Source organism: Talaromyces amestolkiae (genome assembly GCF_001896365.1).
Source record: "Talaromyces amestolkiae strain CIB chromosome Unknown scaffold6.1, whole genome shotgun sequence".
Lineage (NCBI taxonomy): Eukaryota > Fungi > Ascomycota > Eurotiomycetes > Eurotiales > Trichocomaceae > Talaromyces > Talaromyces amestolkiae.
Window position 1 is genome coordinate 783435 of NW_024468042.1, and position 273710 is coordinate 1057144.

General features: G+C 47.4%; 83 protein-coding genes across 83 annotated transcripts; 39 read left to right on the plus strand and 44 right to left on the minus strand.

Moving 5' to 3' along the window:
- Positions 1–3324: 3324 nt before the first annotated feature.
- BHQ10_003842 (uncharacterized protein) lies at positions 3325–11716 on the minus strand (the record flags this gene model as incomplete). The annotated part of the gene is made up of 12 exons (XM_040876143.1): positions 3325–4173; positions 4223–4540; positions 4598–6348; positions 6400–6550; positions 6604–8172; positions 8226–9234; positions 9285–9367; positions 10208–10364; positions 10435–10868; positions 10927–11195; positions 11256–11400; positions 11465–11716. The coding sequence occupies 12 exons, from the start codon at positions 11714–11716 to the stop codon at positions 3325–3327; spliced, it is 6987 nt and encodes a 2328-aa protein (XP_040732346.1).
- A 4249-nt stretch (positions 11717–15965) lies between these two features.
- Positions 15966–17229, minus strand: BHQ10_003843 (uncharacterized protein; the record flags this gene model as incomplete). Its single annotated transcript, XM_040876144.1, has 5 exons — positions 15966–16326; positions 16383–16682; positions 16748–16824; positions 16891–16998; positions 17053–17229. The coding sequence occupies 5 exons, from the start codon at positions 17227–17229 to the stop codon at positions 15966–15968; spliced, it is 1023 nt and encodes a 340-aa protein (XP_040732347.1).
- Positions 17230–18967: 1738 nt separating this feature from the next.
- On the plus strand, positions 18968–20173 carry BHQ10_003844 (uncharacterized protein; the record flags this gene model as incomplete). Its single annotated transcript, XM_040876145.1, has 1 exon — positions 18968–20173. The coding sequence occupies one exon, from the start codon at positions 18968–18970 to the stop codon at positions 20171–20173; it is 1206 nt and encodes a 401-aa protein (XP_040732348.1).
- A 1505-nt stretch (positions 20174–21678) lies between these two features.
- On the plus strand, positions 21679–23658 carry BHQ10_003845 (uncharacterized protein; the record flags this gene model as incomplete). The annotated part of the gene is made up of 6 exons (XM_040876146.1): positions 21679–21777; positions 21857–21994; positions 22058–22504; positions 22561–22622; positions 22679–23053; positions 23112–23658. 6 exons carry the CDS (start codon positions 21679–21681, stop codon positions 23656–23658), a joined length of 1668 nt encoding a protein of 555 aa, XP_040732349.1.
- A 258-nt stretch (positions 23659–23916) lies between these two features.
- BHQ10_003846 (uncharacterized protein) lies at positions 23917–24381 on the minus strand (the record flags this gene model as incomplete). The annotated part of the gene is made up of 2 exons (XM_040876147.1): positions 23917–24250; positions 24317–24381. The coding sequence occupies 2 exons, from the start codon at positions 24379–24381 to the stop codon at positions 23917–23919; spliced, it is 399 nt and encodes a 132-aa protein (XP_040732350.1).
- Positions 24382–25227: 846 nt separating this feature from the next.
- Positions 25228–28097, minus strand: BHQ10_003847 (uncharacterized protein; the record flags this gene model as incomplete). Its single annotated transcript, XM_040876148.1, has 4 exons — positions 25228–25603; positions 25657–27735; positions 27812–27999; positions 28080–28097. The coding sequence occupies 4 exons, from the start codon at positions 28095–28097 to the stop codon at positions 25228–25230; spliced, it is 2661 nt and encodes an 886-aa protein (XP_040732351.1).
- Positions 28098–30129: 2032 nt separating this feature from the next.
- BHQ10_003848 (uncharacterized protein) lies at positions 30130–31790 on the plus strand (the record flags this gene model as incomplete). The annotated part of the gene is made up of 2 exons (XM_040876149.1): positions 30130–30497; positions 30560–31790. 2 exons carry the CDS (start codon positions 30130–30132, stop codon positions 31788–31790), a joined length of 1599 nt encoding a protein of 532 aa, XP_040732352.1.
- Positions 31791–32337: 547 nt separating this feature from the next.
- BHQ10_003849 (uncharacterized protein) lies at positions 32338–33174 on the minus strand (the record flags this gene model as incomplete). Its single annotated transcript, XM_040876150.1, has 3 exons — positions 32338–32866; positions 32927–33009; positions 33076–33174. The coding sequence occupies 3 exons, from the start codon at positions 33172–33174 to the stop codon at positions 32338–32340; spliced, it is 711 nt and encodes a 236-aa protein (XP_040732353.1).
- Positions 33175–33789: 615 nt separating this feature from the next.
- BHQ10_003850 (uncharacterized protein) lies at positions 33790–35408 on the plus strand (the record flags this gene model as incomplete). Its single annotated transcript, XM_040876152.1, has 3 exons — positions 33790–33915; positions 33976–35148; positions 35208–35408. The coding sequence occupies 3 exons, from the start codon at positions 33790–33792 to the stop codon at positions 35406–35408; spliced, it is 1500 nt and encodes a 499-aa protein (XP_040732354.1).
- Positions 35409–37997: 2589 nt separating this feature from the next.
- On the plus strand, positions 37998–39263 carry BHQ10_003851 (uncharacterized protein; the record flags this gene model as incomplete). Its single annotated transcript, XM_040876153.1, has 1 exon — positions 37998–39263. The coding sequence occupies one exon, from the start codon at positions 37998–38000 to the stop codon at positions 39261–39263; it is 1266 nt and encodes a 421-aa protein (XP_040732355.1).
- A 1534-nt stretch (positions 39264–40797) lies between these two features.
- BHQ10_003852 (uncharacterized protein) lies at positions 40798–44313 on the plus strand (the record flags this gene model as incomplete). Its single annotated transcript, XM_040876154.1, has 9 exons — positions 40798–40941; positions 41009–41085; positions 41159–41461; positions 41524–41787; positions 41844–41859; positions 41919–42014; positions 42072–42206; positions 42263–42938; positions 42989–44313. 9 exons carry the CDS (start codon positions 40798–40800, stop codon positions 44311–44313), a joined length of 3036 nt encoding a protein of 1011 aa, XP_040732356.1.
- An 861-nt stretch (positions 44314–45174) lies between these two features.
- Positions 45175–45591, plus strand: BHQ10_003853 (uncharacterized protein; the record flags this gene model as incomplete). The annotated part of the gene is made up of 2 exons (XM_040876155.1): positions 45175–45189; positions 45256–45591. 2 exons carry the CDS (start codon positions 45175–45177, stop codon positions 45589–45591), a joined length of 351 nt encoding a protein of 116 aa, XP_040732357.1.
- Positions 45592–46168: 577 nt separating this feature from the next.
- BHQ10_003854 (uncharacterized protein) lies at positions 46169–46879 on the minus strand (the record flags this gene model as incomplete). Its single annotated transcript, XM_040876156.1, has 1 exon — positions 46169–46879. The coding sequence occupies one exon, from the start codon at positions 46877–46879 to the stop codon at positions 46169–46171; it is 711 nt and encodes a 236-aa protein (XP_040732358.1).
- A 371-nt stretch (positions 46880–47250) lies between these two features.
- On the minus strand, positions 47251–48862 carry BHQ10_003855 (uncharacterized protein; the record flags this gene model as incomplete). The annotated part of the gene is made up of 2 exons (XM_040876157.1): positions 47251–48754; positions 48807–48862. 2 exons carry the CDS (start codon positions 48860–48862, stop codon positions 47251–47253), a joined length of 1560 nt encoding a protein of 519 aa, XP_040732359.1.
- An 858-nt stretch (positions 48863–49720) lies between these two features.
- On the minus strand, positions 49721–50714 carry BHQ10_003856 (uncharacterized protein; the record flags this gene model as incomplete). The annotated part of the gene is made up of 2 exons (XM_040876158.1): positions 49721–50555; positions 50614–50714. The coding sequence occupies 2 exons, from the start codon at positions 50712–50714 to the stop codon at positions 49721–49723; spliced, it is 936 nt and encodes a 311-aa protein (XP_040732360.1).
- A 981-nt stretch (positions 50715–51695) lies between these two features.
- On the minus strand, positions 51696–54138 carry BHQ10_003857 (uncharacterized protein; the record flags this gene model as incomplete). The annotated part of the gene is made up of 6 exons (XM_040876159.1): positions 51696–52115; positions 52172–52848; positions 52907–53263; positions 53316–53691; positions 53742–53841; positions 53897–54138. The coding sequence occupies 6 exons, from the start codon at positions 54136–54138 to the stop codon at positions 51696–51698; spliced, it is 2172 nt and encodes a 723-aa protein (XP_040732361.1).
- A 1297-nt stretch (positions 54139–55435) lies between these two features.
- On the plus strand, positions 55436–56425 carry BHQ10_003858 (uncharacterized protein; the record flags this gene model as incomplete). Its single annotated transcript, XM_040876160.1, has 1 exon — positions 55436–56425. The coding sequence occupies one exon, from the start codon at positions 55436–55438 to the stop codon at positions 56423–56425; it is 990 nt and encodes a 329-aa protein (XP_040732362.1).
- A 442-nt stretch (positions 56426–56867) lies between these two features.
- BHQ10_003859 (uncharacterized protein) lies at positions 56868–58928 on the plus strand (the record flags this gene model as incomplete). Its single annotated transcript, XM_040876161.1, has 2 exons — positions 56868–57241; positions 57311–58928. 2 exons carry the CDS (start codon positions 56868–56870, stop codon positions 58926–58928), a joined length of 1992 nt encoding a protein of 663 aa, XP_040732363.1.
- Positions 58929–60306: 1378 nt separating this feature from the next.
- On the minus strand, positions 60307–64333 carry BHQ10_003860 (uncharacterized protein; the record flags this gene model as incomplete). The annotated part of the gene is made up of 2 exons (XM_040876163.1): positions 60307–62421; positions 62498–64333. 2 exons carry the CDS (start codon positions 64331–64333, stop codon positions 60307–60309), a joined length of 3951 nt encoding a protein of 1316 aa, XP_040732364.1.
- A 1374-nt stretch (positions 64334–65707) lies between these two features.
- BHQ10_003861 (uncharacterized protein) lies at positions 65708–67396 on the minus strand (the record flags this gene model as incomplete). The annotated part of the gene is made up of 1 exon (XM_040876164.1): positions 65708–67396. One exon carries the CDS (start codon positions 67394–67396, stop codon positions 65708–65710), a length of 1689 nt encoding a protein of 562 aa, XP_040732365.1.
- Positions 67397–68007: 611 nt separating this feature from the next.
- BHQ10_003862 (uncharacterized protein) lies at positions 68008–68748 on the plus strand (the record flags this gene model as incomplete). Its single annotated transcript, XM_040876165.1, has 1 exon — positions 68008–68748. One exon carries the CDS (start codon positions 68008–68010, stop codon positions 68746–68748), a length of 741 nt encoding a protein of 246 aa, XP_040732366.1.
- Positions 68749–70003: 1255 nt separating this feature from the next.
- Positions 70004–74951, minus strand: BHQ10_003863 (uncharacterized protein; the record flags this gene model as incomplete). Its single annotated transcript, XM_040876166.1, has 6 exons — positions 70004–70711; positions 70768–71219; positions 71283–71351; positions 72134–73371; positions 73427–74792; positions 74855–74951. The coding sequence occupies 6 exons, from the start codon at positions 74949–74951 to the stop codon at positions 70004–70006; spliced, it is 3930 nt and encodes a 1309-aa protein (XP_040732367.1).
- A 1262-nt stretch (positions 74952–76213) lies between these two features.
- Positions 76214–79358, minus strand: BHQ10_003864 (uncharacterized protein; the record flags this gene model as incomplete). The annotated part of the gene is made up of 3 exons (XM_040876167.1): positions 76214–77053; positions 77113–77165; positions 77222–79358. The coding sequence occupies 3 exons, from the start codon at positions 79356–79358 to the stop codon at positions 76214–76216; spliced, it is 3030 nt and encodes a 1009-aa protein (XP_040732368.1).
- A 2868-nt stretch (positions 79359–82226) lies between these two features.
- Positions 82227–84129, minus strand: BHQ10_003865 (uncharacterized protein; the record flags this gene model as incomplete). Its single annotated transcript, XM_040876168.1, has 3 exons — positions 82227–82980; positions 83039–83954; positions 84006–84129. The coding sequence occupies 3 exons, from the start codon at positions 84127–84129 to the stop codon at positions 82227–82229; spliced, it is 1794 nt and encodes a 597-aa protein (XP_040732369.1).
- Positions 84130–91569: 7440 nt separating this feature from the next.
- On the plus strand, positions 91570–93177 carry BHQ10_003866 (uncharacterized protein; the record flags this gene model as incomplete). The annotated part of the gene is made up of 1 exon (XM_040876169.1): positions 91570–93177. One exon carries the CDS (start codon positions 91570–91572, stop codon positions 93175–93177), a length of 1608 nt encoding a protein of 535 aa, XP_040732370.1.
- Positions 93178–95020: 1843 nt separating this feature from the next.
- BHQ10_003867 (uncharacterized protein) lies at positions 95021–95509 on the minus strand (the record flags this gene model as incomplete). The annotated part of the gene is made up of 1 exon (XM_040876170.1): positions 95021–95509. The coding sequence occupies one exon, from the start codon at positions 95507–95509 to the stop codon at positions 95021–95023; it is 489 nt and encodes a 162-aa protein (XP_040732371.1).
- A 716-nt stretch (positions 95510–96225) lies between these two features.
- Positions 96226–97842, plus strand: BHQ10_003868 (uncharacterized protein; the record flags this gene model as incomplete). The annotated part of the gene is made up of 1 exon (XM_040876171.1): positions 96226–97842. The coding sequence occupies one exon, from the start codon at positions 96226–96228 to the stop codon at positions 97840–97842; it is 1617 nt and encodes a 538-aa protein (XP_040732372.1).
- A 263-nt stretch (positions 97843–98105) lies between these two features.
- BHQ10_003869 (uncharacterized protein) lies at positions 98106–99003 on the plus strand (the record flags this gene model as incomplete). Its single annotated transcript, XM_040876172.1, has 3 exons — positions 98106–98159; positions 98314–98417; positions 98484–99003. 3 exons carry the CDS (start codon positions 98106–98108, stop codon positions 99001–99003), a joined length of 678 nt encoding a protein of 225 aa, XP_040732373.1.
- A 224-nt stretch (positions 99004–99227) lies between these two features.
- BHQ10_003870 (uncharacterized protein) lies at positions 99228–100378 on the minus strand (the record flags this gene model as incomplete). The annotated part of the gene is made up of 2 exons (XM_040876174.1): positions 99228–100137; positions 100215–100378. 2 exons carry the CDS (start codon positions 100376–100378, stop codon positions 99228–99230), a joined length of 1074 nt encoding a protein of 357 aa, XP_040732374.1.
- Positions 100379–100724: 346 nt separating this feature from the next.
- On the plus strand, positions 100725–102176 carry BHQ10_003871 (uncharacterized protein; the record flags this gene model as incomplete). The annotated part of the gene is made up of 1 exon (XM_040876175.1): positions 100725–102176. The coding sequence occupies one exon, from the start codon at positions 100725–100727 to the stop codon at positions 102174–102176; it is 1452 nt and encodes a 483-aa protein (XP_040732375.1).
- A 215-nt stretch (positions 102177–102391) lies between these two features.
- On the minus strand, positions 102392–105762 carry BHQ10_003872 (uncharacterized protein; the record flags this gene model as incomplete). Its single annotated transcript, XM_040876176.1, has 5 exons — positions 102392–103220; positions 103281–103756; positions 104710–105494; positions 105549–105646; positions 105701–105762. 5 exons carry the CDS (start codon positions 105760–105762, stop codon positions 102392–102394), a joined length of 2250 nt encoding a protein of 749 aa, XP_040732376.1.
- Positions 105763–106031: 269 nt separating this feature from the next.
- BHQ10_003873 (uncharacterized protein) lies at positions 106032–106972 on the minus strand (the record flags this gene model as incomplete). Its single annotated transcript, XM_040876177.1, has 2 exons — positions 106032–106630; positions 106690–106972. The coding sequence occupies 2 exons, from the start codon at positions 106970–106972 to the stop codon at positions 106032–106034; spliced, it is 882 nt and encodes a 293-aa protein (XP_040732377.1).
- An 894-nt stretch (positions 106973–107866) lies between these two features.
- On the plus strand, positions 107867–109436 carry BHQ10_003874 (uncharacterized protein; the record flags this gene model as incomplete). The annotated part of the gene is made up of 2 exons (XM_040876178.1): positions 107867–107991; positions 108044–109436. The coding sequence occupies 2 exons, from the start codon at positions 107867–107869 to the stop codon at positions 109434–109436; spliced, it is 1518 nt and encodes a 505-aa protein (XP_040732378.1).
- A 581-nt stretch (positions 109437–110017) lies between these two features.
- BHQ10_003875 (uncharacterized protein) lies at positions 110018–112762 on the minus strand (the record flags this gene model as incomplete). The annotated part of the gene is made up of 1 exon (XM_040876179.1): positions 110018–112762. One exon carries the CDS (start codon positions 112760–112762, stop codon positions 110018–110020), a length of 2745 nt encoding a protein of 914 aa, XP_040732379.1.
- A 1324-nt stretch (positions 112763–114086) lies between these two features.
- BHQ10_003876 (uncharacterized protein) lies at positions 114087–116545 on the minus strand (the record flags this gene model as incomplete). The annotated part of the gene is made up of 3 exons (XM_040876180.1): positions 114087–115475; positions 115534–116176; positions 116238–116545. 3 exons carry the CDS (start codon positions 116543–116545, stop codon positions 114087–114089), a joined length of 2340 nt encoding a protein of 779 aa, XP_040732380.1.
- Positions 116546–121323: 4778 nt separating this feature from the next.
- BHQ10_003877 (uncharacterized protein) lies at positions 121324–122544 on the plus strand (the record flags this gene model as incomplete). Its single annotated transcript, XM_040876181.1, has 1 exon — positions 121324–122544. The coding sequence occupies one exon, from the start codon at positions 121324–121326 to the stop codon at positions 122542–122544; it is 1221 nt and encodes a 406-aa protein (XP_040732381.1).
- Positions 122545–123325: 781 nt separating this feature from the next.
- BHQ10_003878 (uncharacterized protein) lies at positions 123326–125952 on the minus strand (the record flags this gene model as incomplete). Its single annotated transcript, XM_040876182.1, has 2 exons — positions 123326–125125; positions 125179–125952. 2 exons carry the CDS (start codon positions 125950–125952, stop codon positions 123326–123328), a joined length of 2574 nt encoding a protein of 857 aa, XP_040732382.1.
- Positions 125953–126465: 513 nt separating this feature from the next.
- BHQ10_003879 (uncharacterized protein) lies at positions 126466–127457 on the minus strand (the record flags this gene model as incomplete). The annotated part of the gene is made up of 3 exons (XM_040876183.1): positions 126466–126537; positions 126590–126820; positions 126915–127457. The coding sequence occupies 3 exons, from the start codon at positions 127455–127457 to the stop codon at positions 126466–126468; spliced, it is 846 nt and encodes a 281-aa protein (XP_040732383.1).
- Positions 127458–127734: 277 nt separating this feature from the next.
- Positions 127735–131001, minus strand: BHQ10_003880 (uncharacterized protein; the record flags this gene model as incomplete). The annotated part of the gene is made up of 4 exons (XM_040876185.1): positions 127735–129264; positions 129315–129415; positions 130050–130686; positions 130747–131001. 4 exons carry the CDS (start codon positions 130999–131001, stop codon positions 127735–127737), a joined length of 2523 nt encoding a protein of 840 aa, XP_040732384.1.
- Positions 131002–131910: 909 nt separating this feature from the next.
- BHQ10_003881 (uncharacterized protein) lies at positions 131911–135749 on the plus strand (the record flags this gene model as incomplete). Its single annotated transcript, XM_040876186.1, has 3 exons — positions 131911–132875; positions 132933–133745; positions 133808–135749. 3 exons carry the CDS (start codon positions 131911–131913, stop codon positions 135747–135749), a joined length of 3720 nt encoding a protein of 1239 aa, XP_040732385.1.
- A 180-nt stretch (positions 135750–135929) lies between these two features.
- On the minus strand, positions 135930–137604 carry BHQ10_003882 (uncharacterized protein; the record flags this gene model as incomplete). Its single annotated transcript, XM_040876187.1, has 4 exons — positions 135930–136018; positions 136073–136247; positions 136296–137346; positions 137405–137604. The coding sequence occupies 4 exons, from the start codon at positions 137602–137604 to the stop codon at positions 135930–135932; spliced, it is 1515 nt and encodes a 504-aa protein (XP_040732386.1).
- Positions 137605–140424: 2820 nt separating this feature from the next.
- BHQ10_003883 (uncharacterized protein) lies at positions 140425–143065 on the plus strand (the record flags this gene model as incomplete). The annotated part of the gene is made up of 2 exons (XM_040876188.1): positions 140425–142810; positions 142872–143065. 2 exons carry the CDS (start codon positions 140425–140427, stop codon positions 143063–143065), a joined length of 2580 nt encoding a protein of 859 aa, XP_040732387.1.
- Positions 143066–143422: 357 nt separating this feature from the next.
- On the minus strand, positions 143423–144346 carry BHQ10_003884 (uncharacterized protein; the record flags this gene model as incomplete). The annotated part of the gene is made up of 2 exons (XM_040876189.1): positions 143423–144187; positions 144251–144346. The coding sequence occupies 2 exons, from the start codon at positions 144344–144346 to the stop codon at positions 143423–143425; spliced, it is 861 nt and encodes a 286-aa protein (XP_040732388.1).
- A 550-nt stretch (positions 144347–144896) lies between these two features.
- Positions 144897–145361, plus strand: BHQ10_003885 (uncharacterized protein; the record flags this gene model as incomplete). Its single annotated transcript, XM_040876190.1, has 2 exons — positions 144897–145044; positions 145114–145361. The coding sequence occupies 2 exons, from the start codon at positions 144897–144899 to the stop codon at positions 145359–145361; spliced, it is 396 nt and encodes a 131-aa protein (XP_040732389.1).
- A 360-nt stretch (positions 145362–145721) lies between these two features.
- BHQ10_003886 (uncharacterized protein) lies at positions 145722–146570 on the minus strand (the record flags this gene model as incomplete). Its single annotated transcript, XM_040876191.1, has 1 exon — positions 145722–146570. One exon carries the CDS (start codon positions 146568–146570, stop codon positions 145722–145724), a length of 849 nt encoding a protein of 282 aa, XP_040732390.1.
- A 738-nt stretch (positions 146571–147308) lies between these two features.
- BHQ10_003887 (uncharacterized protein) lies at positions 147309–149638 on the minus strand (the record flags this gene model as incomplete). Its single annotated transcript, XM_040876192.1, has 3 exons — positions 147309–149065; positions 149115–149468; positions 149530–149638. The coding sequence occupies 3 exons, from the start codon at positions 149636–149638 to the stop codon at positions 147309–147311; spliced, it is 2220 nt and encodes a 739-aa protein (XP_040732391.1).
- An 841-nt stretch (positions 149639–150479) lies between these two features.
- On the minus strand, positions 150480–150910 carry BHQ10_003888 (uncharacterized protein; the record flags this gene model as incomplete). Its single annotated transcript, XM_040876193.1, has 2 exons — positions 150480–150706; positions 150769–150910. The coding sequence occupies 2 exons, from the start codon at positions 150908–150910 to the stop codon at positions 150480–150482; spliced, it is 369 nt and encodes a 122-aa protein (XP_040732392.1).
- Positions 150911–151457: 547 nt separating this feature from the next.
- On the plus strand, positions 151458–154757 carry BHQ10_003889 (uncharacterized protein; the record flags this gene model as incomplete). Its single annotated transcript, XM_040876194.1, has 3 exons — positions 151458–151591; positions 151646–151839; positions 151891–154757. 3 exons carry the CDS (start codon positions 151458–151460, stop codon positions 154755–154757), a joined length of 3195 nt encoding a protein of 1064 aa, XP_040732393.1.
- A 352-nt stretch (positions 154758–155109) lies between these two features.
- On the plus strand, positions 155110–156318 carry BHQ10_003890 (uncharacterized protein; the record flags this gene model as incomplete). The annotated part of the gene is made up of 7 exons (XM_040876196.1): positions 155110–155123; positions 155188–155277; positions 155332–155463; positions 155514–155590; positions 155646–155786; positions 155839–155927; positions 155986–156318. 7 exons carry the CDS (start codon positions 155110–155112, stop codon positions 156316–156318), a joined length of 876 nt encoding a protein of 291 aa, XP_040732394.1.
- A 93-nt stretch (positions 156319–156411) lies between these two features.
- Positions 156412–157341, minus strand: BHQ10_003891 (uncharacterized protein; the record flags this gene model as incomplete). Its single annotated transcript, XM_040876197.1, has 1 exon — positions 156412–157341. One exon carries the CDS (start codon positions 157339–157341, stop codon positions 156412–156414), a length of 930 nt encoding a protein of 309 aa, XP_040732395.1.
- Positions 157342–157740: 399 nt separating this feature from the next.
- Positions 157741–159195, minus strand: BHQ10_003892 (uncharacterized protein; the record flags this gene model as incomplete). The annotated part of the gene is made up of 6 exons (XM_040876198.1): positions 157741–157920; positions 157982–158108; positions 158169–158509; positions 158558–158624; positions 158686–158785; positions 158847–159195. 6 exons carry the CDS (start codon positions 159193–159195, stop codon positions 157741–157743), a joined length of 1164 nt encoding a protein of 387 aa, XP_040732396.1.
- Positions 159196–163460: 4265 nt separating this feature from the next.
- On the plus strand, positions 163461–164634 carry BHQ10_003893 (uncharacterized protein; the record flags this gene model as incomplete). The annotated part of the gene is made up of 2 exons (XM_040876199.1): positions 163461–163675; positions 163734–164634. The coding sequence occupies 2 exons, from the start codon at positions 163461–163463 to the stop codon at positions 164632–164634; spliced, it is 1116 nt and encodes a 371-aa protein (XP_040732397.1).
- An 861-nt stretch (positions 164635–165495) lies between these two features.
- Positions 165496–167161, minus strand: BHQ10_003894 (uncharacterized protein; the record flags this gene model as incomplete). Its single annotated transcript, XM_040876200.1, has 5 exons — positions 165496–166558; positions 166614–166754; positions 166813–166901; positions 166967–167028; positions 167092–167161. The coding sequence occupies 5 exons, from the start codon at positions 167159–167161 to the stop codon at positions 165496–165498; spliced, it is 1425 nt and encodes a 474-aa protein (XP_040732398.1).
- A 733-nt stretch (positions 167162–167894) lies between these two features.
- BHQ10_003895 (uncharacterized protein) lies at positions 167895–173622 on the plus strand (the record flags this gene model as incomplete). The annotated part of the gene is made up of 8 exons (XM_040876201.1): positions 167895–168023; positions 168097–168253; positions 168306–169034; positions 169087–169178; positions 169306–169355; positions 169440–169468; positions 169521–173550; positions 173607–173622. The coding sequence occupies 8 exons, from the start codon at positions 167895–167897 to the stop codon at positions 173620–173622; spliced, it is 5232 nt and encodes a 1743-aa protein (XP_040732399.1).
- Positions 173623–175537: 1915 nt separating this feature from the next.
- Positions 175538–176021, minus strand: BHQ10_003896 (uncharacterized protein; the record flags this gene model as incomplete). The annotated part of the gene is made up of 2 exons (XM_040876202.1): positions 175538–175573; positions 175635–176021. The coding sequence occupies 2 exons, from the start codon at positions 176019–176021 to the stop codon at positions 175538–175540; spliced, it is 423 nt and encodes a 140-aa protein (XP_040732400.1).
- Positions 176022–177447: 1426 nt separating this feature from the next.
- BHQ10_003897 (uncharacterized protein) lies at positions 177448–180203 on the plus strand (the record flags this gene model as incomplete). Its single annotated transcript, XM_040876203.1, has 4 exons — positions 177448–177487; positions 177561–177701; positions 177767–179719; positions 179773–180203. 4 exons carry the CDS (start codon positions 177448–177450, stop codon positions 180201–180203), a joined length of 2565 nt encoding a protein of 854 aa, XP_040732401.1.
- Positions 180204–180458: 255 nt separating this feature from the next.
- Positions 180459–181257, plus strand: BHQ10_003898 (uncharacterized protein; the record flags this gene model as incomplete). The annotated part of the gene is made up of 2 exons (XM_040876204.1): positions 180459–181112; positions 181165–181257. The coding sequence occupies 2 exons, from the start codon at positions 180459–180461 to the stop codon at positions 181255–181257; spliced, it is 747 nt and encodes a 248-aa protein (XP_040732402.1).
- A 192-nt stretch (positions 181258–181449) lies between these two features.
- Positions 181450–183154, minus strand: BHQ10_003899 (uncharacterized protein; the record flags this gene model as incomplete). The annotated part of the gene is made up of 5 exons (XM_040876205.1): positions 181450–181588; positions 181643–182228; positions 182285–182757; positions 182819–183010; positions 183072–183154. The coding sequence occupies 5 exons, from the start codon at positions 183152–183154 to the stop codon at positions 181450–181452; spliced, it is 1473 nt and encodes a 490-aa protein (XP_040732403.1).
- Positions 183155–184075: 921 nt separating this feature from the next.
- On the minus strand, positions 184076–186482 carry BHQ10_003900 (uncharacterized protein; the record flags this gene model as incomplete). Its single annotated transcript, XM_040876208.1, has 3 exons — positions 184076–185892; positions 185952–186038; positions 186131–186482. The coding sequence occupies 3 exons, from the start codon at positions 186480–186482 to the stop codon at positions 184076–184078; spliced, it is 2256 nt and encodes a 751-aa protein (XP_040732404.1).
- A 590-nt stretch (positions 186483–187072) lies between these two features.
- Positions 187073–188941, plus strand: BHQ10_003901 (uncharacterized protein; the record flags this gene model as incomplete). The annotated part of the gene is made up of 1 exon (XM_040876209.1): positions 187073–188941. The coding sequence occupies one exon, from the start codon at positions 187073–187075 to the stop codon at positions 188939–188941; it is 1869 nt and encodes a 622-aa protein (XP_040732405.1).
- A 943-nt stretch (positions 188942–189884) lies between these two features.
- Positions 189885–191439, plus strand: BHQ10_003902 (uncharacterized protein; the record flags this gene model as incomplete). The annotated part of the gene is made up of 4 exons (XM_040876210.1): positions 189885–189911; positions 189959–190060; positions 190410–191350; positions 191400–191439. 4 exons carry the CDS (start codon positions 189885–189887, stop codon positions 191437–191439), a joined length of 1110 nt encoding a protein of 369 aa, XP_040732406.1.
- A 310-nt stretch (positions 191440–191749) lies between these two features.
- On the minus strand, positions 191750–195312 carry BHQ10_003903 (uncharacterized protein; the record flags this gene model as incomplete). The annotated part of the gene is made up of 3 exons (XM_040876211.1): positions 191750–193541; positions 194084–194137; positions 194192–195312. 3 exons carry the CDS (start codon positions 195310–195312, stop codon positions 191750–191752), a joined length of 2967 nt encoding a protein of 988 aa, XP_040732407.1.
- An 859-nt stretch (positions 195313–196171) lies between these two features.
- BHQ10_003904 (uncharacterized protein) lies at positions 196172–203131 on the plus strand (the record flags this gene model as incomplete). Its single annotated transcript, XM_040876212.1, has 8 exons — positions 196172–196230; positions 196302–196412; positions 196464–196480; positions 196542–196687; positions 196764–196844; positions 197727–197913; positions 198165–202809; positions 202888–203131. 8 exons carry the CDS (start codon positions 196172–196174, stop codon positions 203129–203131), a joined length of 5490 nt encoding a protein of 1829 aa, XP_040732408.1.
- Positions 203132–203903: 772 nt separating this feature from the next.
- BHQ10_003905 (uncharacterized protein) lies at positions 203904–204767 on the minus strand (the record flags this gene model as incomplete). Its single annotated transcript, XM_040876213.1, has 1 exon — positions 203904–204767. One exon carries the CDS (start codon positions 204765–204767, stop codon positions 203904–203906), a length of 864 nt encoding a protein of 287 aa, XP_040732409.1.
- Positions 204768–209554: 4787 nt separating this feature from the next.
- On the minus strand, positions 209555–211285 carry BHQ10_003906 (uncharacterized protein; the record flags this gene model as incomplete). Its single annotated transcript, XM_040876214.1, has 1 exon — positions 209555–211285. The coding sequence occupies one exon, from the start codon at positions 211283–211285 to the stop codon at positions 209555–209557; it is 1731 nt and encodes a 576-aa protein (XP_040732410.1).
- A 935-nt stretch (positions 211286–212220) lies between these two features.
- Positions 212221–212553, plus strand: BHQ10_003907 (uncharacterized protein; the record flags this gene model as incomplete). Its single annotated transcript, XM_040876215.1, has 1 exon — positions 212221–212553. One exon carries the CDS (start codon positions 212221–212223, stop codon positions 212551–212553), a length of 333 nt encoding a protein of 110 aa, XP_040732411.1.
- A 333-nt stretch (positions 212554–212886) lies between these two features.
- BHQ10_003908 (uncharacterized protein) lies at positions 212887–215271 on the minus strand (the record flags this gene model as incomplete). The annotated part of the gene is made up of 6 exons (XM_040876216.1): positions 212887–213050; positions 213104–214045; positions 214097–214754; positions 214815–215041; positions 215100–215184; positions 215239–215271. 6 exons carry the CDS (start codon positions 215269–215271, stop codon positions 212887–212889), a joined length of 2109 nt encoding a protein of 702 aa, XP_040732412.1.
- A 2306-nt stretch (positions 215272–217577) lies between these two features.
- BHQ10_003909 (uncharacterized protein) lies at positions 217578–219202 on the minus strand (the record flags this gene model as incomplete). Its single annotated transcript, XM_040876217.1, has 2 exons — positions 217578–218694; positions 218754–219202. 2 exons carry the CDS (start codon positions 219200–219202, stop codon positions 217578–217580), a joined length of 1566 nt encoding a protein of 521 aa, XP_040732413.1.
- An 884-nt stretch (positions 219203–220086) lies between these two features.
- Positions 220087–221424, plus strand: BHQ10_003910 (uncharacterized protein; the record flags this gene model as incomplete). The annotated part of the gene is made up of 3 exons (XM_040876219.1): positions 220087–220870; positions 220922–221072; positions 221136–221424. The coding sequence occupies 3 exons, from the start codon at positions 220087–220089 to the stop codon at positions 221422–221424; spliced, it is 1224 nt and encodes a 407-aa protein (XP_040732414.1).
- An 837-nt stretch (positions 221425–222261) lies between these two features.
- Positions 222262–223448, plus strand: BHQ10_003911 (uncharacterized protein; the record flags this gene model as incomplete). The annotated part of the gene is made up of 3 exons (XM_040876220.1): positions 222262–222689; positions 222740–223136; positions 223191–223448. The coding sequence occupies 3 exons, from the start codon at positions 222262–222264 to the stop codon at positions 223446–223448; spliced, it is 1083 nt and encodes a 360-aa protein (XP_040732415.1).
- A 2222-nt stretch (positions 223449–225670) lies between these two features.
- BHQ10_003912 (uncharacterized protein) lies at positions 225671–226994 on the plus strand (the record flags this gene model as incomplete). The annotated part of the gene is made up of 2 exons (XM_040876221.1): positions 225671–225674; positions 225733–226994. The coding sequence occupies 2 exons, from the start codon at positions 225671–225673 to the stop codon at positions 226992–226994; spliced, it is 1266 nt and encodes a 421-aa protein (XP_040732416.1).
- Positions 226995–227788: 794 nt separating this feature from the next.
- On the plus strand, positions 227789–229302 carry BHQ10_003913 (uncharacterized protein; the record flags this gene model as incomplete). Its single annotated transcript, XM_040876222.1, has 2 exons — positions 227789–228515; positions 228563–229302. The coding sequence occupies 2 exons, from the start codon at positions 227789–227791 to the stop codon at positions 229300–229302; spliced, it is 1467 nt and encodes a 488-aa protein (XP_040732417.1).
- Positions 229303–230816: 1514 nt separating this feature from the next.
- Positions 230817–232594, plus strand: BHQ10_003914 (uncharacterized protein; the record flags this gene model as incomplete). Its single annotated transcript, XM_040876223.1, has 3 exons — positions 230817–230849; positions 230911–231599; positions 231652–232594. 3 exons carry the CDS (start codon positions 230817–230819, stop codon positions 232592–232594), a joined length of 1665 nt encoding a protein of 554 aa, XP_040732418.1.
- A 925-nt stretch (positions 232595–233519) lies between these two features.
- BHQ10_003915 (uncharacterized protein) lies at positions 233520–235459 on the minus strand (the record flags this gene model as incomplete). The annotated part of the gene is made up of 3 exons (XM_040876224.1): positions 233520–234643; positions 234696–235282; positions 235338–235459. 3 exons carry the CDS (start codon positions 235457–235459, stop codon positions 233520–233522), a joined length of 1833 nt encoding a protein of 610 aa, XP_040732419.1.
- A 254-nt stretch (positions 235460–235713) lies between these two features.
- BHQ10_003916 (uncharacterized protein) lies at positions 235714–237302 on the minus strand (the record flags this gene model as incomplete). The annotated part of the gene is made up of 2 exons (XM_040876225.1): positions 235714–237141; positions 237207–237302. The coding sequence occupies 2 exons, from the start codon at positions 237300–237302 to the stop codon at positions 235714–235716; spliced, it is 1524 nt and encodes a 507-aa protein (XP_040732420.1).
- A 2565-nt stretch (positions 237303–239867) lies between these two features.
- On the plus strand, positions 239868–241007 carry BHQ10_003917 (uncharacterized protein; the record flags this gene model as incomplete). Its single annotated transcript, XM_040876226.1, has 1 exon — positions 239868–241007. The coding sequence occupies one exon, from the start codon at positions 239868–239870 to the stop codon at positions 241005–241007; it is 1140 nt and encodes a 379-aa protein (XP_040732421.1).
- A 5478-nt stretch (positions 241008–246485) lies between these two features.
- Positions 246486–247509, plus strand: BHQ10_003918 (uncharacterized protein; the record flags this gene model as incomplete). The annotated part of the gene is made up of 2 exons (XM_040876227.1): positions 246486–246870; positions 246923–247509. The coding sequence occupies 2 exons, from the start codon at positions 246486–246488 to the stop codon at positions 247507–247509; spliced, it is 972 nt and encodes a 323-aa protein (XP_040732422.1).
- Positions 247510–247847: 338 nt separating this feature from the next.
- Positions 247848–249499, minus strand: BHQ10_003919 (uncharacterized protein; the record flags this gene model as incomplete). Its single annotated transcript, XM_040876228.1, has 4 exons — positions 247848–248174; positions 248226–248873; positions 248927–249365; positions 249423–249499. The coding sequence occupies 4 exons, from the start codon at positions 249497–249499 to the stop codon at positions 247848–247850; spliced, it is 1491 nt and encodes a 496-aa protein (XP_040732423.1).
- Positions 249500–251721: 2222 nt separating this feature from the next.
- BHQ10_003920 (uncharacterized protein) lies at positions 251722–253316 on the plus strand (the record flags this gene model as incomplete). The annotated part of the gene is made up of 2 exons (XM_040876230.1): positions 251722–252140; positions 252197–253316. The coding sequence occupies 2 exons, from the start codon at positions 251722–251724 to the stop codon at positions 253314–253316; spliced, it is 1539 nt and encodes a 512-aa protein (XP_040732424.1).
- Positions 253317–253477: 161 nt separating this feature from the next.
- BHQ10_003921 (uncharacterized protein) lies at positions 253478–254901 on the minus strand (the record flags this gene model as incomplete). Its single annotated transcript, XM_040876231.1, has 3 exons — positions 253478–253844; positions 253897–254748; positions 254804–254901. 3 exons carry the CDS (start codon positions 254899–254901, stop codon positions 253478–253480), a joined length of 1317 nt encoding a protein of 438 aa, XP_040732425.1.
- Positions 254902–256072: 1171 nt separating this feature from the next.
- Positions 256073–257706, plus strand: BHQ10_003922 (uncharacterized protein; the record flags this gene model as incomplete). The annotated part of the gene is made up of 2 exons (XM_040876232.1): positions 256073–256700; positions 256754–257706. The coding sequence occupies 2 exons, from the start codon at positions 256073–256075 to the stop codon at positions 257704–257706; spliced, it is 1581 nt and encodes a 526-aa protein (XP_040732426.1).
- A 5404-nt stretch (positions 257707–263110) lies between these two features.
- Positions 263111–266469, plus strand: BHQ10_003923 (uncharacterized protein; the record flags this gene model as incomplete). The annotated part of the gene is made up of 3 exons (XM_040876233.1): positions 263111–264607; positions 264658–264952; positions 265013–266469. 3 exons carry the CDS (start codon positions 263111–263113, stop codon positions 266467–266469), a joined length of 3249 nt encoding a protein of 1082 aa, XP_040732427.1.
- Positions 266470–269225: 2756 nt separating this feature from the next.
- Positions 269226–269429, minus strand: BHQ10_003924 (uncharacterized protein; the record flags this gene model as incomplete). Its single annotated transcript, XM_040876234.1, has 1 exon — positions 269226–269429. The coding sequence occupies one exon, from the start codon at positions 269427–269429 to the stop codon at positions 269226–269228; it is 204 nt and encodes a 67-aa protein (XP_040732428.1).
- Between the last annotated feature and the right edge of the window lie 4281 nt (positions 269430–273710).

Sequence of the window (273710 nt, forward strand, 5' to 3'; positions counted from 1 at the left end):
GTTGCTCTAGCTCATGTGGTTATATGTGTTACCACCCCAGCCCTACCCATGACACGCCCATGACCACCGAGGCACGTTAAGCCTAGAGAAGAGTAGCGTCTCGAGACAATTCCATTTTTGCGCCGAGTGCGCCATGCATGACGGAAAGAAACAGCACGCAATCTCGTACAAAGTCCATAAAAAGAACAAAAGTATAATTTGATTACTTATGTTTCTGCTATATCCTCGGACAATTGGCGATTCTTCAGGGGGGGAGACAAAAGCCCTAATTCCTAATTCGGAAGTTCCTGTCCAATTAGCCTATTAGCCTATCTGAAGCAAAAGCACTGCATGCTATGTATACATGAGAGCGATCTCGGCGAGATTGCCCCGCTATTAATTAAAAGGGGTCCAAGTTCGGCCAAGCATTCAGGTATATACTGCGTACAATAAGGTCAACCTGGCAAGACCAGAAAGTGGCCGTTGTCCGGGATGAGGTTGTCTGCTTCACGCGCTGCACGAGTGGGTAGAGTAACATGCAAGTGGCAACATTTGACGGCGTGGAAAGGGTCAGCAGGTTCATACATGCGACGTCAGTTTGACAGGCGACAGCAATACTGCATCAACTCTAAAGTCCCCTCTTAAAGAAAGAGCTGTGGATATAATTTCCTGCACCAAAGCTAAGCGAAGTGAATAGCTAATTTATCTACCCGTCTTTACGTACATCAACCAACACCGAAAAAGGGAGGTCGATCAATTGTGGATTCTCTTTATTTCTTGCTATGCTAGGTATGATTAGACTTGCGATAGAACAGTCGAGCTAACAAGTCAAGCTTGCACGGAACGAGTAATTCGTACTTACCAGTCAGAATAAGCGGGCACTGAGAGATACTCTCGGCCAGGTGGAACGATGTAGGGCTGAGCATGTGCTGTTTTTCCTTCAGGCTTCTGGCACTCCGCGCTGTGTTGCACGCCAAATAAGCATGTGTCGAAGCACGGACGTCAGGTCTACCGTCGGGTACTACTGTATGTACGTGCTACTAAACGAGAGCTGAACGCTCGGCAGAGACATGGGCGTATCACTAATCAGGGAGCAGATGGTGGCGTGCGTTAGTTTGTTAGTGTTTCTTGCTTAGGAAAGTGTTTGCTCCTGAAATGGTATAGCTTCGACTTGGTATACGATGGTGATCAGCTACGGAGTAGTAGTCAAGCGTGGTGTGATCTTGGTATACCGCAGTACATTATAGGTGTGCAGGTCCGACCAGTTTTGAAAAGCTGCTGCTTATCATACATCCTATTATATCGATGTGTACTCACGTATCATACCTAGAGTAAAGTAAGCGCCGAATAGGCAAGAAATCCAATGCAAACGCCAAATTGCAATCCATATCTCGTACATCGTTAATGCAAGAAAACAAAGAAAGAAAGATCTACGTAAATTGCCCATGCTGTATATGAATTCCCGCGATGACAGGAACATTCTGATCATGTCTCCGTCCATGCGCCTCAACTGGCGATGCTATCGTTGGCGTCGTACTCATCGCCGCTGCTGCTGTGGTCGGAGTCGCGGATGGCTGCGCAAGACATCGCCAATAGTCCAGTTCTCCCTGCGTCTCCATCAACTGCGTATAAAGTGCATTGATTTGATCCGTAGACTGTCGATAAGATGCCTGAAGATCTTTGTGGCTTGCGTCGAGGAGTTTGATGTGCGATTCGAGGTTTTGGATGTATCTGTCTTTTCGTTCGCGAAATGTGCGTTGCGCGATTCGGTTTTGTTCTCTTCTTCTCTGTGGAATGTCAGTCTTTTAGTTGTTTTTTTGGTGGGAAAGTGGGGAGTAGAGACAAACCCTTGATTTATTCTCTGGTGTGTCGTCTTCTGAAGGGGGACTCTTTACGGACCGCGATTTTCGGGGCTTCTCTTTTCTTGATGAATGTGAATTGTTTTGACTGTCTTTTCGAGAAAGCGAAAAATCTGGACTTGTTGTCGATGATGGGGATTCCATATGATCCGCTGGAGGGATGAAGTGCTCAAACGATAGTTCGTCATGTTGCAGCGGAGATGATAGAGGTATGCCCTTGTCTCCGTCAGCATGAACAATGTTTAACTAAGGTGGAATGATGCTCACAGATATAACAGCATGGTGAAAGTCTTTCAAATTCTGATCATTGTAAAACCAAGGTCGATTATCAAACATGTCACTGTTGCCTGGCATCAGGAGGACGTCGGATTTCATAGTGCGGTAGTTCATTGATGAGTAATTTTCTTGGTGATTCTACAAAACCTCTAAGCTCGAGAAACTAAAACAGACCAAGCGACAACTAGAAAGTTTTATCCGATGGTAAAGTAGTAAAGTATACTTGGGTTGTCTCGGGCGACCTCAGCTTAATATAAACGATAATCACAGCTTAGAACGCCGAATATCACGCCAGACAAGCTGATTGGATAATTAGACCGCACCCAAACTTGTGAAGATTATGGTATAAAAATGGGCATTATTGCTTGCGTTCACAATAACTCCATACACCATCCGGCGTACTCTCGGCTAGACGGGGCCTACCGTGGTGACGGTAGTTATGCATTACTTGACCCTTGTACGCCATCCTGCTATTAATCCATGTAGGCCGTTTCTTCATATTCACCAGACTAAAGAATGTATCTGGCCCGACCTGGAGTCTCCCCACTAGAGACATGCATGCCCAGGCGGATTAAGTAACTAACCAACTCCCTCGGATTGACTACACCCGTACCCAGATACGCCATGCTACGTACGTCGTACCGCCATGTCTTACAGGCAACCATCTAATCTGATCCCTGTCGGCCACTATAGCCCGGCCACTAATCGGTCTTGCAGGAACGTTTGAATGTTGGTCACTTTTCTCCAGACCGCTTCGGGACCCTCGCTCGAAGCGTGGGATAAGGCGGATGTCAGCCGCACCCCAGCTGTTTTCATGTAGCACAGATCTTCTCGATACGGTGTGGATTCTGGTGAATGATTTCATTGCTTTTTCGTTTCTAGCTTGTTTGAGATCTGATCAGTTCGGATGAACAACTGGAGGTAAGTGGTTAAATCCTTTGTAAGAAATCGCCAATGCAGCCACGTAGATGTGAATCCGTTAACTCCGCGTATTTCCATACGATATATAGAGTATAGTGTTTTTTTAATTAATATAGGATGAAAACGGTATAATGTAGATTTCATATTGGGGAGATGACCCTTTATTAATGGCTCAAATTGCTTGCAACTGTTGGGACAATCCCGGCTATTTATCTTCAAGCCCTTCTTTCGGCATCTGTGTAACCTAAAAACTTAAGAAACTAAACCAGATGTACCTAGGTATATAGAACTAGTTATCTTGACTTCTCTCCTTGTACTTCCGTGCCACCAGAAGGCCAATGTCCACGAAAGAAATATCTCCCAGAATTTCAAAAACAGCAACGTCAATACCCATGGTACTCGCAAACCAGTTTCGCAGATCGACAGCCGTCAAAGAGTCCACTCCGTATGTATGCATTGGCCGATTGATATCCAACTTCTCTTCTGCGACCGATATCGTCCTTGACAGTCGCTTAACCAAAGCTACAGTGATTACATCGGCCGCTGCTTCTATTGAGGACGCATCATCGAGTTGCATGGAGATATTTTCTCTCCGATCCGTCGTGGCAGGATTGTCAGTCTTCTCAGCCACTTTCACATGGTACATATGACGCCAAAGCGGCTGGCGCATTGCATTCGGTAACTCGAAACCCTTTGCCATAATTTTCCCCGGTGTCTCGATACCACTGATTGGCTGGCTCTCTCTTGTATGGGATAGTTCTGTGGTTGGATCACAGGCATAGTCTAACAGGGCCAAGAATTCATATTCAGGCATCGGGATGTATTTACCCTCCAACATGAATCGATGGAACAGAGCTTGGTCCTCTGCAAGCCTGCCATCATCCTCGGCAACGCCATAATCCAGCGATATAGCTTTCTCGCCCTGCGCAATTCGGTACTGTGCGAGACCGTCTAGGTAGTGGTTTGATGCTCCGTAGGCAACGAGAGTGACAGAGCCGATGACACCACCGATAGAGGCAAACATGACGAAAAAGTCGAGTCCTTTAGGTAAGACTTCGTGAAGATTCCACGCTCCGTCTGCTTTGGCGCCCATGTTCTCTCGCCACATTGAATATGGCATATTCTCGAAAAGGGCATCCTGTGTACTTTGTTAGTACCGTTATGAACCGTGAATGTGGGATTTTTACATTGCCTGATTTGGACAGATGAATGCACCCTTTGATCGGTGGCATGGTCGGTTTATATTCAGCAATTGTCTGTTCCACATCTTCCCGGATGGAGACATCGCAAACAGGGGTCTCAACGGTGACTCCCATTTTACGCAGAAATGAGATGCATTCGATAGCCTCTGCTGTTTTCCCACCGGAACGGGAGAGTAAGAGAAGATGCTTGGCCCCCTTTTCCCCCATCCATCGAGCGACGCTTCTTCCGAGACCTCCTAGACCAGAGATAACATAGGTTGCGTCTGGGGGAAACTGATATGTTTGTTTGCGTGCCTCAAGGCACTAGATACTCAATGATTAGCTTCTGGAATAACGTATATTATCATGTAAGAAACTTACTGTGATTTCATCTTGCTTCTCAACAGTCAATACCACTTTTCCGCCTTCTGTTTGGGCCCCTATCTCCTCGAATGCCTCCTTTACCTTTGACAAGGGATAAATCTTCGCCTCCACGAATGGCTTCAATGCCCCCGCTTCAACCAATGAAATTACCTTCTCCATGGCCGGGCTCAACATCTGTGGCCGCTCTTGAGCTATGAGTGCGCTGTTGATTGTGATAGTCGTGATGTTCGAGTTTGCCCGGTGGCTTGGAAGCTTGATGGCAGAATCTCTGTGGTCAGCAATGTCTACAAGAGTGCCAAAGGTCGAAAGACACTCAAAACATTGACTAATATCTTCAGCAACTGAGTTTAGAACTACATCGACACCTCGTCCTCCTAGAAGTTTATCCAAGGACTCGCTGAAACGCGATCGGCAGATGATGTGGTTTTCAGGCAGATTTGTGCGTATCAAGATCTCTTTCTTTGTTTCGTCGTCAGAAACGATATAGAGATCAACTTCCGCTGCTAGAGCCATCTGTATAGCGGCTTCAAGAAACAACCTGGAGCAGCGGACTAGCACCGTGTCGCCTTTTTGGATGCGTATAGCCTGATGTAAGGCGTATGCAACCGTAAGTGAGCCAGGTGGTAATGAGCATACTTTCTCGAAGGGCATGTCTGCGGGTAACTTTGTAACCAGTGCAGCGGGTGAACGAACGACAGTCTTGCACATCCCACTACCATACATCCAAAGCCTGTCTCCTGCTTGGAACCCTGCCTCGGGAAAATCCTTCAACACGACTCCACAACACCCAGTCCCAATCTTGGTCTCTTTGGAGCGACCGGTCACCACAGAGTAGTCAGCAAATCCTAGCTCAATAGCTTTGACTTCGATTTCAACTTCGTCGGTGTCTGGTAGGAAGATGGCATCCCTGTCCCTTTTGAAGTGGAGAGTGTCAAGCTGTCCTGGAACTTCGATATCTAATAAGACTGGTGTCACTTCCGTGACTGTTTCGACTGTTTTGTGTTGTGCGAGGCGATCCAAGAAATCTGTCTTCAGAGAATTGGCCTCAATGATCCGATTTGTATGAAGCATGCCATTCTTCTCAACAAATTCCCGCTCGTAATCTTCCATTGAACTTTGTATAGTTTTGTCCATGACCTTGAAGATGGTCTCAAACTGAGAAGGACTCAAGTCTCCCTCGTCCTGAAGTGCGAGCGTGATTAATTTGAGGTTATTCACCTCAAGTCGTAAAGACCTTGCGAATCCATCAATTACTATGTAACCAGGATCCTTGAGAGATTCACCTCCCCCTTTGGTCAGCCAAAGGATATGACTTGAGGACAAAAAGAGAGTCTTCAGCGTATCGTAGGTCTTTTCGTCCATGGATGTAAGTAACGGGTGCTCGAGTTCCGGGAGAAAGATGGATGCGTATTCTTTGAGTCCTGGAGCTTCTGCTGCCTCTTCAAGGGTCAAGATTTCGCATTCACAGTTATGTGACTGTCCATATTGTCGAAGCTCTTCTGCTACACGCTGTTGGAGTATAGAGTCCTTCTCCACAATGAGTTTGTATTCCGTTTGCAATGGCGACTCAAGTGAGCCAATCTGCTGCTCCTCGACCGCTTTGGAGATAATGAAACTCATTTCATGACAGAGTTCACTCTCGTAGTCCCGAAGAATCAGCTCAGTACCGGTAAAGCCGGTCTTGAGCATTAGAGAATTCCATGTTACCTCGTCCACCAGCGGTGAAAGTTGACGATTTTCTTCGGTGCCTGAAAGAAGAGTTAGCATGATATGATGGGTAAGAAACTAGTGATACTCACCTAGCCACCATCCTGGGAGGATTCCAAATACGAAACCCGTCGTCGGTTTGGTTGGAGTTGTTGGCTCTTGAAGCAGGAAAACACCGCCAGGTTTCAGTAGTTTTCGCACGTTGATCAAAGATTCCTCGAGAGATCGAGTGGCGTGAATGACCTATGACGATAAGTCAGTCTTATGTTCTAAGCCCAGAATATATGAAAACGTACAGATATCGCAACGATGAGATCGTACGATCCGGCTTCAAATCCTTGCTCCGAAGGATCCTTCTCAATGTTCAGAATACCGTAATTCATCTTATCCGAATACTGCTCAAACTTCTCTCTCGCACGGTCGAGAAACAATGGTCCAATATCCGTAAAGTCGTAGCTACTACACCGAACAACTCCCTCCTCTCCATCTGAATGGCGCTGCAGAGTTTCTAGAATGTGTCCTGTAAAAGTACCCGTTCCGCCACCAACCTCGATGATCTTCATCGATGGGTTCTTGTGTGCCAGAAGATCGATATACTTCAATAGTCTGATTATGTAGATCTCCGTTTGAGCTTTCTCGAGGTAATAATTATCCAAAAGTCCGGTCTCGAATAACAATTGTGTTGGCATAGTCTTTTGACTGAGGACATTGAAGAGCTCTTTGCCAACTTCCTTGTACAAGAGCTCCTCAGCCGGTCGCTCTCCGTAACTGGCTTCCAAATATATGTTGTCGTACTTGGCGCTCTGCTCGAGTTGAAAATCCATCCATGCTATATAAGCTTTTATATGCTGAGGCAGATCCTCAGGGCTGAAGTTTTGCAGCAGTTTCTTGGCTTCGCGGAGATATTGAAAGACATGTGTTTGTAGTTGTGAGTGATGAGCTGCTGGTTCGGGTGGCGCGGGGCATTCTCTCATCAAATATTCTAGTAATTGCTGGCTGCTAGCCATGTCAATATCGATTTTAGTATCGATGTAGGTAATGACTTGCTCCTCGGGGCTTCGAATTGGTCCTGACTCTGTCGCAGTCGCAACTGCAGTCGTTTCCAGACCAGTGACCTTTATAATCTCCCGTTGATTTCCACGATTCCGTCCAATAATCGACACTTTACAGAACCGGTGCGTTTCTGACATCACTTTTGTAAGAATGTTGACAGGGTCTTTTGAAAGATGCCCTAGTCCCTCAGCTGCAACCCACAAGGACTCGATTCTGGTCGGAATAAGTGTTCCTACTCTTTTCTTGCAGCCATTACTGGTAGCAGCAAATTGAAGGTGCATGATAGCGTCCAGTGTTGTTGGATGCACAACATAAGACTGGTCACTATCCTGGTACAAGGATACCTTTGCGAGAACTTCACTACTGTCGGGACTGTATTGAATGTCCTGTATTCTTTGGAAGGATGGCCCATAGCCATAACCACAATGGAGCAGGAAGTCGTAAAATGGCTTTGAGAGAATAGACCTCGCATTTTTCAGCCGCATAACGTCCGTAGATGGGCCACTTCCCGTGAGACTGTGGTTATCTTTAACTTGGACAGTGATCATACCTCTACAGTTCTCAGACCACCGTCCAGCAGAGTAAGACGAAATCACAAACTCAAAGCTGGAATCTTTTGATCCTGAATCTTGCTTTTGCGGATGAAGTGCTATTTGTGTTTCGAGTTCTCCCGCCGAAACGTCCAATGCAGCCGAGAAAGTGATGCTATTGAGTTGATATCCGAGAATCTCTTGAGGAGCATTCATTGTCCGTGCTGCTTCCATGGCCATGGCTAACATTCCAGCACCGGGATAAAGAACAACACCATTGATCTGATGCTCTGTTAACAAGACTCCTCCTATAAATGAAGGTTCACAATACATACCTTGTGGTCTTCTATCCACGGCATATCCTCAGTCCTCAAGAAATGTCGCCAACGAGGCGTGATAGGATTCCAGTCCAATGACTGCCTTCCTAGCAATTCCATATATTTGTGACTTTTGTGTTTTAGGTCACTTGTAATTCGACTTTCGTGCCAGTATCTCTGAGTGTGATTGAATTGATACTCGGGCAGATCAGCCAGGGCCATAAGCCGAGATTTGGAAGTCCCTGAGCTGAGCCCATTTACTGCCGATAGATTGACCATATAACCTGCACAGTGCAATTTACCAATAGTTTGTAATACTGTATCCACAGCGGAAACATTTCGGTTGAGAAGCGAGTCATACGTTATATTGGCGCCGCGACGATGAGATTTCAGTATTTCACGTATGGGACCTTTCAAAGCACCATGAGGTCCTATCTCAAGAAGATAGTCAACAGCTACCGCAGATAGATGGCTTCGGTCTAGCTTTTTTGTCACGGATTTTGGTGACTTTTTGCACATATTGTCAACCGCTTGGGAGAATTGGACGGAAGAAACCATGTTCTCAACCCAGTAGCTTCCATTAGATAAGTCGCTGGCTGTGCATTTTTCTCCAGTTACTGAGGATACCATACCCACGGACCGTGGATGCTCGTCCTCGTCCAAAGATGCCAACCGCTCCGAGTATTCACGAGCAATTTCCGTCATCTGAGGGGAATGATATGCTACATTGACACGAAGCTTTCTGTTAAAGACGTTAGCCTCGGTGAGAAGACATGCTAATTCATCAATCTGGCTTTCGATGCCGGACACAGTGATGCTTTGCGGGCTGTTGTAACAAGCCACAACAGGGCCCCATTGTCCCTCTTTACACACTCTCGCAAAGTAAGGCTCGATTTGTTCAGCAGGAAGAGCCACGGCTAACATTGCGCCTGTGTGCGGACTCCTTTCAGGCAGAGACGTGGCTAATAGTCCACGATAATAAGCGACCTTCAATGCTGATTCTTTGGAGAGAGCGCCAGCGGCATAACTATGTGACAATTAGTGAGAGCCGAGATCTTAGTTCAACAATGTACCCACGCTGCAGCAATTTCACCAGAGGAATGTCCACACACTGCAGATGGTGTGATGCCAAAATATTCCAAGAGATTCACCAGAGCTATCTGAAGTACCGTGCATAGAGTTTGACTCAGAATTGGAGTATCGATGTCAGGATTTGTGGAGGAATTTTGCATAAAGTAATCTAGCCACCATTAATATGAAGGAATCGTGAATAAATTGCAGAGGCTTACCATAGACAGACCATGAACACCCTATGCTTTGAAGATATGTATCTGACTCGTAAATACTCTTTTGGAAAACAGGGTATACCATGAGCTCTTTACCCATTCCGTACCACTGCGCTCCTTGTCCGGTAAATACGAAACCCAGACGTGGTGATGTCTCACTCTTTTGTTTCGGGGCTGATGACTTCTGCTCAATTGCCAGGAGATCTGCACTAGATGACGTGATGAAGAAAGATCGCCATGAAAGATGAGTTCGGCGCGAGCTTAAAGTGTATGCAAGGTCATCTAGGAAAGCTTGAGAGTATGTCTCTTGCACAACACCTTCTTTGAAGTGGTCGACATAGCTAGTGGTCAGTTTTTCTAAGCTATATTCACTAGCTGCCGAAAAAACGAGGAGTTTCGGTGGTTTGTATAAGGTTTCTTTAAGTGATAGTCCTTGACGACCTTGTGAGATTTCTGCTTCCGGGAGGCTGGCTGGGATCAGATCCTCGGGTACTGGTGGTGTTTTCACCGTGCAGTGATTCCCCCTTAGTCGGTAACTTTTCAGGAAGTTGTAAGCATCATCAACTACTATGTGGCTATTTGATCCTCCAAACCCAAATGAATTTATAGAGGCTCTTCGTAGACCATCTGTGGGCCATGGAATGGGACAAGTAGGGAACTAAGGGCGTAAGCAAGTGATATATACGCGAACAACTTAACAGGAATGCGACTTACTGACAAGAAATAATGTTCTGGGTCTATTTTCGGGTTCACATTTCGAAAATCCACATTGGGTGGGATGATGCCTTTCTCAAGGCATAGGACAGCTTTGATAAGCCCTGCAATACCGGCAGCACCCTCAAGGTGGCCGATATTACTCTTCAGAGCACCGCTGTCCTAGGATCAGTATCCACGTTGCTTATTTAAAACATAAGCAGCGATATTGTGGAATCTTCACGTACATGATAAGTGGATCCGATGGTGTACGGAATTCTCTAAAAGCACTTCCAATTGCCGTGGATTCAATCGGATCCCCTACAGCTGTTCCTGTTCCATGGGCCTCGCAAAATCTGGTCAATGCCATGCTCAATCCTGCTTTTCGATATGTTTCACGAATCAGACGTTCTTGAGAGTCACTGCTCGGTTGTGTAATTCCAGGAGTTCGACCATCCTGATTGCTGCCTGTAGAGCGAATAACAGCACGGATGGTGTCTCCATCTTCAATGGCGTCGTCCAATCGTTTTAAGATCACCACGCCGAATCCTTCACCTCGAGCATATCCGTTAGCTCTGGAGTCAAATGAGTAAGAACGACTCGAATGAGATAACATGTTCATGTTTGTGAGTAGCTGAAAATATTCAGGAGCAAACGTCAGATTACACCCTCCGACTACGCTCTGTGATGTGAGGTTAGCATGACTTCTCTGTTCGACAGACATACATGTGGTGACAAACCATGTTACATGATCTGTCACGCAACTGGCAGCAGGCCCAGTCGAGCGCCATGCCACTGCTAGAACATGCTGAATCTAAATTGACACTCGATCCCTTGAGGTCAAAAAACCAACTCAGCCGATTTGCGAGTAAGGATCCTGCTACTCCTGTAGCAGCGTATGTTGGCAAGTATTGGGGATCCCTCATCAGTTGCAACAAATAGTCCGTGGTAAAGCAACCTGAAAATACTGAGGTGTTGCTACCAGTGACCTTTTCAAGAGGAAGTCCAGCTATGAAAGTCTTAGTAAGGTATTTCCCATCTAACTGACCGTTAGAGCTTGGAGGATTACCATTTTCAAAGGCTCTATACGCGGTTTCTAACATCATTCGCTGCATTGGGTCCATTGCAGAAGCCTCTACCGGGCTAATGTTAAAAAATGGTGCGTCAAATAACCCAATATCCTCCTCGATAAAGTGACCGCCTTCTAAAGGTAGCTAATGGTTCAGATTAGTTTTGGACATCATGCTACAGAACTGATATTGACTTGATATCTCATACCTCGTCCCGCCTTTTTGTGCCTCGTACATGGAATGAGTCAACATTGAAACGATTCTCTGGTACCTTTGTCATGGCAGAACGTCCTTCCATGAGCATCTTCCAAAAAGACTCTGGCGATGTTGCATCTTGAGGAAATTTCAGAGAGAATCCAATGACAGCAATTGGTTCTATTAGGTCGTGGTCAACGAACAGGGCATCTAGAGGGCTGAGGTCATCCTGAGCCTGGTCATCTCTGATCGCACTTGGGGCCATGGTAACAGTATTCGTTCTTAATATAGAGACTTCAACATGCCAAATTTCATTAGAAAATCTCGGACTTTGTAACTATATATCCAAGTAACATGTAAGCTTGATAAGTATTCGTCATTCCTGGTAAACTACAAGGTAACACCTAGTCATCTCCGATTCGATCTTTGTCTTCAGACCGGCGACGGACATCAAGCCGAGTCCAACAAGGATGTATACGTTTGCAATTTATCTCGCACCTCAGTACAGAGCAGATACAGAACGAGTGGATAGACAAACCCCGCGCCGAAATGTTTCCACATGACGACGTAATGATCCATGACCTTTTCGCCTCGTCAGCTTCCAGTGTTTCATGATCTGGCGGTGAAAGGATCATCAGCCCCAAAGATATGAAGAAAACCAGTTTACAACAATCTGATGAGCAATAAAATGCACTGAGTGATGCCCCGAAAGGTTCAAGGGAAAGAGGCAATATTTTGCACGGCAAAAAGCTTGTGCCGGGTCGTAGATCTTCACCACTCGAGGCGGAGTGTCTACCCGACAGATGATAGAGGCAATCTTCGAGACTGGTTTGCCGTTAAATTAAATGAGGGTCTTCCTCTGCATAGTTCGGCCTGATCCTGTACGGACTTCTCCGTAAAGGGAACCATAATCTCCCACAGAACCCTTTCCCCCTGTCAGTTATAGCTGTATAGTTGTGTCCCTACCCAAGTTGCTAAAGTCCTTTGTTACCACAAGTGGGGATCACTCCTTATCACCACTACTTTAACTGCAGTTTTTTTTCATTCTAAGATTCGCTTAAAACAGTGGCGAGTGTCAACGGATGACTTAGGGATGAGGAAGGAAAAGACATGAGTTTGGAATCAAGCTGAGAGGCTTAGAGGCTTCTAAATATGATTCCAAATAGACTTCCATACAGAACTTAAAATATATGTTCTTACAATCTTGAAAAATATGGAGCGATGTTTTTAGTGTTTGAGTAGGTGTCCAGTCAGTGTGTCAATGTTGTCTCTGAGACGGACCTCCAAATGCGGTAATCATCTTCACGAAAAACCCTTACGTGGAGTGCGGAATACGCTGTCACAATAATATTAAAAAAGTATACTTACTGATGCATCCTTCTGGTGGAGACTCTCAAACAACTCATCATGATAAACCGACATACGTAGTCATTGATGCAGATCAATGCCCTTGTCTGTAGAGGGAATTTTACTTCTATAATAAAAGTACCCATTTTCATAAGGAGTAGAGTTTGCACTATATAAATAGATTCTCATGTTATAGTACTCAGGCTAACAGGTCATACCGCGGGAATAGAAGTCGAACCAAAATGTCTTTCAGAGGAATAGACATGTGAATATGCTTTTGAAACAAGATTATCACAATGTACTCCTAGTATGTGCAAACCTGCCTGAGTAGGAGTACACGAGCGGTGTGCAAATAGCTAAAAATTTCTTCGGCATTATTACTAGTCAATATAGGATAGCAACAATAGCATAGTTGACACTTGCAAGAAGCAATCTGTACTTCAATCGAATATTCTCCTGATTCTGCTCCATCTAGGCACAGAGTTGAATTTCTGCGAGAACAAACAAGAGGGATAGATACAACCACAACAATGAGATTACTGTGTCTCCATGGAGGCGGTACAAACAACCGGGTAAGTCTTATACGGGTCGCTACTACTTCGCTCTGTAGCCAGTAATCCCAGTATTTTAATTAAAAGGCATATCCAGATCTTCGAGTTGCAGACAGCAGCCTTACGTTACGAACTCGGCTCGAAATACGACTTTGAGTTTGCAGAAGGCTCGATTGTAGCCCCAAGAGCAAAAGGGGTTGATTCATTGGCTGCGGTTGATGATGATTTTTATGCTTATTTCCATCCCCTTCAACCTGAGACACTTGAAGTTGCACTCCAAAACCTTCGTGACTATTTAGCTGAAGAAGGGCCATTCGATGGTGTCGTTGCCTTCTCTCAGGGCTCTGCACTGGTAGCCTCATACATGCTACAAAATCAGACAGACACATCCGTGCCATTATGGAAGTTTGCAGTACTTTTCTCCGGGGAGCCAGGCGAGTTTGTGAATGACAGAAGAAAGGAAGAGTGTACAGATGGAATCATTACCATTCCTACTCTGCACGTATGGGGTGCTGCCGACACAACAAATCCAACTCAAAACGCTCTTTTAGATCAACAGTGTTGCAACACGACGAAGTCGAAATTCGTGCATCAAGGTGCACATGAAATCCCAAGCTCTAGTAATGATGTTGCAGAGATCGCACACCTAATTCGACGTATCTGCTAAAGTCAAATTTTACAATCTGCGAATATACTATCAAATTGCTAGCCTGTCAAGTTCACTATATAAAGTAAATGATTGTATCCCATTATCATTATCATGCTACCTTGGGACTATTCGGGACCGTTACTTCTGGCACTCCCACAGCACCAGCATTTAAAATTAAACAAACATAAGAATATACAGCAACCAATTGTATCAGCACCAAGACCCTATCCCTTCCCATCAATCTGCTTGCCGCCTCATGAACGTCGTCCGGCAGCGGGCCTTTCCCGCTCACCAGTCTATTGGAAAGCTCAAAAACTGCTTTTTCTGTCTCAGTCAATCCTTCTGGAACTTTGCCCTCAGCTGCGGCTTTGACCTGTGTCTCGGATAACCCGATCTTCTGTGCCACAATAGAGTGCGCATACAGCTCGTACACGCTGCCTGTGTGGGCACCCACGGCTAAGATGGCGAGTTCGCGTTCAGAGGCAGTAAGGAGCGGGTGCGAGGTCATTTTCATGATGTAATCGAATATCCCAATGCCATTAAGGGGCTCAGCGGAATGCCTAGTAATCAATATCGACAGATTAGCTTGCTCTAATGACTCATACAAGGAAATTGTGAAGGTGAATGGGAGTGAGCACTGACAAGTTGCATTCACTTACAGCAGTAATGGGAAGGGGCCGACAAGAGATTTATTGCTATCCTTCAAAATGAAAGGCAAAGCTTTGCTATCCCCAAATATTTTGAAACATACTGAGTCTATATGATTGTGTAGTGCTAGTCGATCGCCAGTAAGCGATGCTGGGGGAAGAGGGGGATATCGAGACATGCTAGAAGCTTGGTGGTTGAAAAATGAGAGTTCAAGGATAAATTCAACGGCGGGCCTACAAGAACACGGAGATTTCTGAACTTGACTCAAAAAGAAAATGACAAGAGAAACTAGGGCGCAAGCATCACAACAAGTTTTTCGGCTCAGCGTTCTCCGAGCGTAGGTAAGCTTCTTTGTACACGACTGTTCTTGATACGTTGCGGTGGTAACCTGACAGCTTGATCGACATGATACGACTCCAGGAGTCCACAAGTAGGTAATAAATAAGGCCTTAGTTAAAAGGCTAACGTAGCTAACTGGTTCCAACCAAGTAAAGATAGTCTGCTTGAAACGCTAATAGCTTAGCGAGTCGGCATCAACCCGCACTTTTCTTCAGGAGGATTGATAACCGACATTGAATGTGACGAAATTTGAGAATCACAGAATAGGCTTTCAAGGTAAGCTGATATATCTACGAAAAGGCCCAGGTCTTGAAGTTGAAATTAAGAAGATGTTCACACAAGATCTTACCTTGAATCACTCCGTATACGAAGTTCCCAACATAAAACACCCAGCTACATAACCAAACCTAAACAAGCTTAGTAGTTATATGTAACACATATTATACATAATTTTGAAACGAGTATTTATTCTTCAATTTTCAGTCATCCTAGTGGGCCTTCTTGCAACTTATTTCCAAATATTGAAAGTCCGGGTACCGCTGGAGGGATGCTATCCAAGGGACTATAGCTTGAACGTGGATTATTCTGACATGGAATCAAGTCATCCCGAGCCATTTATTTCCCTTAGAAGAAAATAAAAGTAATGGCGCAACTTCGAACAAACGATCTCTAGCCACTGCCAACAGTGGGCTAACAGCTGATCCAGCTGGTTTAAGTAAAACTGATCATTCGCTCCGATGTTGATGTCAAGCTACCCTGTCATCCGGCTTTTAATTTAGGTTGGTATCAATTTCCTCTCTCTTGTAGACGAGAGGTTGGTTATTAAAAATATGTAATATACAATATTGAATCATCCGTGTAACCAAACCCTAAGGACTGTAATTGATGCATTTATTTACTTGACACAAAGATATGTATACCACACAACTAAAGCATGACAACTCAAGGACTCTTCCATTCCACGGCTTCGCCAGTAGGGCTTAAGAATGCCCCGACTGCGAGTGCACGGAATGCCCTGTTCCATAATCCGGCAACTCCATATACTGAGAGGAAACGGACTTATCCACCAGGGAGAAAGTACCCTCGGTATCATCGCCAATACTTTTATCTGTCTTCCGAGTGTTTGTCCTTCGAGACTGCTGATTTGAAGCCCATTGAGCCGAGAACGCCTTGGGCGTCATGTGTTTGAAAATAGATCGAAGGAAAGGGAGGTTTGCGTTAATCAGTGCAATGGATTCTTCGAGGCATGTCCACTCCAAGCCGCCAGGAAGAGACCATGTGATATCTTCAAAGTCGACAGCTAGCAGCTCCTTGATGCGAATGATGGATATAATTGCAACACTGTAAAGGAGGTTATTAGACATATGTCTTTCGCAATGCTGCGAAGTTTCACTTACAAAATTCCCAAGCTAAAAATGAGCGCGAGACCGATTTTCTGCGCTGTAGGCAATTTCAGCTTCCAGATCGTGGGAAGCGGAAGAACCAAAATTGCAATATCAAGGAGCATGTTTCCAATTCCATTGATGATATACATGTCGTTCCGATTGCCGCACGATCCAGGTTGGCTTGTGTCCCATGAGTAGGAAAAGGGCCGACAGATGAGGAAGATAACGATGATTGACGCGACACCCCAAATGACAGTGGCCCATATAATCACCTTTCCGTATCTCTTGACTATCTCGTCCCTGCCGAAGAGACTATTGATAAGTGCACGTCAGCAAATTTTCTATGCCCTCAATAAGAACAAATGTGACAATCATACCGGAAATAGAAAGCGATGATGCCACACTTCAGGCAGGTCATTGAAAGATTGTATAGAAGCTCGAAGGGCACAAGCAGCTGTTGAATATTTTGGTTAGCTCCTCCTCTCCTTTTCAAATAAGAGTTATGCACGATTCCACGAACCTTGAGCGTCAACAGAATGTCTGGATAGCCAACATCGGCTGCGTGTCGCCCCGTTCCGCCCAGCGTGACACAGCACCAGTAGAGAATCAATTCCGCATAGGAAGAGAGCTATTTTCTTGGTTAGCTTGAATCTTAGTTTTAAGGCGTCGACTTTAGGAATACCAAAGCACCCAACATCAAGAAATCATCCCAGCCGAATGGGGCTTTCTGTACCAGCCGGTTTACGTATCTCAACAAAGTCATCAGAGTAGCAAGAACAGCTAGAACTGTAGATGCTACAACTGGCTGTCGCGCATTCGCAACGGACAGATCATATGGGCGCAGGGATGTCAAGATCATTGTGGAGTTTCGAGTACCGGACTCGGCAAAAGAGTGATGGAATCAAGGTAAAAAGCAAATTTTGATATAGTTGATGACTGCAAGAAAGCTTGAAGCCAATTTATGTTCTGCGCACCTCAGATAGCAGATGTCTGGCAAGGTCATGGGCATATAAGGGTCCTGAAGCTTCTCCTATTCTTTCCAGGGAGCTTGAATCTGGTTTGTCGCCATTGACATCCAGATTACGCTGAAATATACGGCCATGAAAAAGCTGGCACCTGCGATTTGCAGTCGTATTTCCGAATATAGAATGACATGTTGATCGTTCAACCCAAAGACAAGAGCCAGACCCACCGACAACGGTTCAACGGTCTAGCGGTTGGCCCTAAAAATCCACGGCACGGCTCSTCCGGGGGACGGGATGGACACCCCGGCAAAGCCTAAATTTAGTGACCACAGAGGCGCGGCCTACCTAGGCACGAACAGCAGGCTATGACGCCAAGTTATATACTAAACTTCGTTCAGGGGCCATATTACAAAGGCTTCCCAAATGCGCTAAGGTCTATTAGGCAAACTGCTAAGTAGCCGGTGCGACAGTCTAGCTTTAGTTAGGGCTTCATGAGAGACTAAACCTATAACCCGCGGAGACAACCTTGACATCCGACTGAAAATATACTTGACGAGTAATATTCTTTCCTATAATTTAATTTCTATTTGTAAAGGTTTTTGTTTCTGTATGGGCTCCTATCAAGACGATTATTCGTATAGAGGCTACCAAGACCTGTCTTATCCTTATTCTTATTCATTCCTCATGTCTGGTTTTCCAAGTTGCTCGTGGTAAAGTAGGCTAGTATTCGTCAATGACAAGCGTTATAGCCAACGCTAGCTATATCAGGTTATAATACGTACTCGAAAATTCTTTATGAGCTCCCAGCCTAGCATCCAGCCAACTATAAGAGGCACTGTAATATACTAAACTTTCTCTTTGTGCTTAATACTCATCCGCTGAGAATTACTCACAGGACATTATTCTATCATGGTTAGAGTCAATTGCTTCCTTCAGTGTCCACACTGATCCTTAGGCTACGCGAGCTGAAAAGCTAGCACGGGGTTGAAGGTTGAAATTGGGATATGCGTTTGATCTGCCAAATAATCCTTATAATATGTTGACTCAGACTGTTAAACCCTCCGTTATAGTTCGCTTATGTGGTGTTCCAAGTACCTAGGTTCTGGGCATGGTTGGCAATGACAACATACTCACTGACAGACACTGTGAAACTTTTTAAGAGCAGTGGAATTCAAATGAGAAGTGCCAAAACAATAGAGCAGAGAACGTCTTGACCCTCGTAATATTGATACCAAATAATTCCCTATACTGCTTTGCTTTTGAATTTTGAGTAGTATTTGCTTAACTAAGGCTCTGATTCATACAATTGCATGCCGGCAAGCTGCTTGTCAATGGCTCACTCCACTTCTTGCCTAACGGTCGCTCTTCGTATGTCCACGCGTTTCTAAAAGCTATCTCTAGCTGCTATAACAAACTGGCTAGGTAATAACAGGAAGGGGCTAGCTGCTCAAATTTGCTTGTACTTTCCCGCTCTCACCGGTTTAGGGGGCAACATATTGAAACCCTTCACGATGATCTTACTCTATATAAGATGACATTGAGCGCCGTGGAGTACGTCTGGCGTTTCTTCAGCGTTCGGGCCTATTTCACTCTTTAATTTATTGCCACAGACCACTTGTCATTCTTTTAACGATGCCTTCTTTCTCTAAGTCGGCTTTCCTATTGGGAAGCATTGCAACGACACTCGTTAATGCGCATCCAACCGTCAAACGTTTGCAACCAACATGTTCGGAAATTACAATTCCTGTTACTATCTCTGCAGAGAATTATCAGGCACCTGATGCATTGGTATCTGCGCTCACCAATATCGGCACCGGCGTGGTGCTTGAAGAATTACAAAATGTCCTGAACAGTGTTGGCGACCTTGTCCAGGATACCTTGTCCGTTGGCGGCACATACAGCATTTCTGGCCGTTTCTGTGAGCCCGAAGTCCAGGTCGCCGGAAGAGAGGATACAATTCAGCTTTTGGTCCATGGGATCACTGTGGACAAGAACTACTGGTCCGGTGGTGGTTACCCCACGGGATTCGACGGCGATGCCTATTCTTGGATTGCCTATGCCTCGAAATTGGGCTACCCAACACTTTCCATTGATCGTCTAGGTTATGCCAACTCTTCCCACCCCGACCCGATCCTCGAAGTCCAAGTTCCAACTCAAGTTGAGGTGCACCACAACATCATCAGTCAGCTTCGCAACGGTGGCATTGGTGGTCGTAAATTCAGCAAGATCGCCTTTGTCGGCCATTCTTTCGGCTCTGTTCTCGGAAACAGCCACTCAACAACGTATCCCGACGACATTGATGCTTTAATCCTTAGCGGTTACACGAAATTCATCAAGCCTACATTGCCCGGTATTGCTGTTACCCCTCTTGTCCTCCCAGCTTCGTTGGTTTCAGACCGTTTCAGCGATCTCGCACTTGGTTACTTTGCCATGAGCAACGAAGATGGACGTATTTCTTTGTTGTTCACCAATGATCAGAGCGAATGGCCTGAGGAGATGGTTGCTCTCGACAAGGAGACTTACCAGACAGTCACTGTAGGCGAGTTTATCAGTGCCATTTTCTCTACGAATGTTGCCAACGACTACACCGGACCTGTTCAGGTGATTACTGGCCACAAGGATCAGGTCTTCTGCGGAATTTCTCTTCCTGAGATTACCGGAGAGACCAACTGCGGCGAGGGCGACCTGAACATGATTGCCCAAACTGCAACTCTTTACCCGAAGGCCAACTACTCTTTCGTCGAGATCCCAGATACTGGCCACGTCCTCAACCTCCACTACACTGCCAACCAGACTTTCAAAGCCGCGCATGATTGGCTTGCAGAAATTGGCCTTTAAATATGGAGTAGAGGTAATGAGACAGGGTTGGCCGTGCATATGCTTTGCAAGCTGCACTACAAGGGGTGTCGAGAATAGCTTTTTTCCTGCGTTTTACTGTTTTACTCTTTTACTTTTATTTCCATGCCATTTGGGTACCCTCTCTGCCACCATCTTCAAGATTTTGCAGTTCATACTTCAATATCAGTTCAGAGGACCAATTTGGTACAACTTTTCTTAATATTATTAACCATTTCTCATCCTCGATCGTCAAAAAAAAATGATCCTAGCCATCTTTGTATTACTTTCGAGTGATTGCCGTTCTTGAATGACCTCCTTTTTAAGGTCCTACCGATATGTAAAATTACACTCCAGGTCATTCTTAGAAACCTCGTACAACGACTGTACTATAGTAGTAGTAGCTACGGGTATTTGTTTAGGGATACGAATAACAAACCAGTTCTCAACAACTTCAGCATGCCAAATGCTGATCAATCAGATCCCGTGGGACTTCATCTCTCCCACATACCTAAAAAAGACTTTGTTGGGACATTCGCATGCCAACTTTCGTCCCATACTGGCTGGAACGATATCCTGGTTCCGCGGGTCATCATTTTCAAACTTCTTATCATATTAAAAACCCTGTCAATATGAAGATCTTAGATCAAATTCCAAGTCCGGCCGAAATACCCACATCAATAAGATTGAACAGTTGGGATTAGCTGCTGTTGCCGCCATCCCCAGGTGCCTCAGTTGGCCCTAGCTCCGAGACGGCACAGCCCGTCCCCCAGACTAATGTCACATCTAGACTTAAGAACAAGTGGGCTAGCTTCCTCATTAGTGACTGTATAAATGCAAATGCATATATATAGAGATCGCCTCATATATTACTTTATTTAACGTAGCCTACGGACTCCGGAACCCGTGTAGAACTACAATTCTCCGTAATGATGATCGCTGAGCTTGGTGATTGAGGTGGCGGTGAATACAGTAGGGTCTTGAGAGCTGCGTGTTTGATTTCCGCAAATTTTTTCCTAGAAGAGCTTTCAAGGAAGACTTGAACGACTATAGGTCGTGTATATTTGGGGTCTAAGCTGGTGGGTCAATTAATATCTATGCCTTTCAAGTTAATTCGGAAACCGTTATCTGTCAAAGGGGACGAAAATCTTGTCACCCACCAACAGCAGAGCAAACATTTATATGACAGTTGGCTTTGAAACTAATTTACATTTCAATCACAATGCAGATGAAATATTGAACGAAATGTATGCTAAATTTATTCTCAGGTTGGTAAACTATTACGTATGCATATAAATTACGTGAGCTGAATGGGTTCAGAGCTGACTCAGCTGAGTCATGTAACTAGGGCTTAGTTGAATCTCCAGATTTACTTTAAAAAGAGGAGAACCTTGCAACTAGCAGAGTACACCTCTGCTAGTTTACTTTGCTAGATGTTTACAGCTATCGGTGACCAATTCTTCCTTAAGGAAAACCAACGTGTGTAGGTGACACCGAAGTACACAACTATGGAACAAAAGACTTCTACTTCAGAGCTTCCAAGAATACCGACCGAGGACCTTGCGTCGTGGGTGTTCAATGGCCCGCAATATGATCGAGAAAAGCCCGTACGTATCGGTTTCAGATTTCGTAAATGAATTGCCGTCAGGCTTCTGCCAACTCGTCGCTAATGATGACGATGCTCAGATCCTAATAGACCCTGCCAATCCGTCGCGATCAGTCTCATTTAATCAAGCCAGAGAGCTTGTCGGAAAGCTTGCAACGGGGTTTAAAAGAGCCGGGTTGAAAGTCGGCGACTGCGTACTTGTCAACTCAGGGAACGACGTACGAAAACCCTAGATCAACCATGGCTTGACAACACAAAGCTAAATCCATATACTACATCAGATCTACTACCCAGTCCTCTTACTCGGCGTCATTGCAGCAGGAGGTGTATTTGCAGGCACGAATCCCGGCTACAAGCACAGAGAACTCACGCATCACATTAAAATCTCCAAAGCGAGATTTCTCATTTCGGGACCCGAGCCACTGAGCGAATCGCTAGCCGCGGCAGACGCGACGGGCCTTCCCAGGGATAGAACATGGGTATTCGACACATGGGAAGAAGATTTTGTGGCTCCCAAAGATGTGCGGTCGTGGAAGACGCTTTTCGAGGCAGAGGAGTCGAGTGGAGATTGGCATAGGTTCGATGATTTGGAGACGTCCAAGAGAACCCCGGCTGCGATACAGTTTAGTAGTGGGACGACGGGGCTTCCCAAGGGGGCCATATTGAGTCATTACAATCTTGTTGCGCAACATACGCTTGTGTATGATACGAATCCGCGCCCGTATCAGGTAAGATGAACAGTTGTATGATTCGCAGGAAGTGCGTATGGCCTGACGACGAATAGATTTCACGACTTATTCCTCTTCCATTGTTTCATATCGGTTGCGGACCAGTGACGAATACCAGGTATGCAGTTGACACGCCCCTGCAATAGACTGCTTGTGAATTTCACAATTTCAGAGTATTGACTTCAACAGCGCCCTACGAGCAGGCGTTCCCACTTACATCATGCGACGATTCGACGTAACCAAGTACTTTCAATACGTCCAAAAATACCAAATTACAGATTTAATGGTCGTACCCCCAATCGTCGTTGCACTCATCAAGAGTCCCCTCCTTGACGATCCTCAATACATGAAAAGCGTCAAATTTGGGCTTTCAGGTGCCGCGCCGCTTGACGTTATCACACAAAATGAACTTCGCAAGAAGCTGCCGGGCGTAGCTTTTACGCAGATTTTTGGAATGACGGAAACGACTTGTCTTGCTATGATTACACCGTATGGGGAGGACGATGATACTGGGTCGGTGGGGAGACCTATTCCGGGTCTTGAAGTGAAGTATGTTCTCCTATAATCTTTGAAATTTGGCTGCGGTGGATGGCTAATAGTCGTCTAGACTCGTGGATGACGATGGTACCCAAGTAACCAAACCCAATATACGCGGGGAAATATGGCTTCGAGGCCCAACCATTTTCAACGGTTATTTCGAAAACGAACAAGCCAACAAAGAATCCTTTGACGAGGAGGGATGGTTCAAGTCGGGCGACGTAGCATACTTTTCGGAGGAATATAAATTCTACGTCGTTGACAGGAAGAAGGAATTGATTAAAGTACGCGGTTTCCAGGTAGCGCCTCCAGAACTAGAGGCTGTGCTCCTCTCACACCCCCAGGTCGTCGATGCGGCGGTTATTGGAGTACGCTTCCCGGGTATTGTTGATGAGCATCCGATGGCGTATGTCGTTGCTAGAGATAAAGCAAATCTGCCAGATCCAGAGGAGCTCAAGGCATTTTTGGCTGAGAGATTGATCAAGTACAAGTGGCTGACGGGAGGGGTGAGGATTGTGGATGCGATTCCGAAGACTCCGTCGGGGAAGATTTTGAAGAAGGTTTTGAGAGAAGAAGCAGCTGCACTAGTGAGAGCTGCGAATGGTTCCAGGCTTTAGTGTTGTATTGGTAGTCCAGGAGATGTTGCCTCTATTCAGATTGTACGCAGGTATGGATGTTTGTATCAGCCCGAGAATACCAGAATGGAAGAGTTCAAACAGAATTCAATGCAGCAATAATCCATACATAACACAAAACATGACCAATCAAACCCTAATCCCATGCCAAACAAAAATAAATCAACTGGCAGAACGCTATTTCAACCCAACATACACATGCAATTCCATCTTGAACACAGTTATCATAAAAAGAATAACTTATTTCATCCTCTTCTTCTCATCCTGCGCGATATACGCCGGCGGAAAGTCATCGTGTCCATTGCCTGCATATCCATATTGCGACTGCGGAGGATGTTCCCATGCGGGGTGTGGCGATTGTCCTCGGGATTTATTGTAATCCGGCGCGGGATACGAGCCATCGCGAGTTCCGTTATAATTGTATCCTTGACCGGGCCGTTGTTGTTGCTGCTGATACTGTGATTGTGGTTGAGAGTATTGTTGATTCTGACCCAGATGGCCACCGCCGTACATGTACATGTCTTGGTTGTTGTTATTATTATTTTTCTGCATTTCGTGTTTCTTTTCTTGGCTCCTGAAGACAGTCAGTCAGTAGTGCACTTTTTTCATGAGTCGAAACGTAGCAGTTGAGAGAACTTACTTGGTGATTTTCTTTACGGCGTAGATGCCGCCTCCAAGTAGAAGAGCGGATTTGATCAGACCCATGTTGTGCAGAGTATGTTTTTGTGTCTTGAAGATTTATGATGTAGAATTTGTAGATTTGAATTGTAGTCGTTGATTGGCCAACAGTCAACGAGTATAAGCAAGTCGAGAATCAGTAGATTGAAAACTACAAGTCAAAAATGGCTTTGTAGTCAATTTTTTGAATCGAGGATGTTAATGAAAATGATCAAGCATAAGATGGTCAATCTTCTCTTATTTATAACTTTCCGATACGTCTATCCTCACAAAAATAGCATCCATAACCCATCTGCCTACAGAAACCGAATGAACGAAATGAACGAGCTGAGCCATCGACCTCCTCCACCGATCATCGAAAGCTTAAATTTTATCATTCAAATATTCAGGACAGCCTCTTAGACAACACCTTGTGAAGCTCCAATGGAACAGAACCTCGCACACTATACTAATTCCGGAATGGACTTCACAGCCCCATTCTCGAAATCCGCAAGGGTTGAGGGCGCTCAGGCGTATGAGATGACGCTTTTATATTCAAAGTGTATACTTTGTACGGACGACTTATTATTGACTGTCGGCTGGTGGCACATGAGTCTGGATTTGAGCTTTTACGCACGAAAGGGGATGATAGGCAACGAGTCAGGTTTATGATCGCGTCGAGTTCCCGGTTCATAGGATGTGGCTGGACATGATGAGCCACCAGATGAACGAGGCCGTATTTTATTTTTATACCAGGCAGCTTAATTTCATGCATGCTCAATTCTTTTGTAAATCAACCAGTATAAGCGAGTAATAACGCCGACATGTATTCACCTTTTGTTACATATACATCATATAACCCATTCCACTTCTAGACAGGTATCATCAATAACTCTAAACCGTCGTATTAAATCGATCCTCTTCATCGCCATCGAGCTGATACGTCTCCCTTTTCGTGACAAGTTCTTCCTGTTCCTCGCCACGGATGAGGTTTTCGTTTTTGATTATCTCTTCCTCTGTCTTGCCAGCGGAAATGACATCGGACACCATCTCTGGGTCCGTTGTGGCTGTTACAGCATCTCCGGCGATATCACTCATCTCAGTTGTATCGGCTTCACCATCAGCTACAGCTGCATTTTTGGCGGGTAGCATGTGAACGACGGGCTCGGTGTCATTGAAAATTCGGAGAAGCATGGCGCGGCGGTCCTCCTTGGGTAGCATGAGGTTGACGGAGTACAATGATCGCCAGAGAGGGACGACCATTCGCTCACTAGAACGGAGTCAGCAGTTGCCTATAGTGAAACTTTCATAGTCAGATCTTACCGGAATCCATCTTCACCTTCAGTTGGCTCGACTCTCATTATGCAACACCCAAGATCCATGTCTTTGATTCTCTCACCCACTTCTCCCAAACGCAGATAATTATCCTTGTCCAAGCGAGGGAACAACTCCTTCAATAGAATTCGTAGTGTTTCCTTCTTGGTCAATATCACTACACGCTCAGGTCCGACCCAGGTCTCTACTAGTTGCAGACCGTCAGTCTGGATGCGCCATTGGCACTGATTCTGTCGCTGAGCATCCTGCTTCACGAACATCTTTACTCCTGCATGTACAAACTTGATTCCTCGTCCCTGGTTTTCGGTTAGGATGTCTCGCGCCAGTGCGCTGGTGTAGTAAATAGTCTTGCTGAGAGTGCCCGCCGCATTTCGTACCATGAATCGGTCCCGGGGAAACCGATCGGAAATATTGAAGAATTTGAAGATATTTGCAACCTCCTCTTGTTGGCCATCGATAAAGGTGAATGGTTCCTCAAACGGCTGTCCCGGCTTTTTCTTCGACGCCTTAGCGTTGGGATTCGGCTTGGGCTCTTCTGCGCGTGAGAAATCGGTGGTATCTTCCAGGTCTTCGACAGCAGATGGAGGAGGATAGTGGACTGGTCGATCACCCATGAAAACTTCTGTGCCGTCTTCAAGCTTTGTACGTTTGACCGGCATTTGAGTTTCAATTTCAGGAGCCAATCGTTTATTCGAAGCTGGTTCATCCAAGGTTGCTTTGTATGGGGGTTGGTGGGATGATTCAGCTATTGTAGCGTCTTTTAGACTTGTTCCCTCACTATGGGGCACAATATCATCGAGCGCTTCGATCTTGTCCATAAATCCACCATTACCGTTACGGTTCCTTTGGTCCAACTCCTCAAGAACGGCGGCAACAGAGGCTTTGGGAATGACCTTTGTCGAATCCTCTGGCTTGGCTCTGATTTCTGTCTTCTTCTCTAGAACTGTAATAAAGAAGCCACCAGTGTCTTGTAAATGAGGATACACACGCATGCAGCGCTCGAGATGCAAGTTTTCTGTCGGTGGGAACATGCTTGCCGCTAAACGACCGAGTCCAGTAATCCCTTCGCTCTTTCGGTGCTCTTCTACTTCTTCCCAACTGTTCCAGATACGATTATCGCGATCTGGAACTTTCCAGGTATTCAATCCATCGACTCTCTTCAAGTCTGGCAGTTCCTTGCTGCAGTCGATAAGTTCAACATGGTCCGGACCACCACAACGCTCAATAGCTGCAGCAATAACAGCTTCGTTCTCAATTGGATTCATACTGCATGTAGAATAGACAACTCGTCCACCCACTTTGAGCATCTGGAGAGCCCGAACGAGAATGCGCATTTGGGTTGCGTGTAGACCGAGCGCACTGCTGGGGCTCCATTCAGACCAGATGTTGGGGTTCTTTCTCGTTGTTCCATCTCCAGAACAAGGAACGTCCGCCAAAATACGATCAAATTTGAGATAAACGTTTGGCTGTCTGTCCCCAGGGGGTGTGGGAAGTTTGAGCGATGGATAGAAAGTAGCATCATGGTTTGTAACGATCAAGTTCGGGGAGTTGAGTCGCTTCATCTGGTGAATCAACATATGAGCTCGTTTGTAGTCACTATCGTTGGCGATGAGAAGGCCAGTAGTACGGCCGTCATCTCTCAGTCCCTCTGGGTTTTGCGATGGGTCGTAAGTGCCCTGCTCGATTTCCGCAGCGGCTTTGCGCACGCTCTCCTCTTCCCCAGCATGTAGTAATTCCATCAACTGGGTAGATTTGCTCCCAGGCGCGGCGCACATGTCAAGCACCGTCATACCGGGTCTGACGTCGAGGAATAGAGGTGGAATCATGCTCACGACTTCCTGGCGCGTAATGTTGCCGACCTCTGTTTCGGAGACAAGGAACTTTTGAAAGGACGAAAAGGGAGGGAATCGTCGAATGACATTTTTCGGGGTCGTCATAAACCATGCCAATTGATCGGGATACCACGGGACGGGCTTGGGGGGCTCGACAACGTTGCCTTCATACGTGATGGAGGTGATTTGCGGGATGTGATATTCGACGAGTGTTTTCTTGACAGCTATCGCATGTCTATTATCAGAGCGAGCTTTGTCAGCGCTGCTTCATTGTATACAAAATGCGCCAGCGACAATAATGTATGACGTACCCTCGGGAGCCCGTGAAGCGAAAGCTAGCAGGGAGCTCTCTTCTCAAGGCAGCCCAGAAAGCCTCTTGCTCTTCTTGGGGAATGAGCCCGTGATCGTTGTAGTAGCTTTCATACTTTTCATTGCTCTTGACTATCTCAGTCCAATTTGAACGTCCTCGATTGGCTGGGGCGGCGCCTTTCCTTGCGAACTGCGACCGGAGTTAGCGATGCCGGGCACCTTTCATGATATCAAAATTGATATATCTGGCTCTAGGGATTATGCTTTTACCTTCTTGCCCTTACCCATCGCGGATTGGTACGTGGGTTGCACAGACTATATTTTGCTTGTAGCTGTGCCGCTGACTCTGAGATTTTATTTCTCGAAAGCTTTAGCGGCGGAGACATGATGCCCCACATTTTGCTTATGTCATATTTGGTGCCTTGATGCCTTGCTTTCTGAATTAAGCTTAGTGCATTGAGAATATATGTTTGCTCGGATTGCATTCGTCTCTTGACCTCGAGGAATATGCGATTGTACTTACTAGATTCACAATTCCTAGATCTTCTACTTACAAAGGACACGGATCATTGGGGCTATTTGACTCAGGCTCACTCGGATTATAATCATACAAAGCTCATTGATTAACCTCGAATCCCAAGGCTGTATTGACGGAAATGTTCAGAACAACGCGGTAAGAGACGTGGCTACCAACCACTGCCCACCCACGCCATATTCTCATCGAGGCAGCCACAAGTCAGCGTGGTCATCAAACCTCCAGTCAAACAGGAGAATCATCATGAGATATGTCTCAACTAGGACTCTAATCAGTCTTTCTGACTCGGTGTCTAGACTAAATTGCATTCAGCCCCGTTGGCATGCTATGTGTGCTCCCTCTAATAGAGCCAAAGCTTAACCAGACTTAGCATGAAAAAAAAATCGCCAATAAGAATCCACTTCAACGAAGCCAAAAACCAGGCCTAAAACCTAAATCTAGGCAGCTTATTACAGGCGTGCTCTAGAACTCCAATGGGCGGGAATTGAATACGCTCTGGACGATTCTACTGCGCCGCGTCGAACTACCAGATGAATTTATTCAAATACGCTGAAGACAACCTGACTATGAGAGCACTAAGCAATCATGTGATGTCCAACGACTTATTGCCCATTTAGTCAAAGTGCACTAACATCGGAAGAATCCGTGTAACATTACGTGGGTAAGTATGTAACGTAATTACCGACCGGCTCGTACAAGCAATTAGAGTTTCACATCGCATGCAGCGGCTCCCTAATGGCGGGTTCGCACGTGGTTGTTGTAGCTGATTGGCTCCCCCAGCGCTGATACGCTCGTACCCCACGGCCGGTGCGTGGTTTTTTGCCGTAATCAATTCTCCGAGTGATGTTTACAGACATGTTACCGTAATAATGGCCAATAAGCCAATGATCAAGGCCCATACTCTATCTTTCAACTGTCAATACGAGATCTATGTATTATCAACGGCTGTTCGTGTGACGGTACTTATACGAGCCTTAGATTGTTAGTCTTGATATGGTACCTCGTGTGGATCGATCGGATAACGAAGGATATCGTTTACTGTTTTCAGTTCTACTGAGGGGAAAACATGAGAGTCAAAACTTCACCGACCAACATCTCTTTATCTCTCCTAAATTGCTGTCCAATTGATTGGCAAAACAAGCACGCAGCAAGGGACTTGGCCCTCTTAGCTGGCATTCGGTAAATGACTCGTACCCTTCCAACTAAACCGGTTGGTTTTAATTTTGACGCTTCGCCTCAAAGTGCTCATTTCCACTTTTGCTCCATTGGCGATTGCTTAGCGCCAGTCACTTATCTGATAAGTACTTATTGTCTCGTGAGCCCGTTACGCCCGGCCAGCCGCATTTACGAGTAACATGTACGCGAGTCTCTTCGCGTGGCCAGCGAGGTTATCTGCAGAAAGTCTGGAATACTAAAATACTAGTCAGACCCTTGATCTTTTTTCATTTCTGCAATTCGCGTCGTCAATTACACAAAGAACATTGGCCGGGTATCGCTATTTCTCCGGTTTATCCTTGTGTATATGTGGATTTCGAAATACATATATATACTAGACACTACGGAGGCCCTGAAGGAACATAGGGGGTACAGCCACGGTTTGGCAGGTTCAAACCTGGACACTGTCGATATAATTACATCCTTCACCGACCAGAAATTTTCAAAAACACTGATGGATTCCAGCTGTGCTGAGGTTGGAGGCGACCTGCGCAATACTAATACCTAAGGGAGGTACTTACCCACTTCCAAGGTTGGGTTAGTCCCAGCAAGAGGAAAAGGGAGGCGACAATGTCAACGATACTATCGCGGCCTTCGCTCTTCGCCAGAGACATTTATAACCATGTCCCGCCAAGTCCGCGCACTGCGCAACAAAATAATCCTACGTTGCTGGTATGCTGGTGGTGTACTGCCGCATCCTTGGTCATCATTGGCATACGCATGTTCGGCCGCTATCGTCGAACAAATCGATTTTTCACCGAGGACAAGGTCATGATGGTTGCTGTTGTTCCATTAATTGTGAGAATGACGCTGGTCCATCTAGTGCTAATCTGGGGTACAAATAACGCCAAAACGGATGGATTGTCGGAAATGGATATTCGAGATCGGGAAATTGGTAGTCGACTTGTATTGGCGGCTAGAATATTCTACGCAGTCTAGTGAGTTCATCATCTCTGTCAAGAAGCGAATCATAAAATGTCGGGCTAACGTTGATGTACAGCATCTGGATGGCCAAATATACCGTCTGTGAATTTCTGAGACGACTGACCGGCATGGTCTGGACGAGAACCTTCCAAGTGGCACTCCGATCAATCGAGTATTTCCTCGCCAGTACACTCGCAGCTGTCATCATTGCAACCTTGGTCGAATGTCACCCCTTCTCGCACTACTGGCAGGTCACTCCCGATCCCGGTCCGTATTGCAGGCTGGGATATGCCAACTTGCTCACAATGGGCGTGTGTGACATTCTCACCGATGTGTTCCTTGTCGTACTCCCTGTATCCCTATTCCTGGCGTCGGCGATGTCTGTCATGCGCAAGGTTCAGCTCACCATCTTATTCGCTTCCTCCCTCCTCCTAGTCGCTATCACAGGGTATCGAGTACCATCGGTCATTCAAAAGAATGGGATTCAAAATTTCCGTTCTCTAGTCGCCTCTTTAGAAATTCTAGCGGCTACATTCGTATCCAATTTTGTGGTCATTGGCTCATTCCTCCGCGACCGCGGTCTGAAAAAGCCAAAATATAGACGAGCAGAAGGTTCGCTTTCGGTGATTGATAGCGTCGATCATACATCCATCCGACGTTCTACTATCACCAAACATCATTGGGGCAGTGATGCGGATATAGTCAATGGGCTGGGTATCAGACTCGATCCGGAGTTGCATGCCACACAGCAGAATATTATGCGTCCGGCGCCTGTTTTCAAAAGATTCAGTAATCAACAGCATCCGCGCGATGACACACCGCAGAGCGTTTCAGGGAGTATAGAGGATTACACGATGACGGGTAGTTCGACAACAAGCAAGACCCTAACGGCTTTACCGCCGGCTTCATTTGCAGATATCAATGATCCAATGATGAGTCCTAAAGCGCCACGACGAAGTGTCTCGTTTTACGATGTGGGCGGTCTTTTGGACGATTCTCCGTCACCACGGCAGCTTCAGCAGCCTCTGCACTCACAGCCACAGCCACAGTCTCATCCTATCGAGCTCATCCGTCATCAAACGGAGCCTATTGGCTCAGCAGCAGCTCATTCCCATCCTGCCCAGATCCATTTTCGAGTGCCGCAATACGCCGCACCACAGCTCGAATATGATCGCGATCATCATCACCCGGGCGCAGAATTATTCTTACAAGATGTAGGCGGTCTCATTACACGCCCACGAACCGAATCAGACATTACTACTACTACATGCCACTCAAAAGAGAGTGACATACAACACGAACAATAACCTATCTATTTCGTCTATGCACAAATACAGCTACTGCTGCGCATCTCGACGGTCTGTTGTGGTTTGCTTTTGGATGGACTTTTCCGAATTTATTTAGCGTTGGCGTTGGTGGATATACCCATTCTATTCGTTATATTTCTAGCTTCTAATATAATTAAATATACTTATACCCTGATGATTTACCTTGCTGGTGAATTTCACCAATGCGTTCTGAATGTAGTACCGGGGAAAAATAAACTTGAAAAGCTCGATTCTATCGAGAAAACAACCCAACCTATACACTCAACCTAAATTACATGTGTACAATTCAATGGGTAAAATATCAACCAGTCCAGTTCGGGTCCTTCGATTTGGGGGGTTGCAGTGTCTTGCTTTTTGACTTGATGAAAAGCTGCCATGTATGCGCCGATACGCCACGCTGTTGTATGCTTTGTTTTTTTTCTTCGTTTTTGCTATTTGAGTCGTTGTGTGTACTGCTGCTATTGCATAGTCGTACGTGTTCCTCGAATACGGTACGACTATGTGTTCCGTTCCTTCGATACGGAGCTCAAATAACCCAGCGATAACTTGCATATCGACCAGCCGTCTCACTCTTCCGAATAATCTTGACAACCTGGCCCCTCCTCAAGCCCAAATAACGCGCGACAGGGTCCGAAACCTGAATTCTCGGCAGCTGTGATTCCTTAAGACGATACCGTTCCAACAAGCGCGCTTTCTCCTCTGCACTCAAAAGCACATGTTTAGGCACAAGTTCGTGGTGCGTGATATTAACCAGTAGATCGGACTCTTGGAAATGTTCGCAAATATGGCCAATAGCGCTGTTCAGCAGACGAACAGCGGAGGGCGAAATGGCTGTGCGAGTAATGAATATGCCAGAATGGTAGTTTCCTTCGTCAACGAGGTGGTTGAATTGGCGCACTTGTTTGGCGCCGACACCGCTCGAGTCTTCGCAAAATTGGACAAATATTTGGCCGCAGTCGGGGACTGGGTCGGGGTCGCTTGGGCGTTTCTTGAGAGGGGTGTATTTGGCTTTCATGGCTTCGGAGGGGATGGCGGCGATTGTCATTCTGTCGCGACTGAAGAGTTGAAGAGTTCAGATAAGGTGCTATCGAAATTTGAAGTGAAGTTCAGCATACCTAGGAAACCCATTTGGGCCACTGAATTTATTTGCAAAGTCTTGAAGGTCGATTTTTAGCTCCTCTTCAGACATCTCATAGCCCTGTACAGTTAAGCAATCATGTTAGCATGCCACTGAAGACAAAGTGACAGGCTGATATTGGCCTACCCGATCTCGAAGCATCTCATGGACTGTGCGCCATGTACGCCAGAGTCTGGCCATCTCATTTCTTGCTTCCTGGCTGCTTGCTGATGTGTCTTCCTCCATAATGACTGTTGTGAGCACCGGCGAGGCGCAGTTGGGGAATCGAATTCGATGAGGTCAGGATACGAGGACTTTTTCCTTTGTTTACTAAAGCTCGGCGATGTGTTGTTCAACTACACTTTCGCAGCCGGCAGATCGTTTGCTCAAATTCAAGTGGTAGTCGTAAGTTGCAACAACAGAATTATTTTCAGTCTTGTCGCTGGATCGGCGAAAAAGAGAAAGAACTTCCAATCAGCTAAGCGGGCGCTAAAACCAAATAAGCGCAGGCGGTGTCGGAAGAGGCTAGAACCGAAGCGAACGGGAAAAATAATTAAGTCTCGCAGTCGGTCAACTTAGTTAGGCACTTTGTTGTCCTTTGCGAGTCACTCATTGGCAATTGTCGTCTGAGACTTCTCTCTCTCACATCTGGTTGTTTGATCTTTCTTGGACGGTAAGTCTATGCTTTAACTGGTGTAACATCAATGGATGATTTTTTGTGGTTTTTGATTCGTCCAGTGTCCATCATCAAGCACACGACCTCTCATCAGCACCTTACCCTCATGCGACTCGTCACATAGCCCTATTTCAAACATTTACTAATATTCATTCCTTTCTTTGACAGGTCGACGGTACGGTACAATGGCTTCCACTGCCACAGACGCTGCTGTCGGGCAGAAGACTCGGCCCACAAAACCCGATGAGGCTACCTACAAAGCCAATCTGGCTACAGCCGAAAAGGAACATGCTGCTGCTCAGGAGAAATTGGTGCGCTCTCTAATATACTCTGTACTTGATCTAGGCGAGTGCTAATTCTGCAACCAATAGAACCAAATCAAGGCCAAGATCGAGAGCGCAAAGCCCAACAACCAGGACTCGCCTGCTGCCAAGAGACAAAAGGAACTCCGTGCTGAGCTCTCTGCCATCCGTCAAAAGCAACAAGGCTTCAAATCTGCTCGTTCCAGCACTCAGGAAAAGCTTAATGCTCTTGACGCCACCCTCAAGGCACGTGTTGCCGAGCAAAACAACTCTCGCGGCAAGATCGCTTTCAAGAATGTCGAGGAGATCGACAAGGAGATTGCTCGCCTAGAGAAACAGGTCGACTCCGGAAGCATGCGCTTGGTCGATGAGAAGAAGGCTCTTTCGGACATTTCCAGCTTGCGCAAGCAGCGAAAGAACTTTGCCGGTTTGGACGACGGTCAGAAGAACATCGACTCTTTGAAGAAGCAGATCGCCGAATTGAAGAAGACTCTTGACAACCCCGAGGCCCGTGCTCTGAGCGACAAGTACAATGAAATCCAGCAAGAGCTCGACTCTATCAAAGCTGAACAGGACTCCGCTTTCAAGAACCTTAACTCTCTCCGGGACGAACGTACCAAGTTGCAGCAGGACCAGCAAGCCAAGTTTACCGCCATCCGCGAACTTAAGGATACCTACTACAAGGAGCGTAAGGCTTACAAAGAACACGAGGATGAGGTCTGGCGTGCTCGCCGAGAGCGCCAAAAGGCCGAGCGTGAAGCATTCGAACGCGAGAAGAAGAAGAAGATTGCCGACAAGAAGTTGGAGGAGGCTTCTCAGCTCGCTTACACTGATGAGATCTTGACTGCCCAAGGGCTTATCCGCCACTTCAACCCTAACTATGACTTTGCTTCCCTTGGTCTCGACGACAACAAGAGAACCGCAGGCGGTGCTTTCCGTGCTGAGGTTGGACGTACCGTCGACGAGTCGGGCATCAAGGGCTTCAAGGTTGTCAAGAAGGATGAGGAAGACTACTTCGTTGGTACGGGTGGTAAGAAGGGAAAGAAGGGCAAGAAGGGTGGCAGTGCCTCTCCCGCTCCTGCTGCCGAGGGCAAGTTCAACCTCAGCTTTGGCGTCATTGAGGACTTTGCCAAGGTCAAGGTTGATCAGCCCATGAGCCAGGCTGATGTCCCCGCTGTTGTGGAAAAGTTGGCTGCTAAGATTACCGAGTGGAAGAAGAACCAGGCCGCCAAGACTCAGGAGGTACGTTTTACTATAGTCTATTGCCCAAACTTGATTTAGCAATTATTGACATCTAGCAGAACATCAAGAAAGCTAAGGAAGAGATTGAGCGTCTCGAGGAAGAATCCCAGCGTGCTACCGACCACGCTAAGAAGGTGGCCCAGACCAATGCCGGTGTCAATGGTCACGTTTCCGCCGAGGCTGAAGCCAAACAAGAGAAGGATGGTGCTGACGATGCCGCCGAAGAGCTCAAGAAAGCCGCCATCGAGGATGCCGAGTAAGGAACGAACCATCTCGTTTCCGCCGACTTAACCAGTTTGAATAAATCGAAACCACATATATTAACCTCTGGTAAAATTTACTCTTCTACGACGCCGTATCTGCATACTTGTTATCTTCTAAAAGAAAGCGTGTGTTTTTTTGCATATTGCACTTTCAGAAGAGCTACCCCCCATTTCTACCTAAGTACACTGAGCGAACTTTGATCGAGATATATTTGTTGTATCTTCGTCACATTTGTCCCTAACTTCTATTTCTGCTTGCATATTATTCCATCTCAACTCCTCTAACCCGTCTCCTGTCTTACTCTTACTTCTTATTTGTGATCCGACATTTATTTCGTTTTCCTATGATCAATTTGACTTTGATGTCAGAGGGTTTATGATCTCTGCGTCTGAAAAGTATCTCCGACTCTTTTCATGGTTAGGCTTTCCTTTTCTTGTCTATGATTTTTTTTTGTTTCATTTTGATCACTTTGTCCTCGAACTTTTCGGTGCTGATAGCTGGCATGAGAATGGGAAAACAGTGACCTAAGTGATTCTCTAGTTTCTGTATTCTCTTACTTCTATGTAATTTCCTTTTCTTCTGGTCTTCATAAATACATGGCCGGCTGGCCAACGAGCATGCAAATCAAAAAGGCGAATGAATACTCAAATTTGTCTGTCTACATCATACTACAATTTTCAGTATAATGATCTAGTCTACTCTATACAGAAATCAACCTTCTACTTAGGGTTATACAGTCACGAGACCAGGAAAGAAGCAAATACAAAGAATTGATTAAACATACCTACATACATCGACCAATAGCATCATATCGACCATTCAAGTCTTTGATTAGTATCTCTCGATCTAGATGCTCTTATTAACGGAGTGCATATACCTAATTCGTACTCATGTGTAACCTACTCCGAACAAGACTCGCATTTCCGAAAGAGGGGAAAAGGAGACCGCCCTTGAGCAGCTCATACACTCAATGATGAAGGCTGATAATTTGGTCGCGATGCTTAGTATGCTTTATACTACTTCATTTTATCTCGAAAGTATCTCCCGCTGGGTACTAATGACATTGCCGAAGTGATATGCTCAAGCTATGTCAAGGATCAGCCTGGACGCTCTTAGGTGCATGGTGGCTGATCCGGTCCCAGCCTGCTGCATTTCTTCGCTCTGTGATCTTGCTCCCTTCCAAGTTTTACTTACTCGGTGGCTTTTTTTGGTGCAACGGAGGTAACCGAAAGGAAGGTCATGCAGTTTTTCAAGACTCGTCTCTTGTTTTCAAAATTTTTTTCTTTGTATTTTGTCTTGTGATTAAGGCAGGGATCTATGTTGGGTTTTTGTGTTAGCTTTCCGAAAGGTAGGTATAGTTGCTCGTCTTATACCGCACAACCTTGGAAGGAGTGAATACTATGAGTAGAATGGTTCTAATTAATAAGATCCATATGATACTACGGAGTATTAATCCAGAGAGATACATACATACGATCGCGGGCAATCCCGTTGTCAAATCAATCGTGACATCTACGCCGGTCAACCTTTCATTCTAACTCCATTGATCAGCATGAATTAATACTTGATCAGAAATGCCAAGGCAGAAGCTCACGGCAATGTTCTAATGTGACACTCAAATTCCAGTTTTAGCGCCGCTGTTGTCGCCGGGTCGGGGCATCCCCTGAACACCGCATCCACTAATTCTCCCCACCGAACACCCAGATCTTAACTACCCTAGGCTTAGTTGCCCCTCTATATCTCCCGTGCGGATAGTCCAGTTCGTGACTGGGCTTTTCAAGGGCTGGCTGAAATGCTAGGATTGACTTACAGAGATCGTCAGACTCGGTTGCAGTTTGCTGTCGCCAACTCTGTGATCTGCCGTGCTTTCAACTTGAAGAGTGCTCCCCTAATTTCCTTCAAGACTCCTTGGGGAGGAAATACTCCGAGCCTGAAAGGCTAACACATCTGACAGGTTCTGCAGTCTTTAGCATCGGGTTTCCAAGTGGTTCATCACTGATAGACTGCATGACTTTAGTGCTTTACTGCACACTTTGAGACAACCTTGAGAGGCTAGACGGGGCTTTGACCCGTGCATGCCCATGTCGGTGGAGTCTGGTTTAGTGTTTTGTGATCTAGGATGGACTGATCGTCGACAGTCCCGTCAAGGTTCGTTGCTACAATGCTATCCACGGCCTGTTGATTGGTTCAGAGAAGGTGTAGTTGAATGAAATTCTGCAGAGCCGTATGACTAGTTCACGACTAAAATGTCGAGTCAAGCAAAACTTTTCTTAGCTCAGCCCGAGCATCAAGAATCAAGTCAAGCTATCTTGCTGTCCACAGAAAATACTCGAAATCATACACGCTAGCAAGGAGATGGTGTCCACGGTTACATCATGCAGTACGGGAGACGCTGGTTCATTAGCTGGCCTGGATGTTGACAGCTTCCTTTCTTTTTTCTTCTTCTGTTCACTCGCGTGCTCCTTACACGTTCCTTTCTCGCACCTTCTCTTCTTTTCGCAAGTTGCGTGTTCCTCTGCATTTTCTTGTCGTAACCCTGCATCTTTAACTACTCAATCTGTGCACCTGGTGCTTCGGTCGCGTGCATGGAGCCCGACAGACAGCCTTCTTCTCGTGTACCATTTTACAGACGGCTGTCCTCCCTCGCATCCTTTCGCAATATGAGCCGGCTTTTCTCCTTTGACCAAGAAGAAAAGGGCTTCCCTTCAGAGGGGGTACATGGTTCTTTGCACCCTCAACCACCTACACAACCATACCCGAATGCTGGCGCAACACAATTTGAGCCTCCAAATCAACCACCACCCTCACTACCACTAGACGAGCGAGAGCGAGTCAGTCAGATATACAATCTTCATCAAACACATAATTTGATTCCTGCAGACAATAAACTTCTGATATTCAGATCATTGACGGGTATTGACTCAGTGCCTGTGCTTTCGAATCATGGGTTCTTCTCTCCCAGGCATGCACCCAACGTCGGCATATACACGCGAATTGTCACCGCAGAAAAAACTGCTGCATCCCGCTATCGCATTTTCAACATCTTGATCAACACATGTCTGGCGATTCAAATTGTGGTTGCCGCTGCATTGACAGCCATCGGTGCTGCAAGCGGTCCACATGGCGCCGTAACGGCGTTTGGAGCCATCAACACGATCATGGCAGGTATCCTGACCTATCTGCGCGGTTCTGGTCTTCCACACAAAGAGCGGAATATAGAAAAAGCATGGAGTCAGATACGCGAGTACATTGAACAGCGCGAACGAGAATTCTGTCTGGAAGGTTGCCAGTTAAGCGTTGAGGATGAGATACACAACATTGAGCGAATGTATGAAGAAGTTCGTACGCAGATGGAGGCTGGGGCATCAGACAGTGGAGGCAAAAGAGGTGGATTAGAGAATCTGTCGAGTCTGCGACCAAGGGGTAGTTTGCTTGCTGAAGCCAAGAGTGCGGTGCAAGGCGCGATTGCTGGCCATCGCGATCAGACGGAACATCATCTTCGCGATGAATTAAGGAATTTGGGACAGCGGTTTCAGGGCACGCGCGACGAGACGGAGCATCACCTTCGAGATCAGCTTCACAGTGTGGGCCAACGATTTACAGGCGCACGCGACCAGGTTAGAGATGCTAGCCAACATATCAGAGGGACGGCAGATGATATTCGGCATACTGGAGAAGATTTGCGCCATACCGGTGAGGATTTACGGCACACTGGTGAACAGGTTCGACAAGCAGGAGAGAATCTTCGAGATGCGGATGTGCACCTATCTGTTCAGACGCCGTCTTTATCACTGTCGAGGCATGGACAGACCGAAACCCATGAGGGTGTGCGAGAGAAGGACTTTGAATAATTCTCACCTTGACTCTGAATGATACGTTCTTCGTTTTCGCTGAATATCTGAACGATGCTTCTCTCATAGCAGCTTTTTAATGATATCCTGCTTTACCTGGTTACTATCAGGTACCTTGCACGCCGCTCATCCGATATCTCGCACGCTCACATTATCTAATCTCATTCTTAGACATGGTACATATGCTTAGCATTCTCTCATCCAACAGATCTTGCATAATAAGGGGGAACATAATCTTGAATTGCAAGCCACGATTAATAACACTTGATGTCCTTTTTCATAATTAGTATTATCTGGGTGCAGGAAATAGTAGGAGTATACGAATACTACTTCATAATAATATACATAGATTTGCAAGTTATTACGTCTCTACTACTTTCGGGGCTGCGGTGTGGAAGCTTCATCTTATTTTCCTAGGTACGAAATGCCGGTACTGGGTGACCAACTTTTGTTCTCTCTACTTGGTCCTAAAACTTCTGAAGAGAAATATAAAATAGTCTTGATCCCTTGAATTGCATCAAGCAATCATATTAGTACATTTTCAATAATTGCTCGTCAAAAAAATCATAACCTATGTACCCTGCTTGGCAAAATTGCTAATTACCTACTGGAACTGCATAATAATGAAGTGAAATGTCGCCTGCCAGTGTAAATCACGTCATACCTGGTAGAAATCAAGCATTTCGACTTCGTGCAACGGAGACAGGAAGATCCTCGTCAGGACTTTCCGATTAGGAAGGTTACGTGAAATTACCCGATTGGGCCGATGCGGGGAAACGCAGCGCAGCAATTGGAATCATGTTACGCAGAAAATGTTTCTTTGCTTTGATATAAGCAACATAAATTGTTTTTAAGCACGCGGAAAAATTATTGCAGCTCTTTCCGTAACAACAACATGCCTGAGGCCTTCTGTCTATATCTTCCCACTACAATTGACGCGAGCTCCAATTCCACGCCCGAGAGCTACCCCGAATGAGCAATAATACCTTATACCAATCAATACTATAGTAATTGCATCATCAGAAATAACTCTCGGTCTAAAAAACAACCGATGGAACAATTCCCTCGATCAGTAAACTAGATTATCGGCTCCGACATCCCCGGTCTACGCTCAAGGAAAAAGAAGCTTGGATCCAAACCGTGCAATGAGCAGACACGCCTAAATTAAACTACTTCGGACTAATGCACATCTTTTTCCCCCGCACCGGAGGATCGACAGCCACCTGGACATGCTCGAAGCCTCGAAGCCTAAGACAAAACACATGTCGAATCAGCTACGCGTTCAGATTTATCCCTTGATTCGATGGTAATGCTCCGTTTGAGGCAAGATCGGCGATGTGTAATTACTAGGTGACTTTCTTTGCTCGGCTAAATACTTTCTTCATTGTTGTGATTGATGTAACCCGTTGGGGTCAGATTTTATGTGGCGGAGTGCAACGGTGCAGTGAAATAAATAGCGGTGATGTACCCATGTCAGGAGGGGGTTTTCTCACTTTTGAGTCAAGCAATTGGCAACTCGTCAGCAGTGTCGATTATGAAGGTTCTTGAGACTACGGCTGTGGCTTTGGCTTGCCTTTCGGGGCAGGTCTTGGGTAGAGCTGTTTCGCATCGTGGGGGTGCTTTGAATATGTTTGAGTATAGTGGTGGTATTGAGCAGAGGGCTTTGTTGCAGGATATTGTAAGTCTTTTAAGTTTCAGAGCTGGTCGATCTAGGTAGAACGAGTTCGCGATGTTGACTGGGTCAGGTAACATGGGATAATCAATCACTCTACATCCATGGAGAAAGATTGACGATATTCTCTGGCGAAGTGCATCCGTTCCGGTATGTACTCCCTTCTCTAATCCACAAGAAATAACGTCCCCTTCAATATTCTAAACCTGTCATCATAATAAAGTCTCCCGGTATCCTCCCTCTACATCGATATCTTCCAAAAAATCAAAGCCCTGGGCTTCAACACCGTCTCGTTCTACGTCGATTGGGCCCTGTTGGAAGGTAAACCCGGCACTTATCGCGCAGAGGGCATCTTTGACTTGCAGCCTTTCTTTAATGCCGCAAAACAGGCTGGAATTTACCTCCTTGCTCGCCCTGGTCCTTACATCAATGCTGAGGTTTCCGGTGGAGGATTTCCGGGTTGGTTGCAGCGTGTTAATGGGACGTTGCGCACAAGAGATCCGGCGTATTGGAATGCTACTAAAAAGTAAGTAGAATATTAAACCATTGGAAACAAATGTCAAATGAGTTCATAGCTGATGATGTCAGTTATGCGAACCACATCGGCACGACAATCGCCGCAAACCAAATCACCAAAGGTGGCCCCATTATTCTCTATCAACCGGAGAATGAGTACTCCGGCTGGACTACTGGATACTCAGATGACGGGCAGTATATGCAGGATATAATGGATACTGCCAGAAATGATGGAGTCATTATCCCGTTTATCAGCAATGATGCAGGCGCGGAAGGACACAATGCGCCTGGCTCGGGTGTTGGTGCTGTCGATATCTATGGTCACGATTCGTATCCGTAAGTCTACTTACGTATTTGCCGGTTAGGGGAAATTTATGCTAATCCTACTATAGGCTAGGATTTGATTGCGTATGTTTCATGATTCAATTACTGACTACAGTACCTTTTTATTGCTAACACCAGTATAGGCAAATCCCTCGACATGGCCGTCGGGTGACCTACCGACCTATTTCCGCGAGACCCATCTAGAGCAAAGCCCGTCTACTCCGTTTTCACTTGTCGAGGTACGATACCTACATTATTTTTCATTCACTGAGAAGAATAAGTGCTGAAATTAGTAGTTCCAAGGAGGCTCTTTTGACCCATGGCAAGGTAGCGGCTTCGAGAATTGCGCTGCTTTGCTCGGCCCGGAGTTTGAGAGTGTTTTTTACAAGAATAATATTGCTGCCGGAGTTGCGTTCTTGAACTTGTATATGGTGAGACTTTTGAGTAACCTTGTTATCTATGAATTTCTCAGTACTGACTTATTCAGACATTCGGTGGTACCAACTGGGGCAATTTGGGTTACCCAGATGGCTACACGTCCTACGACTATGGCGCCGCAATCTCTGAATCTCGCAGTATCACTCGCGAGAAATACAGTGAACTCAAACTACTTGGAAACTTCCTCAAAGTTTCGCCTTCTTACCTTGATGTTGTTCCTGGCACTACCTCAAATTCTACATACACTAGTACAACAGCACTGACTGTCACACCCTTGATTGGTCGAAGCACCAAGTCATCCTTCTATGTGGTCCGACACTCGGATTATACCAGTCTAGACACGACCAGCTATACTCTCAAGGTGCCGACTAGTGCCGGTACTCTGACATTGCCTCAGCTAGGTGGCTCCTTGACCCTTAATGGCCGTGATTCAAAGATCCATGTCACCGATTATGATGTTGCGGGTACCAATATCCTCTATTCGACTGCTGAAGTATTCACATGGAAGAACTTTTCCGATTACAAGGCGCTTGTCGTGTACGGTGGAGCAGGGGAACACCATGAGCTGGCTATCTCTTCGTCTTCTAGTGCAAAAATCTCCATTGTCGATGGTTCCAAGTCTGGAGTGACGACCAATATTCAGAAGGGCCAAGCGATCATTGCATGGGATGTATCTTCCTCTCGCAGGATTGTGAGGGTGGACGATCTGCTCGTCTTTTTGCTCGGTAAGCTCTCAGTCAGGAACAAACTTTCAAGTAATCGACTAACAGAGTAGATCGCAACTCGGCGTATGACTATTGGGTACCCCAGGTCGGTACTTCGGACAGTACCATTGGATTCACCACCGAGGAGACAGTTGCAAGTTCGATTATTGTAAACGCCGGTTATCTCGTGCGATATGCATGGCTCCAAGGAGGTGAATTGCACCTTTCCGCCGACTTCAATGCTACCACTACCGTAGAAGTGATTGGTGTACCCAAGGCCGCATCTAGCTTGTACGTCAATGGTGTCCTATACAGCCATACCAAGACTTCGAACGGGTTCTGGACCGCGAGCGTGAAATATAGCACTCCCAAAATCAGCCTGCCAGACTTCTCAAAGTTGACGTGGAAATATGTCGACTCACTGCCTGAAATTAAGTCAACATACGATGACAGCGCGTGGGTCAATGCCGATCACGACTGGACCAATAACACCGCAAATCCTATCGTGACGCCTGTATCACTTTATGCCTCAGACTATGGTTTCAACACTGGTCATCTGCTTTATCGTGGCCATTTCGTCGCCAACGGAAATGAAAAAACTTTCTACGTCGAAACCATCGGTGGCAGTGGTTTTGGCAGCAGCGTATGGCTAAATGGGACGCTTTTGGGGTCTTGGACAGGCAGTGCGGCCAATGATTCTGCAGCCTCCACCTACACTCTGCCGACTCTGAAGTCCGGATCAAGCTATACCCTCACGATTCTCACCTCGAATACCGGCCTGGAGGAGGATTGGGTGGTCGGTTCAGAGACAATGAAGACTCCAAGGGGTATTCTTGACTTCGACTTGTCTGGTCACAATCAAAGCGACATTACCTGGAAGATCACCGGTAATCTAGGTGGTGAGGACTATGTTGACCTCACTCGCGGACCTCTGAACGAAGGCGGCCTCTACGCCGAACGTCAGGGCTGGCATCAACCATCTCCTCCAAGCAGCGACTGGCAGACATCGAGTCCCTTGGACGGTATCAGCCAGGCTGGAGTCGGCTTCTACTCAACCTCTTTCACTCTTGACCTCCCGAAAGGGTACGATATTCCGCTATACTTCACCTTTGGCAATAGCAGTGGCAGTTCTTACAGAGTCCAGCTTTATGTCAACGGATATCAATTTGGTACATACGTCCCACAGCTTGGCCCTCAGACGAAGTTCCCAGTTCCACAAGGAATCTTGAATTATCAAGGCGAGAATTGGGTCGCAATCACTCTTTGGGCGCAGGAGAGCAGTGGTGCGAAAGTGGATAGCTTGGAGCTCACCTATACCACGCCGGTATTGACTGCATTGACAGGCATTGAGTCCTCGCCGCAGCCTGCTTATAGTCAAAGAGCTGGGGCATATTAGAGTTGAAGATAATTAGTGTGTAGCTGGCCAATCAAGCGTACGATTGATCTATTTAGACGAAAACTCCGTGCAGTAATAGTAGTAGTGGAAGAGCATCATAGAATAGATGAGAAGAGGAGAAAAGGGCTGGATCTGTGCCATCAGGTCAAAGATGCTCATGTGAACTCATCGATCATAAGAGGAAAGAGAGGAAAGACCAATACCAGGCAGGGTCCTTCCTAAATTGCATTGTCTACCGAATCAAATTCTGCGCTCTGATTGGATGACATGGAGGCCATGTAATCTCTGTGGCGGTGCTGCTAAGGCCGCCGGTATCGCACGCTGATTGGCTGACGAGACCTATCTCCTCTTTAACTTCAGACGAAGTGGCGTCGATGATCGACTTAACTCCGCAAACGCCTTCATCTTCCTCATCTTCCATCCATCAACCTTCTAGTTTTCTCTTCTATATCCGCCACGTCGAGTAGATTGACAGCCTGTCTATTTTCTTAAAATACCTATCTTCCGGAGAGTCCGGTGCTCAATTGTTACGTCTGCACCCTTTGATACAGAGGCGTGGAACTGCTGCATCATATCCACCCCCGAACCTCATATTGCGGTTGCCTGGTGACAGATTGGTAAGTGTGAAACTCTAGCCCTGACATATTTCTTAATCGGCAGTCACGGGCCATGCATTGGCAAGTAATACTGACATTCAATATTAGTGATTGTGCATACAAGGAAGGAGCAATCCCATTGGCTATACCGTACGCGTCATTGCCGTTGACACCCGGAGGCGTAACTACTCAACCTCATATTGAGCGGCTGCGACTCGCTTCTCTCGATAGTGAAAATCTTCACAATCAACAACACAGACTCACCATGTCAAACAAACCTGTATGTTATCTTCAGTTCTGCTCAGAATGAAGTCATGCTGATCGGCTCTTCAGGATCAACCACCAGCCTACCCGGCGCCAATCCATCAAGACGCCGGTCCCTACAATCCCTCCCCAAACCACACTCCCTCTCCAGCGCCCTATTACCAGAGCCCACCACCTCACAACGGCTACTCCACCCCTCCACCGAACGGATACTTTTCACCCGGACAGCCACAATACGGACCTCAGGGAGGCTACTATCAGCCTGGATATCAACAGGGCTATCAGCAGGGCTACCCTCCGCAAGGTTACCAACAAGGTTATCCGCCACAAGGATATCAACAAGGCTACCCTCCGCAGGGCTACTACGCTCAAAACAATAGGGGGTACAGCTCGTCGGATGGAATTTGTGCTGGATTAACAGCTGCATTCGCTTTTTGCTGCTGCGCCGATCTTTGCCTTTTCCTAATCTGAGTATTGGCTTGACGGGAATGACGATAATGATATTGGGATAGTATGATTTTATATGGCCTACACGATGATATGCAACAGTTTGTTTGAAATTTGATATCCTGCTGGGAATGGTTCGGTGATTTGGCGCTTTCATCCTACTTTGTGCTTGGGTCATGGGTCGGATTGACTTTCACGTTCTCTACATTGCTCGTTAGATTATTCTTGAATATTGATTTTACAAAAAATACGATATTTTGACCTTTGGTACCACATCTGTTCAGTAATCTTAGTTGATGTATTATCTATGAACTATATACAATATAAATCAAGTCAAGAAGTTGATAGAAAGCTAGGATATGCACAAGCAGGGATGCAACAAAACAACAGGGATATAAACACGTCAACACATCAGGTTCTTATTGGTCCATAATATCATCTGTCAATAAACCGTTGCTGTCCAAGATCAGTCATAACGTTCAGTTGTCCAATTCTCCCCCTGTCAATTCCGCCAAAGAACGCCAAAAGAGCATCGTAAACGCCGCATATTATCGCCGACTAGGTCGCCTATAAGGCTCATCACCGCCACCATACGCCAACGGATCAACCCGTCTATAACTTCCACCAGCCCTGCTCCGGCGCGGCGGACGCGGACTCGTCGCGACACTACTCTCTTCTTCCTCCACCTCCACAACATCATCCGAATAATGCGTACCCGTAGTCGCCTCTTCTTCAATAACGACAACCTCATCATCTTCATCATCGTCAATAATGTCAGATCTCCGTCTCGAATGCGGCCGTTCCCGCACCTCGACAATCTCTTCTTCCACAATACGACGTCCCGGTGGCCGATTTGATCGCGACCTGGATACGGCGCTGCGCCGTGAGCCTGTACGCACGACGTCGGCTTCGCTGACTTCTTCTTCGACAACGATGCTTTCGCCCGTGTCGCCCCAGCCGAGGGTTTGGTAGAGTACGATGACGAGTATGACTACGCCGCCGACAACGCCGAGGACGGCACCGACGACGGTGCCTGGTGTCGGTGAGGTGTCGAGGAAGGCATATGTAGCGGGTATGGAGAGGATCTGGTCTGCTCGTTTTTGTATCGTGTTTTCAAGAGAGGGTGAGAGAGATGTTGCGGGGTCTGGTATTGGGTCGAGCCGTGTGACGAGTTTCGACGAGGATAGAGAGATGAATGCGGAGGAGAGATCGCGGACGAAGCGGATGAGAGGTTCTGTTAGAGTCGATATAGGCGCCATGGTTGGCGATTGTATTATATTGGAATATGGGGGGTTTGAATGCGACCGAGTCAAACGGACGGGTCGTGACGTGCGCGCGGCTTTCCGTTATCGACAGCGCATGTTGCGAGAGCAATTTAAGTGGTCGTGGATTAGATGAACACAGCAATTAGATATATTTTCATGCGATATTTCTCAAATCAGCCCATTGATCTGACATTTGGTCGTAACGAGATCGTTGTCAGGGTCCGTGTAAACAAACGTCGTCGTGGAGCCGCTAAGCCTGGGTTGATCTAGCGCATTAACCCTAAAGAATCCACCATTTGTGACTTTGAATTTACTTCTCTACGGTCGAATTAAGACTCAACAAGACTAATCTTTGGGCATTATGATCACCACCCTCCCGCTACGATGAGATTGCACCCCACGCCAAACGCTCGACTGGTAGCGCAGTAAACACATTCCCCAGCAACCTGGATATACGTGCCCGTAACATGCGCATGTGCCCAGAATAAAATCATGGGCAAATCTCCAGCCGTCCAGTGAAAGAACGTGTTATCGTACCCTATCAGCATTTTCTCACCTGCTCGGAATTTGTACAAATTGAAAATTGGGAAGCCATTGAACTGGGATCCCGTCATGGCTTTTGTAGGGTCTGCTTGAGTGCAACCACATCTCACACCAAAGACACCCCGACCACTGAACGCAGCTGGTCGCCAGTCGCCAAACTGCGAGATCTTACCGACCAACCTGCCACCCGTTGTCCTCCTAATTCTGACCTCGATCGTTTCCAGCTCTGCGGAGTAATAGAGATTATTCCCGTGTACATCTTGTTTGTAGACATTGCGTCCCAAACCGGTCATCTTCTTCAGCAGTGGTGCAGGCACAAAGCTCTTACCCACATCTTTCGCCAATCCGACTGTGAGATCTCTAGCTGTCGAGCGCATCTGTGGATGATTCTTGGGCCTATGACGAAGGGCCTCAGCCCATCCGGAAACCATATAAATCGCTTCGCCCTCCTTTGCGCGCGCTGCACCCTGAATATTGAACTTGACATTTGGCATATCCTCCGCGCCGGAGATTCGAGGCTTGCTGTTTTCCGCGACGCCAATTTGTACCAAAGAATTAGAGAAGTTTTCTGCTAATTTTGCGAAATTCTTTCCAGGATTCTCCAGGCTTCCCAGCACCTGCCCGTTCAAGCTGTCTACTAACGCAAATCCCGTGAAAACGGTGTAATGCACCCCGATCAAAGCGGCCAGATATCGTCTCGCAGTGCTTTCGTAATGACAAGCGTGTACCATCAGCTCAATCATATCTGCAAGACTGACTTCTCCCAAACCACAGAACTGCGCAAGTCCCAGAGTGCGGGCTAGAAGCAGGTCAACATGTACCGGAGATCGCAGCGCTTTGCGAACCATAGCCCGCGCAAAGCGACCCATATCTTTCTTCGCAATAGTCGGCATAGACTGGAACGGATTGATCTGTTGCAGCATCCGCTGGCGATACTGAGCCGGCCACGTCGCACCTAGCCGCTGACGGATTTGTGTTCCTTTTGACGGTGAATTTAGATTGACGACGACAGGCTCCATTACCCCGAAAGCCTTGAGTCGCTCAGCCGAGAGCTGAGATTGGTAAGGCGCATTTTTGATGTCGGCGTATACATTGAAGAATAACTCATCCACGCCGGCTGGGGTCATGATCCAGCCCATGCGAGCCGTTTTGGCATCTTTTTGTGTGGTAGGTATCAATGGTGTTAGATACCCGAGTTTGGTCAGTCGGACGAAGAGCGTTTGGATTTCTTCGAGGAATTGTTGACAAGCTCGGCGATCGAGGTAGAAGATAGCGATTTTCACACCTCCTTTGACGAGTAGTTTGACTGCAGCGGACAGGGGGTCTCTAAAATTCCATTAACGACCGCATCGTAGGACTCTGGTTTCGAATCACTTACCCTGAAGAGAGGACGTCCCCAACTAATTCAGATACTAAATCACCAACATCCGCCATTTAAATTAAGATTTGACAGACTGCTGGACGAGTGGCAAACAACGTTTACATTTGAGGTAGAACGCCTGGTTCAATAAATACACCAAGAGATGTTATCCTTCATGAATCTCTATACGTACTCCATAACGTTTCTATCCCTTATATTTGAGCCTCGGAGTCAGCCTCATTTGAACACACTTCGACCAAAATAGTATAGCGGAAGACTCAGGCCGCGTGAATACGAGCTTTCCCTCCCTAATAAAAATAAGCTTTATAAGAACTTTGGAGGTCAAAGCACCGATGTGTCACAGTTTCATCGTTGACTGAAGTACGTAGAAAACTGTCAGTCTTGTTGGTTGGCATTGGGTGATGGAAGTATAATTTCCCGCGTTTGAATTAGACGGTTCTTGCAGTTTGACTGTCCAGTTGGCTCATCGAGATCGTCTTCCGAATTGGGTTTCGGCAAGCATAGTCTTTTATGCTTCGGCAATCTTAACGGTATTGGGTCGAGTCGAATATCGCTGAGGTGACATTGTCTAGAAATGCCCAAGTGGCAGCTGTCGGTTTGGTCGTCTGGCTCGAACAGTTCCCAATTCACCTGAAACTATGCTTCCAATTTCAAGGAATCGCCCTCGCCGTTGGCAGAATACTGTATTGAAACGTGGATATTCGTTTTATGTTTTCGCGGTCCGCCATATTCGCTTAAAGTCTGATTCCATGCCTTCGACGCTGCACATCAAGAGATCTCTTGAAGAATGCAGATGGTGCGGGAGAAATCTGCTGCCGCGAATATGCCCTCGACCCTCAACATGGCCAACTCGGTTCCGTAGAGAAACTGGAGGTGTAAAGTATCGAAAATCAAAGTTGACCTTCTGCATCTCAGACAGGCTGTATCTCCATATCCGTTTCCTCATTCCTTCCGCCCGATGACATATCCTTTTTCTTCAAGAGAGAAAACATGGTCAAATCTTTCTCAATCGTTCCCGCGCCCGACTTCGCCTGCGTAACAAGCCGTCTAAATTCATTCAAAATAACAAATTCGAGCTGTAACTTGAACGCATACACAAACGAATGAATAAATGACTTGAGGATATAATATCCCATGAAATCAAGAACGATAAGTAGCGCGCTGCAGCCAATGGCCGCAATCTGAATCGTGATAAGCAACATAATCGTCCCGCGGATGCGACTATTGAACGAGTCCTGAGCCATTTTGAATGTGCCGTAAATGTATAATCCGCTAAGAATCAATTCCTGGACCGAAAACATGACTATCTGGACTCGCTCGAGGATGTTCATAGTAGAGACAAACTTCACGAACGAAGCCGGACTCGAAATACCCAACATGAAAACTACAAATGTCGGAATATGAAATAATACCGCGTCGGTGACGATCATTGCCAACGCAATCCGCGGAATGTGTCGATTGCGCATTATGAAACTCAGCAGATTCAAACGCGAGTAGAGCACAAGCGAGAAACCCGAGACCATTCCGATCCAGCCGATTTCGGTGATGAGAGAGCTTGCGATCCAGCTGCAGGATGGGACGCAGTATGCTAGCAGAAATCCAATTGCGTGCAGGGAAATACACCATGTTGTGATTAGCACGGAACAGAAATAGAGGCCGGACCAGCGTCGGAAGAGGTAGAGGACTTGTACGGTGAGTTCGAGGGTCATCCAGAGGGGGAGTGCGGTGAAGACTGCGATTAGGGACCTGTCATTGTGAGAAAGAGAACATCGGTGACAGTTAAGGAGAGAAGGTAGGGTCATACCAGATTGTTTGATTCCAGGGCAAAGAGCTTGCAGCTGCCAGGTTCAGGCCCCAGTCAAAGTCGCTTACAGAGATATAAGGGACTGTGATATTTGTCGCCATGATCTCGTCGGTCTGATTTCTTGTATCACAAGAGAAACAGTAGAGTGAGGTAGAAAAATAGCGATCTCAAGTGCTGCTACATCTCACGTAAGGCGATACTAGAAACTTGCAATAACCAACTTCGAGTCTCCATCGAAGGTGAATTTCCAAAAAATTATCGAGTTAGCACGTTGCAAAGCTTGTCAAAGTAGACGTCGAATATCGGCATGTGGATGTCCCAGACACACCAGACATTAGCACTAGAGTCAATACCTGCAGACAAGCCTTGGCCTAGGGTCTTAATGCTACATAATATACCCAATCATCGAGTGTCAGGAAGATAGGGATGCAAAGATGGGGCACAATTACCATAGGTTTCCAAAATTCTTGTTGTGCTGATGTCTGTGCTTTAACTCTGCGGGTAACACTAGCAGTTGATTTGCGGGTAAAACTAGCAGTCGAATGCTTCTTGATGATAACTTTTCAGTACTTCGTACAGAGGATTGATTTAAAGGTCTGACTATGGGCGCAAATATGCGAGTAATTTTTCCGAACGGGGTCCAGATGCTATCTATATTCATTTATCAAATATACCAGCCACCATTTCAAAGAAAAAACCCCCTCTGCAAAATCTCATACAGACTCGTATTCCTTTACGTACGAGTCTGAGCTTTTTCTTTTTCCTGATATTTTTTCAGCTTTCTGCAGCCCCCATCCTTACTGAGTACTCTAGTTCAGCCAATTAGAGAATCTTTCCGGCGGTTGAGTTAAGGTTAACGGCTCCACTACGGGACGGCCCCCATTTTCCCAGGGAAGCATCGAGCCAATTATGTGGGCGCTGGGAGTTAGAGTGATGACCATCTACTCTAAGAGATGACTGATATGCTGAGTAGGTGCTGAAGAATAAGACAGAATTGATTCAGAGTGTGGAAGTTCAAAACGTATCTCATAAGGATTTCTAGAAATCTATTTCCCCCCTCAGTGTGATAATACCCTGGAAGCTCATCGAACAGCCTTGATAGTCTGACCACCATCCCACGTAACCCTCTTTCGAATAACCATCTTAAACACCCTATGCTTAACATCCATCACCTCCTGATGACCATCCAGAAGATGTGCCGAGGGCGCAAACACCAGTGCTTCACCGGTACGAAGACTTGAGATCTCATACATTGCATCTATAGTATTTTCGCCATTGTCGTCCTTCTTTTGCTCGATTGGGAGGTGCTTCTTGATTGTTTGGTACCATTCTGGGCTGGAGAAGCGGTGGACAATGGTGATAGAGCACAAATCGATGAGACGAGGGGATATGGTTGGTTCTTGGGTTGAGATGATGACTCGAGTTCCGAGATGGCGTTGTTGGCGGATGATGTTGAGGAATGTCTCTGTTAGAGCGTTTGCGGCTTCGGTGTTGGTCATGTACTGCAAGAAATGTTAGTAGATGATGCTAAATGTTGGTGTGACTGAACAAAACGTACCTTGTGTGCTTCATCAGCCACAATCATCTTTCCACGAGATGGATACGAATGCAGGAATAGATCAATTGCAATTCTGAACAGAATACAGGCTGTGTCCTGGTCCATGAATGGGCATGACAAATCCAAAATCGTGACTCCGCCTTCAACGAAATAGTCTCCGCCAGTCTTATCTACTCCTTTCAAGTCAAGGAAGGAATCCAACAGATCCAAACGCTGCTCCAAAAATGGTGTCTGAGTGCGATCCAAGCGCAGGTCCTTCAACCGCTGCCGAAAGTCAAAGTAGTTAAATCGTCCTTTGTTAGTGAGAGCCATTTCACGCAGGATCCTAGTCAGTTGAGCCATGTACAGGGGCTTGGAGTCCTTCTTGCCCATCGACATGAGCGACAGCATTGTTGCAATGTTCAAATGATGAGGCTGAAGGCGGAATGGATGAACGCTAACGCTGGGAATTTGCGAGTACATCTTTTCGAGGTTGTGGAAGTTGGAAGGCGATGTCAAAACCCGGACTGGAATAGACTTGTGGAATTTTTTGCTGTATTCTGGCATTGTAGAAGCAAGGAACGCTGCCTCGCTGGGTTGATTACTCACATTGGAGCTATACTCGTTATAGTGAAGAACGAGTGTTGAGAGTGGCTTCTTCAGTACTCCAAGAGCGGGAAAGGGCAAGGAACAGTTTTCTGGTGTATATTGTTAGCCAATATCAATCACCACAAATATCAGTATGGCGATGGTTACCTATTATGCAAGAAGTAGTATGTGACTTTCCACTACCCTGTAGACCACAGATGAAAGCAGAAAACGGCGTGTTCGTATTTAGCATTACTCTCGGGTCAACGAGGTCTTCAGACTGCTGTGACGCCAAATGCCCAAGGAGACCAAATTGAGATGGCATTTTGTTTCCCATGTCCTCAAGTGTTGGTGAAACAAGCACTGAATGCTCAATACTACGAGGATTTTCGTCCGAGGAACTGGAGTTTTCATCTGAAATACTCAGAAACTGAAGCTGATGCTCCAAATCCGGTGTCCTTGACGCTCGTGGAATATTGTGCTCCTCAGAAGTCAGGCGCTGAGTAGCTAAATGTTCCTTGAAATCTGCAATTGATGAGACTTAGTTGGAATGATCGTTTCGATGCAGCACACATACCGTTTAGAATTGCATTTGTAGATTGTACAAGGTCGGCGTGTTCGTCAACAACTTCCAGTTTTGATTCCTTTTCCAAAAGTGGTTCTGATACCACATTTTTGTTCTCCTTTGGCTTCTTTGCTTTCTTCGCCTTGGATTGTTTTGTCAGAGTGTCGGACACTAAATGTTCAAATTTTGGCTGCTTTGGCTGTGAAAATTGCTTTGGCTGGCCCTTCTCGCTACCAGAATTATTCGAGCTCTGAATTGGATCCTTGACCTTCTCAACGGGCTTCTTCTCTTTCTTCTTCTCTTTGACGGGCTTTTCTTTTTTCTTTTTATTCTTGTTTTCAAAGACCCGCTGTGAAGCTTCACTTGGAGGAGCACTATCAACAGGCGTCTATATTCATTAATATCTGATGTGTTCAAAATCTATGTAAGGTATCTCACAGATTCTGCCTCTGCCTTTGGTCTTCCTATCTGCCCATTTTCAGGCTTCGATGAGTCGGCCGCCTTTTTGGCTGCTTTGTCTTCGAGGACCAACGCATATCTAAAATCAAGTATCAGCACCACGAAGAGAATTGTCGAAAAAATGTGTAACCTACCCAAGCACAATGTCTCGAATCCAATCGGCTTTTTCAGGATAATCTTCAACATAACTTGATATGATCTCCTCCTTGTCGATACTATCCCTCATCACCATATTCATTCGCACCTTCTTTCGAATGTCATTTTTCAGATTGTCTGTCTGACCTGGCTCTTGTGTTTCGTTTTGTTGCTGGCTTAGCTCAGGCTGGAGTGCATGCTGCTCAGCTGCAGCTGCTCGTTTGGCTTTTGATCTGACCATGATGACGCTTTAGTAGCAAGAGCATGGAAGCATCCAAACTTTGGAATATTGCACAGGTGGATGTCAGCCTCACTAACATCCCCAAATTTTTTGAAGATGAAAAAGAGCTCCACTGTGGGGTGCCCCCTTTCCCCTTGCCAATTGCCGTGCCTGAAAAAGTGGAACAGTCCATTGTGGGCTAACCCTATCAACCCTAACGTCTCCGATAACCCTAGGGCAAACGAATTTCACTGACAATTGTGATCTGTGCTGTGTCTCATAATCATATGGTATTATTTGACTTTAAAACTTTCTGATGTATCTTTTATGTAGTTGTTCAATGCGTCTCAAACCCAATCTTAAACTGGCTGCTGCGCAAATAATCTGCAAATGCTCACACATTCAACCCTTTATCTTCGGATCTGGATCGTATAATTACTAATATACCAAAGCAGATCAAACCTAAGGAAGCTCCAGAGACTATCGGGGATATAATAGTACTTATGATTGGAAAGTCGCCAAGATCAAGATCCAGAGGCCATCCCTAACCCTGCCCATCCAAACTTCTCGAGATTAGGGTTTCGAGGACGACATAGAGGGGCCTATACCGCTGAGAATTTATTCGTATCGTTTCATCAATAATGCTCAGGTGCCATATGAGGAATGAAAACAATACCACCAGTCACTAAGCATATCATTCTAGTATGTGCATAGACGGGATTTCTTCAGGGGGCAATCATATCCAGAGTACGATGATTTGTCGCTCTGTACGGAATCGTCAATCCAATTTCTTGTATATGTATCGATACATGTTCACCCAGGTGAAATCCAAATCTAGACTGACTCCAAGTCCATGTAAAATCGGTCAGGATTAGAATTGTGCACAACCCATGCATATGATTGGTCACTGTATTGCTCTTGTCTAGGCTCAGCCTTGCGCATGCGCAGCCTCACCGCGGCATTCTCTTTTGACAACGTATTCAAGATTTGGCAATCACTTGTCTTCCGCAGACGCCTCTTTATGTATTCTATTCGGAGTTTTGTCAATATCAATTAACGAGGTATGATTAATCGGTCCATTTACATTTTCCAAGCAAGTTCTAAAATCTGCATGGAGACTTGTCACAGCCTTGAAAGCTAAAATTGGTGAGTTCCGACTGGGGATGCATCAAGGCGTCACACGAATAATACCTGGGTAAATCACGCATAGTGACTAATGGCCTTTCTGGACCCCCCTCTCTAGATTAAAACGCTCGACCTTCCTCGAAGCATTGCTCTGGCATATAAATCAAGCTCACAATCGTGTATACTTAGAACGATGACAAACAGCGTCTTCCCTCCTCGGCATGTATACTTTCCGGAGAATGAACACGAAACCACCGTGATATTCCTACACGACAGGAACGGCACTGGTCCCGATCTTGCAGACTATTTTGCAAAATCGACAGGCACATCCGGAACCTTATACGAGCATTTCCCTCGCACTCGCTGGGTCTTTCCATCTGCTCGAGCGAAGAATTTCTATTGGACGGAGGCCGATCGACGACAGCTGATTCAAAACAATAAAGATAATACTACCGAGTGGTTTGAACTGGCTTCTCTGGAAAACGTACAGCTGGAATCGCCGGAGCAGCTTACGACGCTACAGGAGAGCGCAACATACATATTGCGGATCATTGACGATGAGATTGAACGTATCAAACAGGTCGGTGGTAGTTCCCAGAATATCTTTATAGCGGGAATTGGGCAGGGAGCGGCGTTGGGACTTGTTGTTTTGTTATGTGTTCACCATGAGCTTGGTGGTTTTGTGGGAATGGATGGCTGGATGCCTTTTGCGGAGACTTTGTCAGGTTTACTGGATCAGAACCAGGTGGATGAGGCTGGAGGGTTCTTTAAATCAACGTTTATCGCTGCAGCACAGCAAGCATATATCCAGCAGCAGAAACAACAGCAGAAACAACAGCAAGCGTGGACGACCTACAACGCTTCCTCGACTCATCCCTCGGCTCATCCTTCGCCTCCGGGTAAACAGCCCGATGACCAGCGTGCAGAAACAGAAGTCACGGCTTCCAGGGTTGTTGTACCTGAACATGTTAAATACACGGGTATCTGCTTCGGCCGTTCGCAAAGACGCAGCCAGCTGGACAAGCCTGAGCTGCTGGACCAGGCTGTCAGCATCTTGAAGCAGATAGGGTTTTTCCGAATTTCATGGAAGCCAGAGCAAGAGAATCTCGGGAAAGAAGAGGCGGCGCCAGAGCAGGTGGAGGAAATGGCCAATTTCTTCAAGAGTCTGAACCTTGCAGTTTAAATGAGTCAGCCTTCTACCTTTTCTGTACTAAGCAGGCAATATGGATGAGCACAACGATAGTCAATCTGAATACGATTAATTTACAAATGAGATGAAGGGGAGCAAATGCCAAAAATGGGTGGAATCTGGCTGTGGGGCGCAGATAGAGGCTTCCACCAATTAGAACTCTTAGACCCGCTCTTGCCCCGATGTCCTTTTCATATCATACCACTAGTCCATATCAGGCTTAGCTCGTCTTGCAATCAATTGGCCTCCGAATATTTTTTTCTCCTGCTTCGTTCTGCGCTGTCCCTATTCTCCAGTCGTTGCTTGTTTTTCTTCATCCTCCATCCTCCATCCATCACTCCTCCATTCTCCCTTCCTTCATTATTTCAAATATTAGGAGTGAGTTTTTTCGTTCGGTTTCTTCCAGGCTTTTATCAGCCTTCTCCCTTCTCGCAAAATGTACAACGCCGTTCGTCGCGGGCCGGCCCTGGCGAGAGCGCTTCGGACATGCGCTCCCCGGGTCTCGCAGACTGCTCGAGTCAATTCTACTGTCACTGCAAACCCTCAAAAGCCATTCCCATCGACGCTTTCTTCCCTCCGTCAAATCCGATCATTCCAATCCTCGACCCTTTTGAAACAAGCCAATGCTGCTGCCGCCGCTGCTACTCAGGCCCAGGATTCGTTCAGTTCCATCTCCGAATTCTCGGAATTGGGCAATCAAGGCTATGTGCATCCGCGCATCATTCACTCGATCACCCAGAATATGAATATCAATACCATGACCGATGTCCAGAAACAGACCATCTCCCATTCCGTCACAGGCGCTGACATGTAAGTTTTTCATCCTACTAGATCCGATTCAGAAATAGGAAAACGGGCTAACCTATTGTTTTTTTACAGCTTGGCTCAAGCTAAAACCGGTACTGGAAAAACGCTTGCCTTCCTGGTTCCTGTCCTTCAAAGAATTATCACCAACGACCCCAGCCTTCTTCATAAATCACGTGGTTTCAGTCGAGCCGACTCTCACGATATTCGTGCCATCATCATTTCACCCACGCGGGAGCTTGCCGAGCAAATTTCTGTCGAGGCCAGAAAAGTTGCGGCTGGTACCGGCATTGTGGTCCAGACTGCTGTCGGCGGTACGAGGAAACAAGAAGGCTTGAACCGGATCAGGAGAGAGGGGTGCCATATTCTCGTTGCTACCCCAGGACGTTTGAAAGATATTCTGTCAGACTACAGCAGTCGGGTAGCTGCGCCTAATTTGGACATTCTTGTTCTTGACGAGGCCGATCGACTGTTGGATGATGGATTTGGCCCGGAGATTGACAGCATCAAAGATTTACTTCCTGACCCGTCCGTAAGGGATCGCCAGACGCTGATGTTTTCTGCAACTGTGCCCCGTGAAGTCATGGGTATGGTGCGGAAGAGCATGAAACCCGATTTCCAATTCGTCAAAACAGTCAACGAAAATGATGTACCCACACATTTGAGAGTGCCTCAGAAAATGGTTTTCCTTCGAGGCTTTGAGAATGGATATCCCGCAATTGTTGAGATTTTGAAAAAGTACATGGATCAAGCGGCAGCTGACCGGACCATGCGTCCAATGAAGGCCATTATCTATTTCAATACCACGGTTGAAGTTCAGCTGGCCAATGAAGCTTTTAGTGCGCTGCTTATTGATCCCATGCAACGTCGCAGTGGTAACCCTCTGGGTCGCAAGATTTACCACATTCATTCCAAGCTTTCTCAATCTCAGCGCACGAACTACTCTGACGCGTTCCGACGCGCCGAATCTGCTGTTTTTATCTCGTCTGACGTGACTGCACGAGGTCTAGATTTCCCGGACGTCACCCATGTTATCCAAGTAGGTGTTCCTAGGAACCGGGAATCCTACATTCACCGTTTGGGCCGCACAGGTCGTGCCGGAAAAGAAGGTCAAGGCTGGGTTCTCATTCACGACGAAGAAGAGCAATCTTTTGTTGAACAATTGGGCGACCTGCCTATTGAACAAGACAGCTCCATTGAAGCCGCAAATGCCGATATGTCCAAATTAGACTCATTGTCCGGACCAGTTGCTGAAACTATAAATCAAGTTACAGCAGCGTTGAAACTGGTTCCTTACGAAGTCAAGGATGACGCTTACCGAATTCAACTCTCGGCCAATGCCTCTACCTTCCCGCGCAAGAGAGTACTTGTATCCGCACTCAACAACCTGGCCAAGAATGGATGGGGTCTGCCCGAGCCACCGGCAATTAGTCCTATGATGGCCTCGAAGCTTGGTTTTGAAAGAGTTCCTGGTGTGAGGATTGAAGATCGACGACCTTCCCGGGGTGGATTGGATAGACCCGGTATGGCCTCTGCGGGCGCGAGATGGCGCCTTGAACGTCCCCGACGAGATGGCTTTTCTAGCCGTCGAGGAGGAGATTTCGATGAATCCAGTGGTGGTGGTCGTCGGTTTCAACGTCCTCAGCGGGAGGATTGGTTCAGCATGGACCGGGCCAGAGGCCGCCGTGACTGAATAAAACGTGAAGTGCCAGTTCTTTTCATGGACAGCAATGGAGAGAGCTATGAAAAGTACTTTTGAGATACTTGCATACTGGCGTTTTTGATTCCACATACTCAGCATACCACCTTCTTGATCTGTCCAGGTGACCAGAGGAAGCTGCACTCTGCCATAGGCTTGTTTTACTGCATATGTTTGAGATTCTTTTCTTCTACTCTGTCGTTGTTATATGTATCCTTTAAGTTTTGTTTACATCGTTTTAATTCAAACTCGTCTTCCCGACAGTCGAAGATACGAGGTCATATGTGGTCGCCAGGAGCAGAGGGAAACAGGTGGATGAGAAGACGATAATGCCCTTCCTTGTTTTCAATTCTATGTACGGTATATTGTGGGATCTTAACATTTTACTAGGTGATCATCGGGCATGGCGTCTTTTATTTTGAGGACATTGTGTGTTTACGTATTCTTTTTCGTCTGCCTTGTCTCTTCTCTTCTTCTACCCCCTTTTCTACTGTATATCATCTTATCTTCTCTGGGTTTTTGAATCTGTTCTACCTATTATTAGCTGGAGGCTTTACTCTGAGGCCGGGATCGTGTGTATGATTGAGTTCGGTTTTCCTGCTTGCATCGGTTGATGCGTCGGACATGTTTTGATACGAAATCAGTATATAGAATGTTATTAATCTCCTCTTCATACAATCTCTGAAGATAACATCTCAATTCAAGTACAACCCATTCTTAGAATTAAAGTCACAACAACCATCGTTTCTTGATTCAGAACCAATGCCGGAGAAGATTGCTTAGATCAAATAACGTGGATCATGCTTTATTACAGAATTTGTTTGCGTAAGTACGATACAAACACGGTTACATGCGTACGCGCATTGCTAAATCCACCAAAGCCCTAATCCACTCGTATTTTACGTGATCCTTACACATCGACATCATGTTATAGGTTTCGCAGCGCCTCCTACAGGGAATGGAACGAATCTTCCATCCAAATGAAACTTCTGATCTGAATCATTCGCAGTCACAGTTCGCAATACGGATGCCACCTAGTTAGGTATCAGACCGACTCCCGAATTTCAGATGAAACGAGTCAGGTCAGCGGACAGTGCTACTGCGGTATTCTCAACGTAGAAAGGTCGCTTGTTGCTTTGAGAAAATAAGAGTGCCTGACAGCCTAGCCCTAACTCTTTGAGAGGCATGGACAGGAACAAGGAGGCATTGCTTCGTTCAATGAACAGTTTTAGAATGTTCGTACAAGAGATGTTGATTTTTATACGTATAACTAATCTACCGGATAATACAAATTTATAGGTGTCTTACCGAGGAAACACTGTACTATACCTAGGTGTATATGTTGCTGTGCCTTCCTTCATAACAGTTGTCCCTATATATAGCACTTGGTTCCTGACTTGATGGAGTCAATCTTGTCTAGTACAGGCTTAACCTGTTTCCCCAGCTTGCCAACATCGTCGGCAGACATGCCTCTCCTGATCGTAGCTGCCTTAGCCACCTTAGCAACATCCAGCAAAGCCAATGGCTCGAAAATAGCCGACATGATGGCCAGCGGAGCATTATTAGGATCACTGGCAACCGAATAAATGTCAAAGGCGACATTGCCAATCTCCCCAACAGCTGAAACAATAGCTCCAATCTCTGCCAGTTCTGCGATAGACCCGAGGACTTCTCCGGCGATAGGGACCAGGAACAGGATAGCTCCAAAGAAGGCCAAGATGATTTCCATACGTTTCTCTTTTGTGATTTCGTCTGCAACGGATTCGATAGTTGCCATTTCTGAGATCGAAGAGTTGATCATCATTATGGGGATAGAGATAGTATCGACAACGTCCATGAAATCACCGTCGTACAAATCGCTCTGCAACATCAAGAGAACATCCCCAATCTGCCCAAGAAGGTCGGTAGCATTTGCGGTGGCTGCCGTAACCACATCCTTGGGGTTGACAACGTCAGACTCTGTATAGTTGTCGACGTATGGCATCGTATAATCTACACCAAGATTCCAGCAGTCATCACCGTCACCTAGAGATGCTGCCGGCGCACAGTCATTGGTATTGCGAACGTGGGTCTGGATAGACGTCTTGTTCTTTGGTATGGCCGTCTGGGAGTAAAGGTCGGCATAGAACTGAGCGGTGGTATCGTCATCCTGAAAACTCCACCAGATAGAGTTGGAAGGAACGCCATTCAGGTCCGTATCACCATAACCGTGCTTTGAGTAGTCGGGCGGGCACGGCTCGGATTCTTTGGAGTATCCAGGGATGTTTCGCACATCACGGGCAAACAACCCTGCTGGACCAAGATCCTGTAGACGAGTATAGAGATCGCGCTTGTCAAGGGGAGAACAATTGCCGAAGCGCGGGTCGCAGTATTCTGTGCAGCCCGAGGTGTCGTTACGACAATAGTCACAACCGCCATCATCGGAACTGCAGGAAGAACAACAAAAGTTCATCTCAGCCACGATACAATCGAAGTATTTGGTTCCATTCTCGTAGATCATTTGAGTCATAGAGTCTCCGGCATGGTCGACAACCACGCCTGCATAGATTTTGAACTTATCATCGTACCCCTTTGTCATGAGTGTATCATATTGGGTCATGGCATCGTTGTATATTGTTTGCAGAACTTGGACCATGTAGATGGCAGCACACATTGATGGGATATTGTCGATTGCAGCTTCGATATCGTCGAGTGTCGCGTAGCTGTCTGAGCAAGAGAGATCCGGTATGGGATAGCTGCCATCACCGCTGTCGTCTTGGCTGGGATCTATTTCATCTCCATCGTCACCGGTGAATTCGAGCAGATCGACAGCCCAGTCAATGATGCCACCAAAGTTGAGACTTTTGTAAAAGCTAGTTCGAGAGCTACGAGTAGCAATGCTCTGATATGCAACCCAGGTCGTGTTCCAAACAGCCATATCCGAGTTGGAGCCATCATCATACCATCCCTTAGCTTCACCGTTATTAATCAACTCATTGATTTCGGCATTGGAGATATAGCCACGAGTAGCAGTGCAACGTCCGGCATCTGCCGTCGACCCGCCCCCAGTACCATTGATGACTTCACCTTGAAAGGTGCAATCAACACCAGTGCAGCCGGGGTCTGTCATTCCGAAGGAGCGGCCATAGGATGAGATACCGACAACAACCTTGCTGGCGCTCACGCCAGCCTTGGTGATCATGGCGAGGGTATACCCTGTCTCGGTGAGGTTGACGTGACTTCGGAGACAGTTACCAGCGTCACATCCTTCCTGTGCAAACTTATTACCGTAGTCCCACTGTCCGTGAAGATCGTATGTCATATAAACAATATAGTCAACCACTTGGCTCATTTGCTTGATAGGGAACTGCTTCAGGTACCAGTAGGAGGCCGGGGCAGCAATTGAGAGAGACATGGTATCACCGAGAGCAACCTTTAACGATAGCAAGAACTGGAGATAATTTGGTCCGTCCGTTGGTTGACCTGGAGGAATACCTGGAATATCCGGCTGGAATAGAAATAGTGTTAACCCCAACTAAATCCAATCATAGAAAGTGTTTTTTCTCGAAGGGTTCGATGCTTACCTCACCAGGGTATTCCCAATCAATATCAATACCGTCAAGATTATTCTGAACCGCAAAGTCCTTAATATTGTTGACAAACGTAGCTCGATTCGCTTCCGTCATGGCACTACGAAGCGTGTCATAAGTCGACGGATCCGTCGAGTAGCCCCAGCCTCCAAAGGAGACAATGCGTTTGATACCTGTGAGCTGTCGGAAGTGAGCAAATTGGCCATCTCCGTCGTCTGTAATGTTGACAGTAAAGTCAGGATTCACTCCAGCAAAGGCCCAGTGGATGTGAGTGTAAGAACTGTTTTGCAGATCAGCGGACCGCATGTTTAGACATTCACGATCCCAATTAAACTGCTCATAGTAACCGACTGAAATGAATTCGGACGGCGGTGATTTATTGTTGGTGACACCTGTACCGCAGTTTGATATGCAACCGTACTCCTTATCAGGAGCCGTCCCCGGGTTTCCAGTTGGGCCCTTATCATCTTTACAGTAGAGCTCTGTGATGCCACACTGGCCCCAAATATCGCAGCAAGCGTTGAGAGGACATGGGTTTAGATCCGCAATGGCAGTACCATTGTCAGGTTGCGTTGTGCCCGGTACGATTGGACCGCACACGGCGTTACTAACACTCGCAGGTAAAGGGGGAGTCCCTTTGCTAACGCACATCGCGAGCCCTGCAGGAAGTGGATTGCAGCCAGTCCATCCCCAGGTAGTCCCATCGTTGAAATCACTGAGATCGCTGATCTGCCACCCATAGTTGAGTGCAATGGCTTGACAGCCGTCGTCGGCCTGGACATTGTACACCACACATGTCCCATCCGGATTGGCTGAGGGCTGCCAATTGGGCAATCCGCCGGATGAGCAGCATACCTTCTCTCCAACGGCCAGGCTCGAGCAGAGATTGGTGCGCTGCGAATTGTATGTGTCAAAATCTGCGCCAGATATGCCGCACTCTGCAGCCAGACTTCCACAGCCATCGCCACCATTTACACTGATAGTTCGACAAGTCCCGTCTCTGCGAGCCTTGACTGAGGTTGAATTCGTCTTTCCCGGATTTTGATTCACAATTTCAACGTTAAAAGGTTGACTGGTGGTACCAGCAGAGCTCTCTACACATTCGCCATTCCACCAGGAGAGGACATCCTTTTGAACTGCACCAACGTCGCCATTCATGTTAAGAGAAAAGCCATAGACATACTTTGCAGTGCGATTAGCACCACAAAGCTGGGCTACCATTTCGTTTTCCGGTTCCTGGGCAAGCAAGTATTTGAAAACTTGAGGAGTTGCGGCAGGATCCATGCCAGCCCCAACAAACATGCCAACCGTAACGCCATTAGAATAGCCAAAGAGAATAGTTGCAGCGTCGTTTTCTGTGGTTTGATTCTGGAGGCGGCTCTGCAAAGCGGAGAGGATGGTTGTATAGTCGGTGGCTGCTGTGGAAGCTGAAGACCCTCCAGATAGCAATTGGAATGAGACCTCAGCAGCCGACCCCGAGCTGCTAGAGGATGTACTTTTGGTTGCTTCACGAGCCGAAATGGAGCGGGCAGTTATATTAGACTGGCCCTCGTTCACCTGGGCAACAGATGAAGGCATGGCATTTCCAGCATTGCAAGCACGTAACTTGAAAATAGTGTCCGCGTCGACAGGACTGTGAATGTTGAAATCAAAGATGACAGGCTGACTACACTGGCTTAGAGGCGCCAATGACGAGTAGACAGTCCAGTCTTTTGGATCTTTGTCTCCACAATAGTCAGGGCAAGGCTCGATCTGGGACAAGAAGGTACCAGACACGGCATGGAGGAAGAAGAGAAGCCATATGGCTGCTGATACAACAGTGTAGGTCATGTTTTATATCCTAGAGGCCAGAGGCCAAGTAGTCTGTGTAAATTCACAGCTCTGAAATTATGAGACCCGATGATTGAAGAAGGGTTATTGATATCTGAGCGATCCATTGTGGAAAGCGTGCGGAGGTACAAGTTCAAGTAGCCAGAACTATTCTGCTGCGGACGTGAAGAATCTGAAGACATTGAATCAATGTAGTACCCAACGTTCACCATACATGAGCGATTCCTGCCAGGAACAAGTGCTACTACGTTAGGAATCGCCTATAACTCTAGAAACTTTGAAAAGGTAGTAGTTTCATAAAGTTCGGCCAACATCATTAAGACTGAGCGCTAAAGAGTCAGCATTTTCTACATATTGTTTTCTTCGATCTAATAAGGTCTAGTACCAACCAACATCAATTAAGCATACTTGGCTGCGTCAAACTAAGTTAATGCGGCGAAAAAACCAACAATCAACGGGCCACTGATCAATGAGGCTCTATTTAAGGTCCAGAGTGTTGGGACTAGACAGGTATTGGCCGTATTTCAGTATGTACGAGTAACCATAATGTATGTAATGTACTCGAATGACCTAGGCTGGTCTCGGCAACATTCCGCAGACTCAATTCTAGGGGCACAGTAGTCAGGTACTCATCTTAGTCAAGATTGCTATGTAGCATCTAACCAACAACAACCAACGAACTCCAATATGCAGTCAGGTCTCGGCGAATACTTAGCTTCTTGTCTTAGCTTCAAGAAGCATAGGGAGTCTCTAAAAAGTCATCAAATTTCAGATTGCTATGTAACATGTATCCAACATTAACCAACGTGCATCCCATGCCGTGCTATTTCTAGCAACACCCGATATTCCCCATTGCCCTACATGAGGTAATTCTCGGCGATCTTGAGGCTTATCTTTGGAGAGCACAGACTCGCAGTACCTGAATGCTCGTTGAATGCAAGATGACTATGTAACATGTATCTATTATCATCCAACATGGAATCCATGCCGAGCTATGTTTAGCACGTATTCTGTTTCTGGCAACATTCAGCGAGTGCTAAACATGCAATCAGATGTCGAATTGATACTTAAATTGGTTCTAGAGATACTACGTGCCAGTACTACATGTTAGCGACCCAAAAACTCAGCTTTCTTGCTGAAGACAGCGGCTAAACCACACACGGTATTGGGCTCGAAGTGTTGGTATGATATCTTTATGAGAACCGGTTGGCGCATCAATTCTTATCTGGTAGATAGAGCTAATTAGACTTGGAGCCGTAATGTAGGCTTGCCATGCTGCTTCTCTTGACATGGGAMCTCTGCCCGCCGCAGAAGTCACTTAACTTGCAAAGCATCTTGTATTTTCTTCAATTAAGTGATATAAACCTAGTATCTCTAAGCTTCTTCCTGAATACTTCCCCTTTTCGGACACTCCTCGTAGTCTACTTCAACTTTCCACTTGTCCGGGCGCCACGATTCAGGTGCTGATGCAAACAATTCCGCTCCAGAAGCATCTACTATGTACCCATCGTAAATTCCCCAATCTTCCATCGCGCTGTGAATGCTATCTGGCGTCAACTCCTTTGCCAACCAGTTTCCACTCATGGGGGGTTTGGCTGAGTACATTTTCCAGCTGAACGCCTCATGGGCATGAAGATCTATCCCTAATTCTTCACTGCGAGTCTTTAGGCGACTGACGAAGTATGAAGGGTGACCGTCCCCCATTCCCCATGTTTGAGCATGGGCTTCGTGGAAAGCAGGTGGTGTCGGGACTATGCCGAGGTCGTCGAGCAGCCAGTCAAAGAGACTCTTGTTCTTTGTATAGACCGCTGCGTGTAAGATTGCTGGTCTCATGCTAGTTACTGCTTTTGCAAGAGTCTTGTACGTATTATCCTGAGCCGGATTAGGATACCATATCATGTATGGCTTGTCTTTGAAATCCTCCCAAGGTTGCATCGTGTCCAAATTTATGATACGACTTAGATCATTGTTCATAATCATCCGAGCATGTATTGCTCTCGTTATATCCCCGCTGCGATACTGAGTTGGTATAGTCTGAGTTGCACACCATAGAGCAAACATAGTATTGTGATAGATTCCACGTACGAGGCACCCTAACTCCCCGTAAATTACACGAGGGCGACGTAACCTGGAATATCTTTCGATATTGCCATAATAGGCTGCCATTAGAATCAAAACGTCCTTGTTGCCCTGCGGTAAATCAACAGGCAGAGGCTGATAGAGCAGTTCAGGTAAGTAATTTAGCTTTGGCTCTTCTGTAGTCACGTCGTCTCCGAATGGATCAACATCATCCACGTTCATATCCTCTGTAATGTTGAATATATTTTCTTCGAACCCGGGTGCTGGGATAAAGTCGTCAAAATCGTCAAAATCAAGGTTGAGGCCTTTGGCTTCTTCCCATGTCTTAGGTCCTTGAAAGAGAGAATCTTCTTCAGGACCTGAGGGTCTTGTGATGCCTTGCTTGATATTGAGGGTGGACACGAGGGCAGTATCATTGTTCAGATATGCGGGCTGCAAATTCTGTAGTGTGACTTCTCTAGTGTAGTCATTCATGATGCCATATCTCACAGGCTTTCGCATGATAGCTTCAAAGATCTCGATGGATTCACTAGCGCGAGCTTCCTCGGCAATAGAGACATCAGGCAATAGATCCATCTCGAGATATAATTCAACATAATTGGCTACAGCACACGCACGAGCAACTTGATAGGCCATGTCAGGATACTGGTGCCACAGCTTTCTGTACGTATCTTGAGATGCCACCTCAGGGTGCCAGATGCAGTAAGGTCTCTCTTGCGTTTCAGGCATAGAGGGAATCTTGTTGCTCATAATCGCGCGAGCATTTATGGCACGGGAAATTTCTGGCACGTATTGCCTTATCCGTTCTAGATCCGGATGCTTGGCGAATTGCTCGTGGTATCGAATGCCCCGGATCACGCAAAGGCGCGTGACTTTGCGTCCCAGAGACTTAGGGACAGTCTTGCCATGAAGAGCATCCTTGGCCTCACGCATGTCGAAGGCCAGCGACCTCAAGCGGTCTTCCATGTTGTTGCTGTCCGCCATATCAAGATGTAGAGCGGTAAACTGGTTCAGAAAAGCCGCAGGCAAGTTAAGCAAATCGAGGGTGATGCGACTGCTTCGTACCAAAGCTGAAATTAATTGATGTCAAGTAAAATGCTGAATCTTTTCCTGTTTTTCGAGAAAATTAAATACAGCAACGATTGGCCTCGCTGAGGGGTCATGCGGCTAAGCTAGTTCAGAACCAACAAAGACACCCCTGCACCAACAACAGAGCCTCTTCACAGGGGGATGTTGGTTTGGGATAAAGCACGTATTTAGGTCAATACCAAAAGTTTTGTGTTGGTCAGCGTTGCGGATTGATGTGACATCGTTCTTGCAGTTGTTTTCGAGAGCTGTGCCAAGTGAACGATGGCTTTTGGAAAGATACTGGTGTTGGTTTCTGAAGTATGATCAATAATGGGAATACAAGCCATACTAGCATTATATGCCTATTATAATTCTTATGCTATGCTTTTACTACATAGTAGCGAGCAGTCCGTGGGACATTGAGATAGACAGTCGCCGGAGGCAGGATCTATTCACATTGTTCATACAATCATCTTCTTTTTAAGACTGAAAAGGCAGTACAGTCTCTACGTACTGTCTATCTCACAATGCGTCTCTTTGCCCTTCTCATTCTCCTCTTCGGTATCGCGCAGACAAGCGCATTCTCTGTTCCTGGGGGCTACGAACGCGTTCTCCTCTACTACCTGTACTCCATCGATGCCCAGCTCAACGGCGGCAAGCCGCAGAAGATTGCGACTGGTTGCAGCAAGTCTAGCACACCGTGTACTCTAGATCAACTCCTCCGCTATATTGCTAAAAATCCCTCGAATCTTCCTCAAGCCGCCCCGGCGACCAGATACCCGGAATTGCCCCCCATGGACGACACAGCCAGAGCTCTTGCGACGAAAGACGCAAATAATTTTGATTTCGCAGGACAGATCATTACGGGACGCGCGTTGCCTGGCGCCAGCAATGATTACAGCAAGTTCCTAACCCAGCTTGGGGAACTTGCCGCCAGTTTTGCCAGAAGGTCCCCTGAGAACGCCAACCTGCTCAAGATCAACCTTCAAGCTATCCGTAATGCCCGCCGAAATGCCCAATTGACAACATTCGAGGCAGTCAAAGACAATGCCGGCATTACCGTTGCGACAAACGAAATCCCTCTCTACGATGGCGCGGACGAGAATCACAAGGCGCTCATCATTGATGCCCAGAAAACTTTGACGGACAATCCGGGGTTGACTTTGAGGGACTTGAAGACGAGATGGATGGCAAACACGGAGGGTGGCCATGATAATAATGTGGACTCGTTGAAGCTAACGTTGGATGATTGGGACAAAAAGTGTTAGTGGTTCGGTGGTGATGTAGCACTATCACTCTATCGTCTGTGGGACATGAATTTACTTGTCGTATTCTTGGTTCGGATTACAATTCTATCATGTCTGATTTCATTGATTGGTGTAATAATTGAAGGTAGGTGTTCGAAGATAAGATAGAATTGAAGTTGTGTTGATAGTTGGTAGGTAATGCATGTTTATAGTTGTCGTAGTACTCGGAAGACACGGGTTGCCAGCGCCCATTGCAGTGCAAGATTATATGCTCAAAGTGAAAAGGAACCCAAAAAGAATGTGGAAGGGGGGTTAAAAAGTGTATTGAAATAAACGCAAAAACCAAAAAGAAAGGCTTGACTAAACTGGGGGTCGAACCCAGGACCTCATCGGTTCGATCAATCTTTGCGATTGGATGAATTGTTACTCAGTCCAGCAACTATTGTGAACGATGCGTGATACCGCTACACCATTCAGCCGTTGTTGTGGTAGCAGGCTCAATATCGAGATATAGTGTCTTCACTTAATCCTGCGAATATGGAAATCGTCAGTTAGGGCTCGGCTCGCTCGCTGTCATTCATGGACGTTGGGAGGTATTGATCCAGTTGTGACGAATGGCTGGCCTTCCCGCTTATGATAACGGTGTATCGGAAGGGGTTCGAATGTTTCATTTGATCTGTCTTTGATCAATGAGGCGGCAGCTCCTGTTCGGTATATATCAACTGTGATTAATATATATATTTGATTCCGTCTAGGCCAGTGTAAACCACATGTGGACTTTGTCCTGAGAGCCCATTTGGTACTTACTTGCTTCCTGAGACACTCCGAACTAGGTGGACTATATAGATATGTAAGAAAACTAATCGGATAGAAACCCAAGTACATAGAGTGTTGCTTTAACTAGATCTTCACCATACAGCTTGTATTTGTATTATCCACTTTGCATCAATAGCAACACTAAAATAACAGCTCTAAATCTCCATAAGTAACATAAATTCTATTGAGACTGGCATTCATTGTAAGTTTGTTGGTAGTGTATATCACAAGATCACGGAAAGACAGAGTCTGAAAAAAAAAGTAGAGGAAAACTCCATGCAAAAAAGCCAATTGCTACCACCTGGCCAAATCCCAAGATTAAGTGTATCTCTAAAAACAACGAGCAACTGAAGAGGTTAAGGGAACGACGTTCATATATGTCTATTTATCGGAAAAATTTTCGTGCTGATTTTTGCCATCATGAAATAACTCTCGTACTCCTCTAGCAGATTAGGGAGATTTACCGAATGATCAAGTGCTCGCGAGCTGGGCCCGTACCGATCCATTTGATAGGAACGCCATCCAACCCCTTCTCAATGTACTCGACATACTTGCGCGCATTTTCGGGCAAGTCCTCGTATTTCGTAAGACCCATGGTATTACTCTTCCATCCCGGTAAGGTGATGTATTCCACTTCCAACTTCTCAATCACATTAGGGTCGGCGGGGTACGAAGCCTCCAGTCTCATTCCATCAGGCAATTTGTATGCAACAGCGACCTTGATTTCGTCAAAGTCATCCAGAATATCGAGTTTTGTCAGGTTGAGGGCTGTGTAGTGATTCACGGCGAGCGAGTAGCGGCAGAGCACAAGATCAAACCATCCGCAACGACGCTTGCGACCAGTCGTAACGCCGAATTCGCGGCCTGCAACTTGCAGCTTTTCGCCGAATTCGTTCAGTTGTTCTGTCGGGAAGGGACCGGATCCCACGCGGGTTGTGTAGGCTTTGACAACGCCGATGATGCTCTTGATCTTGGTGGGGTTGATGGAGAGGCCTTGGATGGCGCCGCCAAGGCCGGTGGATGATGATGTGACGAATGGGTATGTGCCGTGGTCGAGATCGAGCATGAGGGCATTAGCGCCTTCGACGAGTATGCGGTCGTCGTTTTTGTATTTTTGGAGGAAGGGGAGTTGATCGATGATGTATGGCTTGAGTTTTTGGCGGTATTCCTATCCTTATATCAGATCGGTTCAACCTTCAAAACAAGGTAAGACGAGAAACAAACCTTGAAGCGGTTGATTTCATCCTCAACATCATACGCCAAATCTCCAAATCGGTTCCTGTATCCAGTATCCAAATTGCGCAGCTTCCGCTCAAACACCTCCTCATCCAGAATTTCACCAACACGCACACCGCGTCTCGCAGCCTTGTCGCTGTAACAGGGGCCAATACCTTTACCCGTAGTACCGACTTTCCGGCCGCCGAGCTTGGCTTCTTCCAATCCGTCGACGACGGAGTGCAAATCGAAGCAGACGTGGGCACGGTCAGAGATGAAGACGCGCTTGTTGACGTCGACGAGACCCTTGTCGGCGAGGGCGCCGAGTTCTTTGAAGAAGCTGGGGATGTGGACGACGGTCCCGGCGCCGATGAGGTTGATGCATTTCGGCGAGACGAGGCCGGAGGGGAGGATGTGGAAGTCGTAGGTCACAGAGTCGTGGACGATGGTGTGACCGGCGTCTATGAAAGAATTGGTTAGAGATCGAGTTGTGGAATATTGGTGTACGTTCGAGCGAAACTTACTGTGTCCACCAGCCGAACGGCAGCAGAGTGTCGCATCTTGAGATAGATAGTCGGTAATCTTTCCTTTGCCTGAGACAGAAGACCAATTAGACACGAAAATAAAAAACCAATCGATCAATGGCATCAGCGCATGATCGTAAAGAAGTGATCAGTCATACCCTCATCTCCCCATTGAGAGCCTAGCACGATTGTCACCATTGCCGCGGGGTAAGTTTAAAAGAAAATTTAAGATACAATCCGAACAACCTGAGAACAGGGCAATTGATTAAATGAACACGAATCGAAGTCTCGAAAAAACCGACAGAAGAATTGACGGTTTAATAAATGAAATTGAGACGTTTATTGCGGAACTGGAAGAATGAGTCAATCCAAAAGTCTGATCTTGCTCTGGCGGGCGCTTCCGATTCTGGTAGACGTTGGTTTTTTTTCTTTGATTACGACGTTACCAACTTACCAGGGTAATTTTGGCGGGGGAGATCAGTCCGTAGTGAGAATACGGCGTAATTAGATTTCAATCCAATTACGTTTGTCCAATTAGCAAATACCGTGACTATTACCATGACGTGACCATACAGAAGCACCACGTCAATCACGTGCCGGACATGCCGATTGCGGAGACGTTGCTGCCAGTTTAATAAGGCTGCGCATTTCTAGGGCTCGAACACACACATTAAATACAATATCATAGGAGAACACCTTTGAGAATTAACCAAACCTGAAGCCGTCGGTATATAAAACGCCTAAGTATGCCGCACAAAAGTATCCTAGAAGACATGGTTTTAGAAGAGAAGCCCAACACATCGGACAATGATAACAATCATGCTACTTCCGATGACCCCTAATCCACTGACGAAGTTCACCAAGTTGCGATATGCATTCCCGGTGCCGTTCCAATGCAACCGACCAGTGCTCAACGACGCGCATGTAGTCATCGACAGAGTTGAAATATGCTTTGAACCCACCGTGAGGATTGTGCGGGAGAAGTATATCAGGCTCATTATCAGTATCAGTCTCGTCCGGTTGCACATCGGCGTCATCCTCGTTGGATTTGGTATTCAATTGAAGAGAGTCACCCGTAGCATTAATCCATCTAGGAGCCAGGCCAGTCTCAAATCCCAGCTGTCGCATAGCTAGAAGCTGTAGCATCTGTCGTTGAAATTTGTTCCATTCAATGATGTACGCGCTCATCTGTTTCTCATAATTTTCCCAAGCTTGCTTTGGGAGAACCATATTCCTTGGGTCATTGCCATTTGGTACTACACCTGGTCGTAAAGGACGCCTTGGTGGCTGCGGGAGGCTCGTTTTGGTCCTCTGGGGAGCCATTCGACGGCCCGTATTCGGATCGTTTGCACGAGACTCGAAAGGAAGCGTTGAGTAGATGTCAGTCAAATCGTTTATGCCCCCGGTATTGGCAATAGGAGCTACGTTATTGAGCGTGTTCATGTTGAAAAGGCTACTAATCCATTCTGATGTCTTTCCATCGTCACCACCCTTAACACCTGAATCGGGTTTTGTAGGTCCCAATGGCGACGGTACGTATCCATTTGTCCGTGTTTTGGTCGAGTGAGAAGTAGGCTCATCATCGATCTCCATTGCATCTGGCACTGGAGTCGTTGTACCTTTTGGCGAAGGGATCGAGATTGTGATTTCTTCTTCCTCGGCTTCTGTCGCTACACCTGGTTGTCGGGTCTGCGTCGGGCGTCTTGCCGCTCGAGAAGCACTCCGTCCTGTTGTCGCACCAACCGGAGTTCCTTGTTGTGTCTGATTCGGTTGGAACATCCAATTTTTACTCTGAAGATGTTGAGTCCATGCGTCGGCAGAGAATTGAGATTGAGTCCATGAGTTGGAGCTCTGTTGTTTAGCAGCTTCATCGCTTGAAGACAGGCCATTAGCTGGCGACTTGGAGTCAAACCTTCTCTCTTGTCTACCACGCGTGGGTGAAGTTTTCGATCTGCTTCGACGATGTCCGTTTATCTGATTCGGCGCAAAATGCTCTGGCTTGAAGGCATCGCCCCAATCGCTGGCAGAAAATCGTTTGTTCAAATTGTCATGGCTTCTACTCTTGGCGCCATTCTGAGAGAAATTGAGACTGCGCCGAACATTCATATTAGCCCATATCTTTTTGAGAGTGAAGGAAGACTTACTTGGCAAGCCCTTCAGCGGCTTGATCCGGATTCAATGTGCTTCCTTGTGGCACATAATCCGCTCGAGCAGCCTGTTGAGCTCTCGCTGCAAACGATGGATTATCAGATTCGTTTCCTTGATGGTAATCACTGTCAGTACTCTGATCCTGGAATTCATGGTAACTATGAGGTCGGTTCCCGTCGAAAAGACCACGTCGACGCCGATGACTCCGCAATGAATGGTAGTCCATATGGTGGTGGCTGCTGGAAGTTTCCTCACCTGATCCTGGGCCTTGGTAATGGGACTCCTGAGCTGGTCGCAACCGACTTTTTGGAACGGCCTTCCGTCTGGGAACGAATGTCGGTTGATCAACATCGCTATCCAATTCACCCTCGCTACTGGTACTCGATGATGAAGATGTGTAAGCCTTGTGCGGACGTCTGATTCCTGGACTAGCGCTGCGGTGCCTCTCACGAGCCGGAGAACGAGGACTGGGTGGATTGGTCCGTGATCGTGCCTTGGAGCTGGTTGAGGAGTCTCTCATACTATAAGCTCGGCCCAATCCTGCACTGGAAAAGTAAGTCCTCTCACCACCTGCTGTTGAATACTTATGGCTGGGACGCTCAAACTCTGGTGCAACCTCATCCACGGGCGTCTCAGGACGAGAGGAAGCGGGAGTCCTTCTCGTCTTGGCGGTCGGAGCAGGTGCACTGTCAAAGAAAGCAGATCGATCCTGTCGCGGTGTGTTTTGATAAGAGGAAATATTCCGGGCCATAGGTTCGTCACCACCTGGAGTGCTTGGAGCAAAGCCATGCTTCTTCTTGACAGTTGATGCCCGTCCAAACGCTTCGGGATGCGGCCGAGAATTCAAATGCTCGTATGCTGACTTTCCACGCGATGTGGTTTGCGGACCCGTACCCCCAGTTGTGTTTCGAGTCGGTGGCGGAGCCGGTCTTCCAGACGTGGGATCAAACTTCGACCAACCGTTTGCTTTCATTCCTTGGAAAGCACGAAATGCATCCGCTCGAGTTTCCCGCTCGTACATTTTATCGTACGGCTGCTGGGGAGCAGCCTTGGCGTAGTTTGCATAACGCTGGGCACCGCTGGACGGTGGAGCTTGGTATGAAGCTGGTCGAGTGGGCTGAGGCTTGGAGGGTGGTGGCTTGGCTGTAGAGCTGGCGGGATATGCTGTAGTATTTGTACGGCGTGGAGCGCTCGTGGGCGGAGGTCCATATAGTTTCCCATATCCTGCCCGCAGTCTCTCGGTGTCATACTTCAAACGTTGTTGAGGGTCGCTCAATATCTCGTGCGCCGCTTGAATTGCCTGGAACTTTGTGATGAATTCAGTTTCGCGTCCTGGATTTCGATCGGGATGGTATTTCAAAGCTGCAGTCATAAAGCAGAGTGTCAGTCTGCTGGAATATTGGCAAAAGATGTAGGCAATGTACCTAATTTTCGAAACTGCTTCTTGATTTCATCCGTATCGGCGCCAGGCCCTACACCAAGATCGGCATAATAATCTCTGCGCACATCTGCTTTGACCATTGTCAAGGTGAAGGTGCGCTACTTGTCCAGCGCCCTTCGACAGAGGATGGAAGGGGGTTGTTCAAGAAGCCAAATCCCCCATTCATGACACTCGCGATTTATGGTACGTTCCGTTATGAGGTATTTGCGCAGGTCGCGTTCTGTTGTTTGTCTAGTCGATACACTGCCAGGATGGAGTGAGAATTAGGCCGCTCAAGTAAAATAAACGATACAGGCGGTGATCTGCTCAGTGACCAAAGTTAGTCTATCCCAGCAATGTTAGGCTGCTACTGCATCATCGTAGACTGCAAGTGTCTCAGACAGCGGTGAATGTCACATGGATCGATTGATTAAGCGGGGGGGTATGGTATGCTTTTACCTCGTGGAGCTTTGGACTAGCCCGGAATCACAGCTGAACGACTCAGGGTTCTGTCATGAGAAAGACAATCTCTGAAAATTAGGGGCATGCATGATAAACAAAGTGAGGCGTACAGTGAACTAGTGTGTGGTTGTTCTGGAAGGTTGTGAGGTGATGAAAAAGAAAGCTCACTAAGTCACCAGAAAGGAAGGAGGCCCCACCAGAAGGCTATCGCCGTCAACAAACAAGCCCAATCCCCGAGCAACAGCTAACAGCTTCCTACAAGACTACACTCATTTTTCTAATTCTTTATATTGAATGGATCATTTCTTTTCAAAATATTCTATGATTCAGAAAATTCGACGTTGCTTCCCAACTATAAGCACTATAAGGCAAACAGTTTAAGGCATCTATCTTAGCCTCTGTCTGCCCTTTCAGCCTTAGACCGGGGTAAACAACCATACAGATCGAGGCTCCCTCGGTACATGCATGGTGAGTTGTTCGCAGCACAATGATTTGATCACTACCCATCAAATATGTGGGCATGTTCTGGTTATGGTAAAGGATATGCCCTCTCTCAATATCTCATAGACTGCAAAGTTCTTTCATTCGCTTTTTCGCTGGTTCTGGGCTGGGCTTTTTCGTCTTTTCATGCATGTGCATTTATCTCTCTATGGGGTTTGAGACTTGGAGTACGCAGACAGGCAGAGCCTGACAGTGCCCTATTGGTCGATAATTCTGATTGACAAGGTTCAATAGATCTGCGATTTCAAGACTGCCCAGATACATGTTCAAGTGTGCCTGCTGGAGACCAGGCCCTGTTGGGTGCCTGAATGGGTGCCTGAGTGCCTGGTACAATTCAATCACATCCACGAACTGACGTATAATCAAGGGTATCATATTATATATGCATATACACACATCTCTATATTCCAGAATTCCCACCACCAGACATTCCAAACCAATACCCATCCATCAAGTCATACCCAGAACCGTCAGTGGTCAGATCACGTAGGTAGTCGGCCTCCATTCCAAGACCTCCTAAATTGATGCCCGTGCCTTGAAGGTCATTCACATTGAAAGGACCTGTAAACTGGTTCAACGAAGGTGCATTGCTGCCGTCTGGATTACTCATGTCAGCATCTTGGTTCATGTTGGTAGGATTGGTGGCAAAGTCGAGGAAGTCTAAGCTCATGTCTGTGAGGCTATGTTGTTGCTGCTCCGAATGTGTGGGCGGGGTGAAAGCGAGTGGTGCTGCTGACCCGGCACTTTGAGGTGATTGTGCCATGTAGTATTGTTGCTGCTGTTGAGCAGTCTGGTCATATCCTGCATACGCTTGAGAATATCCAGGGTGCGATTGGTATTGTTCGGGTTGCGTTGTTAACGACTGTGCAGGCTGGTAGGATCGTTGCCTCGGAGGAGGATTGAGCTGGGCCTGTTGGCCGGGAGGACTTTGATACAGATCGCTGAGATCCATATCAAAAGTTGGCCGTCGGGTGGGCCGTTGAGCTCGCTGTACAGGCGCTAATTGCACACTTTGTGGTGCAGCCCGGTTGGTGGTGGTCGAGGCAAGCGATTTTGCAGATGCTGTGAGGGAACCACCACCAACAGCTTGTGACGCAAAGCCCTTTGAACCCATGCGAACCGTAGCTCTGCTCATTCGTTCGAATGCGTCTCGACACGTCTCTGCTGGCGGGCAGACTTCCATCAAATCGCTGAAGATAGATGTTGCAGCAAGAACAGTGAAGTCGACGTCATCCAAAGTCTGGGTTGGTAATTAGCAAGTATGCTCGGGCTCGGTACTTGTTACAAAGAATCTCTTACCAAACGACTGCGCACAACAGGCGAGTGCCAGATTGCGAAGAGGAATGAAATACCTGTATGAAAATTAGAACCGGTCCATAGTCGCTGTATCTGCAGAATATGAACTTACCGGCCATGAAGAGATGATGCGTCGTCATATACGTATAATTCACCAACCTGACCCGATGCAATTGGCGATATATTTTGATAACTTTCTGACCAGCTTCGGCAATTTGAAGATATATATCGTCCTCGTCTTCTCGATCATCCAGATCAAAAGACGGTGGACTAGAAACATCCTCTGTCGGATGGAGATCGCCTGCCAAAGCTGCAGGCACGGTGAGTGTCTGTCTATACAGCATGATCAAAGCTTGGTAGTAATTCAACTCGAAAAGTTCAATGGAAAATTGCACCCCAGTATCTTGTTTCGTGGGTGATGAATCCTTCCAGTCCAACAAGCGGCGATGCACATCCCTTCGCCATGAACGGAATGAGTCAAATCGTTCAAGGAATGGAGACTGGAGTTTGGTATGCATTGAATGGTTTGAGCTATTCTTGCCAGACCGACGCACAAACCGCGCTTGTTGATATTGTAAGACTTGCTGAATTTCTGACTGCAAAAGTCGTAGCCTTAGATAGTGGTAGGAAACTCGTTTGTAGCTCGGTACGTCGCCCTTTGGTGGACGGAAACCGGATTTTGTGATATAGCGGTCATCGAGAAGAGAATGGAACTCGGTGGTTATGACTTGGTCTGTGATTCCAAATGGACGACCGACACAAGTACTGACAAGTCGATCGAAGCTGTAAACACACCACCAAAGTCGTCTGCGATGATCTCGAATGTATTGAAGCCGACCCCGTTCTGGGTGAGCTGGTTGGTTCGCAGGCAAGACATCATCCTCTCCAATCGAGTCTATGCCAGTGCCATCTTCGTGATGGAGGCCAAGATCAATAGCAAGACGAACAGCAACACCCACGATATACCACAGTCCTGGGGCAACTGGCCTCAAAAGCGCAAAGCTGGCCAATAAAAGATATGCTTGCAACTCATCCAGGCCTCCTCCGGAAGAGTCAGACATGGGTGAAGCGCTTAAAAATGCCTCCCAATGTACCACTGCAGCCGCATGGTATTCTTCCGGCTGGAATTGGACTCCTGAAAGTTTCTGTTTCTTAGAGGAGTGCGAAGGGGAGGACTCTTCCTCTTCATCGTCCGATGATTTTCTTCTCCCTTCAAAAATTATGCCAGCACCGATAGCAAAGACAATATTCAACAAGTACATATCGCGTGACAGCCTTGCAGATTCCTCCATTTCGTAGACTCTACTTACGAGCTCTAAAAAGTCGCCGCGATGTAAGATGGGCATCTGTGGGTTCGCATGTTCGAAATACAAGCTTACAAGTCTGTCAGCAAGTTCGCGATCAGGAAATGCTGCTTGTTTCATCAATGGACGTGATTGAAGGCCGAAGAAGGTTTCTCGTATCGTACTGCCGGTGCTGTTTGATGACTTGCGCTCGGTCAGTCGCGCTGAACCAGGCTCAGAACCGCTCGTGTTGACTGAGCTTTTCACAGCCGCAAAGACAAGTCTTGCGAAGGAAATGCCAGATGTAGAGCCGAGATAACGAGAATCAGACATGGCCTGTACGGAGACCATCCCGATATTGGACACTAGCTGATCCAAGTGTTCTTTAGAATCTGGATCATGGTTCCTGTTGGCTGCATCGCGCTGTTTACTATCCTTCTTTTCCTCCAGCGGCTTTTCGTTCTTTTTAGATTCCTTTTTGGCGTCCTTTGTCGCGGTAGTCTCTGTATCTTCGGAAACCTGATTTGTACCGCGCACTTCCATCTCCCCGTCAAACGCAGAAGAGGGCTTGAATTCGATGCCATTCTTGAGCAGCAACCGTTCGAGATATGTCACACGCGCTTCCAGAAAGAAAACATAACTGCGAGGTATTTCACGTTTCGTAATTGGATCAAAGCCAACGCACTTCGCATCCGCCTTTTCACATGTTTGACATCGAGGGAGACGTTGATCGCATCTGTTTTTGCGCAAGCGACAGCGATTACAGGCTGAAACGTTGCGAAAGGACGAGGCCGGCACGCTGGTTGTCGTTTGGCCGCTAGGAGCGGTCATTGCGGTGGCGGGCTTGTTTTCGCGTTGACCGGCAGGGGGGTGTAACGGTATAGTAGAGGATTCATCGGGTGATCGTGATCTTTTGATTCCTGTTGATCCAGGTGATGTGCCGGATCGTGGAGGCGGATTCAGCATACTTAGACATTAGCGAGGGGCGATATCGTTCAAAGCGAGCCCGGCCCCCTGTCCTCCACGTGTTCTGTACAAACAATCACAATTCAATGGTTGTTGGCAACATCCATGACGCTCGAATCCGTGCGAATGAGTTGCGCATAGGTTGATGATTCAGCACGGTCCAAAGACACGGTCACCGAGCCTTGTGTGCGTGGCTTAGGGCTGACTAGAGTCTAGTACAGTGGTTATTCCTGCCTCGCGAGAATGATATTCGCAAGTGACGATTTGTCAACAGGTCGACTTGTATAACTTAGATAAAGCGGCAGAAGAGTGAGCCTATTGCACTGGTAGATTTTACGGTGGGGTTGTGTTGGGCCCGCTGTCCAATACCGGCGCGGAGGATTCGGAAGAGCGATAAGCAGGCTGAACTATAACTTGCACTGACACGAGCGGAATCAACAGAAGTGAATTTTTGATCGGATAATCGTACGTCGGCAAAGGATGAAGAGTTGAGAAAGAAGGGAATGATTGACGGAGAGGCATGAAGCAGGATTGATATCTGAGATCATTCTCAGCCTTGCCGAGGATCTCAGGAAGGAAGGAGCAGATCGAATCTGTAGCCAGCACAAGCCTTGATTGGCTGTAGATAACAGGTGAGCGGACATCTTAGTCCTGAATAGGACTAGCGTGTATAATCTCTCCAGAAAAGCAAAAAAGGCACGGCTTATTTTTTTGCTGAGTTCGTACCACCACCATCTTGAGCGGACTCGAGGTAGGTAGACAATGGGTTTGTGCTGTCTGGGAACACACTGAAATTGAACGGCATGTCTTTGAGATCTCTGACTGGGAGATCTCCTCTCAGCTAAACGAGAAGAAACATACTTCTCTCGACAGCCGCTGTAAGCGCGGTCAATTCTGTATGGATATGGCATTACCATATCTATCATCCTCAATATCTAAATATCGATCAGTGTAGACCCCTTGAAGTGTCATTTTAAAATTCCCATCCAGCGCGATTGCGAGATTGGAGAGAAGCAAGCTTCTAATAGCACCAACATTGACATCATCAATCATCTCACGTGTCATCTGGGTGCCTGATCGCAGCCTGAGCAGTTTGACTAATGGAAATTACTAACAACATGCATGTCTGCCACAGAAATGAGGCTAAGAAAACGCATGACTCGAAAAGAATTACAAACCTCGCAACTATACATTGTGCAAGGAAGATGCACTGGTTTAGACCCGGACACAATACGATTGATTCTCCCGAGATGATATGTGGTCGTGCGGCCTAAGTCAAGTATAATGAGGTGGTATTAGCATCCGTTAATGCATTTGATGCATCCATTAATGTATTTGATGACAGAACATGTGTTTGGCGGCGAAGAAATTACGTATGCAGCAGCACCTTCCCGCTGCAGCCCCAAAAGGAGAGAGAGTTAGGGCTACTGATTAGGGCACCCATATCAATTCTTGGGTAGGACAACAGGTATGATCACCGCAACCGACTCTCACCGCCGACAATATACTTGATGTACGAAATCATCCACATACATTCATGTGCGTAATCATTCATTTCAAGCATAAACTTTTGACAGGAGAGTTCGAGAAGGGTACGTACGTACATACCCGTGCCAACACACGCCGCAGTCAGTCCTGAACAGAATCCTTACGTACACGGTACTTGTCAGCAAAGGAAAAGAGTCTTGTGTCATATGTACCTAGTACTGATGCATGTATGTATGCAGTCTACTTTTTTTCCCTCTTCTTTACTTTCTCATCCTCAAATAGTAATCCATCCCGATCTCTCCGCCTCTTTGTAGAATTGGTTGTGCGCCGGCTATTATAGTTGTCAGATGGATGTTGAGTGCTGTACCCCGGCTATTTTCGGTCGGAGACAAACCCCCTATTTACTGGAGCCAGGTCTAATCCTTCCCCTTTTCTCGACCTGGATAGGTAGGGCTGAAAGCTACTTTCCTAAATTGGCAGGTAATGTGTGCGTATAATCGTACAGTAACGTATGATCATAATGATAAACGATCAACTGTCTCGAAACCTGGCGGTGTAGACAGCCAGGATATCCCCCCTGGTCAAAACAATCAGAACGTTTACGTGGTATCAAACTTTGACTTTTGACTTTGACTTTGACTACCCCTGCCTCTTGGTGTGTATGTGTGTGTGTGTGTCATGGTCGAATTCAGAACTGGCCTGTTACAATCCGACAATATCCCCGACACCTCGAGGTCATTCAACAATGAGTTGTGCAACTCTAAACATCACCTATGTAGCAAAGAATAGGTACTGTCGTACCATAACGTTGTAGTTAAATCTAGCATACGTGGTCTTGAGTAATAAAGAATAAAGGTATCTATTCAGTCCGAATGAAAACTGTTCTATCAAACATGGATATATCAAATGACTCGCTAAACTTTTCTCGAAAATGCCTCCCAGGTATTTTAGTGTAATGCAATAAAAAAAGGACCATCCATTCTTTCATGAGTGCGTATTGTGTTGCCATAATAAAATTCCCATTTTTTTGTTCCTGGGGTTTKTTTTTTTTTTTTTTTTTGTCTGTGTCCGTCCTGTCGCTGAATTGTATGCTATGCCCGTAAAATGTCAAATATCCAACTGCTCAATGTCCAAATCGCCAAAAATATATTAAAATGCTGTAATCCGAAAACGTGTTCTCCGTGGAACAAACCAATCGATACCGTTACCAGAACAGTACTGATGTAAATGATGAAATAAAATCGCAAGTAAAGTTGCCCGAAGAGGAAACCAATGTTCAAAAATAGCCCGACTAGCATGCATGAATGTATATAGCATGCATGAATGTATGATCGAAGCAAGGTAGATGCAAGAAAATGGATCGTTGTCATTTCATTCATTTCAGTGTTTTTCCGGTTTATCGTCAAGGGTTATCTCAACTGGATCTGAGATCTCGGAGCTTGCCAATATGTTTGGAAGGAGACTGGCTTCGTCCGATACCACTAGCGCTTCCGGGCATAGTCTTGTCGTATGTTCGTTCGTGTTTTCTGTTTCGGCGTTATGTTCGGGTTTTTTCTTGTCGGTTTCCTCCATGAAGAGACTTTCGGTAGCGCCAACCACACAGACGATTCCCAGTGCCCACCATGCGATGATTGAATATCCACTGCGCAGTCCCAGCGAATGTAACAGGCCGGTGATTGACGGGCCGAGAGCCCGGCTCAAGCTAGCCACCGATGAAGCTAATCCGTTGATCGATCCCATGACGTTTTTGGAAGGGATTGTATTGGCGAGCAGTAAAGCTACTGCGGGGAAGCAAATAACGTGTAGCGTAATTTTGCTGAGCAGGGCCACGTACGCAACTGGTATCTGTAAGGCCGACGGCAGTAAAATAAGGTAAGGGACGGCGAAGTAAATAGGTGGCCAGATGAACAGAGCCAATCGAAGAGTCCGGAGCGCTCCAAGTCGATTGACCAAGAAAGGGAAAAGGAAGAGTTGTGCGAACAGAGAGTAGAAGCCCTGGACAGCAAGCATATAGCCAATGGTCTTTGTCGAAAGGGCCAGGCCACCAGTGAATTTGAAGGGCAACTCGATTTCCGCTTGAGATGGGGGCGTACTCAAGAAAATAGGCATCAACTGGTCGAAGGATACGCTATGACTGTAATGATCGTTAGTTACACAATATTCGAGAGCCAACCGTGTCACATTGAACTTACTAAGCCAAAATGCCATATCCAGCAATAACACAGACAACGGGCTTTGTCAAAGCGTTCTTGAAACCAACGCGGCGGCTTCTGTTTGGCTCTTCGAGGTCAACATCGATTCCCTGAGGCCGAACGTTGCCGATCGAGGATGAGCGAGGAGATGGTTCCCTGCTTCTGTACTCGGGTGGTTGGTCTTCATACACTTCGTCACTTTCCATTTCGTTGATCAATGCTGTCTTGATTTCCATTGGTTCAGCAAGCTCTTCATGATGGCTTGAAAATCTGCCCAACAGCCAGCGGCCCAATTCAACTCCACGGTCCCTGCGATGTTTCTTATCGGCGTGGGTTTCTTCCAGGAAAAGAGTTCCGATAATGATTCCCACAATGAGAATGCCAATGCAAACTAGGTTGGGAAGCAGAAAGGGGAATCGATCGAATACGGTCCCTGCCTTGAAAATCCCCGGATAGCTGATGACCGGTCTAGCCAGGGCACCGCCTAGGTACGGACCAATGATCGAGCCGAGACACCAAATAAAAGGCATAATCGAGTATGCACGGGGTTGCTGCTCTTTGGACGTTACTAATTCCGCGACTGTTGTCTGTAAGACACCAATGTTCCCATTTAGTAATCCACCCAAGGCTCGAGCCACCATGGCCGTTGGAAAATTAGGCGCAAATCCGAAAACCAACATGCTAATAGCGGTTCCAATCAAACCCATAATGAGAACAGGCTTGCGGCCGATTTTGTCACTTAGACGACCCCAGAAGACTCCGCTGCTGAATTCGGCAAAGGTAAAAGCAGATGTAATCATGCCAACAAAGAGGGCAATTTTCTCCTCACTTTCGGCTACATGGAATGATTCCACCATGTAGTAGGCGTAGGGAAATACCGACATGAATGCAATGGGTTCACATATACGCACAAGTGCTGGGAAAGTCAATTTTTATGCTGGACAGAAATAACATTAAATAAACATACCTAGAACGGTAAATTGCTGCCATGGAAAAGGTACATCGTCGCCGCTGTTCTTAGAGTGGAATAGTTTTTGCCGCCATCGTTTGCCCAGAGCAATGAAGGGGAGCCTGTGCCGTTGAGCCAACATGTTGAGAATGTGTTTGAAGGTCGAGGCAAAGAAAAGTCGATGTAAGGTAACACCGCTAGAACACTAGAAGCAAGTGAAAATCGTTGGCATCAATTCATCGAAGAGTCGCAATTGCGAGCCACCACCGACAGGCTCTATCCTGAGAGTAGTCCTTGTTATTCAGACGTTGATAAGAGTGAAGTCAAGAAGTAATGACTGTCAGGGTTGTAGAGTAAGACAGAGGAAGGTGAGCTCGCAAGAAAGGAAGGAGTGGTGAGACTTGAGTAGCGAAGAAGGAAGGAAGGTAGATAAATAGCTAAATTCAATGTCTCTTACAGCTAACCATGGAGAAGCAGAAATAAGCATCATTCCAGAAAGATCAGGCATTTGGGCGAGGAAGGGGGCCCAAATTTAAACTTTCCACTCCAAGCAGTCATTCTCAGATCCATCTAATAATGCTATATTACGCATCTGGTTTATGACTGGCGCTAGTTAAGGGTGATGGACTGACTGATTTGACTGATGTTATGTATCGGTAAGGTGGTACGGTACGTACAATCGGTGACATGACAGGTAACAAGCTAGCCATGTACTAGGGCACACTAGACTCTCACGGAAGACGGAGTAACAGCTTCGAAAAATAAGAGATCCACATTGGAATGATTGAGTTAGCCAGTTGTGGGGAGAACTAAGAATACAAGGCAAAAAAAAGTGGCTCCGGGCTGTCTCCTTTTGTCTCTATTAGACGATCTTGTTCGTCGGTTGTTGAACAAGGGTGAGGCAAATGACTTGGGTAAGAAAGGGGGGTTAATTTAGCCGCAAACGGATTGCTAACATACTTACTGTTTGAGTATGGACTTATTATTTGCTGTTTAATGTACAGAACTTCCTACAGTTACAATTCGTGTTAGATGTTGTTCCACGACGCGGCAAAGGCGGTGGCACCCATCGGGAAAGGATTTGAAGCTTCAAAAAAAGTCTAACTATTTTGTCCCTGACCAGCCCACCCAATTCCGCCTACATCAAGTGACATCGGCAGGGGAAGTTAGGAAGGTAATCTTGGGCCTCCCGATGTTGAGCGGATTACTTGAGTATATGATGCAAGGCTGGGTGTATGTATGTATTCAAGCAGTGGTCCGAACGCAGTCCGTAAAACATCAATACATATTGGTGTACATAAACAGTGCATACGTCAGTTGTACAGGAACCCTGCATAGAACGGGCAGCAAGATAAAATTTTTTGACCGATCTGGAAAACAAGCACTCAACAGAGTCCACCACAGAAAGCATTCAAAAGGGGGTTCAAACTTCAAAGAGGGGCCAGTTTTGACGGAAAGAAAAGAAAAGACAAAGAAGCAAAACCAAGAGCAAAAAAACAGTCCACGTCCTAGGCCAGCTAACTAACTCAGCCGGGTGATCCATGTACCTGAACCTCGGGCACCGGGGATCACTGCGAATTATGGAAATTTCAAGGCAGGTAAAAAAAAACCCCCCTCCAAATGAAGAAAAAAACACCAAAAGTGGCGCCTCGACGATGTGATTCGCTGTCTGTACTGGTGGATACCCTGAGTGCACTAGGATGTTAACCCAGGACACCGGTTGCGGGCAGAAGCTAAATTAAGTATTTTTGTTTTCTTTTTCCTCTCTTAACTCCTAGGGAGAAGGACTTGAGTTGGCGCTAGATTGGATAAGGAATTGGTGAAAAATCTCCGTGGAGCGGACTCCACTCTGTTGGGATCCTCGACTCGTCGGTATGTTTGTGATCAAACTTCAACTGGGTAGTCTAGTTGTTACAGACAGAGTGTACGATCCAGCGATGATTTAATGAAATATGGAGATCAGTACGTAGTATTCATCAGTTTAGACTTTGCATGTGCGACTACGTAGGCCCTAGGGGCGGCATACAAACAAATGCGAATCATAAGTTGCCCGAACATGGAATGCTATCAAATATAGGTTAATACCCGTGCATGCAACATACATACATACACAACAGAAACCGTTGACAAACAAACAATAATCTTCTTTGATGGAGCAGCAGCAGCAGCGGCGGCGGAGAATATGCGGTGAGGACCAACAAATCGAGATCGACAAGGAGGAGAATTGTCCTGCAATGGGTGCCCTTGTCATGAGATATGTCATAAGCATAATGGACGTGGGCTTCGGTCGATTTGGAAAGCATTTCCTGATCGTTACGGAGTGCGATTACTTTTAGTACGTGCATAGTACGATCAGCATGTCGCTTGGAGGGCTTGCTCGGATAAGCAACTCCGGAGAGTGATGGACGGAATAATTAATGTCAATGAACGGAGATGGCAGGAGACTAACTTACAAAGTAGTATGAGTAAACGAAAGGTCCTTGGCTGCGCGGAATTCCGGTTGGCGGTTCCTGGCGCTGTGACTGGCCGGTCAGGCTTGCCCAGGAACTAGAGGCTCACGTGACCCCGCGCCAATGGGATGGGGATCCGAGCTTCCTGGCCAATTATCTTAGAAGACTAAGATCAGATTCAAGATTCATTCTGGATCGAGAGTAAAGATAAAGATACGAAGCACCATGCCGAGTCATCGAGTCGAGTCGGCCGTGATCTTAGTACAATGCTGAAGTTGCCATATCTCAATGCTCGTGACTACCAGCCAGGAAATCATTCAACAAACTAACACCGTGATTCCTTTTTCTTCCAAGGTGGAAGAAGGCTAAGGAAAAAGTAATCATCTCGCTACCCATCCCGTATTCATCTATGGAGTACTTAGTACCACCGCTATCGCCTCACTAAGACCAGGGTGTACCATATTCCAAAGAAAAAAGCAATTCGGAAAGCACCCGGGTTAGGGCTCACTCGGAAGAACGGCGACATCCATGTTTCTTTCATTGCTTGGCTCACCATTGTTGACATTTCCGTGTTACTCGTGTAAGTCGAGTAACCATTGTTTCAAAGCATACGAATAGAGCCTTAGGGTTACGTGGTCCGACTACGTATGTACGTACTTGGGGGGGTGGGTTAATAACTTGGTGTATCCACTCAGAGATCAGAAAATCCTGTGACATCAGATGATGGGAAATTGTGAAACAGATCGAATATTAGTCTTACCTTATCCACTATCGATTTGAGGAGTCGGCATCTGTTTGACTTTCCTGTTGTTGGTTTTCTGGGTGCAACAGCGGTGTGGACAGACGGCTCCACCATAGACGTACGTATTTCCGGGTTTTTCGTATTTACCTTACCGGATTTCAGTTACAGTACGAAGTACACCATAAAATACGCGTATCGCGCGCGCTGCTAGGGTGACAGTGCAGATAGCCCTGCCTTTATCCTGTTTGGGCTACTTGATGTTCCGACAATCCGGACCAACGCTTTATCATGCATTATGACGACCAATTATAACTATCGAAGCTGACCTCAAGGCTGAGATTATTAGAACCACGTAGCTGCATTTACACCGTACTGCGATATAGATGATCATTCTGATATCTGCATCGAAACGCAAATACTATGGCTCTGTGCAGCCATGTTTGCATTAGTCTTAAGTTTAGTTCTTGATACATGCATAATTCGAATGAAACGACGTATTGGAGATTGCATATATTTTAGAGTTCAATACATCTTATTGGATAGTGACGTTGTTTGCAGGCGGTGATGACTTTGATACCCAATATTTATCATGAGGATTGATGTGTATGTTCTGCAGTCAACATGAAAATTGACTTGCGTAGTCTCGAGGCTGCAAAGTCAATCACATTTTGCGTCGCCCCATCGCGCAACTCTTTTTTTTTCTGGTGATATCGAAACACCGAATATCTGCGCTGGCGGCTCATCTGTCAAAAATGTGACATTTCAAATCGGACCAGTATTTTCCGCGTAAACACGGCGAGCCTTCCCTTTTATCGTCATCCATCGTCATGTGAGCGTGACAACGCATTCCTTCGAGGCTGACAAGGTTGGCATTGGGGAGAACAGTTTCACTCACGACATGATGCATTGTTCTCCGTATAAACCGGGTCATCCTCCGGGACGCCTGAAAAACAGATTACACCGCTTCAAATTTACTACGTATACGTCACCAAACGGAGTACAGAATAAGGCTCAAGGAAAAAGCAAATCAGAAACGAGAAAACTCCCGACTTGTGGCTGTGTTTCTGTACGTTCAACGTGTCGGCAGGAAACACATGGCATGGATCCCTGCTTATTTTTGGATGCAAAAGCCGAATACCGGAAGAATCATGAATGCCCGCAAGGGCCATGATCTCCTTTGCTCCGATTCAGATCACGAGTCATCGTCAGATGACATATCTGGATTGCAGGATTTGCTTCTGTCATTGAATGCTGTGCGACTGTCCCTGTCAATCCAAGTGGGTGGCCTGAGTAGCTTTGATGACTTGTTTAACAAGTTTCTGATGGATAACGAAGATATCTCGTGTTTCTTGAAAGAATCACGATTGCCCATTTTGTAGAAGCAGAAGTACAAACAGAAAGCCAATCAAATGTACTGAATTCTAATAACTACATAGTAGCACAAGTTTCAATTGATATGCGCCAGGTCACAAACCACATGATCCAGCACATTATTTATGCATTACTCGCAGGCTGCAGCATCGAACTGGGCTTAATATACACCATTATATCACCGATTGCCTTTCGTCAGCTCTTACCTGACTGCTATATCCCACTCCAGCTATCTATCTGTCGATCCTTAACTTATCATCAGATATACTCCAGTGGTTGTACACCGACACTTTGGTTACAGGTCAACGGTTTCTTGGCTTTTGATAATGACTGGCTACGTATTGATGATTGGGGATGAAGGAAAACGTGCTTCAAGGAAGGTTTTGAGTGGTGATCCTTCTAAACTTAATGATATCTACGAATAGTAAGTACACCCTTGTCTTGTCTTAGGCTTGTTTTTATGTATTACTGGATCGAGTAATTTATACTTGAAACGCAGCTGATTGTTTGAATAGACAAATATACTCATAGAATACGAAGCTAAGCTAGTCTTAATGAAGAATTTAATGCTGTATCTGGTTAGCGTGTAATATGTTGTAACAAACCCATCTAAAATCGCCCTGCAGGCAGATGCAGATGCCAAAGTAGATCAGATTGGACAATTGTAAATACTATGCATACTCAATATAACCGCTGCTTCACCCATCCATTTCAAAAATTTCCACCATTTATTCAAACAGCTATAGTTGCACTCAACAATAGCAAGAGCCTAATGCCAAGTTGAGGCGATGGGTAACGGCTGCCCGGGTCCTGGGGTCACGATTCCCCGGGCAAATAGGCTTTCAGCCCTGGGTTATCGTACATAGTACGAATCGCTTGTACTACGTATACCGAATACGTACGTACTCCTTTACCTAGTGCGAATGTTGGACGTTGACTTGTATTTATCCGTAACGTACTAACTGGGTACTTAATACTGCAGTGACTAAGATACTTAGTGTCCAGTCCGGCCGAGCCGTAACCCTGGAACACGATACGCCGGTACGGCAGGGCCGGATTGCTTCCGGAAGTGGGACTGTTCCAAGTTTCGAGCTCGACGAGACGGATTCTACTACGTACCTGTTGTCTCTGGGAAGTCAATGACATGGAGCTCGTCTCTACCATTTAGCAAATGTTGTTGTCTTTCTGTCTTTATTGCTGTCATAACCAACAATCCGTCAACAGACATCATTACCACACTAGGAATTCAGTCAAACCGCGTCTGCCATACAGTCAGCACACTAGCGCTGCTTAAACTTCCGGAATTCCAGATTAGAGCGCCTTACTAGGCGACTCCGTACCTGACAGGGGCTGTAATTCAGACGAAGACAAATTCGACAAGTAAAGTCGAACTTTCTTTGATGTGAAGGTTGTACATATCGCCACTCGGCTTGCAAGGATGCTTCGGTAGTTGATCAAACTTTTCTGCTTAGCGCTTATCGTGCTGTCGAGTACTGTACGGATTAGTCAAGTACTTATCTCATTAGTTGTCGATGGAGGTGGTTTCACGCTTTGTTTGACTATGAAACAGATTGTATGATGCATTCAGAATGAGCTGATGATATCGTGTTGGTTCGCGCGAAAACCCTCAATATGCTTCACATCCATGTGACTGAAATTGAATACGAAATTACGAACGTATGTAAACACCTACCTAGGCAAGTACCGGCATCTGCAGCCAAAGCCAAACCGAATTCAAAAGACAAAAGCACCCCAAGAAAAACTGAGCCGCGTCGCGCCCCTGCCGAGCCCAGATCTGATCAATTTATATTAAACTAAAATAATTCACCTTCCCAAAAAATTGGATTTCTGGCGTCCCACTGGAGCCCACTAATACCCACTAAAGCCACTGCTTTAGCCAATTCCATCATTCTGGTTTGGCGTTTTGTTAGTGTCGCTTCCAATTGGCCAATACCCGATAGAAATCTCGCCGATAGCCACATTAGCCAGCGTTCGTTTATGATCCGTCGAATTAATACAATTTTTACGGCGTACTCTTGTCTGTCAAGAGTCATGTGGCCATCCACCTGCCGGTATAGAGCTCGGTATTATGGAATGATGGAACTTCCAGGCTTGGATCTACAGAGTACAGACGGTGACCGAACGTATGGGTTTGCCCCTATCCAGGTCGAGAGTGACACTTTTTGAAGGACTTTCTATCAAGCGGGTCGATGACATCAACGGTACATTCCAGACTTCAGCCGTGAGTTTCGTTATAGGCGGTGAGTCAAGACCGTCAGATTGTTGTCTCGGACTCTCGGGCAGTTTTTCCTGGATGTCTGAAACAAGCAGTTACTTTCGCATCCAGGCACCCAGTGTAGACTATATTTGTAGCATGATTGGTCAGTCCATATATTAAAACAGTCTTGAAAGTTGAAATAATTTGAGAACCCTGCCTAGTAGTGTGATGAGATTGGAATCATCAGCGCAAACTTGGCTAATGCGTGCTCAACACCATTGATCCGAAGTACGCCGGCGCCAAAATGTGTAGTTTAATAAACAGAACCAGAGTCTTTGTTGCGAATATCTTCGACTATTACGTATCGGTCAAAAGTGGTCGTCAAGATCGAGACGAAATTGTGACCTGTATGCAAGGCAGCGAGCGAGTTGGGGGGGGGGGCGCTAATCAGTGCAATAATTTCTCGACTCAATGGAAACTTTTGATTAGTCAAAGTTAAAGCTGCAGTCAACCGCTGACGGCTGACGGTGACATCTTCACGATACACGAATGGACAGTTGAAATTAGGAGGAAGTTCAAGGGCTGCAACCCAATTTGGATGGAGATGGGTCACGTGATCGTAAAGAATAGTCACGTGGAGATAAAGCTGCCAAGAGCAATATTTGCGACGACCTGCAAAGATGTTCAGAGATAACTAGAAACCATCATAAAACATCGCAGCATCAAGTATGCATTCCGATCAGCCCTGCCTAGCTGCGATGATCTAATCGCATGTCTCTCCTTTTTTTCAAAAGCTGCACGATGTCCAAAACTACCACCGTCATGCTGCCCTTCCTCTATCCTTTCCTGAACGCAACCGCCTGCACCAAACGTACAACGATCAAGGCAGCAGAGAGCCTCCTACGAACCAGCCGACGATGGCAATCTGCATCGACACATCGTATACCGATTGAACAGAATCCCGCCGATGATACAGGGTCAGACCTTTCCCACCTCAATCCTCCGCCATCTGACTACTCGCGATTCATCTTCCAGGATAAATGCACTGCGAAAGTGGTTACCGGTTCCGGGGGCAATGGGTGCGTAGCTTTTCTTCGAGAAAAGTACATTGAAGAAGGTCCACCCAACGGCGGTGACGGGGGCAGCGGTGGAAGCATATACATTCAAGCCATCGACGGCTTGACAAGTCTACACAAGCTTGCGCGACAAGGTACCATCCGAGCCGGGAACGGAAAGAATGGTCAGGGAAAGAGTAGGGGTGGAAAACGAGGTCATGATGTGTTGATACAGGTGCCGGTGGGGACTGTCGTTCGCGAAGTGTCCAGATATGATCCCGTTGAAGAGGAAGAACACAAATACAAGACCTTGAAGGGCACTTTACCCAGGGAAGAGCAGGCCATGGGAATGTATGTAGCGAATCGCGACCGTTTCGTGCTCTATCCTGGTTCGCTACCCTCTGACTTCCTGACCACAACCTTTCCGACACTTGGTCCGCCGCGAAGGTCCAATCTTGCTGCGCTGGAGCCCCCGGCCCCCATCCACCTAGACTTGTCACAGCATATGGAGCAGCCGAAGCTTCTGGCTGCAGGCGCGGTTGGCGGATTTGGTAATCCTCACTTTGTGGCGCGCAATATGGGACGACCTAAATTCGCAACGAAAGGCGAAGGAGGCATGACCCTACATCTTGAGTTTGAGCTCAAACTGTTAGCCGATGTTGGTTTAGTGGGGTTTCCCAATGCAGGGAAAAGCACTCTGCTCCGTTCTTTAACGAATAGTCGTACGAGAATCGGAAACTGGGAGTTCACCACTTTATCTCCCAATATCGGTACAGTAGTCTTGGATGACTTCAAAGGAAGACCGAAGGTCGAATCCTCGAATAAGAAGAGTCCTCGCACAAACTTCACGATAGCTGATATCCCCGGTTTGGTTGAGGATGCGCATTTGGATAGAGGCCTTGGACTGGGCTTCCTGCGACACATTGAGCGCGCTGGCATTCTCGGCTTTGTTGTTGATCTCAGTTCTGCAGATCCAGTCAAAACGCTGCAGAAACTTTGGCACGAGCTGGGCGAGTATGATAAAATGCGTAACGCAGAAATAGAGTCAGAGTCCGCCAACAGAAGATGGACACCCACGAATCCTCAAGACCCTCTTCCACAGCTGGTCTTGCCACCTATCTATAGGAAGCCATGGTTCGTCGTCGCAACCAAAGCTGATTTAACAGAAACCAAGGAGAACTATGCTGCTCTTCGAGACTACCTGTCGCAGGTTCAGCAAGGGCTGGTCGAGCATCCTAGCGGGCACAAAGACGCGTTCAAAGAGCGTCTTGCTGTGGTTCCAGTGAGTGCAATCAAGGCAGAGGGAGTCAGTGGGATTCCGAATCTCGTAATGACTTTCCTTGAAGGCCATTGACCGTTTAAGCTCCATGTATATCATTAGCATGTAACAATATTGCATAAATTCAAAAGAAATTCTTTTCGTGTCCTGATATTCGTATTCGTATCCATTGCCTGTTCCCAATTTTTCATTTCGAGAATCGTTGTTACAGAAGTTGAGAGAGTACTACCTCCACTAGATAAGCTTAAAGTTACGAATCCTGGCTCAACTTGTCCACTTTGGATGTTACGGGCCGAAACATCGACGATTAAGTCGGAGCACGCCCATGGCTGAGTGGTGCTGTTTACGATTCCTGGGATTGGGCCTATTGAAGAATAGAGATTGATCTCTTCGACACCCTTGGACTATAGAGCCATGATCATTGGGCGTAACATTCCTACTGGGGCAAGCTTTCAAGGAGATAATCGAGATTTCTGCGTGCTCTCCGAGGTCATTAGAACAATGACAAGTTTGTCACCCTCATGGCTAGTTATATCGGCAAATTTGAGCCCAACTTGAGAGAAAAAGTTGAGTGATCTATTCGCTGTCTCATCAAACTTATCAGTTTACAATGCATCGGTTCACTTTCCGGGATTGCCACGCTGGGAGCTGATATGCTGAAATGCTCAAGCTTGACGCAATCGCGCAGCTCACCTAGACCATTTTCTCGACTTGTCTGCTTCTTGTCATGGACTGATATCGCCAATCCCCTTCCTCACCAGTGGTTTTGCTCTGTGACCTCTCAATCTTGTGTTACTGCACAGCATAGAACCAACGATATACACAATATTAGAGTGAATACGGGTTGTATCCTCGACTTGCAGGTGGAGACACTATGAATGAATCAGTCCATTCAAAAGGCAGGCAAGAGACAATTTTACCACCTGTGCTTCTATTCCATCAACTCTTCAAAATATACTTTTACTAGTAGGCTTATCTAAAATCTTTAATCTAAAACGATCTCAGCGGTAGATCAGAAGAAAACATCACCATACTCGCAAGGACGAATATGGCGCAATTGGGGGCATGGAATGTTATGAGCTGGCGTCATGAGCATGTTCGGGCGAAGCCCTCACGGATGTTGACAATAACGCTCCCCGCAATTACTCGGCGACCCCGAACATGAAGCTATTCCCAGATCACAAGTGGATACCCAATATCCGGCTGGATATTGACAATAGCGCTCTCTGCTGATCCCCGGCAACCCTAAAAATCACAGAACCGAGGACTTGAAGCTATTCAAAGAGAAAAGCCTGTCAGAAAGCTCCCAATTCCCCTTGCCTATGTAAGATTGCGTGCGGGTGAAGAACTTGTTATTTTCTTTCTCTTTTTTTTCCTCATGTTACGTTTTCTATTCGAATAGGTCCTTATAGAGAGAATTAGGCGGGGCTAGCATAGTAGTCCCTAGAAAAAATCTAATAGATTCTTCTCTCATGAATAAAAATATATCGACCACGAACAGGCCCGATTTGATGAATTGATTTAGCTAAAGAGACAAACATGAGGTGCCCATACACGAGAATAATAAGCATAGGAGAGAAAAAGAAAAGAAGAAGCAGAATCCTGTTTTGCTACGAGCTCCTTATATATTCCTCCATGCGTTCTCTTCCCCAATCTGGCACCGCTGAGGTTACACCCAGAGCAGTGCCGTCTAGGGTCCCAGCCCTAGGCTAGTAAGCTTGTCAAGAGCCCTATCCAGTAATATGTCAACTCTTTGCTGTACAGCGAGCTATCACATTATACCTTAAGAAGATCTCTCTATAATAAATGGTCATATGTATTTTCTGACATGATCCGGACGCACAATCTCACAAATTTGATACGTGCGGCGAGAGATGATTCCCCATTGTGTAAATATCTATATGTATATATTGATATATTACTGCAATTGCTTCAACATAACCTGGTCAAAGCTCCCACCGCCTAGTCCCGACTCATCATGTTCACGTTCCACATCAACAAACCCATTACGCACGTAAAGGCTGTGGGCTGGCCTATTTTGTATTGCCACTTCTAGCCTGAGTCGAGCGGCGCCAATACCTCGGGCCCATTCTTCCACAGCAGCTATCAGTATATCTCCGACTCGATGGCCTCGTGCTGCGGGAGCTACCCACAAAGATACGAGTTCCACAAGCTCTGGATCCTCAGTTGGAAGGCCCCCTACCATGCCGACAGCTTTACCGTCGAGAAAAGCAAGGAATTGGCAAGCGTCAGGGATACTGAGCCGGGCACGCCACCGTTCGTCTGGCACATTCTCCCATTCCGCGAGTTTTGAGTGGAACGCATATGGTGCTTCCTTAAGTGCGGCTAGTCTCTGCTCTTTCCAGAGCTCCCAGTCGCTAGGGCTGACCTTCCGAAGCTTGATCATTGTTGCGATTCAGACAAGCAGCTAGCAGTGGATTATACACAAGTCGTGTACTATAGCGACGATAGACGATATAGATGCCAGTCTTAACTATGCGTAAGAGTTGAACGCGAGGGAATCAAGACACAGTAACATATAACAAACGTTGTTGGAGAACCAGAGCTATGGGGATGTAAAATTCAAGGCGAATCCTGTGAATATATGAAACCGAAGATTACAGATAGGGAGAAAAGTGGCCTGGCCTGAACATTCAAGCTAAAGGGGCTGAGTCAAACTACAGCACAATGACTCATGACCTCAAAATCTAATTAATTCGTTTGAAGTCGTAAAAGGCTAGACCGGGTTCGTTGCTGGAGAACCTAATCCAATAAATGGCCCAAGTTTTCATTTAGAAAATCATTGTTTGTGGTGACTTTATTGTCTGCAGACCGCTGACAATGTTGTTCCGTTACATGACGTTAACGCTAGACGGGTAAATCCTTATGTCTGCAGAAGAGGCTCAAATTAATTATCCTTTCTCCCTGCGCAACTTCACACAACGCTCGCCCCTCATGGACCTCATTTGAAGGAATTCATCTCTCTATAATTAAATTAAGAGTTGGGGAAAGGCTGTTGGGCCAGATGCCAACCAGTCTCACTTTTCATTTTCCATCTATTTGACGATCACTTCCGCTACGAAGGGAGTAATCAACTTTCATCAATACCTGAAGGCAACAGCCATGGAAACGCTCATGACTGACATATTGTCAGCTATCGACAACCCCCAGCCTGAAGACCCCATCCTGGAATGTTCTGGGCACGATAGAGCAAAGCTTCAATCTTCCCTTCGAGATGATCCAGAAGGTGCTCTGGCCCAGGCAGACGCGAAATTACGAGTTTTTCCATTCAAGGATGTCAAACTATGCTGGCGTCGCCTCTACACAGATGCAAGTCTTGTGTTGGCCGTACATTTGATCAGAAAAAACATTCAATCTGGGCATGCAAGTGGTCGCCGTGATGATAGCTCATCTTGGCTCGCGTCTGTGGTGCGATACCTGGATATGGCATTAATAATGGCCGGTGCACTTTGGCGAGAAGAGATGATCGAATCTTTGTTTTCCGCCTTGAAGGACTGGCGACACACGAACCAGAAGGCTTCAGAACATTCATCACACCCTGATGAAGAACAAGACGAACGCGCTACAAAACGACGCAAATTGACTGTTCCTTTATTCCCACCGGGATCAGCTCCATTGCCTGAGATAACAAAACCCATTCCTCGCGTTTCAGCGCCTTCTTTCTACGCAATGGAAAACCACATACAGGATGTGCGTACACCACTTGTTATTACTGATGCGGTCGGTCACTGGCCTGCGCTAAGTGAAAGACCCTGGTCATCCAAGGACTACTGGTATGAACAGACGCTGGGAGGGGAACGACTTGTTCCAGTTGAAGTAGGACGCTCCTACACGGATGAAGGGTGGGGACAGCGGATTATTCCTTTCTCTGAATTTGTCGATACTTTTCTCTGGAGACTCAAGGAAGGTACAAAGACATCGACGAACGATGCAGCCCAGAAAGATGAAGATCAGACTGGATATATGGCGCAACATGATCTACTGGCTCAAATCCCGGCTTTACGGAAGGATATTAGTGTGCCTGATTTTTGCTACATTGATCCTCCTAAAGCCGAGCCTGGGACGCCTGTGTACATGAAGAAGATGCGGGAAAGGCAGGCAGAGATGACCAGAAATGAGTCTGACGCTCTAATGGATGTTGGCTTTGGAAGCAATGCCGATACGGTATCAGACGGGAAGGTGTCGCAGGATCTTTCATCGAGACAGAACCATGCAGACAATGCGTCAAATGACGAAGCAGAGATAGGCATAGCCTCTGATCCGATCATAAATACATGGATTGGTCCCTCCTGGACGATCTCGCCACTACACCACGATCCCTACCATAACATTCTCGTGCAAGTTGTTGGTGCGAAATATATTCGACTCTACTCGCCACATACCCCAGCGTCACGAATATATCCACGAGGAATGGAGACTGTCAATTCTAAAGATATTACATCCACCTCACCTGATAACAAAGACGACATCAATGCAAATCCAAATGTAGAAAAGGGCCAGCTCATCGACATGTCGAATACATCCCAGGTCGATCTAGCCGCTATCGAACTGTCGCCTGCCGAATACGAGCTTTGGGAGTCTACATGGCCTGGATTCTTAGAGGCAGATTATGTCGAGACCGTTTTGAAGGAGGGCGAATGTCTGTACATTCCCGTTGGCTGGTGGCATTATGTACGCGGGCTTAAAGCAGGTATCAGTGTCAGTTTTTGGTGGGGTTAGCTTGACAATTTTGGAAGCATTATCGATATGAAATGAAGCCGTACAGATAAACAACATTTGAATGATTGCAGAGTAAAGTCATATACGCATGTGTATGAGTCAATGGATGATCTGATCCGGGTAGAGACCTCAGGCACCCGTAAGTGGCGGAAAGCTTATCGATAAGTTCAAAAATATACGTACTTCCGTATTTCAATCCATAAACATTCTTACAACTGGATACTATCCACTCTTTAACTACAATACCGGTGTATTTATCCAACATGCCGAAGAAAGCAGCTGGCGAAAACTCCAAAAAGGCTGCTGGCAATGCCAGAGTGAGTATTCGAGCCTCTTCCCCTCCCCGCGCACATTTTTGGTTCCCCGCAATCGACCATGGTAGTGCAGTCGAGTTCAGAAGAGGAACAAAGCTATCCATGATGACAGGGTCGATCTATGTGAATAGAATCTAACAAAACTTGTTTTAAATAGAAAGCCGAGGCTGCCGCCCAAAAGCAGGCTGTCGCAGACTCCAAACGCGCTGCTGAAGAGGATACCGAATGGTCAAAAGGAGCCAAGGGTGCCAGTGCTAAGAAGTCAGTCGATCCTTACATGCGATAACATACACAGGACCATGATTTAACGTACTTGTTTTCATACAGAGAATCAGCCGAAGCCAAAAAAGCCGAAGCAGCCCGCAAAAAAGCCGAGCGCGATGCCCTGCTAGCCGAAGAAGAAGCCTCCCAACCTTCCAAAGCTAAAGGCGCAGGCGCCAAAACCGCACAAAAGAAGTCACGAGGTCTCGACCTTTCGCAGCTTGACAGCGATCTCACMCCTGCTAGCCGTAAAGCAGCCACTTTGAATGCGTCTGGTATCGAGAACGCGCTCGATGCGCTCGAACTGACCGAGTCCGGGAACAATACCAAGATTGACCGACACCCGGAGAGGAGATTCAAGGCTGCCTATGCGGCTTTTGAGGCGAGACGACTGCCGGAGATTGAGGCGGAGCATCCGGGATTGAGGAAGAATCAGCGGGTGGAGATTTGCAGGAAGGAGTTTGAGAAGAGTGATGAGAATCCGTTTAATAGGGTCAATGTTGCTCATGATGCTACGAGGGAGGAGGTTGCGGCGATTAGAGACGCGGAGAGAAAGAAGATCGAATCTCGACTGGGTGGGAAGTGATTACTCAGGCCTGGTATCTCTTTATGAGCAGAGGGCCATGCTGATGAGATTCTGACCGCGAGTGTGTTTCTCTTCGTATAGAAGCTTCACTGATAAGACCGATGAAGAAATGATATTTGATGCTGACAATGCAAACACAAAAATGATATACACAAGAATAGAATGACATCCCTATCAACAAATAAGAACCAACGCCTTTTGTATGTTGCAATCAGCAAAACTGTCTATTGCTTCATAAAAGCCCTGACATCCCAGACGTATAGACTTTCGTCCCAACCAACTGTCGCACACCATCCCTCCGCACCAAACAGACACCAGTCAACACCAGTAACAAACTCGGTATGTTGATTCATACAGCCCAACTCCTCGCCCAGAATAGGGCCAGTTGGTCCCATGCGCATGGGGTCTGCATCTGCCTGCGCATCACCGCGATCGTTCCATACCCTGCACGTCATATCGTAGCTAGCTGTGAGAAGAAGACCAGAAAGATGTGGAGACCAAGCCAATTTGCGGACTGCATAGCCATGACCCGGCATAACAGCCATGGGACCGTGTTGCGGTGCTCGAATGTCGAATGTGCGGACTACACGGTCAACACCCGCGGTAGCAAGAACAGAGGAGCGATATTTGTTCCAGTCGTGCGTTAGGCATTCAGAGGGAGGAGTAGCGCCGGGGGCCTGTCCGACTTGGCCAGGTGCGGGTATGGCTGAACCGCCACCACCATGTATCGGAATTTGCATAGTCAAATGATTCGACGCAGAGGCCGGAGTGCGAAGATCGAAAATGCGAATGTGCGAATCCGACGTCACACAGGACAAAATATCCGGGGAATGAGGGGAGAACGCGGCCGAGTACGTGCAGCTATGCGTTGGTAGGGTAAGAAGCGATTGCGGTCGTTGAGGTGACCAGACCTTGACAGTGCCGTCCCAACTGCTCGAGCAGAAATTCTCTTTAGCGACGAGGTTCCAATGGACGGAGAAGACTTCGCGGTTGTGTTCTTTCCATGCTTGCACGGGGAAATCGTTTACAGAGCTGTCGAATAATTTGATGCTTCCGTCTCCGGAGGCGATAAGACATTGGTTCTCGTGAACTTCGGACCAGGCGAGGTCGTATAGAGCGTCTTGTGTGGTGTAACTGGATAGACATGAACATTGACCCAATGCGGAGCCGCGGGGTAGAGACCGCGCGGGGAAAGCTTCAAGATAACTCACACTTTTGCAGGCACAATGCCATTTGGGGTTAATTCGAGGATGTATAGGCGACCATTTCCAACCAAGCCAAAGTTCGCCGATGCGCTGACGGCTAGGCGATTGTCGTAGAAGGGGGAGTATTTGACGGCAGACCCATTGAAGCCCTCGGTGCGGTAATGAAGCATGATGTCGACCGAGCTGAACGTTTAGAGGGTTGTCGGGCTAAGAATTGACATTTGACGACGTCCGTGAGAACTGACAAGCTGAGACTATCACGTCATAATGGTATGAATCTGACTCTCGAGATACAGTAGCACTGGGCTAGAAGACGGCGAGCTCTGTAGCTGTGACAGTGACTAGTAGTTGAATGTGATGCCGMCCCGCCGTTGCTTACACCGAGGTAAGCCGGGCGGTCAGAACGTTACCGTTCTGCCTGAGCTGTAATCACGTAATCATTCTTACTAATCAGACTTTCTAGGCACCAAGAGCATCAAACTGCAATGATTTCAATACACTCAGTCAGCTTTGAAAATGGGTGAAAAGCTACCACGCAAACGTCGGAGACTCTTCTTTGAGACTTACGCTGACTACGATGCTCAAAAGCACAACCTTGAGCGCGAGGTAGTTAGACCTAAACATCAACCAGTACAAGAGCATAAAAAGGATGACAAAGGGCAACATGACGAGGAGCCTACAGAGTTGAAGCTCGCTCGATTAATATCTCTATTCCCAGATATAGATGAAGCCGTATTGCTCGATGTGCTAGTATCCTACGAAGGATGCGTCGAAGCGGCATCTGCATGTCTAGATGCGCGGCAGGACTTAATGCGAGAAAAAACGCCAAACCCTACACCTGGCATACAAACCTCCCTTCTCTCCTCATTCCAACCAACATCACCAAAATCCTCTGCAGCGTCATCAGGCTGGTCCAAACCACTCACAAGACGAGGCAAAACACTCTACCTCTACTCCCCGGATGACATCGCAAAACACACCCCATGCTCTATAATCCACAACTTTCTTCCCACGGAAGATGCAAACGCTCTCTTAGTCGAGTTGCTTGAAGAAGCCAAAACTTTCCAACCAGACACGTTTCAGTTATTTGACAAAACAGTCCAGAGCCCACATACAAGCAAACTATACGTTTCCACAGACTACGAACTGAGCCAGCAAACAGAGCAATACGTCTACAACGGGGTATACCAAAAGGACGTCCGCAAACTCTCGCCTAGGATGAAAGCTGTATCTGGAAAAGTGCAAAGGGCTGTTAACGAGCATGTCCAGCAACGTATCAAAACACATTATCCAGACGGCAAAAAATTGAAATATCAATCACCCAAAGAGTGGGTGCCGAATGCGGCGTTCGTGAATTGTTACGATGGGCCGCAGAAAAGCGTGGGATATCACTCTGATCAGCCGACGTATTTGGGGCCGAGGGCTATTATTGGCAGTTTGAGTCTGGGGGTTGCTAGGGAGTTTCGTGTTCGAAAGGTTGTTGCGCGAGATACTGCTGCTAGCGAAGATAGCCAACAACAACAAGACGAAGAAGCTTCAAAGAAAAGCCGCCTACCAGATCCCATAGCCGACGCCCAAGGCCAAATCTCGATACATCTCCCGCATAACTCCCTCCTCGTAATGCATGCGGAAATGCAAGAAGAATGGAAACACTCCATCCCCTCAGTGTCCACCATCTCCCCTCACCCAATAGCCGGCAACAAACGAATCAACATCACGTATCGATGGTATCGTGAATCCCTCCATCCACGCAATATCCCGCGTTGTCGTTGTAATGTGCCCACGATATTACGGTGTGTGCAACGCAAGCAAGGGTCAAGAGGGCGGTATATGTGGATGTGTTATGCGGGTTATTCGCCGGGAAGTAAAGGGTGTTCGTTTTTCCAGTGGGCGGAGTTTGACGATGATGGAGAGCCGATGTGGGAGAAGATGGGGATTAAGCGACCCCATCAGACGACTACTGATTAGTTGTGAGACAATTATGAGGATGGATTTGGATAAAAGATCTTTGATGCATGCCAATCCTTACATATACACAACTATCACTGGTTGAGCGCGCGGGAACATCTCGACTAGCTAGTCTGAGAACAAACATATGCAAATGTATACTATGTATACTTTCAAAGAATAGACAGTGTCAATATGCAAGCATGCCTCTTTGACAAATTCCTGAACGATCAGTTTCATTCATGCACAATAGAGCAAGACTTGACCATTTTCAATGAGCAGCCCGGTTGCAGCGAATGATTAGACCGTAGTGTTGCCACAAGGATATTTCCCATTCGATCATCATCTGCACCAGAGAAGTCACCGTAATGTAAAATAGACTTGATTTCGCGCTCAAGTCTGTTCGACCCCTGTTCCCCAGCCAATTTGATGCAAACTAAAAGCTTCCATGTCTCTCCAGGACGCAATGAAGCAATGGACGTCCTTCCACAGACCTGGACTTCACATCCAGAAGCAAGCGCAAATCTGACGTTCAGATCTGTGATATTTCCTGAACAAAAGCCGGACCGAATATGAAAGAGAGCTTTCTCAACCTTGTGTTGGAAGTCAAAGGAAGAGCTTTGGTCGAGATTCAGTTCGGGGTAAATATGCCAACCCGGACGTGGAGTAGACCCGATATCGTAATGGTCTTCGAGGCTGACCGTCGTCAATCCCACATCAGCGTTGTATGTAGTGTTCAATGTCGTATCGTGATTGGATGATACCAGAAAAACATGCGGTACTGAAGGATTGTTTTGGCCAAACAGTTGAAATGAGTTGCCGACAGCAACACTCAGAAGCTCATCATCTGGGAAAGCACCGCTGATGAGTTTTTTTCCAGCTGACGTACAGTTGGACAACAGTGTCGCAAGGTCAAAATCACAGTTTCCTCTTGTCGAAAAGAGTACATCGATGCAGTCGTTCCTTTCAAAGTTCACGCATGCTACCACGACTGAGTCGTTTTCTTGCAGTTTGCCCAAAATTGCCTGAGCCATGGCAGTCACTCTGATCATCTCTCTATCGGATCTGAGGTAATATTAGTAGGTGATCATGTTACTGGGACGACAGCTGATAAGTCTAACTTACGTCATGTTCAACAAAATCACAGCAGCGATGGCCAGACTGTATGGAATATATTGTACGCTTTCAAGGCTCACGTCGACTGTTATGGTGATATGGGCATAGATTTCAGCTTTCTTGAAATCGCTCAGAGTATCATCCACATGCATATCCATATTCACCACAGATATTGGAGGAGCAAAGTTATACTTCAATGACGAATAAATGGCATGCTCGATTTGAGGTGACCGATTGTTGCTTGCTAATCGTTTCGAAAATCCACGGGCCGAAGCTTTGATGAGTTTCTTATCTAAGGCGTGAAGGAATTGAGACATCTTGCCTTCCTTCTGTGACTCGGTTTTGATTGCTCTCTTGCTTTGGAGTTGGTCTTCATCTTTGAGAATTGAACCTGTCGAAGGCACTTTTCCGGCGCGCTTCTTGGGGTGGGCTGCATTGGAACCTTCTTTTCTGGTCGGCCTTCCATGAGACTTACTTCGACGGATCTTTGGCACGTCAAGATTCGGCCACTCAGTAATTTGAGGAGGGCTGTTGGATACCAACACAGTTGATTCACTGGACGATGATCGAGTTGATACCCGAGCTGATGTACTTCTTCCGAACATCAGTAGAGGTTTCTGAGGACTATTTCCCAATCTCACGGCGGGCAGACTTTTTCTCTTATTAAGCGATAAAGGCGCCGGGTAAAGATCCATGATCGAGTTAGTATAAAAGTATATTGAATCAAAGAAAGTGATAGTTTGAAGTGTCAATTAAACGTGCTCTCGACCTTGAACTGGGTTCTGATATTCGAGTTCGGACTCAGTGGTATCGGTGGCTTTTGTCGAGACCGATACCCTCGGTGTGTCAGTGTTGTTGGACTTGTTGCTCGAATCAGTCCTGCCACGATTCCAGATCGCACAGCGACGCCAGCGACGGTTGCGATTTCGATTGTTCCCCCTGCGACTCTCCCAGAATAACAAGCAAGCGATGGCAGTTGCGACCACGAATAGGAGGAGGAGAATAGGGACTAGGATTAATGCTAGAGTAAAGAAGGTCTTCTTCACGTTGCCCTTCATGGATATTTCGTTCGAGCGAGCAATCAAGTAGCAGTAGATGAGGCAGAAGACTGTAAGAGATGTCCTGGTATGATACGAGGATGAAGTTGGAAGTTGAGATTTTGATCGGAAGAACATTTGACAATTGCAGATGTGCAGATGAGGAAGGCGCCCTGCTAGGGAAGGAACCGCGTCGCAGACAGAACACGACAAAATGGGGTATAATTTATTCAATGACAACAACAGAAGACACCATCATTTATTCACTACTTTTATCTTTCAATCCCGCAAGCATCTTTTCTTTGACACTACTCAGGACTGAAGAATCAAAATTCACAAATCGTATCTGATACCATCATTAGTTCGAAGTCACATCACTAAAAACTGCTTCAATCACTTACAGAGTCCGTTTCCATTCGAGGAGTACTGGCGAACAACGCAGCATCAGACTGGCTTGCCTGTATACCACTCTGCACCCTCTTTGCCCATACGCCTTCCCAGTTCCACTCGCCGGGTAAGCGGGCTTGAGGCGACCCTCTTTTAATGGGAGTGCCGGGGCCAGAGGTACCATCAGTTCGGCGATGCGCCTTCCAGGCGTGCCATGCACCAGGATTTCCAGCAGCATCAAGTGGGAGACCATCTAACACAGTCTCATCATCGAACGTTGAGCGGATGTAATCCAACAATGACACCACATGTACTGTTTTATTCTCAAAGAGAGTAGATGTAGGAACTTTGGAGATGCGAGGATTAACTTCCTGTTTCGAGGTTTCTTCGGCAGTGGACTGAGTCTCTTCTTCTTTGATCGTGTTATCCGGTGCAGGAGAGCTGCTCCCCGCATCGGGGCCGTTCTGCTCAACTGTTTCCTTATCCGTCACCGCAGTAGGAGCCATACTACCCCCGCTCACATTGCGAGACCCAGCCCGCGAGTTATTGGCAGTTCGCTGAGCTCGTCCAAACCAGTGTGGAAAGCCATGTCGTAAGCTGAACGCTCCGGGAGACAGTCGCTCTTCGTCAGTCGCACTGACTGGTACTTCATTCGACGAGCCCGTAGTGAATGTGTAAGTCGTCAAAGGCACAATCAGCGGATGAAATATGTCGGTTGTGAATGTGATGAGCGGAGGAAGTTCGGGATAGGTGGGAGGGAATTTGATGTTGAAACGGAGGATTGCCGAGGCATAGGGACCTAAAGAATGGCTGTCAGACAATACAAGGTGACAGCGCAGGGAACAAAGCGCACCTTTTCGAATGAATATGACTCCAGACCAGTATGTTGGATCTGTGGGATTGGCGATGTTCACGTATACTCCAGTAGGCGGCGCATGCTTTATACTCCGACTGTATAGCTTGTTAGCTTCCTTGTTGACAATTAGGGCGCATAAGTGAGCCTACAATTCCAATAATAATTGTTGTTTCCGCAGAGAAGGTATATTCGGCAATCTTGAAGACGACATATTCACTATGTATGGAATGTGAAGCTCGAGTTCGATTTCAGTCCCATTGTTGACAGTTGACAGGGGATTGATTACCCAGCGGAAGAACCAATCAAACGGGTTACATTTGCTGACTAATAGCACCACTTTGATAAGCCTGTTCGTCAGGGTTACCGTTTTTGACGAGTTCCTTCTATTTCAATCTCACAATACTCTTCTCGGTCAAAGCAATTCTATTTTCATTATCATTATCATTATCATTATCATTAACCATCATTCATGCAATGTCTCTACGAAGGCTTCTGCCGTGCTACTTCGGTCGGCCGATGCGTGGTTCCTAGGATGGCGAGCCCCTCATTGACTCCTTCATAGACACCGCCAGCAACCGACTCAATCGTCCAGGCTGTCAGCGTACATAGCGCAGAGAACAATTTTCCCTCGCTCAAAGTCGTAAGCGTCGAACCGATATTACCAGCGCCTTTGCCCACTCCGTCGGCTGTTTCCAGAGCGGCCGCGAGAACCCTCTCAGTGACGTGATACCTCCGCTCGTATGTATATATGGAATTCAACAACACTTTTGCGTACGGGAGGATTAACTGTGCGAATATGAAGCAGTACACAATCACAGTAGCAATCAACCGATGCAAATACGACGGCGAGTTCGCTACGACGTGACTGTTATGTGAGGATGAGCCGGGAAACTTATCCGTATTCGCTTTGATCGCATCCGGAAGTCGATCGTGAATTGATCGAGCCTCGTCATCAGTCAGATCCGAAGGGAGTGCTTCTAGCAAGTAGCCTACCCCATCGATAAAAAGACTTCGGACGAGACGAGTATCCGAGTTCGGTTGCTGAGCCTCGAAACCGGCATTTCGAAGGAGTGAGAATGCTACAATGAACGAAATGTCAACGACACGCTATAGTTTCTTAAGCGCGGATTGACTATACCAGGCACCACTCTATTCCAGCGCAGACCCGAGCTACTTTCGTAAGTAGTCAAAGCGGACGGTCTATCCATGTCAGGCGTCGAAGAGCCAGAGGTATTCGCCGAGACGGAAACTGTCGAGCCTTTACTGCCTGCAGAAGTCGGGCGCGATGAAGCAAAGTCAAGCTCTGGAGTGTAAGCCAGGCCCGAATATTGTGTTGAATCGGCTCCGTCCAGAGGAGCGAGGAAACTCGACTGGAAATTGTTCAAGCGATTAAGGCGTCGTCGAAGAGCGGCTGGTAGCATGATGAGCACAATCTTTTGTCTCTGTACTAACAGTAGAGTAGTAGACTGCCTATCATCTCAAGTCTGCAAAGGTAACAGGTTTGAACAACTTCGAAGTTTTTCTACGGACAATTTAGGAACGAAGGATTATCACATGTCAGCCCGATAGCCCCGCCAATCAGTGTGTCAGTTGTGATACTTTGTAACAATCGCATTGTATAGTCCATACTTTCAGATGAGATAATTTCGTCTATGGGAAGAGCCGCTAAAAAAAACCGTTGAGCTGCAATAGAGTCCAGACTGGGCGGTGCTTTTTATTACCAATAACCTCAATCTGCAGGCCACGGACCGTCCGGGATAACCCTACAATGCCCTTGTCCAATGTCCAGCGTCGGAAATTAATCATACATTTTATTCGTTTTCTATACCAGTCGAATAAGATAAGACATCTATTTGGCCATTTCTGATACTTCTTCTGGACAGCAGGCTAGGCCCGACCAGGCAATAAAAGCCCCTCGCGCTTGGAGATCGCGTCGCCAATACCTTCCCGATGCGGCCTATCAGCTCACTCCCCGCTGCCAAACTCCAATGAAATCGCCCACCACTCTTATCACCAGGGTAGTTTTGTTGTGGATGCCTCCATAAGAGGTTTGTTCTTCGAATTCCTTCTCAATCTTGGATCTGTGAGGGCATTCAAGCAGCGACAAATCGATTCATCATATGCGGGGTTGTTTTCGCGCCGATTGGAGCTCCGTTCGAGCATTGCGGGTTATAAGAGGAGCTTCGTACTACCATTTTCCACGCAGACAACTGTTTACTCCTCTTGCTCCTCCTCTTCTTTCTCCTCACTCCTCTCGTGCTTTCTTCTCTGCCCGACCTTTCATCTCAAACACTACAAGCTCTTCTCCCTTCACAATGTCCGATCTCTCAGTGGAGATCACTGCCCCTAATGGCTTGAAGTACACTCAGCCCACAGGTCTGTTCATCAACAATGAATTCGTCAAGGGTAACGGTGGCACAATCACCTCGATTGATCCGGCGTGAGTATCATCATACACCCCCTTATAGAAGAATACCAGCTCACTCCATCAGCACCGAATCCGAAATCGCCACAGTCCACGCAGCCAGCACCGAAGATGTCGATCGCGCAGTCCGAGCTGCCCACGCCGCTCTCAAAGACCCCTCCTGGAAGAAACTCTCAGCCACAGACCGAGGTCGTCTCATGGCCCGCCTAGCCGATCTAGTTGACGAGAAGAGAGAGACTCTAGCCACAATCGACGCATGGGACAACGGAAAGCCGTATGCAGTTGCGCTCAACGAGGATTTGGGCGAGGTTTCCCTCACTCTGCGTTACTACAGCGGCTGGGCTGATAAGACATATGGACAAACCATCAACACAACCCCCGAGAAGTTTGCATACACTCTGCGCCAACCCATTGGTGTTGTCGGTCAGATCATCCCATGGAACTACCCACTTGGAATGGCAGCCTGGAAGCTAGGACCTGCTCTTGCTTGCGGTAACACCATTGTTCTGAAACCCGCCGAACAGACTCCATTAAGTGCCTTGGTACTTGCAGAACTGATCAAGGAAGCTGGCTTCCCACCCGGTGTCGTCAACGTCGTCAACGGATATGGTCGCGAAGCTGGTGCCGCTCTTGTCGAGCATCCCCTCGTTAACAAGGTTGCCTTCACTGGCTCAACTGCTACCGGACGACAGATCATGAAGTTGGCCTCCGCGTCGTTGAAGAACATCACTCTGGAGACTGGTGGCAAATCGCCTCTTATCGTTTTCGATGACTGCGACCTCGAACAAGCAGTCAAGTGGTCGCATGGAGGTATCATGTCGAACCAGGGACAAATCTGCACAGCAACATCTCGCATTTACGTTCAAAAGGAGATCTACGAAAAATTCATTGAGAAGTTCAAGGAAGCTGTCAAGAGTACATCGAAGGTCGGCAACCAATGGGACGAAAACACCTTCCAAGGACCCCAGGTTACTCGTGCGCAATACGAGCGTATCTTGAGCTATATTGACATTGGCAAATCCGAAGGCGCCACAGTCCTCACTGGCGGAGGCCCCTACCGCGAAGAAGGTGCAAGCACCGACTTTAGCAAGGGATTCTTCATCGCACCCACCGTCTTTACTAATGTCAATGACTCCATGCGTATCGTCAAGGAGGAAATCTTTGGACCTGTGGTCGCCATCGCCTCCTTTGAGACGGAAGACGAAGTCATCGCTCGCGCAAACGATACCACATACGGCCTGGGCGCATCGGTGTTCACACGCGATATCCAGCGTGCCCACCGTGTCGCTGCTGAGATCGAGTCTGGTATGGTATGGATCAATAGTTCGCAGGACAGCGACCCGCGCGTCCCCTTTGGTGGCGTTAAGCAATCCGGTATTGGTCGCGAGTTGGGTGAAGCTGGTCTTGATGCTTATTCGCAGATCAAGGCTGTGCATGTTAACATGGGGACTGTCCTTTAATTCATTACGGTTGACTAGCATAATGTGTTTAATCTACTATATCCTATCAATCCGATAATCAAGTTGAAGTCTGGAGTTAGTCTCTTCCTAGCGAAGTAATTAGACAATCTAACCGATGACTCAGAGACGAGGAACCAAGTACATACCCGAATAGGAAATACTAATAACCACGCCCTACGATTGACAGGTATACATCTAGACCACTCGTCGCACCATCCATCCCTAAAAACAATTATGCAAGTGGATTTCTGCGGATGTCACTCGTAGGGCGTAATAATAGACTTTGTGATTCATTATACTTGCCCAAAGGTCGCTCGAGGTTTATTACCCTGCCTTCGTCCGCTTTAGATGGTAGTTTTGTAGCTGGTTAGGTATGCCTCAATGTGGAAGATTTCAATGATCAAATTTGGTCAGGTATTTACACCTCTTCTATTTTGTTGCTTTCTCTCACTCTATATATTTCCTTGAATAATTTCCGAAATATATGCAAATAACTAACAAAACACAACGCAGGAATTGAGATGGACATTTGAAACCCTCGGAACGAAACCAGAACCAGAACGCCAAACAGTCTATCAAATTCATTTATAGCCAGGTTGCGAAGAAAATGCTGGATCAAAATATGAGTGCATCATATCCGCAGCAGCAGCAGTAGTGGGGATGGAGATGGGTTGAGTCTCGGATGTAGTCATCATTGTCGGGTCAAATGATTGTGGACTTTTGGTAGCAGCTGTTGCTAAAGAGGGTATCAATTCAGATTGAGAGGTGAGTCCCTCCATACCAAACACAGAAGCATCGATATTCATGCTTTGAGGCTCCGTGTCGTTCAATTGCTGCAAGAGATCAAGGTCAAAGTTCGATTGGGCCATTGGATCCGCAAAGGCAGAAGATCCGGCCCAGTCGGATGTTGATCGCTCACCGACGGAGAAGTTGCTGCTCCATCCGCTCGAGAGACCAGGTATAACAGATGACGAAGGACCGGCAGATGATACGCCGATGCTGCCAGAAAAGCTCCCTGCGAGACTGCCAGGCATGCTGGGAGCAGCTGAGAGGAGGCCAGTGCTCGGCATGTAGGCTGGACTTTGCAGTCCTGATGAAACTGCGGCGCTCCCAAGGCTGGCATTGCTGAACCATGAGTGACGCACGCTTCCAGCGACCAAGGCGTTTGTCTCGAGAGGAGTGTGTTGCATGCGACCTGCGAAAGGGGGTTGCATCTCTAGATCCTCCAGGTTGGTGTTCTCCAATCCAGGTAGGTCTTCCATACCGCAATCTCGCTTTAGCACGCTCAGCCAGACCACATTGTCGGCACATGTTTGGTTCCACGGGTCATTACTGTTGTATACAATGAAACGAGCTTGGTCTTGAATCTCTTTATCAGTCGGCGTGCTACCATCCAGCAATTGACCGCCTATGTATGCCTTTAGCTCACTTTCGAGCCGTGTGAAAGACGTCTCATCTGTAGGTACTGGTAGAGACACCGACGAAGAGCCCGCTAAAGAGCCGGTGACCTTTTTTGCTCCGCGCACTCTCTCCTGGTTGAGATTTGCACGCTCACTTGCAATGAGATATGGGGGTATACCATTCTCGACAAGTCGCTGAACATATGGCTCGAAACCCCAGTCCCCCTTCCATTTTGACATGTCTGCTCCGTTCTTGAAATGCTGTGCTATGTGATCCACACGCTCTTTCCAGGTGGTGAAGTTCGTATCGCATAAGCCACATCGCGATTTGATCTCGTTTGTTGTGCTGCGCCATTGATCCATTGAGGAGTCGTATTTGACATCGTGCATCAATCGCAAATGCTGATTCAGATGATCCTTGCGATAAAAGGTTCGTTCTTGGACTGTTTTTTCTTGACAAGCCAAGTAGTTGTGGGTTTCTAGATGGTCTTCGGTAGGGTTCGGAGCTCTACAAAAGGCACATGCTTTCTTCCCGTCGGAGGTAGTAATCACTCCGCCGTGCGGTGCGCAGGTCCATTTCTCGAGAGCCAAGTGTACTGACTTCTCATGCCGTTGCCAGTCATATTTCGCGGGGAACGAATCAGTGCAGAATGTACACTGAAATATCCGAGCTCCACGAACAGGTTGTCGGTCAAAAGCCGGAACTGGTGGCATCTGCTTACGGCGCCGACGTCGTTCTTTGCGATCTGCGGAATTGAGAGAATGTTGAGAGGAACGATGTGAAAATGCAGATGCAAAAGAGTAGTCCGAGATTGATGACTTGTTCTCCGTTTCATAACTACTTACGGATGGTGCTTGGAATAGCGAGCCAGAGTCATTGCTGGAACCCGTCTTCCGGGAAATAGACCGGCCGGTTCCAGACATTGTAGGAGGATAGTGCACCTGTTGTTGTTGCTGTTGCTGCTGCTGCTGCACATGGGACGGTGAAGGAGGCGGGAGAGAGGCACTGGCCATAGCTCGAATAATGGCACTAGTTGAGGCAGCTTCGTGTTCAGGAGGAGAGTGCTTCCATCGCTCCAAAGGTGTCATCAGCGCATATTCAAGAGTGGATGATGAAGAGTTCGATGTCGTCGACGATGCAGACGATGCACGTGTGGTTCCCGGGATATCAAGGGCACCTGGAGTAGGCGAAGTATCACGTGCGGATGGTAAGACTTTGCCTCGACGACGAGCATTGGCGAGCCAATTCGCAATCTGACTTCTTTTCAAACCAGTGCGTTCTTTCAGGGCGTCTTTCTCTGTCTCGTTGGGGTAGGGGTGTTGGTAGTGCTCTGAGAGCCAATTCTTCAAGATTCTAACAGCGTCGCGGGAGAAACGAGCACCACTTTTGCGGCCACGGGATTCAAGATGATCGAATTTAGTTGATCCTACAGATTTCAAGGCCCGTCTTCCAGTGAGCCCGCCGGTAGATGTGACGTCGTCTTCGCCCACTGGATGCAGAGTGTGTAGAAACTTGCCAGGAGTTTTTGCATGAGTAAAACTACACTGTCGGTAAAGCGAGACGCAACAGGTACACCCAGCAGCTAATATGCCTCGTTGAATGAGGAAGCAATCGAAACCCATTTGTCGACAGAAATCACAGGGCTGCGGAGATCGAAACATGGGATACTGAGAGCCAGGAGTCGGCTCGGGAACGTCTGGAGAGATGGTCCGGAGCTGGGGGTCCGGTCCCTGATCATGCAGGTTATCAAGCTCCTCATCAGCTGTCAGCCCCGAGTCGGGATGCAGCTGAAAGTTCTTATCGAAGAATAGCGACTCGTAGTTCTCGACGGCTTCTCCTTCGTCGACCTCTTGACTATCCGATGCAACGTCGTCCTGCACATTGTTCGAGGCGTAGGATGCCTCTTCAAAGTTGAAGTATTCCATTTGGATCTTATTGGCTTCTAGCAATTGCAGATTTAAAAAAATGCTAACGGCCTGGAGATATGCGACGGCTAGACCGATTGGACCGTTGGATATTCAGCTGATGAGTAAGTAGTTTGGAAGAGCTGCGTAGAGAACGTCAACGCAGCCAAACAGATGCTGAAAACGGTTCGGCCAATGACCAGGCAATATAAGCGGTAATACAAATAATAGAACACTCGAACTGATGGCCTTTGACAAGGATAGTGAGATATACGGAACGTGGGAATAGAAAGAAAAGTAAGTCGATGGTAGATCGGATGAGTCAGTGAGCGGGCTGAGACCGTCCCGCCTGAATGTTGGATTTTCTCAATCAGGCAAACATCAACGCTGCAACCAGTCATACAACTTTTCGAAAAAGAACAGAACAGAAAGATTGAAATTCAAGCATGGATATGGTTATCGATCAATGTGATATTTCTTATAGACGGAGAGTTTGCGGGGAGAAGAAAGAGTCATCCATCACGACTGCTCCTGCTTTTTTGGGATGGATCTTATGACCCGCTTGATGCAATTGGCCAATGACATCTCACGCCCTTTGAATGACAAGATGGCCCGTTCTGGCTTAGCCTGGCACTTTTTACATTCTTTTCTCCTCTTCGGGCGAAGTGCCATCCTGTGCTTGACTACTTTGGTTCTAGTCTATTAAATTTGTAATCAGATCATCAATCAGTCAATACCCAAGAGCAAGACATCAACTTCAGTACTTTCATCATCAGAGATGGTATGAGAATGAGAATGAAAAGGAGAATGGGAAATCAGAATGAGACTATATATACAAGATTTTTCAAACTCATTGTCAAGTGCGATTTTCATTCATCAATCCGGCGGAACATTTTCCGCCTATTCTGCATGGGTACGGGCAGGTCCATGGTTCTCGCCCTTCCTTTGCCTTCCATGCTTCTAGAAGAAGTCATTCGCCGATAAGGTCAATCAATACAGTATATTCGATATTTCCCCCATATCTTCACCTTTCAATCGATTTTTGGCTTTCGGGTCTAAAAACGGGTCCGAGAGGGCTGAAGAATTTCACGGCTACTTGCTCTTCTGGTGCATCTCAGCCAGCGCACTGTCTTACATGACCGATAATATAGGCCAGACCCTGGCCATAGGGCTGTGCGACTTTTCAGTTCTATATTGTCTTATCAAATGACTGAAACATATCTAGCTAGTGGTTTAATTTCCAAGGCATAGACTGCAATTCATACCACAATGAAACCGTCCCCTCAGAGCTGAGAAGTCCCTTGAAAATTCAGAACGGCGGCACACCAATTGAGTATCTGCACTTTCAATTCATTTGTAGACCCGCAATGACTCCCTCTCGCCAGTACCACAGTCCAGCCCACGAAGCACCAGGTCCGACAAGAATCTGCCCGGCTACAACACTCAATGCACAAATAAGACCAGCCTGGGTTTTGATGTAGCCAAAGCAACGCAAGTCCCAGATCGAGTAGATATTGCTTATAAACCAGGTGGTGAATGCAATTGCCAGTTCAGCCGGAAAGAGTTCTGTTTGATGCATTTGTTTATGGTTGCTGTCCCAATAAGACCGAAACAAACTCTGGGATAGGGCACTCGGCTCATCATGTGCGTATAAAAGCAGTGTAATATGAGCCACAGCTTGCAAAATGAATGCAAAAAGATACGCCGATTTCAAAATCGGGACATCTTGAGCCTTGTAGCATTCAAGCTCGGACTGTTCTCGATCTTTATGCACTTCACGTTTTGAAAACCATATCCGACCAATGTGTGCAAAGCAGAACGTCAGACCACAGACAAGAATTGATGCAAACTGGCAGACACGAGGTACCCATGTAGCCAACTTTACTACACCGAATAAATCCGAAAGGATGAGCATCGTAGGTAATACATACCCGACAATGAGCGCTGGTATGAAGGCGCAGGCGACCTCTAGTTTGATAAATCTCCTAGTGGGCAGGGTAGTAGATAAGAAAGCACTCAAAATTGCGTAGACTGGTGATGTAAGTGCGAATCCTAGGGTTTGAGCTGCCAATAGGTACAGACTGGGCAAAGCGAGAATGGTGCCCCGATTTCCTAGTCGATATCCTTCAACTATGTATATAGTTATCGGCGATATGAGGTTCGACAAGTAGTAGAAGTTGCACAGTGCCTGGTTCCCGGCTTGCCTGTCTATCGATGAGTACCTGGTACTTTGAATGGTTGCGTCATCCGTCCTAGAATTAGGCGACAATCTATAGGCCATGAAGGCAGTATAGGCCATCCACAAAGCAAAAGTAATTTGTACCAGACGCACTTGCTTCAATGGCTGTGCAGGTAATTCGTCGTCATACGGTAGGACTCGTGGTCGTCTCTTGATGGGAAGGTACTTCAATCTTGAACCACCTGTAATTGGCTCACCAAACAGGTCTACGTAAGAATAAGGCGCTTTAGCGGCTATCATGTATTCCCAAGTCACTTTCGAAAGAAGAGGCGTTTCAAATGCTGCCAATGACTGGAATAGATGCGCGCCGGAAACTAGCTGCTTTGTACGCTCATGCCGGCAGGCTTGCGTTTTCGTGAAGATATCGGCAATATCCTCATCATCTAGATCATTCAAGCCGCTGCTCCGGCTGTTTTTCTTATCTAGAAGAACATTAATGAGTTCTGCTGCTGATTCAATAGCCAAATTGCCTCCCTGACCACTTATGGGATTTAGCTAAGTGATTTTGACGTTAACTTGATTTGATACGATCCTAGACCGAATGGAGTCAAACCTTATAAGCTGAATCTCCCAGCATGAGTATCCTCTTGAGAAACCATTTCTCATGCACATATTCATGAAGAGGCGTGAGCGTAGTAATCAGACGTTTAGCGTATATCTGACCGAATGTAAGCGTCTTTGTGATCGGGGCATGCTCGTACTTATCGACGAATTCTGCCTCCATTTCTCGGTTGCATCGTAGTATGTCCTTGCCGTACTTCGTCTCCGGCAACCTCGAAAAGAAGAACCAGTAGATCCGATTTTCAGGTCCAGAGACGACTAGTTGAGAATGCCCTGTTCCGACGGTGGTATATGTGCTGCCACGTTCCCAACCAGGCACATCTTGAGCGATACCAAAGCTGCAGATATAATGGCATGACATCGGTCCTTGCTCGTTTGTTGAAAAGTACTCAGGTGCCTGCTCGTCAGCAATCCGGAACATTTCCCGCCTCACGGTACTGTGTACCCCATCAGCCCCAATAAGTAGAGATCCACGGAAGCTTTGTCCATCTGTTGTGAAGACTTGAGCACCTCTTTCGACTAGCTCAACACGATCGACTTTTTTGTTCAGCAGCACACAGTTCTTGTTTCGCAACCGGTCGTAGAGCACACGAAGGAACCATTGACGATCGATGAATATAAGCTGATATCCGTGTCTTTTATGAACTGTCAGCATGAAATCACTCCATAAAATGTTCATCTATATAGCATATATACCGATACTCAATATGATCGTGGAAGCGCGCTACATTAAGTAGACAATCACCGGTTTGTTTGTGGATGTGAGTTCCACGCTTGTCTTTATAGTCCAACTTTGCGATTGGTTCGTATAGATCAAGTTGGTCGAGAATTCGAGCCCCGTTTGGAAGTATTCCGATGCTGGCGCCTATTGTTGGGTCGATCTCGCCATGCGATTCCAGTAGAAGATAGTCGATATTGAACTTTTCTAGCATGTGGGCTAGAACAAGACCTGCTATGCCTCCACCAACAATTAGTACTTTGAAAGATTTTTCTTTTGATGACATGTTTCAAGGTTCTAATTTTGTCGAAAGTATCATGGTAGATTGAGTTAAGTTTCACTAGGTGTTATTTCTTTGATACGGACACGAAAGAGATTCTGGGAAAAGTTGGATTTAAATCGGTTTATATTTGACAACACGCGCAAATCCCTGTCAACATATTTACGTCTAGGCCTTACTGACATTGTGATAAGTTAGTATCGCCCTACAGATCTCGGGAGTGGCATACATGGTTATCAGACCACTAGTCATTTTGCTTCTTCAATCAGATCCGTCCAGGTCGTACACGCGCCATGCATGTAGGTCACATTCCGTACCAAATCCTGCATAATCCCTGACAAGTCAACCCGGTACAATTGGCGGGTAAAACATCAAAAACTCTCGCGAGTTGGAAAACTCGATTGGTCGTGGGTGACGTGCTTCCTGTGTGCTGAATCATAATATCTGAGAAGTATTTACTGATTCGGGTGATATGTCCATAGTGGTTATAATGAATTCAACTATTCCTGGGTCTCAAAAATGGGTGGCATTTGAGGATGAGGGCTAATCGACGAAAATTTTTTTTGTGTAGTTAAAAGGTTACACAGTGTCTTGCCCTGAGATGTAAAAATAATGCCATAATTACATGTAGCTGAATGCATGTGGCATCGTCAAATACCTAGATAATAATTGACTCCTGGGCCGGTGATCTGCATACAAGTTGTAGCATCTGAGACTAAAGCATTGTAATTGAGAGTTAGACCTTTGATCTCATCAATAATATCAATTGAGACCCGATGTGTTACTGATTCGATCAGATCATACTAAGGGACACTTCTACGAGGCTTAGTATTTTAAACCGAGGCGTGAAATTACACCAGGGACACCAGACTAGAATAGTACCTATGTATCACAGTCATATCTCGTGCTCCTACTTTGGAAAACAAGAGGCGAAACCCAAGCGAGTGGATTGAGAAATGTAAAATACAAGTCTAGCGAGCATAGAAAACAATGCTTTAGGTTGAGATGGTCGAAGGCCAGTAACGAACCATATCCACCAAAACTTGCACAATAGCCCGACTACTTTTGTCGAAACCTAGCAGTTGATTTCGGACGTGGAAAAGTTGAAATAAAAATAATGTACAAATAGGCTTCTGAATTTTGTGCATATCAACCTATCAAACAGCCGATTTATAGCATGGCCCTTATACGGCGCTGGAAGCAGTTAGGGCTAGGAAGATAGTCCCAAATAGGAAATATTCGTCAACCCACGAGCCCGCCTAATAAGTAGCTGGAGTTCTCCTCCAGTCTAGTCATATTAAATCAGCTTCATCTCTGCTCCAACTCTTGTCATCTCGGCTACTGCTCGTCCTAGCATCTCTGCGGTCAAACCTCCCAAAATCTCAAAGACGGCCACATCGGCTTTGAGGGTCATGATTTGCAGCCCAGATGTGCTATTTATGGTCGCAATGACGCGATTACTAACAGGGACATCGTAAGCAGCTTATGTGCAACGGACAAGAAGGGGGTGTACGTGCATGTTGGAGGACACGAAATTCCGGGAGCTCGTATAAACTCTACAGTCAAAGTGTGTGCAAATAATTCGCACGGTGATTCCGATGGCGACAATCTACACTTAAAGACATTGTGTGCGCTGAAATTTATGTAGTCAAGTGTAAAAAGACATTATCGTATGGGTACTTCAGAAACCAATCCTAGTTAGCCTTCATTAAGCCCAACCAGCTGAATCATCCTTACCCTAGTGACAGGTATACATAATCCAATATACCACCTTTATACTCATAGTGCTTCTGTATACCAGGACCCGCTAGAGTATCATACCATTGAGACAGCTTCTCATTATTGAACATCAATCTGAACTTTCTGCCACATCAACAGCGTAGTCAGAATTCCACCGGCAGCAAAGCCAAGCACTATTCGCATCTGCAAATTGAAGCTTTCGGCAAACTCATATCGCACCACGGTCTGCAAATTTGCGGGCAATGTGCTGATGGCTTCAGTTGATCTAAAGATAGAGAAAATCTGTTGGGAACTCAGTGAATTCAACAGCTCATTCTTGACCCAGCTGTTCCCTACAGCCGTGACAAGGGAGACTACCAAAGCGCCTCCAAGGAATCGGAACTGCACGGTGGCTGCGGTCCCAACAGCTACGATACCAACTATTAGCTCATTATATTTGACTACAATAGATAAGCGTGGTCTTACCCAGATCTTCTTTCTCAAAAACGAATGGGATCAATAGGGTGGCGCCCCCTAAACAGAACCCGAAGCCTATGCCGATAAGTACTTCARGGCCGTAMAAGCCACTCCAGTTTGAATCGGTGGTAGATATCCGCGACGCGAAAATAACACCTAATACCTGCAATAAACTCCCGATAATCATGACGTATATGGGAGGAATTCGCAGGCTTTTGCACAGACCGGCGGCCAGTATTGATCCAATAGGTCCGCTTAATGAGAACGGAAGCAGCCTGAGACCTGCTTGTAAGGAGTTTAAGGCTTGCACGTTTTGATAGCGGATCGGCAATTGGAAGATGAATGTGATGCTAATGGCGCCGAACATGAAAGAGGATCTAAAAACCTTCGAGTTAATAATGCTCTGACATTGAACTCCCAGAGGCTTAGACACACATTATTAACCCCATGATCACCCGACTTTGGCAGAATCTCCATGGAAATACAGGCTGTACAAGGCTCTGGTGGCGTTTTGCGTGCCAGTACTGGCTCAAAAGGAAAGCCATCCAAGCACCTGTCGATGCACACAATGGCCCCAAAGCCTCTCCGGTTGTCCAAGAGAGGCGGGAAGCCGCTTGATCAAACCCGCTGATGATCAATGCTACTGCTGCAAGCATCAAGAGTGCCCCAACTAGGTCAATGTTTTGTAGGCGGGGTCGTTCTCTTGTTGCTATTTTACCTTGGTTTGGGAAATCTGCTGGCACTGAGAAGAGCAACAGAATACCTGAAACGACACCAAGGGGGGCGCTGATAGTCGTTATCGTGAGTCAATTCTTTTCATTGAGAATATCTCGAAATACTTACTTGAGTAAAAATACCCATCTCCATGTCGATTTTTCGGCTATGAGGCCCCCAAATATAGGTCCCATGGCGTTTCCGAGAGCAGCCAAAGCTATTGCCGAAGCAGTGTACAAGGGGTATTTCACTGGGGGGACTAGTTCGTATAGCATCACCGTAGATATTGAGTATAGGCCCGAGCCGCCGATGCCCTGGAATGCCCGACATACGATTCTGAAATGCGGAAATCAGGGCCTCTTGCAGATTATATCAATGGCAAGGGGAAAGAGTAGGACAGAACATACAACTGGTTCATCGTTTGAGCTGCTCCACACCCTCCTGAGAAGGTCGTGAAGATTGTCAACGCAATCATACACATTGGTTTACGACCAAATAGGTCGCTCATCTTTGCCCAGATTACTAGACCAACTGGTCGTGAATTAGTGAGAATATGTTCCCAACCATACGGGTATCTTACCGATGTAGGTGATCAGATACGCCGTAATGATCCAACTACTCTCGTTAAATTTCTCAAGGTCATTGGTTATAGACACGACCGCAGTGCTGACGATGGTAATTTCGAAATTGATAAGTAAGATACCCAAGAAAAGCCTGCAAGTAGCGTTATGTCAGTTAAGCTTGGGAAAGAAGACTTGGTATTTGTAACTTTCCCTGTCGTGATAATGTGAAGCCTCCATCCTGAGATATACTTGAAGTTACCATGGAGCTGTTGGTCTGCTGTAGTAAGCGTGTTTCCATGGCTTGATATCTCGCCGGACAGCTTCTCAGTGCAGTTGTCCATTGCTACTGTCTTTTCTCTCCAGACAATATACGGTTAATTGTGAGTTCCGCTTCTTCTGTCTGGCAGTCAACAAGGCCTCACCTGAATATGGACTCAATGGCTTTCATCCGAATCCCACTTCTCATGTGCAACACTCTCTGAAAAAGGGCCAATAATTGTATCCTTCAGTCATTTCAGTTGAACAGCATATGTTGACACGAGATTGACTCAATATATTTGTGATGACCTCACAAAGGCTTAATAATAGTGAATAAATTGCTGAACTGCTTTTTGTGATTATAGCTGCATGATATTGTATTCCATTCAAACGTGCCGCAAATAATGAATGTACATACGATCAGACTCTAGCTGCATGAGATTGTAGATCCGAGGGTTTTCAAAAAAGAAAAAGTTCAATAATAGTTAATTTAGTAGACGAGACTAAAAACACAGACTACGAGCAGGCTAATGCGCAAACAAAGAAATACTTCCCCTCTTACTGGAAATAGTTCGCATAGTTCTTGGAAGTCTTTACCCACACTATTATCTACACCATAGACTCCTCAGTGGGGAAACAAAGAAAGACCAGTTGTCAAGACACTACACTCTGGAGGAGTGGAGTAAGATAGTGAGGCTTTTCGCTGATGATGGCCCGAGATGCTCCGAAGCACCACTCAATTGTCCCATGACAAGTTCGCTTGATGTAATGTGTTACCTCAAATCCACCTACGCTGAAGTCAACAGCATGCCATAAGCAGGACCTCGGCCAAATGATTCTCGAATGATGACCAAATTATTACGGCTCSTTTAGGCAATTAGGGCTTGGAAGAGTGTCCGAAATAGGAAACGTTCATCCCATCAAACTCGGCCCCACCGACCCGCCGGCGTTCTCCATGCTCATCACTAATCACTCCATCTCATCAGCTTCAAACCACATTCATTTCAATCCAACTATCATACACGCTCACTACATATAGAAAGTCTCGAAACAATGCGGCTCCCCTTTGCCGCCGCGAGCATCGCCTCGCTGCTTCTATCATGCACCATCCCCATCTCCGTCGCCGGCGAACACACCTCCAACTGGGCCGTACTCGTGTCCACCTCACGCTTCTGGTTCAACTACCGACACCTCGCCAACGTCCTCTCCCTCTACCGAACAGTGAAACGACTCGGAATTCCGGATTCGCAAATCATCCTTATGCTCCCGGACGACATGGCCTGTAATCCACGCAATGCCTTCCCTGGGACAGTTTATAGTAACGCCGATCGAGCGGTTGACCTGTACGGAGAGAATATCGAGGTTGATTATCGCGGTTACGAGGTTACGGTCGAGAATTTTATAAGATTGCTTACCGATCGGCTGGATGAGGATGTGCCGCGGAGTAAGCGTCTGGGCTCTGACGCGGGCAGTAATGTGTTGGTATACATGACTGGCCACGGTGGGGACAGATTTTTGAAGTTTCAAGATTCAGAGGAAATTGGCGCATGGGATCTGGCGGACGCATTTGGACAGATGTGGGAGAAGAAGCGATATCATGAATTGCTTTTCATGATTGATACGTGCCAGGCGAACACGATGTACACGCATTTCTACTCACCAAACATTATCGCCACGGGTTCCAGCGCGCTCGACGAATCATCCTACTCACACCATGCAGATAATGACGTCGGCGTCGCCGTCATCGATAGATGGACATACTACGTCCTCGAATTTCTAGAGACGCAAGTAACCTCACCAAACTCAAAACTTACACTCGGCGACCTATTCGACTCTTACGACGAGAGCAAGATCCATTCCCAGCCTGGACTGAGATGGGATCTGTTCCCCGGCGGTGAGCAGGAGGGTCGTCTACGGACCGTGGTTGATTTCTTTGGAAATACGCAGAATGTGCAGGTGGAAAGTAACGCAACGACGGGGCCGGGGTCTTTAAAGGAGGATTTGGATGAGATTGCGAAATTGGTTGAGAAGTGGCAGAGGCGGGAAGAGGAGKATCCATTCTTGACGCAGAATACTACTACACTCTCCGATCACAAGGACAAACGTTCGGAACCGTCGCCTGCTGCTGGTACGGAGCGTCGACGACAGGTTGTTGCGGGGGCTAGTAAGATGACTGATGAGGACAGTTGGACGAAACGATTAGTTGGTTTGGCGGTTGTTGGTGCAGGTACTGGACTCTGGCTGGCTGGATCAGTCTTGGGTCGAAAGGCTTGATCAAGTTCCATGAATGTGTAGCGTTCTTTCTCATCTGTAATATTATACCCCCTTGTATTTCATCGGCATCATAATTCTACTTTCCTTGGTGGCTACAGCATCTACGAGAGCCGTATGGATCGAATAGTAACAATGCAACCATAAATAATACTATCTACTAACTACCTACTACCTACAAAGGTATCGCGCAAACAAATAGCAAGTCCCAATTCCTTCATATCATCCATCCATCCATCCAGCAAAAGCAGAGAAAAGCAAATCCATTTTCCACCCATACCATATTTGCTCGCCAAGTATTCGAAGAAGAAAGCAAGTATAGCACCGACATGAAGCGCAATCATTCAGACAGAAAACAAATAACATAACAAGTAGGGGACAGGCGATTAGCAATGGTGATGTTCATGCATGATGGAAAGCTATACTATATAATTCCGAGAACTAGGGGAATAGAATGACAATGTGAATAGGGATAAGTGATGCAATATGATAGTGTGATAAGACAACAACAACAACAATGCAACAAGCCCAAGCCAAAAATAGATGTCACCGCTTACTTCAAACTCCACGAGGAGAGAATCAATTTGAAGATCGCAATAAGAACAAAGGGGCCACCTCGCATGCATAACCAACACAAAACCTGTGTATCGGCCAGCAGTAACGACATGAATAAAGCCCAATAAGTAAGATGCATGCATATCAACGCCGAACTGATGATACCAGACGCCATGACCGAGAATTCGTACAGGAAAAGAGGAGCGGTGGACGTCCAAGTATGTCTGGACTACCCGACAACACTTCTAAAGCTCAAGGCTTCAAGAAACCCGCTCAAGTCTTCCTTTTGAACTTCTACCACGCAATGTTCAAAGCTATCGATTCGGATTCGGGCACTAGTCTCTTGTACCACTTCTTGAAAGGCAATACCAAATCGGTTACGGACAAGCCGTTTGTTTCCGTAGCGGCTCTTCTCGTCTTCTAATTCATCGTCAGAAGAATCCGAAGACTCATCTTCCTCTGTCTCCTCATCCGATGCATCATCATCGTCTTCGCCACGACGGGCCCGCTCGGCCGCACGCTTTTTTCGTCGTTCCTCACGCTCTTTCTTTTTCTTATCTGCAGCTTCTTTCTTTGCCTTTCGTGCTTCATTCTTCTTTGCGAGAGCCGCAAAGTCAATGACACCACCGCCACCACCAGTGCCGACTACCACATAGACGCCGCGGTCTTCGTCTAGACCAGCTAGAACAAGAGGCGTACCCAGAATCTTCTTCTTACCCATCTTAGTTTCGCTCTTATCCCGTTCTTGCACTTGAATTGCTTCGGCGACCCAGAGTGCCAGTTTTGTCAAGGCTCCTGGGTTAGTGAAGAGTCTAACGTCTGGTCCGTCCTTGACAACGCCAATACGGAAAGCTCGTAGATGGCGAATCTGATTCTTCGACATCAGCGACGTTCCAGTACGAAGTATCGAGCGATGAAGATGTTGTGCTAAAGGCAAAGACTCAACGAGTAGCGTGGGTGAATCAGATCCGGTCGGAGAGAGTGCATCGTAGGCGCTCCAAAATCGAGGGTGAATATTCGCCGGGTCGGTATCTGATGGGCCGGACTTGTCCCTAGCTAATTGTCTGGTTGTGTAGGATCCAGATTCCCAAGCTGTTGCTGCGCTCGGTCCAACTTCTAGAATCGACCCCAGAATAACGGCGACATCTGTTGCCGACAAGCACGCTTTCCAGCCCCAACTTCGCACAAAGCCCCAACCTTCTCGGTTGCTGCTGTGCCCGGACGCGACAGGAGGAACCAGTCCGTCCAAGCCGTACATTGGGGCATATTTCAGCAGTCGTGACCGTAGTACGCGCTTCAGCTCCATGTCCATGTGATTATAATTCTGGTGACATTGTGTCAAGCTAATGCCCATTTTAGCCAACAGCTTATGTAGCCTTTTACGGCCATTCTCCGTCCATACGTGTAGTCTTGACGCGAGATATGGGCTATGTAGCATGCTTTCATACAGCGACCAATGCCGTACAAGTAAGAAACGAGGTTCGGGTGACAAGCGTATCGACGTATCTGTTGGAGATCTTCCTGTAGTAGGAATGACGTCCGTGTTAGAGCCAGGGATATCCCGAAAATTGTCCATGCCTTCAGGGGGGTTGAGTCGATGTACTTCGTCTCGCATGATCTGTCGAATTTGTTCACCTCGTGATCCACCCCATCCAGCTGAACCTCCATACTCAGACGAGCTCGAGATACCGACACCAGCCATCGTTCGTCCAGAAAGCTCCATACTAGATGTTCCCACAATTGCCAGCCACAGAAGGTCGTTATCTTCACGACCTAGCTCGGAAGCTAAGGAATACATCATTGACGATATCGGCTCTGAATAGGCCGTGCCTGAGTTGTAATATGTCTGTAGTATACTCTCGTGCTTTCGTTTCATTCGTAGTAATCGTCGTCTTAGGCTCCGCGCTGATGGCTGGCGTGAAACCGGTGATACGAAGTCTGGTTCGGGGGTGGGTGTGCGCGACGAGTTTGAAGAATCGTGTCCAATTGCACGGCGGCGATTACTGGGGGACGAGGTAATGGGCGAGCTCTGCACGAAAGTTAGTGAAACGTACGTGACTAATGTAGTGCAGAAATACGTACTGAATTGCTCCTCCTACGTTGTCGTGGACGTTCGTCCTCCTCCTCGTCGCTGTCTTCTAGTTCGCGTCCCGACCAGGATTTCCTTTTCTTAGAGCCTCCTTCAAGACCATTGTCATCGTTTTCACTTTCCGAGTCGTCTAGATTGTCGCCGTCATCATCGACCTCTGGCATTTCTTCAAGGGCATAGTAGGCGTCGCGTTCGTTGGTCAATTCCTCCTCAATGTCACCATCATCGAAGACAATGATACCTCCGCTGCCGCTTTTATAACTTCGATTCAGACAGCCTTTGTCAACACCGCGACCTTTCCGCAAAGCACTCAGGTTCATCTCCGCGAGAGCTTCTCGTTCACGGAATTGATCTGGATGTCCTCCAAAGACATTGACCAAATTCCACGGTCGTCGCGCGTCAATAACCCACACTTCTACCCCTCCCAACTCCTCGGATTCGTCTTCCTCGCTCGTCAATCGTAGTATCTCGCTCATATCGACAAGTCCACCGACACCAAGACAAACCACTACTCCGCCGCTACCTCCATCAGTTGTCCGCATGGGCCGCACGAGCTCCTCTCCGGCGCGCGCGAGGTCACCATATCCGGCAATGGGTTGGATCTTATGGGCTATATAATCGCGTTTCAGCAACGTTGTAAGGATGCGGCACGCGCAGAGGGCATCGGGTTCGAGCGCAACGAGTATCAGGACAGGCGGCGAGAGAGGGTGGTGTGATCGCAGGAGTTGGAGGTATAAATGTCCTATCAAGGAGCGTGGAAGATACATGGCTGTTCCTAGTGCATGTACTGATTGATGCCGTTCAATTTACTTCCTCAATCAGTCTCTAACGCTGTTCCGTAGGCTAATCAGTCATATCCCTCGAGTGTAGCGTGACTTCGTAAGATGTCGTAAAAGGTAGTCCTGTACGCTTTAACTGATCGAAAAGCGGGCGAAACGCGACGAGGGACGAGGCGGGAAACAATGCAATGATAAGGAGTAAATGCAATCAATAAAAGTGCAATGGTGGTCAGCAGAGTAATGCTAAGCGTGAACACATTGTGTCTATGCAATAGAGTAAAGAGAGCAGTTGTTGTTGTGTTGTAATAGTATGTGAATATGTGTAGAGACAAGCGCKGTGTTCACGCGTCTTTTTTGGCAGACGTGCTCCGCGGCGGGTCCTTCCTTCCTTCCTTGCCTGTTCGGGCTGGACGTCATTCCGCCTTCAAGCTCCTTGCAATTCACAGAGTACGGATAAAACATCAATTATTGATTTACGATTATTATCATTTCAGATATTGACTATAGTTTCGCCCGCGAATCCTCTTCGACATCAAACTCGGTGGTGCACAGCAAAAAAGTGTCGCGAAGAGCCTGAAAAAATCAGCCTTGAACAGGTCACCCAACAACCAGCTGTGAAACTCACCTTCAATCTGTACTTCTCATTGATGGCCTGATAATCATCTCCAGCAAGCATGTCGCAAAAATGCCGGATCGAAGGATAATGCACAATTGAGATCTCATTCCACCAGTCCTGCTCTGGCCGATCGACACCCCCCCGCGAGTCATTCAAGGAAGCTGAATTGCTAGGAGGCTTAACGACATTGCCAACAATTTTGGCATTGCCTCCACGTTTCCCGGCGACAGGGATGAATGCCTGCCCATTAAACAATCGATCAGTAATCTCCCTCTAGAACTACTCCATAGCAACTTTTCATGGGTTTGGGCCTTTTTTTTTCGTGGATACTTACTTGTCCGTATTGGAAATAATTCTTCTTCCCATCAGGATGATGGAAATGAAGCAGATTGAGCATTGTTACTGGTTTGTCATGTTCTAGAGTCAACTTATCCATAAATGCTAACAACTCCGGCGACACCTCTAGCGACTGAGAAGTCTCTTTGCTCTGACTTCGAATCTTGCTCAACGACCCTGTCAACGGCGGTGGTGCTTGTTTCTTCAATTTTGCATCTGTTTCTGGAAAGCTTCCTAATAATTTAGATGGAATACCCGCAAGAATGCGATACTCAGTTAGGATCACATCTTGCAGTTCCGACGGAATTAGGGATGACTGTTCCAAAGTCTGTCCGCCTGTAGGCTGTAGCAATAGCATAAGATCCCATTTTTGAGTCAGTAATGGGTTTACATCGAGGACCGTTGGTTGAACGACGACATGGCGTGGTCGCGATGCCACCACTATTTTGACGGATGGGTTGCTGCGGAGTTGGGCGACGAATGTCTTTGCATCGTAGCTAGAATTTTTGAAGGCGAGAAGGTGTAAAGTTAATCCAGGCATAGTCGAATATCAGTGTTTGTAAACTTGTTATAATATTGATGATTTAATCGTCTTCTACATCGAGAGAAGAACAAGAATATGTAATCTTCCAAGGTCGGGATAGGCCGAGGCTATTCGCGGCTTGATAATTGCGGGGAGATGATTACGTCTATGGGCACATAACCCTAACACATCTCGCATCACATACCTGCCACGGGGATCGATATATGAATCCTGTTTTTAAATTTGGTCTAATGTACGTGCTTTTCAGCAGCCCAGAATGCCGAAAGCAATCATATTATAGCAAAGGTGCCGTGAGCCAATCCAGATTCGAGAATGAGAACTCAGATTCAGCATCTTCCAGGAACACGTCGTTTCCTGCTCCTCTAATGAGCTCAGACCTCTGCATTTCGGAAATTTGTACTGCAGATACAGCCGTTTGACTCTCCAGCTGTTTCTTGCGTGCAAGAGTCGCTCTTTCCATCAGCCGTGCTAAAGGCTTATGGAGCATTGCATGGGTCTGTGTCTGCGAATCTTCAGATAACCACTGATTACAAAGCTGCGACACCACCTCCCAGGCATGCTCCGTCTCGGGTGTGATGGGCCGTACACAAAGTTCAGAAAGAACGAATGCCGCTACATTCCTGTGCTTGTATGTCTTGTTGAGCCAATCCCATGGGGCTGTTGTCTCTTTATTCTGCAGTAGCGTGGCAAACTTGAGGATTTCCAGTGCCATATGGAATATTTCATCATATGTCGTCGTATTCGAAGATTGATCTGCTCTAGCGGCGTTGAGACGATTGACAAGCCATGCCATGGACAGCATGAGGCGGGCAATTACGGCTGTCAGCCACTGTATTGGACTGTCAATGTCCAATTTGCGCAGAAACTGTGCCTSGAGCCGGTCTGAAAGATCAGATATGATGCTCCCTTTTTCAAAGGATGAAACCTGCTTGGCGTCTTTGTGTAGGGACTTGCCGGACCAGTACAAATTGCTTATGACTTCGCAATTGATAATGCACAGCGTAATATCCGTATATCCCTGATGTATGGTCGGAAGCACTGTCATTTGCGGCGTGAGATCATCGCAATCGATGTTTGAGGGAATTTTTGCATCAAACATGTCAGGGTGTATCTGTGGATCAGTTCCCTGATCCTCCGAACAGAGCATGTCAAGAATGCAGATGTGCCACCACAATCGACGGCGTATTTCAATCTCGAAAGGAGACAGTCTCAAATGTTCACCATCGCGATGCACGCCTAGCCGCTGTGCGACCCGAACCACGATGGCTGCCTCAGCCCATACAAGTCGTGAGTCACCACATCGGCGAAGACATAATAGGAACAAGACGGAGGCTTGTAGTACTCGAATATCTTGAGTGCCTATAAGACTCGCTTTTCCTAGAGCCTGTCTCACGCAGTTCATGTACCTATTAATGCACGTGTCATGATCCTCGCCAAGAACAAAAGAACACTTCTGTGGCGTCATGCTCACTACAGCGCCAAAGCACATAGCCAGTATTAGGGCCTCCTGCGCAGTATCCAGTTGTAAGTTTGCATTTGCGCCGAGCTCGCATACCAAAGAAGTAATCGATGGCTTGTGCAGAAATGCTATCATAGGCGCCACATTCACCTGATATACATCCCACAGTGCTTGTACCTGTGGCGGCTGAAGGCATTCAGCATAGGTTATGACGGCATTGGTTGATTGATCGGACCCAAAAATTCCAATGGAGGATACAGAAGGTGTGACCATTTTGGTAATGGTTGTATAGGCGACACTCTCCTCATCCGAAGACCTGTCACAGATCTCTTGTAGCTCATTTATCTTGACATTATGAGCTGGAAATTAACATATTCATATCAGAATAGACGTACCTTATCCCCAAGGACAACCGACGCCTCATCCCCGACATACCGACTTCGTCCTTCGCGCACGACCAATCTTCCGCGGGAGCATTCCGTTTCATTGACGGCACCTGCCGAATCAGGGCTCACGATTACTACGTTCCCCTTTGGTGAAGTCTGAACCCTAGACCGCAACAACTCAACCTCTTCCTCTAACTCCTTCAGATGGGCCAAAATCTCGGATATTGGCGGCCGCCTCAACTTCCGAGTGGCTCGCTTTTGTCCCGGATAGGAGCATTCAACGCCAGAGGTAAGACATCGCGTGCAACAGGGATATATCTTATCGCAGCCGACCTTTCGTTGGTTGCATTGCTTGCAACTGCGCTTGGTCAAGCTGTTCTCTGTTTCATTGCGAACGAGCGGGGACTTTCTTCTGGAGATGTCCATGATCAAAAACTGACTGCTTTCTATGCAGCTATATCCTTCAGGATGCAGTCATCTTGTATTTCTGATTTGACAATGCAAAGCAATTGTGCCAAGTTCAATTTCCGGGTCGCTTCCAAGGCAAGAAGGTTGATGCGCTGCTTATGTAAGTTTCGGTGTACTTCCATTCTTGATGTTAATTGGTCAATGTATGAGCTGCTCTTGCGTGAGCATTGATAGAAGCTCTGGAACGAAATTATGGGCAATATTATTTCGAGATTCTATCTATAAGTACAAGTACAGTAAGTCCGTCTCATCCTTGCTAGTTTTTTCTAAACTCACTCTCCGTTTCCAACCAAGTACCAAAATTCTTCAAATCCGGATGAATCTTCTTCAACTCTGCGACATCAGCTTTGAATCCCTCATCATGAAACCACTGAAACATATAACCCATTTCCTTCATGAAAGCCATTATCAACGAGCTAACCGGCCGGAAGGTAAGAGGTATTGACTGCCCCGTCTCTTGCTCAAAGATCTTGGCAAATTGATCAAACGTCAATTCATCACCAGCAAGCGACAGGCCTTGTCCTCCATACGTCTCCGGATGCAGAAACCCCTCGGCAGCAAAATCACCAATGTCGCTTGTCGCTACCAATTGTAACGGCTTCCCCTGAAGCGCCGTCTTGAAGCAAGTCGCAAAGACTTTACCGAAGAAATTCGGGGTCAAGTTGTCGAAAAACGCCACCGGACGGAGGATGAACCACCCCATCTGAGTGTTTCTGGTTCTTTCGATGAGGTGCTGCTCGATATTGTGCTTGTTGATGAAGTGCGGGACGCGAGTTGGGTTGGTAGGTGAGGCGGACGGGCCACCTCGATCTACAGAGCTGTACACGAAGAATTTGACGTTGTGCTTGAGTGCTTCATCGATTAGGGCTTTGCCTTGCGTTTCTTCTTTGGCTTCGTTGTTAATTGCGACTGCCTTTTATTGGTTTGAATGTTAGCTGCTGTCTCATACCAGTTCATGCAAACGAAGACCTACCTGCACACTAAAGACACCCCAGATGGGAGTCTTTGTCACATGTTGCGCACTCTGGAAGATCTCTGCTGGTTTATCGAGATCGCCTTGGACTAACTTGATGTTCGACGATAACTTCGCGAGTCGCTGAGCCGATGCGGACTGCGGATTGCGCGTGACAGCAAGTATCTCAAAAGAGGCGTTCCTCGCGACGAGACTTCTGATGACAGATCCTCCTTGCTTTCCTGTCGCACCGGTAACTAGTATAGCTTTCATCATTGTGGACTTTGAAATCAGATATGTGGAAGAGATATTGCTGCCGATGATGTCGGTTTGAGAGTCCAATCCGCCAGGGCATTTCACGGATTTTATATGAGAAAGTTGGCAAATCCAATTCCATGGGAGAGAACTCTAATCAATTATCGGACGAAAATGATGCGAGAAATATCTCCTTTCTTGTTTCCAAAGTAAAGCATTTTGAGTCGAGGCGCAAAATGCGTCATCACTACAAAGCTCGGGATTGATATCGAGGCCGAGCTGAGTAATTAGGGTTATGGTCGCTGAGCCGCGAACAGATTCCTCACAATAACAATTCTAGGTCAGATGGCAATCAGATCAGGGGAAGAACTTACAAGACGGACGAGTTGATTTTTGACCGACATATTCAGGTCTGTCACAGTAACATTCGTCGGTCAACCCATACATCAATCATGATCCAAAGTATGTTCCATTCAATCTGACAGCGTACATCACGATCATCCTTACATTGATCCAAGGATGTATCCTTCTAGGTATTACTAGACCATCAAGTATGCGTGCATCCTTTGGTCTACTTATCTAGCTGAATAAAGCCCTCCAAAGTTGAAAGAATAAACGTCGCTGTAAAGATTTACTAAATTAGTAAGCGGCTAATTGGCGGAATTGATTGGCATTGAACCCCTGTAAAAGACCGTACTAACTAGGGGATAACACTGGCGTCAACCGAAGTACGCAGCTAGTAGTCAGTCTCTAGCCTTATGCTGGATCAATTACGCCGTTTTGAAATGCCAGTACAACGTGGCTCTTTGGCGGTTATGAATCGATAGGAGCACAGCAGTCTTGTATCAATTACTCCACCAGGATCATCTCTCAAATGACAGAAGAGCGTATGCTGAATCCAGCGCATCATCAAGACATTCATCTTGCGCGATGTCCAAAAAACCGACCCATGGCGACTACACGGTTGGGTGGATCTGTCCGCTGGAGGTAGAACAAATCGCGGCGTTGGAGATGCTGGACGAGGAACACGAGCGTCTACCGCAGCCTTCGACAGACCACAACGTCTACAACCTCGGCAGCATTGCTGGGCATAACGTCGTGATTGCAGGCCTCTATCAACCAGGAAATAGTCCGGCGGCTACGGTTGTCACTCAGATGCGAACCACGTTTCTAAACCTCAGGTTCGGCATGTTGGTTGGTATCGGCGGTGGCGTCCCGGTAAAGACTGATCATGGATCAATACGGCTAGGCGATGTCGTGGTCAGTAAGCCAGTAGGTAGCAATTCTGGAACCTTACAATATGACCACGGCAAGGCCAAGGCCGGCCTGTTCGAACGCACAGGAGCCCTGGCCCCGCCGCCTGCCGTGCTTCTCAACGCAGCGCAAGATCTTCAGGCAAAGAGAGCTAGGTCGCGACATGATCCTCTCGAGAAGAATCTCAAAAGAATTGACACAAGTGTTCCCGGACTCCAAAGATACAAGCACCCAGGTGCAGCACACGATTGCTTGTACGCTTCCGACTATATACACAAAAAGCCTGGAGAGTCTTGTGCCGATTGTGGATGTGATCCGTCGCGAAGAATCCAAGAAACGGTCGACGACGGCGATGATGGTGACGCACCATTCATAGTTGTCCACAGAGGAACAATTGCCTCGGGGGAGCTGGTGATCAAGGATGCTATGTTGAGGGACACGTTGGCAAATGAACATGGTGTGCTTTGCTTTGAAACGGAGGCAGCTGGGTCTCTCGCTGACTTCCCTTGCATTGTCATTCGCGGAATCTCGGACTATTGTGACTCCCATAAGAATGACCTATGGCACGGATATGCAGCAGTGGCAGCAGCGGCGTACGCAAGGCAGCTGTTTTTCCATATACCAATCAAAGAAACGAAGCGGTTAGTGTGAATATTTAACAACCAAATAGACTAGTTCACGAAGCTAACTTGATACAGCTATATCTCTGAAACCGCAGAAACGGACATTCGCTACTTGAAGAAGCAGCAAGACACCAAAGCCCGTCAAAGAATCCTCGATTGGCTCACACCAGTGGACTATGGAGCACAACAGAGCGATTACATGAGGATGCGAGCACCGGCAAGTGGGAAATGGCTCTTGGAATCTGCAGAGTACCAGGCATGGCTGAAGGCCGATAAGCAGACACTGATATGCCCGGGTATTCCAGGAGCTGGGAAGACAATTCTTACAGCTGTCGTGGTTGATGATCTGACTGAAAGAGTCAACAGCGACCCGGCCATTGGCATGGCGTACATCTACTGTAACTTCCGACAGCAAGCCATGCAGAGCATTGACGACCTGATGACGAGTCTAGTGAAACAACTGACTCAGTGCCAGGCTTTGTTACCAAAAAGTGTGGAATACCTTTATGAGAAACACCAAAAGAAACGAACACGACCTTCCCTCGATGAGATTTTGGATCTTCTCCAAAATGTGGTGAAAATGTATACAAGGCTCTTTATTGTTGTTGACGCACTCGATGAGTGCCGTGTCTCCGATGATACTCGAGCAAGGCTTCTATCAGAACTCTTCAGTCTTCAAACGTTGCACGGAGTGAACATATTTGCCACTTCAAGGAACATTCCACAGATCATTGATCAATTTTATGGTAGTATCTCAGTAGAGATCCGTGCCCATGATGAAGATGTGCTCCAATATCTAAATGGCCGTATTGCACAGTCCGAATCAAAGGTCCTGAGAACCTGCAGTGAAGAAATTAAAAGTGGCATTACAAATGTGATCGATGGCATGTAGGTTTCCCTCCTGATGAACTCTTTTTTTTTAACAGAGTCCTAATATTATACATGTCTAGGTTCCTCCTGGCACAATTGCACTTTGACTCGATCAAAACAAAAGTAACGGCCAAAAAAGTCAAAGAGGCTTTGAGAAATCTTCCACGGGGTTCTCATGCATATAGTGACGTATATAAGAACGCCATGGAGCGGATCAAAACACAAGATACAGATTCTTGGGAGCTTGCAAAAAACATTTTATCGTGGATCATCCATGCTAAAAGGCCCCTAAAAATAGGTGAGCTACAGCATGCACTTGCAGTAGAAGATGGCGAGCCCGAGCTTGACGCAGAGAATATCCCGCATGTTGAAGATATGATCTCTGTGTGTGCAGGACTGGTCATAGTCGACGAAGAGAGCGAAATTGTCCGTTTGGTCCATTATACTACACAGGAATACTTCGAGCGGGCTTGGACTCTCTGGTTCCCAAGCGCCCAAATAGACATAACAAGGACGTGCATCACCTATCTGTCACTGAAAACTTTCGAGGCTGGGCTCTGTTCGTCGACCGAAGATTTTCAATTGTCAAACATATTTTATGACTATGTAGCGCGACATTGGGGCCATCATGCTTACGTGGCTTCTATAGGAGTAGAAGACATGATCTTCAAATTTCTCCAGAATGATGCCCAGGTCTCCAGTGCCGTTCAGGCGATGTTGTTCAATGAAGGTAGTCCAAAAAACGTGCCAAAAGGCATATCGGGGCTGCACCTTGCGGCATGGTTTGGATTGACGAGAATACTATCAGGATTCCTCAGAAACGGGTATGATCCGGATATCAAGGACTCTGGCAAACGAACTCCACTCTCGTACGCGGCTAGGAACGGGCATGAGAAGGCTGTGCAACTGCTGCTCAATCGTGGTGCTGACATCCACGCGAAAGGGAACGGTCCCGGTGGCGGAGGCGGCGATCACTACTGGTCCTACTCCGATCAAACTCCTTTGATGTATGCTGCTCGGAATGGAGAGGTAGCAGTCGTGCGGCTGCTGCTCTTCAGTGGCGCCGATGTCAGCGCAAAGGGCTTCAGCGACCGCGACAGCGACGACCACACCTACGGTCAGACGGCGCTTATGTACGCGGTTAGAAATGGGCACGAAGCGGTGGTACGGGTACTTCTCAGTAGTGGTGCTGATGTCAACGCGGGGGAAGGATGCCACAACGGCGACGGCATCTGGTTCTACGAATATAAAGAACGGACAGCACTGATGCATGCAGCCATGAAGGGACATGAGACAATAGTTCAGTTGTTGATCATTGGTGGTGCTGATGTCAACGCGGAGGAGGCAGGAGGCTCCAATGGCAGCGGATGCTATGACGACGAATATCCCAGGTACTACCACCGTACGGCGTTGATGTATGCGGCTAGGAATGGACACGAAAAGGTAGCCCAGCTTCTCCTTTGTAATGGCGCGGATGTCAATGCGGCCGAGTGTGGTAGTCGCAATGTGCACCGCAATACCAACAGATTCCCTTTCTACGATGGTCTAACGGCCCTGATGTATGCGGCCAAGAACGGGCATGAGATGATGGTACGGCTGTTGCTCAGCCATGGAGCTGAAGTCAACGAAAGAGAGACGGGCCACAAATGCCACGACAGTTATGACTTTGATGGAAGAACAGCATTGATGTACGCGGCAATTGGGGGGCATGAAAATGTTGTGCAGCTGTTGCTTGATGGCGGCGCTGACGCTAATGCGAAGGAGAAGGGCTACTACGACTATGGATTCAACGACAAAGATGAAGACGGAGATGATAACGATAACGACGACTGCGGCCGTACAGCGCTGACATATGCAATTATGAACGGACAGGAGGCTGTTGTTAGGCTACTGCTCACAGCGAACAAAGCCGACATCAACACTAAGGATTGTGCTGGACGCACACCGCTCTGGTATGCTACAGATAAGGGTCAAGAAACAATGATGAGATTGCTACTGGAGAACGGCGCAATCAGAACATAGCTTTGGGATCTCTTTTATACGTATATTTAGAGTTGTAACAGTCTGGTGCGGGTTTTGTACCAATTTGTACCAGATGACTGACTTACGAAATTGATGATTGGTGAATGTCGATTGGATCTTACTAAATATGTGAACAAAGCCACTCTCTTGATTATTTCTCATTATAATTGGATGCTCTATCTACGCTGGTCCGGCAATCTTGAAAGGGTGCGCTTCGGTGTTGAAGACGAACTTGTTCAGGCCATCGGCTTTCGTTTGCCAGTCGGCGTCTGTGACTTCATTAGTACTCGTTCTGTGACAGACATGGGACTCATATAACTCACCCTCTGCGTGGATCATGTAAGAGTATTTCAAAACCTCGGCAAAGAGGAAACTCTCTTGCACGTTGTCAAAACCATCTCCTCCAGCAATGTTGACGTTCTGAATTCCAGAGTAGCCAGATCCTACATGGCATGTAGAATTGATAGCAAGGAAGGCATCCCAGGCCCAGTCTTGGTACTATACGTCATTAGTATATTTAATCTCAGAGTCAAGAAAGAGGCTCACCTTGGTGTCACCAGTGATGCGGTAAGCATAGTAGTAACTTTCAATAACTTCTGGTCTCAAGACATAGTCGGCTGACGTGATATAGAAGCCAGCCTCCTTGTAGAACGCTTCTTGGTCAGCTGGAACGCCCGCCTCATCCCAAGCAAACACCTCGGGACCAATCTTTGTTGCAGTGCTGTTGTAAGTTGCGTGCCATGAGTCTGTAAATGCCAGGCCGGCATCGATGAGATCTTGACGGCCCAAAACAGAACCTGCCAACAAGAAGTTACCGCCGATGAATCCAGTCAGATGTTCACTAGTCGAGATGAGTGTTCCATTGTCCCAGATATTGACAAAGGTCAATTCCGGCTTGGGAGCAGGATGGGACAGGAGATGCTCAAGAGTAGAGTTGGCCGCAGCAAGCCAGACGTCGCGATACTCTGAGAAACGGCTTTGGTCGTAGACGAAAAACTTAATAAGATATTCGTAGAAGGAATCATCTCCGCCGTTCCATGTGACATAGTTGTCGGTGAATTCACCGGTTGCGATGTCAATCGTACTACCAACCAAACCTGGGAAAGGTTCAGCCCAAGACGGCTGAGGATGGATTAGGTAGGATTCGGCCTTCTGGGCGAGTTGTGCATAAGTTTCGTTGCCTGTCAAATCCGCTAAGTGCGTCCACTCAATGATCAAGGAGCCGGTAGTAGCCAGGCCATTCGTTGTCGAGCCATCATTGCTGCGATTGTTGATGAGCAGGTTGTTGTATGGCACACCAGAGGGTGTTTCGAAAGCGTAACTCAAGGTATCAGCAAGAACCTGAGCCTGCGACAATAGCGCATGAACCTTGCTCTTATCAGAAACAAGGTTCGCAGCCGGGCCGGAGAGCAAGTCGTAACCGGCCAAGAGGCCACCTAGGTAGCGAATGGTGGTTTCAAACAGACTGATAGTTGTCTCGTTCGAGTATTTGAAATCGATGGTAGGAATGTAGTTGAGAATTTGGTCAACGACTTGTTGATTGCCCATGATAGCTGCGGTAGAAATAGCATCAACTGCGGAGGCGCCCCAACCGTCACTAAGAAAGGTAATGGTTAGCAATGTCTCTCCGTTCAGTGCGTGCATGCACAACATACTAGTTATCATCGTAGCCATTGTCTACTGGGTGCAATTGGTCGTGGGGGAAAGCATGAGCATAGTAGCCATCCCATGCAATTTGAAAAGCTTGCTTGACGGCATTTGCGCGTTCGGACTCCGTATCTCCCCTCGAGACAGGAGATGCAAGAGCCGGACTGGCGACAGTCAAGGCTGCCAGGGACACGGTTGAGAAACGCATTGTTATGTACGTAGCAACAGAAAATCAAACCACCAATTGCGCGCTCAAACAAACAGAAGAGGAACGATTCAAAAGGAACGACGAGAGGTGAGGGGGAAGTTATAAATACACAACAATGGCAGTGTGAATGAGACCGTGATTAAGCAAGAGAGTGACATCGGTCCATTTGAAGAACAACGCGCGAAGAGGGGGTGGTGAACGAACGAAAGACCAGGCGTGGAGCTGGTAAGATGGAGAGAATGAGCTAAAATGAAGGGAAGAATTCCAGATCGCAAGCCGGAGGACCTGCCATCCCATCACATTGACAGAACGGGAAGTCGTGCGATAGGTCCACGCTCGCTCCTTCCTTTTTCCCTCCTTCCTTGTTCCTGGTCGTGGCGCCCCTGCCTGACTCTTTTCAACCTCATATGGATGTCTTCTCACTTTGCTTAATCTCTTCTAATTATCTACTCTACCATCACTCTTGAGTCTCTTTCGCTGTCGAGAATCTCGAGATCATCCCTATGCCGCAGTGACCTGCCCACGCGCACTGCCTTGGACAAGACGAAAATTCAGGGTTGCAACAAAAGCTTCCGCCATTTGCTAGTGAGTGACCATGACTAGTGACTAGTCATTCGTGACCTCCTCTTCTCCGCACACTATTGCTCCAAGCTCACTGTACTCTTCCGGGATAGGTCGATTACCAAGCCGACGGCCGACCACTAACTTCACGCTAGACAAGCTGTTCGACGCCTCTGTCGATCGGTGGAGCTCTGAATTTACCCTCTTTCAGCCTTGATCTTATGCTCATTTTCATGTGAAGTCAGTCCCAAGACGGGGTCTTATCCCAAGTGTTTCTGTTCTGCTAAAATTCAGCGCATAATGCAGTTTATTATGCACAATCTCCCCGATTAGCATGCATTGTGTTTGGTAATGGGGAGACCTGATCCAGTCGCGCAAATCAGCGGGTCGCATTCCTAAGATCGCCAGGCACTGCCCGGTACGTGATCTATTCATCCCTGGTATTCGGGTCTTTTCATCCAACAGATTTTCTCGGTTCCTGGAAGTACAAAATACGTAGGTGAGTATGCCTCCTTTCATCATTAACACAACAATCGAATCCTCTATCTCATAGCGCCGCGCTAAGCTGACTTGGTTGCATTATCTATCTACAAGTGGATACAAAATAGCATGGGATATTAGCGCCATTAACTATGCCACGATAATTGCGTCTTGCATTCTATCCAACCGTTTCCCTGCTAGTCGTCCAGTCTTGACTCAATCGACAACACACTCAACGTTGATAAAGATTCATCTCTTCTTGCTTGCCGCTGTAAACTTGACGTTAAAATATAATGACTAGATGACGCTGAACATAGTCAGCCAAATTGGCCATAGCGGTGGAGAAAATCAAGCTTAATTAAGACGATGCTAGTGCTTGCAAAGGCCCACAAAATCCAGCACTATTTTGACAAGTCTGCTTCCCCGCAGACAATTGGCGGCCTACTTGCAAGCCACGCTGCCACAACGGGATCAGAAAGTACCCATGTTCATCAAACATTCAAGCCAACAACGCCTTGTGTGCGTGTCTGGCTCCCGATGACGGCATTTATATCGTGTAACTGAGTCACGCAATGTGCGCAGATATCATCTTCGCGCTAAAGACTTCAAGCGGGGAATGTCTACTTAGCAGGATTACTTACCGGCTAGTGCTATCCGACTCATTTCCTAAATAAGCCACGGGTGAAGCCGAAGGAACATGGTGATGTCAAGCTTCTTCCCTACGAATGGTACAGTAGTATTCAATGGCTACAACGCGCAACAACAAACTATTTTCCACATGCGGGGTAGAGGCCGAGCCGTAGGACTTGAGCACCAGGCAAAGACCCTATATGCGCAATATAGATCCAAGTCAATCCAAGTTTTATTGCGCTGTAACCGTAACTTCCCAGAGGCGGGACTTTTGGCTGTATGACGACCTCAATGTGACAAGATCTTCGCGTACTTGATAGGACACGGTTATGTAGCGGGGCCTGGAGTCCCAAGACGGTTCGCTTAAAGGATGGGCGTCTGCTGTTCGGGGCGTCGGTCTATGGCTGACCGAGATAAGACTGGACACGTAGAATAAATGCTCATTCTTTGATGCTAGTCTCAACCCATCTCAAAGCCTCTCTCGACATGCATCTGGCCGTTTCTTGCGCAAGAATCGCCACGACGGAAGGAAGGACAAAGAGCGTTCTTCGAGACCAAGTGACCAGGCCTGAGACCAGTTTCCGTTCGCCCTTGTAACAGTAATATGCTTCGGAAGTCGCTCCAAGGAAAACAGCCTCGAACGTCAACAGAAAGGAGCTGCTATCTAACTAACTAGGAACTCTCCGGTATTCGGGGCACTAATGACTCTCTAATCGGAAAATGAAGTCAAGAGAGAAGAATTCGACCTCAATTAGGCCTCGTCGTACTTGATTATTGAGCTGAAAAGCTTTGGCACAACGCTCAACGAAGTGTCCCTGTCCAGCATGTTAGAAATGGCGATGTGGAAAGGCGAAGCTTCCATCAAGGGGTGAATGGAGGTTACAGAAAGCGGTGAAGATAAACTTTTCCTGATTGGTCAATATTGATGGCGGGACATTCTTCAACTTTTCTGCCACTTTTGCCGTGAAATGTTGGCGCTAAGCAAATAAGGATCCATCTTGTCGATGACTCAAACCCTCAATTGATTGATCTGAACAGTACTAGGAACTTTTCCTGGCGTTCAAGAAATACCTCAACACAATTTCCTCGTCAAGCAGTCGGCCGTCAAGGCATTTTTCAAATCGATAACCTCTTGGAGGTTCTATTATCATGGCGTCACCACTGGTGATTGCCGTGCAGCCCCGCGCTAAATCGGAATACAATATCCAGGATATCGCTCGAGTCGGCAATGCATTCATCAAAATCTCCAATGCCTCGGAAGCGACAGAATTCGTCAATGAAAATTCCGCTCTTCTCAACGTCTATGTCGACGCCACCGAAATTAGTGCCGCCGATGCAGTGGAGGTCCTCAATGCCGGTGCTTCGAAGATATTACTGACCACGAAACAATTGATTTCACTTACCGAAGAAAACGAGATCCCGTCGTCAAGATTAGTCGCATATGTCTCCTCGGACGATGACTTGACAGAGCTGCGCAGTTGGCTCGCAAATGACCCAGAGTCTCAAGACATAGGCGTTTGTTCAACAGCAAACGCTGCTGAACTCTTCGAGAAGTTCGATTTTCCCAAGGATGGCGGTCAAGTTTACAAAATTTATGGAGGGAATGTGACTGAGGAGGCCGTTATTGAAGAAGTCGCTCATGGTGTCATCGCAATTGTTCCCTCTGCTCAGTTTTCGATCATTCCCACGGCGGACGGAAAGGTATCTGCGTCAAATGTCCTGGCTAGCTGTGCTGTACCTGATGTAAATACCGGGCTTATTGCCACTTTGGTCGTTGACGAGAGAGGTGTATCGTTGGGATTCGTGTGGAGTAGCAAGGAGAGCTTGAAGGAAGCCCTTAAGACAGGCACTGGAGTCTATCAATCACGCAAGCGTGGTCTTTGGTACAAGGGTCAGAGTAGTGGAGACACACAAGAGCTTTTGAGCATTGGCTTTGACTGCGATGCGGACTGCATGGTCTTTAAAGTCAAACAACTCGGCCGAGGTTTCTGTCACCTTGGGACAAATACTTGCTTTGGAAAATATCAAGGCCTTTCTAGCCTACAGAAGACTCTGCAATCCCGCAAAGAGAGCGCTCCCCCTGGATCATATACAGCACGCTTGTTCAACGACCCCAAACTCGTTGAAGCCAAGATCATGGAAGAAGCAGAGGAGTTGTGCCAGGCGACAACCAAGAGTGAAATTGCTTCGGAGGCTGCTGACTTGATTTACTTTGCTCTTACCCGATGTGTTGCCGCAGGTGTGAGCCTAGAGGATATTGAGAGAAATCTAGACATGAAAAACCTCAAGGTCAAGCGTCGTAAGGGTGATGCCAAAACTCGTTGGGCTGAGAGGGTTGGCTTGACCAAGACAGAGAAGGCTCCGGAGCCCACACCTGCACCAGTTGCAGCCCCTAAATCCGACCGAATTGAAATGAAACGAATTCACACGTCGAACACGCCGGTAAGCGTTATCAAAGACGCACTGCAACGCCCTTCTCAAAAGTCCAATGAAGCTATCGTTGAACTCGTCAAGCCTATCATCGCCGACGTTCGCACAAACGGAGACGCTGGTGTTTTGAAATACACTCACAAATTCGAGAAGGCTACATCCTTGAAATCACCGGTCATCAAAGCCCCATTTCCCGAGCACTTGATGCAATTGTCATCTGATACCATCAAAGCAATCGATGTGAGCTTTGAAAATATCAGGAAGTTTCACTCGGCACAGAAAGACGACAAGCCTCTTATTGTTGAGACTATGCCCGGTGTTGTCTGCTCTCGTTTCTCGCGCCCGATCGAGCGTGTTGGTCTTTATATTCCCGGTGGAACGGCTGTTCTTCCCTCGACTGCTCTCATGCTTGGTGTTCCCGCCATGGTAGCCGGTTGCAAGAGGATCGTTCTTGCTTCACCGCCTCGCTCAGATGGTAGTATTTCTCCAGAAATTGTCTACGCAGCACATAAGTGCGGTGCAGAGAGCATTGTTCTTGCTGGTGGTGCCCAGGCTGTTGCAGCCATGGCCTATGGTACCGAAAGCATCACCAAGGTCGACAAGATTCTCGGTCCTGGTAACCAGTTTGTAACTGCTGCAAAGATGATGGTGTCGAACGATACCTCTGCTGGAGTTAGCATTGATATGCCTGCTGGACCTAGTGAGGTACTGGTCATTGCCGACAAGAAAGCCAACCCTGCATTCGTTGCCTCTGATCTTTTGAGTCAGGCGGAGCACGGTGTTGACTCACAGGTTATCCTTATTGCTGTTGATCTTGATGACAAGGAACTGGCAGCAATTGACGAGGAAGTGCACCAGCAAGCAAACGCTCTACCCCGAGTAGATATCGTGCGGGGATCGATCGAGCACTCAGTAACTTTCGTTGTCAAGACGCTCGAAGAGGCCATGAATCTCAGCAACGAGTATGCCCCTGAGCATCTGATTCTGCAGCTTGAGAATGCAGAGGAGGTTGTTCCTCTAGTCGAAAATGCTGGAAGTGTTTTCATTGGCCAGTGGACTCCTGAGAGTGTTGGAGATTATTCCGCAGGCGTCAATCACTCGCTTCGTAAGTTTCCCTCTCACAGTCTTATACTTACCTCAGTGAAACTAACATCGCTTTTTCTTAGCTACCTACGGATACGCCAAGCAGTACTCGGGTGTGAACCTAGGCTCTTTCGTCAAGCACATTACATCCTCGAACTTGTCGCCCGAAGGTCTTCGCAATGTGTCTAGTGCGGTTATGCAACTCGCTGCTGTTGAGGGATTGGATGCTCACAAGCGGGCTGTTAGCATTCGCATGGATGTTATCAACAAGTCCTAAATATAATCCAGAAATTCCAACTAGTTCATATAGACATATATCAACATTCACATTTAGGGTATGAGTTTCGGGACGACAAAACAGAGGTCGCTGGATTTTGGTGTTTATTGTTTGTACTTTCCACGACACTCTTTGTTAATGACTTGATGTACATTGGGAGACAAAAAAGTTTTTTCAGCATGAATGTACAGAAACTTCCAGGGTCCTGTCTTGGTATCTTCCGCCATTCAATATGTGAGGCATTGATGCACGACTTTTTCCATCCCAATGCGCCTGTAGTAAATATGCTAAACGAGTCTAAAGAGTCTGATGAATAGACATGCATAAGAGCATCAACATCCATAGATGTACTTGAGTTCACCTCTTCCGCTCGCGAATCTTCCACTTAACTCCCCTCTTATTGACCCCTCCGACCGAGTTTGACATCTTCGCTCTCTGCAACTCAAGCTCTCTCTCTGCAGTCGTGATTTCAGCATATTGCTTCCTGAGTGCAGTTAACTTGTTGCGACGCGCGTCTGCGGCTCGACGTTTAAGTTTTCTGGCGGCGCGGGCTTCCTTGAGCGCTTTTCGTTGCGCTTCTAGCTCTTTTTTGGTGGACTTTTTCTGCTGCTGCTTTTGGAGTTGAGTGCCGAATGGCTCTTCGTTGTCCTCATCCTCATCCTCCTCGTCGTCGTCTTCATCAAGTTCGCGACCCAACTCTTTCTGATCCTCCCGACTCTCTGCAAAAACAAGCTTGCGCCTTTTGATCCCAGTGTCAAACATATTCTCATCCTCATCGTCCTCATCATCATCATCCTCTTCACTCGAGCGCTTCCTATTCCCAGTACCCAAGACCTTCTCCATCCCATCCTGCAACTGCACCTCCTTTTCCAACCGGTCCATCTCCCTGCGTATCCTCTCCCCCACAGTCCTCAAATAACCCGCATCCTGAGTCTTCAGCAGTTTAACTGTGTCTTGGCTCAACGACGTCCCTTCTCGCACACCGTGTTTTCCCTGTTGCGCACTTGAGGCTGATAGCATGCCATATGCGAATTCATCGGGGTTGCGATCGCGAGCTTTTTCGCGTAGGCGTTGGAGTTTTGCTTGTTTAGCGTTGTAGTCTTTGGCCCGGAGGGAGTAGTCCTTTCGACCAGATGTTAGCATTCACAAACTTGTAGTCTATGTGAGAGGAGAGTTTGTACTTACCTTGTGCTTTTCGAGGATACCCCATTTCTCGCGACCTTCGAGTTGACCTCGTTCTCGATGCTGCCGTCTATGGACGGCATTTCGCATTGAAGACATTTTATGTGATGATTATAGATTGAAGGAGAGAGCAAAGAAATGGTAAGGTGCCTTAGCAAGCAGAGTTCTTCAATCTGGTGTCTGATATGCAAAGGAAAGAATTGGAGTGACGGTATGAGTTGGGGAAGTTATTTACTTCTATCAGAAAATTAATTTTGATAAGAAAGCATCGAATAATTTTACTGCCGGCGGAGGGAAAGGCGGCGAGCCAACGAAAGGTCGTCTGGCGGCCCGGACGGACAGCTTGAGAAGCTCAACCTCAAATGATCCTCTAGTGTTGATGGAGTACATGGAATGATGCTAGAGCTGCTGAAAGAACAATTGAACTATCAATACATCGCCGGTCTGAGACAGCTCATATACTGAGACAACCTCACGAAAGCAACGACGTTACAGCAACAAACAGACGAGTCACGCAATATGAACTCAAATACGATATAGCCTCAAAAACCTCAACCCCGATCCTCCACGAAACCAAACCGCAAGCCATTGCCCTTCGTCAGCTACCCTGCTTTATCCTACATTTCAATAACTAAGAAACTTCGTCAAAATGTCAATCCCGTCCTCAACGCAATCAGCTCCATCAGAGCCACAGTTCAACATCCGCAACCCACTCCCTCTCTCCGCAACACAAGAACAACAAGTCAAAGAAATATACTACAAAAGAGTGCGCGGCTACTGCGGTCCCGAAATCAAAGGTTTTCACACTCCCACGCATTTCTCCATCATAAATAATGAGATTACTAATCTGTTTTCTTGGATAACAGCATTCGCGGAATGTGCCCGCGGACGAACATTCACCACAACCTGGGTTTGTCGCGAACAACGCCTTGCCATGAATTCGTGCATGCTGGCGCATGCGAAACCCGAGGAATTAGATCGAGCGCGTGAGGAATGGTTTGCGGGAAGAGAGGCGCGAAGACGGGAGAGGGAAGAGGCAGAGGCGGCTGTGGAGAAGAGGAGGGAGGAGGTCATTAGGATGATGAAGGGGGATCAGGAGAAGAACAAGAGGTAGTGTTTTCGTCTTTGTGAGACGACGGTGTTTGCATATTGAAAGGCGTCTTGGATATGGGTTTTTGCGGCATGTCTCCTGTTCTTGTTGTGATTTGGAAATCTCAATTCTGATGTGTTGGCACAAAATGTACATTATATTTGTAGATATATATACCATTGATACATTTTTGATCTCATTCAAGGTACCTGCCGCACGTAGGTATGTATTCAATATCATGAATAATGTATCTAGATAGCCAGACTAGATGCAGAGTCATCGACAACTCGACAAGAAAGTAGTTAGCCAACGCCGCCCAATAGTGATAGTACCAATAACGCCTAAATCCTGATATGAACCCAACTCCAAGATTACGGCAGAAGATCAAGCGTCCTCCATATTCTCATCCTCATCACCCTCTTTCATATTCACATCGTCCCCAAAAATGTCCTCCATCCTTCCATCCTCGTCATCATCTTCCATACCATCTTCATCCGCCTCTGCATCTTGCTCATTCTGGGTCTTCGTTCCCGGTACCGCCGTCGCTGGCTCCAATTCTTCAAAGTCTTCTTCACCTTCACTCTCCCACTCCTCTTTCAGATTCCAGCCCGTACCCGTTTGACAAAACCGTTCGGGCGGTAGTCTCATTCCGCCCATGGACACATTCGAGAATGAACTTTTGGCAGCCGTTTCTCCGCCACGCGCAACACCGGGGAGCGCAATTCGATTCCGCTCGGTGGCGACATCTATGAGAAACTCCTTTGGGAGACCAGGCTGGAATTGGTAATGTAATCGAGACGCTATACTCAGTCGTAGAGCTTGGAGTGTGATGGTATTCAGTTCAACGACGCCTCGTCCGCTACCGGTTGATACACTCGTTTCGCCGGGGCCCGTGGGGACACCTGCGTAGCCTTCCATGGCGAGGTGGACGGCGTCTTGGAGAGTAGATGATGTGTAGCGGTATGCGAAGTCGAGGAGTTGCAGAGGTACACGTTCTTGGTATGCGGTTACGCCGAGGGAGGCGAGAAGCATGTGTATGAGGCGCGCATCGCGGGGACGTCGATACTTTCCGTTGTCGTTTAGAGATGTTGAGGGAAATGAGGGGATGCTGGAATCGGTTTGGTTGGGTGCGGCGTTCTGTGAGGACGAGGTTGGGTTGGCGGTGGATGGGTCGTCGGGGGGTGTTAGAGGTTGAGTTGAGCCAGCGGCTTGAGCTGGTCGGGGAGATGCCATTATAGTATAATTCCTTCTTTCTTTTGTCCTTTATTGAATCGAGCGGTAATTCGGGGTTGAAGTGAGATTAGGCTCAAGCGCAGAAACTGAATCGGTATTCAATCAGACAGCATGATGGTGCTTATTCCAGCTTAGCGCGATGAAAGATTGTTGACGCGCAGGTGTCTATTTGTGATGGTGAAACTTTCTTGAGACCTGATGCATCTAGAGCGCAGTTTTCAGAATCAATGAAGTCTGCTCTAATGTTGTGAGGTTGATTTAAATAGTTATTGACGGTTAAATACCTTTCAGTCACAAGTTGCAACAACTATCAGATCCGGATCTTGCCCGCATTGCGCTAGTCCGCTTTTAGCTGGCTAGTTCTGCAACATGTGTTCCTGTCTAAGGCATCAACCGCATCCATGGGTACAAATACAAAATTTGAAAAAGACAGCTACTATTAGTCTCAGGAAACAAGTAGAAATAGCAAGCTCATTAAATGTATCAATTTCAAATCATGTACTAACAATACCATAAATCCAACTATACGCGAAGGCTTGCCAGCACGGTCAATCCATCGCTTGAAACTCCGGCCGCTGATGCGTCTAATGTACAACCCGAATCGAAACGAGTCAAAAGCTCCTTTTGTACAAACGCCGAAAGAAATGGCAGAAATCAGAAATCACAGGGTATGGAGCAAATCGGTCCAAAGTAGACCACACGTATCAACAATTCTTCTCTTCACATCATGGTATTCATTCAATGACGAGGACCATGCAAGGACACTCCGCCTACATCGGGGAGACCGTCATCGGCTTCAGATAATTCCTCGTCGGATATTTCCTCATCTCCAAGGACCGAATCGATTATAGAACCGGCCAATTCATTTTCTTCGAAAGAGTCACGAGAGATGAAACTATCACCCATTTCCTCGACTGGCTCATCTTCATCAAGGTCACTGGCATCGTCATCACTATAACCCCGTTCGCTCCCGATGTCCCGTTCCTCCTCTTCTGCCTCGCTGTCAGTGACTGAGAAATCATCCAAGTCGGCATGCTCTCGCCAGTAAGTGAAATCGGTGAATTCCTCACCACCTCCTTGGACAAGTAGACTGATTGGAGGGAAGAAGTGATCGACCAACTCTCTCATTGTCACGTAGCTGCTTTTGTACTTATTGAGACTCAACAAATCCAAAGAGACCTCAGCATTAGAGTTGATCGTGAAGATGCGTGACGAAGGAATATTGACGGATCGATAGCTCAGGGCATCTGTCAGACGGTTGCCGAAACCAGCGTAGAAGGGGTTATGATTTGGCGGGAAAAGATTGAGTATATCACGCAGACAAGCCATTTTGAAAACCTCGGGCTTTCGCAAATAGACTTCGCGTCGCAGTGCCGCGATGGTCCTATCAGGGCTCATGATGACGGGGCCTGGTGGTAGTTTGTATCCTTCTTGCAAGACACCCTTGAGATATGTTCGGGTCAAATCTGCTTGGCCGGTAGAGCGACTTGTAAGATACATGATGTTGTATCCGTTGCTCACAATGTCCGTAAAAAGTTTTGCAACGCCTTGATGTGTCCAGTCGCGTCCAATCATATTCAAGACGTGGCCCAAAACGTCCGACTTTGTGATTGTGCCATCAATATCAGATATAACAATAGGGACCTTATAAGACCAAAGGTACATTGTAGCTGGGCAAGTAGCCTTATTGACGGTAAAGGAAACAGGGTTAGCTCCAGATTTGAGATTCAGAGCCTTGAGTTGATCACTGGTCAATCTCAGCGTCTTTGCGTAGTTCCGATTGGGGTCTCCGACACTCGCATCTTGTGGTGGAGTTTGAGGTGGAGTTGGGAAGCCAGGCTGAACATCAGACTGAGCACGGTGATGACGAGTCTGTACCGGAGGCTGTAGAGTACTTGATTCTCCATCACTATGATACCCTGGATCTGAGATTGCATCATCACTGAACGGAACAGAATGTGATTTGAGCGAGCTCAGCGTAGCGCGACGGTCGGCGGCCACTTTAGCTTCCTCGCTGCTATAGATCCAGAGGTTGCCATGGTCGTCGGCGCCGATCAAAGCGCCGATGTCGTAATTACCTTCCAGTTCTTCAGAAAGGATTTTACGAGCAACGACCTCCGCACGAAGCGCATCCTCCTCACTACTCTTGTATCCAGTCATGTCCAACATGAGGTCACCGGTCTCGGTAACTTGCGAAGGGATATTGGAACCTGACAATTTCTTCGACAGGGCTATCGCGCGCGAAATAGCCTCACTAGGCGATACGGGCGGAGGGCTAATTGAAAGGTGATCCTGATGGGTGCCTCGAGCCGCCGCACGGAGCAAGCTGGCAGGACTTGAGGGTTCGCTCCCTAGCGCCTCTCTGTCTTGTTGTAAGATGCCATCTGAAGCGGAGCGATCCAGCTTCGGCACAAGGGTGTGTTCATCGAAAGAATTGAGACGATTTCGCGGTATAGCGGTGCTACTCGGGGATTGTGACAAGGGCGTCAAATTTCCTAGTGTATGTTAGCAGGCTGAGCTATGACAGCGTTATTTCTTCCATACCGAGATTGTGACTTCCAAAGCGATCATTTGGAATTGGGATGCCAATTGGGTCTCTCGACTCATTCTTCGAGCTTTGGGCACCATCCAAATCCAGATCAGGAGGATCTTGGAGAGAAGGCAATTCACTGACTGACGTCGCCGGACTGCTTGCAGGCGAAACTATCGGGGAAGTCTGGAGCGCGGCCGGTACATTGTCGGTCGTTTCGAAGACGAAAAAAGCCTCCCCTCCGTCGCCCAATTTCATAGAATAGTCTTGCTTGACTCCATTGACTCTAAACTCGACTTTCTTTTCGGACGGACGAAGCAGAGAGAATTTGCCGAATCTGACGTGGAAGGGCGAACAGGCCAGGCTTCCTGGTAAGAGTCAGAGCTGGTGAATTCCTGGTATGTTTGTGACGTAAACGATATAACTTACCATCCTCATGTTCGATGACTATCACATCAATAGCCCCGCTGAGAGTGGCAGGRTTGATTGAATTCCACGTCTTGGAAACCGGGCCACTCAAACTGCGCACGTACTGCATTCCGGCAGTATGATCCTAGCAACTTGTAGGCAGTATAATATCGATAAAGTCGTAATAAATAAAGATATAATAATGCAAATGTAACGAAACGTCTTCGAGTGGCCGGGAGTCAAGGTCTAACTAAAACATGCGGCTGGGCAAACTCGGCATAGGAATGTGATCGGTCGATGGGTATATCAAATTATCATGTGAAAAGCGGCTGCGGCCATCAACGGGTCGACGTTATCTCATGGCAGGCACAGCGCAGACCGAATCGAAAGATAAAGGCCCGAAGAGAACGAGTGAAACAATGCACAGTCAATAAAGAACGAGTGGGTGGGTGATGGCAATTGTGAGAAGAGATGAATTAAAGAGAGGGAGAGCGTTGGATTCTCAACGCTTCTTCAACTGAACTGCCTTGGCACCCACCAGCGTCATCGGCCCGCATCGGGCGTCTCCCCAACCATCGTCTGGCCAGGATACGTCGAAATTCGAACTACGCGTTCATAGTATAGGCGACAGTTTCCTAATTGAAATGCCATAATATGCGCTAGCTTTAATACGACACACTATGATGGGGCGCTAACCAGCTGCAGTGGTATTGCACGTCCAGCTGACCAAGATCTTCTCGTTTTCGCTCTTTCTCCTCTCATCACCTGATTTTGGAAGGTAACCAGGTACCACGTGCAGGGTGCCTTCATCTTTATTATTGAAAAACTGCAGGAGGCTCAATTGCCGATAACGTCTGATAATGTCTGATAATGAAAACACCCCAGCACCGAGTAACGGACTTGATTGAAGTGAAGTTATTGGACCTGTCCGCCCTACCCGGGACTGACGATGTTGGGGAAGGACGATACATCTACTCCATGTAAAACACTTCCTCAGTGTGCCCCCACCATCCCGGCCCACTGGCGCTTCCAACTGCTCCTTCGACCGGCGACTCCTGCATTCTGTCTGTCATTTGCCACCATTCCTGGACCTTCGGGTTCGCCGCCATGCGCTGCATGTCTTCGTCAAAGGCATTGCCGACGTATTTGAAGCTCGCGAATAGCGTAGGGCGGGGGGACAGAGTTAAGAAAATCGAGTCTAGCCAGTCAGAAAGGGTTGCACAAGTATGACATGTCAAGACAGTCAGAGAGGCGAATTACAGTCTTTGATGTTAGAGTCTTTGATTTGTTCCAACACTTCTGGCCAGACTTCTGCGTGGCACTTTTTGTACTCGTCGATGCACTCCGATCTAAGATAGAGCCATTGGCCGATACGGCGAGGGCCTTGATTTGTGGGTGACATATTTTTATAGTTGGCAGACGAATGAAGAAAAATACTCAAAACAAAGTGGGTAGATAAAGATAAATTGATACAACCTAGTTGTCACTAACCACACTGGTCATGAATCTAAATATGTTTCCAAGTGAGGGCTCTCGGTTCATTGATGGACCGAACTAGACCCATCTCTTTGCCTCGACCTAGTAAACGGAAAGATTGGCGCGAATCTAGTATCGTTGGTATGCATATCGAGATAAATTAATCAGCAAAGCACCAGATCGGGTCTTTGATCAGTCTGTCGTAGTAAGAGAATTCGAACAACGGACAGCAGTGGGCAGAAAATAAGCTAAATGCAGATCCATCACGTGACGCACCAATCGACAACCACCGAGCCGCCAAGGCGCTAACCCGCTCGACCGGATCGCAGCTGCCATTCCCAAAGCAGCCACGACCGAACCTTCTCTCCGATTTTCCTCTTCCTCTCCCTCCTCTCTTACCCTTTCGTGATCGTCTCTTCTTTTCCATTCCCATTGACCGCCCGCTTTGCTGGCTGCCGTCTCTTCGTCGGCGGATGGAATACAACGTGGGGATGTACGAGCCGTTGTACTGGTCCTTTGATGCATATCCTAGTGTGGTTCCTCGTGTGAGGGTTCGAGGCGTAATGGCTCTCTTCCTGGCGGGCACCATTCTGTGGGCCCTGGTTTGGTGAGCGCAATTGCCTTTTCTACTATTCCCATCCACTAACCAAGAATATGTCAGGCTTTTGTACCGGGCATGGCAAGTTTGTCAAACTCCGAACGAAATCCTTGTCGACAAGCTCGGTCTAGATATCCCTCCGTCGCCTGAGGTTACTCTGGAGGAGATTTCGGCGCGAGAAATTCACATCGCCTGGAAACATCCCGACTTTCATCACTCAGTCAGCAAACATATCATTCAAGTCAATAGTGCAAAAGGTTTGGAAGTCTACGGCGACTATCATGCAAATCTAAACTAACAGTTTTCAGTTGGCGAGACTAAACGAGCGGAAACTGCTGTCACAATTGGAAATCTGATTCCTGGTCATATTTATCATATTTGCGTCTTTGCCGTGAGCGCCGCCAATTTTCAAACTGCCAGTACCGTCCTTCATGTTCGTACGAAGCCGCTACCTTTATCGCAGACTCAGCAGGATGGAAACGTTGAAGGTCCCACGATCCACGCATCGGTCCCACGCTCGACGCTTGCGCTTTCGGCTCCATCGGCCCCGATTATGGCAAGAGAACATAGTTCCGGTTATTCGCAGAGCAAGCGTTCTGGAGGAAAGAAAGGCTCGTCAGCAACAAATTTAGTCGATGACGACCTGCATCGTGCTTCCGATGACCACAACGGAACCCTGGAACGCCTTGCGGAGCGCCTGAAAAGTCTTCAGCAGGAACACGAGAACATGGATAAACAGCTTGCCGAGGAAGATGATGAACACAATGCGATTCAGAAGGAACTGGAGAAACAACGCGATGAACTTAAACAACGTGTAAAGGAGAAAGACGAGGCGAGTGGTGACCTAAAGAAACACGTCAACAAGTTGGAAAGCGTCAACCGCACCGTTCAAAGCGAAAAGTCAAAACGAGAAAGGTTGCTCCAGCAGAAAGAAGCAGAGCGGAAGAAGCGCAAGGACGACATCGTTCGATGGCAAGAGCAAATCGCGCAGATAAACAAGGACTTGGCACGCGCGCAAGAGGAGAAAGAGAAGATTGAGCAGGATGCTACAAAACAGGCCAACGAAATGCGAGAGAAAATCGCCACTGAACAAACCATCATCAAGGATATAGACGATGAAATCCAAGAGAAAGGTGGCCGCATCAAAAAGCTGGAAGATGAGAGACAGAGACTCGAAGGAGGCGACAACGAGGACGGCAAGGAACTGGACCGTATCGACATTGAAAAGGCTCGCCAGTGGGAGAATCGTCTCAACCATCTTCACACTAGATACGCTACACTCGTTAATTTACATGTGCAAGCGCAGCAGCAATATCAAGAGGCCCAGGAACGGTTGAAATGGTTGACAGACCAAAGAGTTAATGGTACAGGTCCATTCGCAGCATTGCAGACACTCGACTTGGACATGTCACAGTCTTCTATGCGCAGGTCTCGACATCGCAGTTCGTTGACAAGTAATGTTTCTTCGCCCATTCCCTTTCCGCAAGTGGAGACTGCATTCTCACGAAGCACAAACTACAATCCAGCGAGCAACTCCCCGACTTTTCCTCCCACTACTGCCTTTTTCAACATTAATAATGGCATGACATTAGCCGGTCTTGCAGACAGGGGTGAAGCTCTTCCCACGGAATCCGAGGCGTCATTACCGCCCATGAGTCCTCGTGCTGATGCGCTATTACCGTCCGACCTACTCGGCGATGAGGAATCTCCTGAGCTGCCTGAACCCGTTGTTGAACCAACTATTCCCGATGATGATGGAGCAGCGGGTCCCTCTCTCGATCAGCAGCCTCGGTCACCTTCTCCAGTTCCGTCTGATTCTATGTCTTCGCGATTCTTTGCAAGCCCTCATGACAGCTTGAGAGATACCGACCTAAATATCCCAACCAGCGAGAGAATGTCACCCGACGATGCAGCTAACGTACAATCTGCGTCTCGCCGACTTTCTGGATTGTTCAACTTTCATAGGCAGCGCGGAAAGACTATGGTTGACGGGCCAATGCTTGGAAGTCTCAAATCTGGACAGAGTCGTTCTTTTCCACGGAACTATGATGAAATCGATCCGATTGGGGCCCGTCGCCGTCGTCTTACCCATGCTACGAATTGGGCAAATCCAATGTCTTACTTTCCTCGGAGCAGTGCGACTCAAGTGACGGCTGATAGCTCCTCAGACCATACGCCGTCTAAGAGAAGTGCATTTGCCAATATATTTTCTGCGGGGAAGAACAGCTCTACCGATGTACTTAAGGCGGATCAGGGATACAACCAATTCAGCCCTAGGCACGATCCTATTGATCCTTCGTCTATCCTTGGTCCTATTCGACGAAGTTCTTTGTCGCCTCGACCGTCATCTACATTCTCCTTTGACAAGCAACTTCCACATCCTTCAACTGAACCGTTCGGTTGGCCGTCTAGTGATAACAAGAGAGGCTCTCTAGCGGCTTTTGATTGGGCGTCTCCCTCGACGTGGTCGCGTGGTCCATCTCGAAGACCATCGATCCAGTATGGTTCATCTAGCCATTTACCGCTTGGAATGTCTCCTGGAGAACCGGATTTCTTGCATGCGCCACACGACAAGCATCGACCACTCCAGGCCCCAATTGGTACCAGGCCGTCCTCGTCTCATAGGCCTGGCACTCCGAAGCTGAATCCAGCTGCGCCGACTTTCAAGACTTTGTTTAAGAAAGACAAGGGAGGAACTGTGTACAGGGAATTCGCGTCGAGATCCGAGGAGTTTGACTTCCGCCCGGAAGACGAGTCGCCTCCAACATCTAGCCGTTCCAAGGACTCACATGCACTTTCTGGCGCTGCCGAATCTCTTGAGTCACTGGACCTTGTTCCGTCCAGCAGCCCCTCCGATACCTTCGGAACGAAGGAATCTTTTATCCAGAAGATAACTCGCAAGGGCAGCTCTAGCAAGTTCAACCTTTCGTGGAAGGACAGAGGAGGCATATTCTCCAAGAAATATGAATCATCTCAGGGTGATGCTGATGAAGAAGACGAGGTGCAACTAGGCAAGAGCGTGGAGAGCGTCATCTCCAATACCCCGTCCGCAGACAAGTCCAGTATTCGAAGCAGTCGAGGCTTTTTCAGCAGGAAATCCAAAAAGGACAAACACTCTGTAGAGGCCAGCGAGAAGGCTAGTGAGACTGGGGATGAAGAGATAATCGAGGAGTAAATATCCTTACATATAACAATAATATTACTTGATTGTTGCCAAGGGATCTAAACTAGTCCGTAGAATAATATATTCTTCAAGAAGTCAGGTGTTGTGTATCAGTTAAAACTAAATTCTTGAGGTGAGTCTGTCCCGCAATGAACCAAAAAAATTGTACTTCATACCCAACAACACAATTTCAGCCCACTCAAAGACATTTCTGTATCTTCTGAGTCACAAATCCTCATAGGCTCTGCTAGAATCCTTTAGCTGCAACAATCGACTAGTTAATCGAAAATTCATATTCGACCGACCAGACGAAAACTTTAATGCGGGGAAGATCTGGAATATAAATTTTGATAGTTGCAACAGAATGGCCAACTCAAAGTATGTTAAAACACTAGGAACATTTGTTGACACACATACACACAAACTCACACCATAAAACCAGATTCGAATACGTTCGACTATTCGAACAACCCGATAATCTTCTCCGCGAGACATGGATTGTCGTCCGCATAGACGGTCGAGGATTCCACAAGTGCGTGTGCCCAGAGAAACGGAATTCAACTCAAAATACTGATGTACGGAGCAGGCTGTCAGATAAATACAAATTCGAGAAACCGAATGATCGCCGCGCATTGGATCTTATGAATGCTGCTGCCGTGTCTGTTATGAAGGCTCTGCCGGATCTGATAATTGCGTATGGCGTTAGTGATGAGTATAGGTTCGTCGTCTCATTCTTTCGGACTATGTCACATACTGACACGACTATAGTTTTGTATTCCATCCCAATTGCGATTTATTTGAGAGGAGAAGCGCGTACGTAATCTCTTCATATCAGAAAGTGATGTGTATGTTGACAGGGATAAAGCAAGCTGGTAACGACAATAGTGTCAACCTTCACAGCATCATATGTCCATCAATGGCCAATCTTCTTTCCAGAGAAGCCTCTTGAATTATCGAGTCTGCCGACTTTTGATGGGCGCGCTGTTCAGTATCCGAATGAGAGGGTATTGCGCGATTATATGAGTTGGAGACAGGTTGACTGTATGCCCACTTCCTCTTGATTTTGCGAACGTATGCTAATGTTGTGGAATAGGTCATATCAATAATCTATACAATACCACGTTTTGGATGTTGGTCTTGAAAGGTGGACTGAGTAATGTCGAAGCTGAGAAGGAGTTGTCGGTGCGTCTTCTACCATTTAATGTTTATGTTGATTATATCTGACTCTTTTGTTGAACAGGGCACAGTCTCATCCGACAAGAACGAGATTCTCTTCAGCCGTTTTGGGATAAATTACAACAACGAAGAAGAGATCTACAAAAAGGGAAGCGTCGTATATCGACAGTATCAACTTGAGGATCACCAGCCTCAGACTTTAACGACACAGGCAATGGAATCACAAGCAACTACCGAACTGTCCAAAACGCAGCAGGAGAAAATGCGCAAATTACGACGCAAGGCGCAGGTTGTCGTTGACCATGTGGATATTATCAAGGATGAATTCTGGCAGAGGAGACCGTGGCTATTGTCTGGTAAACCAGGTAAATTGCCTGCAGAAACTACACAGGCGTAATTTGCAGCAAAAAAGAATAGTCTATGGCGAGGATATCTTTATGTATACAGTCAAATGCTCAATGCGAATGCGATCTATGTTGGTTCAGTCCTTCTAACCGGCTTTATCTTTCCGTTTCTTCTTTTCTTTATCTTTCATTTCCCTTTCCTCCTTGTCTCCTTTGTCTTTCGATTTCGACTTCTTTTTCTTCGTCTCTATTTCGACCGGTTTCATGGATGCTTTATCCTCCACAGACAAATCGGGTGTGGCTTGCTCCCCGTTTTCAGAGAGACGAGCCTTTTTCTTCTTGCGTTTCTCTGCTTTTCTATCCGCATCAATATCTTGATCACCATCTTCAGTACGCTTCTTCTTTCGTTTCCGTTCTTTCGAATCCGTTGGCTGCGCAGTATCAACTTCGTCTGAAGCCGAGTTATCATTCCTGGACGATGTCTCCTTCTTGGATTTCTTCTCCTTCTTTTCCTTCTTCCTAGCTTTGCGCGAGTCCGAGTCTTGCTCCGCGGGAGTTGCGCTCCCAGAACTTTCCGTTTTCTGTTTCTTGCTTCTCTTCTTCTCCTTCCTCAACCTCCTGCTCTCATCATCTTCCTCCCCGTCCCGTTTCCTTTTCTTCTCTTTCTTCACCTTATCTTTGATCGATATTTCCCCCTTCACCTCCAAAACGACAGCCTTCTTCTTATCCGAAAGCGTCCCAGGAATAACCTCCCCCCTAACAAAAAACTTATACAACTGACTTCCATTCCTCGTCAACGTATTCTCCTCCCTCGCCAATCCGCCCACTGCCGTGTTCGGACTCGCCGTCCCATCTGTGCCAACCCCTCTCAACGCCTCCTCAAACCCGCGTAACCACCACTGATTCGTAGGATCTTTGGTCGAGGTTTTCCCTATTCCGATTTTGTTTTCGCGGCGAGATACCAGCAGAGGGCGCGTCAGACCGAGGCCGCTGTGTGTGCCGGGGCGTCGATTGGGGTTTAGAGGGTTGCCGGGGCCGGACCAGCCGTGGCGCATGAGGTAGGCTTGGGCGTCCATTATGGTTGTGTTTTATTGTTTGAGGTTGGGGATTGCCGTCCGGAGGTTGGGTTCAGGTTGTCGGGTTGGTGAGAGATCAATGAAAATCCGAAGTAATGTTTCGCAATTCAATCCATTGCTCTATACTTCTATATGCATTATAGGAGGCGTAGAAATAAAACGAGGCATATATCAAGGTTTTTGAAGCCTGATCGACAAGAGATTGGTGAAGATCTTGAGATAGAGAAAAAAATAATTACAACTGTTAGCGTTGCCGCGGAATGCGATAAGCCTATCTAATCCAAGTTTATATTGCGGGTGCATCACGTGCTACTTCTGCTTATCGGGCGATAAGACTGTTTACTGTTCTACACTCCCAAGACTGGTTATTGAATTGGTATTCTGTTGTTATATTTCGTTTTAATAGGGCCTGAACCGTTTCTCGTCCTTGAACTTCTTCTTATCTCTTGCTCGAGCAGCTGCTCTGTCCGACAAAGACTCTTCTTGTCCCTCCATTTCATCATCTTGTGTGTGATCGGACTCATTTGGTCTCCATGCTCGGATTATGCCATCCTCGCCGCCTGTGAATACTGTTCTCGACTGTTTTGAAGAAACTGGATTTAGTGTCATTCAATGACGGAAGCATGGATAGAGGTTATACCTGTTCGTCGAGATATACAGCTCGTACAATCTCTTCACCATGAGCATCTGGTAGTCGCCAGACATTGGCGTAGTCAAAGTCCCATTTCGGGGAGGGCGTGAGGGGGAATAAATCGAGACGTTTCTCACTATTCCTCGTGTTAGGCAGAGCTCACCTCACCGGTACAAGATAGAAGGGCTAAACTCACGTCGTATTCCCAGCAGCCAAATAAATCCCCTGGTTCGTCCCCAGCGCCTGCACAACATACTCACACTGCAGTTTCGGCCTCAAATCTCCAAACTGAATCGGACTAGGGTCACTACCCTCTTCCGAGTCAGGATTAGTGATCGGATGGATTGAGAACGTCTCGTCATGGCTAAGCGCGTAGACTGCGTCTTCAGACAAGAATCCGGCATGATGCACGGAGCCGTGGTTGATGACTTGGAGCAGTGTGTCGTCTTCGTCTTGAATGTTGATATCGTAGAGGTTGACGAGGCCGTCTGTGCTGCCGGATAGTAATACGTTTTTGCGTGTGGGGTGGAATTGTAGCTATGCGAGTTAGATGGTTATCGATAAAATGTTGAAGGGGAGGCGCACCTCTGTCACGTCATCATTGTGACTCTCAACGTATTGTTGGCGTATACTTACAGGGGCTCGAATGTCCCTGAAAGCAGGAATTAGCACACGTCCTCAAGACATTTGAGTGGCAAGATGCAGCTACCAACCATAGAGCAACAGTAGCCTGGTATGCTTCCAGCTCCGTACCAGCAACAACAATATGCGACCCAGGGTCACAGGCCAACGACAGTATTGGAATATTCTTCTCTGCACACGAATTAGACCTACTTCACTTCCCCTGAACTAGAAACAAAATGGACAACCATACCCACTCTCATCTCCACAATCGCCCTCTGCGACAACTCCCCAGCCCGCGCATCCCATAATCTAACAGCTCCATCCCGTCCAGCAGTAGCCAGTAAAGACCCCTGCGGACCAATTCCCGAATACTCCTTTAATGCAGTGACACCACCATCATGAGACTTTGCACTAAGCACGGTAGTGGGCTGCAGAGAGTGGCCGTCAAACAGTCGAAGTGAATCGTCGGATGATATAGCCGCAAACTGCTGTGAATGTGTGCCGGAAGAAGATGATGGGGTTGTTGCTGCAATTGCGTAGATGTACGTACCCGAAGGTAGTGACAGGGACGACGATGCAGTTGCTTGGAGGGTGTGCATGTGAAGGATGAATTGTTGGGGGCGTCAACTGGTAAAGAAACTAGATATTATGTATGTGTGTATGCAGGGCCTGGATGACCTGGCTCAATTATTCGACAATGGGGATAGTGAGGGGTCCAGACAATAGGCGTGTGTCTCTATTGATGCACGATGTATGTATACAGATTGGTGGGATGGCTTCCTTCCCCCGCGCTTCCAGATGTCCGCTGATTGAATGATTGGCACAGAATGCCACTGCTGATTCAGGCTACTTTAGAATGATGCGCAAGATATGATATGGGTATTTTGTTTTTCGAATATAATGACTTTCAATCAACACTAAAATAGAAAAATTGAGGGCGGAGAAAAAAAAAGAGGTCGGATAGGACGATAGGTGATAGCTGGTGTGGGGCCGGCCCGGATGGCCATGAAGCCGTTCGACCAATTGGTCTAGATGAGGAACATGTTGAGGACATTGTCAACGGTTGGTAAATCATGATATTGGGCTGTTTTTAGTGCCTCAGTTATCGAGAGAGAAAGACGATGGCTGAAACAATTCCCTCGCGGCTACGGACATTTGAAAAAACCCCCATGCTTACATGTATATCAATGTTACGATCACGAACCAGTCCACGGCTAGAGATCCCAAAGAAAGCTGCTCGTATTGACAACATACATGCAGATACGACTCTATATCGTCTAATATATTAGTCAGAGTCATGGCGTTGTATGCATATTCAAACTATACAATCGAGCCAAGTCAACCCGGCAGACAGGCGTCAACACAATTCGGTTGTACGTACGGACGTCGTAGTACCGAGCAAGCATGTTTGGCCTCAACCTTTCTTTTTCTTCTCTATCCCAACATAGTCTAGTATTTGATGCGCTGGACAACACGACCAGGTCTTACCTCTAGTACGGAGTAGAATGTCTGTGCGGATTTGCGGCGCAGCTGCAGATGATTCTGACTCGACCTACAAATTTAGTGCCTAGATTTTTAGCCCTAAAGGTAGCCCGACATTGTCAGCAGTCGCAAATGATGCTGATCGTACATATGAAGTATCAGGTACTAGTGATAACGCCACCAACAGATCAATCTTTTCCCAGCCAGCTGAATGAAACGCTGAACCTCACACATAAGAATGAGGCGACTAGGCGGCCTTGGAAATCTTGCAATTGCAGAAGCAGGGCTTGGTCAGTACTCCACTTCGCAGGGGTCTCGGGTTTAACAATCAGACCGATATGCTGGCGATGATCGAGAAACTGCCCAAAGCAAACTTTGACTTGGACGTCAGAAACCCCAAACGTGCTTGATGTACTCAATGGCTGTAGCAAACACACATTGTATAACTATCAGGGTACCGAAGCGAAGTATGACAAGGTTGACAGGATGTCAACTGCTTCGTATCGGGTCTCTGCATTGCATCCTCCGGATACCGAATAATTGTCAGTCTTAATGGGGCGAGTATAGGCATCTTGCTGTCCTATGCACTGTGCCAACGCTATCCAGCTACAGCAAGGTATCCAATAATGCCGAGCGAATGTTATCGGAAAGAACATCAGGTAGGTCGAAACGACTGCGATGGCGGTGGGATCAACCGTTTTGAGGCATCTAGACATGGGTCATCACCGATAGGCGGATTGTTTTCGTTTTAAGCTTTAATGCCCTGTATAGTTGTGTGGGTTATAGCTCGAGGACGGTCTCTCCGGCTCGTGTTCAACGTCGTTTTCTGACCCATGCAGGATCTTCCCCTCCCCCACGCGATACTTCGACCGAGGGTCACCGAACAGATCATTGATTGGCAGTGCGTACGCGGTACAGCATGTTTGGTCCTTGGAACGGGGTTTGTAAGTCTTGGAACGCAGTGTATTAGCATAGATAGAGTTAGTGGATTAGAAAAGGGCCGCTGACCGCCATAGGAGTCGGAAAGACTGCGACTTGCGCCGCAGGATGCGGTCCATTTTATGCGGCACAGCAATGATTATTAAAATTGTCGCCGGATCGCGGACAACCTTTCAGCTCTAGGAAGCCATCAGGGGCGCATCGAACCGTGTGTGGTTGACTGGGCCAGTCTCCGCTTTTTCTGCTGCATAACATGCATAGAGAGGTGATGCAACGGGGGAACGGGTGGATCATCGATAGCGTTGGATAATCCGTCGTCGCTAACTCTAGGGGCCCAGGCTGGAGACGTCAGCATGCGTGTGTTGTACGTGTGCAGCCTTGCGCGTTGATACTCGGTTGTTGTTCCCTAGACCAGGGTCTCGCGTGGGCGGTCGCCTTTGCGGTTGGATCAGAAGCGATGAATAGTTGAGCATGCAGTTGGCAATGAGTGTATGCGTCATGAATCAATTCTTGGTTCGGTATCTGCGAATGGGACGAGCACACTGGAACAGTGGAAATTGACTGTGCCACAAATTCTGGTCGAGTTAGCGTTGCGGCTAGAGGTGGAAGAGGAATAGCATGGGGGACTCGCTGGAGCGCAGAGGCCGTCAGATGATTGATTCCGTCAATTCGTACCGTCTCGCCTCAAGCCGTGTACACTATTGTGTTTAACATTCAGCCAACGGAGTTAGCATCGCAGTCGCTGAGTGGCCCGAGTAAATCGCGGTGAGAAAAGCTACCCAGACTCTCGGGTTGCGTGCCTTGGATGAGGGTTGGGGGATGATAATGTATGACTGCAGGACACGGTCGTCGCACACCAAACGCAGACACGAATTGCTTCCATGATCTGAGAGCGATCCACATGAGGTGATGTCAAGAAACAAAGACAATCAATGCTATCCAGTAATCTGTCAGCCAACGTATACTCCAGTACTACGTAGTAGGTGTATACTACGATGTCGAGGGCGGTCCCTGGAGGGAGTTGAGAGAACAAAGCCGTCCCAAGGGTTTGGGAGGCGGCGGGCGGGTTGATGGGCCCTTCTTTCCCGGCGCGGGAGCATGGCGGTMCCAGCCGCTCCTGCCCCCGCCGACTAACTTCCCTCTTGGTCGTGCCTTCCTCTGGACATACTCGCATACTCGCAGTCAGTGTCACGCAGCTGCGACGAGCATCATTGAGACTGACGACGTAACTTACTTACCTACTGTAGTAGGCACACAGTCGTTGATCCCAGTAGGAGGCGCTTATTCTTCTATGTACCTACTATGTATACTGCCTATGTACGTACTTTACACACATGTACGATGCTCAATATTAAGCTACGCACCAATGCACTCGTTGCAGCAAGGCCACTCGATGCAGCCACGTCAACGCTGAGCTACAGCAAGGCGATCTCGGTGTCGTCATTTGATCTCACATCTCACGCAGACCATTGATCGTTAACGAGTCTACTATGTAATGATTTACCACTTAGTGGTAATGCGACATTACTAGTACCTAGGCAATCGTCGATATTAACGGAACACTTCCCAGTCCGGCTACTCCTCGCTGTGGTTGGTGGTTGGTCCCAGGCGCTCAGGCATTCCCCCCATAGTGCATCCGGTCAGCGCGTCCCTGATAGGCAAGGCTCCTCTTAGACTCCTTACATAGTACAGCGGGCCGGGCCTGGCATAGCCTAATTTTAACACTGGACGTACTTAGTTAGTACGCAGTCTAGTACCACTAAACTAAGTAGCATTATGGCTTGCCAGAGTATTTGAATATTTACTCCGTATTACTGTGTGCTAAGTATTTAATATGGATCTCTCTGCCACCTGCCTCCTGCCCTCTGCCACTCCAGCAGCTCGTACCTTCCCTGTCGACATACCCAGTGCATTCATGCATTAATACCTCCTCTTAATTGTTTTTTTTTTTCCTCGTTGCCCTTCGCGCCCTCTCAGCGCTTACCCCCAACCTCTATACTCACTCACCACTCATCCTGCTTCTCTCGTCGGAGCTCCCGCTCATCTTCCCATGCATGCGTCGGGCCAATTCCTTAGACACACTTATATATACCTCTCTAAACCCCCCCGTTCTGTGGCTCGGTGCCGCCTGTTGGTGCGCTCGCCTGGTGTGTTCCCTGAGCCGTTGATACGCGCCGGCTCTCGCTTGTTCTCCACGGCCATGCGGGCGTATGAAACAGTATTGTTTACACCAAGTCACCTGCATCCAAGACCGGCAACATTTTCTTCGGCTTCTCTAAGCTTGGCCTGTCGCTTCGCATATTCTTGAATGGAGGCAGGACGGGAACAGCCAACAGTCACCAGGAGAAAGACTGACGCCGAGCCGTCAATTTATTGTTAGGCAAGTACGAGCTCTGGAAGTAAAAGTTTTGGCTGTTATACGAAACGCGCAGACATACGCAACATGTTTTCAAACCATCGACATCCTGCACAACCGCTGCAGGGCACCGCCACTACTACAATCACAACCACTGCGAACGGCAGCCCCCAATCTTCTCAGCTCGTCTATGCCTCGCCGGATGCCTCAAGAATCGGGCAGAATGTGGACACACACAACCCCCACGCCGGAGAATCGGCGCGCTCAAATAATGATCACAACCTGATGCCTTCTCAATACAAGTATGTGTTTTCCACTGCTGAATCGATCAAATTGCGGCTAACACATGAGCTGAGAAAGGCTTCCTGAACAGCACCCTCGTCACCTAGAGAACGGGCGAACGTATCATGGATACCGGAAAGGCGTTTACATGCTACCGTGCGACGATGAAGAGCAAGACCGCCTTGATTTGTTTCACAAAGTCATCACAGAAGCTCGAGTTGGCGACGGCTTAATATATGCCCCTCACCCCCCAAATGCGCGTGTATTGGACCTGGGCTGCGGCACCGGAATTTGGGCAATCGATGTAGCTAACAAATATCCCGACAGCTTCGTGGCTGGCATGGACCTCGCTGATATCCAGCCTGAGAACTGCCCTAAGAATTGTGACTTCTATGCTCCGCGAGATTTCGAGTATCCATGGGCATTGGGTGAGGACTACTGGGATTTAATTCATATGCAGATGGGAAGTGGCAGCGTCACTAGCTGGCCATCGCTCTACCGTCGAGTATTCACTCATTTGCGTCCGGGAGGATGGTTCGAGCAGGTAGAGATCGATTTTGAGCCGCGATGCGAAGAACGTTCCCTCGAGAATACGTCCATGCACAAATGGTATCAGTACCTAAAACAGGCCACCGAGATGTCTGCACGACCAATAGCCCACAGCGTTAGCGAGACAATGGCGGCACTGGAGAAACAAGGATTTGTGAACATTGACCATCAGATTGTTGGACTTCCGCTGAATCCATGGCATCACGACGAGCACGAAAAGAAAGTTGGTCGGTGGTATAATCTTGCCATTTCCGAGAGCGTTGAGACGATGATCCTCGCTCCTCTGCATCGGGTATGGGGATTCTCAAAAGAACAAATCCAGCAACTAGCCCTGGAAGTGAAAAGGGAAGCTTACAACAAGGAGATACGAGCATATAATATACTTCACATCTATCAAGCGATGAAACCGGAGACCCCACCGGGAAATTGAGGAGATGGCCAGGATCTTGATCTGAAGTTAGTTAGGCCTCCCACCACGCCCGCTCGACCAAATCTTATATAATGAGCATGAACGCAGGCTGGCAAGGGCTGCAAGTCATTTTAGCAGCCCACCAATGACCTGCCAATATTTCTATACTATCTACCCATCACGCGCATGACACCATCCGTCGCCGCCTATCATGCACGCATACTATCACCACGAAACGCTACATTCCTTGATCTTTATAATCAAACCGGGCATGAATTGGACATGTTCAATCGATGCATATTCAGGAGCCTAGAGAGAATCAGACGATAATGTTGGAGAAAAGAATGACTGACGAATCTACATTTTATTTTATTTTTCATTGGCATTGGGAAAAGGGAAGGGGTGCAAGGAAGGATGGAACAAAATTTTTTGGGTATCTAATGAACTTTTTTCTCTTCTTTTCTGGGTTGCATTTTGCTAGCGACGTGGGACAAAGTCCGGTGCTTTGGTTCTGGAGTTTAGAGAGGATGTGAACGAGTGAGCAGAAGAAAGGACCTCGGAGACCAGAGGGGAAGAAGTTTGGATCAATTTTAATGTTGTCTGATGGTGAGATGCATGGAGTTCTTCGTCCGGGAATGTGTCGTCGGGTTCCAGATGTCATGTTAGCGTGATTGCCACCTGAACGTTTTGTATATATAGGTATTGTCGAAATATTCTCAACTTGCATCTATCATTTTACAGGCCAACCTAATCGAAAGCAGGATATTCTCACAACGACGCCAGCCTGAAATGTGTACCCATCCAATCCCAACGCTAGATATAAATAAAATGATAAGACAAAACCATAATGACGAAATGATAAGATGTGAGCAAAGGGTAGTGTTATTTCTTCCTCCCCCTTCCGAGCGTGCCCCTCGTAGAAGACGCGCCATCATTAGAAGTATTCATCCATTCCCTGCCCGCACCCGGACTCCGTCTCCTCATCGTCCCTGGCCCAACAGCTATAATCTCTTCTTCACTCTCACTATCCGACAAATCCAATAACACCGGCATACGGAACGTATCAATATCCATATCTCCCAGAACGGCAACATTACCCATATGATCGAGCGAAAGTACATCGGGACTCTCATCTTCTTGATCGAGACGTTGCTGATGCACTTCCTCTGCCGGGTGGATGTCATATTCATCCTCCCGCTCAACGTAGACGACGTTTTCCTCTACTTCTGCAAAATCCGGGGCGAGCGCGGACCATTTTTGGGGCGTGATGATAGACCATATGTATATTGATCCGGATTCGAGGCCGCAGGACATAATCATGGGCCGCGAAGGGTGCCATTCCACAACACCCATTTCTTCGCGGGGTCCCTCGAGGATTTTCACGAGGGAGCCGTGGCTTCGTTCCCAGATATAGATGTCCGAGTTCATGTATGTGGATGCCATGATGAATTCGCCGGTCGATGAAAATGAAACGTGGTTCCAGCTGAGTCGGTTTACGACGTCTTGGAATTTGTGTTCTACGTCGAGTTTGATGTTGGCCGGGTCGAGGCCCATGCCTAATTGAGACAGGTCCGACATTAGCACTGTGCGGATGACGCGGTCGGAGCTGTTGATGAGTAGATCGCGGCCGTTGCTGGCGAGGCGGATGAGGATGATGACGCCGTTGCAGAGGCGGGTTGAGTGGATGGTTTTGCAGGTTTGCGTTTCGATAATGTTGATCCATCCCTTGGATGTGCCGGAGATTATGTGATTGCCTAGGGCTGTAAAGATGGTGACGCAGGTGGATTGTTTGGCGTCTTGGGCGGCTTGTTTGGCTGCTGCGGCGGGATCGACGCCGTCTTGAGGTCGGAGGGGGACGGAGGGCAGGATGTGTTTGATGGGTTTGGGGTTGGAGATATCCACTAGGACTGGTTGTTCTTCGAAGAGGGAGGCAACAAATAAAAGACTGGGAGATTAGCTTGGTCATAATATGTGTAGAGATAGTATTTCGGCAGACTCACTGGTTAAAAGGGTGCAACTCGGCAATGTATACTGGAGCTGCGAAACGGACCATTCGCACTCGCGAGCCATCCTTTAAATCCCACAGTATACATTTCCAGTCTTGCGATGCGCTCAACAGATATCGTCCATCTCTGGACCAGCTGCAAAACCGTTAGCGACGCCTAAAATAGCAAAAAAGCCAGAAGTTCAATCCCGTACCTAAGCGACTGTATCTGCCTGGTGTGCCCTCGTAATTTGCGGGCTACCCCGTTCGTCTCGAGATCAAAAACAATGACTGTACCGTCAACCTGAAACATGCACCTCTAATTAGTCTTTTGTTTCAATTGGTTTAGTCATCTAGACGACCACTCACCCGACCTGCGGCGAGGTAATCGCCCTTGCGACTGAACCGAAGACATGCAGCATGGCCGCTCCCTATACTATATCAATCTCTGTATTTCAAGCGCATGTGATGAATGCTATGAAAAGCCGACGTACGTAATTTCCCGGTCAAAGTATCGGGGTAGTCTTGCGCGAGGGCGAATGGATCGACGAGTGAGAGATTCATTGTTGTCGGCTATCGATTGGTGTTGATGAGGTCTTCCTACCTGGCGGCGATCCAGGAGGCGATAAAAGGGTTCAGTCATATATCATACTTGAAGCGCATAGATTATGATCGCGGTATGAACCTATGGCGAACAGAGAGTAAAGTCAAAATAACCTGGGTGACTAGTAATGTGAATTCTTTCTTATCCGTGAATGGCGTATCTAAACTGGGCCGCGCCAAGACATCGTCAAACGTGCAGAACGCGTCTGATTGGCCAGGCAGCAGTGGCTAGCGGCTCCCAAGAAAACTCGAGCTAACGTCCCTGCCCGGACTCAGCGAGGCGACTCAAACACTTTCACTCCTTCATCCACGCGCCAACCCATCTGCTCATCACTTGCCATCCCGAGATATCGCGTTTCTATCTGGGATTCTGTCAAGTCAAGTCAGGGCAATCAACTCGTGCGACTTTTTCGGCTTTTCCCCCGTTCCAAAGTGTCGACTTGCGCGGCGTCCCGTTGTCCTTAAGGTGAAAGGCGCCCTCGTGGCAAGGGCTGCCAGAGGCCTCACCGGCAGGCAGTCGACTGTCATTTCTGTCTATCAGCAATCGCTCAGTGTTCAACCGGATTGTTTTTTGTCAAAAATCACGAAATACCAGCGCTCGCAAACAGAGCGCATCGCAGTCCAGTGTCAACACCACATTTCCTCGTTCTGACTCCGTCTCCGTCTCCGTGATTAGCGTCAAAGGACCTCCACCATGTCGAACGTTCACTTCCCCTACTCCAAGGCGCCCTTGCGCACGATCAAGGAGATCCAGTTCGGTCTCTTGTCGCCGGAGGAGATAAAACGTCTGAGTGTGGTCCATGTCGAATATCCAGAGACAATGGTAAGGCGGCATTTTTTGTGCAAAATTGCCTTATGATTACATTATGTTAAACTCTACTTTTTTTATGAAATAGGACGAGCAGAGAATGCGCCCACGAACCAAAGGTCCTAATGATCCAAGGCTTGGCACTCTTGATCGCCAGTATTATTGTGAGACCTGTGAGGAGGGTCAGAAGGAATGTCCCGGACATTTTGGCCATATCGAGCTTGCAACACCGGTCTATCACATTGGTATGATTAAATTAATTCCTTCTACCAAGTTAGACATAACTAACTTGAACAGGTTTCCTCACAAAGACGAAGAAATTACTCGAAGTCGTTTGCCACAATTGTTCGAAAATTAAGGCAGACATGTCAGACACGAAGTTCCAAGATGCGCTCCGTATCCGCGACCCTAAGCGACGATTCGATATGATCTGGCGGTTGTCAAAAGATGTCAACATATGTGAAGCAGATCCAATGCCGGAGGACGAGGACCCCTTTTCAAAGGAAGCATCCAAACCCCATAAAGGACACGGCGGCTGTGGTAATGCTCAGCCAACCATCCGCAAGGAAGGATTGAGTCTTGTTGGAACCTGGAAACCGAACAAGGCGAATATGATGGACGACGATGTCGATATGCCTCAACCCGAGAAGCGAACTATCACCCCCACAATGGCTTACAACATCTTCCGCGGTATCTCCGAAGAAGACGTGAGGATTATGGGTTTAAGCAACGACTATGCTCGTCCAGAGTGGATGGTTTTGACAGTCTTAATTGTGCCGCCTCCCGTCGTTCGTCCCAGTGTTGTCAGCGGCAAGAGCTCTAGCGGCCAACGTGCTGAGGATGACTTGACGTTCAAGCTTGCAGAAATCATTCGTGCGAATCAAAACCTGCAACGCTGCGAACAGGAAGGTGCACCGGAACACGTCGTTCGGGAATTCGAGGCCTTGCTTCAATATCACGTCGCCACATATATGGACAATGATATTGCTGGTCAACCAAAAGCCATGACGAAGTCTAACAGACCAGGTATGTTATTCTCTGAGAACCGCAACCAGACCAGAGCTAAAACGACTTCTAGTGAAGGGCATACGTTCAAGGTTAAAGGGAAAAGAGGGCAGATTACGTCAGAATCTCATGGGAAAGCGTGTCGATTTTTCGGCTCGTACTGTGGTATGTTACAATAACCCTATCAACCCTAACGGCCCTCATGACCATAATAACACCCATTCCCTTCCATCGCCCCCTTCGCTCCCAAACCTTGTGCAATCGGTACGAATGAATACTCACACAATCACAGATCTGCGGCGACCCTCTGTTATCGTTGGAGGAAGTCGGATGCCCCAAATCGTGCGTAACCCCACCCTAACCTAATACAACTTGGTGCATTCACGGTGAATGATGTCTTTGAGATTATCACTAACATATATCTAGAACTGCAATGATATTGACGTACCCAGAAGGTTCGTTAACCCTAAATTTAAAGATAGATCGAGTGACTGATGATCCTGATAGTTGTCACGCCTTACAATATCGAATTCCTGCAGAAACTCGTGAACAACGGTCCTACAATCTACCCTGGTGCGAGGTACATTGTTCGTGATAACGGTGAGCGAATTGACTTGCGTATGGCCCGGAAGACAAACGCCAATCTTCTATACGGCTGGAAAGTTGAACGTCATCTCCTCGATGGGGATGTCATTCTTTTCAATCGTCAGCCATCATTGCACAAGGAATCTATGATGGGTCATCGTGTTCGTGTTATGCCTTATTCTACCTTCCGACTCAATCTGTCTGTCACCACGCCTTACAATGCCGATTTCGACGGTGACGAAATGAACATGCATGTGCCTCAGAGTGAAGAAGCTCGTGCTGAATTACTTGAACTTGCCTTGGTTCCAACCAACATTGTCTCGCCACAGCGAAATGGTCCCTTGATGGGTATCGTGCAGGACTCTCTGTGTGGTATCTACAAAATCTGCCGTCGTGACGTTTTCCTTACCAAAGATCAAGTTATGAACCTCATGCTTTGGGTTCCCGACTGGGACGGCTCCATTCCTCAGCCAGCCATTATCAAACCTAGACCCCGTTGGACTGGAAAGCAGATCATCAGCATGGTTTTACCTTCCGGTCTCAACTTGCTGCGTGTTGATAAAGACAAAGCCCCTCTTTCTGAAAAGTTTTCGCCATTAGCAGATGGTGGAATACTAGTCCATGGCGGCCAGTTGATGTACGGCATGTTTTCGAAGAAGACTGTTGGAGCATCCGGCGGCGGTGTTGTTCATACCATTTTTAACGAGTACGGTCCTATGGCTGCTGTCTCGTTTTTCAACGGAGCCCAGCGCGTGGTCAATTATTGGCTTTTACACAATGGTTTTTCCATCGGTATTGGTGATACAATCCCTGACAAGAAAACCATTGAACGAATTGAAGGTGCAGTTCGCGCTGGTAAAGCAGAGGTCGAAGAGATCGTTCAGAGTGCAACTGAAAATACGTTGGAGGCATTGCCCGGTATGAACATTCGAGAGACATTCGAAAGTAAGGTTTCTCGTGCATTGAACAATGCTCGTGAGGCTGCTGGGAGTGAGACCGAGAAGAGTTTGAAGGATCTCAATAACGCCATTCAAATGGCTAGATCTGGATCCAAGGGTTCCGCCATTAACATCTCCCAGATGACAGCCATCGTTGGACAACAGTCTGTCGAAGGAAAGCGAATTCCCTTTGGCTTCAAATACCGCACGCTTCCTCATTTTACCAAGGACGACTATTCTCCGGAGTCGAGAGGATTTGTTGAGAATTCCTACCTTCGTGGTCTTACACCAACAGAGTTCTTCTTTCACGCTATGGCTGGTCGTGAAGGTCTTATTGATACCGCAGTCAAGACTGCCGAAACGGGTTATATTCAGCGTAAGCTTGTCAAGGCCCTCGAAGAACTTATGGTCAAATACGATGGAACTGTCCGAAACTCGCTTGGCGATATCATTCAGTTTTTGTACGGAGAGGACGGATTGGACGGTGGTCACATCGAAAATCAGAGAGTGGACACTATCAAATGCTCTGATGAACAATTCCGTGATCGTTTCCGCGTTGACCTCATGGACCCAGAGCGCACACTCGGACCCGAAGTCCTTGAACAAGCGGCTGAAATTAATGGCGATATCGAAGTTCAAAGATACTTTGATGAAGAATGGGATGCTCTTGTTAAGGATCGAGAATTTCTTCGCTCTGTCGCCAAGGGAGACGAAGAAATGATGCAATTGCCACTAAACGTTCAACGCATCCTTGAGTCGGCAAAAACCACATTCAATATCAAAGAAGGCACTATTAGTGATCTTCATCCCGCGGAAGTCATTCCTCAGGTCCAAGCTTTGCTGGATCGTTTGGTGGTTGTTCGTGGTGATGATGTCATCTCGAAAGAGGCCCAAACCAGTGCTACACTTTTATTCAAGGCTCAACTGCGTTCACGCCTAGCCTTCAAGCGACTAGTCACTCAGTACTCCATGAACAAACTTGCATTCAAGCACGTTTTAGGAGCAATTGAGATGCGTTTCGCTCAAGCCCAGGCCGACCCAGGAGAAATGGTTGGTGTTTTAGCCGCCCAATCTATTGGAGAGCCTGCCACGCAGATGACTTTGAATACTTTCCACTTTGCTGGTGTTAGTTCCAAGAACGTTACTCTCGGTGTTCCTCGTCTGAAAGAACTTTTGAACGTCGCCACAAACATCAAGACGCCTTCCATGACAGTTTATCAAGAGCCCCATAAGAAGCACGACAAGGAGGCTGCTAAGCAGTTGCGTAGTGTGGTGGAACATACAAGTCTTCGTTCAGTCACGGAAGCTACTGAAATCTACTATGATCCAGATATTCAGTCTACCGTCATCGACAACGATAGAGATATGGTCGAGTCCTACTTTATCATTCCAGAAGATGTCACGGACGATTCTAGCCGTCAATCCAAGTGGCTCTTGCGTATCGTTCTGAACCGAGCTAGACTTTTGGATAAGGGACTCACTGTCCAGGACGTGGCTACTAGGATCAAGCAGCAGTACCCACGAGATATTGCTGTCATCTTTAGCGATAACAACGCCGATGAGCAAGTTATTCGTATTCGCCAACTTCATGATGTGAAGGAAGACGAAGACGAAGAGGATATGGAGTACGATGTTACTCTCAAGAAACTTGAACAACACTTGTTGGATACGTTGACTCTACGTGGTGTATCTGGCGTCGAGCGTGCTTTCATCAATGAAAAGGATAACGTTCGCCTTATGGACGACGGCTCTCTATTCCTAAGCAAGAGCGATCCATTGTGCAAAGAATGGGTGTTGGAGACAAGTGGTTCAGCGCTCGCTGATGTTCTCACGATCCCGGGTGTGGACACTAGCCGAACTTATTCCAACCAGTTTATCGAGGTGTTTGAGGTGTTCGGTATCGAAGCTGCTCGCTCGGCTCTGTTACGGGAACTGACTCAGGTGTTGGCTTTCGACGGTTCTTATGTCAATCATCGTCATTTGGCACTCTTGGTCGACATAATGACAGTGCGCGGTTATCTTACCCCCGTTACTCGTCACGGTATCAACCGAGCCGACAATGGTGCCCTGATGAGATGTTCGTTCGAAGAGACCGTCGAAATTCTTCTTGAAGCGGCCGCTTTTGGTGAACTTGATGATTGCCGTGGTGTGTCTGAAAACCTGATCCTTGGTCAATTGGCACCCGCTGGAACGGGAGAGTTCGATGTGTACCTCGATCAGAGTATGCTGAATACGGTAGTTTCAAGCAATACCGGAATTGGCTTGATGGGCGGCCTGGGAGCTAAGGACGCAATGATCAATGACGGAGCAGCTACTCAGTACGACAACAACTCTCCTATGATGGAAAATGGTTATATTGGTACACCCGATCTGGATGCGAAGTTTAGCCCAATTCGTCAAGCCGGCGCGGAAACACCCGGTGGTTTTACGGCTTATCAACCATCGGGAGGGTTGGGAGGTTTCAGTCCAGCACCTCAGAGCCCTGGTGGTTATTCGCCTACCAGTCCTTTCAATACAAGCCCTGTGTCGCCTGGCTATTCCCCTTCGTCCTCATACTCACCCAGCTCGCCTAATATGTCGATAACTTCCCCGCGCTATGCGACATCTCCAGGTTTCTCGCCACAATCACCTGCATTTGCGATAACAAGTCCGGCGTATTCTCCAACGTCTCCATCTTTCCAGGCCACTTCGCCCTCATACTCGCCTACATCACCGCGCTTCTCCCCTTCGTCACCCAATTACAGCCCCTCATCTCCAAATTTCAGTCCGGCTTCACCTGCCTTCAGCCCAAGCTCGCCAACCTACAGCCCCACTAGCCCGGCAATAGGCGGTAGACAATTCTCTCCATCGAGTCCCACCTCGCCGAAGTATTCTCCTGCATCGCCTGGGTGGTCACCGACAAGCCCTGAGATCTACTCTCCCACATCTCCCAACATTCATGGCTCTCCGACGTCACCTGCTCGCGGCGCAACTTCGCCTAGCTACAGCCCGACGTCGCCGCAGTACAACCCAACGTGAGTACATGGCGAATTGAGCTTGCTTTGTTTATGAGCTAACAGAAATTCACTAGGTCCCCACGCCAGTAGATTGGAAGAGTTGATCTAAGCGGTTTTTCCAAGTCCTCTTGTTGTATTTCTAGTTTCAAATCTTTACATAAACTTACAGAATTGTGTCAATATGTTTTTTAGCGCGACTCAGTCTATTTAGAACTCATGGGTCGAATATGGAAAAAAGGAATTGTATCGAGAACCTACGTGATAGTTTCTTATAATCAAGAATGAATGACATAGCCAGGAGCTCCTCGGAAGTTTACATGTACGTGTATTAGAACATAAGAGCTGTCAATATTTGTAGGCCTCCATCAGCAGATCTCCACGCTTAGAAAAGATAACAAGAGGCTCAAAATAATCGACACACCCTCCAAGGGAGCTTAAAAGCAACAATTTCCAGCTTATCAAGAGCCCTCCATTTCTCGAAATAACTAAACACCCAATCAAGCTCTGTGTTGATTGCCATGCACGCTTATACCCAGGATACTATCTTCCATGTCAGGCGCTGGCTTGTGGTAGAAATACTTGTCGATCGCTATCTGCCATTATCCATTCCACATCCGCTTCCATTCTATCAGCTTCTTAGCCACTCCGGAAAGCGCCCCGATGGCTTTTGAAAAGCCCCAGTAAGACCATCGTCAACAGCCATAGCTGATAGGTATCGATCAAAGCTTGACGGTTCCTGAAGTTTGGAAAAAGGGGGTCTTGTATGGGATTCATCTCCCTCCTTCAACTTGATCCCGAGTATCTTAAAATTGGATTCGAGCATGATCCACGAAGTTGATGATTCTTAGTTGGTTCAGTGACTAGAGTTGCAGAGAAGCTCAATTTAAGGAGGAAAGGATAGTTTATGACCAGAAGAGGGGCGGGTTACAGGTTACCTGAATTGCATTATATTAGAAATTCCTGGTAGGGAATTTCCGGGCGAATATCGAAGTGTATGACTACTCGATCCATTCATGTTACACAGATGAGTTGCCCTGAAGAGCCAATGAATCGAATACAGCTTCACTTAAATCATCTTTGGTCCTGAAGTTTGAACAATGGGGTTAACCGGCATCAAGCTTGGTAAAGTGCCCAGATCTTCGGCTGTCTGAATTTTGGAATTATGGTGTTCACATGTGCAGCGTTATTATACGATGTCATGTTATAATTGTTGTTCTCGGGTTAGTGGTGAATACACAATCATGTCTGATGGAGACTAAATATCTAATTATGCTCTGTGATGGACTCCCGTCACCCTACTTTGATTCCTTCACCATGTCAAATGCCTTCCATGTCCACGTCCACGTCCACGTCGGCTTCCTCTTCCGCTTCGTTGTCTATTTCAATCCCTGGGCGCAAGAATTCATCGAGAGTAGTCTGTATTTTGCAACTTATCATCCGTTTCTCACTCAAGTCTTTCAACCAATTCGGAGTGCGCTCCGAGGGGTTTTTCAATAACTCCAACAAAGCTTTCGTTACCAACCATGAATGAAATGTGTCGATTAGAGCAAGGTGGTTTTTGAAAGTCAGAAGATGACTGGTGGCAACAACTTTAAATCGCAAGGGACTTTCTTGCCCGTAACCTTTAGGCCAAGCTCCTTAAAATTATCTCTGAAAGTGTGCAACGGCAAGAGGAGACAGTCTTCACCTTCGGGTAGGATATCGTCGTATCCTCCAGCCTCGAGCCATCTTCTCGGTAAAGTCATATTGAGTTTGGTATCGAACAACTTTCTGTAACCGTACTGTGTCAAGACATCTCTGGGGTTTCCTCCCCCTTCATACAATTCCATATTGTCTTTTTAGATCCTCTTTCCTGGCGAACCTAAGCTCACAAGTAAGACAGGGAAATTTCTGGTGACTTTAAAGCGTGCCCCTCGTGTATGTAGAGATGTTTTCGGTTCGTCTTTGGTGTAGAAAGTATCAGGATAATCGGGACATTGGTGCATGAACGTCTGGTCACAGCCATTTACGCTGGGACATGGCCACCTTCTGGGTTTTCTTCCTAAAGCATCATATATTAGTAAGTCAAACCATGTCCACCGCAGTCTAGTGTTGTAACGAACCTTTTGGATTTTCTTGTCGTCGTCGTAGTTGCTCTTTGTATCATTGCTTTGACGACTAGCCAACTCTTTTGTGCTGCTTGAATTCTCTGCTGGCATCGCAGGGGTATTTGAACGACACAGGCGACGCTTTTTAGGAATTGGAGGAGAGATATCGCTGTTACTAGACTCATGTTCCTCATTTTGACGATGGCGTTTAATCAGAAGCACGTCGCTATCGGCAGACTCACGTTCTCTAGCCTGGCGATGGTGTTCGATTAGAGGCACGTCACTGTCATTTGACCGGTGTTCCTCATTTGGTTCCATAGACGGAGATCTGCGATATCTCTTGAGAGTCGCAGCCTCCTGAGCTGCCATAATTCTCAAGGATTTTCTCTGTGGTGCGCTCATATTGGCGTGAAATTCCTGGAAAGATATGATTTTGTGTGAATGTAGATAATGTCAGAGAAATTTATTTTTTGAAGTAGAGAAGCCATTTGTTTTTGATGGTGGAATCTCTGATAGTTGTAGGAAGCTCAGTTGAGGAGGCAAAGGTGGGCTTCTAAATTGGGCCAACAGAAATTGAGTCTTTATTTTCAGTGCCTGGCGCCCTTCCAGAGCCACAACAATGATGTGATTCGATTTGAGAGTCCACTAAAATCGAAGGCCTGGACATTTTTGCTAGTGGGCTCCACCTATCAATGAAAAGCCAAACGAAGATTCGGAAACAGACTGGCATTTGATAGTCATTTTTATCTATTTCATTGTCTCATTGCTGTTGATATAGCAAAATCATAGCTATCTGTTGGAGAAAACACTCCATTGATGCTATCCGTACCTATTGTGGTAGCTCGAGACAAAGACACTGTTGTAATGCATCAACATGGAAGCTTTGTTATTCTTATGATATCAGACGATCATTGAAAGAAAGCACCCGGGCAAAGTAACATCCTACTTAGATAGCAAAGACAGGAAGCCGCGTACCTCTAGAATTTTCGTTCGCTAGTAAAGTCTAATACATACCAGGCATGTATTTGATCTCTCCGATCCTGAAGCCGTTGACGTGGCCCTGCGAAGTTGCCCTACTGAGTTGTCCTATGAAGCTGCCCTGAAAGTCCACTCGATACCAATATTAATTGCTTTTAAACGATGTGGCTGTGTTTCTTGCTTGCTTAACCATATCATAATCTACTGGTTTATTCGGTGCCTTGCCTGTTCTTACCCTGGAATGATAATAACGTCAAATGAGATGCTTTCCGTTGAAGCTTTCGGGCTTGGTACAACAACAATCCTGACCAGTAAGGACAGCATTATTCACAGAATCAAATCACTCGATCTGATCGTATACTGGATGTCATTCTTCTGGTTTGATCTGTTTAATCTTGCCAATTCCAAAGTGTTGACGCTGAAATAGGGTCAGGATGACTGGCAAACGAACATTGTAGAACCTCAAGATGTTGAGCATGGATGAAACACTACCAGAAACAGCAAGGGCGTTGTTGATCGACGTGACTTAGCATGGCATACACAATGCTGAGACTTAGAGGGCTACCGTGGTCTTGATGACATATTTACATTCAATATGATATATCTTGTTTCAAGTAAAGTTATGTGTATACCCACATACAAAGTAGTTATTACTTGTGAGGGTTGTGTTGTGTAGTCGGTTGAATTAAACTCCGCCGCGGCCCGGTGGAGACTTTGGATCAGCTCCGTTCGTCATAGGTGGCCCGATTAAAGACATACAACAACATCCATTCTATCACGACATGAGGGGTTTCTGTATCATTGCGCAATGAATTTCTTGATGCCGAGTGCAAAATAAACCGAGAGAAAGATGAAGCTGTGGGCGCGCTTGATTTTGTCGTTGGTGTTCCGTGAGTCGTCTCCGTTGATAAGCTCGATTGTGGAAGGAAAGCACGTGTGACTAACCACCATTGCACTACACAGTGTGGTCGCTGGCGATTCTGGGATCATGCGAGAGTCAAACAAAGTCGGTCTCGACCTCTCGACATCGATCTGAGAAACCGAATACCGAGGGTTTTACGACCGGCGAGAATAATGGCTGGAAAGATGTGAGAGCTGGGAACGGTATGCATAAGGACCATCTCTTTTTCTCTACGTGGCGTGATACTAAGATTTCAACGGATGAAAAGAGCTCGTTGACTCCGCGTTACGAAAACTTCGAGCGATCAAGGTGTCGACGGCGGCACAGGACAGGCCCTCAGGGGTGATCGGATATGCCTTACACTATGCTAAACGCGCATTCTACCTGTTGTTCATGAATGGGCCATCACTCGACGATGAATCACGAAAAACAAGTCGGTCAAATAAACTTCTCCCGGAATTAGTGGAAGCGATACATGAACTGGAGGTCGCAGCAGAAACGTCTGGAAATGCTGACGCCATGCTTCTCCTTGCCGACATGAACTTTTACGGCAACTATTCTTACCCCCGCAACTTCAAAGAAGCATTTCGTTGGTATCAGGAGCTTGCTTCGACGACTGGAAATAGTACGGCACAATACATGGTCGGATTCATGTATGCAACCGGTATCGGTGATGCGGTTGAGCGGGATCAAGGAATGGCGCTGTTGTATCACACCTTTGCAGCTGAGCAGGGAAACACGAGATCGGAAATGACTCTTGCTTTTCGTCATCATGTTGGTATTGGCGGTTCGAGAGACTGTGACCAGGCCGTGCACTATTACAAGCAGGTTGCCGATAAAGCTATTGACTATTTGCGGTCTGGTCCCCCTGGTGGCCGGGTTATGGTCCGAGAGTCGCATCGATGGGTAGATGATGACGGCGGGATATATGGTGAAGGTGCAAGCTTTTCGAGCTCAGGGCCCAACGCTCATAGAGATGGTAGTCATTCAAGCGCAGATACTAACTTGGAAGACGTCCTCGAATATCTAGACTTATTATCCAAAAAAGGCGAGCTGAGGGCAACTTTGAATCTCGGCAAGATGTTTTACGACGGTGCTAGGACATTGCCTCGCAACTACAAGAAAGCTATGAAATATTTCAGGGTCGTCACGAAAAAATATTGGACCAAAGACGGCGATATTCTCGCCAACCATCCGATGGGTATTGAGAAGGTGGCAGCCAAAGCTGCTGGTTACATTGGAATGATGTATCTGCGTGGAGAAGGCGTTGAGCAAAATTTTGCAACAGCCATGCTGTGGTTCAAGCGCGGCCTTGCCAACGGCGATGCCTTGTGTCAGTACGAGATTGGACTGATGTACCTGCATGGCTACGGGGTGCCAAAGGATGCGTTCAGAGCTGCTGAGTATTTCAAAGCAGCTGCCGAACAGGATTTTCCCGCTGCACAAACTAGATTCGGCGCCTTGTTCCTTGATCAGGGTGATGTACAAACAGCGACTAAGTATTTCGAGCTCGCTGCCCGCTGGGGCTGGATGGAAGCTTTCTATTATCTCGCAGAGATTGTCAATTATGGCGTTGGTCGCGAACCACACTGTGGAATGGCTTCCGCATATTACAAAATGGTTGCGGAGAGGGCTGAAGAGCTTCATTCTTCATTCATCGAGGCAAATGATGCGTACGAGAAAGGCGACCGTGAGACAGCATTGATCGCTGTCATGATGGCCGCTGAACAGGGCTACGAGAATGCGCAAGCCAACGTTGCCTATCTTCTGGATGAACAGCGTTCCGTCTTTTCTCTGGATAGAGTCCTACCATGGACGACAAAGAAGCCCCGCCCATCACTACTTCGAAATGCGGCGCTTGCCCTCATCTACTGGACTCGATCAGCACGACAATCGAATATCGACTCTTTGCTGAAGATGGGAGATTATTACTTGGGTGGGCTTGGTATTCCACCTGATCCCGAAAAGGCTTCTACTTGTTATCACACCGCGGCTGAAGGCCATCATAGCGCACAGGCATTCTGGAATCTGGGATGGATGCACGAGAATGGTGTTGCAGTCGAACAAGATTTCCACATGGCCAAACGCTACTACGATCTTGCACTTACCACGAATCAGGAAGCTTATTTCCCCGTGAAGCTCAGTCTGATCAAACTTCGTATTCGTCATTTATGGAATCGTATAACCAATGGCAATGTTAATCCCATTCAGGATGAGAAAGGTACTTTCCCGTCTCTCCGATATGTTGCCGACTTTATGACTAACTCTATCTAGAATCAAAGGCACCCAGAACCTTCAAAGAATGGGTCATCGCATTCCTAGAAAACGACGAAGAAGAAGCCCAACAATACGCACAATTGCTTCGAGAGCGTGAAGAAGAAGCAGAACTTCTCGGAACACATCACCATGCCGAGAACGATGACACAGGCTACTACGACGAACTTGAGCTTGACATAGACGAGAGTGTCTTAGAAGCTCTCATCATAGTTGCGCTTGCAGCCACACTGTTGATTTTAGTATATATCAGACAACAGCGTAATCGACAGAGAGATAATGGAAATGGACAACAACAGCAACAGCAACAGCAAGCAGCTGCCAATGCAAATAACAATAACAATGGCAATGGGAATAATGAAAGGGGCTTCTTTCCTCGACCAGATCAGCCAGAGTTTGCGCAGTGGGTTGCAGGAGGAGTTGGACATTGATATGAATGTGTAGTAATATCTCATACTTCTTTCTGTTCTATAACTTCGTGTTGAAATTACTATTGTTCCACTTATCTTCCAATTCGTTATGACCGGAGCGTTGTCGTAGGATTAGGACAAGTCGTCGGGCGTAAGCAGTCATGTGCGGTAGACGTCACCTCTTTCGATCCTGAATGACCTCGAGACTTGACTCTACCTCATCCCATCCTCACGATTGATCATCTCATATTCATCAATTAGTACTCAGAGAACAAAATGTCTCAAACTCCAAGCTCTCAAGCAAAGCGACGCCGTCTTGACAACGCGGCATCCACACTCTCGCGCCCATTCAAGTCACCATTGCCCAAATCGGCACAACGAAAGGAGCCTGCAGATCCAGATACTCCAAGTTCAGCAACTACAAATTCTGATTCAACCAAAGAGCAACAAACTCCAACTCATTCCCACAAACCCGCTATCCCTAAAGTTCCAAGCAAACCCTCCCTGAACATCAAGACTACCATTCCAGAATCAGACCCAGAAATCCGATACCTCCGCAGAAAACAGCTCACCCTGCAATCACAGCTCACATCTCTCCGCACTGAACTCGACATAGCCCAACAAGCACTACGAATCGAATCCAGCTCTCGAGACGACGAGCTCAGAGCACTCAAACTCAAGTGGCGCGGTATAAGCCAAAGGGCTGCTGAGGAATTATTCGAGACTGCCAAGGATAAGATTGCGAGAATTGGGGGTGTGACGGCGTGGAAGGAAAGTGAGCGGCAGAGGGTGAAGAGGATGCTGGTGTGGGAGGATGATGAGTTTTATGCTGCTCGTAGTGGTGAAGATGGTGAGCGGGAGAAAGGGGATGATGGGTTTAATGATAACGAGGAGGGTGGCAGTGGACAGACGGAAGATGGTGAGGATGAGGTAGGTTTTTGTTACTTATGCGCTTGTTTCCAAGTTTGCTGACAAATTGTAGACGTTTACTATGGACATGATGCTGAAGAGTCTGAAAATCGAGCCGGATCTCATCGGCTTCAATATGATTGAGAAACGATGGAGGACTGAGTAACAACCCGAATTGGATACTCGTCGCACTGACCAAGCGAATGTGATGTGGATTGCAGTTTGTGAGAATCTACACAAAAAAGGAGAATACCAGACACAAAACTTAAGACTTCCAAGACATCCGAAATAATGAATCACTATATACGTAGTGTATATGTTATAACATAGATATAAAATATAAATTCAAGCAAATTGTCTACTCTTTCGAGATGTATTTGTTGAACAATTCTCCAATGACGAGGGCGCTCTTCTTGGGGATACGTTTCTGGTTGTCCTTATAGTCGACGTATGTGACGCCGAATCTGGATTGGTAACCTTCGGACCATTCAAAGTTACTAATTAAAAGGTTAGTAGATATTTCTCGAACAAAATGGCGCGGGTAGACTCACTCCATCAAACTCCAAGCCATGTACTTCTTAACATTGACTCCGTCAATAGCAGCAGCATCAGCCATGGCACCCACATAATCCCGATAATACTGAACCCTAAACTCATCATTGAGGAGGTCCTCTAATGCTAAGTCGTTCTCTCCCTTGATACTCGTGCCATTCTCCGTTACATAGATCCTGGGATAATCATAACGATCAGACAGCCATTTCAACAACTTCCTGAACCCCAGAGGATGAGGACGAAGCCATTCACAATTCGTCTCGGGCCCAATCGAGTTTCCGAATTTATCCTCAAACAAGTGATCCAAGTTTCCGGCTGTGTCGTCTGGGTCCGCTTCGCCTTCTCGGTGACGAATGTAGTTTGCGCAGTAGTGGTTCATGCCATAAAAGTCGTTGCTGCCTTTGATTAAGGCTACTTCGTCGGGTGTAAGTGGCGGGAGACGGTCGCCGATTTGTTTCACGACGCTGTCCGGGKATTTGCCGAGGTAGATGGGGTCTGCGAACCAGGAGATGGCAAATTCGAGTTTGCGGGTGCAAGCTTCGATGTCTTCTGGATCTTCGGGGTCCCAGGGTTCGGCCCAGTCACCTTAAAATCACGTTAGCGCATAGTTCGTACAATTTGGGGGAATTTCCAGGTCTAACCATTGAGTGTAATGCCAATTTCTCCTCCCTGTGTGGGCTTGAATTCCTTTCGGTATATGTCAACCGCAGTACCGTGAGCTACGAGCAGTGAATGACCAGCAATCCACGGCTCATGCGCACCATCACCAACGGGATTCTTCTTGCGATCACTCGTTCGTCCCGGCGCATGCTTGCCGATATTGAAACCGAGCACGGAGGTACACCAGGGTTCGTTGAAGGTAACCCAATGCTTGACTTTGTGTCCAAAGCTCTGGAATGCAACGCGGGCAAAGTTCGCATAGTCGGCCACGAATTCGTCCTTGTTCAGGGGTCCGCCATATCTCTTGAACAGCTCGTCGGGAAGATCCCAGTGATACAAGGTGACGAAGGGCTCGATTCCAGCTGCGTGGAGATCGTCGATGAATTTGGAGTAAAAGTCTATTCCTTTTTGATTGATGGGGTCGTTTCGGCCACCTAGAGGAATGATTCGGGGCCTTGGTTGTTGATATTGTCAGCCATATGTCTGATGCAAAGGGCGAGAAGGACACTTCATACCATGACAGCGAGAAGCGATATAGCTTAGCACCGTACTGCTTCAGAATCGCAATATCCTCGTGTGTACGATGATAGGAGTCGCAGGCTACGTCTCCATTGGTGCCATCTTCTACTTTTCCGGGTGTCTTGCTAAATGTATCCCAGATGGAAGGTCCTCGGCCGTCTTCGTCATACGCTCCTTCGATTTGGTAGCTAGAGCCGAACAAGACAAGTAAGTAGATGCCTACAAACATGGACAGCGAGTAATCCTCACCTGGCCGTTGCGTATCCCCAGACAAAGTCTGCCGGCAGCTTGGACTGGGGTGTCTCGCCGTTGGTACTAGTTACGCTACCCATACTCGGAGTGTTTCTGCTACTGGTAAGCGGAGGAAAGCAAAGTGAGAGAAGGAGGGAAAAGGTGATTTCTCCTTTCGAGAAGAGATCCAGACGAGGAATGAAACGTTTAAATACCAATCAATGTCTAACCGTAGCAGCTTTCAACCCGTACTAACTAGTCGACAGACACGCAGCCCACTTGGAGCAGTGGAGCCCCTCCAATCCCATCCGGAGAAATAATCTTGGTGACAGTCGCGCAACATTGGATAGGACCGATGGTATCGCATAGTGCGTACGCAGAGGCATCCAACAATTGGAATGCCTGTAGTGTCTAGGCACAGGACTAAAAAAGCCGCAAAGCGTGGGTTTCAATCTAGGTAGGCAGGCGATACTCCGCGCAAAGAGGAGACAAGCGGAGTTAGCGCCTCAGGGGTCCCCCACCTTGCTTTTCACGGTGCCGGCTTCTAATTCTGTGCAATACTGGACAAGGATTAGCACGTTGAATGTCTCAGGCTAATCTTCTATCGCAACCGATCTTTCGCGCCTGGCATGGGACAGCTCGAGATGCTCAGATGCGCTAGATTTTGCGCCATTCAGCCGCGCCAAGTGCGACTACGAATTATCCACGATTGTGCAACGTGTATGTATGGCTCATCGACACTTAGTAGATAGGCTAGAAATGGAGAGCAGCTATATGTCATGTGATATATAATCTCGATCCAGATACGTACTCTATTGCAAACGTTTACCGTGTCATATCAGCATTGCGGCGCAATCCGGCCAGTTTGGTAGGTACATCACGGACAGGGAGAAACAACGTAAGAAACAAAACACCCGTCAACGCCTTCCGACTATAATATGCTCGCTAATACAATCAAGTGATCTCGTGAACAATGTGACTTCCCTATGACGAGAGTCCGCAAGGAACCATGACAATCTGAATCATAGCTCCATACCATCTTCCTCTTCCCCCTCAAGCTCATCCATATCTTCCACCAACGAAGTTCCAGTAAGCCGAGGTCGTTTGGATGCCAGTGATCCGGAGCCAAGAGCTCCGACAATTTCTAATTCTGGTCCCGCGACAATTCTACCTTCTGTGTCGACTACCTCGCAGAGTTCGATAAGGCTTTGCCGGTTAAGTGATTTGAAGCCAGCTGTCCGAACGACTCGGCCCCAATGCGCGAGGCAGAACTGCGCTGCGCGACGCCGGAGCCAATCTTCGTTTGTCCTGCCTGCTCGTTCCCAAATAATAGCTGCATTCTCGACGTCAAGTTCACGGCTGAGTCTGTGAACGCATAGCAAACGCAACTTCGGCATGTCATACAGATTAGCCATGACAAGCATGCCGGCAACATCGAAGATGCTTGTACAATATCGCGGGTGATCCAATATACTGTCGCTGTACAGGTAATATAGAAAAGCCCGGACTACAGAGTATGGTTCGGGTATATGCATGCGCTTGGTATGATACTCGGCCATTTGCGCAGAGTATAGACGCTTGAAATGAGGCCATCTTGCCTGTAAAATTATCCGGTGGACATGTATAGCCGGCGAGGTTTTCGCTGTAGGTGACAGGAACGCAGGATCAAATTGAGTGGTCACAGGGGTTGGTGAGTTGGCTTGGCTCTCATCTTCCATAGTCTGATCATCGGAGTCGGCTGTAATTATGAAGTCCGTTCCACTACCCGTTTCTGGGGGTTGATCAAAGACAGCCAGCAGATCAGCGCCGAGGCCTGCGTGCTGGGGTGACCCCTGACGCTCAGATGCGAGAATGCGGTTTTGCTCGGACGATTCAGGAAAGAAGTTATTACCCAGGAGCCCGTATTTTTCCAAATCCAGACATAGAATCTCGTTTAATTGATTATCATCCCCGGCAGTTGTAGCGTTTTCGATGTTGCATCCAAGCAGCCAAGCCTTAGTACCATCTTCATTGATAGTGCAGTAGTGCCACCGATATCCCGGTCGGAATACCTCCTGGCCATCAGCGAGTCTCTGCCATCTCAGGGAGTCCAACTCAAGCGTTGATAAGTTACAGTCATATGGACGAACTGTTTCCGATGGTGTGATCAAGTCCAGAAGGACACCGGAAGAGTATACGTGGAAATGAGTTCCAGAAAGCAGAGAGGGGACATGTGGCCCTGACTCAAAATGTAGAGATGATATCGCGCCCGGTGCCGTTGGTTTTCTTCGGGCGAAAGACCGAATTTGGACGCTTGCTGAATTGGCTGCATATCCGCCTGACCGACCTGATAATTGCGGCGGCGAGCTAAGGACTCCTCCAGGGCTAGGGGTCACACGATTCAATGATCCTGGTGTCTCATCAATTCCCTGCGGCATGGGCATGTCCAATGACGGGCTTCCTTTTAGATCAAGCCACCAGAGATCAGTAGACCGGTCCATCTCTGTCCCAAGGCCACCAAAAGTCCACAGCCGGCCTCCCCAGACCCACGCAGTATGATCAAACCGAGGGACGAAACTCCATGTACGGGACCATGTCCAAGTCTTGAGATCGAGATAACATAAATCATCCAGAATAGAATTACTTTCTCCAGTTACTCCTCCAATCACGAACAACTTGTCTTCATATATAACGGATGCATGGCGAGCTCGGCCTCGAGGAACAGGACCCCGAACTTCGGGTTGCGTCCATGTCGATGTTGGTATGTCAAGAATGACGATGTCGGATAGGTATTCGCGATGCTCGTTTTCTCCGCCAAAGACGAGTAATTTGGTTCCCTGATAGAGAGAGGCGGTGTGCCCTGATTTGGAGACTATTAGCACTTGAACAGTGGTTCATTTAATGGAGCGTGATACGAACCCATGCGGACACCGGGTATGTCTCCATAATTGTCGACCAGATCCCATGTGAGTGTATTGAGGTTTAATCGGAGGACATGGTTATACACTAATAGCCTAAAGTTAGCGCTACACTAAATTGATTTATGCAGTCCATGTCCGTGGCAGATAAAGCATAATAATTGGATGAGACTGGCTGACCTTCGTCGGTGAATTGGTCGAACCCTCCAAAAGCATAGATCTGATCATTGCCACAATAAGTGACGGACGCATTCACAAGGCACGCGGGGACATTCCCGAGGGCTTTTTTTATGCTGGGACGGTAGTCAGCGCTGCCCCGACGGCCTTTGGCTGGACTGGCCGGCATCAGGTATGTGTTATGGGACTCCCTAGAGGCCATTGAAGGGGGTGTCGACTGAAGAGAACGTCGGTGGGATGTCGTAGCGGCAACAGGGTCCCAGAAGGAAGTCGACCCACCCTCGTGGACGTACGAGAAGCCGGATGTTGAAGTGACGGAAGCGTTGCTGGGTGTGGAAGGCGGTTGCCGCGCCATCGGGGGCGGGTCCAATGTGGATATTGGATGTGGATAGGCCTAAGACTTGACGAGATAAAGTGGCAGGGTGTGCAAGATGAATTGATGCTTAAGCAAGTCGTGTGACGATAGTCTGCAGTTCTTCTCGAGATGGATGAAACGATGAGGGATTCTAGAAGAAATCGTGGAAGGCAAAAAACTTCAGGCAATCCGTGGGAGGCTCAAAAACGGAAAGAGCAGACTGGCTCAAGATATAGTACGCTAGTCCAAAAACGGGCGTTCTGCCAAGCCGGTCGTCATTCGAAGCGCTAACCTTTTCTGAACTAGTGGAATCACTCCGGCGGTTGCCATGGGTACTTTCTATTTACTTTCTACTTATATAAGTCCTGGACCCTTTCTTGCATACTTCACTCCTCCTCACCTTCACTTTACATCCTCAATCACCTCTAAATCTCTTATATGTGCATTAGATACTTCTCTGTATCTCCCTCTGTGCATCATTTGAACAACAGTGTACATTGTGTTTAGTCCTTTGAGTATATCATATACTACGATCGCCCTACCGTGGGTTGGAACCTTGGAACGAGACATCTCGCTGTGGTCAGAACAACATGGCGACCGTTGACGTTTCGACACCTTTGAAGACCCATCGGGGGATCTTCTCGACAAAGACTGCTGGCGGTCGTTTGCCTCTTACACCCTCTCCCCGCACGAGAACGACAAGCAATGCCTCGATAAATTCGTCCCCATTCACCCCAATCCGGGATGCCCACGATGGTGATTCAGGAGCCCAGAAGTCCGTCTATGGAGGAAACCTCAGTTCACACTTTGCCAAGTCAATGTCCAAGGCTAGAGCTTACCGAGAGTCACCAAAGTCGAACATTGCTCGTTCACGCAAGTCACCAAAACATCTTGATCTGGGAGTGTCTGACTGGTCATTGACTGGGACTGGTCCATCACATACCCCAGCCAAGGAGCGTGCCCGTAAAGAGCAGACTCGAGGTCGCATCGCCAAGCTAGCCACGACCAAGGCCGGCCCGTCAACCAAAACAACCATTCGCATTTCTCACAAAGCTGGTGATCGATTCATTCCCAATAGAACGGCAAGCGAAGGTTTGACAACAGCTGGTGCTGCAAAGCCTGAAGAACCCCAACGCCCCAAGACCAGCGACGGTTCAGTAGTTCTAGCCAATGCTGCTAGCGCCTTTGATATTAGTAGCCGTGGCTCCGATGATGACCTGACCGCTGCTCTTGAGAACCTCGGACTTGATGATGGCGAGCCATCAAGCACATACACACGACCGGCACCAGATGCTGTAGCCTATGAATCGTCTCTAGCCAATGCCTGTGACGTCAAACTCAACACACGTATCCTAGCTTTCAAGCCTCCTCCACCCGAGTCCTCTAAGCCCATCGATCTTCGCGCTCAGTACAACCGCCCTCTCAAACCCAGCAGCGCCCAATCTGCTCAGTTCCGTCGCCGCGTCCAGACTGCCCCAGAACGTGTCTTGGATGCACCCGGATTGTTGGATGACTATTACCTCAACCTGCTCGACTGGAGCTCTGGCAACCAAGTTGCTATTGGTTTGGAGCGAAACGTCTATGTGTGGTCTGCCGAGAGCGGTACAGTCAACTGCCTTCTTGAATCAGCCCCTGATACCTATATCAGCAGTGTGAAGTGGAGTGGCGATGGAGCGTATGTCGGTGTCGGCCTGGGAACGGGTGAGGTTCAGATCTGGGATGTCGAGGAAGGCACCAAGCTGCGTAGTATGTACGGACACGATACCCGTGTCGGTGTGATGGGCTGGTCCAAGCACACACTGTCTACCGGCGCTAGGAGCGGGCTTGTTTTCAATCACGATGTGCGCATTGCTCAACACAAAGTTGCAGAGCTTGTCTCTCACACTTCTGAAGTTTGCGGTCTAGAATGGCGATCGGATGGAGCACAACTGGCCACCGGAGGCAACGATAACCTCGTCAACATCTGGGATGCACGATCTTTGAGCGCACCCAAATTCACTAAGACTAACCATCGTGCCGCAGTCAAGGCATTGAGCTGGTGCCCATGGCAACTCAACTTGCTCGCAACTGGTGGTGGTTCTTACGACCGACACATCCACTTCTGGAACACCACAACCGGTGCTCGCACTAATAGCATCGACACCGGGTCGCAAGTCACAAGTCTCCGCTGGAGCAACCACTACCGCGAGATTGTCAGCTCTAGTGGATTCCCCGATAACTCATTGAGCATCTGGAGCTACCCAACATTAGTGCGCAATGTCGAAATTCCTGCCCACGAGACTCGTGTTCTGCACAGTTGTTTGAGCCCTGATGGCCAAATGCTTGCTACTGCTGCTGCGGATGAGAGTCTGAAGTTCTGGAAGATCTTTGAGCGCAAGCCTGGCACAAGTGCAGCAGCTGCTCGTGAAGGAGGTGTTGGCAGCAAAGCTACCATGGCCAAGTCCATGACTATCCGATAAGTGTGCATTTTTGGGCTGGTTTTGTGGTGTTTGGCGCTTCCTTTGGATTGAATGGTACCATACATTTTCGGTTGGTTCAGGTGTTTCGTAAACTTGATATTGTTTGGATTTTTCCTGCTTCGTTGTTCGATATTGTCATATTCGGAGTTAAATACATTGATTGAATTATCAAGTATCTGCTGCAGTAATATGTGAAAGTAGATTGCAGTAGAACCAATTCATCGAAACTACCTACATCGATACCAGTTTGGACTCACTTGCAAGGTGAAGGCGAAGATACCGAGGCTATTGATTAAGTAAGTGTGGCTCAACCTGTCACGTTGCCGACTTGACAGGAAAGAGATCGCAACATACCGTCAAAATACAGTTTGGCAGTCAATTTCTGAGTTCAAACTGAATTCTCTATCATTTAAAGAATTTAAGTAAGTTGTGTTTGTTCCCCAGAAAATAACGTCTAATCTGGATGCCGGCGCCAAGACGGCACGGATGACTAATCCGGTGGTTATCATGGAAATCTCCCAGACATACCGAACCTGCCTCACTCAACAATCGGCATCAACCGCAGAGATTCGTTTGGTTACTAGCTCTACACCTCTCATAGTCCTATTAATTGCTTCGCTTCCACAAAAATATTACCTCGTTCCATCTCATACGTTAGTTTAGAAAGAGCTACGAGTGTGTACTGAGGCTGGCGCTGTGACGAAGGGCTGCTTCATATCAGTGCTCACGGACGCCTCACTTGAGAGCCTCATCGGTCATCTCCAAATCTCAGTCTCAGACCAGCAATAACTCAACCCCGTTCCTACAATATACCGACCTGCATAAAGAATCGTCTGGAGCCACAAAATCGAGCAGGATGGCAAATCAGCAAGTGGTAAGTGTACTCAGACGATCACGGTCGGCCTGTCACTGAGACTACGGCGACCGTGGTCTGTCATCAACTATGGCCAACTGCTTTTTTCCTTCCATGGTATGTGGTTGTCGGTGATAACATGAGCTCACTCTTTTGTTAAATAGGGCACGGTATACGACCGTGTCATCCAAGAGGTATGCGAGGCATCGCGAGTCGATTTTGAAGAGGGCGGAGTCGACCAGCAGACGCTGGAAGAGATGCGACGGGTGAGTCTATATTTCTTTTGCTATATTTCGTCGTTTTTGCGTCAGAAACACCCTTCACAAAGTACACTTCCATCGTCTTTCGAGTGTATTTGTCGTGATATTGAACAGCTGGGGTGGCAAAAGCGGGGTTTCGGATGGGTTGGGGGATAGGAGCAACTCAAGGGCGAGACTGCCGCTTCTTGAGTCATTTTATACCCGCCCGAAATCCCTGCGCCGCTAACCCACTGCAACACAGCCCAGAGCCAATCACACTCTCCCATCTCATCATCACATCCAGGCTCCTCCACTGTCCATGCCACTGCGATGGTGCTTTGTTGTACATGAACAGACTGACAAATTACCATGACAGAGCTGGCAGCAGAAACTCTCTTCGCTAGGTGTCGCTCATTTCCCTTGGGACCCCCCTCTCAAGCAGAGCCCTCCTCCCGCACAGCCTTCTAGTGGGCAAATACTTCCTCCCGCAGCCACAGTACCCTCAAATGCACCACGGCCGACACCTCCACCTGCACAACCAGCAGTGACACTCCCACCTCCAGTCTCTACCGAAGACCATACTCCAGTCATCAAAACTGAACCGGGCCTCAATGGACAGCATGTCGGCATATCTGGAAATGGTGGTCCCTCGGCACAACTTGATGCCCAGGCACTTGCTCGAGAACGTGCCATGAGCAACCTGCACTCCAAGTATGGCGCCGCCGCCGCAAACTCAGTGAGTCAGTTGCAAGCACAAAGTCAAGCAGCTCTCTCCTTGCCTGGTCAACAACGTCCTCAAAACGGCAACCCTCACGATGTGAAGCCTATTATGCAACAACCATACCCAGGCATAGCACCGCCCCAGAGTGTGTCCTATCCTCCGCAAACCGACGGCGCCAATGACGACGCGCTCGCTCAGTGGAAAGCAGAAGTCGCACACCGACGTGAACTCGCCAAACGCAACAACGGCGAAGGGGACCGGATGCTAATGGCACAATTAAAAATGGACGCTCTTCGTCTTGAAGGTGGTGGCCTCATGCTTCCTCTTGACGAGCGCTCTTCGTCTGGTCTACCTAGACACATAAGCTCGGATCCAATCACGTCTTCCGCGCAAACTGATGGCCCCGCCGATGACGAAGACGATGAAGATGCCATCAACTCTGATCTTGATGACCCGGATGACTTGGTTAATGACGACCCTGAAGGCGACGAGGCTGTTGGGGAGGTGATGCTATGCACATACGACAAGGTTCAGCGCGTTAAGAATAAGTGGAAGTGTACCTTGAAAGACGGTATCCTCTCCACTGGCGGCAAGGAGTAAGTCTTTTACATTTTTTATAAGATCCACTACTAATACTTCATCTAGATACGTCTTCCACAAAGGACAAGGCGAATTCGAATGGTAGTCCGCTGCATTTTCCGTCTCTTTTCTTTTGATTTCTTTTTCATTTCCCCTAAAGATGTACACTTATGGCTCGGCATCAGGCGTTTCTTGATATACGTTTTTCACTTTTATTATCCCCTACGAAAATGACCTCTACCTGTTTACTGCCGCGAATATCCCTCCAGAATGACTCGTCGTTTTATCATCACGATTCTTTTTAGATCATGCCTCAGATGTCATTCTATGATATGAAATGGTTGAAAATGAAATAAATAAGACTGGTATCAGATACTCCTAGATTATGAATACATACATAAAATTGTAGTATAAACTCAAAGAAGACTTCCTTCACTGAACGGCGCACTCTGCATCGTCGCTAGGGGAGGCTCAAAGAATGAATCCCAATTCCAGAGAGGATCCATAAAGTCCAAAAGGCTATTCAAATCTTGCGGCGGTACGGGGTTCTCTGCTTCCTGGACAGCACCTAGCTTCGTCTCGGCTGCTGCTGTATTTCCATTAACATCCGACTCATTATGATTATCATTCGTCACCGAAGTTATCTGCCTTTCGTTCTCTGTATTCGTCGTACTAGTAGTTGAAGGCGCAGCATAAGTCTCCGGATTCGTCGTCTTTTCTAGGACTGCTGCCTCCCTTCTCTTCTTCTCCGTCATAGACCTCACCAGAACCCTCACCGTCCCCAACGCCTCATCCGCCAAATGCGTCTTTAGATGCTTTGTGATCGTCGCCAGGGTCTCCATGGCCTCCGGTATCGTCGCCAAACTTTCGCTAGAATCAATCGCCAACAAGACACAGATGAATTGAAACACCGTCCCCACAGTGTTCCACCAAGGATGATTCCTCAATATTAGAATGCGGGAAGCTGGAAGGGCTGTTTTGCCGGCTTGGATTATTTGGGTGATTTGCTCTTGTTTAATGCCTAGATCCAGAAGGCGGAGGCGTCTGTATATGCAGAAGCAGAGATCGGCTTTAATAAGACTCAAAAATTCGTGGGTCGTTGGGGTTGAGATTAGGGATGTAAGGGCAGTGATGAGTTCTTGTCTGCGCGTGGGATGGTCTTGGTTACTGATAATCGTGGTATCGTCAGACGGGAGAGTGTCGACGAGTGCGTGTAGTTGAAGCGTCATGTCTGTCTCTCCGCGCTTGATAATGTTATGCTCGAGCACAGGGCCGACGTCGACCGTTGACCGGCCATGTTCATACGAGATAATGAGGTGAAGACAGCGCGCAACCATCATGACTCGCGCACACATATCCCTGAAATGAGCCAGGGAGTAATTCCCTTCCACATCCTCGAGAGCTTCCCGTTCTTTGTACACGCCAATCGCCTCACACAAATGCATCATGATACAACTATACATCCAAGCTGCTCCAGGCCGACTCGTGGAGCGAATATAAATAACCCGCAAAATCCAAGCTTGAATCGTCGCGAGACGCGGGTATCGAACCACAAATGGATCATCGAGGATATCCTTTGCATGTTGAATGACCCTCAACTCTCGGACTTCGCAGAGTACCTGTGAGAATAGCGACGCAAGACCTATAACACCGCTAATCAGGGCCTCAAAGTAGCATCCTTGATCCTTGCCGTTCCAGTGGTCGTGACTTTTGCGTCGTAACTCTTCGATATCGACAAATCCAAAGACGGGGTCGATTACAGTTGCGTAGATGTCGAGTGAATCATGCACTTCAGCCCAGGTGATGTAGTCCTGGATATGAAAAGAGACGGAATACGGAAGCTCTTTTCTGATGCCGGTGTTGTATGCGAAGGAGTGGATTCTGGGCGGACTTCTGGATTGTAGATTCTTGCCTAGCCATTGAGGAAATGCGACTGCCGAGTGGCGTCCGATGTACCTGCATTTGGAGGGTATCATCAGTCCATTTGCTGCTGACGCCGCGACGCGGTCTTTGTTGATGGTTGCAATTTCATCTCCGAAGCCACGAGAGCCTGTCGCTAGCCTCGGCTTATTCTGAGCTGCAATTGTCGATGATGGCAAATCTCCATCTAGTCCAGCAGCTGATAACCTCCTCTTGGTGGAAACAGGAGCAGCTTGCGATGATGCGGTTCCGTTGACACTTGTGGCGTTGTTCTCGGCACCAGTACTACTGTAATGGCACTCATATCCATATCCAGTACATGTCGAGCAGGGGAATTTCCCGTCACATTTCCTCTTACGCTGTCGACATGGCGCACATGCGTATCGCGATCGTTGGCGCATATGACCAGCCACAGGCGACGTTGATGAGTCACCGCTTGTCATTCTCCATGTAATATTTCTGGGAGAGCAATACTTTTTAGCTCATGAAAGACGATGATTTGGTTCAGTATGGCGCTTCTTACTTTGATATTTGGCGATAGTGATTTGTTCGTCATTACATACGAATTATTTCTGTTGGTGGAAGTTGAAGGTGGATATAGTGACGCCGCTTTAAGGATGGACTGATGCCAAAAAATCACCTGATTTCTTATCAACTACCGAACGATCATCATCATCACCGACTTCTCCTGTCGGGTTCGCAAAATGAAGAAGAATAAAGACAAGAAAGAACAAGATTTATCTTCAAGGTATTCTAGAAGAACGTGATAATTGCTCCATTATCAACCGCTTCAGAATGGTTCCGTCCACTCCGGATAATCGTTTTCGAACCTGTCCTTGGGCGTCGGGTTTGAGATCTCGCGGACAAGAATGCTGATATTCACACTGTCTACCTGTAAGCGCTTGCAATTTCGATTATTCAGGCAGGTGAATACTTACAACTGTCCCAATTTCATAGCGATGTGTGGCAGATAACCTTTCTGGGCGAATTTGTGCTCCTTCTTCAGCCACTGTTCAACCATATGACTTCTAGCTTTTTCCTGATTCAGGTGGCTCATCATCGCCACGATATTGTCCAAGGGGCGACAGCTCCAGGATGCACCGTTAATCATGGTGTCGTTGGGGATGTTGCTTTCAAACAGGTATCCTCCCTGGGGAGAATAGTTCGGATCAGCAATCGTCAGCATCGCGTCCATCAAACAACGGCCAACCTTTTGACCTTTGCTGTTCTGAGCAACAATAATCTCCATTTGGGCAGTGTTTGAGACCGAAGATTGGCCTTGTAGGAAGTTGGTGAGGCGCACAAACCCCAAAATTCTGCCCCACGGTACTCGGGTATCGAAGTCTTTTTCTTCCGATTGCTTTATGGCAACGATGAAGGGGAGTTCTTGGCTGCGTGAGTCGTTGATGCGTTGATAAATGTCGTGTACGGAGACAAGCTTCGTTTCGAGAGTATATGCTGAGCATTGGACGTACGAGTTGACGACTCCTGCCAATCCTTCTGCATCGATGTGCATGGCGTGACGCAAGAAAAGGAAAATGCCAGGTCGAATTCTGTTTCGCCGTTTCAGAATAGAAATTCTTTCCTTTGCAGCGGCAACTCTCTCGGTGCGCTCTATGATGTAGGGGTTAGAGCTCGCAGCGTCTGTGTGATCCTGCACGTTCTCTTCTGGACAAATCTTGACGCCGCCGTCCATCTTTCCATCGCTGATGCGAATCCTATCTGACTCGGTTTCTTCATTGCAATCTTGGGGATCAGTTTGGGTGAGCCATTTTTTGATCCTTCTGGTCATGATCACTTCTCGCATTTCATGGCCGGGAAGACTGTGCGAGTTTTCAACTCTAGCTAGGATACGCTGCTCTCCCTTCTCTGTGCTCCTGATAAGATTTGCTGCAGAGAGTGGGAGTACCTCATTGTTTTCCTGTGTATCGAAAGAGATATTAGGCGAAAAAGTTGGGGTCTCGTCTCTGACTGCCACTCCCGAATTCTTGTCTTCATCTGTCATTGGAGTTTCTTGAACGTTCTTTTGAGTAGAAATCGCCAGTTCTTCACCCTTCATTGGCAAATGGCTCTTAGCGGTCACTGAGTCTTTAAGCTTTGCTGATAGGTCTGTATTGGGAGCTACTAGATCTTCAGGCTTTATTTGATTTTTAGCTTTTGGAGTTGTCCAGACTGCGAAAGCAGCCTGTATTTGTGCTATTCTCTCCTTGTCTATGGTAGACTGTGTTGCATCTTTCTCTGTATTGGAGAGAGAGTTAAGTTAACGTATTGTCTCATCGTGAAGAGGGGGAGGGGATAGCATACCGGAGCCCATCGCGTAATAGCTGCCAAGCGACTTGACAGGCTCAAGTGACAAATTTTTGAAAAGAAATGAGTCGATATGCTTGCTCCCTGAGCTCAGGTAGGTCCTTGGCTTGTCTTATGTGAGAGAACTTTGACATGTAGGTGTTGTTTTCCTTCAGTAGATTTTGGGAGAAAGGGAGACTGGGGTGAGAAGAAGAGTGAGACAACAATTTGATAGTTGCCTTAGTAAAAGATAAGAAAAGGCTTAGTCGTTCAGAGTGTACAATGTGCTTGATTGTTCACGCGATCACACTTTGATATGATGCTTGTAAGAATCAGAGGAGGAAAGAACCCTAAACCCTAATAAAGAAGAGTTCGCAAAGTAAATGAAAGTGAATAAATGAGATAGCCATAAGAAATTATCCACCAATCCTAAATAGTTTATATGCTCATTTTATCAAAGTGTTTAAGTCAATGCTCTGTACATGTCTGGTGCTGGTTGGTAGATATTTTGGTGTGGTGCCAAATTGTGATTCCTCGCCGGCTTGTCTTTGGGTGTCAATTTCACTTCTTCACTACAACAATTGTTTGACTCGCAAATTCGACAGCTTCATCAGCTGCCAACCCATTTGAAAATGCTCTCAATATTACGTAAAGCCAGGCTCAAAGATAAAGAAATGAGAATTCTCATGCTGTAAGTGTCTTCGAGACAGCGAGCCGTGGGCGACCGGGGATGAGCTGACATTGACCACCGCTGGCGGCCAGTGGGTTAGACAATGCCGGCAAGACGACCATTGTGAAGCAGATTATGAAAGAAGATGTTACCACTGTTAGTCCGACGTTGGGATTTATTATCAAGACGATTGATTTTGGAGGGTGAGTTTGTCTTGACAATTGTGTGACACTTGGACTAATCCCAGACAATAGATACAAACTAAATGTCTGTAAGTTGACTTCGGATTTTTCTACCCCTCTGTTGGGAGCTTCCATCTGAGATATGATTAGGGGATGTCGGCGGTCAAAAGACGCTTCGCTCATACTGGAGGAATTATTTTGAGAAGACGGATGCTTTGATTTGGGTGGTGGATGCGACTGATCGGCTTCGAATTGATGATTGTCGTGAGGAATTGGCTGGTTTGTTATTAGAGGAGGTAGGTCTCCTCTATCCGGACACGCATACGAATGCTCATATACATACCTTTGAATTATCGACTAATTCGCTTACAGCGTTTGATGGGTGCGAGTCTACTCATATTCCTGAACAAGACGGATGTCGATGGTTGCATGACGGAAAGCGAGATACACGAGGTGAGCACATCTCTTCATCGTCTTTGGGTCCAAGAAAGCAACACGCTGATCATCTGTGTTTAGGGTCTACAATTAGATGCTATTAAAACACACAAGTGGGCGATTTTCCCATGCAGCGCCATGACCGGAAAGAATTTACACGAGGGTCTAAATTGGGTGGTCCAAGATGCGAAGGACAGACTTTTCTTGTACTGATGTACATGCAAGGTACATACATGTACGTACGGAGTACAAAGTGCATATATGCAAAGGTAGGTACATGCAACAATTCGATAGCGACGAAGGACGTTATTGAACTTACTCATCATATCTTTGATGTAGACCTTTTCTCATATAATCTCAAGCTAGACGGCACCCAGCAGAGCCACACTCGGAAAACTTGATTCATCCAATCCACAAGCGACCCAGGGATGGGTATCAAGGGACCCAACCGGTACCTAGGTTCCTACTCCCGCAAAGAGCAATCCGGCAACAAATAAACGCCCACTACTACAGCAAACAGTGAATGGAGGATTGTGGGGATTGAGATTTGCAGACAATCAATTGCCTTGAAAAGTGTATATTAATAGTTAGCTACGTAGAACTTATTTTGGAGACAGCTGAGGGATCAGCAGAAGCGGAGGACAGGGTGGAGACCGGAAGAACCAGCGGAACGCGTGCACAGAGTCTGAACAACAACTTCTGTACTCACACACTCTCATTGTAATCCACACTCTTTTGTTGCGTTGGTCGGTCTTTCCATGAGCCTCTCTTTATAATATACATTGCACCGTCTGTGACGCCTGTGACGCACAGGGTATATATCATTAAAGCCGAGTCCTGGATGGAGTACTCCGTCCACCTAATATAGCGTCCTCCGATCCGATCTGTCTGCCGAATCAGCCCCCTCCCAACCGCCGTCGCTACCCTCACGATACCACCATGGAAGACACCTCCGAAGACGTCAATGAGTTTCTGCTTCGTATTCGAGAACTGGGCGATAAGCGAGTAAAGGAAGACGAGGATAGAGCGCGCAAGTTGGAAGAGGAAATATTGCAGGGCCGGAAAGAGAGGCAGGCGCGGCGAGCTGGTAAGCATCTCCCAGCAGAGAACGAAAGAACAACAGAAAGCGAAAGCCCAACCGTTGGGCATTTGTACAAGTCACAATTGCCTGCCCAGCGTCTAGCCCCTTCCCTTTCCACTCTCTTCCCTTGATCAATTCCATAAGCAGATACCTAGTACTGGAAGTGGAATTGGTCTCTTTGATGTCTTTGTATTGCGTCTAGCTGATTGGCTGTGGCTGACTTGCCGACCTTTTTTGTGTCGCTCTTTCCCTGCCAGAACGAGCTCGCTCCATCTCTCCCACCAAAGACTTTCCTTCTCCCTCGTCCATCTCAAGTCTCCCCAGAGACCATAAGTCGATTTCACAGCTCCCACCACAAGTCCTTCGACCGTCGAGCGTCAGCTACGACCGGGACGACGCGATATCAATTTCTGGTCAGGTACGTCAGGGCGAACGTCGTGAATCTGAGAACAACTCTCCTTCCACTCCCCCGGCATCAGGTGCGAGACACGTCACGCAATCTGCCAACGACGGCACAGAAGACACGCCTGAACGGTCAATTGTTTCCGAGAAAATCGCGTCCCTTACCATACAACCAACAGAGACGGTGGAACACGGCAATGACACAATGCCGTTAGCAGAGGACACCCCGCCTTCGCGCTCTCAAATATCCCAGGTGCTCTCGTCGAAGGATCCAACGTGGTTTCGCCAGACTGATCCCGAAAGGGGCTCTTTGGCGTTTCGACGAAATGCAGACAACACGACCGAGGCATCTTCGACCGAGGCAACTTTTAAACTGCCTGGTTTGAGTCGAGACTCGTCATCAGAGACTGAAAAGTTTCGCGACTGGATCTCTGACGATCGATCCCGCTCTCCTTCGAGAGCAAGTTCAACATTCGCGGCGAACAGTAGCATTGGAAATCGATACTCCAGCATTTCCTCTGTGTCCACGACTGGCCTTGGTTCGCCCATTCCCTTATCTACTCCACGGCTTGATGCTCGTAAATCAGAGTCTCAACCACTTACCGAAGACCGTAACCCTCTATCTCCAGGTCGTGCATCTCCAGAACGTTCCAGTTCTCCCACAAAGGGCTTAGGAGGCTTCGTGCAAAGTGCCATGTTGAAACGCAGTGATAGTATTTCGAAGCGATGGACCGTGCAATCCCCCGCCAACCTTACCCGAAGCAATTCGATCATCAGCAACCGCAGCGGTGTTGGTCGTTCTGCATTTGGTGGCGATCTGCTTGCAGGTCCTCCTGAGCCTAGACCGATCCGTGAAAGCTCGCCTTTGTCCCTCTCTAGACCCGGCTCGAGCCATAGTGAAGCAACTATCGTCCACTCGAGAAACCAGGAAGACAATGATTCCATCCAGGAAAAGCCTCAGCTGGACACAGGCTTCGTGAGACCCTCGTTGCCTGTTCACGCTCGCTCTAGTTTCTCAAGCGCAACTGGTACTGAGGAACCAAAAATTGGCGATGAGCCTCAAACACCAAGAAGCCCCTCGAAGACTTTCGATCAGAAGCGATGGAGTCCTACTAAATCGAGCTGGCTTGAAAGTGCGTTAAATCGCCCCGAATCACCTAGAACGAAAACAACGCCTGCTGCACAACAACCTGCATGGATGAGAGATCTATCCAAAGCGCGACAAGCTAGAGCCAGTGTTGATCTTGGACGACCAGCTTCCAGTCAGGGAACGACTCCTGCTGGCTTGATGAGCTCACCGGCATTCGGTGGACATTCCAAAAGTCCCAGTGTTTCTGGTATCAGCACACCAATTCTCGATGATACTTTAAGCCTTTCGCCAGAAAAGCCACTGTCTCCTACGAAAGATGAGAGCACTCGGCCAACTCTGGCAGATACTAAGGACAGTGTTGAGCCACCACCAAAGGAGCCAGACGCATCCTCACCTGATGTTGAAGATAAACCTAGCCCTTCTCTGTCAAAGGCCTCCCCTCCGGTGCCCAGCAAACCCAAGACAGTATCTACCATCGACATTGGTTCAGCAACTCCCAAGCCACAGCCGGCCAATACAGATTTCAGGGCAAACCTACGACGACGTGAGACTGCTGACGACAAGTCAACACAAGACGAACCGGAGTTCAAGAATGTCTTTGGGAAACTCAGAAAGACTGAAAAGTCTACGTACAAAGCGCCTGACGTATTGAAGGACAACATCACAAAGGGGAAAGCAGCACTGAATATTACTGGCGGTCCGAAGAAAACCGAGCGAGTTGATGAGTTCAAAGAGAGCATCTTGAAGCGAAAAGATGAAATGAAGGCAGGCGGAGGCTCGATTCGGCGGGCAGGTGAAGAAGATCGAAGCATACCAAAGCCACGAGCACCGGTACCCGAAGCGCTCGCCAAGCGCAATAATCTCGTTCGGACGGACAGTACAAAAAGCAACCTCTCAGGCTTTTCTTCGCCATCTCCAACCAAGTCTGTTAAAATGGAAAGTCCACAGCGACTTCGTAGTGGATCGAACAGCAAACCCGAACTGATATCTTCTCCCGTCGAGCGAACACCACAGCTGCAATCAACAAACCCTGCTTCTAAGCCCAGCGGAAGCCCGACGCAAGATGCAAAAATAAACGTGGAAAAGGAGGAGCAGTTGCCTAAGAACACCTTCCTCCCGGCCAGATCAATTCAGGAGGAAAAGCCCAGCGAAAATGTTTCGTCGGTTCGTCCCTTGTCGTCAAGAGTCGCTTTAGATACTCCTACGAAAGTGAGCACTGAGCCTAAGGGACTAGCCGCTAAGGGAATAGCAGGCCGACTAAACCCTGCTTTAGTAGGCATGTTGGCTCGTGGCCCGCTGCGCGCTGGGGGTGAATCTGAAAAGTCTAACACTACCCCCTCGACCTCATTACCAGCGCAAGAATCTCAGCCAGTCTCGACAGCCCCACTGACTCATATGACCAAAGCCCGAGCAAGAGGTCCCAAGAGGAGACTTCCCGCTTCCACGAAAACCGAAGCGAAAGCGTCTGTGAAGGAGGAGAATCATTCAACTGAACAGGCTACATCTGAGAAGGTGACTGAGCGGAAGGCTTCAATTGAAAATGTACGTTCGCCGCCCGTGTCTGCAAAGAAAATAGACATTCGTTCTGAACCAGTCATTGAACGCCAAAAACCGCTGATACATTCAAAATCGCCAGATGTACCAAGATCGTCTCTGATCTCTATTTCCAAAGCGAGCGCCGTTGTCGAAGAATTGAGTGCGGACAAGGAGGACCCAAAATTGAACCTGAAGGGTGCGAAATCGCCAAAGCCCATTAACGTCTCGAAACCGGTGATACCTGCGAAATCGTCGGACGTGCCAAGGTCGTCTCCTATTCCTGCTCGTAAGATGAGTGCTGTTGCGGAAGAGCAGATCACAGACAAAAAGGAAGTAAAAGTCAACCTCAAGAATGCTACGTCACCTGAAAAGCCAACCGAAGAGGCCTCAAAACCGCCAGTCCCCTCCAAATCGGCCGATGTACGAAGGACATCCATGACTTCTCCGCTTCTCAGAAAGACCTCTTCAAGTCTCAGTAGAGAACAGTCGGACAGAACACCCTCTAAAAGCGCTACATCTCCTGCGGTTCCACCCAAGACAGGCCTGAGTCGTGAAAGCTCCACACCCAGTGGCAGGAAACCATCACTCGAGCGACCCACACCACCTCCGAAGCCATTAACTCCCTCTCAAGGAAATGCATCACCGTCACCCTCATTCGCTTCCAGGTTGAAGGAAACCTTCGCCAACTCGACCAATGTATCACCAATCCATGCCAAGTTTGGCTTGGGCTTGGGAGGCTCATTCTTCCAATCTCGGCCAGGATCACCACTTGAAGCCAACAGGAGGCCTTCACAACCTACTAGACCAGCTTCAACCCCGCCCGTCCCTCCGAAAAAGAACTTGAGCATTTCTGCTGAGATCCCAATAGAAGCGCGAAGGCCGTCCCTCACGTCACCTATTCCTAGAACAACTGAGTCCGTTGGAGTAATCAATGAATTTTTCGACACTCCTCCCAAATCTAGCGACAGAGTAGATATCGATCCGCAGCTGATCCTCACCACGGAAACAGACGAATTCAAGACAAGGACCCTTCGAAAACAGATTTGGGAGATTACGGGAGATGGCAAAAAGCAAGATCTTCCTAAGAATCAAGATTACATTCTCTTTGAGGGCAGCATGTATGTCTGTGTGCACACTTTTGAAGGCGATACGGGTAATGAGACCGAATGTTACTTGTGGTTGGGTGATGAGGTGTCCGAAGCGTCCATGCAAGATGCTCAAATATTTGCGCGGAGAGTTGCAAGGGAGAATGGAGCCAAACTTGAAATAGTGAGGCAGGGTAAGGAGCCCGCAAAGTTTGTCGAGGCTCTTGGGGGTATCATCATTACTCGACGTGGCTCTAGTTCCCGACATAGCTCATCGGCGCTCTACATGCTCTGTGGTAGACGACACTTAGGACAGATTGCTTTCGATGAAGTCGACTTTGCCCGTCAGAATCTTTGCTCTGGTTTCACGTTCGTTATCTCGGCGAGATTTGGCAAATTATATTTATGGAAAGGCAGAGGAAGTGGGGCAGATGAACTAGGTAGTGCGCGACTGGTTGGCATGGATCTTGGATTAACGGGTGAAATGGAGGAAATATCCGAAGGTGAAGAGCCAGAAAGCTTTTTCGACGTGTTTCCTAAACATGGGACGGTGAAGCCCTCCTCAACATCGGATTATTGGCACCTAAAACCCAAACATGAAAAGCACCGCTGTCGACTGCTTCGGATCGATCATGTCCTAGGACAGAAAGGAGGATTCTGGAATCGACGCGGGTCTTCTTCGCCTGTCACCCGGCCCAATGATACCATACGGGAGATTGAACCCTTTGCCCAGAAGGACTTGCTTCCTCAAGGAATCTATATTCTTGATGCCTTCTTCGAGATTTATGTGTAAGTTTGATACGATGAGTTCAATGAAAAAAAAAAAAAAAAAAATGAAAAAAAACTAACGAGATGGTGTGTTTATAGTATCGTGGGAAGTGAGGCTAAAGCTCGAGCTGCCGAATTCGCGTCCGCTCTGGTCTTTGCGCATGAATATGGAATCCTGGCGGCTTCTCTCCAAGACCGACCTTTCATCCCAGTTGGCTATGTTTCAATCGGCGGTGTTCCCGACTCTTGCACAGTGGCTTTTCGAAAGTGGGATCCCAAACTATGGCCCACAACCTCTTACGTCTTGCCACTGAATGCCGCCATCGAAGCCATCCGTTCCTGATTATGGCACGATGCATATTTTGGTGTTTTTCAATTTTCTTTCGTGGCTCAATCGGTGGTCCCATTCTAGTTTCGGGGTTATATTTGCATTATGTGTACTAGTGAAAGGTCTATTGTATCATATGAATCTTGAGGCTATTGCAGAGGAGTTGTTTATACTGTTAATTAGTCTGGTCTGTTGTTCGTGTAACTATTTTTCCTGGCATCATAGTGGGAATGACATTGATATGTTTATGATCTTTACAGTTATGTTTACGTCTTTTTATACTACATAGTGCGTCTGGTATGGCAATATATCCTTCTACGTACTACTAAGTACTATGATTGTCAGTATTAGCTTTATAGATACGCGTGCTACCTAATAGTTTCTACACTATAAATACCGGCGACCATAAAGAAAATATCAATAATTCGTCCAAATATATCTTGCTATACTTTTTGATTCGTGACTTTAATGTTACGACTTGATTTTTAAATTTTCATATTGACATTACTTAATCACAATAGCTTTTGATCGTATTATTTATACACGTATAATAGACCTATATCTACACTTAAATATAGCCTAAATAATAATAACTGTTGTTTCAAATATATTAGCTTTTTTTATATTGAGACAAGGCTATGCTTATTTAGTAATATCAAAAAGAATAGAGAAATTAAATTATAATAAGTATTATCAATTATGGACAAATATTAAATGTATAAGTACATATTTTGTCTTTATGGTCGATACAGGCACCAGTAAGAACATGACTTGACATAGCTGATTCTCAGAGGTAAAAATATTGTTCACTAGAATGCAAAAGACCATAGTCTACCGAAAGTCGTTGGCGTTGACGTTGCTGCTGATGCTGATGCTGTCGCTGAACCGGACCAGTGGCCATGTTTTGCATTTGCGCATAAGGATAAGCATCGGGGAAGCCAGATTGCTCCATCATATAGACCAGTGGCTCCGAGGCATTTGCTCGCGAGGCCATTGGCATGTAGGTTGCCGAGGGCTGGGGTGCTATTTCTGACCATGAGGACGACGCTGACGATGGCGGTATGTTAAGCATTTCAGTCCTTGGGTATGAAGTATCTATACCAGCTGGCATGTATCGCATGTGTGATGGGAAGTAGTTCCAAGGTACTACCGCGTATTCTTCGGCTCTCATAGCGCCTGCATCGTCTGCATCTAATAGGGCCGTATACTGCGGATCCATTGGGTTATACTCGCCATAAGCGTTGCACAAATGCGGTTCATCCGACGTTGCAGTCGCCCAAGTGCTACTCGTTGACAGCACAGCGGAATCAGGAGATTCCCTGCGAGTATTCGGCTCTGGCGACGGTTCTTCTGAAACTGTGGTCTTGCTTGTACTATCCGTCGTTGAAGATTCGGCAGAGTCCAGACCACAGTCGGAAGCCGAGTCTAGACATTTTATGAAATCAACCAGATCCGCGAGAACGCGCTGCGGGTCTTCAACAGCTTCTTCGGCGTGTTTTATTAGACCCAGCCGGTCCAGGATCGCGTGCGTGCCTGGATAACCCTGGATCGATTCTTGGAGGGGGGAGCCTGGAAATCCTTCACGGCGTACGCAGCGCTTGTATAGGTCTCTCAGGGCTTGAACATGGACTGCGTGCTGGGAGATGAGCATCTCAACAAATCTGATATTGTCAGTAACTGACAGCTTCGTCTCTTTTAGGATTCTTTACCCTCGCGAGTAGACTTTTTCTTGGGTTGCCTTTCGGTCGCGGAAAACGCACGCTTGATTGTAGGTTACACACCTACTACATGGCTGGAGGCCATCGCACTGTGATCAAGATCAGATATTGTGGAATGTCACGTTCATGAACGGGAACTTACTTTGGCCTTTTTTACTCGACATCTTTCGCAAGCCCTTTGCACATGCTTTCTTTTCGTCCGAAACACGCGATGTGCCGTCCTCTCATCTCCTCGCCGATTAAAAGTGCTGGAACCTGGACACTGATAACCGGAAACGCTGGAGTCGAGTTTGGGGAAAAGGACCTTTTGTTGACGAGACATCTGCACGTATTTCAGATCTCAACTAAATCTTGTGGAACGGTCAAAAGATAAAACACGACCAGGGAACACGCAAACAGCGATAAACTTCGGCGGAGTAAGCGTACACCGACCACTAAATAGAAAAAATATCACCCTGGTCTTGTTGAGAAGAAGAAATGGGCAAGGAGTTGGGGGGTGGGAAACGGCCGAGTCGTCGGCCTTAAGTCGATCTGCATTCGAGATGGAAATCGCTACATGTCTTATCACGACATCAACCTTACATCTACTAGTATCGGTCTGGTAACGATGGTGGCCAATTGCAAGATGGCGCATTACGGTTTCGGTGGCGTGGAGTACAGTTGTTCTGTCGATGACTTTTGTGCAATGTTTGCTGGATTTATTCTGGTTTGTCAGGTCAAAACAATCCCTGTAAACCATTTTGATAGGGACTCGTGTATCTAGATTCGACTGGCCTATGTCTAACGGTAGCGATGCATTAATGCAGATGAATCAGTCCTTCTTTATGGCTTGCATTTATCATTGAATAGTGCTTTTTGACGTACTTTAGTACACCAAGGCAAAAAAGTCTACATTGACGCTTGTCTCACTGGTTCATTTGCGTTAGACGGGCAGTCAAACACAGTTGCTTTCTTGCTCGTTTTGTCCATAAACATCATATGTTTCCTCGGATCTAGTTTCGCATCAATAGTACAGTGATGCAGGGTGTGATCTCGATCTCACTTGCCCGAATGCGAGATCTACGATTGGCCTCTCAGCAGTCAAACAAGCCTGCCAATTGCATCCAATACACTGACATGAACTACGAAACAAGTCTCGATGACTGTCTCACATGTCAATTCGCCTGACATATTGACTTGATGTATGTGTTCGTTGGCTCCTGCATACCATGTCACGCACGACTTAGCTCTCGAGAAAGAGATTGAACTACCTCAGTAATACATTAGTTAGAAGTATGTACACTCAAGGCGCCTCACACATTTTTTAGTTACCTAAACTATTTAATTGAACTCGAAATCGATTCTCGGGCCGGAAAGCTTTGCGTTGCCGCGCTTTTCTCATGCCTCATCGAAGCATTGTCTTCAAATTCTCATTGGTGTTTTCGGGGATATCTAATCTCCCCGTACAATAGAAGATCATGCTGCCAACATTTCAAAAGGTGAAAAATTACCAAGATTTACGTTGTCAATCCTAACTCAAATCAGGAAAGCAATATATGTGCACTTCGAGACTATAATATAAATTAACGCCAAAAGACCAATCAGGTCCACCTGTCAGACTCGGGATATATCATCCGAATACGTGCACAACATTAAGGCATGACTTGCAGCTTGCAGAGAGAGACAGAAACGGGGACTCGGGTGATGCATCCAGGATCTTTGTGGTTAGTACATGTCAAACGCCAGAATAAAAATTCTGCGTTATGAAGGTCGCTTTTGGATGCTGGAGTTTGTCATATGCTTGTTGGAGTAGGCGTGTCATAATGATACTCAGAAAATCGCTTCGAGTTTGGGAAGGTTGGCCTTCCCGGAGTTTTATTATGCATTGCCGTTGGTCGTCCGGTAAAATCATCCGTAGACTGATCTACTGAGAACTGATAATGGACATTCAGACACTACAAATTAGCCGGGACTTCTTTCCTTATACATGTACCGGTCTGGTGCTTAAGGGTTATGCACTGACACGCTGGTTCAGCTGCAACTTTGTTGTACAATACATCGATGTCTCGGTATCATTGATATGGGTTTTCTCATGATATTTTGTAGCAAGACAGTCAGTATCGTTGCGGTCGAAATTTCTCTTAAGAAAACCGTCAAGCACAACTTGTGCCGGCCTTCCACATCCACCAGCATATAGCTACCTACCTATATTTAGCGAAGGTACCCGTATCATCCCTGTCGCAGCTGATAAGCCCACCCGAGGTTCGGATTATTTAAACATCCAATCAGGCGTATACAAGCAACCCGAGTATAAAGCATCCGGCGATCAGGCATATTCAGTAGAGGTGATTCGTGGATCTCCGTACCAAAGCCGTTAATACTGGCTGAGCTCATACATAAATTAGGCTGGTCTAGGTTATCCACGAAATCATACTATGACGAATTCAGCGATGTCGTCTGAGTCTTGAAACAGCACTGAGTAGCATTACTTTGTATGCAAGACCAGAAACAGGCCAAGCTTGGGAGTCATTTTGCCATCTGCATGTCTTGTATGATGTATGTCATGTAATCGACAAGGTTGCCGTTGTCGTTGTCAATTCTCGATGAAATTGAAATATCTGATATGCTAGGAGGACGCTTCTCAGGAGTACATCTTTATGTCATATAGATAGAGACATAGTTCTATCATCGGACATTCGCGTTGTTGATGAGTCTGGTATCTAGATACTGGGGTAGGGTAAAGGGTATACTAACTAAGTCTTGCTTGATCGCGCTGAGATTATAAGCATACCTGATTGTTTTCTTTCGGTTGTTCGATATTTTCTTCACCCAGGTATCAAGGGAGCAGAAATGGGTATCATTCCGTTTGTCGACGAGAAGCATAGACTTGACATACAGAATGTTGGTGACCATTGGCGACCATTCTATCAGAAACTGACAGTCGATTATATCACCCCACAAAAGAAAAAGAAACGAGCCAAGCCCCATAGGACATATATCCCAAGCGAGGGAGGTAGATATCCGTCGGCGGGAAAACCTTCTTTTACAAACCCAAACACAAAGGGCTCGGATGATATAACCACCTTCAAACGGTTCGTCTGATCCGAGGACGTTGTAAACTACGTAGTATGTACGCGCATGTTTGAGGCTTAGAGTGGCCCAAGGTCTAGCCGGGTGAGCGTATGTGTCGTTCCGTATGTAAGTCGCTTGGCTACATGTATGTATGGAGGCATGTATGCGGCATGTATGTGAGGCAAATGTGGGACAGAGGAGACAAGACGAGACAAGCCTGGACAAGTCTGGACAAGACCAGACAAAACTACTACATAGTAGACAAGACATTGTCAGTGCGTCCCATGGCGGAGAGTTTGGATGTTAGATTCGGGGAGTTTGGTCTCGCTGTACCTCTACTTCGGGGAGAGAGAGAGAGGTATTTGTACTCGTTTAGAGAGACTTTGAGTGATCGGTGGCCAGGCTGAATCAATGATCAAGGATATGCCGTCTATAACACTGGCACTCAGTATCGCACTATCAAATCCGAGACGTTCATTTGAAGCCGCCAAGTTCAAAGAAACCGCAGACCCACGATAAAACGGAGGTCTCGGCCCGTACCGCACTCCCGTGCTTCCGTGAAGAAAGCCCCAAAGAATAGCCCTAATTCGTTGCTCGATTACTGCCTCCAGTAATCTTCAGCGATTATCTCTCTTTGGACATACTTTAGAATCACTTTTTTCATATGTAGCTATTTTTATCTACAAAGATTAAGAATAAAAAGGTCGTGCTAGCCTCGCAGACACGAGACAAAGCCAGACTCCGATCCCACGGAAATGATTTCCATAATAGATGTTATTGAGCCACATTGACAAAAAGTCAAAGTCCAGAGTCTAGGTCCTCCCAGTGACTCGACTTGTCGGCACTTGCTGGCTTTTCTCAAAAGGGTATCAATTCTATTGTTGGGAAGGAAGAAAAAAAGAAAACAACAAACAAGTAGTTCCATGTATCTATGAATCTAGATGCGGGCGTGTTGAGGGCAAAGACAAGGCTTGATTGTGTTGGGGACTTGAAGCACCGTCGACCCGTCTGCTTTTTACTTATTCCGGTTTCTGAACAAAATGCTAAAGCATACAGGGGTGATCATGGGCATGGAGCTATGACCGTTGCACTTGCCACCGAAAAAAAGAAAGAGGCTGAAAGAGATAGATTAAACCACAATTGGTATTATCTCTTTCTGTCCTGCGTCTGCGGATCGCGACTGTGCACCGCCATCAAGTCATCAAACGATTGTGATGCAAATTGCATCACACCGACTCAGTCGTTAAAACTATCGATTCGATCACATGCATCAGGTACATAGCACATGATAGTAGTGCTCCCGACAATACAGAAATATAGGGGCGAAAAGAAGATGATGAAAAAGATCTTCAAATGGGCGGTGGGCGTTCTCAGTTCAGTTCAACTGATTATGTATCGGAATCCATCTGCATGAGATTGAAAGGAGTCTGGTTTTAGATTCCAGCAGAAAAGGAAAATACGTAGTAGACTATCTCTCAAATTTGAGGTATACAAGAGAGGTAGCTAGAAGTCTAGAATTTAAAGCGAACGGGAAATTGTTTGAAAAAATGAATATTTTTCACGGCCGGACTTTTCTCAGGTATAATTAGTGACGAGTGAGCAAAAATCAATTCCCGCGCAAGAACGCCTAACCATCTATGCATTGAGTTGCACAAGCAAGCTTAAGCCGTTAATGTTTATCCGAAATCAGAATACTAGCCTCGCCGTGAGCCAGAAGATCAAAACTCTCTTCGCTCGTGGTAGTCATTGGCGGACTTGGAGAGTCAGCGACAGGAGCCTCCTTGAGCAGAGAAGCAGGCGGTTCGCGCTCCCAGCGACGATCACCAATCCATTCCAGACCATCTCCTGCTCCGCGGCGGCCGAATTTGCGTACCATTTCTCGTCTTTCGCCCAGAGAGAGGAGAGCGTCTTCTGATTCCGTCGTCTTCGACTCGTAGCTAGACGTCAATAACAAGTTTCGCCTATGCCATTCACCGACAAACAGCCCGTCGGGATCGACTTCTTGTCGCACTTTGAGCCATTGATCCATCTCGTCTCCGTACATTTCGCGTATGTCTTGAGCCGACGCCAAAGTAGTAAAGTTCTTTGCCCAGTGAGGACGACCACCCAAGTCACGCATAAGCCATTCGAATGCTTCGTAGTAGCGTTCCCGGCATGGAGGATCTCGCAAGTAAGGACGATACAGAGTCGCATTCAAGTATAGTGTTGGTCCCTCGCGGGAAGTCGGGTCGAGGTACGGACGTGGAGTAGACGAAAGCGTAGTGTCAGATACCCGAACTTCGACAGGACAGTGTACCCAAACGCCTTTGGGACTGAATGGAATGCGCGCAGTTTCCTGATCACCGTGAATCCAAGCTGAAAGACGAGTAATCGCTTCGGGGCCTTTCTCCAAAGGCAGCGCCCACTCGTTCACAAATTGTGAGTACAGACAATCCATAAGCAGCCCTTCTCGTCCTGGCTCAACAGCCTTGGTGACTACCACACCAGGCTTAAAGCCGTATTGCATACCAAACACAAACCATTCGACCCAAGGGAGAATGCGCGGAACCCAATTCGACAAGGCAAGTAAGTTGTGGTATACGTGGTAGCCTAACCATCCACCATACCAGGACTTTGGCGGCGGTTGCACAGGGGAGTCAGTCTTGGTTGCGCGCCAGATTATAGCGCGGTCCATGTAAGGCAACCACCACGCGCGAACGAACTCGTGAGACGTCCAGAGGTCACCGTCCCACCGATCGAGGAGCTCCGACAGGGGATGTAGCGACTGTTCCCATTCAATGCGAAAAGCAGGGACAGCTTGTAAGGTCACCTCGGTGACAATGCCAAGCGCGCCGAGTGACACCAGGGCAGCGCGAAACAGCTCTGGATTGTTGGTCGCACTGCATCGCACTGTTTGTCCATTGGCCAGAGTCACCGATAGACCTCGAATACACTCAGAGAGCAAACCATGGCGTGAAGAACTGCCATGGGTACCTGTTGCGATCACACCGGCGATCGACTGGCTATCGATACTACCGAGATTGGGCAGGGAAAGGCCATTCTTGTGTAACTCCCGACCAAGATCGCACAGTCTAATGCCTGCTTCCACCGTGATAAGACCGGTATCTCGCGACACGCTCAGGACACGATTGAAATTGTCAAGGTTGATCAGCCAAGCGGAAGTGCACGTCAAGTCGGACGGCGAATGGCCACTGCCGACCGTCACCAATCTCCGTCGACATCGGCGCGCTACGGTGACGGCCTTTTGGATTTCCTCAATGCTCTGCGGCTGGATATAGAGCTCCGGTCGCGAGTAGAAGGTCTTTGCCCATGTAAAGTGTAGATGCTTCGTGGAGGCCCGAAAGGGGATGGCCGGGTCAAGCCGGGAAAGCTCTCGCGCGACGGCGGGGTCGGTTGACATTGCGATCACGGGACTGCGGGCGAATTATTTGTGAGGCAGAAAAAAAAAAAAGAAAGGCGGCCAGTGCTGTCAATGCATGATGAATATCAGATCAGAGCAACGTTCTGACAGATCTACACTGAGGGTATAAGTTGTGAGAGAAGATAGGTTGCTTGAAATTGCAGTCGAAGGAGAAAATACAAGGACCGATAAATTATGATCGATATGATAGAGTTTAGAAGCTCTTATCTAGAGCGGCCTCTCCTATTCGATCGTACGAGCCAACAGCGACACAATCCGATCTGGGTCACCGTTCGGCGGCGAGGAGGGGTGAAAACGGATTAATCATCGCTCTTTCTAGGCTGCTATCACTCGATCAAGATGGCATCATCTGGATTCAGTGGGGCCGAGCCTATGAGTCCTACCAGACTGTAACTCTCCGCGGAATGTTGCCTCGCCGTGATTTGACAGCCGGCCATAGCGCGCGTTGTTATTGACTTATTGTTACCGGTAGCAGGTAGCATGGCAAGGCACTGATCGAGACGGCGAGACGGTGAACAAAGCCCGATTTCCGCTGCTTAGTTTCAGATGCGACGTTGCTTAATGGCCGCCTATCTGAATGAAAGATTCGGGACGGTGGAGGACGGACACCAACCCTGACAGCCAATGCAGTCACGTGCTTATTTAGCTTCCGTTTGGGGTGTATTGTCATTGCAGTAATACAGGAGGATTTGTGCTGTGTCTGTAACAAACGACCGTATGACAGAAACACCCATTTAGGTACCTTGTAAACAAACAGTCGAAAGTATCCCTCCACTGCAGGAATGGACAAATCAGCCTCCCCATCGAGACCCGCATAATCATGAACAAGCGTCTTCTCGTCCGCAAGCAACGCATCAATCCCATAGAAAATTTCTGCCCACGAGGCGAAGACCACTAGCTAATCTCCGACGACCATGCCCAGATCCTATTCAAAGTTGACAATTAAGATTGATGAGCTTTTAGAAAAAGATAGCGCTCGCCTGTTTGCAGTTATCAAGACCCATGCCGTCAATATAAAACAACTAACCCTGGCCCCAACCCGCAAGGACTTTGTCAAATTACAGCACGAGGATGCCGAAATTGTTGTGAAGAAGCCTTCCGCTTTACGAGCGCATTTGGATGCAATCCCATTTCTGGAAGTGGTTCTTGTCGAGGTCTACTGGCAAAACTCGCGGCAGATTCTGCTTGACCCTATTGAGAATTACGGGATGAAGGTGAAGATGGTGAAAAAGCCGTTTGGCGCTTGACAGACCGATTACGATGATTATGACATTTATGGTGCTGAGAGGTTAGATGAGGAGATGACTCTGCTTCGGACTTTAGAGCAAGCATAGGCGCTATTTGGTAATCTGTCTTGCAAAATCCTGGGACCCAGTCAGGTCGAAGGATTTGTTTTTCTAGGCGCTTAAAAATCAGGAGTATTTAGTTCAGTCCGATCAATGCTGTAAAAACTGCCTAGAATACATGTATTTCGCCCATACCAATGAACACCGTTCAAATAAAGAGTAACTAAGCGTTAAAATGTATGCAATTCTTTACCATGACAGAAAGAAGAGAAGAGAAGAAAACAATCAAGGTATCTATTCGCCATCAGTATCGGTCTCGGTATCTGTCTCACTCGTGTCGTCGACTTCTCCTTCCGTGTCACTCTCATCATCCGACTCTTCGTCTGCTGGTTTCTTTTTCTTCTTTTGAGATGGAGGGACGCCAGTCTTTAGAGCTTGCATTTGACCGGCAATGGAATCTGTTCACAATTAGTCATACATTTCTCGATAGTGCTTGGGAATGGTTGTTTACCTTCATCTGGCTCACTAATGTCGTCATCCTCTTCAACTGCTGCAGCCTTGGCTGGGTCGTCAATGTGAAGAGTAATCTCTTTCTTGATGTCGAATCCCATATAACTGTCTGAAATCAGATGCAGGGCGAATGTAAATTCGCCAACTTGTGGAGGAGCTTGAAATTGCATTTTGAGGGTTTGCACGTTGAATGTGGGCTTGCCAGCGTCGTCGAATATAGGCTTGTCGAACGTAGTGAAGTTGAACGGAGGAACAGCAATCTTTCCTTGCTTGGGGTCGGCAAGGAAGGCATGCCACCTGGGAGAATGGTCGCGGGGTAGGTATGGGGCATACGTCAATTGAGGCTGGATGATTTCTTGCTTCTCTTCCACTATCGAGCCATCTGCTCTCTTGACCTTCCTGGTCTTTCCGACATTGCGGTTATGGAGAGCGTCAAGATCGCCTTCTTCAGGATCGATATCTTCCAAATCCAACTCGTTGACCTCAGGGGCGGATGTTGTATATCCTGGTGGGATAATGCGTCCCTTGATCACAAGTTGGACAAGACTGCTTGGTGTGATGAATCGTTCGCCAACAACCTTGAAGAAAGCTTTCGAGATGACAAAGTACGGTAGTTGCTTGGCCACATTGGTGGCGGCCTTGTACTGTTCCTCGGATAACAAACCGGGGCCGATAGTCAAGGAGCGACGTTTCTCTTCTGGTATTTCCATGTACTTTTGCACACTCAAATGTGTCTTAGCATCGACGCCCTCTACCGACTTGGCGACCTCGGGAGTGAAGTGTGGTAATTGAAGGAGAGGTGATGAACCGGGAGCGATAGCTTGGATGATATTTTGAGATGAACGATATGCGCCAATGACTGGTAGGAGATTGCCAAAAGCGAGTGTGATGGCAGTAAAAGACTCGTTGAGGGCGAGACCAATAGCTCCCGCCTCGTATTTTTCTGTAATTAACATAAGTAAATGCATAGCAGTTTTTCAAGCAACCAACCAACCTAGTTCCAGCGTAGTGTCTTCCAAATCAATACGGTTGAGGTATGCCCATAATAATGACAGTGCCTTTCTCCTCGTCGAATCGTCTAGTTTCCGAATAACTTCACGGTCTTTTGCGGGTAATATTTTCTCATCAATAGCCATCACTTTCTTCTCAACCTTGGCCAGACCTTCTTCCGACCTGGCACCCTTAAGCAGTTCCTTGTACTCCTCTCCAGTCGAAAGAGCGCTAATGACGCGGCCACCAATCATATCCTCCTTGTATTCTCTGAACATGTTGCCAGCGCTTGCAATGAGGACTTTTTCCCGGGTGTAGCGCTGAGATCCGTACCACCATTTTCCGACAATGTAAGGAAGAAGAACACCGAGAAGACTTCCGTAGACCAATAGAACGTATTTTCCCATGCCCTCAGTGATAATCAATTTTGGTAATGCAATGCCAATGCTGTAGCTTTGTTTTCCATCGGGGTGTCCATATTGCAGGTAGTTGTTGCGGATTTCTTCGTCGGTGAGGGCTTTATAGGCCTTGGTCAATTCCACAAACCGTTGATTGAGGTCATCGATCGTCTCATTCTTTGCTGGGTCCGGTCGGATTTTATCGGGGTGGTAAATCAGAGACATTCTCTTGTAGTGACGAGAGATGGCCTTCTCGTCGGCGCTCTATTCACAACCAATCCAGTCAACAGGGGAAACTTTTTTAGGGCAGAGTGGTGCACTTACCCTAGACACGCCAAGAATCTCATAGGGATCATATAATTTTGGCAATGTACGGGCTGTGACTATAATGAGGTAGATCATCCAGCCGATGATAGCCCAGCCGACTACCACTGCGATAAAGCGTTTGACTCGTCGCTCCTTGCGCAAGCGCTTCCGTTTCTGAGCCTGGATAAGGTCTTCATGTTTGGGTTTGAAAGTCGAATTTATTCGGGGAGCGGTGTTCTCAAGTTCTGCAGACGCAAACCATGTCAGCCAAACTGGTACCACATATTGAAGAAGGCAAGTTACTTTTTGGAGGACTGAGAAGACTGTATGTGAGAGGAAGGGTAACGAGGCCGGTGAGGGTGAGAATAAAGTAAGGGAAGAATTGGCCCTGCAATCAGATTTAGCAAGAAGTGCGATACAACCGTAGAAAGTCTCATCGCACCTGTTCATCGTAATTGTAATCCGTGGAAGACATGTTGAAACGAAAGACCGCTGCGGTGAGCACGCGGTTTTACAAGTTGAAGACTGCCAGCACTGCGGGGCCGTTGTGCACTTCCATCAAACAGCGAAGGAGATGGAAATAAGGAACGAAAATTAAAAAGAGCGTGAGTGTCGAGATTCTTGTAAGTATCTCGAGCGTGAGGGCCTTTATTCGCTACGTCGCAGTTGCTGCTAAAGGACACGATTGATTGTTTGATTCCGCAGACCGCCTGCCTTTTTGAGCTTGGGGTTGGGCGGCCCTTGCTTGATGAGTGCGCCAGGCCTGATGTGGTCTAATATGTTAATCTTAACAAGTACGAACTTTTAATTTTTATCTGGTGAATCCTAAATCCTTTTTGATGATTCTTGAGGTTGTATGTCTATTCATCTGTAGCGACAGACTGATACTATGTACATGCATTATAAGCCATTTCCGGCTTACACGAGATTTTATTTTCAAAGATGAAAGAACGCGAGTTCTGATCTAATAAGCACTGCGAATGATTCCGATGTTCCAGCAGTCAACCGACCACGCGAGGAGCTCAAGCATCGAAATACGAGCACCACTCACACGGACGGGACACGTTCTGGAGCATTTGGAGTACGATTTCGCTTTTCGGCTTTGAATGGACACTGGATGCCATTACCTCGGTAGTTGCGACGGTCGCAGTCGAGCCTAGAGGGACCAATCCGCGTATCGGTTACCTGCCTTTCGGCAAAGATAATGATACGTTTCATTGCTACAAGTCGAAGCGGCTCTGATAGTTGCGAATGAAGGCAGTCGAGATATGAAGTTGGCGATTGGCGTGCCATGTGATCGATCGTCGTCAAGTAGCGACGGGACTCGTTGACCAGACGAATCGAGAGACAGCTCAAGTGCGAAAGGCCTCTGAAGCGGCGGAAACACATGAGGGTTCTCGTCCATCTTAGTCGTCACTGCCCTCCTCTTTTGTTTTTGTTGTTTTTTTATTCTAGCCCAAATTTAAGAGGGTTATCAGGTATCGATATAGTCGAGTCGACCGAAATAGTCGAGCATATCATAACACAGTTTTTCATCATCTCCGGGCTCGCCGCCAAAGTATTGCTGGATTGCGAGCTGCTCTGCGTCGAGCGATTCAGTGGGCTCGGAACTCTGCCATTCTTCTAACCAATTGTGCCGGATGTGTGCGAGTGGTGCGAGAATGGCAGGTTCTGAATGATGGTCGACGGGAGAGAACTGGCTTGGGCAACTCCGTACGGAGTCGAGACTTGCAGCTCTGTTGCGAGATCGTGGTCGAGTACGGCGTCTGTTGTGTCTTTGTCCCATATTGATGATCTTCTTTTCAATTTGTTCGTAGCGTAAACGTATGTCCGTAAAAGCACTTTTGGTTGCCCCAACTCCTGTCGAAAAAGATGTACAAGATCAGGTAAAAGAGGAGAAGAGCATGACTTAAAGAGAGGAGCCGATGATCAACCCCCAATCATGATGAATGACGGGAGGAAGACCTGGAGCATCGGAAGGATCTCTGATTTATAGTGCAGGGCGAGAACAGGAGACTTATATAGTGCAGGTGGTATGACTCCGTAGGGCAGAGTCAGACAGGTGACTCATTGCCAGCCGGAAGCACGAAATCACTCCGCCCCACTCTGACTCTTCCAGTCAGCCTCTTCTTGACTCACCCGGTAGTACATTGAGACTGAAGAACACGCTATATTGGGTGATTGGAAATGTCTATGAGCAAGACATGATCTCAGACTAGCAGCAAATGACTCCATCCTCGTGCAGAATGATCAGTTGTCACTGTACATGTACCTAATCTACTATAGCACATCATTTCTGAGGAGTCTATACTATATCGGGAGAACAGCTGCCCAGCCAATCAGCCCTCCGGACGCAGATCATCCAAACCTGAAATCACGCGATCTCCAGGCCCGATCTCGGTAAATTTCTTCGTGTGACTCTTGGACCAAGAAAAACTCGATCGATCCGGGGTTGAGTCAGTCAATTTGCAAGTTTCTTCATATCTGAGCAAGCTGACGTGACTCAGGCATGGAAAATTTTCTTGGTGTGGTGTCACTGGGCAAGGTTTCGGCACCGCGAGCCGGATCCGCCACTGGTTCATTCAGGTTTTTAGTACGGAAGTACATCATCTGATGCCGACATGCCGGATTTCGAGGGTCAAAGTCACACCACTCGGTCATACTTTAGGTAGGGATTGCAAGACATATGCAGGTACATCTATTCTAATACTACGCTCGATGTATGTACATGGTCAACACAGGAGATAGCAACAGTGGGTGGTGTATCATAAGACGCATGATCTAGAGTTTCTTCAGAGAGCACTTCCGGATAATGTCTAGGGCCGCTTCGCCCTTGGGAGCTGTGGTAAGGTTCTCATATCCATCGCTGGTAACGAGTATATCGTCTTCAATGCGTMCCCCGCCAATCGGAATATATCTCTCGACGACATCAAAGTCGATGAAATGGGCAATGGGTGATGTTTCCGCATTCTTCAGCGCTAGGCGGTTGAAGTAGATTCCAGGCTCGACAGTCACGACCATGTTTGGCTCTAAAAGTGCTGCCGACATCATACTGGCGGGCTGCATCAGGAACCCTCCAGCCCGTGTTCTCGGTGACACCTCATTCGTAGTTGCCATCACAGATTGCTCAGAGACGTCATGGACTTCTAATCCGACATGGTGACCTAGCCCATGTGGGAAAAAGATAGAAACAGCCCCAGAAGCTACAATCTCATCAACAGAATGGCGCCTTTTGAACACACCAAGCTTCCATAGCTCCTCGACAGCAACAACGCTGGCATGGATGTGCACATCACGGAAGCGGACTCCAGGCTTGATCATGCTGATACATTCTTCTTGCATCCTCTCGACAGCAGAATAGAGATCCCGCGCGTCTGTGGTCGGCCATTCGCCCGTACTACTTATAGGGAATGTGCGCGTGACATCCGACGCATAACACTCATACTCAGCACCAGCATCCAGACAAATCGAGAACCGATCACCAAAATCCTCATTGTTCTTCATGTAATGTAGCGTCGCTCCGTTTTCGCCCGAAGCAGCAATAATGCCGTATGCTTGTTCCGCCGCCCCATGAGTCATACACGTCTCTAGAAAGAGACCGGCGATATCGGATTCGTTAGTCATCTGTCCGATTTTCTCCAAAACAGCCGTATGCGCCAATCCAGAAACAACATTTGCTTTTCGTATCATCTCGATTTCGTACGAGTCCTTGACTCCACGAGCCGCATTCATGGCGGGGATCAGGCTCTCTGTGTCGAGTATGTCTTGTTCGTATTCGGCGGGTGGTCGATGATCGGGATGAAGGATAATAATTTGAGAGTCGTCGTTGCGCGAACGGAGCCAATTTTTGATATCGATATGTAGAGACCCTGCGTACCGGGCATTATCAATGTCATATCTATTCAAAAAATCTGTAAGCAATTCATGGCTCTTCCTAAGTACCTTTGTCGAGCCTACCTGTCTAAAGCCTCCCCAATTGATATGGTAGGACCCATCCACACTGTCTGTCGCAAATCGAAATCCGGTACATATAAGGTAAGATGATCTTTCGCAATATCGTAGGTAAGGTAACAATCCGGCTCGTTCGCACCGCTCAAGTAATAAAAGTATCGTCGCTGGCGAAATGGTACCGCTTGATCTGAATCATCGAGGAATACCGTGGGCATTCCAACCAAGAAGATAAGACCTCGACGGACACCGAGCTTGGAAGCCACCTTGCGGGCATGCTGTTTTGCTGTTTGATCGCAAGAAGTTAGCAAGAGAATGTATTCAGAGCCGGGTGTAGCTTGCTTGCCTGGGTATTTGTTGACGTTGGATCCAACAGAGAGGCTAATGTGGAAGCGCTGAATGTCGAGCGTATCGGTGCCTTTCAGGGGAGCAGCGCGCAGTGCTTGAGAGGGGCTCATCTCGAATCATATATTTTGGGACACCTGAAGATAGCTTATACGTATTGTCCCCAAGCGATTATAGTGTTGAGGTGTCGTAGAAGTGCGGAGGTGTGCCTGGTGGATAAGGAAGCCGCGGCCCGGCCCCACTCTCTGTCTGCGTACCTTCCTAGATAATGGGCGGCTTATCAACGGACAGCACTACAGCTCAGCAATATAATTTAATAACTCTTCAGCCATAGCGAGATGAACAACTGGCGACAAATCTGACACCCCCCTCCCTTTGCTTTATTTGACTACAGCTCTGCAAACAGGAACAATTGTTCATTCCCAACCACGATGGCATGGGGGGGGTGACTGGCCGTCTTTTATACTGGTGTCTGCAAGCCATATCTGGATACCTCCTCACGTTGGCCTGACGGGAATCTCCTCCCATCTAGCACATCTTGTACCACTTTCATTATTATCATCAGTTTCAAAGAAGACATGCTCGACGGCGGGTCATTGTCTACAATACCGAAAACTTTACCCTGGCATAAAGGAGACAGCCCGCCCTTACATATTATGAAAGACAGACCTCAACGATAATGCCTGCCGGTGAGCCTCCATCAATAATGCCCATCACTATGGTACAAAGGGGATAGGAGACCTCCACACATGATTCACACAAGACATTCTTACCAATATCAAAAATGATCATGCTGCCTGTAGACACTGGTAGACAATAGTCAAAGCATTGGACGGGCACAAAAGACATAGGGAACCTCTGCTTATACACATCATGAAAGACGGACTTTTCATACAAAATGGATGGGAGGTCTTCCAAAGCCCTCACTTGCAACCATTCATCATCGGTTTCTGTTTTATTGATATTGCTACGCCAAAAGACTGAACATTTCGTACAAATGGATAATCCTGTCTACGCGGTCAAGAATCCGAAGGAATTCAACTTACTATCAGAAAAGATTGGCGTGCGACTTCATGCTGATCTTGACGAAGATGAATTGACGGCGTCCGCTAGTCGATGGGGCCTCAAACATCTACTCGCCTTCCGACTTCTTACACATCCTCCGAAACCCTTTCTGGAGACCCTCACGGGTGAACATAAGCATTGCGCAGTCTGCGGAAATTCGAATTCTGAGGTGCTCGACGACGTTTGGAAGAATGTTCTCACGGCTGATTGCTCCCTGGATTTGAAGGGAAGCAAAGATTCCGAGCTTCTCAAGCGACCAGGAGGGTTTTTTTGGGTTGCACTTGCACGAGCAGCACGCTTGGAGATTTCACTGGAAACAGAATCTGATAATTCCAGGTCCAAAGCTCAAGAGCACCCCGAGCGCGCAAGACGTCCGCCGAATAGAAACGATTACGTCGACCCCACAAAGCTTGTTATAAGCTCTTCACCTCCGTTGTCACAAGCCACCCAAGTTTCTGGATCGTCTCAATCCTCGGGGTCGGAATTTCAAGCTGACCATAACGAAATTGATGAGGACGAGCATGACGCCCGGAGGAGTAAGTCCGAGGATGTGATGCTGCACCTCGTACACAGTTTCATACAGCATGCCCTGAATTTGTGCATCGTGCAGAACTCAGCCCCTGCCACGGAGGTGCGCCCACGAATCGAGCGCAGGAAGTGCACAGCCCGGGTGGGCAATAAGCATACGTTCAGCGCGGTAGACGACGGTGGGATTTGTGAGATGATGCGGGAAAAAGATGTTTGAAAAACGAAGCATTCAACCATAGCTTTATTCGAGACGAAGAAGGCGTTCCAAGCAATGGACATTGACATGAAAACTGGACAGCAMAAGCCAGTCACGTCAAATGAGACTCTGGCCCAATACCTTGGTGAAGCATTAGCCACCTGGAAAATGGGCCATCATCTCCGTGATCAAGAGTATGCTGTCTGTTAATCTTTCCTTTTCAGAGCTCGCATTGCTAACATGATGTTGTTTTCAAGTGTCTATGTTATTGCGGCTACGAACACTTTCATACGATTTATTCGCTTCAAATTTGGGCCTGAATATGCAGAATATATCGACGCTGAGGGCAGGTTGACTCAGGAGACTTTGCTCGATAAACATCCAGACACATTCGCCTACATGAATAGCACAAAGTGGTTCAACCTTCAAACATTCGAGGGTCGAAAGTCTGCCTTGTGTCATACCTTTGCGCTTTTACGGCGGCATGATGCGCGCCAAGGCAATGCTCCCCAAGACCCAAAGGTTTCAAATAAGCGTAGAAGATGACCATACTTCTGACGGATCAATAGGCGTGGAGGGTGATCGTACTTGCAGCGACTTTGTGGAGGGATCGAATCAGAGGACGCGGAGACTGACTATTTTTCAAATGAGTCAATAGACATGGAAGATGAGGCTGATGATGCTTCGGACGGTTGGAAGATGGTTGTCTCACTACTTCTAGATCTTGTACTAAAAAAGGTCCACAAACCCCCCGAATACATCCATCTCACCGAAAATCATGTGCAGAAATTGAGCTATACGTATTATTGAAGTCCGTTCATAACTGCACTTTTGAGCTCAAACCACTCTTAAATCTCTCTAGAAATTAATTTCTTATATGAGACTTTATGGATAGATTTCTTTCGAAGCTTTTGTATTGAATTTGCGTGGTGTACTTAGGACTAAGGATTCATTTAATCTACTTCCTATTTAGGTAATTTAGGGCTGGGGTGTGGATATATTATATCCCCTCAGAAAATACCCTTATCTAGAAATGAAGAGCACTTGAGATAATTACTATAATTTAGAGCGCCACTTAATGCACTATCTGTAGAACTTCTAGAGCATGTTACCAGATTCTCACTGATGATTATCAATCTTTGATACTTACTGTGCCCTAGGTGTGAAATGACGCTAACCTGCAACAGGAAGGTACTGGTGGCACAAAACAGTATACGCAGGCAATTCCCGCTGTGATTATATCAAAACAAATAACAGGTGAGGGTTTCCCAACCAAATGAACTCCTTGTTGTCATGCTTGAAGAGATTTTTAAAGCCCATTTCTGCCACTGTGAAGTGGACTAATTCCCAGTGCTCACAAGCGGTCTGTCTACTGTGAACAAAATGGCCCCCTTACTTCACACCAAGCGGAAAGCTGAAGACGATCTTCAGGCACATTTAGCACAGCGATCGCATCGCGATTGTGTCGACCAGCCTTCAGTAGTTGGGAGAATTGCCGAGGAAGGCTCGCTCAATTTCATCATTCGAAACAATGACCCTCGGCGCCTCTACGTGAGACCCATAGCCTGGACGTCGGAACACTTGCAACTTTTGGATTGTAAGTTTGTATTCGAGAATGTGATTCTGGATAGAGAGGTCAAGCAAGCCTCAACTATTGGTGGGAAAGATAGCTCGTCAAGCCAGCCTATGCGCTTAGGACTGTCCCCGTACGCAAATCATGTGAAAACAAATCTCTTAGAACGAACTGAACCAGAAATCAAAACATGTCTTTGCCAGTCAATCCTCGAGGCTTACAATATACATCCTCAAGGGTCAGTTAACATCTTGCTACGCATTCGAATTGGGTACTAATATCGTATAGATCGAAATACCTTCCGTTTCGCTTCAACCTCCGAAAAATTGCACAACTTCCAACGGAGGGTGTCTTCGCGTCCGGTGCTGGTCCTTCAAGCCTCGCCTACATCTCTTTTGAGACCATCCAAGACATTCGCTATCATCATTTCCGCCGTGTTAAAGGAGCCGCTCATCCCTTCACCGCCAAAGTGCGGCAACGTCTGTGGGACATCGAGTCTCCTCATCTGGCCCGAGATCCATATCTCGTTGCAATTCTCATCGCTCTGGCCCAGGGTCAGAAGCGGGATCAACAGCGCAGGGGGGGAGATACAGATAAGACAAAGCATGTCGCATTGTCAGAGACAAGTAGACTCTCTTGTCAAACTTTGGAATCGAAGTGTCAAGGCATAATTCAGTCGTTCAAGGTATGCCGATATTCTAGCTATTTTGATGATTAATCCCGACTCAAATTCTCAAAGGTACAGGTTCTCGCCGTTTACGGTGCGACAGCGCAGCATTTTTATGTCTACACCGCTATCATTTCGGCGGAGTTCCTTGACAAGTTCGACAAACCATGGCAGTGCTCATCAGAGTGTCCCGTCGTGGTGGAATATCATCGCATTCCTGTTAGGGAGGAACTGTCTCTGGAAATGTTGCATCGTATTCTTTGTCCTGGTTCATGCGAATTCTGCACTGGCAAAGATCCACTGAACCGTTGCCGGAGTCGAGAGCCTTGAGAACGTTGCCTCTGCTACCTGACGCCGACACGTTGAAAATATGACACGGACTATGAAGATTCATTTGCAGAGCTGGCGTTGACTCAAGCACAACAAAAAACTTTCCAAATGATGCGCAGCGTCTCGATATTATGGTTTTTTGGCTGTTTCGATTAAGGGACGAGGTATGGCTCGCGAATATCATAGATTGCTTCATGAGCGGATCAGTTATACATCATGTATCAAGACCGAGTTGGTGTGTTATGGATTTCCTGTTGCAGTCTGAATGACACCACTGTATGATTGTCAGCCCCTTTGGAAAGATTATCAATGGTTTTTTAGGAGCACTGAATCTCGGGAAAGGCCTAGTAAGTAATCCATTATCATCAATGACGGACTTTAGTTAACCAGACTCATTTAGGATTGAAGTTCCATCCTGTTTTTTAGATATTACTAAATAAAATTTAACCATATTTGGCCCAATTGGCAGTTCAGTGTAGGCTCCCGTATTTCGTAGATACATTGGAATCAGTATAAGGTAATTTAGCCTTCATATGCCGTGCAACATTGGCTGTTTTCATACATGAATTGTCCTCTTGTGGCTTKTGCAGCCCATTGCTCGAGCCTCGAGGATCTATGTATGCATGCAAGATCAGTCTGTAGTACAGGAGCTGTTAGCCGTATATTATCGTCCATATATGACGCGAGCTCATTTTGAATACAGAACCAAAAACGGCCAGCTTCGGCTACTCTCATTTCGCAAAAATCCGATTGCGGCTGAATGAAAATGGAAACAAACCAAACAAAAATAGGCAAACACTGAATCACCTACGGTATCTTCGACCTCTTCCACAAAGTCACCGCCGCCTCCTCTAATACGCGCGAGCCTTGAGTTCCCATCTCATCGTAGCATACAAAAGACACCTTCCACTTCGCCCGCAGCAAACTGAATGTGCGCCAAATGCTCGCCGAACGCCTACAATCCGTCCTCGCTTCGGGCCTAGCCGACAGAGTCATCGTCGAAGAATACGAGGGCCACAATATATGGCCAAGTACGAGATTGATCTCCTTGTGTTGGGGTCAGACCCCTGTTGATGTGGCTCAGCGCTCTCAGTACTATCGCATTTGCTGCGATGGACATATGCTTTAGCGTGGTCGTGCGCTGCTTCTCTCTTCCTATCGTCCATAGCCATACAATGTCAAGTCCACGAAAGCTGGAAATGCTGGGCATCCTTTGGCAGGGTGTATTGATCGAGGTCGATCTCTATCTGCTCAGCCCTATGCCGGCGTGATATCGCTGCTCTTTTTCAAGCATGGACGGTGCCTAGGTATATAGATAGACCAGGATAACTGCTGTCTTATCAAAGACTCGCATGTCCATGACCCTGATTGAACGAGAGATGAAGATGGCAGTCCCACCTAGGGCATCATGGTCATCAGAATATGGACTATAGCGCCAGCGCCTAATACGGAGGTCGCGTGGAGCGCATCCACCAAGCCAATCCAAGCAAAGTAAATTGTATGCACAGGCTTTAATAGTAGATTGTATGAAACCCATTGGTCAAGTCAGTATCCATAGTGGGCCTTTGAAGGATCAATCGCGGAATTAAAAGTCTACATAGTAAAATGATTGTATACCCCACCATTTCGCGTTGCTCCAGGTACCTGGAATCCCCCATTCATCTCGACATGACAGTTGAAACACAGCTGTTTCGTTTCTCATGCATGCCTCTACAAGACAAACCTGAGATTCAGCGCATCGTTATCTTCGCAATGTCTTGAAGCTCTATGAGAAGCTTTCGGACCCACTGATAGGCGAGCTACTATCCGAGCTGAACTTTCAACTTCACCCCTTGTCCAATGAATAGTCGTTGTTGGTGTATTTTTACACTCGGACTGACATATCACCTGTAGCATTACGTACGCCATGGCTGTTACTGCACACGCCGTCTTGTATGGTAATTGTAGGTACGGGGGTTCGCTGGAGAATGTCCGGCATGGATGTACCGTGTATTGAGGGAGGTTCGTATGACGAGCATCGTAAGATTAAGTATGGAACCACAGTCCCATCGTGGTGGCCTGAGATTTTAGTATGGAGAACACGGGGACCGGCTAAGGTACCTGTGCGAACCTATTCTTGTCGATTTGTTTTTCATAGTTCTTGCTTGCGTTTGACAACATCGACGGCAAATTTCTCAATAATTATCTGGAGTAAGGTTTTGTTGAGAACGTCTACGCTAATCATGTGTAAGTGTTCATAATCTCTCCGGATATGCGACACCGACACTGACAGACTGCCTCATAGCAACCACCATCGCCGGCTGCCAAAACGATGGCAACTACACGGCTCCAGATGGCCTCAACTTCACCATGTACTGCAACGAAAACATCGCCGCCGCAGCATACAGCACGAGCGCGCCCACCACCAAAATCAACCTAACTCAATGCATGAATACCTGCTCCCAGGAAGATTACTACTGCTATGGCGTCGTCTACCAACCCTCTAACAGCTCGTGTTGGGAACTAACCAACCTGACCGCATCAACTGAGTCGAACCTCGAGACAAACTCGAAAATGGCCGTTGCTCTCGCTGACCCGAATCAGTTGAGTCTCGCTAATACGTCGTGTCCGTATGCAAACAACTCGGTGCAGACGTCGTCGGCTGGTGTTGATTTTACAATTAAATGCTCAATGGCGGTTCCGACGGGCGCTTATTGTCCCTGGTCCTCGGAGTTTTGTCCCACGCACGTTGACACTTTGGATGAGTGCATGGATATCTGCGCTGCTGCACACCCGTTGTGTGAGTCTGCGTCATGGAATCCCGGCATGATTCATGGATATCAGAATTGTTACTTGAAGACTGCCAGCCAGCCTCTGGAAGAGTATGATCTCACTACTCAATCCTACATTCTTCACACCGCCGTCTTGAACCTTCCAACTCTTGCTCAGGGTTGTCCTACCGATAAGAACTATACCAGCACTGCGAACGGCACAGATACCGCATTCACGATTTCCTGCGGTCAACAGGCTACTAGCGCCACGAATCTCACATTCTCGCACCAGCCGAATATCACAGCGTGTATGGACAGCTGTGCTTCGTACAGCGACTCGCCGTCATGTGAAGCAGTCGTCTTTGATCCCAGTATGGCAATCGGCTATGACAATTGTCAACTGCTGAACTCTGTTACTTTGGTCCAGGACACATCCAACGTAAACTACGCCTCAATCTCCAGCTCCAACTCTTCCGATGCTTCTGGAGTTTCCTCTTCTTCGTCAGGTCATAGCAGCAGCAAAGCTTGGATTGCTGGTCCCGTCATTGGCGGTATTGTCGCTATCGCGCTCGTCGCGCTGATTCTTTGGTGGTGGTGCCGACGGAAGAAGAGCAGCGCCCAGACAGCGGCAGCAGCCTCGACGCCGGCGTATATCACTGCTCCTCAGGCCGAATATGTGCCATCTAGACAGCAACAGGGGGCTACGGAGTTGCCGCCAAAGTCGCCAGTTGACCGCCCTGCTTTGCATGAAATGTCAGCTGCAGAGGGGAGGGTGGTGCATGAGATGGATGCCTGAGTGATTTGGCCGTTACATAATGATTCCCTTTGATTCTTGATTGCATTAATTGTATATAACACCGTTGTATGTTATGAGTATGTCTGTATGTATGATTAATTCAAAGAATTTTATTCATTCCTTCTTTACCTTGTCGAGTACAGCCCTTACAGCGATGCAATGGTGACATAAATATGTTCGGATAGAATCGGTTGGAACATTGATTTGGACTTCTAAGATTGGAGAATATAGGGTTTGGTGGAAGACAAAGACCAAGGACAGGCAGGGTAGATTAGCAGGCAGGAAGATAGTGACAGTGAAGGGAGAAGGGAGAGGGTAAGGGAAAGTAAAAGGAAAAGGCGAATGGAAAAAAAAAAGGGGGGGGGATGGAAGGACTGGATGACAACAGTAATCCTAGTTATAGTAAACAATAACTTCAGGGATATTCAAAAAAGAGAGCCCTTGATGGTGGAGCAAGGTAAGCGCCAGGATGAAGCTGTCGTCAAACATGATCARACCCTTCGATCGAGTACAGTCACATGACAGCGACGAAAGCGGCCAGGCTTGGCAGCGCTGCGGGCAGTGAGTGGCCAGCTCTGAGACCATCTCCGCCTCAGTCAGTCATCAGCCCATGCATTTGCCTTCTGCCTATATCTCCTCCATCTCCTCCCTCTTCTTCATATACCCATACTCAATCATCACGATTGCAGCGTCTGTGTCATCGTTTCGACGTTACTGTGTCCATTTCAAAGCGACCCGAGTCACCTCTGCTGTGCCTGACCTTTGTCCCTCCGACCGCTCTTAATGCAGCAGTAATGCCCCCGCCCGATCCGGCCCTGTTGACGCCGGCCATGGCGTCACCGACCGGCTTCACAACATCGCTTCTTAGGCTCACTCAGACCGATATCAACATGAAAATAGCCCAATTCACGCAGCAAGCAACGTCGACTGGCCCATCGTCGAACTCAGATGTCATGGCCGAAGTCGCCGCCTTCTCGGGGTCGACCGGGAGAGGCATCCTGATAGGCATCCTTTCGGCTTTGGGCTCTGCCGGAGTCGCAATCGTTGTGCTTACGATCATTGTGTTTTTTAAATATACTCGACGCGGACGAATCCTGCTTGATCGTATAGGAAGACCGGGCGAGTTTGATGATGAAGAGGCATTTGCTCGCGAGGAGGCCGAAGCCTTGGAGACGATGGACGATCTTCCTCGGGCGGAATACCTTCGAGCCAAGGCTTTCATCCAGGCAAACCCGCCAGAAACTATGCAGACCGATATATCGTTGTCGCAATTCCTCGCAATACAAGAGAAAGGAGTATCGGCTTGGGAATTTGAGCCAGAGTTGGAAATCGCCAACTGCTTCGTCGAGGGGCGAACGGAGATTGAGTTTTTCGATTCGGAATGCAGCGTTCAGACCAACCTACCAGTGCCTAAGCAGAACGAAGTTTATTACTGGGAAGCGAAGATATATGACAAACCGGAGTCGACCTTGATCAGCATCGGAATGACTACGAAACCATATCCATTGTTCAGGCTACCAGGTATGTATTTTCATATCTATGTTCAAGGTTCAGGCTAATTTTTGCAGGATATCACAAAGCTTCAATCGCATATTTATCAACCGGACATCGGAGGTATAATCAGCCATTCAAAGCTCCAAATTACGGCCCAGAATATACTCAGGGCGATGTCATCGGGGTCGGATATCGCCCGCGATCGGGGACACTATTTTTCACTCGCAATGGCAAGAAATTGGAAGATGTTGTACATGGTCTCAAATCGCCCAATTTCTTCCCAACAGTCGGCGCAAACGGACCATGCACAGTCCATGTGAATTTTGGACAGATGGGATTTGTGTTCATCGAGGCTAACGTCAAGAAATGGGGCTTGGCTCCCATGACCGGCAGCCTTGCGCCTCCGCCTCCCTATGGCAGCGAGCAAGGAAGCATCCTTCTTGAGTCCGGTCGTGAAACCACTGCCCCTGTCCGCGGCTATCTTGATGCTGGATTCCGAGGATCGCGGCTACCTGCACCGACTAGCCCCGGTCCTATCCGGTCCCCAACCGACATCTCTCTTGCCCAACTAGCACATATACCGTCGCACGAGGACTTTGGAGAGGGTTCCAGCCGTGTCAACGTGGGCGGCGCAGAGGACGGCTTGTACATTACTGCGGCAAGTCCGCCTCCGGATTATTCAAGTCCAGCGTCCAGCCGAAATAGCTTCAGCTCGGATCACGAGGCCGAAGATGGTGGTCATCCGCCCGGATATACCGCCGTGGCGGCCGACGAAGAGACCCCGGAATATCACAGCCGTCAGGACGAACGATGACCAGCTGATATTTACTGTCCCCTCTACTTTCTGTCTATCTTTCATTGCATGTCACGACTGATCAGTCGTTTCTCGATCGTTTCCTCTTTCTCTTATATCCTGGGGTCACGTTACGATTCCTAAAATTAGCGGTCATGGATGGCGTCTTGTTTCCTTTGGAGCCCTGGATTTTGTACTGATTATACGTTTCTTGACTTGGTTTGGGCCGGAAGGATGACTTATGGATACGTTGGGTCTGGTTCATTGGATTTCCCCCCTGTGTTTTCTTTTCTTTTCCATCTAGAAGATTCCCCATCTCTTTTTATCAGCTTGACGGTTCGTCAAGACATGATCGCATTCGTTCAAGCGTGACTTTGCTAGTTATCACAAGTCTGCTTATAAGCACAGCTATATGGCATATATATCTATCTCTCTATATATTCTCTATATATACATTGGCTGAAGAATGTCTTATCTAAAGACTCAGTGAAATACGTAGTTCACGAGATCTTATCACGAGATGGAATACGCTAATCCGCGTCTGGCTAGCCATCCTAGCTCTGATTGGCCGGTCAGATGTGCTCCTACGTAAATGATCCATCTTCTCCATATGGGGAATGCCTCTCCATTCGATCCAGTCGAGTACATTCTGATCATTCTGGAATACGGAGTACGCACTGCAACTTATACTTTCGAAGGATTTCGTTTGTTTGTACAGCCACAGCCACCAAGTCAGCCTGCACCCAAGGCTTCTTTCATTGTTCCAGAATATTGCCCTTCTCGGAATAGACTTCGAGCTGTTCACGTCCTCGGACTTTTGCCACTTTCTTTCTTTTCTTTGACCTCTTTTTTTTTTCCCCTTCTTTTGCTCTGACTATTGCCAATTGACTGCCTCGTCTTGCCTAAAAATCGGAGTGGCATATCGAAAAACTTTGTTCGGATTTGTGTGTCTTTTCTCCGGGGGTTTTGTTGCTTGCTTAGCGTCAAGCCTTGTTCGTACTTGTACACTGATGTAGTGGACGATGTCACGACTGGACACAGTGAGCGATTGAGGCAGTATTTTTACTCGGCTCGTCTTTTGCTCTTTCCAGTACTTTCAGTTCATGTCTGTTCGTCATTGGGACACCAAACTCTGAGAGCATCCAAATTGTTTGTGCGACCAGCCGGCCACCACGGTACCAACTATTTTTTGACATACACCCTGGTCCAACACCACTGATCCTGTTACTGCCAACGTCTCAACCAGCATATGCATGCATGCAAATCAGCAACGCATATGTATATCTGCCAATCGCCCAAGCACGGTGATTGTCGGTTTTTGACCTTTTTGGCCCCGCACATTTACCATCCTTTGCAACATTGCGTCCCGTTCTAGCAGAAGACGAACCCCAATCAGAATTCAGGCCTCAGATTAGCTAGAGGGTTGACTGGTCATCCCGAATTGGAAGATTTTAGCGACGGCGCTCTCTTGTTTATTATATATTGTGTCTGATACGTGGAACAAGCGGAGACGCATTCTGATATATTTCATGGAGATGGATGATCCGGCTTTTCAGGTTATTGTTCTGGTATGTCTTACCATCTTCTTGGCCCAATATACTTTGAATTTCAGAGACTAATCTATCATAGGGCCCGACTGGAGGGCCAAAAGAGGACGCTGTCACAGGACTTTTGGTCCGGTCAACTTCAACAACTTGGTCCAAGAGCTCCGTCGTTGCGGTAGATGCAGGCACACTTCTTGCTGGTATTGTCCGCATTCTGGACCAGACTCTCGCCATCGATGAAGAGGGTAGAGCAGTCGTGAATGATGGACCATTTGTAGGATTGCAGCTGCCTCACAAAACGTCGCACGCAAACGCTGCTTACATCTTTCGCGAGGTGATTGCCTCGGTTCTGATTACGCATCCTCATTTGGACCATGTTTCTGGGCTGGCCATTAATACGCCCATTGTCGAGGCAAGTAATGGACCCAAAACAGTCGCGGGTCTTCCATCTGCGATTTCGGCAATGAAATATCACATGTTCAATGATATAATTTGGCCGAATTTGTCTGATGAAGATGGTGGTGCTGGTTTGATCACATACCAACGACTCGTTGAAGGTGGAAATCCGCGTTTTGGGCGTGGAGAGAGTCGGGGTTATGTGCGCGCATGTGATGGTCTTGTCACGAAGTGTCTCAGTGTGAGCCACGGTCGGTGCAAGCAGCCGTATGATGCAGAGTCTGGAAGGCATCATCGGATTGGCAGTTCTGTATTTGGACCTGATCAAATGGTCATGTCCAGCGCTCGAAACTTGTCAATTGATCAATCCGATGGAGCGTAAGTCATTCATTTTCCCGGAAAATTTATAGTTGTGCTAATGCTTTGGTAGTATGTACTCACCAGCACGTTCTCCACACATTGGATCAGGCTTAAGAGCCACCCCGTCCAAAGACACCACCAACTGGGGCGTCGTAGAAAGCTCAGCCTTTTTCATCCGAGACGACAACACCGACAAAGAGATCATCATTTTTGGCGACATTGAGCCGGATTCAATATCCTTGGAGCCTCGAAATAAGCGTGTATGGGAGATCGCTGCTCCGAAGATAGTAAGTGGTTCACTACGGGCTATTTTCATCGAATGCTCCTACAACGACGCAGTCGACGACGAGACTCTTTATGGCCACTTGTGCCCTCGCCATCTAATTGCAGAACTGAAAGTACTCGCGAGCAAAGTCGAAGAAGCGAGACCCGACAAGCACCAAGAGAAGGATCAAAGACGGCGAGGTCGATCTAGTAAACGCAAAAGGAAAGACTCTGATACAGCAGATTATGCGCGCGAACAGCCCGTGAGTCCGCATTCAACGCGCCAAGTTACGACTCATCTCGCGAAACCGAGAGACAACAATGGCGACGTAAATGTTAAGTCGCCCATGTCAGGTAGTCGTGCCAGAGCATCAACGCAAACACCGGATGTTGTCAAAAACGATGGCGACGATGACAACAACGACGCACTTATGACAGATCGACCGCAATCGCGCCGCTCGAATGCTCAAAAATTAAGACCCGTTGGTATTGACGACGATCCGGGAGATGACACCGAAAAGGATGACGAAACGGCCCTCTCAAGACCGAGCGTGCAATTGACAGACTCGGAAACCGGATCGCCGCCCTTGGCAGGTTTCAAAGTTTTTATTATTCATGTCAAAGACACGTTGATGGATGGTCCGCATCCGAGTGAGCGGATACTACAGGAGTTGCGTGCACAGAGTGAGGAGGCCGGGCTTGGCTGTGAGTTTCATGTACCATTTCAAGGGGAAGGGATTCTCATTTAGTCTTTGTTTTCATTATTCTGTTATGCTTTATAGATGGAATTGTTGGAGTTGTGAGACATCAGGCGGCAACGTCTTTATTCGGGGTTATAGAGGGTGGTGTTGGATTTGTTTGTTTGGGCAGCTTGTTCGATTATGATTGTAGGAGTTAACTGTTGTAGTCAGCTACTAAATCATTTGATTCTTCTTCTCTTGAATCTCTGGGAACAGGTCTGCATTTGGATGGTAATTACACGCATCTGTCTCCTCTGTGAGTGAAGCATTTTCTGACTGGGCCACGCAAGCAAGACGATACAACCTAGCAGAATTTCTATCTTGAAAAGCCTTCAGTCAACCATCTGGATAATAGCTATTCCATCTAATCTAAAGCACTGGGTACGAGCCCACAATGGATCAGTTACCTATTCCAGACCATTGCAAGAGACATCAAATGTAGTTCCACCCCATGAATAGTATCTTATGACCGATAAGACTTTGCCGGATTTCCGCGGCGTTTAGGTTTCGATCAAATACAGGTTATTACAATGCTTGACGACAAGGACAAGATAGCAATGGCCGAAAGTATCATACAAGAATGGTTTCACTTTGGCGCCTTACATCTGCACTCTGAAATTTCGCAGGTTCCAATTGACCTAGACCGCTACATCAGTATTGACGAAAGTAGCAAGCTTACAGTTGTCTCATCTTATTAGCTTGAAGATTTTGCAGCACGGTCCGCCAACGAGATGAACCAGTATGTGGACTAGGCAGTAGCAGTAGTAGTAGTAGTAGTAGTAGTAGTAGTAGTAGTAGTAGTAGTAGTAGTAGTAGTAGTAGTAGTAGTAGTAGTAGTAGTAGTCATGCGCCCAGCACAGAGGATATATCACCAGATTGTTATTACACTGAACTATATCTATAAGAAATCAGCTTTTGAAAGACTTGCAAGCAGCTACAACTTGCTATTATTCGAGCCACTCATCTTCGCCTCCGCTTCTCCAATAACATCCACCCACGCCACATCCTCTCTTCCCTTTTGCTCAACGACCGGCGTCCTCAACCGCCCCTCAGCTCCTAACAATCCTGTATCCGTAGTATCCCTCACGAACCTCAGTAAACTTTCTTCACAACCCCATTCCCCCATCGCCATCACACCAACCGGTATACCAGAACCATCAACATACCCCGCTGGAAAACTTATAGCCGGACAACCGGTAAAATTCGCCAGCCAGACATACTCCATACTGCGCGTGGAGGTCAACGCATCCATGATTCCATGTGACAAATCCTTATCTCCACCTTTGATTTCGCATCCTGGTATAGGCACAGTGGGGGTCAGAATCAATAAACCTGGATGCGTAGTGAATAGATGCGATAGATGAGACATGAGTAGGCTCCGCAGCTTTTGAGCGGCGATATAATCTGTGCCGGTAGATTTGCTGCCGCTGACGCTGATGAGTACTTTGGTATGAGGTAGTAAAGAGGTTACATCTGATGATGGTATTCCAGCGGCGAGTTCGGCGAGGATTGTAAGGGCGTGCGCTTGTTGGCCTTCAGGGAGATAGGGGATTTCAATGTCGATGGTGTTGTAGCCCTTGACGTTTTGGAGGTGCTGGATGGTTTGATCGAAGATTTTGCGGACCGAGGGTTCAGAGCGGTCGATCCATGGACGGAATATGCCGATTATCTTGCTACCGGGGTCAGAACGAATTTCGGCAAGCGGGTTGGGGAATCCGGATGCGATGCTGTCGGCTTCGATGGAAGGGGGGGCAGCCATGAGTCGGTATGCAAGGGTGAGATCATCGATGCTAGAAGCCATGGGTCCATAGACGCCTACACTAGGCGCTAGTGATGGTGTAGGCGCAGCAGAGATGCGTCCATGGGTCGTTTTGAGGCCGTATACACCACAGTATGAAGATGGGATTCGGATAGAGCCTCCCCCGTCGGCACCAAGAGCAATCGGAACAAGACCTGTAGAGAGAGCGTAACCTGATCCTCCAGATGAACCGCCGCAGTAGTAGTTGCGATTATATGGATTGCGTGGGGTTCCTGAATTTGGATTATTGTTCGTTGTGTCTGACATTATCAGCTTCGGGTTTTGTGTTTATCTATCTAGGTGATCACTTACCAATTCCAATCTCATGCATAGTTGTCTTCCCAATGATAATAGCCCCAGCCTCCTCCCACTTCTCAACACACCAAGAAGTTACATCAAACCCATGCGAGAAGTCAAGCTTACTACCAAGTGTCCTCTTATAACCCTTTAGGTGGACCTCATCCTTAACAGCAACAGGGACACCATCTAGCGGGCCGAAGGGCTTGCCTTCTCTATACCGCTTCGTTGATGCCGCAGCCGCAGCTCTGACAATATCAACTTTGGATTCCAAAAATCCAATAGCAGATTTCCCCGGTGGGTGGGTATCTTTTTGGATCATGGGCAGCAACGTCTCAGCGACGATTGTGGGAGTCAATTCTCCGGATAAATAGCGCTGGTGGTAATCTGCCGAGGTCCAGAAGCCTGAAGCGCTAGATCCGCGCTGTTCTTGAGGAGCCGGGAGCGAAGCCAGCAGTGGTGTCGACTCGTTGCTCACTATAGGCCATACTGTAGGATCAAATCGCGGCGGATAGGAGTTGAGTATGTTTTCTGCTTTTCGGAAAGTGGTTAGGCCGCTGCTGTGCCATAGATGATTTTGGAGGAATGCTAAATGATGGATGCTAAGCTATTGGTTAACAGACTGTTTTGGGTCAGGTGCTGCAATAGTGAACATACACGGTTGCGCCAATGCTTAATGACTGTCCTCGGAGGACTGGCAAAGCGAGGTCCTCTTTCTTGTATGGTTCGTCGGGCCCTTTGCGAGCTGCCGGATAGTTCTGAAAACGAGGATTATCCATTTTCGGTTGGGAATTTACTGTATACGAATAATTGTGAGGCGTGTTGGTGTGGGAAAGAAAGCAAGACGTCGAGATTGGATTATCGGAGAGGGCAATCACATGCGAATCTCCAAGCTCGCGCGTTCAGCCAATCGGCTTTCGCTGTCACCGTTTGGCTTATTTTGCGGGGAAATCTAGACCTTTATAATTATGATTAAGAGATTATTGGAGGAATGTATCTTAAGTTTAGCACAATTTTATATATGCAGTAACCACTATATCTTCAACTTCAGCCCCGACACCTGCAAGCCCAAAGCAAAAGCAGTGACTAAAACCATATAAGCAATCAGAATAGCCATCGACTGCCATGCATTGGCGTCCAGAGTATTGAACGACAAATTCACAGCCCCGGTAAGCAAGTTCGCAACCAGGAAAACAGCCAACCCATTATTGTTAAATGCCGCCATGATTGGACTTGTTGCGAATTTACTCTTCTCTGCCTCTGTCTCTCTGTCAATGACCTTGTGCACGGTCGGGAAAAGTAATGTTTCTATGAGACAGAATAGAAAGATCTGCGCATTGTTGAATGCAGATACCCAGAACACATAAGGCATATTTGCCAAGCGACGGGATACAGGAATACGGGCACCGTATCCCATGGCTGGCGTGGAGTTAAATATGAAGAGCACTGTCCAGCCAATAGCCGTGATGGCTAGCGATATCAGCACACGTCTCCTAGCTTGTTGTGCTGAAGCGGGTTTGTTGTCGGCCGTGCCTCGAGGAATAATTCGCAGGCCACTAGCACGACCAGCCAGGAAAATGGCGAGGTATCCGATGAAGGAGAATACACCTTCACGGTTTTTAGAAAGTAGGTCGGGACCACGCGGCGAGATCAGAATGTAAGCTTTCAAGTCCGTAGATTCCAATGCGACTTGATAAACCGTGGTCGTAAGCAGAGCCAAGATCTCGTATGACGGGATGATGGAGTACAATGAGTGGAAAATTTCCACGAAGGGAGGCAGAAAGCCAAGCGTAAAGAAGAAATTCCAGTGTACGCCATACTCTGTTACATGCTCGGCATAATCAAGACCCTTGACGCTATACAGGCGTATCAAGCCTAATAATAGTAGAGGTATGGAGTGTCGAGATGCAGCTGCCAATCTCCGAAAAATATTCGACTGTTGAAATGCTCCCGCAGCTTGATCTTTGAGAATGGACCTGGCAGACACGACGCCAGCTGAGAAGACGAAGGATCCAACCCCCAAATCCATAAGCGACGTACCCCAATTCTCGACTTTGGCGAATCGGCGAGGAAAAATTGGAAAGTCCACCGCCAGAATGGCGCTGCACGTTACCACCATCATTGCGGCTCGATAAGTGGTGAGAAATGGATGTACCGGAGAGGATTCCGGGCCTTTCTTTCCCTTGTCCGACTTGCTTGAACCGACCGCATTCTGGTGTTGGTTCGGCCGCGAGGGCTTCGCTTGTTTTTGTCGTGGACGGGCTGACCACGAATTCAAGAGGATAAGAACGACCGGGGTAAGGAGAAGTAAATTGAGCAGGAGAGGAGAGGCCGAGTATATCGTGGTCGAAAACAGAATGGCGCCGACATTGAGAAGGAAATCGACAAAAAGCGCCGCAGGAGTATAGGGTGTAAAAAAAGAGAGGCGCGACTGCAGGGTTGCCCATAGTAGTGCCGACACCTAAAATGATCTTTTGTGAGCTATGTGAGGAGATCTTTGCAAACAAGTGTTGAGCGTCAACATACCGACGCCACGAGAGCAACTGCGTTGATCTCGTTGATATCTCCACCGGAGAGGTCTGACACGAAAGCCTCTTTACGGGCTTTGTAGTCTTGCTCCATGTTAAATATTCGACCCCTCGGTCCTGTCTAGATTATTGTATGAAGCTGTGCGTCGAAAGAAGGATACATGACGTGGGAGATGCCAGGTGTTGCCGAAAATAAAGCTTGGTCAGGCGCGCCCGCCGATTGGCTCTTGCCTTCCACCCGACAACCTCACTTCTAAGTTCTAACTTCTTGTTTTACTCCTTCCAGTCATTCCAAGGAACATGAAAAGAGTCAATTATTTGCAAACAAATAACACTGACCAAAATTCTGCTTTATCTTTACTGCAACTATGAGCGTTGTTTCGAAGCGTGCTTCCTGCGTTTTCTCAACGGGGTATTCGATCGTCTTAAATTGACGAAGCACGCCAAACAACCCTACATCAGTTCACGAGATACGATCTCTTGATTAGCTCTATGATGTCCGTTACATACTACCTGGGCCTAGCCAATAGAAGCTACTCATTGCACTGCCAGGCTACCAGACACGCCAAAACATGCGCCTTGCGTTGCCCTTGTTGGATAATGGGAAAGTGCCCTGTGCACTTAGGAAGAAAGACGATGATATTTGACTACGGTCGCACTACGCCGATCAAGCAGCCAAGATAAGTTGCAATAGCCACGACCATGTTGTCGCGAGTCACTATAGCAGATATCTCCAAGGTCGTGTTCTTACGCGGCGCATCGAATGGCGACGTCAATGCTGGTTCCCTAAGAAAATCAGGAAGCGAGGTCTAGCAGTGCTCTCGATAATAGAATCGGCATACAGGCCTTTTTTCACACCTCCCTTGCGGTTCGGTTATATCCTTTGACAATGTTCAAGCTATTCGCCAAGGAACCGGCATCGAGGCTATCGTTCCTGATTCTACCACGACTATGCGCTCAACTTACCTCAGTTCAACTCGTTCGAGTGGCGAAAAATGGGCGAACGCCCTGAAGGGTTTCCCGCGAATCACCGTGACAATATTGTACATGGGTCGGCGCTTTCGAATCAGCAGAGACACGATGATCAGATATTCGACTCGTCAAGGCTCAACAATGCCTACCTCGGAATGTACACTATCTCAGAGAACTCTCGAGAGCGCTTGAGAACACTTCCTTACCTTCAGAGAAGAATCCTATTGCTGACCGAAGTGCTTAAATGTTTATCCTCGAGAACTGGCGCATCTTGGCAACAGTATAAACCAAGGGAAAGACTCATCACTGTCTATTTCTTATTGGAGGGGTCGGCATTTCACCGACAGCCATATTCAGTGTGGCTGAGTGTTGGTTACAACGTTGAATTGACCCTACTGTTCCTAAGCATAGGTTAAGTAGCTGGACCCAACAGGCTTACAAATCGTTGTATCCTTTGCCATATTCCGTGTTCGCTTGTTTTCTACTTACGGAAGAAAGCATCTTGCATGGTCCGCGTCTGCAATTAAGGCATTACCTGAAACTGGACGTTGCTTCTAGCTTCAATGCTTGCAAACACAATCCGCTTGAATCGCCAGGACGATTGACGAATTCAGCCACGGCGTTTCTGACGGAGAATTCTTTGCCTACTGCTACCATACTGTCATCGGTATTATATGGCCTCGTCATCCCCATAAACTCAAGGAGGGATGATCTGCAACCCGGTCCAATCAGAGCCCGCTTTGGAGAGCTTCTGTCTTGGCATGCTACTGAGTCGAAGTCTTGGCAGCGGCCCGTCCTTTATAGAGCTTACGTACTCCATGTTACTCGCCTTAGGGCTGTTTCGACTTATCACGTTCGTCTATTACTATTTTCACCATTGAGTCGATTTATATACCAATCAGCTGCGTTGTATTACGCACTCTATTGGTCTTGGGTGCGATCCCCTCCACCGGACGGAGTAAACCTTATCCAGAAACCTTGAAACGATGTTTAACCGTGCATGTTGGTCTCGGCTGAAATCAAAGGTTGGTGTCAACGCGGCTTGATGCCGTTTGACTTGGCCTTTGAGCATTTGATAAAGAGGCTGTCGGGTAGGCATGGCATATTGCTGAGTCCACCAGTTGAGATACACATCAACGGTTTTATTAATGTCTTTAGTCTCGAAGAGAAAGGTCTGCAGAGATGTACACGAATGAGGTACTCGTTTGGACTGGCCTAGACAGTTGAACACACCCATGATCGTCAAATAGTCTAAGCATAGTTGGGTAGCTCAATGCGTTGCGTGTAGCAGATACAGCTCCATGATCGACTAACCTAAAGTTGAAATCTGCGCATATGAATCATCCGTGACGAATGGGATACAGGTCTCTAGTCACTATAGGGGAATGTCGCATCATCACCATCCAACATGCTTAATTTGTTTGAGCCCTGACGCGTACCCCCTGCGGACATTCGTGGAGAAGGTGACTTGTTTACATGCCCTTCCCAGTCCAGGCGCTGTTCTTTCTCCATAGCAGTCGCTCACGCCTAGGTCTACGGTTTGCTTCTCATATCAATACAGTCAGGTAATCCGTAAAGTATATAAGGGAGGATAACCACCCGCTCAATTTGACATTTTTGTTCAACAGCTCACCAAAGACAATCTTCTCTAATCTTGCCATCTAATTGATCGACATTGTGAATAGCGATGCAACTCCCAAGTGTCCTAAGCATCGCCCTTTTGGGATTGGCTACACTCTCTGTAGCTCACCCAGGGGAGCATGAGGAGCGGGATGAGATCGCCCTTATCCAGAAGCGAGAGTATCAATCCACCGTTCGCCGAAGTCTCGAGAAGTGTGCTCGCCACCTCGAAGCTCGCGGTCACAACGACCGTGCTGAAGCTCGTCGCCGCGAAACCGTAGACATGCTGCGTCGTGATATGCTTCGCAAACGTCTTACTGTCCGCGACCCCGAAACCGTGCTCAACAAGTCCCATGAGGTGACGGACGGTAGCATCACCATCAACTCTCCCGAGTCCGTCATCTTCACGGACAACTCCACCTGTGTCCTCAACCCCGAAGGTGAAGTTGGTCCCTTCTACGTCCTGGGCGAATATGTGCGCTCCGATCTTCGTGAAGACCAGCCAGGTGTCGATGTCACTTTCGACGCTCAGTTCATTGACGTCGAAACCTGCGAGCCCGTCACCGACGTCTGGTTTGATATCTGGAATTGCAACTCTACTGGTGTTTATTCTGGTGTTGTTAGCAACGGTAATGGTAACACTGCTGATACTTCCAACATCAATGCCACTTTCCTGCGCGGAATTCAGAAGACCGATGATGATGGTGTAGTCCAGTTCCAGACAATTTTCCCTGGTCACTACTCTGGACGTGCTACCCACCACCACGTCGTCGCCCACGTTGGCAACGTCACCCAGCTAGCCAACAACACTATCACCGGAGGCACAGTCGCGCACATCGGTCAGCTCTTCTGGGACCAGGACTTGATCACTGAAGTCGAGGCCACAAGCCCATACAACACCAACACTATCGCCATTACCACTAACGCTGAGGACCGTGTCTTTAATGATGAGACCGAAGACACCACCTCCGACCCTGTCATCAACTACGTTAAAATTGGAGATGATGTTACGGATGGGCTCTTCGGCTGGATTACCGTTGCCATCAATACTTCGGCTACCTACACCCCGACTTACAGCTTTGCCTTGACTTCTTCTGGTGGTGTGGCTGAGTCTGGTGGTGACAGCAGCTCTGGAGGTGGTGCCCCTGGTGGTACCCCTGGTGGTAGCGGTGTCCCAAGTGGTAGTGCTGCGCCTACTGGATTCTAGATGAGTCTGTCTAGCTCCGCGTGATTCTCATCTTAATCGATAGCATGACGATGAAGGGACACCTTCAGTGTAATGTTATGTTGATTGAGTGAAGGAATATGGTTTCCTTCTGCCTTTCTTTTCTTTCTTGCTTCTCAGTGGATTGAGGTGCCCCCTTTATCCACTGAGAATCTCATTTTGTCATTCACTTTAGCGGCAGTTTTCGTAAACACTTACAAGGTCAAATAACAATGTACTTGAAGCTATCCATGGAAACTCCCTCTCATTATGCGATTTTGAAACAGTGATAAAATATATATGGACTGCCATAATGCATCAAACCGAGTGCTACTACTCTACTTCTGTTTCCCTGCTACTACTATAACACCACCTGTACTCACAGTTCTCTTTGGCTTTTTCAAGATAGAATTTACAATGAGGTCACCCGATCTCTTCAGAGCCACAACATGCATCTTCATCTTCATAGCCTCTATGATCGCTTCTATTTGACCTTTCTTAATTATATCGCCTACCTTGGGCTCTACTTTCCATACGTAAGAGGCCGTAGGCGAGGTGATTGTCAGAATATCGGCATCGTTGAGGTACGCTGTAGCATCTTCAGCATTATCTGCATAGTCTTCTTACAATGCAGCAGCAGCATTTCGGGTCTACTCATCGTACAAACGTTTCTCTACTCGCTTTTGCTCTGCCAGACCTTCTTGCCGACGCTTCCAAATTTTGATTATCTCCGAGTCTTATGTCGCAGCATCAAACGATTCACAAATATGACGCACATCGAATGTCGACTCGGTGCCCTGCTATTGATATCTCCTAGCGAAAAACTGATCAGCCGCTGCCTCATATTCTCAAGACTGACTTTACAGAACGTAATCTTATCAACAGGCTGGAACAACTAGGGCTGGTCTGGGCTAAAGTTGGGTTTCGTGCCGAATGCATCCTACATTTCTGACGTCCTGCCTACCATTAAGTAAACACCAGATTGTTCGGTAGAATAACCGGATAGCATTGTGCCACCAAGTTGATCCCTGAAAATCAAAGCAAAAGACACATATTCGGATTATCATCCATTGTAGTAATTCTTGAAACAAAATAGATGTAACGGTAGCTTTCTTTTCTTTCTTATATACCTTTCCTTTTGTGCCTGGTTCTATCATCTCCCTTTGTTTTGGCGCCGGGATTACCGTTCGCCTTTCGATTCAAGAATTAACTACACTTTATTGAGGCTGTCGAACAATAGAAGTTTTGCAAAGATTTGATTACACGGAATGGCATCATCAGGCTAGATATCTACGGCGACGACGAAGATGGGCCGGATCACTAGGCGGAGATGAGACGGGCAAAGAAAGAAATCAAAAACGTGCGCTGCGAATCAATGATACACGCCTAAGAGCGTGATCCATAGTATTGCCGATGGGGGAAAAAAAAAGAAAATATACTGCATGGAAGCCCGTCTCAAACAAAGAAAGCGGTTTTCGAGAACACATCACAAACGGAGAATGAGACATGGCCAAGTCATGCAGGTTGGACGTAGTGCGGAAATCACATTGTTTAGACACCTGCCCTTCGATACCGTGCTGGTTTGATTGATTTGGCCTAACACGTCGGTCTTGTTGGGATGGAGGCAGAGGTAGACGTATAAAATTCTCAAGCTTGATATCTACTAAAAAGACTCGTCCCAATATCCAAGGGTGTGCTGTGACCTGCGCCGCAAATATGGCTAGGTGCAGGAAACGAGGACCAATTGACTGCGCACCATCTATATAGAACGAGCTCTACGATGCTTCGAGATGTTTATGCCATACAAGGGTCTACACCTACGTGGCGTCGAGGGTGGCATATCGAATTAAAATGGGGATATGCAGACATGGCGCGCGTAGTACAGGGTAAAATGCCTATAAACATCGACATGATGACGGGCTCACCTGGCTGAATACCTGTCAGAATTTAGACCGCATATTGATTATGATACTAAGACAATGAGATGTCAAAACTCCAGTTTGTCTCTAGTCACATAACCCTAGCCTTCCAAGTTTGGGACCCTGGTAGGTGTCAGACTCTTTTAGTCTACTGCAACCCACAACTAGAGGCGTCAGCCAGTTGAACATGAATGATATTACTGGAGAATAACTTTCCGAGCACCAGCAGATCTCAACAAGAGGGTACTAGTGACCATGTGGACAATATGGAGAATCCCGTCTCGAGTTCTTTGTTGTGTGCCGTCCCTAGCCCTAAACCTAAGGACTATTTACGGAGGATTCACATGGGCCACAAATGCTGAATGTTTATAAGTCGGAAAAGTACCCGTGGACCGTCATTTGTATTGAGTATGTAGAGCACGTCCTTAATAACTTCTCAACGCTAGTCATTCAAACCCAGGATATTGGGGGCAAGCGCCTATCCAGCCGTCAGCATGAAACGCTACATCAATCGGAACGATTTACAGTTTCCAACATGTTGGTGACTAGCTCGTGGTTGAAGGCTACAAGATCTACCATCAGATAAACTATTTCTAACGGGGGACATGAGTCGTGCTCAGTTGTTGGATCGCTGTATGGCTCCGTTTAAGCGCCAGCCAGATGGCGAATGTACGACAAAAGAGTCGGTGCATATCTTAAGTACGCTAATGTCCAGTTATATTCGTCGACGGGTCTATACTTTAACTCTTTTAACGGAATGCGAGAAAGTTGACTAAATCTAAGGCTGGCTGGCTGGCTGGGTCCGTGTTCCCACTGTTCATCAACATCGAGTCATCGACTTGATATCAAGCATTTAGAATTCAGGGAAAAAGAAACGAAGGAAACGCACTTGGCATTTTAGACTTTTGACTGGTCGATTTGCGGGCGGTTACTTGAGGCGCATCGTGATGCCAGATGGCATCGTTCGACTTCGTCAAATTCGTTTACTCCGTAATCAAATGAATCACTTGGCTAGGGCTTACTTGCATACCGTTAGGACCCGATTCCGGTCGAGCCGCTTTTCTTTTTTTCCGCTCTGTTGGGTCTCCATTGACTCTTGTAAGTGGTCCACGGAGGCATTGAGACGATTCTTTATTTGCTTATTGCCATTGCGCGGTACATGTTGGACATTCTTCTTTATTCCCCTGTACGGAATGCTGCGTCTCAAAGAACAGTACTCCGTAGACGCTGCCCCAACAGTCGGTGAGCAGGAAGCCATTCGGATTTAAACTTTCAAGAACACCTGAACATACAATCGCTTATCGATAGTAAGTAAGCCGTGACACAATCAGGCCTAGCACGTCTCGAAAGACTTGCCTCTGCGTCAGTCAAGCCAACCTTAAAAGTTTGTGTCTGTAAGACAATCGCATGGCCAAGATGCGTTGTGGAGTTCTTCTCGGCTCCTACTCTGAGTACAGGCTTTGTTCGTGACTCCACACAACGCAACTAGCCGGCCCAACGTAGCCTAGTCTAGCAGCATGTCGCGCCAAAAGGGCAATTTCCACTGGTAAATACGGAGTCATCAAAGCACTACTACGTAAGTGCACTAAGAAGGAATCGCAAGTTCGTAGCCAGTAAGAGTCTGGGAGTCTGGAAAGCTAGTGTACGAGGCTTGGCAATGTAAGCTGGCTCGGACGCCTGAGGGTTTTCGCGAAAAATGACCTACACAGACAGCCTGAAGGTCGTGCTCATTGCTTCAGTTGGCTTAGCGAGTTGGGCTAACGTGGCCGGCCTTATGGGGTATTTCTCGTATTTACGGTACGAAGGGAATCCTCGGGAGTGTATGGTTACGGTAAAACGCAATACGCGTCTTCCCGTAGGAGGTACGGAGCACGAAGTACTGCTTACCCCAACCTGAAATAGATCACTTACTGTAAGTCCTTATGGTCTTATTACTACGAAGTATAACACGCGATGTTGTATTATCTGTAGTCAGAAGAACTTCCTCGGCACGAAGCACCCACACAACAGCCAACGCAACGCAACGCTCATGCCTCTCTGGCCTGTCTCGCTGTGTCTTGCACTTCCTCGCGTGGCTGGCCCAAAGCGGAAATACGCTGGTATTTGCGAGTCGACGGGCGCCAAAAAAAACCGGGCCGTCTTTCCGTGCAGCGAGATCTGAGAGCCTTGCCGCGGTGATTGGCTGGAGCGCCGCTTGCCTGCATTTTTCTAGAAAACGACCTTGGGTTTTATCGCCTCTGATTGTGTACATACGACGATACGTCGTATGACTGGGCAGTGCCGAACTCTTTCTGATTAAACTATATCTTTCTGATTGATAGACTGATCATACACATCGAGTCAGAGACTAGCTGCTCTTAGCGAAGTCTGAGAGTGGAGCACAACGCACACATGGCAGAGATTAACTACCCTCCCCCTCCGTGCCTAGGTATCTCCGGTCCACTCCCACGCCAGCGACACATTCGCAACGCCTGCTAGCCTGCATACCACGCACACGTGCGTGTACACCTTCCCAACGGCTGAGAACTGCTCCTCTCACTGCACAGTGTATCTACAGATTGCCGTCGGTATTACGTCCGCTGTACAGTACTCCATACTTTGTATGTACATAGTACGCCCGTAACTTTCAACAAACAAACTAGACAATGAAGAGACCCATACCCAGACACACCGGCAAATCATATGCACTGTCGAGATAGTAGGCTAACAATAATCCGAAAAGGAACCAACCAACTTGGCCTTGAACCAACGCTCTGGGTACTCTAGGCCGCCCATTCTGTCACTAATTTGATTCAGCGCCAGTGCGGCTGTTTCCCTAGCCCATGACTCTCTTTTTCCTGGGTCGGTCTGCGTCTTTCTTTCTTGATTGAAGCGGCGGCGCTCTGTCTCGTCTCGTCTCGTCTGCGCTCACTGGCAATCGCGCTACGTACTACTAACGTCCAACTGCATGTACATTTACGCCCAGAAAGAATTTAGGCCGGCAACCACCGGTTTCCCCAGTTGGAATGTGGATTCCTTTTAATTCATTCCGCATTCCCATAGTTTGCCATAGCTCATTGTTTCTTACCCACTTGCACTAAGAAGCTAAGTTAAATCCTGATAGAACAGATAATTTGACTATGGCTGTAGGCTGAGAATGCCATCGCAGTCGCTAGCAGCCTAGCCAGCTTATCCATCTGCTAGTTAAATAAATGAAGTCGTCATCGCCTCCTCTTCCCTCGACGGAATCCACCATCTACACTATCTGGGCTGCGTACTTGCTTACTTCAACTCGGTAACACACTTTCTCCTTTCACACTCTCCAGCACGAGCTTTATACAATCATTCTCAGATTTCGAAATTTGCCTTATACCTAGGCACTGCTAAGATTTGCCTTCCGAAATCTTTGAATCCTCGGACCGATCTGCCCCTCAGCCGCCAAAACCAAGACTTGTGATAGACGCAATTTGATTTACTTATATACCGGAAACATCCGGATCAGACAATCTTTCTTTTTTTTCACGACTAGAAGGGAATTAAGAAGTAATACAATTGTCCTGAAATTCCTTTCTGCGGGTTCAAGATGGCCGAAAAAACAATGGCTCCAGCAACCACACCTCGGCGCACAGTTTCTGGTAGTGCCTCAAGCACAAATGCCGTAGGAGGAAGAGAATCATCTCAACCAGCAGGAGGGAAGAAAAGAGACTCGAGAGCTGGCATGCGCAAAGTCACATCCCTCACAGCCGAACAATTAGAACGCAAACGCGCAAATGATCGCGAAGCGCAACGGACCATTCGCGCGCGCACAAAGGAGCATATTGAGAATTTGGAGCATCAGGTCGCTGAGTTGAGTGCCAAGGGTCAGCAGGTTGATCGCGTGTTGGAGCGGAATGCTATGCTAGAGTCGGAGATTGCGCATTTGAGGCAGCAGTTGGCTATGATGTCGAATAGTAGGCAGTTGTATCAGAGTGAGTATTTCCCTCAACTTAGCTATGAGGGAGACTGCTAACATTGGGATAGGTGAAGATGAACGAAGGTCTTCTACAAGCTCAAATCCAGCCAGTGTGATCTCTTCACCATTCAATAGCCCCCCATTGACGGACTCGCTTCCACCGGGACCACCGATCCCACCTCTTACACACAGAATGCCCCTGCCGCAGGGCTCATGGCATTCATACGTATCCCCGCCACAAACAGGGACACTATCATCCGCATCACTGTCCGTGAGCGGAGCAGAGCAACCGCATGAATCACCCTATTCCATGACCGCCGATTCACTCGCAGGCTCATCCATGGGTCAAACGCACCATGACATGGCGTATGGTCTTCCACACACAACCACAGCGCAATACGCGAACAACAACGCGGACTCGTACAACCGCAATCTGACCTACCCATCTCGCGCAGCAATGGGTCACCCACATCAGCAGCAGCAGCAGCATCGGCCACAGCATATCCCTGTAGCTACCATGGGATATGAACAAAACATCCCCTCGCTACAATCAGCTCACTTGCCTATACCAGCTCATCATACGTATCCGTCACAAATCGTGCACTCGCCTCCCACTCATTCCCAGATTGGGTATCAATGGGACTCGAGGGCCTGATTGTTTGGTTCCACTACGGGATGTCTCTGGAGGCTTATTTTTTTCCGTCTTTCTTTCTGTTTTTTTCATGTACCGGATAAAGGGGGTTATATTATGGAAGGGTGTTATTAGCGACTTATGCATGAGAGGTTCTCTGTTACTTGTTTGTTATTAGGTAATTTGCATGTGGTGTACACATCTAGGGATGGAGGTGTTTGATTTATTCTTTAATCTACACATTGATAGGAGGGCCAGTTTGTTAATGAATAAAAGCACGATTGACGATTTTTGTCTATTACTTTATCTCTAGTGTCTATGTTGACTTCACCATGTCTTCATAGGATGAGACAAGTTCTCGTCTATGAATCAGCCCCCTTCTCAACCACCGTTAATCCATCTTTCTCATAGAATCCAAAATCCGTACCAGCAGCAGCCTCCAACACCATTCCACGCGTCTCCTGCGCAAAGAAATACGTGAAAATCGCAGCGCAGACATCAAATCCCATGAAAATGAGAAAAGTGTACGCGCCGATGTTTTTGATCATGTATGGACTGGCGAATGAGAAACAGAATGATGTTGCCCAGTGAGCTAACATACTGAACCCTAATCCGAGGGAGCGAATGCGAGTTGGGAAGATCTCGGGGACGTACGCCCACGGAACAGGTCCCCACGAGCAATTGTATATCTGAATCAGTCAGCTTTTAGTTTGTTGTTGTGTGGTTATAAAGATACTCACCACGATGTCGAGGTATATCATAGCCACCGTCGCACGTCCAGCGTTGGTGACATTGCCCACGTTTTCAGTCGGTATGAACCGCACAATCAACGTGATGATAAGCATACAAGTCGCCATCAGCGACGCGCCCCCGATTAATAGAGTACGTCGCGATAGCTGCTCTGCTAAAAACCAAATAAAGAACGTACATCCAATAACCTTGATAGCACCAAAGAGACCCGTCAAAAGCAAGTCACGATTGCCCGAGCTACCAACCAACAACTTGAAATACTGCGGCGCAAACACGGCCAGGGCACTGCTACCAGTCGTATTCTGAAAGATAAACATGGCAGGKCCAACAATGAATCTAAGCCGATTGGATGGATGCCACAATTCGCGAATCGTGAAGTTATCCTTGGCTGATTCCTCGGCGACGAGACCGGCTTTGGTTTCGTTGAATTCTTCTTGAGTCTTGTCGCCTTCGTCGCCGCGGATCCAGGTGAGTGATTTCCATGCTTCGTCTGTTCGGTTTTGGCTCAGGAGCCAACGCACAGATTCAGGGAGGGTGAACATAGCGAGAAACAAAATCCCGCTGGGGATGATTTCGAGACCGATGGGGATCTGCCATTCGCGAGAAGTCTTGGAAATGGTTGTGCTTTGAGCGACGCCCTGTGCAACAGTCAGCGTACATGTAATCGGTCTAAGGACATTAGAGGACATACGTAGTCAATCCAATACGCAGAAAACACCCCCCAAGTATACATCCACTGATAGAAAGATCCACACCGTCCTCTAATTTCTTTAGGCGTCATCTCAGCCGAATACATAGGCACAACAACACTCAATCCACCCATTCCAATMCCAGCCACAATGCGACCTACATACCAAGCACCCAGCGAATGCGTAATGATAGTCTGAATCATAGACCCAATGACATAGATAAACGCCGCTAGCGCAATAGCATATTTACGTCCAAATCTGTTGGCAAAGGGATAGAAAAAGAAGCAAGCCAGGAACGAGCCAAGCTGATTGAGACCGATGGTGAGCGAACTCACTTTAGACTCTGTGGAGGCAGCGTAGCGGAAATCACTCTCGAAGTGTTTGTAGGTGAGGACTCCGCCGGCGACGCCAGAGTCGTAGCCAGCTAAGAAGGAGGAGATACTTTGAAGCTGGTTAGCTGAAAAGGTTGAGAAGACAGTACGTGGTTAGGGCACTTACAAAACGACTGCGGCCAAATGGTAGGCACGAAACGTACCCTTTCGGGTGTTCAATTCGGGAACCTTGAGAAAGGCCATTCTAGACGATCAACTGATTTCACACGAACGAACTTGAAAGTCTCAGTCAGTCATCCTGAAAAACTGTCCGTTAGCTGACTACCAAAGTATATCTATGAAAAATTCATGAAATCTCCCAAGGCAGGACGCGTAATGCACACGCATTTTAGCCCTTCTAAAGGTAGTATTTGACACTATGAAATGGCCCAAAATGCGATTGATAGTCAACTGTTGGTGTTGGAGAGCTCATCTAGCCTATCACGATGCTTCAACGGGCTCAATTGCGTGCTGGCCAGCCCGGGAGCACGCAATACTCCGGCCGCGCTACGTCGCATTCTGGCCGGAGCCCTAAAGCTTTAGATCTTGTATAGTGTTGTTGGAGAAGGTACTGTCGCATCCATTTGAAGCTGTTGAACGAATTACATAGTTGGATAATTCAGTCGTCGCGGAGATAAGAAAGCTAGAAAACGTGGTTAGGACGAGTTAGGGCTAGGTCTCTTGCGTCTTGAGGCCACAATATGTTGTGCTCGTTTCCTTTTGCTGCTATTGGGCAGGCTCATATAAAATCGACCCATTCTAACTTTTTAATATTCTTCTATTGGCTGGTTATTGTATATTTTATTTGTTGAATCTCATTGGCTCGTATAGCTCTTCACAGATTCGTAGCCTCTACCCGCTTTCAAGCACTTCTTTTTTGATTCTTCTGCGGTTTCTTCATGTATACGCATCACCATAAACAACTTATGATCGATACATATCTTTGGGATCGAGTGAGAAACAAAGTATTATATAGAGCAGCTCAACTAGATGTCCATGGGCACAATAAGTGAAAACGCCAGCGAGAATCTTTCAGCATCTGAAGCTCCCTTCCACGTATTAGAGTTGACGCATCCACTTACCGTAAATTCAACACATCTAATATTAACAGCATGAGCCTGTTGTCAATCTTCGTTATCATGTCAGTACAGACAATTTCCAGCAACCTTGAAAAAAGCATCAAACAAACGGCCATCCTAGTCAACGATTTCTCGTCTGATCCACCTGGAATCTCGAATAAGCTTTTTATTGATCCCTCGGCCAAGAAAAGGATGACGGTAGGCTAAAACAAGCTTTGAGGGTAGGATCTTGGTGTCGCTACACGCCAAGCTCGGTGATTGTCTGTTTAATACTGCATCTAATGCAGGAATCTGAACAAGCAGACTGAATGGTGGTCTCATCGTTCAGGTTATGTAACACGACCCGTTCTAGGCGAGATTGTAATTTCTTAGCCCTAACCCTACAACAAATATAACACAAGATCGCATAAAATTAATCTCAATGATCTTGGAACTTGGAAATTACACGAGTACAAACAACTTTGTAAAGAACCAGAGTCTTTGCTGAGTCTATTATTTCTATCAGCACTATCTCGAGGTCTACCCATACTCGGCATTTCGTCTTAGCCATCATTCAGGCTCTGGAACCCTAGTATTGGAGAAAATGGCCTTTCCAAAAGCTTCGATCCGGCGGAATCTCCTTTTGATGTAGAGACGATGGACTGACGTAGGTACACGTAAGACAAACAAGGACAGAATCCGGGGGTGTGGGGAAACGTGGGATGCCAACATTGAAATATTGGGGGTTGGCATGGCATGCCTTTCCGAGGAGATTGTGCGGAGAAATAGATCTTTCGTTACAATCCAAAACAGCTTCACGATTCGATTCTCACATTTTTAAGTTCATAGCCATAAGACAAGGTTGAGTTTTGTCCTCTTCAGTTGTCTGGTGAGGAACTTCAAGGTTTGTATCGTAGGTTTTGGTTGAAGCCATTGCAGGAGAGAGATGCCGATAGCAGTCGCGGAGAAATATGGTTATCAAATTACTCCGAATCCACTCGTAACCAAGTCAATCCATACATGATTTTGACCTGCAAGGGCTGTTTGATTGGATGATAACTAGGTTTTCGTTGTCAATCATCTTGACTACTCTCTCAATGTCGAATGATTAGTGGGGAATATGGTGCTTGGTTAGTCTGGGGTAGAGACAGACCGGATATATCTTTTTCCTCTTGATAGATATCAACAGTTGTCCTGGGGATGGAATTATTTAAAGCGCGTCTTAATGCCATGTATTTTGATGATCATTCAATGTTGATCAGATGGTTCGTCTTGGCTTAAGACTGTCTTTTCTCGGTCTTGGATAGAGGATCAAGCATTTCTTCCTTACTCTGAAATCACCTTTGTTAGCCCAATGCATCTGACAATATGCTGGGCTTCGACGTCGACTTCAAGCGCTACCGATGGGCAATCATCTACTGCTCCATCTCGGCCATCGGCGCCCTCGTCTTTGGATATGACAACACCTACTATAGCGGTATCCTGGGCATGCAACAATTCAAAAACGACTATGGCGGACAATATACCGACGGTCAAAAAGCGCTGACCACAAGTTTCACATCTCTAACAACCTCCAGTATCTACATTGGCGATATGGTGGGTGCTCTGATCTCGGGGCCACTGAATGACACCTTTGGTCGAAAGACAGTTTTGTGGATTGCCTCGTTTCTTGTACTGGCTGGAGGKACTGTACAGGKTGCTGATACCCATTATGAGGGAGTATTTGTGCTTGGTCGGATCCTTATTGGTCTTGGTGTTGGCAATTTTACTGTGACTTCGCTCCTCTAGTAAATTCCTCTCTGCTTATCACTACCCAATGACATCGGCTAATCTCAATCTATAGTATGGGAGAAGTCGCTCCAATTGAAATCCGAAGTCCAGCCCTCTACATGTACCAATTCCTCCAATCTTGCTCCCAACTCGTCGCCTCAGGAGTAACCCAAGGCTGCAATTCCCTCAACACTTCCCTAGGCTACAAACTGCCCATGGGCGGACTCATCATCTTACCATTAGCCATGTTCATATGGCTCCCCTTCATCCCCGAAAGTCCAACATGGTACGTATTCCGCGGCAAGCCCGAGAGTGCCGCAGAATCATTACGAAAGATTCATCGCAACGAAGCTGGTTACGATCCATCGGCCGATATTGCATTTCTGGAACAGGCTAAAGAGTACGAAGAAGAGCAGGCGAGCGCGTCTTCGTGGAAGTCGTTGCTATTTGACAAGATTGAGCGAAAGAAACTTCTCTGGGCTGCGGGTGGCATGTACGCACAGCAGATCTGTGGCATTATTTTCTTCTACAACTACGGTGTCGTCTTCGCAGAAGAACTAGGTGTCTCGCAACCCTTCACAATCACGTTGATCACCATGATCCTGCAAATCTTCGCGGTAGCCGCCTCCGTACTGCTGGGCAACAGATTGGGTCGTCGAACAAACCTTCTCGTCAGCACGAGCATGATCTTCGTCGCGTTCATGATCATCGGCGGCATCGGGACGCAAAAGAACCTCTCGACGGCCTCGAAGTACATCATCGTCGTCTTCTCATACGTCGTGATCTGCGCATACAACTTTGGTCAGGGACCGTTGACGTACGCTATTACACGAGAACTTTCCGTCGGCGTAAACCAGAACAAAATCATGTCCGTCTCCGTCGTTGCGCTGTATTTCTTCCTATGGCTCATTTCATTCACTGCGCCGTACCTCTATACAAATGCCGGGTTGGGTCCTATGGTCTGCTTTGTGTATGCCGGTCTTACGTTGACTTCTTTGGCTTGGGTGTGGTTTTGTGTTGGGGAAACTCAAGGTCGGACTCAGCTTGAGATTGCTGCTTTTTTTACAGAGGGTGTGCCGGCGCGGAAGTGGAAGACGCATGTCTTTACTGGGATTGAGCATGGTGGAAAAGAGGCCTTGGATGTTGAGGAGAAGACGAATGTGCATCATGCTGAGTTTGGCGATGCAGCGTAGATTGCTGACTTTGGGGGATGTAGACATGAACGTAGGATGAGGATAAATGACAAGTTCTCATTTTAGCACGCTATCTAACACCTTTAAATATTTACTGGCCACGAATCAAAAAGTGGCGGAATTTGAGCTCATCCATCTTGTACTTCATACACGGTAGTAAATTACTTTGTGTATTGAGCCTGCAATTGCTTAGCAATCGTCGTCAATTGGATATTGCTAGTGCCCTCGTAGATAGCACCAATCTTGCTGTCACGGAACATCTTCTCGGCAATACCCTCGCGCACAAAGCCCATACCGCCCATCCACTCAACAGCAGAGCCTGCAACCTTTCCAGCAACCTGAGATGCATAGAGCTTGGCCATGGCGGCATCCATGACAAAGTCCTGTCCGGCTTCCTTCTTGCGCGCGGCGTTGTAGACTAGAGCACGTGCAGCGGCGATTTCAGTGTATGCCTGTGCGATTTGGTGCTGCATGCCTTGGAAGTTGCCAATCAGTTGGCCGAATTGTTTGCGGTCGTTCCAAACATATCTGTTTTTGTTAGTCTTGATCGTACGACACGGAACGTGTAGAAAAAACATACCCGGCAGCATTCTCCCATGCACCGAGAGCCAAACCAGTCATTTGAGCAGCAATACCAATGCGGCCTTCGTTCAGAATGCCAATAGCAATCTTATATCCTTGGCCCTCCTCGCCGAGAAGATTGGCCTTAGGAATCTCGACATCATCAAAATTGAGCACGCAGGTACTGCTTGCGCGGATTCCGAGCTTCTTTTCCTTCTTGGCAATGCTGAATCCAGGCGTACCCTTCTCAACAATGAAAGCAGTAATACCCTTGTAGCCCTTGGTAGGATCAATGTTAGCGAACACGATGAAAAACCCGGCTTCCATGGAGTTTGTGATCCACATCTTCGAGCCATTGATTTTGTATCCATCAGCTGTCTTCTCGGCTTTAGTCTGTAGCGCAAACGCATCCGATCCAGAAGCTGGCTCCGAAAGACAGAAGGAGCCCACTGTGCCTGATGCTAATTGCGGTAGCCATGTGCGCTGTGTCTCCGCACTGCCGTATTTCATCACTGCGGTGTTTACCAAGGTGTTGTGCACATCAACCATAACACTGACACTAGGGTCGACGCGGGCGAGTTCTTCAATAGCGATGATTGCGGAGGTGAAATTCATTCCTGATCCGCCGTATTCCTCGGGAATCTCAATGCCCATCAGGCCCTGTTCAAAGAGCTGTTCGACGACAGTGGGGTCCATGGTTTCCGCTTCGTCCATGTCTCGTACTTTAGGTCCGATTTGTTCTTGGGCGAATTTGGAGACGGTTTCGGCCATGAGGGATTCGGTTTCTGTGAGGTGCGAGATGGGTGTTGGTGTGAGATCGGTGATGTCTACATCTCGTCGGCGGGGGGTTGTGGAGAATGCGCGAGGGATGCTAGATGTTTATTAGTATCATTCAGCAAATTTGTGATAAAGTGAAAAGGACACACTGTTGGAGAGACCGGGCGGAAACTGTTCTCGTCGAGGTCGCGAGCCCAGAGGCAACGTTGCGCGTCAAAGGACGCAGTGTGCGCGAGAGAGAGGCCATACTGATAATTCTCAGAATCGATGCTGGTGGTCTTCTAGATTGAAATCGATTCGTGACTGTTAAATTGATTGCAGAATATGGAAGAAGTAGTGTCGCTGCATGAACAGAGAGAAGTTGAAGGAGCTGGCCACCGCTGTTATCGGAGTAGGTCAATCAATGCCGAGACTAACCGCGGCTGAGCGGTTAAACAGCGACTGCGAATATAAGCCTGGCTATCCTTCGGCGACGGTTGTAGGAGATTCTCTGAACTGATTTTTGAGATCCTAATCAATTTCAGCAAAAGAATCCTTCTGTAAATCTATCAATTTGCTGATTCGGAAAAAATTCAAAAGGGAGAATACTGTCAATTAGTACCTGCTGGCATGTGATCGTACGGCTAGTTCGGAGACATCTAAATCCTACGGACACGGAGTATACAAGCACATGATTAATGCTTTCAGCAACTTGAGTGATCACTATCATATGAAAAGCTTCAAATAATGCATGATCTGCAAAGTGCCCATATTTCAATTGATTAGAAGTAGAGGCTTAGGTTATTTAAAGTGTGTTGCGTATTCATGTTCTACACGGTCTCCGGCAGACTTCTGGGAAGCAAGACACAACCCGAAGCGTATGAACACTGTCCATTCTAGGACGAAGAAATTGATAAAGAGCGCACAATATACTCAAGAAAAATTAGATACGTCTGCCAGTCTAACAGACTTCGTTATGAGATCTCTACACACTGACGCCACAATGACTACTGTGGCTGGTGAAAGCCGCCAAGTCAACCCCGCGTGACTGTGGCGGTGCACCGTCGATAAAGACTGACTCGTGTCTCTGATTGGCTGACCTGACTGGCACAGGGGAGCCGCTGGTGGCGTGCAGGGCCTGCATGGCACATCTCTCAGCGCTTAAGTAGGGAGACTACCCAAGAATAGAGAGAGACCTCTACCTTAGAAATTGTTACTAGAGTATTTATCATTTCCTGACTTGATCACAATTGTGACCACATTGCGCTGTTACATATATTCTTGGTGACAAGACCCATTGCCGGCATACTGAGCAACATCACGGAGATTGAAATCGACGTCATTTGATACAGACCCACTTGTGGTATCAACAATCATTTCAGCCTGTTCGAGCCATTGAGCAGTATACCTCATTTTCGACGATATTCAGTGTCGCAGCTATGGCTTCGACTCACGGGGATCCTCGAATATTGTACAGCATTAACAACATTCGCGCCTACCACATCCAAGATGGAGAAGAGACCGATCTTACTCCATCGGGCCCGCAAACCCTCTCCCTGCTGATGGTGCCTACCATGTCACCAGAACAGCAGCAAGAGACCGGGAGCGCGCCAGAGGAAGACTTCTATCTACATTTGCATCTTCCTCCCGAACTCGATATGGCGTTACCAGCAACGACCCAGATATACCATCAGCCCCCTAACAGTTATCTCATTCCGCGCTGGGATCTTGGTCCTGATGCTGGCGCTTTCATTCGCTTGCAGTTTCCAGGCATTGGATCTAGCTCAAACAAGGTCTCACAGGAAGATGTGGACACATTCGAGACTATTCTAGCGCAATGTACTGCGTTTCTGGAGCGGGCTGCTCCTCCATCGAGTCATGCTCCATACAATCCTGCTGATTATGCACCCGGCGAAGGGTACATTTCATCACCGAACGAGAAAGATCCTGATAGCAAGAGATTTGGTCAAATTGTGTTGGTAGATGAGGAGGACGGCAGCGTTGTCGGCGAACTCTCAGAGGGCTACAAGGTCGTCGAGAAACCGGATGTGAAGCCAGGTTCGAAGAGTAAGTCACCGTCTCGCAATTTTATGCAAGTTGTGTTGCTAATATTGCTACAGATCCCGTCGAAATCCAACTCCCGTCGCCAGGCGAAGAACACCAAATCAGCGTCAGCAACGTCTCCGAGGAATATCTCCGCATGGCCCGCCACCCCGCCTACAAAGATTCAACCATCGTACAAACCTCCGCGCGCGCATCCCGTCTCATCGTAACCGGATCCGCATTTTTAGCCAACAAACTCACCTCCAGCGCCGACAGCTTTGCGCAACGCACAAAACCGAATCCAGAACCACTCAATTTCTCGCCAGCAACTCAAGAACGAATCCGTAAAGTGCACAGCTTATCTCAATCTGCCGTCGGCCTCTCTGCGCGCACAGTCGGTGGTATTGGCCGCGTCGCGCAGAACCTCGGCGCCACTCTGGCGCGACGCAAGGATACGCCCAAGGGCTCTTCGCGCCAGGGATATGACAGTAACGGCAATCCCGTCGAAGTCAAGACGGGCGTTCTGAATAAGTCGTTGATAGCGTTCACCACTTTGATGGATGGTATCGAAGAAGGTGCGCGCACAGTACTGAACTCCAGTTCTACCGCCGCTACTTCAATGATACACCACCGCTACGGTCCCGAAGCCGGCAACGTCGCATCCGATCTCACCCGCGGATTCCGGAATGTCGGATTAGTCTACATCGACGTTGCAGGCGTGAGCCGTCGCGCGGTTCTGAAATCAGTGGCTAGAGGCATGATAGTCGGACGCATGCATAACGGTCAACAGGTCGTTGTGGGGGGTGGTGATGGAGGACAAGTGCCGCCCGATGGTAAGGCGGAGTATACGTACTACGGCGGCAGTAGCAATGGTCTCGGGAGCAGCGGTAGCCAGCGCAGCAGTAGTAGAGGTCGTCTTCCGGCGCCTCCTAGGCGACATACTCGCACTCCCTCGCCGCCGCCGGCGTATGGTGCTGCTGGAACATACCCGTTGGGTGGTAGCACTACTTCTGCATCTGGGAAGCATTAGTTTTGGTTTTTTCGGGACTCATATTACAACTTGTCGGTTCGCTTGGGATTTTCTTGAATTTGACATTGAATGATCTTTGGCTTTACATCTTGTGTTTTAGTTTGTTACGACTGATGATATTGATGAAATGAAATTTGAACATGTGTTGTTAACTATTCAGCGAATTGACATATGGTATTGTGTAGCTACACGTTGGGTATGATTACATGGCATCTGTGGATTTTCTCATAAGTTGTGACACATCTATTTGCACCCCTTTATAGGGCCTCTAGACAGAATGGACCATCTTTAGTTGATATATTATTGAAGTCAAATCCAAATGTAGAAGAGCGGTCAATACATGCACGTGCCTGCCCTGACCTGGATAATATTTCCTTGAAAAAGCCCTAAGCGGGAAGGATTGTTAAGAACAACGACAACAACGACAAGAACGTCCTCAACATGTACAAAATTTCCCAGGTCTAATCAAGTATCAAGCTCTTAGTGTATATGCAACTTAGCTGGATTTGAATGAATTGACCGTGTACTCGAATCGATCACTCACAGCCAATACTAGTAGCAGTAGTAGACTTACCACCAATAATTAGGATAAAGCAAAACAGATTTTCGATGCGTTGGCTTAAAGGTAGTCGTCATCCTTCATACGGATTCTTGTGGCTAATTTGGCATGAGTACCTAAGCTATGTGAAATAGACATACGTTGTAGAGTCTGTGTAGTAATGCTAATAGGCGTCTGCAACAAGGAATACCATCTCTGGCATCCTAGTGGATCGCCTCAGAAATGACGCTTAAACTTTTAAGACCTGCCATGGATTTTGCCTGTATTCAGATTCTGTGTCAGTTAAAACTGTCATAGTTAGAAAGTAAGAGGGAAATTGTGTATACCTAAGTGCCATACAACCCAGTGATGGTAGTTCCGGGTTCAATCGCCATCGTTATCAAAGGGCCAGGGATTTCATCATCTGACTTTTTCGGAGGTTGGAAATGGATGAAACTTCCGCGATTTTGTGGTAATCTGCCAAATTGTACGAAGAGGGTCAGTAACGATTGCTTCGTAATAAGAAATCTATTAGAGCACGGTTACCGACCTTTAAGGAGTTCAATTTCCCATGTTTTTCGAAATCGTCCGCATTGTCTCGCTCTGCACGTAAGACGATGACCTCAACTGACTGTATAAATTCTCCGCCAGGACCGTCTCTAGAGAAAGTCCGCACAGAATTGAACTAAGGTCTGTCTTGGTACGGCCTAGTCTCTGTGTTTCCATCGATTGTGCGGAGTCAACTTCATATCGAAACTTGATTTCTAAGATGTCTGATTCCACTAAAACACATATCTCAGTCAATGACCGAAGATGGACTCCATCAGGGCCGCCAAAGTGGATGCAGCATAGTGGCTGGTAGCTATCAGTGAGTAGATATTGGCCTGTAAACGATGCTTCGTTCACGAACAGGTCTGGAGCGGGCACGGCAGGATACCACAAAGCTACATCCCTCCAAGATTCGGCTTGGGGGTTATAGCATATTTGATCTAAGTCACAGAGTCTCAAATAGACTATTTTGTAACCCTAGTACCCAGTCAGTGGAAGTTCGAACAATATCTCAAGGTCGCTAGATTTTACGTCGAGACCAGCTTCCAACTCAATAACAGACTGCACCCCTACTAGTCGTTCTGTCACCGGTGAATCCTCAGGAGATCCGAACCAGTTTGAGATACGCTCGTGAGTGCCGACGACTCGAAGAGCGTGTAATCATCGTGATCCCATTGCCGCAATAAAGCTTTGAATTGCTGTGACTTTATCGTGAATCTCCCCACGCCTATTTGAATAGCCCAATTGCTTGGACCGACCGTCCTTCGATATGAAACGCATTCCAACGAGATATTCGGTGTATCCATGCGCCACGACTAAAAAGCGACTGAAACGAAATCTTCTGGCACGGAATAGTCTTGCAAAAATATTGTTCGTGAAGTATTCGACAGCTTTCGATAAGTCTTTCGTTGGGTACTTCAAGTGCTTTGATATCCGCTGCAATCTCCAATCTACGCGCACTAGCATCTAGGCCTCCGACTTTAGGCACATCTTCGATCCCATCCTTCCACATATAGTGACCGCCGCAGAAGCCATCATTCTCATAAGGTGGATGCAGTTCGAGCAGTTCTTTGATTCCCTTGGCTAAAGACCAAATGCTGTTTCTTTTCTTCACCGCCGGTATATCCTTGGTGTACGTTGTTCTTTGATAGATACTAATCCAATTGAGTTCTGGGATATTTCTCATATGTGTTCCCTCATAGAAGAAGCCACACTCGGCCTCGTAATTGAAAACGGAAGCCCAATAGGTCTGGTCACTCAGGATCGCGAGGTAGGCTTTCGTAGACTTGGCCAGGCTCAAGATATCCTTGATGGGTAGGTACTCAGCTATCATTGCGCAAATCTCCCACAGAAGGAGCGAGAAACGACTTCTACTACTCGAGGCTGCCCATTCGAGGTACTTCCGTTGATCTTTAGGGTCTCACACAGATGCGCAGTCACCCATTTCCTTGATCTACAGTTGGTAATATGTCGCGTTTTGAAGGACCTCAGACTCCACGTATGATTGCATGAGTCGATCTTCCCATGGGTAAAGGTATTGAAATATTCCTATAATTATGGCCCCAACACACAAAGATACCTCGTTCGGGGAAAGGCAATGACTTGCATGTGTGGATCAACGGGCACACTCCACATGCCAAGTCCTAAGTCATAGATACCAACCGCGGAGGTGAAACTACTTAGGTGCAGATATCTCCAGACTAATTGTCGGCTTAGCAAGGAATCCATGAATTGACATTCATTTTGACCGTGCCTGCACGGAATTCTCTCAACCAGGTAGGCGTTGGTAGACCGGCAATCTCGTATCCGGAAACAACATAACCATAAAAAGGAGGACTCATGACGCGCAGTTCGCCCAGTGGGCCTCAGGAGAATAATTGACAAGCTGACCATCAATCTTCAAGGATGGTTGTGGTGAGGTTCGACATTCGAAGGCTGCTTAGATCGTTGCTTCCTTAATAGTTTCGAGGTGGGTCGATTGCGACCAATCATGTCATGAACACCAATTGTTACTGCGCTCTCATTGGTTAAAGCTCGAACATACAAAATGTTACACAGAATCCAGTCGGAACAGAATAATCTAGTTTGAAACAGAATCATTGTGGGATGTGGTACAAGCTCTGAGCTCGACGAGGGCAATTGATGATCAAATCTTCGTAGTTGTTGATCTGAGGACAAGGGACGGTTGGACCTGTCTAATCCTCGAGGAAAAGAGTCCGATTGTGATCCATCTGTCCTGGGAATAAGGGGATCTATGGGTGACTCCACAGTGTCCGAAAGTGGAAAAAGAACATCAACAGGTACTGACGACTTAAAAAGCTCGATAGGGCTGACTGCAGCTTCGCTTCAACTTCACATGCACAACAGAATATCTCGAAGTTATAATTTGCTTTTATAGAAATAAACATCACGTCGTCATCGCGAAGGGTGAAACATATTCAGCCAGCTGACCGAAAACGGAAAGGGCTCCTGCCTGGTACGGTTAGTGGGGAGCCCTAGCGCGGCCCTAAGATTAAATCAAGTTTCAGAGTTGCAGACAGGGGAGCCCTCAGGTACGGAGTTTTATCCAAAGTCAAACTGCTAGTATGCACTCATAGCATACCTAGTGCAGTAGCATAGCAGAGTCAATGTCGCAGCGAAGGAAAGCACCAATAATTTGATGCTCGTTGAGCAACTTGCAATTAGCCGCGGACAGACGGCAAATGCTCCGGTACGCATCCGATTAGACTTTTGTGCCTTTCTTCATACAGCTTTTAGCTCGGGCCAATCAGCAGCTGGCATTCTGGCAGTCGATCGGATGGCTGAGGCTATCATGTTTGTTTCATGTGATTTTGATCTCAATGTATCTCGAGTATCTTGGAAGATCAGGTCCCAGTTCCTAGCACTTACCATCGTAGTAGTGGCTGCTCACCAGCTACCGTGTCGGTAACCACCCGATTAGTCCGTCCAGACAGTCTCAACGATCCAACAGTGTAACAATCATGTACTCCGTACACAGAACAGACATTCTCAAATAAATCTTCATTAATCTTCTTGCGACAAAAAGACTGAGTGGAAGCGATATTGGCGATGTAACTACTGTACAGGATACGATAGACCCATCGCGGCCACTAAACCACTAAACCCCCAGACTTAGTTTGGCTCAGGCTCCGCCGGCTGGGCTACCGTAGTAGGCGTAGCACCTCCTTCCCGTCTTTCCTCCTTCCCTCTCTTTTCCCTTTCTGTTTACTCTCCCTTCTCTTCTCCTCCTCTTCCTCCTCCTCCGCCTCTTGTCCCCCCTCCTTCATCTCTTATTTCCCTCCCGCGTCGAATCGCGATTAAGACCAGGTCGGTTCGCCGGCTTTTCTAGGTCATTGTCAAGGTACAATCGCTCTGCTGGTCGTCTCAATCCCCCCATCCAATCCCATCCCAGCCGCGCATCGCATCGCTCCTGCCCCTACACCCGTTGCCGCTACCGCTACCGCTCCCTCCTGGCAACATCCCTATTCGCTTTCTGGCCCGCTCGCTCTTGACGACGATGCACAACAAGTTTCCAGCTCCGTGAATCTCGATTAGTTCTTTTCCCTGCTGCCTCGCTTAATTAGCAGGCTACTTGTTGATTTATTTATTCAATTCCTTCGAGCTCGTTATCGCGTTCTACCGAGGTTGTCTCACGTCGCTTTCAGTCTGTTCGCGCACCCGTCACTCAGACCACCTCAAGTCTCTCCCTTAATCAAACAGCCCCTTTCAATCTCGTCGCGCTGACAAGAATCGACAATCGACGTCGGGGTTGGACTTGGGAAACTCTTGTACATTACTCATCTGTACAGATCTGTCCGTCGGTGCTGTCCAATTAGTCGCACACCCCGTCGCTCTTACCGCCGAGACGCGTTTCCTGTGGTGTGGGTCGTTGCGCTGTCAACCTAGTCAACTGGCTCATTGGGTCTCAATAGCTCGCCAGCTTGCTGTGCAAACTAATCTTCGTCTTGGTCCTTTGATTCCATCTTGCTCACTGGATTTGTTAGTCATGATTTCTTATCTTTGAATTACTCCTCTCCCTCCTCTCCCCGCATCCACATTCCTCATCAACCACGTGCAAATCCGCCGCTGACATTCCTGCCATTTTACCGATTTCAGTACTTCGCTATTACTTTCTCGGTCGGTCGCCGTATCGCTTCGACTCTACGTTCTCGTCCAATAACCCTCTGGGAGGCTTTTGCGTCTTGTTGCATATTTCTGCCTGTTTCGTATCTGTCAAAGCATTGTTCGTTTTTGCTTTAATTGAGCGGGTTTTGGCTTCATTGCGTTGTATCTCTTCCACAGCGCGCGGTTTAGGAAATGTCGTCTGCTGCCATGCAGACAGCTCCTACGCACACATCAGCGACGACAGCTTCGACATTGTACCCCACAACCACTTCTTCCTCCTCTCCCCAGGCTCAGAATGCTTATCACCCGAGGACCGTTACTGCATCTCMCCCGCCTCAGTCTGTCGACGTAACATCTCGAAATTCGCCGTCTTCATCCAAGCGACCCAGTCGACAACCTAGCGCGAATGGTGCGTCTGCCCTTGGTCCGCAACAGTCTCAGTACGGGTCGGGGTCGCCAACAATGAGTTCTTCCGCCCAACCATCCTCCCAGGGTCCGATGCCCTCGAATTCGACCAATCACACGCATTCTCGCTCCAATGCTCCTGATGGGTTAGGGGTCACACCGCAAATTCCTCCTCGTACCTCATCGAACCAACGATCCAGCAGACGTCAGGACTCGAGTCAATCAAGAAGTAGGGGTGATGATCCCAACAGCGGTCGGTCTCGTCGTAAAGGTCAACAATCGCCTGAACGTTCTAATCCAAATGACATTGCAGGCCATCATTCCTCCGCCTATCAAAGCCGTTCAGATCATGCATTGGGCTCATCATCCGAGCCTACTGCTCTCGCGAGCGAATCGAGCACTGTCCTCAATCGGGTTGTGATTACCGATCCAGCTGAGGACATTGAGCGCGAACATGAACGACTCGCAGAGGCACAGACCTCAGCTGGTGGAGCGTCTGATTCAGTCACCGGTCTTGGACTGGTTAGCGATGAAGCTGTAGACGACCGTGGCCCACGTCGGCAAGATTACTCAAACACATCGGGAAAACGCAAGGAAACCACCTTTGGAAGATACATATTAGGTCAGACATTGGGCGAAGGGGAGTTTGCCAAAGTCAAGCTTGGCTGGCAAAGAGATGGCAGTATCCAAGTTGCCATCAAACTCATTCGACGCGAGAGTTTAGGCTCAAATCCCAGCAGACTCCCAAAGATCTATAGAGAAATCGCAATTCTCCGAGAATTATCTCATCCAAACATTGTGCGCCTACACGAGATGGTAGAAACTGATCGATACATCGGAATCATCATGGAATACGCCTCGGGTGGAGAGCTCTTCGACTATATTCTCAAGAATCGCTATTTGAAAGACAATGCGGCCAGGCGTCTATTTGCGCAGCTCGTTTCCGGTGTGGGTTATTTACATAAGAAGGGAATCGTGCATCGTGACCTGAAATTGGAGAATCTTTTACTTGACAGGAATCGTAACCTCATCATCACTGATTTTGGGTTTGCCAACACCTTCAACCCTGTTGATGAACTTGGCGAGGAGATTGAGTACAACCTCACCAACCGCGAATTCGTCAAGAGAATGGGACTCGACAAAACCGATGCTGCTGGATTGCGACGCGGCGATCTGATGCAAACCAGCTGTGGTAGTCCATGCTATGCCGCACCTGAGCTTGTTGTCAGCGACTCACTCTATACTGGTCGCAAGGTTGATGTTTGGAGTTGCGGTGTGATTTTGGTAAGTCCTTAACTGATACTGTGATAGAGTCAAATCTAACGTTCGTCTAGTATGCCATGCTTGCCGGCTACCTCCCGTTCGACGATGATCCAGCGAATCCTGAAGGAGACAACATCAATCTTTTGTACAAATACATTGTTAGCACCCATCTCACTTTCCCCGAATACGTAACACCACACGCCCGTGATCTATTGCGCCGTATACTCGTCCCTGACCCTCGCAAACGCGCCGACCTTTTCGAAGTTGCTCGTCACAGTTGGCTCAGCGAATACTCGCATGTTGTGTCTCACATCACGAGTAGCACCACGAATATTTCAGACATTGCTACTACCACTGTCCCCGCTGGTGAGTTGACTGTCTCGAACTTTTGTTTACTATCATCTGCTAACCACGTGGGTTGTATAGAAGGAACACAAGAAGGCCCAACCCTCGTTCGCAGCGCATCTGTGCGCGAACCACCAAAGAGCTTCCAGGGCAGCGCATCGACCCTGGGAGGCTTGACTCACCAACCAGGAAAAGTTGCACCTCAAGAAGAGTCTCCCAATAGTAAGACCAAGACTTCAAGGGAAGCAAAGAGACGAACCGTTCAGGTGGAATATGTCGCACCTCACTCGCAGACTGCTCGCGGCGATCATACATCGAATGCATCTCCTCAATCGGCAACGGCAACTCGAACAGGGTCTCGAGGTGTTGTTGATCAGAACAAACCATTACCAAGTGAACCACAAGGTGAGCAGCCGCAACGGACGACAAACCCCCAATCAGCTCAAGAATTACGATCTAACGCTGGAATCCCTCGCTCGACATCAGAAGTGACAGGTCAGGTCTTTGAAAACTCGCAAACCACGCGCCCAAATACCGGGCATTCTGCCATATCTCTTAGCGCCGGAAGACTTCCTTCTCGTGGCTCCTATGGTCAACCAGTGGCACCCACCGTGGCGGCAACCAACGCTCAAGGTCGACTGGCACAACCAAAGAATGCCAAACAGTATAATATCTCTTCACCAATTCCACAAGACCCGAACATGTCCATCGGAAGACCTAGCACCCATCAGCTCCCTAACAAATTCAATCAGACTCCTGTACAAGAACCAGTCAGGACCCACAAGCGTTCAAGCACAGTCAGCAGTATCGGCGAGAGGCTTTTTGGCCGCTCAGGGTCAATTTTCGGTAGTCGACCAAGCCAGCCTACTTCTCGTCCTAAATCTGGCAAACGGTACCCTCCAACTAGTATGAAAGAACCTTATTCCACAGACGACTCAAGAGCCTCAATCGACTCACGGCGATCGAATTCGTATGCTACTCGTGCTGAACCACGGCCGCGGCGATTCTCTCTCATGAACTCTATCAGGGGATTATCGTCAGGTCGTAGTGATCAGAATTCGGAAAGCGACTCTCATGATGCCGAATACTCTCGGCCAGCTACGGGTCCCGGAATTCTTCCAGGACGCGATGTCAGTGGTGGATACAGTGGCTACTCTGGCTCTCAGCAGGGCGAAGCAGCACCTCAAGAAAGTAGCTATGAAGCTCATATTGATAGACAATTCGCACAGCTACACGAAAACAACCAAATGTACCAGGAACAAGAGCAGCCCGGTGACTACAACTCGCCGGAGACCAATGATTTCTACGGTTATCCTCAGCGAGGGCAGCAATACAACGGAAGCTATGATAGGTCGCGGCCATCTGCACAACTTACCCGACCCAAACAGGGAGTCTTGCAGAAGAATAATCGGAAGTTTGCGGATGCGTACGAATATGAAAGGGATCATTCTCACCATTCTGGAAGCTCGGGGGCAGCAAGAAAAGTCATGGACTTTTTCCGTCGACGAGGCAAAGCCAGAGCTGGGGAAGATCGGTGAGGGCCAGGAGAATAGGTTTGACATGTGAAGTGCTGGTTCTATCGACTCAAACATAATGTCTATTATCTCTCTGCTCATCTGTCGAGCACATGGATCTGTGATCGGCTGTCATACGTCTATACGTGCGCAAAACGCTTCTGCAGGCAGGCTAGTTTGGCCGTCTCTGCTGCTGGAAAAGGAAGCATCATTCAGAAGTTGAGCTTCCTTGACGAATATCTTTCGATCAAAGTGCATAAATGTGTCGGCAACATCATTCATGGCAGATTGTTCCAAGGAGATTTCTTCTTTGGATATCAACAACCGCGCGATACCCCGATTGCTCAAGCTACTCAATTGATGTCACAGTTTCGAGTGACTTTTGTCAACCTTGTCATACAACTTTATACCCTTCACATACCTGCATAATTAATATTGAGCATTTGTTTTTTCAACCCTGTATCTCCTTTGTGTGAAAATAAATATCGTTTTTATATTTTATTTCCTTTGTCCGTGTCAAATTGTATCTTCATTGCTTTTCGTCTTCTTTGGCCCTTTTCGATTCCTCTGGGTGAAGTGTTCAACCCATTTATTCTTTCGTACATCTCGAGAGGACAAACTTCTAGATGGCTCCGTTTCTTCCTCCTCTACTTCTCTTGTCAATAGTTCGACAATGGAAAGCTTATTCTTATCCCTTTTTCCCCATCATTTAGACAACAGCAAGAGACTGTCTGTTGTGTTTGTGTATCTTGAATATTTCATTCTTCTTCGTTTCTTAGATGTCAGATACTTGAGTTGAGATATGTAATGTAAGTAGTTCTTAAAGCAGTATTTTATGTAGCTCATCGATATTTAATCGGTAATAAGGTTGCGCTCTTGAAGCATTAAGACAGGCACAATACATGAGTTTACAGCTTTCGATACCATTGACATGAATGTGATAACAAAACGAGCGCATTTGCACGTGCAATCCAAGAATGCCAACCGTCTACTCCCGAAGCACTTATTCGATTTGATAATTGCCAAGTCAACATACAATTCTATACAAACAGAATCTACGTCATGTACAACAATCCATGGTGTGCGTTTCAATCCCGAGAAACTCATCATGTGGGTGGTTTCTACTCCCTGCTACACAAGATACATTGACAACAACCGCATTTACACATGTGACTATTAGCCCGTCTACACTCGGGATCGTTCGATGTGGCTATCATCCCTGTGTCAGTATGTCAGTATATCAGTATATAGTTATGGAAACCACATCATATCGAGAGTACGCAGAGCATATGTATGGTTAAGCTTTTCCCTCGGCCCGCCCCGATCGACCGATATATATTTCCCTACATATACAGATTCATCACGGTGCTGTCGCTCAATTATCAGGCAATAATTAATGAGCCAGATCAGAGTAAAGGTTCGGGCCACCAACATTTCATTGATCGAATACGTATTCTCGTGGCATGCATGGACACATGGGCAGTGATTTCCAAGGCTGACAACACTCAATAAAGAGCCAGGCATCGTGATGATGGCGTGGATTGATGCCGACGACAACCGAGGGTCGATATAAACTCTAAACCTTCAAAAACGTAGTGCGCATGGATCAAGTTACAAGACTATGTAGACTCTGGTATATATCAACGTATACAGAACCGAGGGATACACCTATGCTTCTACGGCCGTTGAGATTGACATGGTTGTACACAAACCCCGTAAATATATAACTACCGATAGTCGGACAAAAACACCAAGTACGCAAGGGATCAGCTGATATCTGCCACCAATAGGATAGTTCAGATATGAGGAGTGTTCGGCGGATCATTTATTTGTCTGCGCGAGCCTCGCTGAGCAATGATGCATATGCAGTCTGTTAACAAGAGAAATTCATTTCAGATTCATATAGAATGACGCTAGACCTGATCGATACTTGCAAGAATGATGAATATGTGGTCAAAAAGTGGCCCACCATGCATCAATGCATTATTGGTCTAGTGGTAGAATTCATCGTTGCCATCGATGAGGCCCGTGTTCGATTCACGGATGATGCAATCATTCTTCTTTTTGATGTTTTTTGTTTTTGTTTATGTTACCGGTTAATTTGGATCTAGTGTTTAACCGTATCCGCATGGACAGAGTCGAGAATACGAGAGAGAACACGTCAATACGGTACAAATTGTCATATCAGTATGAAAGAAACCTTTCTTTTTCGACGCAACTAGTCTGCTATGGAACCGCTGGACAACCCCTACAAGAAAAAAGCAAAAAAGTAAGATAACAGAAGTGATGCCGGTCTAAGCAGAATCGGCATACTAATGCATTTGAAAAGAAAGAAAATCTCCGTCGCCAACCGAGAGGGGGGCCCTGAGCTGATGGGTGCAGCTGTACATCATTCGACGTGTTGGCATGTGATGATGATGTTGGCTAATAGCGAACCCTGGGACAGCGGTATGTTTGATCGACGCGCATAATCGGTCGCGTCAAGCCCCTCTTCTAGCTTGATTGTATGGCGTTGGCCGTTCAGAACCGTGGTATTAACAGAAAATTGGAGGAAAAAGTGGGAGAAATTGAGTTTGAATGTCTCGCCGAGATTGCCAGTCGCTGAAACACTTGAGGAAATCAAGGTTGGTGGTCATTTGCGATGCTAAGCGTTAATTCATAGGTTCTTGCTGAGTGTAGTATCGCGACTAGTCGTAGTCATGTCGTTTCGTATCCAATATTCAGGTCGACTGATCGAAACATGCCCGTAAGATTGCATCTAGGGAGACGATGAGGGGCATTCAGGACCGGTCATAACCGAGCTTGAGGAAGCCGCTAGCAAAGCTCTTACTAGAATCGGTACTAGAAGTTGAAGACAGACGATGAATAGGGGCGCCAGATTTCTCAGCATCCTCAGGAGACGAAGTCAAGTTATCGGGGGTCTTAGCTCCAGTGGTAGGCGAAAGGACCAGGAATTGGTTGAGCTTGGGAAGCTTGGGGAACATATTGTAGGATAAGAAGCAGTTCTTGTTGGTTGTATGAGTGATGTTTGATTTTGTCGATGACAGTGAGGAGAGTGGTTTGGAATGATGGAAGGAAAGGAAAACAAGTTGTTAACTGGGGAAACGAGACCCTTTATATGCTTCGATACTGCCTATGAGCTATCAATCGACAAGCATATATTTCACAAATCCACTTATGATTATGAAAGGAGAACTTATGGCGTTTGCCGGCTAACTGGGCGTTCGCCGTTTGTATTGCCCTTCATCCGTCCTATCTTGGACAAACCTCTACATGTGACCCATTTTCCGCTCGTCACCGAGACAGCGAGACCCTCCGATTTGCTCGGCATGAATGCATCTTCCCTCGCTTGTATCTGGAATCTAAGGTGTGGGTGGAGATAAGCCAGCCACACCAGATTGCCCAGAGGGAAACGTGGGGTGTCCCTCAAGTCATTTCCAGATACACCGAGGACAAACTAGGGTAGCCCGTGGTCACTAAAAGACGCCTAAATTTAGGGTTGCTCCTGGCGCTAACCTCCCCCCAAACGTGATTGTAATTTCTGACAAACTGTATTATATTTTCCCCTTTCGATTCCTCCAATTTCAAAAATTCTTTCTCCAACGCGAACATTCATCTTATGATTCGCCAAGACATATATCAATGATCTCAGGATTCGGCATCTCAAAAATAGGGCGCCTTGGTGCTTGGCGTGCGAAGATCACCGACATGCTGACGAGTACGCCAAAGCTGATAGAAACCGCCAAGCCCAGGTGATTGTCACCATCCGGACTTTGTGTAAACCTCGAGCAGTGTGCATGCCCAAACGGACATCGTTTGAATAATCTGGTCGCATTTGTGCTTCTTCAACTGCATGCAAGGATATGACGGTCTCCTTAATTGTATCTTGGCATTCCGATTGATTGCAATGGAAAAAGGACTGGTAGTAGTTCGGAGGCGAATAACGACTAGATGAGGACGATGGCGTTGATAGTATCATAGCAGAGGCTGTAGTTTGTAGGCACCATTAGACTTGGCAAGAATGCTGTGAACTCCTCGTTCTTGACCGACACACATTTCAATTTCCAGAGAGTACGGGCAGCAAGAGCTGAGGACGTTCGTCGCAGTCAGCCCAAGTCCGTCGTTTGTTTTTATCAGAATTGCTATCTCATCGTCTGGTTGCTTTGTGCCGTGTGTGATTGTAATGCTGGTGGCATATCCTCGATACATGTACGTCATAGGAACAGAAACGGATGGCATTCTGAATACGTGAAAGAGAATAGCACGATGGCAGGATGTCAAACGTCGCGATGAGTTCTCACGCTTGAGAAACCGCCAACCTTAATCTTGGTCAGAGGGCAAAAACGGCAGGAGCTCTTCGTGACCTCGCCCACGTGATTTACAGTGTCCCGACATCGAGATTGTTCCTTCCATCCCATCGCATCTATTTCTCCTATCCCCTTCGTATCTTGACCACTAGCCAACTAAAGAAGTGACTTGCTCAATATGCGTTGTGTCTCTGTTCGCATGTCGCCTACAACGCGAACTGACTGACTGGCCAATGCGCGCCATCATTGCGAAGAATATTCTTTGTACTAACCCAGCTGGGGCAGCACTGACGATGGACGCCAAATGTGCCTTGTCGCGGCACTCTCATCGGTGACTCCTCTTTTCCATCTTGGCCTGGGTGTCCCGCCGTCATCGATCTACAACGATTGGATCTCACGCTTCGAAAATCTTCTTTGACGGTTTGTCGGCGGCACAAGCTATGTTCACGCTATGTACCTTGCCGCCCAGCCGCAGCGGCAAGGGGCACTTTTCTGGGCCCTCCTACGGCCACCATGGCCTCCGATTTGTGGCGCGGGTCTACCAAAAGCCCCAGTCCACTCGGATGTGCCGCCGAATCGCCCGTGCTTGGGATTAACTTCATAGCAGTAGCCCTAACGGTTACTAAGTCTTTATACTTTTGCCCACCGAGCAGAATCCATAGGCACAGAGCGTCCCTTTTTGTGACTTCATTCTCTAGACTCTGCGCTTCGAGAAATTCATTCTTGATCGGGCTATTGAACAAGATGTGCGCCCACTCACTTCTACGCTGTCCGCGCCGACAAAAAGGCTAATCTCCGCACTACGCGGGCTGTTTTCCTTTCATTTTTCTTCGAAAAATGTGCCTTGACTTGCGCTTCGCCTGTTATCTCAGCAATTGGGACTCAAGATTGGCCCGAACAGTCATAGTTGGCACATGGCTACCCCTCTAGGTGTACTTGATTTGCATATGTCACCAACGCTACACCAAGAGACCCATCCCATTCGTTTGCGCCAATTCTAGAAAGCTCGTTCAGTGAACTAGCCACGCAGAAAAATGGAATGTGATTGTGATGACCTATTTGAACTTCCTGTCGAGGCAGATCCCGGGATGAACCGCATCGACTGTGCTAGCTGCCCAAAATATAGAGCTACTCACCAATCACTTAGACGACGAAGAAATTCTACGTCTTCGTAATGGACATGTCATCCGTCAAGACCCGCAGGTCAAAGATGACTCTTACGATGTCATCACAAAGAGATGGCCTCTAGCGCATTCTACTTGACATCCCCGGTATATCATCGTTCTGTCATTGGCAGACGGCCGCAATCACCGCCATTTGATCTGTGCTACAGAGTGTCATTGAACCTTAAATGGCGTCTTCCTAATCTAGAAGTCTTGCTATGATCTGGTGCGCAGTTATTTGATATCTTTGAATGATGCTACGCTAGCAGAGAATGTTTATTTCCAGTTTCTATTGGAAGGTATGTCATACACCCCTTTTTGCCGCTATAGCGACATATGACCCCCCTTTGAAATTACCATTCACGAATCAACATACAGATCTCCTCTCATCCATCCTTATTTACCCTTCCCATCCATGCTATTTTATGCCCTTGAATGATCTTGTTTCCAGCCTGGCGTTTCTGCCTCGAGGTGACTACGCAGTGCCACGCTACTATGTCCATGTGCCCTAGTGCCAATATCAACATATCACCTGTTCAAGGACGCATGTGTCTATCCTGCGTGGACCGTGACAATACTGCATATAGTCGCTAATTAGCGCGCGCAAGGTCCTTTTGTTGGTCAATCAGATCTTGTCTGATTGCCCTGCATTGCCGCGTAGATCGTCCTGGACACCGAGACTACGCCGCCCACAGTGTCTAACGATTAACGTTTGCCTTGAGAGAATCAGTAGGTGTGGCCCAGCAGTGACCTTCTCCGCACGGAGTCACATTCGTCGGCCTTGACGGCGAACCGAAAAGGAGTCTCCTATCAGAAAAATATATAAAGAATGAAGAAGCGCACCTTTTGAGTTCAGTCTATCATCGCATTCAAACAACATCTCAATCATCGAAGAACATAATTCGCAGAAAAGCAGAATTCGAGTTATCTATCCATCTTCAAGCATCACTCAGGCACTTTCTGACAACCCTTATCTCAAACCTTATTTCCATCCTCTCTCGCAAAGACCCAACCACTCCACTTTCCCAACCAGACAAAATGTGTTCAGTGTGGTATGTTGAGTTCGACTGCGGCTGTCAAATCAAGGAGATAGATCTGGTCACCTGCTCCAAAGCCAACCAGCCTGGCCACTACATCGAAAAGAAGGTTTCGCGCAGACAGGGCTTCAATTGCCCTGCGCATGGTGGTTAGGATCAAGCAATGTATTGCACCGTACCTGTTAGTCACAACATTGGGTTTCCATGGTCGACAGTGGAGCTGGGACTGATCCAACTACTTTACAGACTCGGCTTCAAAATGTGACAATAGCTTGCCATCATATACGTCCGTTTCGATATTTTCAGCAAAGTTATGCTATCTCAACATAGCACTGCGGGTTTTCTCCTCTCTGCCAGAACTGCTCAGAATGGGGTTGACAAATTTACATCTCGGAGACTGTGCACATACTGCGTGTTCATAACTTCACTGTTTTTTCATTTGTGTTTCTACCCCTCTATTCCACCTTTGACTTTTCAATTTTTCATTTTTTCAATTCGTTGTGGGTTTGCCAGCGCATTGTCAAGATTTTTTTTAGAACACTCGATTTAACTTTCTGGCAACCCTTTTTATTACCAATCTTTACTTCCCTTTGAAGCTGTCATGTTTGTTTGACTGGCCACTCAGAGATTACCTTCATTTCTTGATATGTTTTTCTAATTCATGGTTTGCACTCCTTTGATAGTCTAAAGCCTTTTATTATTCGAATCCCATTGATTATACCTCCATACATTTGCTCTAAAATAGCTTGCTTATATTC